The 204,085-nt window shown below is 43.5% G+C and overlaps 1 pseudogene; it reads left to right on the top strand.

Annotated features, from left to right (window-relative positions):
- The first annotated feature begins 21,821 nt into the window (after positions 1-21,821).
- Positions 21,822-125,316, top strand: LOC126165132 (maltase A1-like; annotated as a pseudogene).
- The last annotated feature ends 78,769 nt before the right edge of the window (positions 125,317-204,085 follow it).

The raw sequence follows: 204,085 nt of genomic DNA, 5'->3' as shown, positions 1-204,085 counted from the left end.
AGCGACTATTTGAAGAGACTCTCTTAGTTTGTTACAAATCACAAATCAATGTAAGCGACGGAATAAAGAAAAATGTATAAAAACATTAAAATGACAGATTTAGAAAAAAAAAGTGTTACGTTTTGTTCAAATGGCTCTGAGCACCATGGGACTTAACATCTGTGGTCATCAGTCCTCTAGAACTTAGAACTACTTAAACGTAACTAACCTAAGGACATCACACACATCCATGCCCGAGGCAGGATTCGAACCAGCGACCGTAGCGGTCACGCGGTTCCAGACTGAAGCGCCTTTAACCGCACGGCCACACCGGCCGGCCTTACGTTTTGTTGCACAACTAATAAAAGTAATAAAAATTCAGTAAAGGCGTTGTTTGTGTTAAGAAGAAAAGTAGTAATGGTTGAATTATTACTACACTCCTGGAAATTGAAATAAGAACACCGTGAATTCATTGTCCTAGGAAGGGGAAACTTTATTCACACATTCCTGGGGTCAGATACATCACATGATCACACTGACGGAACCACAGGCACATAGACACAGGCAACAGAGCATGCACAATGTCGGCACTAGTACAGTGTATATCCATGCCATGCCATGCCATGCCATTTCCACCTGGCGCCTCAGTTGGACCAGCGTTCGTGCTGGACGTGCAGACCGCGTGAGACGACGCTTCATCCAGTCCCAAACATGCTCAATGGGGGACAGATCCGGAGATCATGCTGGCCAGGGTAGTTGACTTACACCTTCTAGAGCACGTTGGGTGGCACGGGATACATGCGGACGTGCATTGTCCTGTTGGAACAGCAAGTTCCCTTGCCGGTCTAGGAATGGTAGAACGATGGGTTCGATGACGGTTTGGATGTACCGTGCACTATTCAGTGTCCCCTCGACGATCACCAGTGGTGTACGGCCAGTGTAGGAGATCGCTCCCCACACCATGATGCCGGGTGTTGGCCCTGTGTGCCTCGGTCGTATGCAGTCCTGATTGTGGCGCTCACCTGCACGGCGCCAAACACGCATACGACCATCATTGGCACCAAGGCGACTCTCATCGCTGAAGACGACACGTCTCCATTCGTCCCTCCATTCACGCCTGTCGCGACACCACTGGAGGCGGGCTGCACGATGTTGGGGCGTGGGCGGAAGACGGCCTAACGGTGTGCGGGATCGTAACCCAGCTTCATGGAGACGGTTGCGAATGGTCCTCGCCGATACCCCAGGAGCAACAGTGTCCCTAATTTGCTGGGAAGTGGCGGTGCGGTCCCCTACGGCACTGCGTAGGATCCTACGGTCTTGGCGTGCATCCGTGCGTCGCTGCGGTCCGATCCCAGGTCGACGGGCACGTGCACCTTCCGCCGACCACTGGCGACAACATCGATGTACTGTGGAGACCTCACGCCCCACGTGTTGAGCAATTCGGCGGTACGTCCACCCGGCCTCCCGCATGCCCACTATACGTCCTCGCTCAAAGTCCGTCAACTGCACATACGGTTCACGTCCACGCTGTCGCGGCATGCTACCAGTGTTAAAGACTGCGATGGAGCTCCGTATGCCACGGCAAACTGGCTGACACTGACGGCGGCGGTGCACAAATGCTGCGCAGCTAGCGCCATTCGACGGCCAACACCGCGGTTCCTGGTGTGTCCGCTGTGCCGTGCGTGTGATCATTGCTTGTACAGCCCTCTCGCAGTGCCCGGAGCAAGTATGGTGGGTCTGACACACCGGTGTCAATGTGTTCTTTTTTCCATTTCCAGTAGTGTATATACTGCAACTTGCTAACAATACACCACGCTCCATTTCTAGATGCGAGGTACTAACTTCATTGGCCATTTGCTTAGAAGAATTGACTTGGCTCAGATGACACAGGATGACATTCTGTTGTTGACTGATGCTACTTCTCTCCTAGCTACGAAGTGTCTGTTGGCTGCACTAAAGCTCGGAAGTGACGATACGGTCTAGACGGCACAGTGGTTTTCTCATACGTGTTTGTAATAAATTCAATTTTTTTTATATTTTCAACTATTTTGCGCAATCTGTTTTTTAACAACCCAGTATAGTGATTCCCAAGCTGCCTCACTACATTTACCTCAACTACGAATGTATACGGACCTAAAAGGCCGCTGTTACAATGCTGCAAAAGAATACCTCTCCTTTTCTCGACGAACTGTATTTCTGCTGTAGCTGCCAGTTCAGTAGTGTTCTGCTGCTGTTGGTAGGAACGGCTAAAAAAAAAAAAAAGGTAGATGAAAGTGGAGAGTCGTGGTCTGTGACTATCGGATAACACCATGGGAGCCACAAAGTTAAATATACACATATAATTCACCGATCATACTGGACAGTAGCACGCACAGGCAGTAAATCGAGCTGCCAAGAAAATAAGTATTTAACCTGAGAATTAGTGATCAACCTAGTAACGAACAATTATACGCCAGCTAAATACATATTCCAAGCTTATTTTCGAAAAAGAAATTTTTTACTCTTGTCGATATTAGAACTGGCTACTTTCGGTCGTTCGGACGAGCGCCACCGGACGTGACATGACTTAATCAGGGGAGATGGCTCTGGGAAACCAGAGAGATGATAAATGTAATCGCATCTTGTTTGTAGCACGAATACCTAACGGGAACAATAAGACGTCAGTTTGTTACTTATATCACTAATCCGCTGGTTTATACGTATTTCGAAATTCCTTGTGTGTGTTTGTGAAGAATATATCAGAAAGAAGCTGATAAGCTGGTTGTGGGCTCAGCAAGACTCCTGCTACTGACCTTAGGTTTCCATCGGATAATCATGAACGTATGAATGCTTGGAGTTTTCTCAGAAATAAAATAGGAAAGCGGTAATTGGAGTATGTTTATGACTGACAAAATAAAAATTATGCTACAGAAAACCGAAAGCAGGATGAGACGAATCGTCTGTGTGTCCATCAATACTCATTTTAATTCTCAAATACAATTTAAGTGTTCTTTGACGTCATCACGGCTGAGCGAGCAAGGTTGCTACGAGTGAAGGGAATTTATCTGTAATCTGAACTGCAATTGTAGAGGAAGGAGTAGAAGAAAAGGTTACAGGAGAATGTAGGCTTGGGACAAGGAATGAGAAAGTAGAAAGACTAATTCAGTATTGTAATAAATTTTAGCTAGTAGTAGCGAGAACTCTGTTCAAGAACCACAAGAGAATGAGGTATATTTGGGAAAGGCCGACTGATACGGGTAGATTTCAGTTACATTACATAATGGTCAGACAGAGATTCCGGAATCAGATTCTGGATTGTAAGGCGTACCTAGAAGTAGATATAGACTCAGATAATGACGTAGTAGTGATGAACAGCAGGATGAATTTTAAGAGACCAATCAAAATAAATCGAAATAAGTGAGATGCGGAAGTACTAAGTAAAGAAGAGAGCCGACCGATGTTTCCGAGCGGTTCTAGGCGCTTTAGTCCGGAACCGCGCTGCTGCTACGGTCGCAGGTTGAAATCCTGCCTCGGGTATGGATGTGTGGGATGTGATGTTCTTAGGTTAGTTAGCTTTAAGTAGTTCTAAGCCTAGGGGGCTGATGATCACAGATGTTAAGTCCCATAGTGCTCAGAAACATTTGAACCATTTTTTGAAAGAAGAGATACGCTTAAACTTCTCTGAGGCTACGGACACTGTGGTAAGGAACAGCTCAGTAGGCAGTACAGTTAAAGAGGAAAAAAAGGGCAATCACGGAAGTTGGAAAGAAAAACATGGAAGGTAACTGCGAAGAAACCATGGGTAACAGGAGAAATACTTCAGTTGATCGATGAAGAAAGGAAGTGAAAAATGTACATGGTAATTCAGGAATACAGAAATACAGGTCGCTGATGATTGAAATAATTAGGAAGTGCTGGGAACCTAAGACGAAATGGCTCCATGAAAAATGCGAAGAAATCGAAAAAGAAATTCTTGTGTTTGTATAGGTAAGTCAAGGTACCCTTCGGTGAAATTAAAAGCAAGAGTGGTAACGTTAAGAGTGCAACTGGAATTCCACTGTTAAATACGGAAGAAAGAGCGCATAGGTGGAAAGAGTACATATGTAAGTAGGCTGTTTAGATTTTTATATTGGTAATGCCACGTAGCGCTCTGTATGAAAATCACTGGCTGTGCTGTGTGCAGTCTGTGGCTAGTTTGCATTGTTGTCTGCCATTGTAGTGTTGGGCAGTGGCAGCTGGATGTGAACAGCGCGTAGCGTTGCGCAGTTGGAGGTGAGCCGCCAGCAGTGGTGGGTGTGGGGAGAGAGATGGCGGAGTTTTGTAATTTGTCATGAACTGCTGTATATATTATGACTATTAAGGTAAATACATTGTTTGTTCTCTATTAATATCTTTCATTTGCTAACTATCCCTATCAGAAGGGACTTGCTCTATTATCCGCAAGACTCTTCAATGGTGATTGTGCACCTGCACAGTTGCAACAGATGGCTGCTGACCGCCTCTACAAGGACTACAGTGGGTCTACACCTTTGCTGACTCACCAATACCGTAATCTCTACAAGGACTACAGTGGGTCTACACCTTTGATGACTCACCAATACCATTATTTCTACAAGGACTGCAGTGGGTCTGCACCTCTGGTGGCCCACCAATACGATACTCTCTACCAGGACTACAGTGGGTCTGCTCTGTGATGACCTACCTACCAATATTCTTCAAAACGTCGAATGACTCTGCTGTGGGTTTGCTCTGTTGAGGCCCATTACCTCCCAGCATGTCAAGAGTCAGCACTGTCTTTCAGTTGGAAGGACAACACTACTTCTTCAAGACTGCATGGAAATCCACTACTTCCGTGTGCATTGTCTTTTACTGCTCAGACTTTGAAAAAAAAAAAAAAACACTGAAGTTTTACTGTGATGGACAATCTGGACTGTCTTTATGGACTGTGAGAAAATTTTAGCTTTTGACCAACATTGTATAAATAAGTGTGTGCATTTGATATCTTTGTTATTGTAATTATGAAAAATTTTATCAAATTATTATTGGCCACTGCCCAAAAATATTTTGTAAAGCTTTTTGTGGGGAGCATGGAGGCTATGTAAGTAGGCTGTTTATGTTTTCTTTATGTAAGTAGGCTGTTTAGGTTCTTATATTGGTAACGCCGCCGCCACGTAGCGCTCTCTAATTGAAAATCACTGGCTCTGCTGTGTGCAGTCTGTGGCTAGTTTGCATTGTTGTCTGCCATTGTAGTGTTGGGCAGCGGCAGCTGGATGTGAACAGCATGTAGCATTGCGCAGTTAGAGGTGAGCCGCCAGCAGTGGTGGATGTGTGGAAGGAAATGGCGGAGTTTTGAAATTACATATATTATGACTTTTGATGATATTAAGGTAAATAAATTGTTTGTTCTCCATTAAAATCTTTCATTTGCTAACTATCCCTATCAGTAGTTAGTGCCTTCAGTAGTTTGAATCTTTTATTTAGCTGGCAGTAGTGGCGCATGCTGTATTGCAGTAGTTCCAGTAACGAAGATTTTTGTGAGGTAAGTGATTTGTGAAAGGTATAGGTTAATGTTAGTGAGGGCCATTCTTTTGTAGGGATTTTTGATAGTCAGATTGCGTTGCGCTAAATATATTGTGTGTCAGGTTAAGCACAGTCGTGTATAAATTGTTCTAAGGAGACGTTTCGGAAAGTAAAACATGTTCAATAGTAACTTTTGTGGTATAGCTACAATGAGACAGCCTTTTCCGTAGCACAACAATACGTTGCAGCACAGTAATTTCTTCATCACAACAATAAGCGTAATAACTAAGATATCTCTACGCAAAGCATTTCACTTTTGTGTATCATGAGGTAAGTACATTGATTTCTGCAGAACTTAGCTTTCGGAGGAAAATAACTACGACACTTCCACAGAGATTATCTTACAACAAGATGCACATTTAGCGCTACAGGACATGCATTTCAGTGATTAATTTTGTACTTAAACATTTATTTTTAAAGATTTTTGAATTACAAAGAAAGTTTTCCGTGATACATTTCATTCCATTGCTGTAATCTGTAACACCTGAGGGTATAATTACATTAATCCTCAGGGGGGTGCACACTTACTTTGTGTACCATGTGTGTGGCAAGCACAAGGAGCCCTAGCTAATATGGTATTTGCTTATACAACTTTACACATCGGTACCATATTTCTCTAACACATAAAATACACAGCTATCTGATCATTTAACTGAGAGAGACAAACTTTTTTATTACGTCAGTGACACATGTTTACGCAATTACAGAGTTAGATTACTTCACACTTACGAAATTGTATTTTGTCTGTACTGTGTGAACTGTTCATATTTTTTCGGGACCATTGTGATACTATGAGAGCTTTGAATGATGTATTTGGTATGAGATCATGATTTTTGAAGTACGTTTGAGGTAGATGACACTACTGAAATGAGCAGAGAATTTTCCTTAGTTTTTGAAATTATTGGAGGAATCTACGACGATTTTGAGATTTGACTGAGGTGTAATGATGTTATTATTACGACGACGATGTGTATTATGCTGCTGAGGTATGTTTATAATTAATAGGCTGATGCTATATGAGTTATTTGATTAAGCCATGTAGCTGTTATGATGAAATATTGAAGAAGTGTCGACGAATAAGGTAAGGAATAATGAGTAGTGTTTAGGGACTCTGGTTTGTGAATAAGGTTGTTGGAAACCAAGATTCGTACTTTAAGAGTTATGAAATGTGTGTAAATGCGTGAATGTATCACAATGCCGGCGAAAATTTTTTGGACACTGTTATATTTATAGGGTTTTGTTTCTACACATTTGCAACGCAAATTCTCGACCCGTGAAATTTTGTATATGAGACTGTCACTGTAGCGGAAACTGCTGTCGTAAATATTTCCGTAAGAAAGTTAAGTGACCACCTGCACGTAATGCGTCGTGGGCACGCAGCTGTGTCAGAGGCCGGGAGAACAAGTCATTAGTGAGTGCCTCGTCAGAAGCACAGGTAGAAAAAAAGAAAGGGGAGGCCATTGTCCTCGCTATTGACATTTCCTTGTTGAAAGCATGCTGTGGAGCTCGTAATTTATGATACTTACTAAAATGCCTAATGAAATGATTAGAAACATTTTACATCTATTGTCTTTGTAGTTAAGAGATTGCTCATTTTGTTTAATATCTGGTTTCCAGCTGTGTTGCAGCATTAGTTTTATAAAATAAACTTAGATGCATTTGCTAATGTGAACTCTTTCTGTCAACAGATCTATTAAATAATTATTTTATGATCCACATTCTTTAAAAAAGGAGCACTTGGAAAGGAAAGAACAATAAGAAGGAACTAGTAACAGTAACACATAATTTTCTTTTCAAGTACATGGTAATATTTTTTTACAATAAGTTGTTGTGGTGCACCACTTTAATTACATAGACATTAAGATGTGAATAGACATTCCCTTTTCTGCATTGTTGTTTTTACTGTAATATTTTTTCCTCTTTGAGCTATGTCATGTTTAGGTATAAGTTATAGCATTTGCTGCTGCTGTTTGCCAGGCATAGTGTTATTGAATTTGACTTTGTATTATTCTGTTAAGCCAGTTTTACTAATGATTTATTTTTATTGTTTGCTGCACATTGCCTTATATTAGTTGTAATATTACAATTGCTTTGCTAATTTCTTAATGCTGCTTGCTTCGCAAATCTGCGTTTTTTTTTCATTGCTGTTTATATTAATTGTTTTATGTGATGCTGCATTGCCTCGTCCCTTGGTATGTATATCTGAGCTCAGTAGATTTAAGTTAGCTTAAGAGGGATAGACTATATAAGAAACTGACTATGGAGAATAGGTAAAGAATGCATTGAGAAGTTATATGAAAAAGATTTGGGCCAAAATGAGTATTGTACAATCAGAAATACTTATTTGGAAAGAGATATGAATAGAATTCAGGAAGGAGGTATAGATAGGACTTTTTGGGTATAATGATGAATGAAGGGAGATCTCCAAGAAGCAAAGAAAGTTTTGTTTGCAAAATACTGCAATGAAACAAACCCTGTCCTTTCCTTTTGTGTTATCCCACTATGTGTTTGGGTAGCCGTGTGTAATTATGTTCTTCCTGTCTTTATATGTTTATCTGATAAGACTTATGTTGTAGAATTTTTCTAATACTAAGCTACATTCACTATGATGAGGAATACTGTTATCCTCGAATATAATTGGCATTAATAATATGTTATTTACTTTGTAAAGATGTTAGACATTATTTATTCTGTTTTGTTGTAATGCTCATGTGTGAAGTTGATGTTTCGCAAGTTATTCCGACTTTTATGTATGTACTCATGTCATAATTCCTATAACATTGATGTATATGTTTATTTCTATTCTGTTGTAAAGCCTGTACTACAAATGTTATCTGTATTGTTATGTTCTTTAATGATGTTTTCTGTATCTTTGTAATTGTATTCTCATGTTATAAAATTGTAATTGTCACCAGTTCATGATATTATTAACTTGTAAGCATTCATTTCACTGCACACATTTCTGTTGGTCGTAGTATATGGACAATATGTGAGGAGTAGGGACTGATAGTGTTTGCACATGTGTTAATAATTCAGCAAGGGACTGGATAACAGCATTGCTGGTTCTAAGGACAATTCCAAAAATTTTGTGAGTGCACAAGTGGTGGTTTATGGACTTGCTATATTAACTGCAAGACTCTTCAATGGTGATTGTGCACCCGCACAGTCACAACAGATGGCTGCTGGCCATCTCTACAAGGACTACAGTGGGTCTGCATCTCTGATGACCCACCAATACCATTATTTCTACATGGACTACAGTGGGTCTGCACCTCTGGTGGCCCACCAATACCGTAATCTCTACCAGGACTACAGTGGGTCTGCTCTGTGATGACCTACCTACCAATCTTCTTCAAAACGTCGAATGACTCTGCTGTGGGTTTACTCTGTCGTGGCCCATTACCTGTCTGCATGTCAAGAGTCAGCACAGTCTTTCCGTTGGAAGGACAACACTACTTCTTCACGACTGCATGGAAATCCACTACTTCCGTGTGCATTGTCTTTTACTGCTCAGACTTTGAGAAAACAAGCTGCAGGTTTACTCTTATGATTAATGATCAGGACTGTCTTTATGGACTGAGAAAATTTTAGCTTTTGACCAACATTGTATCAATAAGTGTGTGCATTTGATTTCTTTGTTATTGTATTTATGAAAAATTTTATCAAATCATTATTTGCCACTGGCCAAAACGTTTTGTAAAATTTTTTGTGGGGAGCATGGGGGCTATGTAAGTAGGCTGTTTAGATTTTTATATTGGTAATGCCACGTAGCGCTCTGTATGAAAATCACTGGCTGTGCTGTGTGCAGTCTGTGGCTAGTTTGCATTGTTGTCTGCCATTGTAGTGTTGGGCAGCGGCAGCTGGATGTGAACAGCGCGTTGCGTTGCGCAGTTGGCGGTGAGCCGCCAGCAGTGGTGGATGTGGGGAGAGAGATGGCGGAGTTTTGTAATTTGTCATGAACTGCTATATATATTATGACTATTAAGGTAAATACATTGTTTGTTCTCTATTAATATCTTTCATTTGCTAACTATCCCTATCAGTAGTTAGTGCCGTCCGTAGTTTGAATCTTTTATTTAGCTGGCAGTAGTGGCGCTCGCTGCATTGCAGTAGTTCGAGTAATGAAGATTTTTGTGAGGTAAATGATTTCTGAATGGTATAGTTTAATGTTACTCAGGGCCATTCTTTTGCAGGGATCTTTGATAGTCAGATTGCGTTGCGCTAAAAACATTGTGTGTCAGTTTAAGCACAGTCTTGTATAAATTGTTCTAAGGGGACGTTTCACATTGAAGGGAAGATTTGTCTGATAAAAAAAGAAACACGAGTCGATGTAGAAGAGATAGGAGATCCAGTATCAGAAACAGAATTTAATAGAGCTTTGGAAGACTTAAGATCAAATAAGGCAGAAGGGATTGATAACATTCCATCAGAATTTCTTAAGTCATTTGGAGAAGAGGCAACAAAACGACTATTCATGTTGGTGTGTATAATACATGAGTCTGGGGACATACCATCTGACTTCATCCACACAATTCCGAAGACTGCGAGAGTCAACAAGTACGAGAATTATCGCAAAATCAGCTTAACACCTCATGCATCCAAGTTGCTGACGATAATAATATGCAGAAGAATGGAAAAGAAAATTGAGGATGTGTTAGAGACGATCCGTTTCGTTTTAGGAAAGGTAAAGACACCAGAGAGGCAGTTCTGACACTGCAGTAGATAACGGAAGCAAGACTAAAGAAAAATCAAGACACGTTCATAGGATTTATCGACCTGGAAAAACCATTCGACAGTATAAAATGGTACAAGAAGTGTAAAGTATTGAGAAAAGAGGAAAATAAGGGTAAGCTACAGGGACAGACGAGTAATACAAAATATGCACAAGAGCGAAGCAGGAATAATAAGAGCCGGTCGCTGAGGCCGAGCGGTTCTAGACGCTTCAGTCTGGACCTGCGCGACCGCTACGGTCGCAGGTTAGAATCCTGCCTCGGGCAGGGACGTCCTTAGGTTAGTTAGGTTTAAGTAGTTCTAAGTCTAGAGGACTGATGACCTCAGGTGTTACACTATGGAGTGCTCAGAGCCATTTGAATAATAAGAGTGGACGACCAAGAACGAAGTGAACGGATTAAAAAGGGCGTAAGACAGATATGTATACTTTCGCCCGTGCTATTTAATCGGTACATAGAATAAGCAATGATAGAAATAAAAGAAATGCTCAGGAGTGAAACTAAAATTCAAGGTGAAAGAATATCAATGGTACGATTCGCTGACGACGCTGCTATCCTGAGTGAAAGTGGAGAAGAATTACATGATCTGACGAATGGAATGAACAGTCTGATGAGTGCAGAATATGGACTGAGAGTAGATTGGAGAGAGACGAAAGTAATGAGAAGTAGCGGAAGAGAACAGGATTGATGGTCACGAAGTAGATGAAGTGAAGGAAATCTACTACCTAGGCAGAAAATAACCGATGACGGACGAAGCAAGGAGGACATCAAAAGCAGACTAGCACTGGCAAAAAGGGCATTCCTGGCCAAGAGAAGTCTACTAATGTCAAACATAGGCCTTAATATGAGAAAGAAATGTACGTTTGGAGCACAGCATTGTATGGTAGTGAAACATGGACTGTGGGAAAACAGAAGAGAATCGAAGCATTTGAGATGTGGTGCTAGAGACAAATGTTGAAAATTAGGTGGACTGCCAAGGCAAGGAATGAGGAGATTCTGCACAGAATTGGAGAGGAGAGAAAGATGTGGTTCAAATTGAAATGGCTCTGAGCACTATGGGACTTAACTTCTGAGGTCATCAGTCCCCTAGAACTTAGAACTGCTTAAATCTAACTAACCAAAGGACATCTCACACATCCATGCCCGATGCAGGAGTCGAACCTGTGACTGTAGCGGTCGCGCGGTTCCAGACTGTAGCGCCTAGAACCGCTCGGCCACACAGACCGGCAGGAAGGATGTTAAAAGCACTGACAAGGAGAAGGGACAAGATTATAGCACATCTGTTAAGACGACAGGGAATGACTTCCATGGTACTAAAGGGAGCTGTAGAGGGCAAAAACTGTAGAGGAAGACGGGGGTTGGAATACATCTAGCAAATAATTGAGGGCGTAGTTTGTATGTAATACTGTGAGAGGCCAACATTACCCAGGTTTAATACGCATTAAACTGCGGTGTTGTTACAACAAAAATCTTCCTGCAACGATTTACAAAAACTTCTTTTTAGTCACAAGTTTTCTGACTGGTTCGATGTAGCCCTGCAAGTGTAGAAGAAGGCGGGGAGTATTGCGTTGTCATCAAGAAGCAGTAACAGCAGAAATCGTCATCCAGGAGAGCTCAGTGACTTCGAACGTGGACAAGTCGTTGGATGTTACGCAGACAAACAAATCCGTCAGGGACGTTTCAACCCTTCTAAACATGCTTAATTCAACTGTTGATGACGAGACTGTGAAGTGGAAACGAGAAGGAAAAACCACGCAGAAATCCTGTACAGACGGACGGGAACAGTCGAGCACTGCGGAGAGTGTTTGTAGAGATCACGTGAAATCAGCGGGAAGAATCCATAGTGAATTGTAAATTGCTAACAGCTAGCACAATGACTGTATGCAAGTTAAAAAAATGGGATGATCACACCTCCTCATAAGCTACACATTACTGTAGTCAATGCAAAGAGGGTCGGCTGTATACAGTAGATGACTGGAAACGTGTGATTTGAAGTGCTGAATCACGGTAAGCCCTTTGACAATCCGATGGAAAGGTTTGTGTTTGGAAAACGTTACCATCATGTGTGTTGCCAGCGGTGAAGTAAAACGAGGTGGTGTTACGGTTTGTGGGTATTTTTCGTGGCTAGGCCTTCGTCCCCTCATTGTTCTTACGAAAACTCTCCCATTATGTCTAGCGGTAAATTCCATTTTACACAGCAGTGGTCGGCATGTTTTTGATTGGATACTGCACTTCGCCAATAATGCGGGTGGTTTAATTTCCTTTCCGTCAGGTCTTGCTTATGTGGATTCCGCGATCTTGTCGAAAGCGAATACTGTACTTCAAGGTGGATGATTCATTCGTCCAACAATCTGTTACGCTGTGAAAAAGCCGTTTCCCCGAGATATCTTTTCGTCGAACAGTGCTTGTTCCGTAACGTGTGAAGGAGAACTTTTGTGGAATTTGAAAAGTAAAAGGGAAATACTTAGAGAAGTGAACCGATGACGACGTCTCGTGAGTCGTGCTTGGATTGCTCATTCGGTAAGAGCACTGCTCGCGAAAGACGAAGTTCTGGGTTCGAATCCCGGTGCGGCACACAGAACTGGTAAGAACTTTCGAAACAGCGCATACTCCGCTGTACAGTGAAAGATTTGAAGAATCATCTAGTCTGTTGGTAAGCCATTCCTTCGAAATATTCTTTCTTCCTAGAGCGCTAGTCCAGCAAGGTGCGCAGGTGAACTTCTGCTAATTTTGGAAAGGAGGAAAGAAGTACTGCAACTGTTATACTTCACGAGAAGGGTGACAGTAAAGGTATACCATATGCCTGTCGAAATCAAATGGCTCTGAGCACTATGGGACTTAACTTCTAAGGTCATCAGTCACCTAGAACGTAGAACTACTTAAACCTAACTAACCTAAGGACATCACACACATCCATGCCCGAGGCAGAATTCGAACCTGCGACCGTAGCGGTCACGCGGTTCCAGACTGTAGCGCCTAGAACCGCACGGCCACCTCGGCCGGCCATATGCCTGTCGGCCTCTTCTCCGTAGCGTACAGTACATAGACCACTAAAACTATCAGCAGGTATGTAGAAAAATCTTTCGGTTGTAATCAATTAGAGAAACAAGCTGTAGTGGATACAGGACAGAGAACAATTTACAAATCATAAATGAAAATATTAAACGAAGAAAGAGTATGAACGATTGATTAGGTTTTCAAGCTCGTTTAAATAATTTTTTCCAGACAGTCTTCGTGAAACAACACATGGTTACTGCCTGTTTCAGTATACTGTGGAGTGTGTACAATCAGTGCCTCAGCTCGCCATAGATTTCATTAGGGAAGCTGAAAAAGCAGAATTGACAATGAGTCAGGCAAGGATGTTCATTACCACAAAATCTATTCTCGGCGCTCCTAGAGGAAGAATGAACTTCGGTAAAATGGTAAATATAAGGAACGAAACGTGTTCGTGAAACATATGTGAAGTGCCGTCGTTTCGGCGGACTGTAAACCTGTACTGTAAACCTCTGGAGCAGATAAACTTTCATAACGAACGGACGAACCTAACAGCGTAAATTTACAAGCCCACCTTCTGGTTATTTAGACTAAAAAGCATACAACCAATACATCGAAAAAAATTGTATAGTGAAACAAAAAAGGCGTAGAACTAATTTACGATTTTTTGTATTTATGGTAGTGACAGAGGTATCTAATAGGTGGACAGAAAGAATAAATATCATTTGCAACACCAACCTTCTAGTGAGTGCGAAATGAAGATTTACAGTCAGTGCTTATTATTAATTTTAACCTATTGCAGTGGAACATTGAATTTTAATGAGAAATCCATTCAAAAATTGAAGGTTGCTCTCCATGCAATGTATAGATGAATCCTGAGAATTAGTAGCAGAGAGAGGAACCCAACTACATTGACCAGGGAATACCTCAAAGTGAAAGACAAAATTATGAAGTTAATGAAACGGAGATGGGTCAAAGACATTATTTGCTGGGTGCTGAGGAAAAAAACCGAGACAACGAGTTAACGGAAAGTGGATAAATTAGTTTTGAAAATAGCCAGGTGCTGAATGGATACGTAGTGGTGTAGAGCAGGCCTTCATGCACCATTGGATAAAAAAATGGATGATGATGAGGATGGTGATCTTGTTGACGTTGAAAATGACGATGGTGATGAAACCGATTGCCTTGAATGTTTATCTTCTTTAGAGGAATATGTTGTTAAGTTGTTCGAGACTGCTTTAAACGTAATAAGAAATTGTAAAAAAGATATCTTGGATTTCTCACTATAGCATTAATTGCTACTATCCAGAATAGTGCTACGAAGCATCATTAAGCGACTGCACTTAACTGAAGAGCTGTTCTCGGTGCCAGTGGGCTAACTTTATGGCCAACCAGAGGCTTTATTGCGCAAAGACCTGTTGGAGTTAGGTCAGGATGAAGCACCGGCCTGCCCTCCTCCCCCTCTCTGTCTCCCGCCCGCTCCTCACCCTCCTCTAGATGATGACTGTGAGTGGTGATCGTGACTGGAGTCGCATAGTGGATCGTTAGTAGAATATGGGTGGTTCAGAAAGACCTTTATTCATGTCAGGTACAGAGGCAAATTCGTAGTTGGTGTGCAGGCTGTTGCCGCTGATGACGTAGCTGGCCGCAGTAGTGCGATTTGCCGATGTCGGCAACCATCTGCATGGAGGCGGCAGGTGCAAGCAGCAATGGGCACTGAAGTCAGTGAGGCCACAGAAGACTGACGATGGGCGCACACTGCAGGAGAGCTGTGACAGACCTCCCAGCATCTTGGATGAATCATGAAGGAAGGAAAATGAGGTCTTAACGTCCAGTAAACATCGAGGTCGTTAGAGACGGAGCAAAAGTTCGGACTGTTTTAAGGATGCGGAAGATAATAAGCCCTGCCCTTTCAAAGGAACCATCCTAACATTTTCCCAGAGCAATTTAGGGAAGTAAGGGAAGAACTACATCTGGATGACTGGACGCGGATTTGAACCGACGTCCTCGCTCATGTGAGACCAGTATATTAGCCACTGTGCCACCTCGTTCGGTGGCTGAATCGTGGTGACAGTGCGCAACGCCAGAGACGAGAGTGCTTAAACTGTAGTTCCCAGCATGTCCAATGTTGAAGGCGAATGCCACACTGGGTGGTGATCAGCAACGACGGCCCACAGGGACCAGTGGACAGCAACAGCGTAACTGGCAACCACAGCCCAGGCTCAACGTACCACCTAAGAAGGAGGTGGTCACCAGCAGAGGAAAGTCACTCATCAGGTGACCCAGCTACTCGAAGACGCCGGTGGACGTCTGCAACTAAGGGAGTCAAAGTCCATGAAAGACATCTGGTGGCTTCTTCTAGTACTGCAAGCGGTCTCCATTTCGTAGTCATTGGCTGGTGCAGATTGCACTGCTTGGCATCACATACACACCTAGATAATGTCTGAGAACATCGGTATAGTATTTATGTCAACCACATCAACAAGTGCCGGCCGAAGTTGCCGTGCGGTTAAAGGCGCTGCAGTCTGGAACCGCAAGACCGCTACGGTCGCAGGTTCGAATCCTGCCTCGGGCATGGATGTTTGTGATGTCCTTAGGTTAGTTTAACTAGTTCTAAGTTCTAGGGGACTAATGACCTCAGCAGTTGAGTCCCATAGTGCTCAGAGCCATTTGAACCATTTGAACCATCAACAAGTGTTTTCCCCTTGTCACCACCTTAGTCCAGAAGTCACAACACGTTGGTACGCTCGACCATCAAAGTTAGACAGTGTTTACTTCATTCGCCCTGGTTCTGTCGTCTGGTCACCTTTTCTAGCTGTACTGCCGTTGTTGTAAGGTTTCACAGAGTACAGTTCCCGTATTTCACAGCGTCAGCGCACTGAATGTGTGCTCTTTCTTTCGGATTTGTCTCCTTACTCCACAGTGTGGGGGATGACGGCATCCCCCTCAATACGACGTACATAGCTGTACCGGTGCTAGTCAGAGTTCATTACTCCAGACTAGGTCGCAGAACAACAGACATGAACCAAGAGACTCTTACATCAAATAGGACACCCTAGCACAGGCTACTCTATTACACACGAACTATCTTATTCGATATTCCTCTTGAATAGTGAGGCTTGTTGCACAGGCTCTGAACTGTCAGGCATGGGCACACTGCTTAAATTTTCATATAATCCGTTCGTGACAGTAGAGTAAAACATTATAGTATATCACTTCAGCAATATGTTGCTGGAGTCTTCTTGGAACATAGGTTCTCCGAATTACGGCAATAAATGACCTCTCCGTGGTGGAGAACGACTCTTTTATAATGTCTGCCACTGTAGTTAGTTTAGTCTCCACGAAAAGATTTCGCACTCCTAAACTGCCAGCGACGAAACGCCCCAATCTTCATTCGATCTTATTTGAATTCGATGTGACGACGTACTTAGAGCCACCATTTTTGTGTAGATAATAGATGACTCACGTTATATTTAATTAAAAAAATACAGGAAAATATACTTCATAAGTCATCAACTGTACACAATGAGTCTTTTCTGATGAGAGAAAAATCATTAATGGAGTTACACTAGGTTCAATATGTATATACAGCGTGGTCCATTGATCGAGACCGGGCCAAATATCTCACGAAATAAGCGTCAAACGAAAACACTACAAAGAACGAACTTGTCTAGCTCGAAGGGGGAAACCAGATGGCGTTATGGTTGGCCCGCTAGATGGCGCTGCCATACGTCAACGGATATCAACTGCGTTTTTCTTTAAATAGGAACCCCCATTTTTATTACATATTCGTGTAATACGTAAAGAAATATGAATGTTTTAGTTGGACCACTTTTTTCGCTTTGTGATAGATGGTGCTGTAATAGTCACATACATATGGCTCAGGATTTTAGACGAACAGTTCGTAACAGGTAGGTCTCTTAAATTAAAATACAAAACGTAGGTACGTTTGAACATTTTATTTCGGTTGTTCCAATGTGATACATGTACCTTTGTGAACATATCATTCCTGAGAACGTATGCTGTTACAGCGTGGTTACCTGTAAATACCACACTAATGCAATAAATGCTCAAAATGATGTCCGTCAACCTCAATGCATTTGGCAACACGTGTAACGACATTCCTCTCAACAGAGAGTAGTTCGCCTTCCGTAAAGTTCGCACATGCATTGACAATGCGCTGACGCATGTTGTCAGGCGTTGTCGTTCGATCACGACGGCAAATATCCTTCAACCTTCCCCACAGAAGGAAATCCGGGGACGTCAGATCGGGTGAACGTGCGGGCCATGGTATGGTGCTTCGACGACCAACCCACCTGTCGTGAAATATGCTATTCAATACCGCTTCAACCGCACGCGAGGTATGTGCCGGACAGCCATCATGTAGGAAGTACATCACCATGCTGTCATGCAGTGAAACATCTTGTAGTAACATCGATAGAACATTACGTAGGAAATCAGCACACATTGCACCATTGAGATTGCCATCGATAAAATGGGGGCCAGTTATTCTTCTTCCCATAATGCTGCATCATACATTAACCCGCGAAAGTCGCTGATGTTCCACTTCTCGCAGCCATCGTGGATTTCCCAGTAGTGCATATTATGCCGGTTTACATTGCACCATTGGTGAATGACGCTTCGTTGCTAAATAGAACGCGTGCAAAAAATCTGTCGTCCTCCCGTAATTTCTCTTGTCCCCAGTGGCAGAACTGTACACGACGTTCAAAGTCGTCGCCATGCAATTCCTGGTGCATACAAATATGGTACGAGTGCAATGGATGTTGATGTAGCATTCTCAACACCGACGTTTTTGAGATTCCCGATTGTCGCGCAATTTGTCTGCTACTGATGTGCGGATTAGCCGCGACAGCAGCTAAAACACCTACTTGGGCATCATCATTTGTTGCAGGTCATGGTTGACGTTTCACATGTGGCTGAAAACTTCCTGTTTCCTTAAATAACGTAACTATCCGGCAAACGGTCCGGATTCTTTGATGATGTCGTCCAGGATACCGAGCAGCATACATAGCACACGCCCGTTGGGCATTTTGATCACAATAGCCATACATCAACACGATATCGACCCTTTCCGCAATGGTAAACGGTTCATTTTAACACGGGCAATGTATCACGAAGCAAATACCGTCCGTACTGACGGAATGCTACGTGATACCACGTACTTATACGTTTGTGACTATTACTAACTTCTGTTTATGCTGTTTATACCATCTGTGCATAAACAGAAGTTAGTAACGAACATATACTTCGTTAGGGTGTCGACACATAAGTAAACATACAAAATACGATGAAACACGTAATGGAGTCGCAATAATTACGCTGTGAAGAGAAATGTACGACGAAATAGTTCTATCGAGTGACAGAAGAGCGATAGTCCACCACAAAAAAGAGTGACAAACATGCTGAACAGTGTGTGGCTGGCGAAAACACTAAGAGGTGAATATAGAACAGGGATAAAAGTGGTAGTGCGATCTCCAGATCAGATGTGAGGAAACGAAAAGCAGCAAATCGTAAGTAATTACATTTTTTACAAAACATCGCGAAGTGAACTGATTGATAATCTGTACCTAACAAAACTGTATCATTATAGATCCCACTGATGATGCCTTAAAACAGTAGAAGGCGAAATGCGTATGGATTAAATAAAATAAGGCAGTTTGATTTTCAAAACAAGTATGTAAATAATGAGTTTAAAACAATAATCAACTGGGTTTCTGCAAATTATATTTCTCTTAATTTTAATAAGACGTAGTGTATTCCATTCCACATATCGAAGTGTGCAACACCAATAATAAATTTAAAGAATGAGAAAGAGCTAGTAAGGCAAGCAGAGCTAAAAAGCAGTTGAGTGTATTTATTGAAGAGAATTCAATCACCACAATAAAGGAGAACATTTTAGAGCTTCTTAAACAACTGTTTTCGACAACTGTTGCAATACGTGTCATTACGAACCTTGAAGGGTAAGCTAACGTATTTTATTTTCATACAGTAATGTCATTTGTAGTGTTGGGGGGCAACTCATCTTGAAGAAATAAAATATTCTTTTCTTAAAATAGTGCAGTAAGGATAGCAAGTAATGCTCACTCTCCATGATATTACGGAGAACTTTTTAAACAGTCATTTTAACTAGCGTATGTCATCACACTACGTATTTATTGTCCTGAAATTTATTGCAAATAATGCAAGAGTGGTCAGAAGGTTTAATGGCAATACTAGAAGAAAACCGACCATCATTTCTATTAATTAAAGTTGCCTTTAGCTCAGATAGGGATAAATAATACTGCTACCAAAGTGTGTGATAATTTACCCAATTACACTAATGGCCATTAAAATTGCTACACCACGAAGATAACGTGCTAGAGACGCGAAATTTAACCGACAGGAAGAAGATGCTGTGATATGCAAATGATTAGCTTTTCAGAGAATTCACACAAGGTTGGCGCCGGTGGCGACACCTACAACGTGCTGACATGAGGAAAATTTCCAACCAATTTCTCATATACAAACAGCAGTTGACCGGCGTTTCTTGGTGAAACGTTGTTGTGATGCCTCGTGTAAGGAGGAGAAATGTGTACCACCACGTTTCCGACTTTGATGAAGGTCGGATTGTAGCCTGTCGCGATTGCGGTTTATCGTATCGCGACATTGCTGCTCGCGTTGGTCGAAATCCAATGACTGTTAGCAGAATATGGAATCGGTGGGTTCAGGAGGGTAATACGGAACGCCGTGCTGGATCCCAACGGCCTTGTATCATTAGCAGTCGAGATGACAGGCATCTTAGCCGCATGGCTCTAATGGATCGTGCAGCTACGTCTCGATCCCCGAGTCAACAGATGGGGACGTTTGGAAGACAAGAACTATCTGCACGAACAGCTCGACGACGTTTGCAGCAGCATGGACTATCAGCTCGGAGACCATGGTTGCGGTTACCCTTGACGTTTCACCACAGACAGGAGCGCCTGCGATAGTGTACTCAACGACGAACCTGGGTGCACGAATGGCAAAAAGTTAGTTTGTTGGATGAATCCAGGTACTGTTTACAGCATCATGATGGTCGCATCCGTGTTTGGCGACATCACGGTGAACGCACATTGGAAGCGTGTATTCGTCATCGCTATACTGGCGTATCACCCAGCGTGATGGTATGGGGTGCCAATGGTTACACGTCTCGGTCACTTCTTGTTCGCATTGACGGCACTTTGAACAGTGGACGTTACATTTCAAATGTGTTACGTCCTGTGGATCTACCCATCATTCGATTCCTGCGAAACCCTACATTTCAGCAGGGTAGTGCACGACCGCATGTTGCAGGTCCTGTACGGGCCTTTCTGGATACAGAAAATGTTCGACTGCTGCCCTGGCCAGCACATTCTCCAGATCTCTCACCAACTGAAAACGTCTGGTCAATGGTGGCCGAGCAACTGGCTCGTCACAATACGTCAGTCACTACTCTTGATGAAATGTGGTATCGTGCTGAAGTTGCATGGGCAGCTGTACCTGTACACGCCATCGAAGCCCTGTTTGACTCAATGCCCAGGCATATCAAGGCCGCTATTACGGCCAGAGGTGGTTTTTCTGCACCTATGCACCCAAATTGCATGAAAATCTCAGTTCTAGTATAATATATTTGTCCAATGAATACCCGTTTATCATCTGCATTTCTTCTTGGTGTAGCAATTTTAATGGCCAGTAGTGTATATTGAATGGCTGACACACATCGAAGCTAAATTTGAAAGTAAACTGTGTAAGTGTTCTTTCTGGGAAACTCAATCTATTGCATAGAAAATTTTTATTCAGAAATTTTAACTTATTTTCTGTAAATGTATTATATACTTACTCGTATTTGTCTTATTAATCTGAATGTTGTTTTCGGTTAGATGAATTCATTTGTAATTGGTCTGCATGGAGCCATATTTATGTACCCATGAAGTTAATTTTCTGTAAACTGTGTTGTTGCACGTCATTACATTATATACTGTAAATGATTTCTACAACGAGTAATTAACTTACTCGAACATTTTAACCAGGCAACTGTCATCAGCTGTTAGATATACATAAATAATTATGACAAGCAGCTTCATGTTAGTATACCTCAATTAGACCAGTTTCGAACTTAGACCTCCATTGCTTTCATTGTGTCAACAAGAAAAACACTGAAATTACAAGGTTTCACCAGTACTGTTACGGAATACAAAGGAGGGAAAGTATCAAGATGGCAGTCAAGATTTACATCGCTATAAGAAGGGCGGACCACCAATAGCAATGTAATGATTTCGCAAGGCCCAGAAGAGACATTTCGGAACACGGACACTGCTGCATAATCTTCTGCAAAATAACACTTAATTAATAACGACGTATCACATGTGCGTGGGTGGTCTCTGTCAGCTGTGATGGATTGCTGTTCTTTGTCGGCTCCCGCGGTCCTTGCTGAGATACGGCTAATCCTCTGTCGCGTGAACCGTTCAGTGGAGTATATTAGCGGATCTCCAGCGAGCTTACAGGGCTTAGGCGTAGACAGTGAAGGTCCACGCTGGAGTGATGGCTCTGCTGTCGTCGCTGTTGTGCATGGTGCTCGCTCTGGCCGCGTCGACCGCCCAGGAGGCGGAAGAGCCGCTCCAGTGGTGGCAGACAGGCATCATCTACCAGATCTACCCCAGGTCCTTCAGGGACAGCGACGGGGACGGCGTGGGCGACCTCAAAGGTGAGTCACGAGAACTAACTATCTGGCGGCGAAAGCGTTCTACGGGACAAGAAGTAACACCATACCTTGAGTATGTACACTACTAGCCATTAAAATTGCTACACCAAGAAGAAATGCAGATGATAAACGGGTATTCGTTGGACAAATATATTATACTATAACTGACATGTGATTACATTTTCACGCAATTTGAGTGCATAGATCCTGAGAAATCAGTACCCAGAACAACCACCTCTGGCCGTAATAAAGGCCTTGATACGCCTGGGCATTGAGTCAAACAGAGCTTGGATGGCGAGTACAAGTACAGCTGCCCATGCAGCTTCAGCACGATACCACATTTCATCAGGAGTAGTGACTGGCCTATTGTGACGAGTCAGTTGCTCGGCCACCATTGACCAGACGTTTTCAGTTGCTGAGAGATCTGGAGACTGTACTGGCCAGGGCAACAGTCGAACATTTTCTGTATCCAGAAAGCCCCGTACAGGACCTGCAACATGCAGTCGTGCATTATCCTGCTGAAATGTAGGGTTTCGCAGGAATCGAATGAAGGGTAGAGCCACGGGTCGTAACACATCTGATATGTAACGTCCATTGTTCGAAGTGCCGTCAATGCGCACAAGAGGTGACCGAGGCGTGTTAGCAATGGCACCCCATACCATCACCCCGCGTGATACGCCAGTATGGCGATGACGAATACACGCTTCCAATGTGCGTTCACCGCGATGTCGCCAAACACGGATGCGACCATCATGATGCTGTAAACAGAACCTGGATTCATCCGAAAAAAAAAGACGTTTTGCCACTCGTGCACCCAGGTTGAATACACCATCGCAGGCGCTCCTGTCTGTGATGCAGCGTCAAGGATAACCGCAGCCATGGTCTCCGAGCTGATAGTCCATGCTGCTGCAAACGTCGTCGAACTGTTCGTTCAGATGGTTGTTGTCTTGCAAACGTCCCCATCTGTTGACTCCGGGATCGAGGCGTGGCTGCGCGATCCGTTACAGCCATGCGGATAAGATGGCTGTCATCTCGACTGCTAGTGATACGAGGCCGTTGGGATCCAGCATGGCGTTTCGTATTACCCTCCTGAACACACCGATTCCATATTCTGCTAACAGTCATTGAATCTCGACGAACGCGAGAAGCAATGTCGCGATACGATAAACCGCAATCGCGGCAGGCTACAATCCGACCTTTATCAAAGTCACAAACGTGATGGTACGCATTTCTCCTCCTTACACGAGGCATTACAACAACGTTTCACCAGGCAACCCCGGTCAACTGCTGTTTGTGTATGAGAAATCAGTTGGAAACTTTCCTCGTGTCAGCACGTTGTAGGTGTCGCCACCGGCGTGAGCCTTGTGTGAATGATCTGAAAAGCTAATCATTTGCATATCACAGCATCTTCTTCCTGTCAGTTCAATTTCGCGTCTGTAGCACGTCTTCTTCTTGGTGTAGCAATTTTTAATGGCCAGGAGTGTAGAAGTCTCCTTCCATTTTCTCAGTGTAACATCAAATGCGAACGCACAGTTTACACCGCCTCACAAAAATTGAAGCATTCATTGGGGGAGTAGGAGACGTAATTGAGTTAAATTTAATTGGTTAAATTAGTGAAATTTGCAAAGTACTTGGAACTATGACCCAACACCAGAATGACTTTGTACCCCCTCTGACATAGTTTCATGCGTGATTCGGTTGAAAATGGTGTCATATAGCCATTGTATTTTGTCCTGAGGCAAGCGAGCCTCGGTTGTAATTATTCCTTGAAATCCTATTTACAGGCACTGGGACAGAGTTAACGTCCGAAATGGTCACAGACTTGTTCTGTCGGGGATGTATCAGAGTATCTTGCTGGCCGCATGATTATCTCAACATCACGCAGACATTTGATAGACATACCTTTCATGTGCGGAGCATTGTCCTGTTGAAAAGTGGCACCACGATAATAGCGCATGAGTGGTAACACATGAGAACGCCTGATGTCAGTGAAGTATCGTTGTGCCGTCAGAGTTCCCTCAACCACTACTGACCGAGACCTGAACTCATTCCTGATGGCGCCAGGATTAACACCACTGTGGCTCTCCAAAACATTGTTCGGAATGCACCTGTGTGCAGAACGCCACCATACTAGCCGTCCATGATCAACCGGCGTATTGCAGAACCGCTATGCGTCTATGAACACAACGCGACACCATTCATGAGTAGCGTATGCGTCCCGATCATGGTACCACTCAAGATACAGCCGTTTGTGTCGGGGTGTTAACGGCAGCCTACGCATGTGACTGTAATTCTTTAGGACGTCTGCTATTAGTCTCCGATCAATGGCGCAGGACGACTCAAACTGTCGCAGGTAGTCCGTTACTCATTGTCGGATGACAGGCACTGACGTGAAGTTACATAACTGCCTATTATGTGTATGTGTGCGACGTTACATAAACATCCAACCGGGTCTTCTGGGTGCTTCGCTTCTTTTGTTAGCCTAAGTGTCGTCATGCACATTTTCACTGATGTTTTGGCAGATATTTGCAGTTCCGTTTTTGTAGACGGAATCGGCCCAGACAAATACTCTTCTTATGTTTCATCTGACGTCCAGTGATAGCGGGAAACGCCGCTTTATATTAAATTTCAGCCTCCAGTTGCATAAGCAAACAAACTTTACCTAGGTTTCGGCTATAATAATTTAACCTTCTTCAGAATGTTTGCTACATTGTTATAGCCGAAACCTAATTAAAATTTTTTTGCTTATGCAACTGGAGGCTGAAATTTAATATAATTACATTTTACAGTTGCTCACTCTGCTGCACCATGCTAAAAATATTCAAACTCCGCTTTTTTTTCGCGTTTCAATGAAATCTCTGTTCGGTAGAGCGGTCTCAAATTAGTCTAGCATTATATTACATTTAGCGACGCGTAATGTAAAAGCTGAAGAATAAGCAGTATCCTAGCAACGACTCAGCAGCGACCCAGCGGTAAGACATAACTCGGGGCAGGAACAAGTTGGGCAAGGACTGCTGTTGGAGTACAGGTTATTCTTCGTGTTTTACAGTCCCTGTTAATAAGCACTATAAAGCTAATATTGCACTAGACTAATCTGGGACAGCTTTGGCGAATAGGTGCGTAAAATTGCTCTCTAAAAATAATATTGTTTGTAACTGGAGACAAACCACGCTTCCCATTGACACCGGGAGTCGCATTAAAGATGTGGTAAGCAATCTTTATTTGCAATGACTCCAGACACACATTAAAAAATAAATTGCAAATACATGCCGAAATACAGGAGGAAATGCACCTGCTCATGCTTATGAGAGACACCTGGCATACAGGGTGAAGAGAAATTCATGCACTCGGACTTAGCAGCGCGATTCCTCACATACTAGCAACGCAAAAATCTCTGTCACAAAATTTCGTCCTTCGCCTCTTTCAGACAGTAAATGGAATTTAAAGATTGGAAATCTGTTAACACTGTAATGACATGTACGGTAACTACCTCTGTCAGCAGGCAGAGCAGCGCTTTGTAGTTGGTGCGGTGGACAACGTTTTGGATTAGCATGCACAAGTTTGAAGGTTCGATTCGGGTTTGAGGCATATTTGCTTTTCTTTGCTAAAAGTAGTCTGCGTGGTACGGTACCTGGCGTTTTAATCATCATACAGCGATCATAGTGGGTCTTACACAAAATATTTGCAGCTGCGTACTACGAACTCAGAATTGTAAGTATAATCACTTTTATTGGTCAGCTTTCGTGGAAGCCTTTTGCACGTCGTGGACGCTTATTGTTTCGCACCACTGCATATACTAGATTCCAAACCTGTTTTCTGTGCGCCTTCCCCCAATGGTCCCATCGAAATTATTTGCAACGAACGTTGCTAGCTATACTGCTGACGTAGGGCGATAACGAAATTTAATGGACCCGAGCGTGGCAACAATAATAGTTGGTATTCACTTATGGGAGCATTAGGGGAGGTTACACGCAAAACAAGTTTGAAATCAAGTATACTCCTGGAAATGGAAAAAAGAACACATTGACACCGGTGTGTCAGACCCACCATACTTGCTCCGGACACTGCGAGAGGGCTGTACAAGCAATGATCACACGCACGGCACAGCGGACACACCAGGAACCGCGGTGTTGGCCGTCGAATGGCGCTACCTGCGCAGCATTTGTGCACCGCCGCCGTCACTGTCAGCCAGTTTGCCGTGGCATACGGAACTCCATCGCAGTCTTTAACACTGGTAGCATGCCGCAACAGCGTGGACGTGAACCGTATGTGCACTTGACGGACTTTGAGCGAGGGCGTATAGTGGGCATGCGCGAGGCCGGGTGGACGTACCGCCGAATTGCTCAACACGTGGGGCGTGAGGTCTCCACAGTACATCGATGTTGTCGCCAGTGGTCGGCGGAAGGTGCACGTGCCCGTCGACCTGGGACCGGACCGCAGCGACGCACGGATGCACGCCGAGACCGTAGGATCCTACGCAGTGCCGTAGGGGACCGCACCGCCACTTCCCAGCAAATTAGGGACACTGTTGCTCCTGGGGTATCGGCGAGGACCATTCGCAACCGTCTCCATGAAGCTGGGCTACGGTCCCGCGCTCCGTTAGGCCGTCTTCCGCTCACGCCCCAACATCGTGCAGCCCGCCTCCAGTGGTGTCGCGACAGGCGTGAATGGAGGGACGTATGGAGACGTGTCGTCTTCAGCGATGAGAGTCGCTTCTGCCTTGGTGCCAATGATGGTCGTATGCGTGTTTGGCGCCGTGCAGGTGAGCGCCACAATCAGGACTGCATACGACCGAGGCACACAGGGCCAACACCCGGCATCATGGTGTGGGGAGCGATCTGCTACACTGGCCGTACACCACTGGTGATCGTCGAGGGGACACTGAATAGTGCACGGTACATCCAAACCGTCATCGAACCCATCGTTCTACCATTCCTAGACCGGCAAGGGAACTTGCTGTTCCAACAGGACAATGCACGTCCGCATGTATCCCGTGCCACCCAACGTGCTCTAGAAGGTGTAAGTCAACTACCCTGGCCAGCAAGATCTCCGGATCTGTCCCCCATTGAGCATGTTTGGGACTGGATGAAGCGTCGTCTCACGCGGTCTGCACGTCCAGCACGAACGCTGGTCCAACTGAGGCGCCAGGTGGAAATGGCATGGCAAGCCGTTCCACAGGACTACACCCAGCATCTCTACGATCGTCTCCATGGGAGAATAGCAGCCTGCATTGCTGCGAAAGGTGGATATACACTGTACTAGTGCCGACATTGTGCATGCTCTGTTGCCTGTGTCTATGTGCCCGTGGTTCTGTCAGTGTGATCATGTGATGTATCTGACACCAGGAATGTGTCAATAAAGTTTCCCCTTCCTGGGACAATGAATTCACGGTGTTCTTATTTCAATTTCCAGGAGTGTAGATGCAGTGGCGCAAAACAATACGCGTGCACGATGTGCAAAAGACTGCTTTGAAAGCTGACGACTGAGAACGATTGTACTTCCATTTTTGTATTCAGAGTACTTAAATGAAAATGTTTTGTAGCAGACCCACTGTAATTGCTGTATGACGGTTAAAACGCATGGTACAGTACCACGCAGACTAAATTCAGCAAATAAATACAAATCAGCCTCAACCCAGAATCGAACCCTCGACCTCCTGCATACTAACCCAAAAAGCTATCAACTGCACAATTTACACAGAACTCCTGCTGTATGTTGAGAGAGTTAAATAACGTACATTTGATTACAGTGTTGCCAGATCTCAAATCTGTAACGTCCATTTACTGCCAGAAATACAGCATGTGATCAAAACTATCCGGATACATGGCTGGAAATGACTTACAAGTTCGCGGCGCACTCCATCGGTAATGCTGGAATTCAGTATGGTGTTGGCCCATCCTTAGCCTTGATGTCGGCTCCCACTCTCCCAGGTGCTGGAAGGTTTTTTGGGGAATGGCAGCCCATTCTTCACGGAGTGCTGCAATGAGGAAAGGTATCGATTTCGGTCGGTGAGGCCTGGCACGAAGTCGGCGTCCCAAAACATCCCAAAGATGTTCTGTAGGATTCAGGTCAGGACTCTGTGCAGGCCAGTCCATTACAAGAATGTTATTGTCGTGTAACCACTCCGCCACAGGCCGTGCATTATGAACATGTCCTCAACCAGATTGAAAGATGCAATCGCCATCCCCTAATCGATTTCAATAGTGGGAAGCAAGAATGTGATTAAAACATCAGTGTGGGCTTGTGCTGTCATAGTGCTACGTAAAACATCAAGTGTTGAAAACCCCCTCCATGAAAACCACGACCACACAATAACACCACCACCTCCAAATTTTACTGTTGGCACTACACACGCTGGCAGATGACGTTCACCAAGCATTCGTGTTACCTACACCCTGGCATCGGATCGCCATGCTGTGTAGCGTGATTCGTCACTCCACACAACGCTTTTTCACTGCTCAATCGTTCAATGTTTACGCTCCTTATACCAAGCGAGGCGTCGTTTGGCATTTACCGGAGCGATGTGTGGCTTTTGAGCAGCCGCTCCACCATGAAATCCAAGTTTTCTCACCTCCCGCCTAACTGTCATAGTACTTGAAGCGGATCCTTATGCAGTTTGGAATTCCTATGTAATGGTCTGGATAGATGTCTGCCTATTACACATTACGACCCTCTTCAAGTGTCGGCGTGTACGCTTTTGTGCTGTACGTGTCCCTTCACGTTTCCACTTCACTATCACATCTCGAACTGAGCTTGGATGACGCACACCATTACGTCATTTCACGCTGCTTCAGTTCTATTGCAGGGTTAATCAATCGCAGTGGTCGACTGGTGGCGAGCTGGCATCTCTGCAACCTTCGACTAGATATTTCAGTGAGACAGAAAACTGCAGATTGTGCTGGTCAACAGCCGAACACACGATGTAACGAGGTAGGACGGGACAGCGGGGTAATGCCACCACCACCACCTAAAGAGAGGGCCTCGGCGCACGTGACGTCACGCACAGTTGTCCAGCCTTGGCGAGGCGCTGCGTCGACAGATTCGAGGCGCACGATCTTCAGTCTTTCTCAAACAATTTTACAGAATCTATCAGGAAAAAAATTAATTTCCACGGTTCTTGTGGCTTCATCTGTTAGCTTCATGGGGAACTGCCCCTCGTTTCGTTAACAGTCATAGTTATTGTGAAATTTCATATATAGGTAACAAAGCCGAAAACACAGCAACGAAAAATAATAGTAATTATGAATTTGCATTTGGTGCACGTTACACCATGTTTATGAAATGTAACTAACTTCTTGAAATTTTTTAAACTTGGGAGAGGATCATTATCTGTCTCCAGTCTCGAGAAAATGGATTTTATGTACCACCTTCACTTCCAATCGTTTGAATGAAATTTTCGTAAGTCCCTCATATCTCGTAAACCGTTCGAGATATCAAAAGGAGATTTTGGCATATGATAGACGCAAAGAGGTGAAAATTTTCCCACATGTTAACGTACGGAACTTTATCTATGGCGATGTAGCAGAAGCTACAGATTTTATTTTTTCAAACGAATGCTGCAATTTTTAAGAGTCATCGACGGTACTGAAAAGAGAACTGGCAAGTATGAAAAACATGAAATTTCTTCTCTTATGTTACTGTAAACCGACAGAATGAGACTTTCCTTAAGATATTAACCTCTATGGTTACCAATTGTTTGTTTAATACGACGTTGTTTCAGAATTAAGCCATAATAGGTACTGCAGCATGCGTTTGTGCAAATTATACTGTGTTTTCCAAAAGAAGTAACATTAAACCTATCAACAAAAGAAATGTAGCCGTTACTCATATTTAATGATATTTCATCAAACGAGAATAGGGTAACATTTGAGATAAAAATAATCCGCCAGTTCTGTTGCAATTTTAGTGGAATTGTGTACCCCATCGTATTTTTAATAGTGAACTTCAGGAACTGAAATTAACAAGGGATTTTCTTCGTTTCTTTCATCTGAGAAATATGAAAATAATTCACAGTAAATTGTGTATCATTTTTTCGTTCTCATCCCCATTCAGAATGAAGTAGTGAATGTCTTCACCTTAATTTCTTTAGTTCTGTTAATGAAAAATTATATAATTTTGGAATCTATTTTCACCTTAATGACTTGTCTCAATTGGCTCATAAAGTAATGACTATTATGTTTTGGTAACCTTGTTAACCACAGGTAAAAAGGCATAAAATTTGTTAATTCTGATAGAAAAACTCTGCCTTTTTTTGCTGCGGACTAGAACTGACCGCATAAAAATCTTTTCTAACTCTGAAGCTGTGAACAAAGTGACGACTAGCAGAACATTGCCACATATTCGTCAAAGTCTCGTCCACTGATAAATAAAGAGATATTTGTAGTAAGAAGATTCAGTCCAACATTCCGTACGTGAAGAGGAGTGGAAGGCTGGTAGGCTATTTGCTGTAATTTTTCATATGTGACAGATAACTGAAGTGTAGAAAGAAAAACTTGTGGTAAGTTTTATTGTGTCTGTTTACAGTAACATAATAAAAGAAATTTCATGTTTTTCATACTAACAAATTCTTTTCATTAGCTGTCAACGACTGGTTTGAAAAAAAATAAAACTGTAGCTTCTGGTATATTGTCGTAGATAAAATTCCGTATGTTAGTGATATGGCATAGTACTCTCCTCTTTTCAAGCTGTCATTTGCCAAAATCTGGGTTAGATATCACCGAAGATTTGCTGGATATGAGGGATCTTATGAATATTTATTTTTAATGATCGCAAATGATTCATTTTCTCGAGACTAGGGGCAGATATTGATCCACTTCCAAATTTAAAGAAAAATTGAAGTAGTTACCCACGCTTCATACACAATAACTGTGGTCTACTACACCAAAGCAAGCACGCCACGGCCTTCTCTTTAGGTGGTAGCGGAAATATGTGGTCTTCCGTTATCTTGTAGAAAGATAACGTCACATAGACTTGGAAAATAGCGCGCAGCCAACAGCCTTGACATGTCGTAAATATATACTTACTGTCGAAATTGCTAACTACGCAAACCCAGTGGGATAAATTGCTAAATACGCAAACCCAGTGGTATCCCATAGCATCATACGAGTTGCTAGTCGATGACGAATGAAATCAGGCAACCTTTATCCTCCACACACGTGTACATCCAACATGATCATGATGTTTTATTCAGTACCAGCATTGGTGTCAATAGACGATAAGGTACCATACTTGTGTCCATTACTGTCGATGGGCACTCTACTGTCGGCGAGTCTGTTTGCTGCTGCCTCATGGGAAGCCCGAAGTGTGCTCATAGTCCGTGATGCTCCAGAAATCGTCGTACTGTCCATGTGGATACTTTTCATGCTGCAAACTAACCCATTTTCTGACTCGAGGTACGTGAGATGGACGTACTGTCTTGTACAGCCGAGTGAACAATGTCTCTCCTGTCACACGGTATCATCGATTCCATATTTGCATAACAGTTGTGAGATACCGACCAAAGTGAGTAGCAGTGCCGCACAGTGATATATCACAGTCTCCATAGACCACAAACCTGTCGCTGTCGAATTCCGACACGTGATGCTGGAGGTTTCTCCTTCTTACACAAAGCATAACTCGACCTTCTCCCAAACGACCAACATTCAGATGCAATCTCCGAATGTGAAACTCGCTGCGTAATGTTTCATTGTATACAGAAGTAGATGGCATTAATGGCATTACTACTGCTAAATCCTACGTGTGTTTAAGATGTTTACCGTTACCCATGAAGTTAATTAAGAGGCAGACACGCCTTTAAGAAAATATCTGAAATAATTGTGGACAACGGAATGACTAATAAGGAGAATTTATCGCTCCATCTGCGGATCCTAAGGTGGAGAAGTGCATAGTATCAAATTTGATGTTAATGGGAGGTGTTGATAGGAACAAGTTTTAAATGAACACATTAATTAATTCAACTGAAAACACACGTTAATCGCGTCTGACTATGAAAGCAGTTCAACTGATATTACAAAATGTGTCCTAGAGAATTATACAAAGTAAACCTGCTGGTTTTCAGCGTTACTTGAACGTAAATCTCAACATTCGTTATAGACACAACTGACATTCTACAGTTACTATCTTCTATTCCTACGAATGCTGTGACTGCTCACCTTACGGTTGGATTGACGAATGCGTGCATTTCCTAAAGCACTATCAGGCTTGAGAAATAACTGTAAAGATTTGAGTAAATGCGGACCAAAGGTTGTCCGATGACATCGGCATGGCACGTGCAGAAATACGCTGGTGTGTCCAAGTCTGTGTAGTATAGGGTGAGTGTAGTGCTGTCGCGAACACGAACTCTGCACCCTGATTGGCTGCAATGACGCACACCACATCTGTGCCTCCCCATCTCTGGAAGAACTCTTTGATCCCTCCACATCTCTGTCCCACAACCAATTCTCTGTGTTTTAACTGAATCACGCAGCCTCCTCTTTTGTTCCTACCAAGTAGGACATGCCTGCCAATCGCTGAATAAGTACAGTCAGTCAGCCAATAGCGTAATTCCTGCTAAAATTCCAATAACTTTCCAATCCGCCCTTTTTTCTCAAAAAACTATTGCTTCTGCCTCGGCTTTGGGACATCACAAACAAACAGGAAAAGCTCCAAGCTAACATTGGTAAACTTTCTTCCCTGGCCTCGGAGTAGCCCCAAGGCTGGAAGTGGGTCAGAAATGCACCATACCTCGCAACCTCTGGAGCTCGCCCGGTGAGGTGACTATCGTTGAGGCAACACCTTAGATTGCCTATTTGTGCATATGTCAGACGCGCTTTTTTCACTACAATGGACAGTGCTGTACTTGTCCAGATCAAGAGCTCTGGAATGTTCGCATACATTCAAAATAGTAGAGAAAAAAATGACCTGCACCACGTTAAATGTACGTAATTAAGATTTCAATTTAGTTGGAAATCAGTATGTACAATCGTTGTACTCCAATCCACTTTTATAAACATTACTGTCGTATTCTACCTGCTCATTATCGTCTCATATTAAATGAAGAGGGACATGCCAGATGGCTTGCTGCTTTTCACTATTACCTACTTAGCGGAGTTGCACTAAAATGGTGTGTGTGTGAGTGTGTGTGTTTGCGCGCGCGCGCACGCGTGTGTGTGTGTCTGTGTGTGTGTGTGTGTGTGTGTGTGTGTGTGTGTGTCTCACCGACGAAGGCTGTGGCCGAAAGCTTTATATGAGTGTCTTTTATTTGTGCTCGTCTGCAACTTGACGTGTCTTCTTTATGGTAAATAACAATCTGTCTTTTCCTGCATTGAGCCGGCCGGTGTGGCCGAGCGGTTCTAGGCGCTACAGTCTGGAACCGCGCGACCGCTACGGTCGCAAGCTCGAATCCTGCCTCGGGCATGGATGTGTGTGATGTCCTTAGGTTAGTTAGGTTTAAGTAGATCTAAGTTCTAGGGGACTGATGGCCACAGAAGTTAGGTCCCATAGTGCTCAGAGCCATTTGAGCCATTTTCCTGCATTGTCCATATTCCTCCTGGAGTTTCCATGTAGTACGCTTATCATCAATTTAAAGTTTGTTGCTTACCATCTGCATGGTATTACAATTATAAAGCCTGGCACTGTACGTCACTGTTGGCATTTCAAATACACGTAGCACGCAATACTTCCAAATCGCCCTCGTAATTCACTGGCTGTGTGTCTTTTGCTTCGACAGGTGTAACGGAGAAGTTGGACCACCTAGTAGAGGCTGGTGTAACAGGAGTCTGGCTGTCTCCGTTCTTCAAGTCACCTATGGTTGATAATGGTTACGACATCTCCGACTTCACAGACGTCGATCCAGTTTTCGGCACCATGGAAGATTTCGACGAATTACTGTCTCAAGCCCACGCTAAAGGTAATTCATTCCAGTTTGCTATTTTTAATGGTCGTAATTCATAATTGTACTGAGGGCACTGCGTATGATGTCAGTCATCGGATGCTGTAGCAAATGCGGTGCATTTGCGTCCATACAGTTTGGGTAGAAAAGGTTTCTCGATGCCCCACACTCACAGCAGACCAACGATCGCCCGGAATGGTTCTGCGGAGGCGACGTGACATCCGTTCTTCAAACAACTGTGGTCGTCCTTTGCAGCGGTTTACACGTGTGGAGACGTTGTCACTGTGGTATTATAGATCCCCCGGAGACACTGTAAACGGTGGAAGGCCGAATTAAAGCGTTATCTCCGATCAACTGTGACCCACACGTGCTACATCGATTATCTTCCCACGTTGAAAGTCGGTGAACTGGCAACATGCTGCCACGTTTGGCGCTCCTGTCTTTAAGAGACTGCTCAGATACTGTGTGCCATACTTCCCATCTATCTGAGCCATTCGGGTGTTATACACGGCAAATCTTCAAATGATGCAATACCTCCCACTCATTTTATAACAATATTGTTTCTGTCTGACATCCATTTCTCCCTCTCATGTGAGAATCTATTCATCTCTGCATATACACTCCTGGAAATGGAAAAAAGAACACATTGACACCGGTGTGTCAGACCCACCATACTTGCTCCGGACACTGCGAGAGGGCTGTACAAGCAATGATCACACGCACGGCACAGCGGACACACCAGGAACCGCGGTGTTGGCCGTCGAATGGCGCTACCTGCGCAGCATTTGTGCACCGCCGCCGTCAGTGTCAGCCAGTTTGCCGTGGCATACGGAGCTCCATCGCAGTCTTTAACACTGGTAGCATGCCGCGACAGCGTGGACGTGAACCGTATGTGCAGTTGACGGACTTTGAGCGAGGGCGTATAGTGGGCATGCGGGAGGCCGGGTGGACGTACCGCCGAATTGCTCAACACGTGGGGCGTGAGGTCTCCACAGTACATCGATGTTGTCGCCAGTGGTCGGCGGAAGGTGCACGTGCCCGTCGACCTGGGACCGGACCGCAGCGACGCACGGATGCACGCCAAGACCGTAGGATCCTACGCAGTGCCGTAGGGGACCGCACCGCCACTTCCCAGCAAATTAGGGACACTGTTGCTCCTGGGGTATCGGCGAGGACCATTCGCAACCGTCTCCATGAAGCTGGGCGACGGTCCCGCACACCGTTAGGCCGTCTTCCGCTCACGCCCCAACATCGTGCAGCCCGCCTCCAGTGGTGTCGCGACAGGCGTGAATGGAGGGACGAATGGAGACGTGTCGTCTTCAGCGATGAGAGTCGCTTCTGCCTTGGTGCCAATGATGGTCGTATGCGTGTCTGGCGCCGTGCAGGTGAGCGCCACAATCAGGACTGCATACGACCGAGGCACACAGGGCCAACACCCGGCATCATGGTGTGGGGAGCGATCTGCTACACTGGCCGTACACCACTGGTGATCGTCGAGGGGACACTGAATAGTGCACGGTACATCCAAACCGTCATCGAACCCATCGTTCTACCATTCCTAGACCGGCAAGGGAACTTGCTGTTCCAACAGGACAATGCACGTCCGCATGTATCCCGTGCCACCCAACGTGCTCTAGAAGGTGTAAGTCAACTACCCTGGCTAGCAAGATCTCCGGATCTGTCCCCCATTGAGCATGTTTGGGACTGGATGAAGCGTCGTCTCACGCGTTCTGCACGTCCAGCACGAACGCTGGTCCAACTGAGGCGCCAGGTGGAAATGGCATGGCAAGCCGTTCCACAGGACTACATCCAGCATCTCTACGATCGTCTCCATGGGAGAATAGCAGCCTGCATTGCTGCGAAAGGTGGATATACACTGTACTAGTGCCGACATTGTGCATGCTCTGTTGCCTGTGTCTATGTGCCTGTGGTTCTGTCAGTGTGATCATGTGATGTATCTGACCCCAGGAATGTGTCAATAAAGTTTCCCCTTCCTGGGACAATGAATTCACGGTGTTCTTATTTCAATTTCCAGGAGTGTACTTTGCAAAAAGTGTGCAAAACAACAAATACTAGACGTTTTTGTGCAAAACACTTCCACTCGATTCATTGTCATATAAGGTTTTCGTAAACTCTTTGATATGTATCCAACCACTTTTGACATCTTCTATTGCGAAGTTTATATAGAATTTTCTTTCCATCTGGTCTATTCCACCTTTTAGATGATGAATATAAATTCGTTCACACACTCCTACAGTGCGTTATTTAAAATACCACCATTACTAATTTTTGTTTTTCCATTTTCGTACTCTCATGTTTCATTTCGACGCTGTACTGAAAATATAAGCCTTAAAACAGTGTGACACATCATTAGATACTAGGCCTGATGGAATTTATATCACAAAAAATGATTTCACTGCTTCTGGCGGACCTTTACTTGTTTTATTTTTGTGTTTTACGAAATGTCATATAGTACTGTGCGTTGGGAGACCGCGACTAGTAGATTCAGCTGCCTAATTGGAGAAGTTTTCTTCCTTCGCGGAATGTGAAAGTCGCTTAATTTCTTCCTCGAATGAGTCTACAGTCATATAAAAACTTTTAAAAGACACCATCGTCGCCTTTGTCCATTGAAATTATTTAACTGTGAAATCCGCAACTGAAATTTCTGCCTTTAGCCCTTTTCAACTGGGACAGGGCAATGAAATTTGTCAAAATTAAAAAAAAAATCAGACTATACGAGATGTAATAGGATTGAGTGCAGATATTTCTGTTGGTGACTGAAGACTTCATTACCATAGTATTTACGTAACTTGCAGTCGAATGGTTATAGATATACATTTGCATGTTTTTAAGTTGGTATTACCTCCAGATTCACGTGGCACAAGCAAGCCATTAATGTTTATTTTACCCTGGGCAGCAGGTCAGGTATTGAAATCTGGATGCATGGATGCAAAACGGGTAGTCTATATCGCCAGGCATAGCTCACATTGTCACGCAGTTACGACCACAGAGCATGTTACAAGCATGCAGAAAACATCAGGTCGTAAACTTTGTGTCATGTCTGTGGGAAGACTGTTTGACGCAGTGGAAAAACAAACGACACACTGAAGTGTGTATATGCAACGATACCACATACAAAAAATATCTGCACTTACACCCGTTCCACCTTGTACACTCCTGGAAATGGAAAAAAGAACACATTGACACCGGTGTGTCAGACCCACCATACTTGCTCCGGACACTGCGAGAGGGCTGTACAAGCAATGATCACACGCACGGCACAGCGGACACACCAGGAACCGCGGTGTTGGCCGTCGAATGGCGCTAGCTGCGCAGCATTTGTGCACCGCCGCCGTCAGTGTCAGCCAGTTTGCCGTGGCATACGGAGCTCCATCGCAGTCTTTAACACTGGTAGCATGCCGCGACAGCGTGGACGTGAACCGTATGTGCAGTTGACGGACTTTGAGCGAGGGCGTATAGTGGGCATGCGGGAGGCCGGGTGGACGTACCGCCGAATTGCTCAACACGTGGGACGTGACGTCTCCACAGTACATCGATGTTGTCGCCAGTGGTCGGCGGAAGGTGCACGTGCCCGTCGACCTGGGACCGGACCGCAGCGACGCACGGATGCACGCCAAGACCGTAGGATCCTACGCAGTGCCGTAGGGGACCGCACCGCCACTTCCCAGCAAATTAGGGACACTGTTGCTCCTGGGGTATCGGCGAGGACCATTCGCAACCGTCTCCATGAAGCTGGGCAACGGTCCCGCACCCCGTTAGGCCGTCTTCCGCTCACGCTCCAACATCGTGCAGCCCGCCTCCAGTGGTGTCGCGACAGGCGTGAATGGAGGGACGAATGGAGACGTGTCGTCTTCAGCGATGAGAGTCGCTTCTGCCTTGGTGCCAATGATGGTCGTATGCGTGTTTGGCGCCGTGCAGGTGAGCGTCACAATCAGGACTGCATACGACCGAGGCACACAGGGCCAACACCCGGCATCATGGTGTGGGGAGCGATCTCCTACACTGGCCGTACACCACTGGTGATCGTCGAGGGGACACTGAATAGTGCACGGTACATCCAAACCCTCATCGAACCCATCGTTCTACCATTCCTAGACCGGCAAGGGAACTTGCTGTTCCAACAGGACAATGCACGTCCGCATGTATCCCGTGCCACCCAACGTGCTCTAGAAGGTGTAAGTCAACTACCCTGGCCAGCAAGATCTCCGGATCTGTCCCCCATTGAGCATGTTTGGGACTGGATGAAGCGTCGTCTCACGCGGTCTGCACGTCCAGCACGAACGCTGGTCCAACTGAGGCGCCAGGTGGAAATGGCATGGCAAGCCGTTCCACAGGACTACATCCAGCATCTCTACGATCGTCTCCATGGGAGAATAGCAGCCTGCATTGCTGCGAAAGGTGGATATACACTGTACTAGTGCCGACATTGTGCATGCTCTGTTGCCTGTGTCTATGTGCCTGTGGTTCTGTCAGTGTGATCATGTGATGTATCTGACCCCAGGAATGTGTCAATAAAGTTCCCCTTCCTGGGACAATGAATTCACGCAGTTCTTATTTCAATTTCCAGGAGTGTATGTATTGGGTCGTTATAGTTAATCTTTCTTTAGTTAACACGTTATAGCACGGAAAATAGCTACCGCAAGAGGACCAAACTTGGAAGGATGAATGTCAAGGACATGGGGAAGAGAAACAATGCAGACTCAATTCAACTGACACACTTTTAAAGTGCTGCTGCGGTACATGTTACCATTACATACTGGTACCGTTACTGTTACGAAAGAGGCTCAATATGTTGCCCATCAGTGTCCAGAAGAGTCTAAAAGCGCAGGATTGCATTCTGCACAGCAGAACGAAGCATGTCCGTAGGTATGCTGGCTACCACTCTTGATATGCTGCGCTTCAGATCAGCACATGTGTAAATGTTCACCTAGTAAATCCTGTCCTTCAGGTAGCCACACAACCAGTAATGACAGGGGGTGAAATCAGGTGATTATACCGGACAAGCATTTGGGAAACGATCGGCTGATAATTCGATCGTTTTCAAATGTGTTTCGGAGGAACAGGCGAACACGAGTGACGTGCGGTGGGGCCCCATCTTACATGAAAACTGTTGAGTTTAATGTGCCTCTTTTCTGTAGGCCGGGTATGACATGCTGGTGAAGCATATCGCAGTAACGCTGGCCAGTCACACCGCACGTCTTTGGTCCTTGAGCGCAAACCTGTTCAAGAAAGAATGAAAGTAGCCTTGAAGCCACACCATGTGATGACACGTTCTCCATACAGAGGAACTTCATGCACAGTAACTGCAGGTGGAGATCCCCAAACTCAACAATTCTGTGTGTTCACCTCATTCGTCAGAGAAAAATGGGCTTCGTCTGTCCGTAGGAGTGTCCAGGGCCAGTGCTTGTCAGCTTCAGTCCTTGTGAGAAAGTGGAGAGCGACGTCAACACGTCGTCGTGCGTCGTGTGGTGCAAGCTCCTGTACGATATGTATCTTGTACGGATACCATTTGAGAATGGTTCGAAGCACCTTCCGTACAGTGGACCACGGGATGTTCAGCTGTCGTGACACAGCACGCGCACTGCCTGACGATCGAGAATTACGCGCAGCGTTGTCTGCCATAGAAACAGAGATTTGATCAACCACCTGTGGCGCAACTGGTCGTCGGCCTCTTCCCGGAGCGACGCCCAGGTCTGCAGTTGATTCGAACTTCTTCAACATGCTCCGCACAGCAGGTAGAGAAAGAGGATCCTTCCGTAATCCAAATGTGCAATAATAAAAGTGATTTGCTACTGACTCTATTCCTTGACTTAATGAAGTTGTTTAAAAAATTATACCAGTCTGATAGTATAAAAATGGTCAGTGAATAAAGTGATTAGGACATTCGCTATTAAAAACACGTCAACTAAAACAAGGATATATTCAGAGGCAATTTTTGCCATGACAAAATAAAAAATCCTATAAACGAATGGAAAAAGTTTCCTCTGAATAAACTGTTAGCCCTTAACGACAGGTTTAGTCCACTTAGGGGTGCAGTTACGACCGTGCAGAAAACATCAGGTGGTAAATTATGTGATGTGTTTCCGGGAAGAATGTTAGATGCAGAGGAAGAACAACTAACAGACTGAAGTGGGAACATATTACGGTACCAATGGTCACAATACCTTCACTTGTACCCTAACATCCTATATATTAGCTAAAGAATTAGAGTTACCTATCGAATCATTCAGTGATCATACCGACACCGAAATAGAAGAAAGGCTAAAACGATGCCTTTAAAGTCAGTAAGGCCATTAGACTGTTGTTTATTTACAGTGTTACATTTACACTTACACAATCATTATTTCGGCTTCAAAGGGCCATTATCAAGTGTTTTAAGTCCTACCTGTCGTAGGAAATAATGATGGCACTTTGAAGCCGAAATCATGATTGCGTGAGTGTAAATGTAACACTGTAAACAAACAACAGTCTAATGGCGGTACTGACTTTAAAGAAATATATTACGACTTTGGCCACGCATTATGAAAAAATTTCTAAAACGATGAATTCCGTCTTACAAGGCTGTATCACTAAAGAAGTTCGAGACACAATTGTTCGCTTGCGCCACAGCATGTGCTCCTAAGAGACACTGAGGTGAGTGTTTGGGACACATAAATTCGCGCAACAAAGGTAAGCGACTCACTCGACTTCATGCCCTAGACATACCTTCAGGTCTGTGTTGCTCTTAATCCATCAAACATTTTATGAACTCGTTTAATAACGTTTATGGCAATCGAAAATCTATGAAGGAATCAGAATACATTCTGCAAAAATACCTAGTGAAATTCAGCTCGCCCTGTTTGGTCATGTAATCATGAAGGCAGGAGACAACGTGATCGAAATAATTGCCGAGCTGTTGATGTCTGGAAGATATTCGATACCCATTAGTAATGTCGCTTAGCGAAAAAATTAAGATCTTATGAAATATGGCACGGGGTTCGTGTATGTGTGAAGGGACCAGACTGCTGAGGTTATCGGTCCCTAGACGTACACACTACTTAAACTAACTGAGCCTTACTTAAACTAAGAAATAAACACACAGCCATGCCCGAGGTAGGACTCGAACCTCCGGCGGGAAGGGCCGCGCAATCCGTGACATGGGGCCTCAAACCAGGCGGGCACTCCACGCTATACGGGCTTCGCCTTTAGAGTAAGGACTTCACAGCAAATAGATCTCACCTTGTTGTTCTTAACGACATGACATAGTCGGATGTGTAAGTAGCTTTGAGTCTGCATCAAGGGTCTCTTATAGGACCTTTTAAAGGAAATAGTGGATAAAGTAGAAAGTTGCGAGAGACTGTTCGTGGATGATTCTTTTGTGTATATAAAACATGAAAGGTGAGAAAATTGTAATGAAATGCTGGAAGATCAGCAAGGAATTGAAAGTTGGTATAAGGCACACAGGTCGATGTTTAACAGAAATAAATGTAGCGTACTGCTGATAAATAACCGAAAAGAAAAAATATTATGCTGTAAGTAGGCTGTTTAGGTTTTCATGTTGGTAACGCCATGTAGCGCTTTATATGAAAATCACTGACTTGTGCTGTGTGCAGTCTGTGGCTGGTTTGCATTGTTGGAATTTACTATTGTAGTGTTGGGCAGTTGGCTGTTAACAGCGCGTAGCGTTGCACAGTTGGAGGTGAGCCGCCAGCAGTGGTGGATGTGGGGAGAGAAATGTCTGAGTTTTTAGAGCGGATGATCTGGACGTGTGTCCATCAGAGACAGTAAATTTGTAAGACTGGACGTCATGAACTGCTATATATTATGACTTTAGAACATTATAAAGGTAAATACATTGTTTGTTCTCTATCAAAATCTTTTATTTCCTAACTATGCCTATCAGTAGTTAGTGCCTTCAGTAGTTTGAATCTTTTATTTAACTGGCAGTAGTGGCGCTCGCTGTATTGCAGTAGTCGAGTAACGAAGATTTTTGTGAGGTAAGTGATTTGTGAAAGGTATAGTTTAATGTTAGTCAGGGCCATTCTTTAGTAGGGATTATTGAAAGTCAGATTGCGTTGCGCTAAAAATGTTGTGTGTCAAAATAGGTAACGAGCGAAATGTCTGAGTACGTTCAGTTCTGCTCAGCTGTTTGAAAATCAAATAATGTAAGAGGTTTATCAGCAAAGTAATTCATTAATTTTTCTAAGGGGACGTTTCAATGCATATAATCCATTCGTCACTAATTACAGAAAATAAGTAACAATAACTAAATACCTGGGAACTTAAATTCGGAGCGAACTGAAGTGGACAAATCACTTATAATTGCACTGCGCTACACAATTAAAGGTTGAGTTTTTTGAAACCATTTAATTCCCACCCATTGCCACGCTAAACTTTGAAATTTGGCTCACAGCTGCGTACAACCTTTCTTTGTAAAGCTGCAAAAGCATGGCGCCTTGCGACATCGCCCTCTGGCTCGAGGACGCTTCGAAAAGGAAGGTATCGATACTTGCGAAAAAAAGGCCACATCTCAGAAGTTAATGTTAAGTTCCAAATGGTTCAAATGGCTCTAAGCACCATTGGACTTAACATCTGATGTCATCAGTCCCTTAGACCTACACTACTGGCCATTAAAATTGCTACACCATTAAGAAATGCAGATGATAAACGGGTATTCATTGGACAAATAAATTATACTAGAACTGACGGCCTTGATACGCCTGGGCATTGAGTCAAACAGAGCTTGGGTGGTGTGTAGAGGTACAGCTGCCCATCCAGCTTCAACACGATACCACAGTTCATCAAGAGTAGTGACTGGCGTATTGTGACGAGCAAGCTGCTCGGCCACCATTGACCAGACGCTTTAATTGGTGAGAGATCTGGAGAATGTGCTGGCCAGGGCAGCAGTCGAACATTTTCTGTATCCAGAAAGGCCCGTACAGGACCTGCAACATGCGGTCGTGGATTATCTTGCTGAAATGTAGGGTTTCGCAGGGATCGAATGAAGGGTAGAGCCACGGGTGCCGGCCTCGGTGGTCAAGCGGTTCTAGGCGCTTCAGTCCGGAACTGCGCGACTGCTACGGTCGCAGGTTCGAATCCTGCCTCGGGCATGGATGTGTGTGATGTCCTTAGGTTAGTTAGGTTTAAGTAGTTCTAAGTTCTAGGGGACTGATGACCTTAGAATTAAGTCCCATAGTGCTCAGAGCCATTTGAACCATTTGAGCCACGGGTCGTAACACATCTGTAATGCAACGTCCACTGTTCAAAGTGCCGTCAATGTGAACAAGAGGTGACCGAGACGTGTAACCAATGGCACCCCATGGCATGACGCCGGGTGATACGCCAGTATGGCGATGACGAATACACGCTTCCAACGTGCGTTACCCGCGATGTCGTCCAACACGGATGCGACCATCATGATGCTGTAAACAGAACCTGAATTTTTGCCATTCGTGGAAGCAGGTACGTCGTTGAGTACACCATCGCACGCGCTCCTATCTGTGATACAGCGTCAAGGGTAACCGCAGTCGTGGTCTCCGAACTGATAGTCTATGCTGCTGCGAATGTCGTCGAACTGTTCGTGCAGATGGTTGTTCTTTTGCAAACTTCCCCATCTGTTGACTCAGGTATCGAGACGTGGCTGCACGATCCGTCACAGCCATGCGGATAAGATGCCTCTCATCTCTCGACTGCTAGTGATACGAGGCCCTTGAGATCCAGCACGTCGTTCCGTATTACACTACTAAACACACCGATTCCATATTCTGCTAACAGGCATTGGATCTCAACCAACGCGAGCAGCAATGACGCGATACGAGAAACCGCAATCGCGATAGGCTACAATCCGACCTTTATCAAAGTCTGAAACGTGATGGTACGCATTTCTCCTCCTTACACGAGGCATCACACCAACGTTTCACCAGGCAACGGCGGTCAACTGCTGTTTGTGTGTGAGAAATCGGTTGGAAACTTTCCTCATGTCAGCTCGTTGTAGGTGTCGCCAGCGGCGCCAACCTTGTGTGAATGGTATGAAAAGCTAATCATTTGCATATCACAGCATCTTCTTCCTGCCGGTTAAATTTCGCGTCTGTATCACGTCATCTTCGTGATGTAGCAATTTTAATGGCCAGTAGTGTAGAACTACTTAAACCTAACATAAGGACATCACACACATCCATGCACAAGGCAGGATTCGAACCTGCGACGGTAGCAGTCGCGTGGTCCCGGACTGAAGCGCCTAGAACTGCTCGACCACAGCGGCCGGCGTTCATGTTAGGTGTAAGTAGGGTTCATGATATCACATTGGCACCAAATTTGACCACAATTCTGACCGGGGCCACCGTGGACGTGTCACAAGCTCATAATGTCGTCACACACTCTCTTACCCAAATTTCACGCCTTCTTCTGACGCCTCTGCGATGGAGGTCTGAAAAGCGAAACCCAGCGTTGAAAACACGGCGTTTCCGTGTGAGTGCCCAAGGAAAACATTACAGACACACATCCGCCCAGAATCGGCACGAAAGTGTGTCAGTGAAACCACTCCTTCCTTGGGGTGTTGATTACCACACAGTTTGTGGTTGAAAACGGCTGTCTGCGGTGCGATGATCAACAGGTGTTTGACGCTGCTGACACCGCTGCCATTTCCGTTATATAAGGACATTGTGGGGCTGCATCCATAAGGAACGTGATCGCAGTCGTAAGGCGCTCAGCCCGACCATAGCTTTTGCACTCGTGTACGGGAGGGAATGTCTATTGACCTCTCAAAACCATTTGATGATATCTGAAGGTAACCCAAAGCAGTTAAGAGTGTTAATGCTTTTCCAGAGCTCCTACTTTGCGTCCTCCTATGGCGTGATAATTGGGGAATGCAACATTGGCACATGCGTGAATAAAACGGCATAGCGTCCTTCTAAGACCCCCCCAGTTCGGCAAAACCCTCGGTGGCGCTCGCCCACCTTCATTGAGAATTTTAAAAACACACAGTTACCGATAGAACCTATGATGAGGGTAACAGCGCCTGAAGGCAGGCTACGCTGTTTTGTTTCACCGCTACAACGCTCCTCTTGCGCCTGATAGTAGGCCATCCGGAAACGGAGAATGCCAAAGGAGTCGCCAGTCTGCAAGTTGGGTTGTTTGGGGGAAGAGACCAAACAGCGAGGTCATCGGTCTCATCGGATTAGGGGAGGATGGGGAAGGAAATCGGCCGTGCCCTTTCAAAGGAACCATCCCGGCATTTGCCTGGAGCGATTTAGGGAAATGACGGAAAGCCTAAATTAGGATGGCCGGACGCGGGAATGAACCGTTGTCCTTCCGAATGCGAGTCCAGTGAGCTAACCACTGTCTGCAAGTACCTAGAACATCACCCATACGCACAGCTGAGCAGCTTCAAAATAATAACTATGACCACATGAAACAATGGAGACTAGATTGGAACCAAAAGACAAATGACCAACTACAGACCTGGTTTGAGAGCTATAACTGCAACATCTCTGGAATGGAACGGACACGGAAAACATGGTCGGCCTTAAATCGAATACGTACTGGACAAGGCAGGTGTGCGGATTCACTACACAAATGGGGAAGAGCGATGTCACCAGAATGCGACTGCGGTGCCCCTAGACAGACGATCCAACACATCCATGGTGAATGCTCCTCGCGAGCATATGCAGGGAACTGGTCCGACTTCCTGGAGGCATCCCCATCGGCGCTAGAATGGATCTCAAACCTCGATATAACCTTTTAACTGACCAATATAAACATAAATTATATTCATGATTGTTATAAGATTTTAATGTCTAACACTTGATGTATTAATGTTGCATGTATAGCCATACGCTAAATAAAAATAAAATCATCACAGTTTCTGTCTGTACAGGTACGTTTGTAAAATTATCAATACATTTCGGTGGGTGCTACCAAGGGCTTTATCAAACTGGGGGGAGAATGGGGGGGGGGGCAATCTTAGTAGGTCCCTTTGCCGTTTTATTTTCTTAGGTGTCAATAATGCATTCCCCCATGATCACAACACAGGAGGACACAAAATAGGAGATCTGATAAAGCGTAAGCACTTCTAGTTACTTCGTCTAACGGTTTCCAATGGTTCCAACTTGTACACAAGAGCGAAAATTGTGGTCGCGCTGCGCTGCGAAAGAGTACTATCACGTTCGATAGGGATGCAGACTCACAATATGCTTAGAAAACAGTCGAAACACCCGAGGGTGTCAGTCATGTCAAAGATTTCTCAAGAACGTCGTCCTGTTGCTCATCGTATTACGAACTGTGTTTTAGACAAAAAATGTGTGGGAATAAAAGCCCCAGGGAAAGAGGTGGTTTCATTGACTCTCCTTGTGCTAGCGCGTGCAGGCTTTTTCTACCGATTCTGAGCGACGGTGTGCCCGAAATGTTTTCTTCGGGCACCAATAACAAAACCGCGTGATTTCAAGGCTGGTTGTCACGGTTCTGACCTCCATCGCAGAGGCGTCAAAGGAAGGCGTGAAATGTAGGTAAGAGAGTGTGTGACGACCTTATGACCGTGTTACACGTCCACGGTGGCACTGAGCAGAATTGTGGTGAAATTTGGTGCGAATGTGATATCAGTAATCTACCTTACACGTCACATGAACTGATCTGTGGCTTCTCTTTCGTATATATCGACACCTTGCTATTTGAAGCGTCATCGAGACCGAGGGTGACTGCGCAGGGCACCACGCTTTTGCACAAGTACAGAGGAATTTTGTACACACTTTTAAGCCAATAATTTCTAGCTTTAGCGTCGCAATGAGTGGAAATTACGCGGTTTCGGAAAAGGCATCCTTTAATTCTGTTGCACAGTGAGTTTGTCGGAAACGCAAGTGCCTGACTGACATCCACTGGAAACAACGTAAAGGATATATTTACTCACGAAAGGTATTCCTTAAAATACTTTTGTTCGATACGTTTTTAACTATTGCTCTCCAGCCTGATACCGGTACTAAATACGTTTAAAATAAGAGATAGAGAATTCCCAAAGAAGTACCGAACGTTTCGTTATGAGTTGGCTTAGCAGGCACCAGAACTTCAAGGGGATGCTCACGCATTTCCCATGGCAATCGGTACAAGCTGGCGTTGGGTACCACAGACATGTGAACTAATAAAATTCCGAGATCGCACCTTACAAGAAGTCACGCAACACACAGCTTCTTCCCAAATATATCTCGCGAAATGAAAAGAAGTACATTAGATGTATAGTAGCTAATGTGGAGTCCTTAGCCAACTCGTTTTGTTGCGCGGAGACTCCGGTCTGCTGACCTTTAGAGTTTTCGACCTGTTTGATTTCTATCTGTTCGATTCGCTTCGCAGCCTTATATTTTCTGCGTTTCTTGAACTACTTGCTTTTGGAGAGATGCAACTGCCTTTTTTGTCTTATATACCACAGTTTTTGCCAGTTTAACTTGTTCTTTGGCCACTGATGCGTCCTTTCGTACTACTTGCACAACCAATCGCGCTGTTTTGGCATCGCGCTTCGCCTTGTCCGGGACCTCACGCGCTTCTGCTGTCCTTTTCTTGACATTCCCTAGCTGTTCTTGGATTCCTACGAGCTCTTCCTTGACTCAACCTATACCGTCTGTGATTGTTTATATGATTAATTTGTGTCTTTCTTCCTCTTCCTCCACTCTCTTTTTCTCTGCCTCTTGTCTATTTCTTTCAGCCTCTTGCCTCTTCCTTTCTGCCTACTGCATGAATTGCTTGAGAGCCGCAAACTGAGATCCACTGATAACATCTTCCGGACTTATGTACAGTCTGTGACTTCGTTCGTGATTCTGGTCTGCCAGTCTCACTGATGGTGCGTCTCGTACCAGCAGCGCCTACATTTCGTTCTGCTGCGGTCTCCACTTTCGTCACCTGACTGAGACATGTCGTCATACTCTGCAGGTTCTACGTTCGACATTTCTGCCCGTTCTGCAACTGCATTTACCTGAGAATCCCGTGTAATATCTGCCTGGTCACGGCTAATAATGTGACATGGATCCATGGATAAAAAAAAAAAAAAAAAACACAATTGCTTCCGCTACTGCGGAGTGGCCGCGCGGTTTGAGGCGTTCTGTCACGGACTGCGCGGCCCCTCCCGCCGGAGGTTCGAGTCCTCCCTCGGGCATGGGTGTGTGTGTTGTTCTTAGCATAAGTTAGTTTAAATTAGTTCAACTAGTATGTAAGTCTAGGGACCGATGACCTGAGCAGTTTGGTTCCTTACGAATTCACACACATTTGAACAATTTTTGCTTCCGCTACTCTGTAGCAAACGTTCCATGCTTTTTGAAAGCATGCACTCTAATTCTGACCCAAACGAATTTAAACACTACACATTCCTATGGCACACAGATTCTACTATAAATTACGCTCCCGTGAGCTACTGATTCCTAATTCCTGACAACGAATTCATATAACAGCAAGTTTGTTTGTATGCTCTCGAACGAAACTCTCAGTCCATCCTAACAAATCAGCACAACGCCGTTCGCCATCAGAAACAACAACTACAACATGAAAATACACACACACAATAATTAAGTATTAGTGTCTAGGAGCCAGCAAAGCGAATCTACTCTACATGGGAAACAGAAACTTCACTAGGCAATACTATCTACTATCTGACGGTCGGAGAAGGTGCCATCAATTCAAAATTCTGCGCAAGGGACGTCAAATTGAATGACTACGCCAGGCAACGTGATCTGACACACAAAAGGTCGCTAGATCCTAGCATGGGACGCCACAATGAAAGGTAACTCTGGTAGAACTATTTAAACGATTGAGAACGTTTGCAAGATTTAGTGTATTAACAAGATTTGGTTTTTCAAACCAGACGTAAATTATACTAAACAAGTTATAGATTGCATACCCTAAACAAAAGGTTATTACTACTCCACTGTGTGCATCCTGGGTGCAAAGGCAGTTTAACTAGGTGATCAGCGAGTCAAGTACTCTGGCCCTAAAAATGTGGATAAAGCAAGCTGAATTGATCTGACGCTGAGCAGGCGTTGGTTGATCAAATCTACTGAAGTTTCTCTACATAGGTGCAACTGAGAGTAAGTGGCGATTGAGGTCTGTACGCCCTGACAATGCCGGAGTGGCAGTACGTTGCCTGTGTACTGCGCTGGAGGTGAGACGTGGAGGCGGCACCTGTGAATCGATCGCAGCCACGAAAGAAATGCTAAACTCTCACGGTCTAACAATCAGGCGAACGGATCGCAATTTACTCTCCACCAGAGCTCTGAAATCACGGTAGGATTCAGTGAGTGACACACCCGTTTACTGGTCGTACCAAGGACCAATTTGGCTCACTTATACGACAGAGTTCAGAAGGACACCAAACGTCAAGACTGGTAAACCGAAAACGAATAAGTGTGCCCTCGGCAAACGAGTAGTCCGAGATGTTTGAAGTCACACTGTCGGTACAGTAAGAACTTCACGACAGGCTCTCCAAAGTAAACTACTCGCAAGTGAAGTCAGTCACAGGACAGGTCCCAATTACCAACCACACATGCCAGAGCTTCGACCAGAAGTACTTACCAGACCAAAGTACCGCACCCAAGAGCTTTTCATCTTTCCAGAAAAAAAATAATAATCCATTTTTCCACAAAGTGCACGAACGACACTGCCTTCACCCCGTCTTGAGCCAATCACAACGCTCTAGAGGTGCTAAATCTCCCCTCCCACAGGACGGAACAAACTCATGTCGAACCAGGGCAAGAGTTAAGAAACCCGCGTCTCTGAAAAAAAAAAAAAAAAAAAGAAACTGCCAGTTACTGGCTTTATTAAGTTTTTGGAGAGGGGGAGGGAAGATTTTTTCCGAAGTCGTATCTCCTCCCACGGCAACAAATGAACAGATACACTCTCAAAGACCTTTATCTAAATCGCCTGTGTTACTAGAGGAGCCCGAAATGCACGTGTTTTAGCTCATACAGGCTGGCGTGAGGAGGGAAGGACTATACTGACGTGAGGTCTGGAACATAAAAAGGAATTAGAATTCAGAAAGTGGACGTAATTAGTTTGATACTTAACTTTAATCCATTAATGATGAACATCGCTCTTGAAGGTACATGATTCACAATATCATCAGTTCAGAATACATTCTTGAAGAATATGGCACCTTGCTAGGTCGTAGCAAATGACGTAGCTGAAGGCTATGCTAAACTATCGTCTCGGCAAATGAGAGCGTATTTTGTCAGTGAACCATCGCTAGCAAAGTCGGTTGTACAACTGGGGCGAGTGCTAGGAAGTCTCTCTAGACCTGCTGCGTGGCGGCGCTCGGTCTGCAATCACTGATAGTGGCGACACGCGGGTCCGACGTATACTAACGGACCGCGACCGATTTAAAGGCTACCACCTACCAAGTGTGGTGTCTGGCGGTGACACCACACTAACTATGATGTGCAATAAAGATTCTATCTATAAACGTTTCTCAGACGCCAGAGTTTTCTTCAACAACCGAGGTGGCGAGGGAAGTGGTTCACTGGCCTACTTGCACAATCAGCAAACAGAAGAACATGTAAATATTTATTATGCATGGCTCTGTGCAAAATACCTGGTTTACAACTCCACTGTGTAGATCCTTTATACCACTGCCCCTGCCCAGGCTTCTGCTGGCGCTGCAGCAGGTAGCACGGCATTGTTCTGCTGGAGTCCTGTCTCGATGAGGGACTGCCCTGTATGGCTGTGGACCTGTCCAGCAAGGTTTACTAAGGGATGGGCTCGCCGCCAATTGCTTTCAACTCCCAACAAGCCGTTTCTACGAGATAAGAATCACAAAAACATGCTTTTAACTCCCTACCAGGCTCCATCAACGTCTACTCAGGCCGTTTCTAGAGTCTCGCTCAAAGTGTGTAAGATTGTAATAAAATCTTTAACAATTTTCTGCATGCGAAAAATAGGTGAGAGAGTAACTTGTCCTCCCTCAACACCACCACACCAAACGCAGCCATTTTTGTTGTGATGTTAACGACACCCTAGATATGGGACGGCAATTCCCTAGTCCAGCTGCTGCTAGAGTCCGACCCATGGTGAGGGATGACCCAAAATGTTGCAAGGGGGCCATTGCTCGTTCTCGAGCGGCAGGTTCGTATGTGAAAGGATTACGGTGTGCTTTCTGCATAATTCAGCGATCCTCGCTTGTGGTGGTCATACCTGGTCGACCAGAAACTTGATGCCGAGTATGTCTTCCCTCACGTTCGTATGCAGTCCAGCATCGAGCCACTGAGGCATCCGAATGCCCCACAACTCTAGATAATGCACCATTCGGCAAGCCAGCTAAATGGTGACCCAAAATTTTGCCCCTTTTCCAACTCGTTTACATACACTCTGATGCTATGTTTGTGTACGACAGGCTCGTCCAAACAGTGCCCCTGGGGCACTAGCGCCCGTGGTCGCCCGAGGCCAGCGCCCCAGACGAATTCGTGTGTAGCTGCAGTGGCCGAGCCGTGTCGCGTAGCTGGCTATGCGGTCCAACCGCCGCGCCTCGCCATGCCACTGTACGCGCGCTTCGAACGTAAGACAGACCGCAGCATCAGCAGAGGTCACAAGCAGTGATACAACACAAAGCTGTTGGTCAACAGACGCAAGGCTACAGTGGATCGAGATGGATGGTCAACAGCAGCAGACAAAGAAAAGGAGGAGCGGCACGTCCGCACTATTTAAACCCGAGTGGGAAATTAATTTCCTTTGTACTGCTGTCGAAAATCATGACAAGTGTTTAGTATGTCATCGGAACCTCATGTATTTAAAAAAAGTAATCAATTGAACGGCACTTTAATATCTGTCACACAGCTCAGTTCGAAAATTTGTCGCAAGAAAAACGCCAGTCAAAGCATGAAGAACTGAAAGAAATTTTGAGGTAGCATTACAGTGAAGTAAGTGTTTCCTATCGTATGACTCTTTATTATTTATAAATATGAGTAACAAAACCATATTTTATAAGCTGATATGTTACTTAGCAATGTGCCAGTTATCGAATATCAGGTTGTCAGCAACAAGGAATATTTTTTCTGTTAATTTTTATATTTGGGTTGCATTAAATTTCGTCGCACAAACATAAGAAAAAACTATATTTCGCCACATTCTGAAAAGCTGTTACAAACGCTCTCTCGGACAGCAAAGTGTCATTCAGAGTCATTTTTTGTTTCTGTGTATTTATGTTTTGATGGAAGGGAAAACATATGATGTAGTTTGATCTATGTTTCGGAAATTGGAAACCTGTGGTAAGGACTATGGGACGAAACTGCTGAGGTCATCGGTCTCTAGGCATACACACTAATTAATCTAACTTACCCTAACTTACGCTACGGACAACAGCAACATCCATGCGCGAGGGAGGACTCGAACCTCCGACGAGGTAGATTTCAATTAATTAAAATGCAAGTATTCCAGTAGATAAAAATCTATTTTTCGACCACGTTTCGCTGTCCTTGCCAGCGTCTATGACCGCTTTTCAGAAGAACTGGGGAAAAATGCACCTAAAACCAACCTTTTTTTGTTGGTTTTTATTTGGGTTTCAGTGAATGAAACAATTAATTGCTAAAATGATAAAAGTATTTTAAAAACTGAATTGTACAAAATTAATTCTGGAGATTTTTTTGCGTGATAGGAACAGGAAACAGGTGAGCAAAGTTTGTAAGCAAGTTACAAATGCTAGTTGAGAATTGCGAAAGCAGGGAAATCCTTTGCGACTGGGAATCTAATCAAGGATTTCATGGTCGACTCTGAGTCTTGTACTTGTCCAGCAGACCTCACGGAAAAAATTGAAAAAATAGCTCTTTCGTCTCAAACTGTTGCTCGCCGAGTCGAAGATATGGCTTCAGATATAGAGCAGCAATTAATGGAGACATGGGCAAAATTCGTTTCATTTTCTATTGCTCTTGATGAGACCATTGACGTTGCAGACATAGCTCGTCATTTCATCCGGGATGTCGATGACAATCTGTGTGTCACCGAAGAATATCTCGACCTTATACCATTAAAAGACATAACCACAGGTTTGGATATTTTTCCAGCCGTGGAAAACGTGTTCGAGTCAATGGGCTTAAAATGGGAATGCCTGACCACAGTAACAACGGATGGAGTCCCTGCGTTACGAGGGATACGCACTGGATTCCTGGGTTACACCAGGTCAAAAATTGCAGAAGTCGGCTGTTCCTTATTCTCGGCAGTCCATTGTCTGATACACCAGGAGACACTTTGGCAGAGACAGTCAACATAAAAAATGTTATGGACACAGTTGTTGGAACGGTTAATTATCTTCGCTCGCATGGACTCACACATCGCCAACTTAAAGAATTTCTGGCTGATATCGAAGCGAAACACCCGGACATCCCCTACCACGCCGAAGTAAGATGGCTGAGCAGAGGAAAGGTGCTTCATCGGTTTTTCTCCTTGAGGGGCGAAATCAGTAGCTTTATGCAAATGAAAGGACGTCCAGAACAATTACTTCGTGATCCTAAGTGGGTGGCGAATTTGGCTTCTTTGAGTGACCTAACTGGTTTTTTAAACGCTTTGAACATTTCACTCCAAGGCGAAAATGACTTTGTTGTTGATTTAGTGCAGATGATTCAATATTTAAAAAAAAAAACTTATTTTGTGGGAAAAACAGTTGCGCGAGGAGAATTTTGGACAGCGTTAAAGAAGATGTGGACTTTTTAGATTATGCTGAAATCATTTGAGAATTACAAGAAGAGTTTGAGAACAGATTTTTGGAGATAAGTGAGCTACAACCAGATATATTTGTTCGCCCTTTTTCCCTTCGGGCAGAGGACGTCTCATAAGTGTTTCAACTAGAGCTGACTGACCTGCAGTACGATATCCACCTGAAGAACCGCTTTCTTATGCGTAAAACTTAGACTTTTACAGCTGTTTTCCACGAGTTCTTTTGCACTATCACGCGGCCAAAGTTCTCTCAATGTTTGGACCCACATACATACGTGAGCGCTTTTTTTCCCTTTTTAAAGCTTGCTAAAACTAACAACCTTTCGCTACTCAGCGATAAAAATTTGACTAATTCTTTGAGGTTAACAGTTTCCTGGAATATTGTACCAAACTTAGACAAAATCATTTCCTCGAAAAAGAAAAACGTGTAAAACGTTAACTGTATCCTTTAACAATGTTGACTGTAGGGATTAAATGTCTTTATAACCTTAATTCTATTTTTTAGTAAGTTTTCAGACTTGGTCAATTAAAATTATTGCGTACGAAACAGCAGGCTAAGTATCCGATATCCCAACTCTGAAAAGGGATACAAAAAACTGTAGCACGAAGTAAAACAAAAAATATTTACTTGTAACTACTAACAGTAAGAATAAGACTAAATCCCATAGATAACATTATTTCCAAAATAGATTATTTATGATATTAGTTCATTTAAGAAATTGATATATCTTTCAGAAGACGCCTACCGTACATATCATGAGCGAACATGTGCAGTACTAATAGAATCAACCTGAGGGTCAGAAAACTGCTAAGCTGTTCTTCGATTCTCGTTTTGAATATTGTTTTCTAAAGCTTTGCGTAGCAATTCTTCCACACGAACACTAATTGCTACCTATATAGTAAAAGGTTTGCTTGTTTTACCGCTCATCGACCACTTTTACAGAGCTGTGCTTCCTCTGTTATTTTATTTACGTTGTATCTGACCACGTACAGCAGTGCTGTGCGGTCTCACTTGCTCCGCAGCTATCTCTCCCGCTCGTATGCCAAGACTAGGACACACGATCCCGTACGGTGCGCTAAACTGCGATGCGTTGCTGGGCGCAATTCTTGGATGAGCCAGGTGTACCAAGTTACTTTGACATCCGGCCATGTCTTCTACGTGCTTCATGTTTTTCTTCTGGAAGTGTACGTATATGTATAAACAGATACACGACTGACAAGGTGGAGAGACGGGAAGAGAGAGAGAATACAGATAGAGAGAATTAAAATGCAAGTTATGATGCGTAACTCAATAGTGAAGGATTAATTATTTCTGTGATTCTCTTTGCAGGTCTGAAAATACTAATGGACTTCGTTCCGAATCACTCGAGCGATGAACACGAATGGTTTCAAAAATCGTCGAACATCAGTCACCCGGAATACGACAAGTACGAGGATTATTATGTGTGGCTTGAGGGGAATGTCGGTGAAGATGGAGTGACACCGGAACCCCCCAACAACTGGGTAAGTAGATGTGGTTTAAAACCCGATGTCAAGCATCAGAGCAAATTTGAGGCCTTATGATGTACAGCAGTGGAAATCAGTATAAAGGCATGGATACCTGTAGGAAAATTAACACTGTCTGCTGGAACAGTTGTGCACAGTGTATATGCAATAATATGAGATCCACTGTACCGACAAAATCAGTCAAATGGTATTGCATTTCATGTCAGTAGTACAGTACATAAGATGACGTCAACGATTCCGGTGGTAGAGGATGGAACTCAGAATAAAGGCAGTTGGCTCTTTGTGGCGTTAGTGTATGTGTATGTGTCTGTATTGTAGATAGGAAACACCATTACTGACAGTGCGTGTTGTGTAGATAAATGACGGTTGTGAGAGTGTCACGTGGGAAACAGTTATCATGAGATGAAAAGATGAGATGAGATGAAAAAGTAAAAAATTGAAGCGTACATGGAAATGGGACATTCTAGTAGTCAGAAGCTCCAAGAAGTTGAACTGTTCAAGAATAGTGATTCATAATTTATAAAATTTTACTTTTTAAAATTCAGTCTTGATCACACCACGTATGTTACAAGAACATAGGTGACCGGTTTCGGTCACCTATGATCTCGTAACATACGTGGTGTGATCAAGACTGAATTTTAAAAAGAAAAATTTTAAAAATGTTTGATCACTATTCCAAAAATGTTTATTAAAATAATTCATAATTTAGTTAGACTGGGCGCACGATGTGGACAGAATGTAAAACGTAAGTGGGACTTAACATCTGAGGTCATCAGTCCCCTAGACTTAGAACTACTCAAACCTAATTAACCTAAGGACATCACACACATCCATGCCCGAGGCAGGATTCGAACCTGCGGCCGTGGCAGCAGCGCAGTTCCGGACTGAAGCCCCTAGAACCGCTCGGCCACGGCAGCCGGCTAAAACTTAGGGTAAGTAGAAAATTATTTGAGGCATCGAACTGGTTCCTTTTGCGCAAAGCAAGGGCAAAAATCCGTTATTCTCCGTTATTGTAGCTAATTTACCATTGTCAGTAATTGCCAGACGTGTAGGACTAACTTTGTCAAATGACAACCATCTTGTATCCAAGAAACAACCGCAAAAAGCTGCTCTAACTCCCAGTCATAAATATGCTCAATATTACTTTGCTGAAAAGCATATGCTATATACTTCAGAATGGGATAAAGTGATCTTCAGTCACGAGAATAAGTTTAATTTAGATGGGCTGGATGGATTTCAGAATTATTGGCGTGATCTGAGAACAGAGGAGCAGATAAGAATGAGCAGGAATTTTGGTCGTGGAAGCGTTATGATTCGGACAGCCTTCGGCGCTACAGATAAATCACGCTCTGGTTGGGTGAACACAGCAGCCTACTCTTAACATGTACACGGAGACGCTAGAGAAATAATCGGTTAAAATGTATGAGGACCTATGGAAAGTTTCAACAAGATAATGCACCTGTTTATCTTTATGCTACCAAAAAGTCGTTTGAAGATAAATATATCGATGTCTCGCGCTGGCCTGGAATAGCCCCGATATGAATCCCGTGGATAAAATTTTGGAGAATACTAGCCAGGCGTGTTGCTCGAAATGGAAGGCAAGTTTGAGGCCGTATGGAAGCTGAAAGGAGCGATACGAGAAGAACAGCAGACAACTGCACTGCAAGAACTACGAACCCTAACAAAATAAAGGTCGAAAAGAATTTTTTAGGTAATTTGAAAGATCAGAGGTTGGTCAAACCGCCAACACTGCAATAATACAATATGACAGTGAATGCCTTTATACCAATTTCCACCCAGGAAACGAAAACACGTTATTTTATTACTCGTGTTGTGAAGGAAACTACGTCGTTGATCTCCTATCGACATCAAGGTCAGTCGACATGAATCGAAAACGCAGTTGTGATAGATATGCGAAAAGGAAGTGCTTTGGGTCTGATGAGCGTATCAGTCAATCATGACCCTGTAGTGGTTCTGACAAATGTTGGATAGATTAACTGACGAAGTAACGGCTTAGTGCCTGATCTGACATATTATGTACGCAGATGGTGTTTCCATACCATTCTACAGTTTTGTAAGTCTGAACGTCGTTTAGTGAATAAAATACAAAATTACTGAGTATCGATAAGATATATAATCGAATTCAAGCCTACATTGAAGACAGAACTTTTAAACGTTGTTCGTAACGAAATAAAATCGGCAGATGTAATGCTAATTTCGGAAGTAACCAAGGGGAATCTTATAGGACCGTTACTGTTAACTGTGTATTTCTGTACTCCTATATAAACGTTATTACCAAAAGAGTCGAATAGTTCCTGAACGATTTACTTCAAATTTTTGCACAATACTCTAATTAACATTCGGACGAACACTGGCTACATCTGTGTTCGCCCCGATGTTTATTAGATACTTAAGCAAAAATTTGGAGTAATTCGTTTAAGAACTAGTCGAGATTTGTGGTAACAACGTTAAGCACGACTTGTCTTTATACAGTAGTGTAGATACACACAATCAACAGTAATGGCAAAATGGCAATATAATATACACTGAAGAGCCAAAGAGACTGGTACACCTGCCTAATATCGTGAAGTGCCCCGCGAGCACGCAGAAGTGCCGCAACACGACGTGGCATAGACTCGACTAATGTCTGAAGTAGTGCTGGAGGGATTTGACGACATGAATCCTGCACGGCTGTCCATAAACCCGTAAGAGTACAAGGGCGTAGAGATCTCTTCTGAACAGCACGTTGCAAGGCATCCCAGATAAGCTCAATAATGTTCGTGTCTGGAGAATTGGGCAGCGGAAGTGTTTAAACTCAGAAGGGTGTACCAATTCTGGACGTGTGGCGTGTCTCATGTCCTGCTGGAATTGCCCGTCGGAATGCACAATGAACATAAATGGATGCAGGTGATCAGACAGGATGCTTACGTACGTGTCACCTGCCAGAGCCGTATGCAGACGTATCAGGAGTCCTATATCACTCCAGCTGCACACGCCCCACGCCATTACAGTTCCTCCAACAACTTGAACAGTCCCCTGCTGACATGCAGGGCGCATGGATTAATGAGGTTGTCTCCATATCCGCGTCCATCTGCTGGATACAATTTGAAACGAGACTCGTCCGACTAGGCAACATGTTTCCCGTCATCAACAGTCGAATGTCGGTGATGACGGGCCCAGGCGTGGCGTAAAGCTTTGTATCGTGCATACATCAAAGGTACATGAGTGGGCCTTCGGCTCCAAAAGTCCGTATTGATGATGTTTCGTTGAAGGTTTCGCACTCTGACACTTGCTGGTGACCCAGCACTGAAATCTGCAGCAATTTGCGGAAGGGTTGCACTTCTGTCCCGTTGAACGGTTCACTTCAGTCGTCGTTGTTCCCGATCTCGCAGGATCTTTTTCCGGGCGGAGCACTGTCGTTGATGTTTTACCAGATTCGTGATATTCACGGTACTCTCGTGAAATGGTCGTACGGGAAAATCCCCAGGTCATCACAACCTTGGAGATGCTGTGTCCCATCCCTCGTGCGTCGACTATACCACCATGTTCAACCTCATTTAAATCTTGATACCGTGCATGGAAAGTTTATTCGCAATTACCTCGAAAAAGGTCTTGATAGATTTAACGAAAATACTCCGACAAACGTTCGAACGGACGTGCGCTACGTTGTTATCAGCTGCCCTCGCGTGTCAGCCTGTTCGGATAAGCACAGCTCATAATGAGCAACCCACTCTCCCTGTCCCAAGCTGCCCCAACGGACGGTGCATCCACACAAGCAGCGTCGCTGTCGAGCAATGCGTGCTAGAGGTGCATGGGCAGGAGGGAGCATCTCTGCATCGTGCTATTGAAGAACCCACTCATTGTACAACGTGTACATTATGCAACAAATGGTGTGAAAGTATGGATTAAACAACTCAAAATTCAATATGACTAAAAAAAGAAACAGGTGTACAGCTTCATTACACGCATTGAAATAAATCAACCGGGACTCGAAACCGGATGCTCTGGTTCTCTAGAACGTTTGCCTTAAGCGCTTCAGGCATCCGGACAAGCTTCTGCGTCGACTCAAATTTTCACTCTGTCCCGCGCAAGTACGAGGTGCATTCAAGATCTAAGGTCTCCGATTTTTTTTCTCCGGACTGGAAAGAGATAGAAACGTGCGCATTGTTTTAAAATGAGGCTGCGTTCATTGTCACTACGTCCTAGAGATGGCAGCACCGTACGGCAGACGGAATTTTACCGTCAGCGGCGAGAATGAGAACTGTTTTAAATACTTAAAATGGCGACGTTTTCCTTACTTGAACAGCGTGCAATCATTCGTTTTCTGAATTTGCGTGGTGTGAAACCAATTGAAATTCATCGACAGTTGAAGGAGACATGTGGTGATGGAGTTATGGATGTGACGAAAGTGCGTTCGTGGGTGCGACAGTTTAATGAAGGCAGAACATCATGTGACAACAAACCGAAACAACCTCGGGCTCGCACAAGCCGGTCTGACGACATGATCGAGATAGTGGAGAGAATTGTTTTGGGGGATCGCCGAATGACTGTTGAACAGATCGCCTCCAGAGTGGCATTTCTGTGGGTTCTGTGCACACAATCCTGCATGACGACCTGAAAATACGAAACGTGTCATCCAGGTGGGTGCCACGAATGCTGACGGTCGACCACACGGCTGCCCGTGTGGCATGTTGCCAAGCAATGTTGATGCGCAACGACAGCATGAATGGGACTTTCTTTTCGTCGGTTGTGACAATGGATGAGACGTGGATGCCATTTTTCAATCCAGAACCAAAGCGCCAGTCAGCTCAATGGAAGCACACAGATTCACCGCCACCAAAAAAAAATTCGGGTAACCGCCAGTGCTGAAAAAATGATGGTGTCCATGTTCTGGGACAGCGAGGGCGTAATCCTTACCCATAGCGTTCCAAAGGGCACTACAGCAACAGGTGTATCCTACGAAAATGTTTTGAAGAACAAATTCCTTCCTGCACTGCAACAAAAACGTCCGAGAAGGGCTGCGCGTGTGCTGTTCCACCAAGACAACGCACCCGCACATCGAGCTAACGTTACGCAACAGTTTCTTCGTGATAACAACTTTGAAGTGGTTCCTCATGCTCCCTACTCACCTGACCTGGCTCCTAGTGACTTTTGGCTTTTTCCAACAATGAAAGAAACTCTCCGTGGCCGCACATTCACCAGCCGTGCTGCTATTGCCTCAGCGATTTTTCAGTGGTCAAAACAGACTCCTAAAGAAGCCTTCGCCGCTGCCATGGAATCATGGTGTCAGCGTTGTGAAAAATGTGTACGTCTGCAGGGCGATTACGTCGAGAAGTAACGCCAGTTTCATCGGTGTCGGGTGAGTAGTTAATTAGAAAAAAAATCGGAGGCCTTAGAACTTGAATGCACCTCGTAGTGTCGTCTTTGTGGGATTGCTGAAAAAAAAAAACGAAACGAAGTTATCTTTTTCTCCATATGGGACCTTACGGCCGTAAGTTTGTTAAATGACATTTTGAAGTTTTTTCACAAGCATTCAGTTTATTATATCTTGCACTGTTGGCGAAATTCGGCCTTACAGGCCATTTTCAAGCGCACATCGACACTTACTGCGCTTGGAAATTGCCTGTAAGACCGAAATTGGACAGTAGTGCAAGATATAATAAACTGAATACCCGTGAAAAACAGATGAGACGGAACACTTCAAAATGCCGTTTAAGAAATTCAATTACTTCCTAAAGAGATGCCGGAGACAACGGTTCCCTCACACCATAATACTCACAAAATATCCCAGAACAACGTTGGAATTTTTGTCGACAGGTGTCGCGATCACCATACACCAGGTGAAATTAAATTCCCTTTACAGACTTTGATGACTTGTAATGGGGACCAAGGCGGTAAAGTTTAGCATAGAAACTCACACCCAGAAACGTACCGTTTTACGTACCATACACAAAATACAACACACGTTGCTCCCCGATTCCTGCTGCATGTCATGTGCGTGCACTTATAACTGGTGCTCGATGTGAGAACCAGCAACGTTAATGCAGATACGGTGCGTCTATATCACTCTCTGGTACACACCGATCCCCGGCCCTTCAACATCCATTGCAGCCCTAATTCGCGCGGGTAGGTCTTCCTTGGATGCCACTGTGGTTTCGTCACTCAGGTACTTCATGTGATTCCATAGTGGTCTAGTGGATTCTAGTCGGGAGAACGTGCAGGCCACGCAATTGGGCCACCACGATCTGACCGCTGTTGCTCGAATTGTACTTTCAGATGACGTCGGATCGAACGTGGAAAATGTGGTGGTGTACCACCGTGCTGGAACCGCATGTTTTGACGCACATCTGCCAAGAGCCCATGGAGTACACCTCAAGGGATCGCAAGTACTTAGCATCCTTGAAATGTGGTGGAAGCAGGTATTGCCCGATCAGATCACACGCCCACCTGAGAATTGTGCCTATATATTCAGATTGTATCGTATCTTAAACCCACGGAGACACGTAGCATGCAGGTTTTCATGAGCTCACATATGACTGTTGCAAGAATTGAGAACACCATACCTGCTGAACTTGGATTCATCCATGAAAAGCATCCGCGTGAGAAGTCGGGCTCGTCCGCACAACGGTGCAAGAACCACCAGCAGAAGTAGGCTCGAGACGCAGAATCAAGAGGCTGCCTTGCCTGTACTTTCTGTGGATGTTGCGGGTGTAGCTGCTGCTCATGCTGAACGCACCAGACAGTTTGGTGATCCACATTCAATCTGCCTTCTGTGTTTCTGGTACTCGTCATCATGTCTTCCACAGCATGGAGTAGACCGTCTTCAAAGTTGGGAATGCAGAGCCGAGCACCACAGTCAGGCCTGCTGCGGGTGAACGTACTCATCTCCGAGGCCCACTGGTATACCGCAGCAAACAGGAAATGCGAAGCTGTCTGGTGGTGTGGAAAACGCTCCACATACACTCCTGGAAATGGAAAAAAGAACACATTGACACCGGTGTGTCAGACCCACCATACTTGCTCCGGACACTGCGAGAGGGCTGTACAAGCACTGATCACGCGCACGGCACAGCGGACACACCAGGAACCGCGGTGTTAGCCGTCGAATGGCGCTGGCTGCGCAGCATTTGTGCACCGCCGCCGTCAGTGTCAGCCAGTTTGCCGTGGCATACGGAGCTCCATCGCAGTCTTTAACACTGGTAGCATACCGCGACAGCGTGGACGTGAACCGTATGTGCAGTTGACGCCGGCCGCGGTGGTCTAGCGGTTCTGGCGCTGCAGTCCGGAACCGCGGGACTGCTACGGTCGCAGGTTCGAATCCTGCCTCGGGCATGGGTGTGTGTGATGTCCTTAGGTTAGTTAGGTTTAAGTAGTTCTAAGTTCTAGGGCACTTATGACCTAAGATGTTGAGTTCCATAGTGTTCAGAGCCTTTTTTTTTTTTTTTTTTTTTTTTTTTGCAGTTGACGGACTTTGAGCGAGGGCGTATGTGGGCATGCGGGAGGCCGGGTGGACGTACCGCCGAATTGCTCAACACGTGGGGCGTGAGGTCTCCACAGTACATCGATGTTGTCGCCAGTGGTCGGCGGAAGGTGCACGTGCCCGTCGACCTGGGACCAGACCGCAGCGACGCACGGATGCACGCCAAGACCGTAGGATCCTACGCAGTGCCGTAGGGGACCGCACCGCCACTTCCCAGCAAATTAGGGACACTGTTGCTCCTGGGGTATCGGCGAGGACCATTCGCAACCGTCTCCATGAAGCTGGGCTACGGTCCCGCACACCGTTAGGCCGTCTTCCGCTCACGCCCCAACATCGTGCAGCCCGCCTCCAGTGGTGTCGCGACAGGCGTGAATGGAGGGACGAATGGAGACGTGTGGTCTTCAGCGATGAGAGTCGCTTCTGCCTTGGTGCCAATGATGGTCGTATGCGTGTTTGGCGCCGTGCAGGTGAGCGCCACAATCAGGACTGCATACGACCGAGGCACACAGGGCCAACACCCGGCATCATGGTGTGGGGAGCGATCTCCTACACTGGCCGTACACCACTGGTGATCGTCGAGGGGACACTGAATAGTGCACGGTACATCCAAACCGTCATCGAACCCATCGTTCTACCATTCCTAGACCGGCAAGGGAACTTGCTGTTCCAACAGGACAATGCACGTCCGCATGTATCCCGTGCCACCCAACGTGCTCTAGAAGGTGTAAGTCAACTACCCTGGCCAGCAAGATCTCCGGATCTGTCCCCCATTGAGCATGTTTGGGACTGGATGAAGCGTCGTCTCACGCGGTCTGCACGTCCAGCACGAACGCTGGTCCAACTGAGGCGCCAGGTGGAAATGGCATGGCAAGCCGTTCCACAGGACTACATCCAGCATCTCTACGATCGTCTCCATGGGAGAATAGCAGCCTGCATTGCTGCGAAAGGTGGATATACACTGTACTAGTGCCGACATTGTGCATGCTCTGTTGCCTGTATCTATGTGCCTGTGGTTCTGTCAGTGTGATCATGTGATGTATCTGACCCCAGGAATGTGTCAATAAAGTTTCCCCTTCCTGGGACAATGAATTCACGGTGTTCTTATTTCAATTTCCAGGAGTGTACAACTGACGAGCAACTCTCTTATTGCGTTGAGCTTTGCCGTACAGTAACAACATGTCGGCGTATTCGGAAAAAGTGCAATTGACTATGGTCTGCAGGAGTCACTGAAAATGGAACGTACATACAATTTGGATTCTGTACTGTAGTGAACGATTACTAACGTACAGTATTACTCTATGAACAAAGACCGTAAGCATAATATCAGGCAAACTGTCAAGGGTGTGGGGGGGGGGATACAATAGTGCAGTACGAAGAAAGACCACAAACACAACAGCAGGTACAAACATCCCTGAGCAGATCACAAGCACATCTGAACGACATGTAAACAAATCTTGCTAAAACATTCAACAAACTAGATCGCATAAATATTTCTTTATTTAAGACAACTGGTTTCGACAGACTTTGCTATCTTCTTGTGAAGCTTGGATCTCACGCCAAGTAGTCACGTTTATAAAAATCTGCGCATTATTAAAGGTTTATCGTAACTAAAATATTTATGACAAACCTTTTGTAATGTGATGATTTTGATTCACTAAAGTGTTTATTACATATCATTCTCATTGTTCTGATTTTTTTAAACATGATAAACTTGGCTTGAGGTCCAACGTAAAATGAACACGTTTCGCGACAAAAGATTTTTAAGACCTGAAAATGACAGCGAAGTCTGTCGAAACCAGTTGCCTTAAATAAAGAAATATTTATGTGATCTAGGCTGTTGAATGCTTTTAGCAAGTAGAACAGAGTGCTCCTTCAGTGTTCTGAAAACGAGAAAGTTCGAGTAAAGAAACTTGTAGTGAGCATAGGAAATCAGGTGATCGGTGAATAACGTACGTAACTCCCTAGTCAGTAGCGCCCAAAATTCAGGAGATCAGAACGAGTGTTGTTTTTTGCGTGAAGCGGGAAAGCGGTACATTTCTGAACATGAGTTCCTGTGCTAAACCTAATCGTCTTGCTCCCCATTACAAGTCCTCAAAGTCCGTAAAAGGAGTTTTGTTACACCCTGTATAAATGATTGATGTCGCATGTATGGAGAACATTAATGAGCTGCGTCTCAATGAAAATCTCTCGGGTTTACAGCCAGGTGGCAACGTTAAACAACCGCGACGTTTCGAAGAGTGTCATACTCATCTTCCACAGACGTTCTACGCCAGAAGATGGGAAGTATGACACTCTTCGAAAAGTAACAGTGCCTTAACGCTGCCACCCGGCTGCAAATCCGAGAGCTTTCCATCAACAGTATACGTCGGGTGAGTCTAAATTCACACATCAGTCAGTATGTTTCAGTTGTCTTAGATATTGTGCTGAATGCCAAGATACATACGGAAAAATATTTTTTATATACTAAGATGGTATCTGTTCTCTCGGACATGTCCGAAAGAACAGATACCATGTTAGTATATATATAGTTAAGGCTCCCCGGCCACTTGACCATCTTCTTCTCTGCGACTGCACAAACAGTGCCCGAACTCTTACGGGAATCGGCAACGCGCCGCGAGTAATGAATATAATGGGCGGGGGCACTACGAATGTAGTGCGGGACAATACGTTGAGAATGTGGGTTTCGCGGGAGGCGTGCCAGAGATAAATGCCTGCAGTCGCACTATCCTCTGTGTCCTCGCTGGCTCAGATGACCGCCGCACGGCGGCGGCTACGTACCGCCGGCTCCTACACCAGACACGTGCTCTGCTGCAGGACAACAAACTGCGTCGCTTGGATATGCTTCTCAGAACACGTTATGTCAACACCTATCTTGTCTCAAAACTGAACTATTTTGCTCATATCCTTCCCTTGACGGCTACGATGGCCGACAGATTTCAAGCAGCATATGGACATTTCGTAAGCACCGGTCTGGTTTTTAAAGTCCGATACGCCACCCTGACGCTGCCGCAGCGGGCGGGCGGTATCGGTTTAATTCATGTATATAACCGTACGCGATCGCTTTATCTCAACACTATGCGTCGCAAGTGGACCTCTGCCCACGCCACTCTGACGGGCACCCTGATAGCGGAAGTGGCACCACACTCTCTGCATCCCCCGGTTTCTGTAGGACACATTTCACCGGCACTCACCCACATCAGAGAGTTCTTGATTGACTTCAGCTACTTACGGTCAGAACTTCCGACGACACGGAAGCCCAGCGCAAAAGACTATTATCGCCTCTATCAACAGCAGCAACCTGTAAATACGGTCACCCACAGACATCCTAAAGTTGCCTGGAACACGGTGTGGCGAGCGGTACACACGCCTTTTCTACCTACGACGGTGCGTTCATTGTGGTACGTGGTTGTGAATGGGTAGTTCGCTACTCGTCAGAGGCTACATTCCATACATCTGGCGGACGAGCCCTTGTGTCCGACATGCTCAGTCGCTGACTCGGACGCACACCGTCTGACGTGTGCCGCGACCAGCGAGTGCTGGCTACTGACGCAGCGCATGCTGGCGTTACTCTTGCGGCGATTGCCGGAGTCTATCTCCCCTGATGAAGTATTGCGCCCCGACAGCGTATACTTTCCATCAACCAGAACGAACGCCGTTAACTGGCTAAAAGGCATGGCCGTTTACTACATATTTTGCGATGCTCCCAAAGGCACACTCGACTTTTGGTCCCTATTGATGACGACACATGCAGCTTTCAGCCGCCACCCGAAGTACAGAACTCGTTTCGCAAATTATTTAGGTTCATTATTTGTGGATCCTCCTGCTCACTGGGGCGTTCCGGGTATGAGACGCTGAAAATGAAGAAGAATCCTGGAGCATTTTGATTCTCTACGGACGGAATAGGGGGGAACCCCTCCCACCAGACTAGAAGACGACTCGGACGCACGGCTACGGCAGTTGTAGGATCTTTCTTTGTAATGAAACACAAATAAATTTATAAAAAAAATAATGTTATAAAAATTAAAGAAATAAATAAATAAAACAACATCGACAAACCCACTACATCCTCTTCCTGAGCCGGCCGCGGTGGTCTAGCGGTTCTAGGCGCTCAGTCCGGAACCGCGCGACTGCTACGGTCCCAGGTTCGAATCCTGCCTCGGGCATGGATGTGTGTGATGTCCTTAGGTGAGTTAGGTTTAAGTAGTTCTAAGTTCTAGGGGACTGATGACCATCGATGTTAAGTCCCATAGTGCTCAGAGCCATTTGAACCTCTTCCTGATCCTTCGATCCTCGAACTCGAACACGCTGCTTGGGCGTGGCGGCGGGATTGCCAGGCTTCGGGTGTCGACCCCTGCCCTACCTGTCGTCCTGCTCCTGCGGCGGTTCATTAGATTAAAAAAAAAAGTAGCGTATTTGCTTAAAAAAATGGATAGAGCGTCTGCCATGTAAACAGGAGATCCCGGGTTCGGTTCCCGGTCGGGGCACAGATTTTCATCTGTCCCCCTTGACATATGTCAACGCCTGTAAGCAGCTAAGGGCGTTCATTTCATTGTAAAATATTTTTTGTTTATCACCGTAATTGATATCTTGTCAGTTGCTTTATTTTTGATTGACTTGTATCATAATGAAACTGCAGTTGTTTGTGCTGAATACCTGAGTGTTCTACTCCCATTTATAAAGAAACAGTGAGGTTTGCTGAAAGACCATCTAGGGGAGTGGTTCCCAACCTTGCGGTAATTACCCCATGAGGGGCAAACTGAAATTTGCCGAGGGTAAAAACTTAAACAATTCTACAGTTTACTTAGTGTTAAAGTTGGTATAAGGTGGTGGCCAACAGACGGCAGGGGGTGGGGTGGGTGCCGAATTAGTAGCTAATGTCTAATTGCACTCAAGGGTAACGGTCTAAGAAAGTATGGGAACCGCTGACCTGGGGGTAAGGATTATTTTATGACGCTTTGCAACGACTAGTCTGTTATTAACAAAATCGATGTCGACAAAGCACAAATAGAAAAGCAAGATTCAGTGCTATTCCATATCCACTTTCCAGGCGAACCTGTTCAACGGAGAGTCGGCCTGGGAGTGGAACAATGACCGGCAACAGTACTACCTCCACCAGTTCCACAAGGCGCAGCCGGATCTAAACTACAACAACACCGAAGTCGTCGAAGGGATGAAGGTATGTTCTGGAATGACACGCTGATAACTCTTTTCTAGCAGGCACTGCGTAGCAATAAGAGAGGAGAGCTTCTGACTCCACTCAGATTTCACGTAAAAACAACCAAAAAAAGCTATTTAATCAAATGAATCGAGTATCGAACGGTCTGATACGTGATAAAAAGAGTAAACTCTGAGAAATTTTACTTAGAGCGTGGAAAATATTTAGGTGTCATTACCCTATAGACCTTCTAGGCCGCCTCGTTTGACCCATACAACAGGTATTCAAAACAATTTCAGGACATGAGTGAAGTAGACTCAGTACAGAGATGAGAGTCATCACCAGATGCACTGATGAATATCGGAGGAAGACATAACTGTCATTTGATTACATGTGGCTTGTTAAAGAGAAACGACCGCACCGGAACTCTAGCAGAAATATTCACTCGAAGCCATTCAAGGCTAGTGGAAACTTGGAATTTTCAATGACATGCAAGTCACTGTGAGGTTGCTCAGACGATAGAGCACTTCCTGTTAAGGTTATATATTTGGGTTCAAGTTTACCGGCAAACAGTTTTAACTTGTCACATACGTGGTGTCTCAAACACTTAAGAGTCAAAACTGTGGAGATGGCAGAGGATTTTATACTGATTAAGTTGAGATGAGGAATTAATAAGAGTAAGATAACATTTAGTTTTTTATCGATACAAATAACTGAATAAATGATAGAAATAGCTATTCAAAGGAACGACCATTTATTAGATTACATGCTGTACAGCTGTACATAAGATTTTGGCGCGCTCTCTTAGCCATAAGTGCTGTGTGTTGAAAAATGGGACACGCGCCACCGGTCCTAAACCACTTCCTCTCCAATTTCCGCTGGAGTTCCAACTTCGTAGAAAAGAATTCATTGGAGTGAGAGCCAACGATCGTACTGGAAATGGCATGCGATCTCAACTTCTTATACACTGACGAGTATACTTATTATTCATTTGCCCACGCACATTTATACAGCAGTGGTATTTTGCGCGTCATTTTGAAACCACATCTTCTGGCGGCACCAAAGAGCACAGCCTCCACTAGCTGCGGCAGTGTGCCTGCGATGAAATTCAGACAATGTGCACCAGTCACTAGGTTCGGCAGCCAATAAGGCGTTATTACCGGACCTTGTGCAGTTCCAGCCATCAAGGTGGTAGAGAACCGTTGCCAGTGATGTGAGACGAGAGTGGCGTACGGATTATCATCGATTCAGACATGACAGTCTCTGCAACCATGTCCTGCTGTTTCTGCACTGCAGCAATGCTCTGGATAGTCCATAGCAGAACTGAACTCTAAGTTCATAATCGTTTGACCTCAATGGTTGCACACATTATGACGCGGTTGCAGTTGCTGCTCCACCAGTAGAATCCATAGTGCATTTTCCGAAGTGTGTATTTCACGAACAAGTTGTATTTTTGTTGATCAACCTTCTCCCATATATCACGACTCGATGATCTCAAATTCTGTACAACAACTCATCACTTGTCAAGAATCTTGGCCTTTGCGACTCCATCTGCCCAATTTATTGTAAGTTTCACTTTCTGGCGAAACTCTTTGCCTTAAGTATGACATCTGTTGCGAAAATTTTGTCTGTACATTCTTCCGGTTTTGCTGTTACTATATATTTCTGCACCACACATTCCTGTAGCGAATAATCCTTTACCTACGACAGACACCTGTTGTAGACAGTAGTTAATTCCACAGTAGATGCTGCAGAGAGGATTGTGTAGTATTTTTGAACATTGTGCCATCAAACTCGGTACTGCTGGGTGACGTTTGTGATTAAACAGAACGATTGATCCAATTGAAAGCATTGTATCAGACATAGAATGGAATATGCAAAAGATATAAAAAGTTGTATGCAAGGTGTTCCAGGAGGAGGCCGTACACGTTAAAAGAATGTATATATGTATATCTGGCAACGGCCTTGACGCAGCGATAACATCGGTTCCCGTTAGATCACCAAAGCTATGCGCTGTTGAGCTTGACTAGCGCTGACAACAGCTGGGAGAGCCTTGTGCTGACCACATACCCTACATACCCGCATAAAAAAAAAAAAGGTTCAGATGGCTCTGAGCACTATGGGACTTAACTTCTGCGGTCATCAGTCCCCTAGAACTTAGAACTACTTAAACCTAACTAACCTAAGGACATCACACACATCCATGCCCGAGGCAGGATTCGAACCTGCGACCGTAGCGGTCGCGCGGTTCCAGACTGTAGGTCTAGAAGCGCTCGGCCACTCCGGCCGGCCATACCCGCATCCGAGATGCCAATAGACTGAGACTTCTTTAACGAATGGAACCTTACCAGAATAAAACAGCTTCGAACTTCTGATTACATTACAGATGATGTGATTTCTTAAATATTTGACGTGAAGCATGTGACCGAGGAAAAGTTTAGAGGAGGTCTGAAATTATGTTTTACGTTTATGTCATCACCAACTACAAGATGAGGACAGTTTGGGTAATTTGCTCTCCATTTTAAGAAAACCTAGTTTTCCACGCATCTAAGCGGCTTTGACTTGACATTTCCTTAATTGAGTGTCGTACAATGATAGAATTTTGCAGGTGTGAGTGGATACCGTCCACAAAATGTGTTGCGAATAGATTTAGTAATAAAGACGTAGACTTCATTCCTCACGCTACCCCAGCCCTGATTCTGCTTCTTATAATGTTGCAGTTTAAATTGACATGCTTTTCTTAACCAAGCATTTTATGTAAATACTTTGGTATGTGTTGGCCCAGTGTTATGTGTTCAGTTGTTTCTCTTACTTCGTTAAATATTTTTCTTTTTGCAATTGGACTAGCCCCGCTGTGTTCTCTCTTTCCGTATCTTATGGCGGTGCATAAGACATTGAAACCGATCATATTGTAACCTTCGCGTATAAATAAAAAAATTTAAAATAATGATGTGTAACCTCCCCGAACAGAAAATTAAAAAAAAATGAAACTTGGATAATTAAATTCTGACGTATGAAAACAGATAAATCTTAACTTAAATTTTGACGTAAGCAGCGCTACGCTATGGCCCTGTGAAATCAATCGGAATCTGTCCGTGAGAAAAACTGACAAAATTCTTACCTCGTGATGGTGTCGCCGAATAACGTTGTATATATATCTGCTCGTAAATGACACAGCTTAGTGCAATGATGGCATATCTACTAATACTCGATAACATTTGCCTGAGATCTGAATTGCCAGAAAAACTGACTTAGTGACACAGCTGCACAGCTCGTCGTCTGATTACTAAAGAGCACATGACTATGATCTAACAAAAATTCTGGAATATTTTAATTTAGATAAATGACTGGATCGGGACTCGCAGTGACTTAAGGGGAAATTATACCTTTATAGCTGACTGGTAAAAATAATTATGTTGTGAAAATTTTTTACGTTATTTATAAAGATCTACAATCCATTACACGGGAAAATTGAATATATAACAAATCTGGGTCAACTGGTGCTGACGAATCACAAAGGAAAAGATTGAAACAAATTCATATTAACATCTCAGACAAGTGACTTAACTACGCGCATGCCAATAAAAATAATGAAATTTACCTTACAATAGATAGCTGACTTAATTACACTGTTTATTTTTCATTAAATTAACAATTATTCATTTGTTCATCATCATCTTATTCCATGGTATCATTTAGCTCTGCGGCTGATCACAATTATTATTCAGTTCCATACAACAAAATTTTACAATTTGTTCTGCACTGTGACTTTAACAACTACTAACTATAAACTGCGCTGTACCAGCGACAAACTACAATACATTGTAGCAGCGAGCGACTGCAACTGCAGTAGAGACTGCTCTCACCTGCGACTCTATTGCCGCTCTCTTTTAACAGAGGCAAAGATATTTCGTGTCTCAGGCAGCGCTTATGAATTGTCGTTCTAGCAAGTGAGCAATACATCGACATTACATTTGCTCCAGCAGGATGGTGAACCCCTTACAATATATTAATAAAAATACCCTGTGACTGAGACAGAAAGTTTTTATTTAATGTTTGCTGTTCCTAAACATATGAGTTGATTGTGTTCGGCAGGATTTCATGCGGTTCTGGCTGGAGAAAGGCGTGGATGGGTTTCGCATGGATGCAGTGCCGCACCTGTTCGAGGACGGTCTGTTCCGAGACGAGGAAGAAGTGGACGGAGGCCTGACCTCTAAGTACACCAAACACCAGGACGGCACGTACGACATGGTGCGGCAGTGGAGAGAGGTGGTCCAGGCGTTCGGCACCGACAAGTGAGTGGCTCGTTCCAAGCGATTCCGTGAGACTTAGCGGAGTTACTTCTCTTTGTGAGGTTATAACAATACCTCTACTAATAGTTAATTAGTTCAAAAATTAACACGTCGCGCACTCAAACTATGATCTTTTTATTGCGCAACTAAAAGGTCTTTAATGTGGCAGGTATTGCTACATCAATTGATTGCAGTCACTGAAGAAAATTAACAATAATATCACTTATCTTGTATTTGCAATCCAACAACGATCTCGCACTGGCTTCGGCTCGTAATTAAAAATGTTGTCTAGGTAGCGTGACTATCGCTGTTGGTGTGAAAGGCACTCGGATGTTAATTAGGCCGACTTGAAGAACTTACGAAGACAATCTTTCAGGATTAATTTGATGACTTACGTTTTTCATTGCAATGTGCTTCATACTTTTTCAAACAATGGTCACTTGAAAATAATTCTTGACACTCACTTTTTACAAAAATTCACATTTATTAAACTTTTTATACTTTCGCGTGTTCAAAACATCACTTATCATACAATTTCTCAGCCGTTACTGCTCTTAATAAAACTCACAACATTCTTCATTGTCCACAACTCAGACTCATCTTTTCATTTCCAACACAAAGACAAAACTCTCCATATTCAACACAAAAGCTTGAGTACTCTGTACGCTTCCACGCTAAAAGCCACAAAACAGCATCAAAGACAGCAATAAGTACAAAGATATTCACACTAGATATTACATCGATTTATACATCTCAAAATATCGATGTACATACATATAAAAATGAAACCAAATTTGAATAGAGGTGAAAAATATGAGACATTACGTAGAAAATATTCATTAATCTACGGTATCGAAAAATAGGGCTGGCGGGTGGTAATGGTTTCGCAAATAAAGAACCATTACAAGGTGAAAGGCTGATTTATTAATTTACATACTCTTATCTGAAAGCTGCCCTGTTTTATATCTGAAGAAGGTCGCGCAATACACTAAATATTCTCTACATAATGGACCTTTTACTGTCTTAGGTCTAATAACGAAATACTAACGACAGCATTTTATACAATATAACTTAACAGTATGTGAGTACAATCACGAATTATTAACTGAAGATAGGAAAAACTAGTAGCAGCTGATCTCGAGATGGATCGGTTTGGGTCCTGGAGAAATGTAGGAACATGCGAGGCAGTCCTGACCTACACTTACAGCATTTGTATAATTAGAGAAAGCTTTAGACAGTGTTAACTCTCTTTGACATTCTGACTGCAGCATGGATTTTACAAGTAGGTAAAGATTATTTACCACTCGTACAGAAACAAGACCGCTGTTCAGGACGTACTGAAATTTAAGGACATGAAAGGGAATCAGTAAGTGAGAAGGGAATAAGAGAGCGTTGTAGATTGTACTTGGTGTTTTTTAGTGTATAGATTGATAAGGTGTGAAAAAACCATGAGCAAATTTCGAAAGGGAAATAAATAATTAGACATTGTAATTTTGTCAGACACTGCAAAATGACTAATAAGAGCAGTTGAACGGTATGGATAGTATCTTGAAAAGGGGTTTTTAGATGTATATCAACAAAAGTGAAACAGAATTAGTGGATTATAGTCGAATTCAATCAGGCGATGTCAAGGGAATTATGGACAGTGGAGTCACATTAGTTTGGCGACTGCTGATGTTTGACGCCAACGCACAATAACCACTGACACCTGTCAGGTGGCAGCACTAGCAGTGGAGGGTATGAAGAGCGTGTCGGGAGGAGGCGTAACGCTGTGCAGTTGTTGTCGTAATACGAAAACTTAACGATTTATCTGACGTCCAAAAGAGCATCGTCGTTGGCTATCGAGCCAAGCATGGAAGCATTTCTGAAACTGGTAAGTTTATAAACTCTTCGCGTAGCGCCGTGGTTAACGTATACAGTGCAAGGCGAAACGGCGCTTTTCAAAACCGGCTGCGTGGCAGCTGTGGTGTACCACGAGCTATGGATAACAGGGGTGAACGTCGGCTGCGGAGATGTGTTCGGGCGAACAGACGTGCAACTGTTGAGTAACCGAGGGCTCAGATGCATCAATGAGCTACCAACAACGTCTGACTGATTGATTGATTTTAACAGGAGAGCTAAAACAGATTAGGTCTGACCCGCAATTGCCCGCACCGAAAATATGTTTATTGTGCGGTATCGCTCCCTGTATATCTAGTGAAGCCAACCAGTGCCCTTAATTAGTGCAACGAGTCCCTCTAGCAGGTTTTTGTTGGACACAATTTCTTCAGGTCTAGTTGTCTCGAAGGTTCTGTATCTTTTACTCTTCAGTGCCATGCATTCAAAGATTAGATGTGATGCAGTTTCTTCACCCTCATCACAGATCCTACATTTAGGGTCCTCTTCCATTATACCCATTGTGTGTAGGAGTTTTTGAAGTTCCCATGGCCGGTCATCAGTCCAGGCATCAGTTTGATCTCTTTCCTGTTCAATGCCAGGATTACAGAGCTTCTTTTAAAACATGGCTTGGGCATCATTACCTTACCACGTTTTTGTTTATGGATCTTGGTCCAATATCCTACGTGCTGTTTCCTAAGCCAGTTCCGTAGTTCTAATTTGATCATAACCTTGGTGATTGTCAAGACAGGTTCCGGTTCAATAAATGGAGTTGTTGCAACCATCCCAGCCAATCTATCGGCTTGTTCATTGCCACCGATCTTTGAGTGGCCAGGGACCCACACCAACAACGTCTCCTCAACGACCGCAGCAGGCGCCTGGGTCATGCACTCATGGTGACTGCTTTTCGTCGACGACGGAGGCTGGAATCTGGAGGCCAGTAGTGCAACTGGACATTCTTTTCAAACAAATCACGTTTTATGCTCCGTCGGACGGATGGCCATTTGCGTGTAAGTGAGACATCTGAAAGCAAACAGTCTGCAACAATCGTTGGAAGGGTTCAGGCCGGAGGAGGGAGCTTTACCGTCTGGGGAATGTTTTCGTGGCTTTTCCAGAATGATCTTCTCATTATGTAAGGCACAATGGATGAATACAAGTACGCATTTATCCTTGAGCTCTTTTCTACCCCTGCATACAGTTTGTTTTTCCTCGGTACAACAGCATCTACAAGCAACGTGTCACACAGCTCGAAGTGTACGTGCGTGGTTCAGAGAGTACCAGGGTGAGTTTATCGCACTCCGCTGGTCACCAGATTCCCCGGATTTAAACCCAATGCGGAGTCTGCTAACCACCTCGATCGACCTGTTCGAGGCGTGCATCGTCAACCGAGAAACCTAGCCCAGTTGGCCAGGGCACTGGAGTCTACAAGGCTCCACAACACAGTCGGTAACCTTCAGCACCTCACTCTCTTCCTGTACGTCTCGCAGCAGTCTGCCCTGGAAACGGTGATTGTGCATGGTTTTGACAGTTGGTCATATTAAGGGCGAGCCAATGTATTAGAAAATGAAACATTAAAAGTTGTAGGTGAATTTTCACAAATTGCGACGTGGTCGCGAATTGAACAGTGACCCAAAAGCAGAACAAATTTCGTTTACTTCACGTTTATAGTCACAAATTTTTATGTCATCAGACTAACGGTTTCGGTTTATAGTTCCATCTCCAGATCTGTTTTATAAAAACATGCCCTAATATATTGGCTCCATAGTGGCATCGTCAAATGCTAAACACAAAATCAGCGCCAGCATACTCAAACCTATATAACCTGCTGACAAAATGACTCTTGTGTCTATTATTATTTATATAGGTTTGACGAGACTGGCGTTGATTTTGTTTTCAGCATTTGACCATACCATTATGACTCCAGTATATTAACATATGTTTTTATAAAACAGCTCTGAAGATGGTCATTATAGACCGAAACCAGTAGTCTGATAACATAAAAATTTGGGACTATAGACGTGAAGTAAGTGAAATTTATTTTGGACGAATTTCGTCACTTGGGCAGCAAAAGAAGTGATGATGGCCAAAGTAGAGGGGATGTAAAATATAGACTGGCATCAGCAATGAAACCGTTACTGAACCGGAGAAATCTGTTGACATCGAATAAAAATTTAAATATTAGGAAGTCTTTTATCTGGATTGTAGCTTTGTACGCAAATGTAAGGTGGTATATAAAGAGTTGACAGACGAAGAGAGTAGAAGCCTTTATCTGGTGCTACAGCGGAGTGCTGAAGATTAGGTGGGTGGACTGGACGCCAAATGAGGTACTGAAACAGTTCGGAGAGAAATGTAATTTGTGGTTCGACTGGAAGAAGCGACTGCTTGATAGGACATATCCTGAGGCATCAATGAACCATCAGTTTGGTAATGGAGGGAAGTGTGGGGAGCAAAAATTGTAGAGGGAGACCAGGGTCTGACTAGAGTAAGCAGTGTGAAATAGATGCAGGTTGCAGTACTTAAGCAGAGATGGAAAGGCTGCCACAGGACAGGCTAACGTGGAGAGCTGCGTCAGACCTGACTGAAGACCACAAAAGCAAATAGTAAAGAACGAAAATGTAGATAATTAGAATGAGTTAAAATGAACCGTAAATAACTAAACAAAAACAAAAATGAATGTGTTAAGCTAATTTTAAAATTTTCATGTATATGTGGTTTCTTTGAAATTCTTTGATTTGCGCGACACATTACGGTTCTAATTTTTCATATATGGACGGCGGCATCCATCTTGTATAAAACCTGCATACAGATTAAGTTGCGTGACCTCGGGTTTGGATTACACGTGTTACAGAAGGAAGTGGCGCAATAATAGGCACAATAAAGAATCCCGTCCGCTCTCCCACATTCAGATTTCTTGAATCTCTACAAATCGTGCAAGGCGTCGCCTTTCTATGAAAGGCCACAGCTTATTTCCTTCCCCATCCGTGCCCAGTCCGATCTTGTACTACGTCTCTAGAGACCTCTTCCTCTCTTCTACACTTACAGCCACATGTACAATTTCCACAGATATTATTCCTGAATAACAATGACTCTCCGATTTGAAACTTCCTGGCAGATTAAAACTGTGTGCCCGACCGAGACTCGAACTCGGGACCTTTGCCTTTCGCGGGAAAGTGCTCTACCATCTGAGCTACCGAAGCACGACTCACGCCCGGTCCTCACAGCTTTACTTCTGCCAGTATCTCGTCTCCTACCTTCCAAACTTTACAGAAGCTCTCCGTGCTGCAAGGTTCGCAGGAGAGCTTCTGTAAAGTTTGGAAGGTAGGAGACGAAATACTGACAGAAGTAAAGCTGTGAGGACAGGGCGTGAGTCGTGCTTCGGTAGCTCAGATGGTAGAGCACTTGCCCGCGAAAGGCAAGGGTCCCGAGTTCGAGTCTCGGTCGGGCACACAGGTTTAATCTGCCAGGAAGTTTAATAACAGCGCACACTCCGCTGCAGAGTGAAAATCTCATTCTGGACTCTCCGATTTGTGTGTGATTCGGTAAGTCTCTAGGCAGCACAACACCGTTCAGGTTTTATAAATAATCATATTTATTTCACATTTAATTTCATGATTATAATGAAATTAGCCACAGTTGTTGCGACAATTGCGTTATTTTAGCTACCTTTTGACATATTGTTTCGATCTGTATTGTTGACTTGAAATGGCTATGTTCGGCTACTTGTAAACTATTTGCAGGCATTCATGGACGTCATGTTCCCAAAAAACTATAGATTTTTATGGATGATAATGCACCATGTTACCGGGCCATATTTGTTCGTGATTGGTTTGAAGAACATTCTGGACAGGTGGAGCGAATGACTGGGCCACCCATATAGCCCGAAATCAATCTCATCGAACATTTATGGGACATAATCGTGGGGTCAGTTCGTGTACAAAACCCTGCACCGACTTCTTCTGTAGTGGTCAATCCAAGGATTGGTTTGCAACAGCTACAATGGCAGCTTGTCTCCATTCTGTGCGTCTTTCAGCTTTTCTCTTCATTTCTTTATAGGTGTTACATCCCACATCTTTCACGATTTGATCCATGTACCTCAGTCGTGGTCTTCCTCTCGATCTTTTTCCCTCGACATATCCCTCTATGATTGTGTTCAGGAGTCCTTTATGTCTTAATAGATGGCCTGTAAATTGCACTCTTCTTTTAACAATGAAACTCCAGAAGCTTCTCTTCTCACCTGCTCTTTCCAGAACCACTTCGTTTGTGACCTTGTCGATCCATTTCATTTTGAGCATGCGTCTATAGCAACATATTTCAAAAGAATTTAGCTTCTGATCTTCCTCTGTCCCAAGAGTCCACGTTTCACACCCATAGCATGCCACACTCCACACATATGATTTCAAAAATCTTTTCCTTACTTCAAGGCTGATGGTCTTAGATGTTAATATGTTTTTCTTCTTGTTAAAAGCAGCCTTTGCTTGAGCTATTCTACTTCTCACTTCTGCCTTGCTCCTTCCATCCCTGGTAATATTACTGCCCAGATAAGTAAATTTATCAACTTGTTCAAGCAGTTCATTGCCTACATGAACTTGGACTTTCACTTGATCTTCTTTGTCGCATGCCATTACTTTTGTTTTTGCTTTATTAATTCTCATATTATATTCTTCACCCATAACTTTATCCATTCTATTCAGTAGGACTACAAGATCTTCTTCACTTTCAGCCAGGACAGCTATATCATCGGCATATCTTATCATATCTATTCGTTGGCTATGAATTACTACACCTGTCTGTGAATTTTCCCTTACTTTTTTCAGCGCCTCTTCAATGTATACGTTAAAGATAACAGGGGATAGTGCGCAACCTTGTCGGACACCTTTCCGTATCTGCACCTCTGCACCGACTACACTTTCGAAATTATGGACGGATATAGAGGCAGCATGGATCAGTATTTCAGCAATGGACTTCCAATGACTTGTTGAGACCATGCAAAGTCACGTTTCTACGCTACTTCGAGAAAAGTAGATCCGACATCATATTAGGACGTATCCCACGGCTTTTGCCACCTCAGCGTATTATGCTATGGGAGACATTCACCTTGGTTTTGATGGGACCTTTGGTAGTAGACAAAGGCACTAAACGCCTGTAGCCTATACAAATACTGTTGCGGACCCTCTGTATCCTTCATGCTCCTTATCTTCCTTAAAGCGTTTAATAATGGCTGTGTCAATAGTTGCAGTATTTATTAGGCGACTAGTTTCGAACCTTACAGGTTCATTTTCAAGCCTGACCTGCTGAGGCTGCACCGACAGTACCTGAACTAAATAATAAACAGTGAGTGTCAACACATGGTCTGTAAATGTTTGTAGTATGAATGCCACAATCCACACAAGCCTGTTACCTAGTCCATTAACAAACGCCTTAAGGAGTTTAAATAAAGTTGAAATTGACGACTTCTTGTCTTTCTCGGCGGCAGTTTCATATTCCACCAGGATAACTGTCCGTCTCACAGACCAGAATCGTGCTGTAGTTCTTTGAGGAGCATATCAGTGAACTTACGATGATGTCTTGGTCATCCATTTGGTCGGATGTGAACCCGACGGAATACATTTGGGACGCTATCGGGCACAAGCTTCGCGCCCACAAAGAACTGCCGCGTAATTTACGGAAATTGCGTGACCGGTGCGTAGACATTCGGCGCCACATACCTCCACATACCTACAAAGCACCTGACGAAATCATGCCGCGCTGAATCGCCTCGATATTGTTTTCCACTGGTCGCCCAACGCGGTGTTGTGCAGGTGGTTACAATGTTTCGGCTCATCGGGTGTTTGCCGAGCTACAGAGATGTGTTACTGCAGTTTTGTTTACGCTTTTCGGTATTGTTATCACAATGTTATTATTGATGCAAAGCGATTAACAATCTTCTTGAAGGAATGCAGGGCAGATACTTTATCTTCGGAACATCCACACCGGAGTTTGCTAGAGGAGTAACTGCATTGAAGTGTAGAATACAGCAGATGATTTTCTTTGCAGGTTAATGATGACAGAGGCATACGGAACGTACGAAGAAGTGGTGCGCTACTACGGCAATGACAGCAGTCCTGGGGCACATTTCTCTTTTAACTTCGTCTTTATCACGGACGTCAACAACCAGTCCGATGCAGCGACCTTCAAGAGCGCCGTGGATGACTGGCTCGAAGTAACCGTCAACCAGGGCCTCTGGTCCAACTGGGTGGTAAGTGAATGCCTGTGACGAAGTTAGCATACTCTTGGATTCCGTTTAACGCAAAGTGTGGATTGCCTACATATTAGTCTATATATGGAGAATGGAGAGTATTGTTTGTGTTGTGTGGGGGATGTCCTGATTTGACGACATTGGACCCGTTGTACTTTTGCCATTGTCTGTTCTGGCTAACGGTACAGGATCCAGATATACAATCATTGTTCCCAATTGTTTTTCGTCTACAGAACCCTACCGATTACATGTACCTTCGGAGAGACTGTGTACCATCTTATCGCCCGAAGAATGCATAATAATGGTTTGAGAAATACTGCACGAACATGAAGCAGGTTGTGTTCCGCCTTGTCATTTGATGCTAATGGTACGTATCATGTATCCAAGACCATTTCCCGACATGTGCGCACCTTGAGACTATTTCTGACCAATCACCCCCAGGCATGAGCGGCTTGAGCAGTCGTGTATTACGATGTTTCCAGAACACTATCAATGTCGCGATGAACTTATACCATGACGATATTCCCACCAGGACGAAAGGAATTAGCTACTAAGTAGATGTCTCAAATGACACAGACTAGTAATCGAAATATTTTTTATGACAGTGGCTAATCCTTGTGCTTTTAGCGCGTTGAATTCTAATATGATAACGAGAAAACTGTATCACCAACCACGAGTAATACAAATAGCACTTAACATTTAAAAAAAAATGATTTTAGCAATCTTAATGATATACAGGATACATGATATTAATATTCAGTTAATAAAAGTGAAAAGCCGCAGTTTCGATGGCAGTGGTTACACTGGTCAGTGCGAGGACCATTCTTACAAGGAGACCGTGCCTGCTCGTCATCACTGATTTCGTACAAAGTTGTGGTACATGCACGGAAATGGGAGCTCCACGTGCCAAGATTATAGAAAAAAATAATCGGACTAGGCATGGGGACTTTATGTTAGCATCAATTACACGCCGTGGAAAGGGTGCAGAACGGTAGTCCGAGGATCATGGGTATGAGTCCCTACACCAAAACACTTTTTATCTTCAGTTTTTACGTTACTTACTTAGTTAAACCTAAACGTTGGTAAGTAAATTGTATTCATTAATATTTTCATAAAAGGGATGAAAAGGAAAGGCAAAAAATCTGATTCCAAATAATTTTCCAGAAAAAGATTTTATTTACAGCGTCTACGTGGGCCCTGCAAGTAACATTCCAAGAAGAGATGTTAATTAAAGCGTACAGGACTTCGCATCCCGCTAGTTTCGTTTTAACCTTTGGCAGCTAATGTAACCCTCCGATGTCTTTTTTTATCGTCAGGTAAAGAATTTCATCAAAAAGCTGCTCATAAAATAGAGAGAGAAGATGAAATCATATCCCGGGAAGTCTGCATCAAAATACAGTCCATTACACATCAACAACTATCGTCGCCAGTATCTGGCGAAATAATGCAGTACGCATGGTTTTCTGCCTGTCTGTGCGATGAGACTGAACTTTTTATGAATGTGAACATGGTTTGTTTCTCTATAGAAATTTTAAAACGACATTGTGATCGAAAAAATGCGGAATTAATACGTGTGCAAGATGACGTGAAAAATATTACACCAGCACGTTTAAATCATCAACTGTAAAGAAATAAGTATTTAATTTTACATACGGATTTCTCGTGTACGCCTTACTATCCCCTCCTGGAAATTTATTTGCAATCCATAAATTTTCCTTTCCACATTCTTTTCGGAAATATTGCATGGGGGCTTAATTAAATTTTTATGAAAATAATTTTACTGTCTGTCCGGTTACGCAGCCTCGTAAACGGTTGGCCCTGACTAGTTTTAGTACGCAATCTGATTGCATAGAACAACAACAAAGAATGAAATGAAAATTTTCGTTAACACAATTAATTAATTAAGTCCCCAGCAACTATAAAACCTACGAAACCAAAACACAAGTGTAACTGTTCTGTGTGTGAAGTATGACTCAACGTACACATCTGGCACGGTTCTTCTTCAATAAGATAAGAAATTTTAAGTACAATTTATATTGAAGTAATTAAAAAAAATAGAAACACTATAATTACGCAAGAAAACCAGAATTACACTCTAACACAAGAACACGAGCCAGATGCTTTGTTGACTGAACCTGTAATGACGCATTATTCAAGACATTGAAACAATGAAAAAAAAGCGAGTTTGTTACCTTCATATACAGAGAGTTTCAAAAATGACCGGTATATTTGAAACGGCAATAAAAACTAAACGAGCAGCGATAGAAATACACCGTTTGTTGCAATATGCTTGGGACAACAGTACATTTTCAGGCGGACAAACTTTCGAAATTACAGTAGTTACAATTTTCAACAACAGATGGCGCTGCAAGTGATGTGAAAGATATAGAAGACAAAGCAGTCTGTGGGTGCGCCATTCTGTACGTCGTCTTTCTGCTGTAAGCGTGTGCTGTTCACAATGTGCAAGTGTGCTGTGGACAACATGGTTTATTCCTTAGAACAGAGGATTTTTCTGGTGTTGGAATTCCACCGTCTAGAACACAGTGTTGTTGCAACAAGACGAAGTTTTCAACGGAGGTTTAATGTAACCAAAGGACCGAAAAGCGATACAATAAAGGATCTCAACGGACTGGGAACGTGACGGATGAACGTGCTGGAAAGGTAGGGCGACCGCGTACGGCAACCACAGAGGGCAACGCGCAGCTAGTGCAGCAGGTGATCCAACAGCGGCCTCGGGTTTCCGTTCGCCGTGTTGCAGCTGCGGTCCAAATGACGCCAACGTCCACGTATCGTCTCATGCGCCAGAGTTTACACCTCTATCCATACAAAATTCAAACGCGGCAACCCCTCAGCGCCACTACCATTGCTGCACGAGAGACATTCACTAACGATATATTGCACAGGATTGATGACGGCGATATGCATGTGGGCAGCATTTGGTTTACTGACGAAGCTTATTTTTACCTGGACGGCTTCGTCAATAAACAGAACTGGTGCATATGGGGAACCGAAAAGCCCCATGTTGCAGTCCCATCGTCCCTGCATCCTCAAAAAGTACTGGTCTGGGCCGCCATTTCTTCCAAAGGAATCATTGGCCCATTTTTCAGATCCGAAACGATTACTGCATCACGCTATCTGGACATTCTTCGTGAATTTGTGGCAGTACAAACTGCCTTAGATGACACTGCGAACACCTCATGGTTTATGCAAGATGGTGCCCGGCCACATCGCACGGCCGACGTCTTTAATTTCCTGAATGAATATTTCGATGATCGTGTGATTGCTTTGGGCTATCCAAAACATACAGGAGGCGGCGTGGATTGGCCTCCCTATTCGCCAGACATGAACCCCTGTGGCTTCTTTCTGTGGGGACACTTGAAAGATCAGGTGTACCGCCAGAATCCAGAAATAACTGAACAGCTGAAGCAGTACATCTCATCTGCATGTGAAGCCATTCCGCCAGACACGTTGTCAAAGGTTTCGGGTAATTTCATTCAGAGACTACGCCATATTATTGCTACGCATGGTGGATATGTGGAAAATATCATACTATAGAGTTTCCCAGACCGCAGCGCCATCTGTTATTGACAATTGTAACTACTGTAATTTTGAAAGTTTGTCTGCCTGAAAATGTACTGTTGTCCCAAGCATATTGCAACAAACAGTGTATTTCTATTGCTGCTCGTTTAGTTTATATTGCCGTTTCAAATATAACGGTCATTTTTGAAACACCCTGTATATTGATGAAAAGCACTCTAATCATTACAATATCTCCATTAGAACAACATCTGCTGTCTAGCCCATCAAACAACTGCATAAAACATGGAACAAGCACTTCCTACTACAACATCTCGACAAGCACTCTCCACCACGACCTCTCGACAAGCACTGCACTCCGCTACTTCTCAATAATCACTGCCAGTGGAGGCGGCAGAACAAAACTCTCTGGCGCGATCTCTGGCGCTGTGGCTATGGCTCATTGTAGCCACCTTTCATATGCCCCTCCTCCACAGGCTAGAATTTGATGGTATTTTTGCCAGCATTGGTGGTGAAAATACCACCAAATTCGTCCAAAAAAATACAAACAAAAATAAAAGATAATATTAATACGTAAATATCACATAACTAGATAAAATTTTGGCTTTGCACTGACCTTACAATAACCTAAAATATAAAATACAGTAAGGAATACAAATTCTTTCATACATGTGACTTTACATAATAGTTTACACAAGTATTATGTGGTTAAACAGTTCAATCAATAGCGTCAGCAATGACGAATATGTGCAGGTAAGAGTCTCATAACATTTCACAAACAGTAATACACAAAAAATCAGTTTATACAAATATTCACATAAATGATTTCCATAGTTCAAGAAACAAGTAATTGACAGTTCCCGCAGTAGCACCCAGCAATGGTCAACAGGTGCAAATACCAACAAGTGACATCATTTCAGTAGAAACAGTTCCAACAGTGGCACCCAGCAATGTTGAGAGGTGCAGAGAGCAACAAGTAACATCATCAGTAGTAGCAGTTCCATCAGTGGCACCCAGCAATGTTGAACTGGTGCAGACACCAACAAGTGACATCTTTTCAATAGAATCAGTCCATCAGTGGCACCCAGTAATGTTGAACAGGTGCAGACACCAACAAGTGACATTATTTCAGTAGAAACAGTTCCATCAGTGGCACCCAGCAATGTTGAGCAGGTGCAGACAGCAACAAGTGACATCATCTCAGTAGAATCAGTTCCATCAGTTGCACCCAGCAATGTTGAACAGGTGCTACAGCAACAAGTGACACCATTTCAGTAGAAGCAGTTCTATCAGTGGCACCCAGCAATGTTGAACAGGTGCAGACACCAACAAGTGACAACATTTCAGTAGAAGCAGTCCATCAGTGGCACCCAGCAATGTTGAGCAGGTGCAGACACCAACAAGTGACATCATATCAGTAGAATCAGTTCCATAAGTTGCACCCAGCAATGTTGAACAGGTGCTACAGCAACAAGTGACACCATTTCAGTAGAAGCAGTTCCATCAGTGGCACCCAGCAATGTTGAACAGGTGCAGACACCAACAAGTGACATTATTTCAATAGATGCAGTCCATCAGTGGCACCCAGCAATGTTGAGCAGGTGCAGACACCAACAAGTGACAACATTTCAGTAGAAGCAGACCATCAGTGGCACCCAGTAATGTTGAACAGGTGCAGACAGCAGTCCATAATATTCACTATCACCAATCACACTGTTCATCAGAGTTTATCAACAGAAATTAAACATGTCCTAGTGGCACCAATCATGTAGAAAAAGTGCAAGTAACAGTCCATAATATTCACTATCACTAATCACACTGTTCATCAGCAGAAATTAAACATTTCTAAGTGTCCCACATCAATGTTGAACAGGTGCAGGTGTGAACAACAGTTTGAATGCACACACAATTGCTTTTACAAAATTAGTCTCAATGCTCTTACACTAAACATACAAATTATAATAAACACACAAATGATATCAGATAATTGTCATCTTAACTATTACAATACACGAATAACAGTAAACCTATAATGTTTATGGGTGTCAGTGCAAGCCACAACAAACAAGTAAAATAATATTTAGGAGATAGGTTGGTATCAATTATCTGGGATTATAAAAGGAAAACACACAAAACACACTCACTCATCTTTCATCCACATTAAGTGCTACTGTGTAGTTGAATAGTGTTAACTGTGTAAATGGAATTCTGTCCAAAATTTTATGTTCATCATGTGTATCAAGTAGTAGTGGCAGCAATGTATAACAGTCAATAATAGTTAGTCAACGTCATAGTCATCATGTCAAGACAATGTTTGCCAAGCAAGATCAAAATGTACAGTTGCTGAACAACTGCCAGTGTGCCAAGATATGCAAATGCTTTCTCTCTCCAAAAAAAGTATATACTGCTTAGTGATTTAACAAAGTGTGTGTGTAGACAATCTTCCTTCTACTTAAGTGATCTAGTCTGCCAACTTCATCCTCCTTGTTCCATATAAACCAACAAAAAAAAAAAATGTGCCTTACTTACTTTACCTCTTATCCACCAAAACTCCAATAATCATCAGCATCACATAGTGTCAATACTTCAATAATACCTCTTACTTCGATACATATAAACCTTATCATCAATATCATCAATAATACCTCTTCAGTACGTCGATATATATAAACCTTATCATCAATATTATTTATCTTACCTCTTGTCCACGAAAACTCCAATAATCATCAACTTCACATAATCTCAATACCTCAATAATACCTCTTCAATACGTCGATACATATAAACCTCAGCACCAATATCATTTCACTTCCATAAGAACTCTTTCCTCTAGTCAGTCTCCTCGAACAAGTACAGACAAAATCCTAGTGCAAACTTCAATTCAGCATCCCATACAATCCGAAGATACAGTGTCCACACACAACCTCTGTGTAATCCATATGACCCAAATCTTCTACTCATTATGAATCATAAAATACATTTTGATTACCTTGTCCATCATTAAATAAAAGAAATGCATACATGACCTCTAACAGCCTTTAGTTTGAATAACTTTCAGTAAGTAGGTGCGAGTACGTAGTATGAACGATCACATAAGACTTTGAATGAATAAATCGTAATATTTCACAGTGTGTACACCACTTCAAGAATCATGGCAAAACAGAAGCAAACATGTGGAGTATTTCTTGTGTCAAGTGTCACTTACTATTTCAATTGCTCACGAAGAATGCAGTGTAATAACTGTCAATGGTCTAAACTCAGTGTTGGTGTGTCATGTCGTTAACTTCCTTTCTATTAGCATTAATTTATACAGCTTCCATAGAACCTCCAGCTCATGTGACTTCAGTGAAGTTTCTTGTACCAACGTCGTTCGTAGAATTATAGCGGTTCATTTTCTTATCTTAAAAATATAAAGCACTGAGCGTAAGCAAAACATGCAATAGCGAGTAAATATATCAGTAGAGAACACAATGTCAACAAATGGATGTAGCACAATCCCTACAACGAGGCTCTGCCAAGCGAACAATCGATAATTAGTACCATAGTGTAACCTAAAGTCCATGTTCGTACACCGTATATCAGCATTTCTATATACCAAATTAAAGAGTAGTTATGACAAAAAAACAGAAATGTGTTAATATGCAATCCATACGAAAAGCAGCAAAAAGGTATCTTACATAATAAACAGGTCATTAGCATCATATCAGCATAAGCAAATAAATGTTCATATGTAATCTTAATAAGTAAACATGAAGGCGCAAGCAGATAAATCACAAAGTGTAACCTACATACATAACCATATCAGCACAACTAATCAGGTGACAATTATAATTTAAATAAATAGGCACAGCAGGCACATAATAAAAAAATATGACATCAGTGAAAAAGCAGTGCAGCCAAGCGATGCATAATATACACAAGTAACAACCCTGTTCATTAATCAATCATTGTCAATATCAGTTAATGTACGCAAGCACGTCGCTTCACAAGTAAATTCATAGAACATGAAATTTAGCACAAAGTATGAATCACGTAATCGGGAGCAGCAAATTACGTCTAAAGTACGTACCTAAGTGGAAATATGTTACCTGAAAAATAAACTCAATTAATAGTTACCTTTTTGATTTATTACTTTTTTTTCGAAATTACATTCTTCCTGAAATTTTCTCGATAGCAAGTCCTCTTAACGTCGGACACATACAGAATTTACCTGAAGGTCTTAAATATTTTATACAACCGTATCCTGAAATATACTGAACGTTAGTAACATAATTTATCAAGTCACTATAGCTTTATACTGATTTTAATCGGAGAAATTAGACTGTGTATTTGTTTACGGCTGTCAGTGCATTCGCACTGAGCGCTCGATCAGCTGTAGGCGCTTGACGTAGGAAGTAATTGTTTACGGTCAACGACTGCCTTGTGCGGCGCGCAGACTTGACTGTTGCTTTGAGTATGTGCCGCCGCCAAAACACAGCGCGGTATCCTTGTATTCTCTGCATGTTTACGTATAACTGTTGGGTTCTCAAAAGTATGTCATTCCACAAAAATTTTAACGTTCGATATGTGATGTATTCCCTTAGAGCGCCGAGATTTAAGAGTTTCTACTTCGACAGTGTTATCATGAATGATTTTGCGAACTCTATATGGACCGTTATAAAGCAGAAAAAATTTGCGACACAAGCCTTTTCCTTTGTGAGACAAACGGTGAGACTTAATTAACACCTTTTGACCAACTGACAAGGTTTTTAAACGACCAGGACGATTAGCTGATTTCTCTCTTCTAGCAGCCACAGATGCAATATTTCATAGAGCCAGGTTGACAACTTCAGAATGCCGCAGTTTACATGTAGGCGGAAAAGGAACGATTTCAGAAATGCGATTTGTCGGTGCTTTGTTTTTTAATATCAGTATAGGCGGTAAAGAAGTTGAATCATTAGGGAGTTCATTTAGAATGTTTTGAAAAATATGAAGATACTGATCCCATGTTCTGTGATTCTGATGACAATAAAGTCGACACAATTTATTGATTTCCTTCATCCATCTCTATGAAGCATTAGATTGAGGGTGAAAAAGTGAAATGAAAATTGGTTTAATCTTACGACGCCGTAGAGTACAAAGCCAAATTTTAGAACGAAACTGTGATCCATTATCTGATATAACCTTATCAATATGACCCACTTCTTTAAGAAAATGTTTGATGAAAGCATTAGATACTGAACGAGCTGTTGCTTTGCGTAAAGGTGTAAAACACACATATTTTGATGTCAGTTCCACTGCTACGAAAATGTACGCAGAACCATTAGTAGAATGAACCACTGGACCGAACAAATCGACTGCAGCCATGTCCTTTAATTTCGCTGGAATGATAGGAAACAACGGTGCTCTGTGAGAAATAGTTGGCGACTTAGCCTTTTGACATAATTTGCATTTGGCAAGAACAGATCGAATACGTTTTTCCATATTACTGAAGTAGCAATTTTCTCGTAATTTATGAAAGCATTTTCTGGGACCAAAGTGTGCATAACTGAAATGTGTGTACCAAATCAATTTATTGACCCACTCATCAGGAATGCAAACTAACCAAACAGAGTTGTCGACCGATTTTCGTTTAAAAAGAATATCATTGCGAACTAAATAATGCTGTCTAATCGCTACGCTTTCCTTTCTCCTCCACTTCTCCTTAATGTCCTTCCAGATTGGATCCTTATTTTGCTCCTTAGCGATGTCCTGGAGCGAAGACGAAATAAAATTTTCGAACGCAACACCTTGAATATACATCAAACAATAATTGTTTTCTTTGCAGTCCTCTTTGGCACTTTGTTTCAAACCCATAGGTGCACGTGATAAAGCATCAGCAATATTATTTGAAGATCCCTGTATGTAAACAATACTAAAATCAAATTCCTGTAGGTACAGCGCCCATCGTGACAATCTTCCATGAGTTAATTTTGTTGACATAAGAAATTCCAGAGCTCGATGATCGGTGTAAACCTTAGTATGTCTGCCAAACAAAAATGTCCGAAATTCTGTAAAAGCCCAAACAACAGCCAAAGCTTCAAGTTCCGTAATCGAATAATTCTTTTCTGATTTAGAGAGAACACGACTTCCAAATGCAATAGTTTTCTGTACTACAACGCCGTTTTCTTCTATCTCTTGAAATAAGTGTGCACCTAGGTCTTTGTATGATGAGTCCGTCGCCAGACAAAAATCTTTAGATAAATCCGGGTGTGAAAGAAGTGGAGCAGCAACTAAAGCATCACGAAGTTGTTCAAATTCTGACTGAGCTTCCTCATCCCAACACCAATTAGAATTCTTACCAGACAGTTCACATAAACGAGGTGTGGCCAAATCGTCCAATCTAACAAAGCGTCTAAGAAAATTACAGACACCAAGGAAACTACGAACATCACGTTTTGTGGTAGGAACACCATAATTACGAATTGCGTCTAGCTTCTCTGGATCAGGGAGAATACCTTGTGTAGAAATAATGTGACCGAGAAATTTCACCTGAGAACGACCAAATTCAGATTTTTCCAAGTTCACAGTAATGCCAACTCTTACAAAGATACGTAATAATGAATCCAAAATTTTGTTGTGCTCACTCCAAGAACGGTTAGCAATAGGAATATCGTCAACATATGAAGAAATATTGTCACGAATATGAACAGGTAAAATTTCGTTTAAACTACGAATGAATGCTGCTGAAGATACGGTAAGTCCAAACGGTAATTTCCGAAACTGGTAACAGTTACCAAAGGCTAAAAAGGCAGTGTATTTTCTACAATCAGGGTGGAGTTCTATTTGCCAAAAACTTGCGCGCATATCAATCGTGGATAAAACTTTAATTCCATGGAAATGTTGAAGAAGTTCATCTAAATTTTGTGGACGGTCAGTTTAAGGAATGATGATATTATTTATCTGCCTGGAATCCAGAACCAAACGAATTGACCCATCCTTTTTAAGAACAACGTGTATTGGGCTGGTATAAGGACTGACTGCTGGCTCAATAATGCCCTGATCTAACATGTATTGAAGTTCATTCTTAACCTTGTCTCTGTAAGCCAAAGGAATAGCGTACGTTTTCCCGCGAAATGGTGTGTGTTCTGTTACTTTAAATAAATATTGTAAGCCTTGTATAGTTCCTGTGTGATGACTAAATACTGTAGCATGTGAAGTCAAAATTTGGTGCAGCTCTTCTCTTGCAACGTCATCTGGCACTTCAGCTTTCTGAACCTTTTCATTAATTAACTCTTCGCTATTAATTATATCATCCATCGCGTCCCTGTATCTATTGTCATTGTCATGAATGAACACATTGTCGTCATAATGCTCAACGAAAACATCATAAGTGAGAAACCTTAAACATTTTGTGTCTGATTCAGATCTTGCTAAACACTCGAAAAATTTCAAACATTTCGGCATTCCGGCAACAGTCAAATTCACACTTCCTTCTTTAAAGTTCAAAATTGCTTTATGTGCGTTAAGAAACTCTATACCTAATATAATTTGCGTGTTGAGTAATGGAACAATAATAAAATTAGCAGAAAATTCGTATCCTTGACAAATGAAATTTAGGTTGGTCTGTTGTTTAACTTCCACACTTTTTCCAGAAATCGCTCCTCGAATTGTAGTTTTAGAAATAGGTAACACAGGACAGGCAATAGTTCTTTCACATATACGAAAAACTGATTCACTAATGACGTTCAATGGGCTCCCAGAATCTAAAATTGCAGTGAACTTATTCTTACCCACACATACTTCAATAACAGGATGTAAAAATGCGTCTACATTATTTTTCTTTTCGTCTAGCAAAATGTCTCTTATGTCTTCCAGGCGAACGTAGTGTAAAGTCGTAGTGTCATTACTTTCTGAACCGTCTATATTGCTGCCAGAAGCCGAAGCTACAAGTCATTGTCGATTATTTGCGTCACGTCTTTGATTATTCGCGTCATTTCGCGGATCCATTTCTACGATTTGCACTTGTCTCTCTGAAGTTCTGTCACGTGGAGGATGCCAATTAGGTCCCTCCTGTCTGTTAGATACAAATTTTTGGTTGTGTCTGTTATTAAAACTTCTGTTTTCCTGTCTGTCTGCATAACTACTTCTTGTGTAATTTCGACTGTCACTTCTGAAATTATTGTTGTATCTACTACCCTGGTTATTTCTGTGGTAAGAATTTCTATATACTGTATGAATAATTTCTGTCTTGATGATACCGATTACTGTTTCCGTATGATTGATCATTCTGGTACGAATTACCGATATTATAATTGCCTGTGTAATTTCTGTTAGAACGTCTGTTATTGTCATAAGACTGGTATCTATTGTCCTGTCTGTTACGTCTGTCATTCTCAAAATTACCCATATAACGCCCGTTCCTATCACTATCCCTTTTCTCTGATAATCTATTGTAATTACTGTTACTGAAAAAGTTACAAGAAGTCCCGTCGTCGTTGTCATACTCAAGTTCTTGTAACAAAGTCTTAACAGTCTCAATGTCGTCTTTACATCTTCCGGCTAAAGCAATTTGTCTTATGGATTGTGGCAGCTTAGTTAAACAAATGCGAATTAATTCAGTCGGGCTGTAAGGGTTGGAAAGGAACTGATTCTTGCGAATCATGTCTTCAAAGTATTCTGCCGGCGTGCGGAACTCAGACTGTTTAAAATTACGCTGCATAATAAGACTGTGTTTGACTCTGTCTTGCGTGTTTTCGGACCAATATGCCGATAGAAATGCATGATAAAAATCATTTAGATTATTACAATCTCTAATGAGTGCACGCATCCGCGTCGCCGGTTCGTTTTCTAAATATCCACACATAAATTCCAGTTTGTGACTTAGTGGCCAATTTGGTGGGAGTGCGTACATAAATTGATCTAACCATGAACATGGATGTATGTCATTCTTAGAATTGCGGAAGATCTTAAATTTCCGAACAGTCAAAAAGTGTTTACAGTCAAAGTTTTCGCCTCGTGGCGACAAAGACCTACCGCGTCTGTCCCAGTCCCAATGTCGATTATTGTCAAGTTCGCGCGCCTGGCGCTCTCTTGTTGCTTCTCGTAAATGAAACAAATTACTTTCTTCAAACCCCTCTGCTATCTGTGATTCTAAATTTCTTCTACTGTCTTTCCCTACAATTTCGCCTTCGATTTGTTTGACTTGCTTTCGTAATGTCTCAACTTCCCTTTTAACGCGTTCATTAAATTTTCCCTGTTTTTCAACATGCTTATTTATGTTCTGGTACTCTTCGGTTTCTGAAAATGGCAATGGAGCTGTATCATCTGAATCTCTGTCCCCATTTCAGCTAAGACTTGTCAATTTATCTGAAATCTCCTCAACTCTTTCCGATAAATGACCTATTTGTTCTTTCTGTTTATTTACGTCTTCCGTAAGTGTCACGACTCGGTATTCAGTATTAACACATTTATTAGTTAACTGTTCCTATTGTTGTGTTAGGTTATTTATTCTGTCATTTGGTACGGATTCCTCTATTCTTTCAAGTATTTCTTCCTTATCGTGTGCACGTTGTAAATTTAATTCTGAAAATTTTTGTACTATCACGCGATCTCTTTCTTCCTGTTCTCTATCCTGTTCCTTTTGTCTAATCTCTACTGCAATTAATCTATTATTGTGAGCATTCAAAATCGGTTGTACTTCTTCTCTAATTTCTTTCTTTAATTCATCTTTCATATTTTTGAAATATGTCCCTATTCGTGAGTCTAACCGTGTTTCCATTGTTCCCATATCAGTTTTAATTGTTCCTATCTCAGTTTTAATTGTTCCTATATCTGTTTTTAATTCAGATCGAAAATTTGATATTGCACTCATCAACTGCTCCATATTAACTTGTTCGAAATTCTTTTCGCCCCTAACATTTCCCGTAAAACTAACTTCCTTCGTCATAGCAGTAAAGCTATCTGTGTTCGATACTATCCCAGAATCTTCTGTCGTTAATCTCGTATTCTGAAAATTTTTTGATTGTGAAAAAATTTGAACTGGTTCCGGACTATTTTCCCGACTTATTAAATTGTTTTCAACTTCATTATTCATCATACTGTTGTCCTGTGTTGGCGAGTTCGCCATGTCAACAATTTAGTGATTCTGACTATCCATTATTTTTGCCTTTTTCATCGATCGCGTAATCATTTACAAAATATACAAAACTCGTCACTATATGAAAATTACACACAATGACACTTTATCATCAACAATATAATTCACACGAAATGCTTCCCTCAAACACGATTAACGAACAAATGAAATCTTCCTAACTGCACCAAATTGTCAAACCCGTGTACAAGACAACAAAAATTAAATTCTGCAAAAATACCGTCAGAAGAATGACAAGACAACTGCAAATGTTCAACTACAAAATCTACACATGCAATATAGACTACAATTACTAAACTACAAATTACTACAACAATACTACTGTCTACTATTTTTACAATCAGAAAAATTCCAAGGGACGATCCGAAGCAGCGGTCGCCACGTGCATGGGGGCTTTATTAAATTTTTATGAAAATAATTTTACTGTCTGTCCGGTTACGCAGCCTCGTAAACGGTTGGCCCTGACTAGTTTTAGTACGCAATCTGACTGCATAGAACAACAACAAAGAATGAAATGAAAATTTTCGTTAACACAATTAATTAATTAAATCCCCAGCAACTATAAAACCTACGAAACCAAAACACAAGTGTAACTGTTCTGTGTGTGAAGTATGACTCAACGTACACATCTGGCACGGTTCTTCTTCAATAAGATAAGAAATTTTAAGTACAATTTATATTGAAGTAATTAAAAAAAATAGAAACACTATAATTACGCAAGAAAACCAGACTTACACTCTAACACAAGAACACGAGCCAGATGCTTTGTTGACTGAACCTGTAATGACGCATTATTCAAGACACTGAAATAATGAAAAAAAAGCGAGTTTGTTACCTTCGTATATATGGATGAAAAGCGCTCTAATCATTACAAAATCTCCATTAGAACAACATCTGTTGTCTAGCCCATCAAACAACTGCATAAAACATGGAACAAGCACTTCCTACTACAACATCTCGACAAGCACTCTCCACCACGACCTCTCGACAAGCACTGCACTCCGCTACTTCTCAATAATCACTGCCAGTGGAGGCGGCCGAACAAAACTCTCTGGCGCGATCTCTGGCGCTGTGGCTATGGCTCAGTGTGGCCACCTTTCAATATCCAGACTGCAACACGAAGAAGAACTGGAGATGTCCCAACCAAACTGATTTGGAAGGTAACCTGTAGTACAAAGATCACGTCATTGAAAATACTGCCCCATGTGAAGTGAGGAAGAGCCGGCCGCTGGTGGCCGAGCGGTTCTAGGCGCTTCAGTCTGGAACCGCGCGATCGCTACGGTCGCAGGTTCGAATCCTGCCTTGGGCATGGATGTGTGTGATGTCGTTAGGTTAGTTAGGTTTAAGTAGTTCTAAATTCTAGGGGACTGATGACCTCAGATGTTAAGTCCCATAGTGCTGAGAGCCATTTGAGCCATTTTTGAAGTGAGGAATATGATGAAATTAACATTGAGTGTTGCGCCATTGTTGGCTATAACCTCTGCTAAACACCTCGGCACTGAATCAAAGAGGCTCTAGATGTGTTGTTGGTGTATAGTAGTCCACGCTGCTTCCACGTATTGCCAAAGTTAATCTGGTGCCGTAGCCAGTCGTTCCGCAATCGTCGACCAGGCGTTATCGGTACCAGTAGGTGAGAGATCGGAAGAACTTGGAGGCCAAGGCAGCAGTTCAATCCGATGGACGATGAAGAAGTCTTGAACGCTGCGTCCAACGTGTGGTCGCGGATTATCCTGTTGAAATTTGGCCGTCGGCAAGTTCCAAAGGTACGGAGGGACAAAACCCTCCAACACTTCAGATGTGTAACGCTATCTGTTTAAGGGGCTCCGGAAAGGCTCAAAATCATGAAAAGTTCAATTTTTACTTTTTTGCGTTTTCTGAATCTGCAGAATATTACCTTTTAATAGATATACAATTTATTCAATTTCGAAGACTACAAGTATTTTTAAATTTTTTTTGAAATGTGTTGTACATGGGCGTGACCCACTGTGGCGCTGTTGAACTGCTGTCAAATGGTGTTATTATTAACGTCCGTGTTCATCAGGTACATTTTAGTGATGTGAGATAAAGTATGTGTTGTGGCTAACCTGTGATGGTTCAATATATATCGCTGGTGTGATTGTCGATTGTTTCATGTTTATTTACTCTGTCGTTATCTCGAAAATATTCGTAATTAATTCTGTTTCTTGAGTCTCTGTTTTGTTGAAGTATAATAATGAGTAAAAGTAAAGTTGCTGTTGCGACTTTCAATGATGGCAACATTGTAAGGTGTATGGTAGTTAGAAATATGGGAATGAAGATAGGTTCTAATATGGTACGAGCGATGCTTGCTTTAGACAAGGAACGCCTTCGGGTTGCAGACAGGGCTGTAAAGAGTCTAGAAATACAAGCAAGAGTAAACAGGAGGAGAAACAAGAGGAAGCTGGAGGAGGAGTTTGCAGAGGATGAAGATAATCCATCCTATGGACCTGGAATGCACTAAAAAGTTAATCCAATCTTTGTCGCTCGATTCCCAAAACTTTTATTTTCTCATACTAATTACGTGTTTTCTAAGGATCTTCCAAACATATTTGTTTCAAACTTTCAGTAAATGTTACACAGTACCTTCTGCATAATTTAACACAGCCTTTTTCCAAAAAACTGAATATTTTTGAATACATAAATAAAAAATTGCAAAACAATGTTGTGAATTTTCATTACAATTGAAAAAAAATCATCTTTAATAACTGAAGTAAAATTTTGTAAAATCCCTGTGTTAAGTTGTAGCCCATATTCCAATAAATAATCTGTAAAAAGATCAACTTCCTACCTCAAATACTTTGTGAGGAAAGATGTAATTTATAAGCGTTATTTTAACATTGCAAGTATAGGGCGTTCCGGAGCCCCTTAATGTACCGGCAGTGCGAACTAGGACTGTGCGGGAGTAGAATCCAATACCACCCAAAACCATAATACCGGATGCAGGACCAGTGTGGTGATGTATAAGGCAACAGTTAAACGGTCTCTGACCACTGTGTCTCTCCAGACTGCAATCCGACGATCGTGGTCGTGCACGCATTCGTCAGTAAAAGTAATGTCGCTCCATTTGGTTTTCCATTCCCGTCATTCATTGCACCATCGCCGGCGCAATCGGCTGTTGTGTTGACTCTCTGCTACAAACGACGCCGAACGGTTCGCGCGGTCACTGCTTGTTGAGCAGCAGACCGAATTTGTTGTGATATGGTTCGTGATGTGGCAGAGCGATCCGTGTGCACAATACGACTGCAGTCACGTATAGTGATGCAACGAGGAGGATGCAATTAATGCCGTCGGTCTGTCGTTCCCTATTGCACCGAACGATTACAGATCCGCAACACAGTTGCTTGGTTCCGTCCTACACGATCACCAATTTCTGTCCCTATAGACGCTCGCTGTCTTTTATGAGGCATACTGAAGCTGTTTACGTAAAACAACAGAAAGGAATAACAATTCCAGTACGTCCACACGGCCGTCTGCTCTCCCTTTAAACAGTGCTTGTAGGTGGCGCTGCTGGCGCCCGTGATCTGCGCCTGAGATGAAATGCTAATTATATGCATCCCTCGTCGCCGCAAACGCATGCTGCAAATTTCACGTGAACTGGAGCTTCCTTCAGGCTGTTGCGTTCTGGGTGGCAAGCATTGTATTAATGAATACAGTATATTCAGCATTATTTCAATGTATTTTCAGTGTAAGTGACATAAAAATTGAAAATAACAATGAGTTTCAGCGTAGAGGATCGAACCCATGACCCTCGGATTTCCGTTCTGCACTGTTTCCGCTGCGCGCATGACTGCATGGACACTATTCAAACAGGACTGGCTCATGCCTTGTCCGATTCGCACCAAAAATGCTATTTTTCTTATAAAAGCTTGGCTATTTGGTTCTCCCAATTCTGTTCAAAGTCTTGCATTTGGATGATCCTGGCTACACCAGACAGGTCGGCCCTGGCACCCAGAAGTGCCTGCAGTGATGATCAAAACGGAGGCACCGCTTGGCCTCCTCACCCAGCAGCGACGGTGATGTTTCTGCGATACACATGATGATATGTACTGATGGTGGAAGATCCTCAATCTTCCCACCAGCGATTTGACAGGCGACAAATGTGAAGTGCACAAAGGCAGGTCATGATTATTTGCATCTTTTTATCTCGGGAAACGCAAGCAGTATGTTCATGAGAAGTGCCGAAACACCTAGTAGATGGATGTCACTACACCGTAAGAGCTTCGGTATAAATGCCATCAAGCCTAATATCAGCTGAAGTCAGAGCTGGACAGGTGCGGTATGTATGAGGACGGGAAGGAGGCAATGCTGTAAGGCTCTGTTCGTTATGACCGAATGTAGCCCACTTCTTTACTCGTGGCCAGAGCTCCTCGTTCCACCGTGTTTGCTAAATTGTTTGTTACAGGCTCTTAACTGCACTCTCAAGTCACTGATAGGTATTATTGCATTAGAGGTATAGCTTGCTGCTCCATGTAACAAGAGCTAAATAGTACGTCTCCCTCTCTCAGTGGACGTTCTGCTGAATGTGTAACTTACACCTAGTGATTGGTGCCAATGTAGGAACGTGGCTCATGCCTGTGGGGATTTACAGTGTTGACTGTTTCTTTCTGGTGCACAGCTATGTCACCTTTTCGCTGATATTGTGCTAGTGCGAGCTTAACAAAAGAGAAAGAAAAAAAAAGAAACTACTTTCTTCCCTTATTCTGATCCGTGATACTCTTAAACGGCAAACCATCATAGGAGCATATTACTGAAATGGTTGGACGATATCTGGATAAGGTTGTCGGAGAATGTAAATAACCCTCCTGGGCAGCTGTATGTTGTAGGTGTTTCCGCTGTACAACCGTGTCCTGGCTCATTCTGCACAGGACACAGTTACGCATGCTGCTTATTTACAAAGTAAACTGAACTCCATCTGAATAGGCCTCGGAAGGTCCAGCGGTACCAACCGACCACTGCCTCATCGTCAGCTGATAGGCATGTCCGAAAGAACAGACACCATATCCATATAAGTATATACACTACTGGCCATTAAAATTGCTACACCAAGAAGAAATGCAAATGATAAATGGGTAATCATTGTACAAATGTATTATATTAGAACTGATATGTGATTACATTTTCATGCAGTTTGGATGCATAGATTCAGAGAAATCAGTACCCACAACAACCACCTCTGGCCGTAATAACGGTCTTGATACGCCTGGGAATTGCGCCAAACAGAGCTTGGATGGCGTGTAAAGGTACAGCTGCCCATGCAGCTTCAACATGATACCACAGTACATCAAGAGTAGTAATTGGCGTATTGTGACGAGCCAGTTGCTCGGCCACCATTGACCAGACGTTTTCAATTGGTGAGAGATCTGGAGAATGTGATGGCAGGGCAGCAGTCGATCATTTTCTGTATCCAGAAAGGCCCGTACAGGACTTGCAACATGCGGTCGTGCATTGTCCTGCTGAAATGTAGGGTTTCGCAGGGATCGAATGAAGGGTAGAGCCAAGGGTAGTAACACATCTGAAATGTAACGTCCACTGTTCAAAGTGCTGTCAATGCGAATAAGAAGTGACCGAGACGTGTAACCAATGGCACCCCATACCATCACGCCGGGTGATATGCCAGTATGGCGATGACGAATACACGCTTACAATGTGCGTTCACCGCGATGTCGCCAAACACGGATGCGACCATCACGATGCTGTAAACAGAACCTGGATTCATCCGAAAAAATGACTTTTTGCCATTCCTACACCCAGGTTCGTCGCTGAGTACACCATCGCAGGCGCTCCTCTCTGTGATGTAGCGTCAAGGGTAACCGCAGCCATGGGCTCCGAGCTGATAGTCCATGCTGCTGCAAACGTCATCGAACTGTTCGTGCAGATGGTTGTTGTCTTGCAAACGTCCCCATCTGTTGACTCAGGGATCGACACGTGGCTGCACGATCCGTTACAGCCATGCGGATAAGATGCCTGTCATTTCGACTGCTAGTGATACGAAGCCGTTGGGATCCAGCACGGCGTTCCGTATTACCCTCCTGAACCCTCCGATTCCATATTCTGCTAACAGTCATTGGATCTCGACCAACGCGAGCAGCAATGTCGCGATACGACAAACCGCAATCGCGATAGGCTACAATCCGACCTTTATCAAAGTCGGAAATGTGATGGTACGCATTTCTCCTCCTTACACGAGACAACAACTTTTCACCAGGCAACGCCGGTCAACTGCTGTTTGTATATGAGAAATCGGGTGGAACCTTTCCTCATGTCAGCACGTTGAAGGTGTTGCCACAGGCGTCAACCATGTGTAAATGTTCTGAAAAGCTAATCATTTGCATATAACAGCATCTTCTTCCTGTCGATTAAATTTCTCGTCTGTAGCACGTCTTCTTCATGGTGTAGCAATTTTAATGGCCAGTAGTGTAGTTCTGGCGATACCGGCCATGACCTTCTTCTTCTGTGTGGATGCACACATATTCCCCGAACTCTTACGGGACTTCGAAGAATGTCTTCCACGAGTAATGAGTGTGTTGAGGTGAGACACTACGAATGTAGCGTGTGGACATACAAGGTGAGAATGTGAGTCTCGCGGGAGGCGTGCGCGAAATAGTCCCTGCAGTCGCACTGTCATCTGTGCCCTCGGTGGCTCAGATGGATACAGCGTCTGCCATAGTAGCCGGAGATCCCGGGTTCGAGTCCCGATCGGGATACACATTTTCACCTGTCCCCCCTGATCTTTATCAACGCCCGTGCGCAGATGACGGTATTAATATATTATAATTTCGTGCTTAACTTTGGTGATCTGACGGAAACTGGCGAGGTGTTTGGCCTGCTGCTGATTTACGTTATCAAATTTTTCTCGCTCTCGAATTCTCTTTGACATGACAAACAAAATGACTGCTTCCTCTTTCTACTGATAAAGACAACGTTAAGTGACTGGAATTTGCAGAATGACGACGAGGTCATTTATGAAGTGAACATTTTGTGAATAGCAAAATGAAGACTTCCGCACCCATGTGTTCGTTAACTCATTTATCTTGGGAAAAAGGTGTCACAATGACGGGCGAACAAGCAAGAGTGTATAACCCCATCACCAAATTTCATTACTGCAGCTTGTGGTTTAGAGGTGATAACCGAAGTTTATGGCTCCCCCTCGTATGTTTCGTACTTAGTATTACAAAATATTTGGATTAATTGCTCTAGAAGTTCTAGGTTTTTTTTTTCTTTATTGAATTTCGATTCCCCCTGAAGGGGGCGGGCTGGCAGCAGCTTAGTATGCCACTCTTCAGCCTACAGACTTTGTTAAAAAGATGAAGAGAATAAATAATAAAAGCAGGCGATAAAATCGGAGACTTAAAGAGTAACATGGAGAAAAAAGTCGTGGAACTTAAAACATAGAATAGAGGGATGATGATGCTAATAAAATACATACGAAGCAGACAGGTAAAACAATAGACAGACAATTAAAAAAAACACGGCGACAGTCTGGTTTCTGTTCGCAAAAGACATAAAATTCACACCTAGCGACAGCATGGTTTCTGTTCGCAACACGAGAAAGACGAACAACACTCAACAGTCACTGGAAAACTGCACTAAAAAGTTGGCAATTGTGACATACCACAGCCGAGAGCAGGTGGGGGGAAACTGGACAGATGATGAGAAAATAAAAAAGGGGGAAGGAGAGGAAAAGCGAAGGGGGGGGGGGAGCGGGAAAGGAGCCGATGGAGGATGAGGACCCATAAGAGGGGTGGGGGATGCTGGGCAGACGCGACAGGGAGAGGGGAAGGCCGAGGAGGGGAATACAAATGACTCGGGGGGGGGGGAGAAGGGAGGTAGGGAGAGGGTTGGTGGGGAGAAAACAGGATGGAAGGGGGGGAGAAGTTCTAGTATTAATCACGTTCTTAAAAATAGTTGAATTTTTTTAGTCGAACATTAACTGAAACAGCCAGAGAGGCCGAAAGGACCCTTTTACAGTCCTCCCACCTACGAAAAATACACTACTGGCCAATAAAATTGCTAAACCACGGAGATGGCGTGCTACAGAAGCGAAATTTAACCGACAGGAAGAAGATGCTGTGATACGCAAATGATTAGCTTTTCAGAGCATTAACACAAGGTTGGCGGCGGTGGCGACACCTACAACGTGCTGACTTGAGGAAAGTTTCCAACCGATATCTCATACATAAACAGCAGTTGACAGACGTTGCCTGGTGAAACGTTGTTGGGATGCCTCGTCTAAGGAGGAGAAATGCGTATCATCACGTTTCCGACTTTGATAGTCGCATCGTAGCCTATCGCGATTGCGATTTATCGTATCGCGACATTGCTGCTCGCGTTGGTCGAGATCCAGTCACTGTTAGCAGAATATGGAATCGGTGGGTTCAGGAGGGTAATATGGAACGCCGTGCTGGATCCCAACGGCCTCGTATTACTAGCAGTCGAGATGACAAGCATATTATCCGCACGGCTGTAACGGAACGTGCAGCCACGTGTCGATCCCTGAGTCAACAGATGGGGACGTTTGCAAGACAACAACCATCTGCACGAACAGCTCGACGACGTTTGCAGCAGCATGGACTATCAGCTCGGAGACCATGGCTGCGGTTACCCTTGACGCTGCATCACAGACAGGAGCGCCTGCGATGGTGTACTGGGGTGCACGAATGGCAAAACGTCATTTTTTAGGGTCAATTCACGTTCTGTTACAGCATCATGACAGTCGCATCCGTGTCTGGCGACATCTAGTGAACGCACATTGGAAGCGTGTATTCGTCATCGCCATACTGGCGTATCACCCGGCGTGATGGTTTGGGTGCCATTGGTTACACGTCTCGGTCTCCTCTTGTTCACATTGACGGCACTTTGAACAGTGGACGTTACATTTCAGATGCTTTACGACCCGTGGCTCTACCCTTCATTCGATTCCTGCGAAACCGTACATTTCAGCAGGTTAATGCACGACTGCATGTTGCAGGTCCTGTACGGGCCTTTCTGGATACAGAAAATGGTCGACTGCTGCCCTGGCCAGCACATTCTCCAGATCTCTCACCAATTGAAAACGTCTGGTCAACGGTGGCCCAGCAACTGGCTCGTCACAATACGCCAGTCACTACTCTATATGAACAGTGGTATCGTGTTGAAGCTGCATGGACAGCTGTACCTGTCACGCCATCCAAGCTGTGTTTGACTCAGTGCACAGGCGTATCAAGGCCGTTATTATGGCCAGAGGTGGTTGTTCTGGGTACTGATTTCTCAGGATCTATGCACGCAAATTGCGTGTAAATGTAATTACATGTCAGTTCTAGTATAATATATTTGTCCAATGCATATCCGTTTATCATCTGCATTTCTTCTTGGTGTAGCAATTTTAATGGCCAGTAGTGTACATGGCAGTACCAGAAGTTGAACACAAGTTCTCTGCATGGTAGTCAGATGCTCGCCGCGCGGAGTGGTCGTGCGGTTAGAGGCGCCATGTCACGGATTGCGTGGCCCCTCCCGCAGAGGTTCGAGTCCTCCCTCTGGCATAGGTGTGTGTGTTGTTCTTCTCTTAAGTTAGTTTAAGTAGTGTTTAAGTCTAGGGGCCGATGGCCTGGGCAGTTTGGTCCCTTAGGATTCACACATTTGAACATTTTCGAATTTCAGATGCTCTTATCATGAAACTAAGGAAACAGACTTTCCCCGTAACGTAATGCACCGTCAACCTTTGAACAAAGTCGCAAGAGAAAAAGCACCGGTGTTTACAATGGTTTCAGATTGGAAATCATGACTAGCCACGAGTGGCCAGCCGGTACAGCCCAGAGCTGGTGGACGGGATGAACATGCTGGTGACGCTGCTGCCGGGAACCGCCGTCACCTACAACGGAGAGGAGATCGGCATGGAGGACAACTACAACATGACGTGCGAGGTGGCGCACGACCCGCAGGGCTGCCACGATGGCGTCACTTTGGGCAGGTCCAGGGATCCCTGCAGGACGCCCTTTCAGTGGGACAACACGACGAGCGCTGGTCCGTAATGCCTGTGAGCCCTTCCCGCACCATGCATACTTGTTTATAAAACCGATAGCGATGCCACAGTACTCAATCAAACTACTTAACAGTTATTTATCAGGCCAGCGGCAGATCGGTGCCACATCGATCCACCACTGTCGTGATCTCATTAGTAATTTTCAATGTTCACTTTTACTTATTGTACAACAAGGCCCTGTAGGCACTCAGAGAAAAAGTGTGAGTTTTTCAAATCAGTCATGCAGCATTGAGCGATTATCAAATCGCGGTATGTGAAATACGTTCTCTAAAATGCCACTCTCTGTTTCGCAGCTCCCAACACTAATCTGGGACACTTATGAACTTCATTCTGATAACATTTTGAAATATTACAGCTGGCGAAGGGGGAAACCAGCTCACAAATCGCTGCTGTATTGCATTCCAAAGGTGGACCAATGCGGTATTAAACAGGCTCATCACTTTGCGTGTGTGCAGGCTTCTCGAGTAACGACACGACGTGGCTGCCGGTGCATGAGAACTACGAGACTCTGAACCTGGAGGCGCAGAAAGAGGCCAACCGAAGCCACTTCAAGGTCTACCAGAAGCTGGCCGCCGCCCGCAAACAGAGGGTGGCGCAGAGGGGCGCCACCGAAACGTTCGCCTTGGGCAGTGTCTTTGCTTTCACCAGGTATACTTCACGCACTTTTCTATCATCTCGTTATCTCTGTAGGCTTGTACCAAGGGGGCCAGGAGAGGATGTTGTTTGGTGGCTGGAATCCTATTTCTATAGCACAAACTGCACACATATATTAACTAGGTTCTTTATTCGTAAAAATAGAAAATTACTTAACTTAAGGCAGTCGTTGTGGTACAAGCTCTTTGTAATAGTTCACATTAGCCTCACTGTTGGTGAAGTACGAAGTCCGCTATGTACACTATTCTGGTCGCTACATGCTGCCTGATTCTGTGCTAGAGGCTGTGACTGCAACTCCGGCTCATTGACTCGTGGATGGCAGACTCGAACTCACTCGGTGCAACAGACTGCGAGAGACTGGCTCTCTGGTCTGCGGAGGCGATTTAAATTCTAGCGGCCGAGAGGGCGTTGGTGGCGCATTTCCTGCAGTTCTGTCATTGGCCTGTATCCATCTTCTCGTAACCTCTATGTTGCATGGTATGCTGGCGCCAGCTTACGCCAGCACATTTAATGCCTCACTCTCTGACTCAATTTCACTTTAAAAATTCCCTCTCTCTCTCTCTCTTTGTAAGTGTCAGCAGATTATGGTCTTCGGATTCGATTCGCAGCCGAGTCGGGGATTTTCTCCAATCAGAACTAGAGCGTCGTCATATCGTTATCAACGACACGTGAATCGCCAAAATTGCACCAACTAAAATGACTTGCACCAGTCGTTTGTCTTTTGCCCAGAAGGCGGATCCCAGACACAAATGCCATACGCTTATTTCATTTCTCTTTCTTAACACTTATCCGGTTAACCACAAGCTGGATGCCCTTCTTATCGCCACTTTCATCAGTTAACGTAATGGCAAGTAGGGATGGGAAAAACTGATTTATTAAAACCGGTACTGGTATTTCAGTCCTGAATAACCAGTATTTCTCAGTATTTGTCTGGCCTCGGTTATAAGAGGTGTTTTTTTTTTAATTTTTCCTAATAACCTCCACACACAGCAGGCCAGCTTCCATCCGTTTCAAACCAAGTACATTGCCAGACTTCCCACCACACTCTGCTATTACTAGTCATTTACTTACTCTGACAAACCAAAGTTAACCTCTCTGGTCAATATCTCTGGTCTCAAACACAGTATTACAAAGAATTAGGAGTATATCGATACTACAGACGGTGAGTACATTTATTAAATTCACAATTTCATTCACATTTATGGCCAAAACTTCATGAAAATAATCATGACTAATAGGACAACCCTTTCCAAACTCCTTTTTTTTTAAAAAAAAAGAAGTGTGACATTCGACATATTTTCATTGCTTTGTAATATTTCTTTTTACGACAGAAGATGTGAAAAGCGACGAGTGCTATTTTAATAACAATTCCGACATGAACGAGCAACAAACACAAGGCGCAAGAATTAGTACAGTGTTGCGGAGACAATAAAGGACCTTTTACTACATGGTATGGCCTATTAGATGGTACGCGTGTGCATGCAGCGTACAAGACTTGCCGCATCTTGTCTGTATTGTAGTTCTTCACTGTCGTCATCGTACATCTCTTGCATTACAGAGTGGCACCAATCCTAATCTGGAAGTATTTTACGAAGTAAGTGTTTTTGTGGAGAAGAATGCTCCATCCGCTTTAAAATATGAAAAAGGGGAGGAGATAAGAAATTTCACTCGAAACGTCTTGAGAAAGGTAGGTTTGCAGCAGCTGAAAAGTCTTTTGAAGACCTGGCAAAGCAAAGAACGTAGGAAACAAGAAACCAGAAGAAAATCCGTGGAGGGAGAGAGCACTCTGAGTACAAATCTGAGGCGTTATGCAGAGATAACGTAAGGAAAAACACGTTAGGTTGAACTTTAAATTGCTTCCAGTGGAAATTATGTTTTCAATGTTTATGTACATTTTCCCAGAATATGTGAAGGCTATAATTATGAAAACTTATACGCGTATTTCTATAAATCCAGTAAACCTTGTGTCAAGAGCAAATTTTGGAATAATAAGTGCAAGCTGGGATATGAGGTACACTGCCTGGAATTTTGTGTCTATTTTAAATTATTCTTACGGACCTGTAATTAAAAAAATATTAAAATTCTCGTACTCGATAATTTAAAAAAAAAAGAACCTCATGAGAGAAGCTTGCTTTATGCAAAGAGGTTACACAGAAAAAGTTTTGTAGAAATATCTTGATTAGTTTATGGAAAATGATACATACATTGCTTATTGAAAATAAAATTTTTAAATTCCAAGGAACTCAACAGTAAATGTATTAATATCATGTAAAGAATGGTACAAAAATTCTTTGCCGCATCTTCAAATCTTCAAAACTGTGGAGTTGGTGCATCTTTTACATCTTTCAAATAGTGTGTGTTTTTCACGAACGTCCCGCTTAAGCTACAGCATTGTCCTGATTTACAAACTTCCATAGTCAGTCTGCAGACCTGTGTTGACAGTCGCAATGCTTAGTCGGACACTGATAATGGTCTGGAATGCATGTTCACTCTGCAGCGGAGTGTGCGCTCATTTGAAACTTCCTCGCGGATGCAACTGTGTCCCGACCGATTCCTTTCGCGGGCAGCCAACACTCACGACACAGTCAGTAAAGTTGTGAGGGTGGGTAGTTTGTCGTCCTTGGATAGTTCAGTAGACAGGCCACTTTATTGCAAAATGAGAAGGTCCTAGGCCCGATTCACTGTCCAGCACGCAGCTTGAATCTTCCAGGACGTTTCACTGGTTATGGTGAATGCTCACTTCAATCTCATGTTGTGTAAATTATGGCATTGTGAAAATTGTGGGAAACTGTTGCTATTACAGTTTTTAAATCAACTGCATCCATTTGTACTTCTCAAATTTTTAATGAGAACGCATTCCAGGAGGTTCATTTATCTGATTACAATGTCTTCTCCAAAGCGACGTACTGATGTAAATATATTATTATTTTTATTATAGTATTAACACTTTTCATATATTTTATTGTTATTATTATTACACTCTTAGAAATCTAAGGAGATCATCACGGTAAGTTACGTTTGTGTGAGGGGGAAGAGTGGAGCAGAGCCACTATCAGTACAGTATTACCAGAACCAAACCCTGGATCTGCGCCTTCGTAAGGAAGGAACTCATGTTCGTCATCGGTTTGTGAATCGTCTGAACTGTTTTTCGTTATCACTGAGTGAGATGGCGCAGTGTTCTAAGACTGGAATCGTACTCAGTAAGACAGTGGTTTAAATTCTTGTCCGCTCATCCATTTGTAGATTTACCGTGATTTCGCTAAATGGCTCAAGGGGATGCCAGGAGGGTTACCTCTTTTAAGTGCAGGGCCGATACCCTTTCTCTATCCGAGCTTGTGCAGTGGTCTATCCTATGCAGGTCGTTCTGCATTTCGCTAGTGTCTTCTGGCACTGCAGCTTTCCTATATTCTAATTGCTGAGTGTCGATGAAGTAAAAGCCAAGGAAGAAGATCCTTCCGTTGTAGTCATGAAATACCAGTGTATCACAGGTGTGCTAGCTATGGGAGAAGGGGGCTTGAAGTAGCGTGAGGGGTTATTAGAAGTGTCCGCAGACAGCAATCGGGCCAACTGCGCCAGGCACATTCCAGCTGAGCGAGGGATCGCGTAAAACCTCACGGAGGTAATTAGCGAATTAGGAGTGGTAGGTAGCGTAGAAGTGGTTCAATTACCGTATATGCAGTCTGTAGGAGGATCCAAAGACCGAGCCGCGATTTTACCTGGTCTTCATAAAGGTAGGCCACCATCCATCCTCTGACCCATACTATCGCATGAGTCTTGGCTACAGGAAACACACGTCCTCCCGGCGAGTTAAAGCGTACGGGTCGATCACGGATCGAGGGGCACGGAGGGAACAGGTTACCATTTGCCGCCCCAGCGTCCAGACCTCACAAAAAACGACGCAGGTCAGGCGATGGGCAGTGTCCATGAAACCAGTTGCAGGTAAACGCTGGTTAGTGGCAAATTTTCCAGAGGCGACCTGATACCACGTCGCTCGGGCTGATGTCGGGAGGTAAGACTGATGAAGGTTGCGCCATAATGCAGTCCATCCCGTTAATGGATACTCAATTTTAACGTTGTTGCAATATACCTGCACGCCGCAATATAACTGAATGTGGAAATCTTTTGGGCAGCCGGCCGGGATGGCCAAGCGGTTCTAGGCGCTACAGTCTGGAACCGCGCGACCGCTACGGTCGCAGGTTCGAATCCTGCTTCGGGCATGGATGTGTGTGATGTCCTTAGGTTAGTTAGGTTTAAGTAGTTCTAAGTTCTAGGGGACTGATGACCTTAGAAGTTAAGTCCCATAGTGCTCAGAGTCATTTGAACCATCTTTAGGCTGGGGGACGCGCGCCACTGCGTACATAGCTAAGGTCCACGAAGAAGACAGACAGATACGAAGAAGACAGACAGATACACGATTAGAGGTGCAACGTGTCCTACCGAAAGATACGAACTAGCTTACCTCCGAGCCGAGCGTCGACATCGCACAGGCGCCCGCTAGCGACATCGGCTAAGCAGGTTGGTGTCGTCGCAACATTTGGCTGTAGCTGCTCATGGACCTGACTGATCGGTTCGCTGTTGGTGTCGACAGGACCCTGGCTGGCGAGGACAGCCTGCTGGTGGCGGTGAACCTGGGCACGGAGAACCAGTCGGTCGACCTCAAGGCCATGCTGCCGCTCGCCCATCACTTCACCGTCCTCACCAGTTCCGTCAGCAGCCCTCTGACCGAAGGGTGAGTACTCGCTCCTCACAGTACATACACTGCACATTCCACCGAATAAAACCAAGCACGCAACTGCCTTTCATTTGTAAATGTGATCGTGGAACTGCTTTACCCTACTTCCATGCTCTACGAGGTGCATTCAAGTTCTAAGGCCTCCGATGTTTTTTCTCCGGACTGGAAAGAGATAGAAACATGCGCATTGTTTTAAAATGAGGCCGCGTTCATTGTCAATACGTCCCAGAGTTGGCAGTACCGTACGGGAGATGGAATTTTACCGCCAGCGGCGAGAATTAAAACTGTTTTAAATACTTAAAAAGGGCGACGTTTTCCTTACTTGAACAGCGTGCAATCATTCGTTTTCTGAATTTGCGTGGCGTGAAACCAATTGAAATTCATCGACAGTTGAAGGAGACATGTGGTGATGGAGTTATGGATGTGTCGAAAGTGCGTTCGTGGGTGCGACAGTTTAATGAAGACAGAACATCGTGTGACAACAAACCGAAACAACCTCGGGCTCGCACAAGCCGGTCTGACGACATGATCGAGAAAATGGAGAGAATTGTTTTGGGGGATCGCCGAATGACTGTTGAACAGATCGCCTCCAGAGTTGGCATTTCTGTGGGTTCTGTGCACACAATCCTGCATGACGACCTGAAAATGCGAAAAGTGTCATCCAGGTGGGTGCCACGAATGCTGACGGACGACCACATGGCTGCCCGTGTGGCATGTCGCTAAGCAATGTTGACGCTCAACGACAGCATGAATGGGACTTTCTTTTCGTCGGTTGTGACAATGAATGAGGCGTGGATGCCAGTTTTCAATCCAGAAACAAATCGCCAGTCAGCTCAATGCAAGCACACAGATTCACCGCCACCAAAAAAATTTCGGGTAACCGCCAGTGCTGAAAAAATGATGGTGTCCATGTTCTGGGACAGCGAGGGCGTAATCCTTACCCATTGCGTTCCAAAGGGCACTACGGTAACAGGTGCATCCTACGAAAATGTTTTGAAGAACAAATTCCTTCCTGCACTGCAACAAAAACGTCCGGGAAGGGCTGCGCGTGTGCTGTTTCACCAAGACAACGCACCCGCACATCTAGCTAACGTTACGCAACAGTTTTTTCGTGATAACAACTTTGAAGTGATTCCTCATGCTCCCTACTCACCTGGCTCCTAGTGACTTTTGGCTTTTTCCAACAATTAAAGACACACTCCGTGGCCGCACATTCACCAGCCGTGCTGCTATTACCTCAGCGATTTTCCAGTGGTCAAGACAGACTCCTAAAGAAGCCTTCCCGTTGCTATGGAATCACGGCGTCAGCGTTGTGAAAAATGTGTACGTCTGCAGGGCGATTACGTCGAGAAGTAACGCCAGTTTCATCGATTTCGGGTGAGTAGTTAATTAGAAAAAAACTCGGCCTTTGAACTTGAATGCACCTCGTAATACTGCCTTTTTATGTGTCAATGACATTTAAGTTTTTACTTTTCCCCCTAAAGAATTAGCCATGATTTTTAAGTCTTTTTCGGGAGTGGACCTTAATGTTCGCGTTTTATTCCAGCTTTTCTCATAGTCTTTTGCATGAGCAGTACCACAAAAATATTGTTGTTCACCATAGCCAGTTTATAGTTCTGTGAGTAGATCGTTTGTTGCCCCTTCCTGCGAAAAATTTCTTGTGTCTTTATGCTTTTCTGTTCGCAGACTTGTGCTGCATGTATCGTCTTTTCCTGTCGCGGCCACAAATAGATGTTCATTGTCATCAGGACAGTCAGCGACACCGAAAATCACGGACCCAACACTAATCTATGCAGTTTTCGTGACGTGTCACACCCTGATACGTATCTAAATGTGCTGCTGTTGACTTACCCTTCCATATAGAAAATCATATACAGGGTGACTGAAAACTCCACCGACAAACTTTCAGAGATGGTAGTATGGACCAAGACAAAAAGAAAAGTCCAGTAAACATGGGCCCTTGAATGCGTACTTTGTGTGTCTTTGATACTGTAAAACACACCTCTTCTACTGAATCTTTATTTTCGGTATTTTGGGAGGAGGTGGTACGGACCAATGCAGGAGAAAAATGTCCGGTAAACACGGGTTCTAAAATGAATACCTTAAGAGCTGTGAGCACTTGTCCAGTATAATAAGTGTGTTTCACGAGAAGGAAAGTAAAGCAAGTGTTCACAGTTCTTAAGATACGCGTTTTAGAGTCCACATTTGTTAGACATTTTATTCTCGTTCGCGTCCATATATTACCTCTGAAAGTTCTGTAGTTGTAGAGTTCTGTATCACCCTGCATGTGTTTAGTTGAAATGATTCCTGCGGTTCCAAAACTATGTTTCATTTTACCACATTCCTAACGCCACTACATAATACAGGGGTAGGCCTACTAGTGATACCAAACTACATACATTAAACTACATACATTATGTGATCAAAAGTATCCGAACAACCACAAAAACATACCTTTTTCATATTAAGTGCATTGTGCTGCCACCTACTGCTAGGTACTTCATATCAGTGACCTCACTAGTCATTAGACATCGTGAGAGAGCACAATGGGGCGTTCCGCGGAACTCACGGACTTCTAACATCGTCAGGTGATTGAGTGTCACTTTTGTCACACGTCTGTACACGAGATTTTCACACTCATAAACATCTCTAGGTCCACTGTTTCCGATGTGATCGTGAAGCGGCAACGTGAAGGGAGACGTACAGCACAAAAGCGTACAGGCCGACCTCGTCTGTTGACTGACAGAGACCGCCGACAGTTGAAGAGGGTCGTAATGTGTAATAGGCAGACCATTACACAGGAATTCCAAACTACATCAGGATCCACAGCAAGTACAATGACATTTGGGCGGGAGGTGAGAAAACTTGGATTTCATGGTCGAGCGGTTGCTCATACGCCACACATCATGCCGGTAAATGCCAAACGACGCCTCGCTTGGTGTGAGGAGGGTAAACATCGGCCGATTGAACAGTGGAAAAACGTGGTGTGGAGTGACGAATCACGGTACACAATGTGGCGATCCGATGGCAGTGTGTGGGTAAGGCGAATGCCCGGTGAACGTCATGTGCCATCGTGTGTAGTGTCATCAGTAAAATCTGGAGGCGACGGTGTTAGGGTGTGGTCTTGTTTATGCATGGAAGGGGCTGCACACCTTGTTGTATTGCGTGGTATTATCACAGCACAGGCCTACATTGATGTTTTAAGCACCTTCTTGCGTCCCTCTTTTGAAGAGGAATTCGACGATGGCGACTGCATCTTTCAACACGATCGAGCAGCTGTTCATAACGTACGGTCTGTGGCGGATCGGTTACACGAAAATAACATCCCTGTAATGGACTGCCCTGCGCTGAATCGTGACCTGAATCTTATAGATAACCTTTGGGATGTTTTGGAATGCCGACTTCGTGACAGGCCTCACCGATCGATATCGATTCCTCTCCTTAGTGCAGCACTCCGTGAAGAATGGGCTGCCATTCCCCAAGAAACTTTCCATCACCTCTTTGAACGTATGCCTGCGAGAGTGGAAGCTGTCATCAGGGCTAAGGGTGAGCCAACTCCATATTGTATTCCAGCATTACTGATGGAGGGCGCCACGAACTTGTAAGCCATTTCCAGCCAGGTGTCCGGATACTTTTGATCATATAGTGTATGTAGCAATTACAGTTGGAATTGTGTCAGGCGTTCCAGAGCTGTGCTAAAAAGTAAAATCACATAGAAGTGTACAGCTTGTTTCACTACTTCTATTACAGGCTTTTACAAGTTGTAGTGGGTACTCAGTAGATGAAGATTTGGTAAGGAGCCCATGGCCTGGAATGTACCGTTTGGATGCAAAATAAGTTTGAAGACCGGATCACTTTCAAGTCTTCAGCTTCGCAGTACGTACACAGCAAAGGCTCTGAGCTCCGACCTCTGCGATCTACAGGAGCCCATGGCATTGACAATGCTTCGAGTGCTCGTCATTGGGTTCTCTTCTACGTGACGTAGGACGTTCTCATAAACGTCTAGAGTCCATGGAACACCAGTCAACCCTCCTAGTTGCGAACGAACCGGTTTCTTGCAGCCGTTAATGTAGTCGGATGAAAGGCTTATGTGATGTACTTAAAACAGGTACTAAAGACGGAGCTTTCTTTTCAGATTTTGTGTACACGATGAAGCGAGAGATCTGGACGTGGTCCGACCTTCAAACTTATTTTATATTCAAACTGCACGTTTTTTTATCACATCTTTATCGGATACGTCACCTCTACAACCCTTACAACAGAGTGTAATAGGAATTGTGAAACGCGCTATGTATACAGATCGTATCCCAAATGATAGCGAAAAAATGACAGGCGAATAGAGGAAGAAACGTTCTAGTAAACATGGCCCACAAACCACTCATCTGAGAGATAATTGCGAACGGGTTGTTGAGGACCTATAGTAGGGAATATTTTACTATTTAGTACTAATGTGTTTCAATAAATGGCGGAGACTTCTCCACGGCTTACCAGAACAAGAAGTACAATACTGGTTCAGCAAGCTACATGTTACAATACACTACAAACTCGCACCTGTTAAAGGCGATGTGCCACGTTTATCCTCGCATTTGGATGCAATAGTGCATTCGTGTCTGCAGCGAGTTAAGAATCCCTTCAATCACTTGCGAATCCTCACGTAAATCATGAAAGGCAGCTTCATTTCTTCAACCTGAGAAACGCAAGAGCTGTTCACTTCACTTTTGAGTACCCGAGGAAGAATAGTCCTGGTGGCTAGTACGGACCCTGCGTGACTTGTCCACGTTGGAACGTATTGATGCAATAGATATCGTCTTACATTAGCAGCAAAACGCGCCAGAGTCGTATCATGCATGTAACCAGTTCTCCAAATGTGGATCATGAGTGAAATTTGAGCTAAATTAGATGGGGACTTTACCGTAAAGTTTAAATTCAAGTAATTTTGTACTGACTAGGAGAATATTTCGTACTGAGATGATTGGCAACTGCTGACCACGTTTCGGTATTATCTCGCAAGTAGATGGCTCCAGCCTCATGTCAATTGGAACGTTTTTGTTGCTATACTGCTGGCTACTAAAACTGATGCGCCATCGAGGCCGACACCAGGTATAGCATAAGGCGAAATTTCTGCGTTTTGCTTCTAAATTTTATATTGTGTACAACAGTTTGTAAACTGATCAATAATTATTGGTGTTAAGTGTGTAAAAAAATCTTGGTTGAGGAGAATCCCACCGTATTGTAATATCTGCCTGTTAAGCCATCATACAAGCTACCCGTTTCCCACCTTTTTACATCTGTGCCTTTTCCGTTAAGGTGTTGTCATATCATGTTTATAATGTTCTTCCCATTGTTTTTTGTTGATTGTGTTAATGTTTAATTCGTCCTTTTTTGTCTATTTAAATGTTTGATTGCTTTATAGGTAATAGTCCATTAATGTAATTTTGTAAGTTACTTATACAATGTGATCAATCCTTAACGCAACTGCCTGGCACGGTTTTTTTTCCCCCTCCAGCAGTCAGCTGGCAGCAGGGCTGGCGGAGAGTATATTTCCCCTCTGGAGCGAGGCCTTCATTTGTGAAGAAATCTTGTGCAGGCACGACTTGTATGTTAGGAGCAGCAGTGCAGTGTACTGATTGGAAGTGTTTGACATGAAATGACAAAATTGAAGTATTCTAGACGCCAAAGAATATTGATGCATGATTCATAATGCAGACAGAATCAGCGCGTGCTGTACGGAGATTATTTCAAGAGGAATTTTTTGATGTTCAAGTTCCTAATTGGAGTACGATTCATTGATTCATAAATAAATTTCGTAAACAAGTACGTAAAGGACTCACAGAAGAAAGTCTGCATAACACTGGGCATGCTCTGGAAAGGTCTCCTAGGAAACCAGATCGACGCCTTTTTCAGCAAATGAGTATTGGCTGTAGCTCCGTCTGAACGGTTGCAAAGTTACTTAAGTTACAGCCAACTGCAGTGTAGCAACTTAAACTTTATAACCCTGCTAAAGGATTGCGGTTTTGTGAATGGATTTTGAATAGGGTGCATGACGGAGAAATTGACCTTTACCTGCGTTCAGACAAATTATGCTTCCACCCAAGTGGATACATTAATTCACAAATTAATCGTTACTGACGTTCTGAAAAGTCTAACGTAATACACGAGGCCACCCTGCATGATCAAAAAATAGGAGTCGGTGTGCTATTAGCAGTGAAATAATAACAGGTCGTGTTTTTTTTCGGAAAACATTTTATGGCCTTTTTTAGCCAAGTAACTGAGGGAGAACGTGCTTTCGTGATCTCAGCAGGACTCTGTGATGGCAAATATAACCAACTTCTCATTACAGGAAATTCATGACATGTTTCAAGATAGAGTTATCAGTAACAACTTATGGCATCCTCGTTGCCCCATTTAAACCCCTGCTATTTTCCTCTCTGGAAGAGCATTAAAAGAGGAAGTCTACAAATGAAATCCATACAATTTAAATGACTTAAAGCTGTCGATCGTGAAGAAATTGATGACATTTCTCAGAGGGGAGTACGGTGTATAATGAGCAGTTTCCTATGTAGGTGTCAGAAATGCTTGAACAACTAAAGGACGAAGTTTCCGCATGCCCTTACTTGGTATGCGTGAGTAATTTACTGTTATTTTCAAGTGTTTATGTCATGTACGTTAGAAATAACTAACGCGACAAACCTTACTACACTACTGGTCCTTAAAATTGCTACACCACGAAGATGACGTGCTACAGACGCGAAATTTAACCGACAGGAAGAAGATGCTGTGATATGAAAATGATTAGCTTTTCAGAGCATTCACACAAGGTTGGCGCCGGTGGCTACAACGTGCTGACTTGAGGAAAGTTTCCAACCGATTTCTCATACACAAACAGCAATTGACAGACGTTGCCTGGTGAAACGTTGTTGTGATGCCTCGTGTAAGGAGGAGAAATGCGTATCATCACGTTTCCGACTTTGATAAAGGTCGGATTGTAGCCTATCCTGATTGCGGTTTACCGTATCGCGACAGTGCTGCTCGCGTTGGGCGAGATCCAATGACTGTTAGCAGAATATGGAATCGGTGGGTTCAGGAGGGTAATACGGAACGCCGTGCTGGATCCCAACAGCCTCGTATTACTAACAGTAGAGATGACAGGCATCTTATCCGCATGGCTGTAATGGATCGTGCAGCCACGTCTCGATCCCTGAGTCAACAGATGGGGACGTTCGCAACACAACAACCATCTGCACTAACAGTTCGACGACGTTTGCAGCCGCATGGACTATCAGCTCGGAGACCATGGCTGCGGTTATCTTTGACGCTGCATCACAGACAGGAGCGCCTGCGATGGTGTATTCAACGAAGAACCTGGGTGCACGAATGGCAAAACGTCTTTTTTTTCGGATGAATCCAGGTTCTGTTTACAGCATCATGATGGTCGCATCCGTGTTTGGCGACATCGCGGTGAACGCACATTGGAAGCGTGTATTCGTCATCGCCATACTGGCGTATCACCCGGCGTGATGGTATGGGGTGCCATTGCTAACACGCCACGGTCACCTCTTGTTCGCACTGACGGCACTTCGAACAGTGGACGTTACATTTCAGATGTGTTACGACCCGTGGCTCTACCCTTCATTCGATCCCTGCGAAACCCTACATTTCAGCAGGATAATGCACGACTGCATGTTGCAGGTCCTGTACGGGCCTTTCTGGATACAGAAAATGTTCGACTGCTACCATGGCCAGCACATTCTCCAGATCTCTTCCCAATTGAAAACGTCTGGTCAATGGTGGCCGAGCAACTGATTCGTCACAATACGCCAGTCACTACTCTTGATGAACTGTGGTATCGTGTTGAAGCTGCATGGGCAGCTGTACCTATACACGCCATCCAAGCTCTGTTTGACTCAATGCCCAGGCGTATCAAGGCCGTTATTACGGCCAGAGGTGGTTGTTCTGGATACTGATTTCTCAGGATCTATGCACCCAAATTGCGTGAAAATGTAATCACATGTTAGTTCTGGTATAATACACTCCTGGAAATGGAAAAAAGAACACATTGACACCAGTGTGTCAGACCCACCATACTTGCTCCGGACACTGCGAGAGGGCTGTACAAGCAATGATCACACGCACGGCACAGCGGACACACCAGGAACCGCGGTGTTGGCCGTCGAATGGCGCTAGCTGCGCAGCATTTGTGCACCGCCGCCGTCAGTGTCAGCCAGTTTGCCGTGGCATACGGAGCTCCATCGCAGTCTTTAACACTGGTAGCATGCCGCGACAGCGTGGACGTGAACCGTATGTGCAGTTGACGGACTTTGAGCGAGGGCGTATAGTGGGCATGCGGGAGGCCGGGTGGACGTACCGCCGAATTGCTCAACACGTGGGGCGTGAGGTCTCCACAGTACATCGATGTTGTCGCCAGTGGTCGGCGGAAGGTGCACGTGCCCGTCGACCTGGGACCGGACCGCAGCGACGCACGGATGCACGCCAAGACCGTAGGATCCTATGCAGTGCCGTAGGGGACCGCACCGCCACTTCCCAGCAAATTAGGGACACTGTTGCTCCTGGGGTATCGGCGAGGACCATTCGCAACCGTCTCCATGAAGCTGGGCTACGGTCCCGCACACCGTTAGGCCGTCTTCCGCTCACGCCCCAACATCGTGCAGCCCGCCTCCAGTGGTGTCGCGACAGGCGTGAATGGAGGGACGAATGGAGACGTGTCGTCTTCAGCGATGAGAGTCGCTTCTGCCTTGGTGCTAATGATGGTCGTATGCGTGTTTGGCGCCGTGCAGGTGAGCGCCACAATCAGGACTGCATACGACCGAGGCACACAGGGCCAACACCCGGCATCATGGTGTGGGGAGCGATCTCCTACACTGGCCGTACACCACTGGTGATCGTCGAGGGGACACTGAATAGTGCACGGTACATCCAAACCGTCATCGAACCATCGTTCTACCATTCCTAGACCGGCAAGGGAACTTGCTGTTCCAACAGGACAATGCACGTCCGCATGTATCCCGTGCCACCCAACGTGCTCTAGAAGGTGTAAGTCAACTACCCTGGCCAGCAAGATCTCCGGATCCGTCCCCCATTGAGCATGTTTGGGACTGGATGAAGCGTCGTCTCACGCGGTCTGCACGTCCAGCACGAACGCTGGTCCAACTGAGGCGCCAGGTGGAAATGGCATGGCAAGCCGTTCCACAGGACTACATCCAGCATCTCTACGATCGTATCCATGGGAGAATAGCAGCCTGCATTGCTGCGAAAGGTGGATATACACTGTACTAGTGCCGACATTGTGCATGCTCTGTTGCCTGTGTCTATGTGCCTGTGGTTCTGTCAGTGTGATCATGTGATGTATCTGACCCCAGGAATGTGTCAATAAAGTTTCCCCTTCCTGGGACAATGAATTCACGGTGTTCTTATTTCAATTTCCAGGAGTGTATATTAGTCCAATGAATACCCGTTTATCATCTGCATTTCTTCTTGCTGTAGCAATTTTAATGGCCACGAGGACCGCTGCCGACCGCGCTGCGGGAACAACAGCCGGCCTCGCCGGCTGGCCGCATGCCGCAAAAATGGTTCAAATGGCTCTGAGCACTATGGGACTCAACATCTGTGGTCATAAGTCCCCTAGAACTTAGAACTACTTAAACCTAACTAAACTAAGGACATCACACACATCCATGCCCGAGGCAGGATTCGAACCTGCGACCGTAGCGGTCACGCGGTTCCAGACCGAAGCGCCTTTAACCGCACGGCCACACCGGCCGGCGCATGCCGCAAAAGCGGTTGCTTTAACGATTGTAACGACTTATCACCCTGTACATCTGTCCCAGCTTGCTGTGTGTGCTTTTTAAGTTCTCATTTCAGAATTGCTCATTTTCATTTGTATGCTGTTCTTAATCCTAGCGTTCTTCTTTGTGCGTATTTTAGATATGCTTCCTTTTTTTCCTCTTATAAATTTTTCTAGTTTTTCGTACGATGTAGTTAACTTTATTATAATTCAGTTTACACATAAATGTCACAATTAAATAATGGAATGAAGGAGCAAAAAACATCAAAAGAATAAAAATAAATAAGGCGATTATGTAAAGATATTAATGTGTGCTGACTACTGGAATAAAATTGCCATTTAAGAACAAGAGTTGCAAATACAGGCTTTTAAAGTGAACCAAATTGGCTAAAACTATAATTACATAATTTCCATAGAAAAGACAAAAGTAATAGCATTCCGAGGAAGACAACAGGTGTGCTGAAAATAGTAAGAAAAAAGAAAATCATCGAGCAAGGATATCTGTTTAAGTAAGTGAAATTCGAAATTTCCTTTGATCATCATTATGATACAAAGAAGTTTATCCGGGCGGGAAGGCGCGCCGGACCCCGGCACGAATCCACCCAGCGGATTAGTGTCGAGGTCCAGTGTGCCGGCCAGTCTGTGGATGGTTTTTAAGGCGGTTTTCCATCTGCCTCGGCGAATGCGGGCTGTTTCCCTTTATTCCGCCTCACTTACATTATGTCGGCCATTGCTGTGAAAACACTTTCTCCACGTACGCATACACCATAGTTACTCTACCACGCAAACATTTGGGTTACACTCGTCTGGTGCGACACTTTCCCGGAGCGTCCACTGGGGGCCGAACCGAATAATAACCCTGGGTTCGGTGTGGGGCAGCGGTGGGGTGAGTGGACTGCTGTAGCCTGTTGTGGCGTTGTGTACCACTGCAGGCTACGGCGGGGACGTAGCCTCTCCGTCGTTTCTAGGTCCCCTGTTCCGTACAATACAGTATAATACAATACAAAGAAGACAAGAGCGAAATTTTAGAAAGTCTGTGGAAAATTAAAATAAAATTAAACAACAGACATCTAAAGAAATGCAATTAAAATTATGTAAAACACTGCCTGTCCGAGTGCTTTTACAGACCGGATGCTTAGATAACAAAAAAAGAAGACGTAAATCGAATAGTGATTTCAGAAATGAAATTCTTCAGATCAGTTAAAGGATGAAGACTAGGCTATAAAAAAGAAACCCAGATGTTACAAATAAGCTTAAAATATTTGCAATAACAAAAAAATGGACTCATATAAGCAGAACTGGAAGAAATATGTAGTCAGAATAGATAAAGGAAGATACGCCAAAAAACTTTTGTGTTATAAACCCAAAGGGGTAAGAGACATAGGTCGGCCCAGAAAGCGGTTGAAATACGACTCTGAAGCCCTTACAGATTCCTAGAATTCATGAATGTGGATGTTATTGCTGATAATGTATGTAAAAAATTTCGGTCTACACCTGCTGAATGGAGAACACGTTTCAAGACAGCTACTAAAATTTATGCAATAGACAAACAAGTAATTTCGCTTATTTTCTATAAATACATGATCGTAAACAAGGCGTGTGACGTCACGGAGGACGCCAGCTCCTAATCCTTTTGCTTCTGTCAGCGTGATTACATGCCCTGCTCCACCGTTCCGGAGGTGTTGTGGACGTACATACGTGTGCCGCTTGGGTTTTCCTGCAGACGAAGCCCACGAGAACTACAGGCCATGGCACATACGTCACAGCACGTGACCCTGCAGGTTTTACGAGTGCCAGCAGCCGTCTGCGGCGGCTAGCGAGTAAATATATCAGACGAGTTTAATAACTCTAGATTGCGCGCTTAAATGCACAGGTCAGAGGTAAGACGTCTATTGGGTACCTTTTCAATTACATATTGACATCCTGTGGGTCCTGCTCGAAGGAGAGCGTTGGAGAAATGTGGCGAACAAGCCTGTTAGTGTGACGTCATAAGTTCGTTGCAGGGCCCGTATATCTCGTTGGGTCCGCCAACACTGCTATTGACGTCTATATGTGCCCTGAGTTGCCGACCTCTTACCGCTGTGGATGAATAGCTTCCGTATCCCAGCGAATAAAGAAGTTTTGAATGTTTATCATACAACATATGTGCCTCTTCGAGTGCTATCATGCGCAAAAAATCTTGTTTCGATAGCTTGAAACATTTATGATGCAAGGCGGTTGTTATGAGCACATTCTTCCCGACGCGCAAGAGCAGAAATATGCGTGTTGCACGCGACCGTCTATCGGATATAAAAATCAATAACTCAAGAACGAAATGAGTTATCGTTCTGCTCACAATTTTAAATAAAATCAATATATTATCTACATTTCAGGCACTGCAGTAAACGAGCTAAAATCGACGATACGTCAAGTTCACGCAATTTGTCTTTGTATCAGCAAAATCTTTAAAATTTCATGCAGTGTATTGCTTAATTTTATGCAGTGCAATAGCTATGACAAATAGCTGAAGGAAAGTCAGTCCTTTATCGAGCTAAGATATCAGACCGTAAATGTGCAAAAATCAAATTTTTTCCAGTTAATAGTTTTCTTAAAATCGGATGGCAAATAAATCCTAGCAGCCGGCAAGTCTTCATGGACACACAACATGTGACTGTCTCTCAGATATAAAAATTAGTTACTCGAGAACGAAATAAGATACTATGCCGCACCCAATTTTAAACAAAATTTCGATATGTTACACATGTTTCATTTAGTGTGATGCGCAAGCTAAAATCAACCATACACGAAGTTTACACAATACGTTTTTACCTCTGGAAACTCTTTAAAATTTCGAGCAAAGTGTTGGTTAATTTGATGCAGTGCAGTAAATGCGATGAATAACAAAAAGAAATTCAGTCCTGTATCGAAGAAAAATATAAGATTGTAAGATGCGCAAAAATCAAATTTTTTCAGCAATTTTTTTTGCAGTTGTTTCAAAGAAAATGCTTTTATGCATGCTGCACATCGAAATTTTTATTTTTATTCGTGCACCCAGACGCGTTTCGCCTTTTTTACAAGGCATCTTTAGTGGGTGTCCTGAAACATTACATGATTTGTTCATTTTTACACATATGTTATGGTTTCAAATCTAGGTTATAGATTTGAAAACAGTTCCTTAACGTTTTTTTTATGAAATGGAAAGGCAGTTACAGGTATCTTCTAATTCATTGCTTCTAAGCAAACTGCTTTTCCTCATCTGGCAACCAGGTGGACATCTTATAGTTCACTATCAGTTCAACACTGTAACTACCATCTTTTTAATACAGAGTTTCATTTGTTTTTCTAAGTGCTAGCAATATTCTCAGTTTTCTGCATTCAACTGTTTTGTGAATGAATGTGTGTGTGTGTGTGTGTTTTAGAGAGGGAGAGAGACTTTCTTATACAGAATAAAAATCATTTATTTTATTTTTATTACTATTTTTTATTCATTTATTTATTCTTAATAATAATAATAATAATAATAATTATTATTATATTTTCCTGTATATACTTATGAGACGAATCAGATGTGTAATCAGTTGTTGTGATTTCTGTCTATTGTATGATCAATCAGTGTAAACAGTGAGTTGTCAGTCATATTTACTTGGTCATTTAGTAGTTGTTTCTTTTCAGCCTTTGTTTTGTATATATGTTACGTTTCCTGTAATGTTAGGAGACGTCTTTCATTATTTATTCTAATTATTTTCATATCATTTTCTCTAGTAGGTTCATGGTTATTTTCTTTCAAATGTTCTGCAAAAGTTGAGTGGCTCGTTCCATATTTCCATGCTCTGATATGTTCTTTGCACTGGTTGTCAAATGTTCTGCTGGTTTATCCTATATACCTTCCATCACATGTGTTGCACTGTAGGTGATATATTCCTGGTTTTTGGTAGATATCTGTGTTTTTTGTTATTTTTGGAATGTGCCTATGAATTGAATTGTCTGTTTTGAATGCTATGTTTGTCCCTTGTCTTTTGAAAATGTTTATTATTTTATGTGTGAGTTTGTGCTTGTATTTCATTGTGTACCATCTTTAATCTTCTTTCTTGTTTTCCTGTATTCTTTGTGTCGTTATTGTTCTGTCACTATTTGTGCCTGTTAGTGTAGTGTTTTGTTGTACTGTTGTTTGTGGTTATTTGTGTACTGTGTTTACTAAATGTATTTGTTTTTTTAAATTTTTTTTGTTTAATTTGGTGACTAGATCCCTGTTGTACCCATTGTTTGTTGCTATTTGTGTGACGATGTCTAGTTCTTCCTGGTAATTTTCTGTGCTGAGTGGTACTGTGTTGAGTCTGTGAAGTATGTATCTGAGTGCTGATTGTTTATGTGAGTGTGGGTGATTAGAAGTCTGATGTAGGATTGTGTCAGTAGTTGTAGGTTTACGGTAGATTTCAAAGATATGCTGATTGTTTTCCATTTTAATGGTTATATCTAAAATGTTTATTTGGTTGTTCTGGTCTTTTTCCATTGTGAATTTTATCTTTCTGTGTATTGTGTTTATATCTGTATGCAACTGGTCAATTTTTGCCTGAGGTTCATCTATTAAACAAAGGATGTCATCCATATATCTGACCCAATAAAATATGTTGTAATTCTTTTTGATAAAATTTTTGAAAATTAAGTTTTCTACATGGTTTATGAAAATGTTTGGTAGGGCACCTGATACTGGGGATCCCATTGGTAACCCATCTTCCTGTAAATAGAAAGTAGTTCTGATCAGTTATTAGTTCCAGTAACTTGTGTATTTCTTTGATGTGTTCATCTGGTATCTGACTGTTGTCCTTCAGGTTTGTTCTATGATATTTATTGTTTCTGATATTGGAATGTTAGAGTACACGTTTTCTATGTCAAAAGAGAGTAGAGTAGCTGTGTCTGGGATTTTTATATCTTTTTAAGTTGTATGAACTGTGAGGTGTTCCTTATAGTTCTGTCATCTTCTATTTTATAAGTTTTTGTTAGTATATTAAACATGTGTTGTGCAAGTTTGTAAGTGGGAGCTTACAATACAGGGATATTTGGTTTATAGAGTTTTGGTTGGCATGGGAGGGTGGGTACTGTAGGATTGTTCTGTATTAATTTAACATTTTCTCTGTCATCCAGTGTGTAGTCTATATTTTTTAACATATTCTTTAACTTGACCTGAAATCTGTTTGTTAGGTCTTATTTCAATTTTTTAATATTATTTTGTGAAATGAACGCTTCTGTTTTGTCATTTTATTGCTGTTTGGGTGTAAGAACTACTGTATTTTCTTTGTCTGCTTTAGTAATAATGATGTTTTCATTTTGGAGTTTCTTTCTGAGTTTTGTTCAACAATGTTCAAATGTGTGTGAAATCTTATGGGACTTAACTGCTAAAGTCATCAGTCCCTAAGCTTACATGCTCCTTAACTTAAATTATCCTAAGGACAAACACACACACCCATGCCCGAGGGAGGACTCGAACCTCTGCCGGGACCAGCCGCCACAGTCCATGACTGCAGCGCCTGACACCACTCGGCTAACCTCGCGCGGCTTTTTGAGTGTTTCGGATTCTGTTTTTATTGTTGTTGTGAGTCTGCTGTTTTGTATTTGCTATAATTTTATGTATTTCTTTTTTATCAGCCCAGTGTTTACATTGTTTTCACTTTTCTCCTGTCGCTTCTGATTGTATTATGAGGTTTTCTATGTATTCTTCGTCTACTTTTGTATTCACGTTATATTTCAGTCCTTTTTCTAAGAGCTCTTTTCCTTCATTGTTTAATTGTATGTCTGTGAGATTCATCAAACGTGGATAAAATTGGTGTGTGTGTTTTGGTTGTTTATTGTTCATGTCTCTTTGTTGTGTTTGTTGTCTCATGAGCTGTGTTATCTTTTTCTTATATATTTCTTCAATTTCGTCCAAGACACTGTCTGTGTAACTTTCAACCTTTTTGGCCAGATCAGAAAAAACAACAGGATTAGTTGGGCTGCGGTGCTGTAACGGCTAGCATACCGGCCTAGTAAGCTAGGAGTCTCGGTCGTGCTACAAATTTTAATTCAATTCTCCAACTTCGACCATTATCGGGTGATAATTAATTGGCAGCAAAAGAGACGCTGTCTCTCAGCGAGCAAAGGTAGCAGCGTTTAGCAATCAGTACAGCCACTAAAAAGCCGCGCTCAACGCGGAATGCAGAGATCATGTCTGCAGCAACGAAAGGCCTAATGATCCCGCACTGTGGCATCGTGTCTGCAGGTCTACGGTGGGCTCGCTGACGCTAGGCCCTCACGAGTCGGTGGTGCTGCAGGCGTCAGGGGAGCGGGGTGCGGCCGGCGCCCTCAGGGCGACCGCCCTGCTGTGTGCGGCGCTGGTCGCAGCCGTCCTCGCCGCCGGCCACTGCTAACGACAGCTGGCCGCGTCTCCAGCCGCCTCAGCACCGTCCCCTCTGCGACTCTGCCCCCCTCCCACCAGCTCCAATAACGATTTGAACGCTCATTCACTACAGTATAGCCTAACATCATTAAATTATAGCCTTGCACCGTTCTCTTTTCCTTTTCCTGCTTTTCAGGTAGTGTTAGTACTACGTCACCTCTGTTCTCCTTTAGCCCAAGACATTAACCCTTCGTGCGTCACATTTAGAAAAAAATTGGGGACAATTTTTTTTGTGCTGAATATTTACTGTATATGTAGCACATATGCCATACGACGAAAGGTATGTGCTGAGATTCGATCAGGATAGAGCCAGTGAAAAATGTCGATAGTTCCCAATCGCAAGGTTGGACGAGTAGTACATCTTCAAGTAGTAAGATCTTTGACAGCTAACAGAGCTAGGTGCACGCGGTAAAAGTTTGAGTAGTGGTGAGGAGATGCGCAGAGACAGCAGACGTGTTTCGAGTCGGAGCCAAATGCCTGCAGGAGGCAGCCGGGACGTGACAGCATCAAATTAAGAATTGGCGCTGCGCACATAATAAGCTATATATTGAGCGAAACTCGGCACATACCTGGGGAAACTAGAAACAATAATTAATGAAATAGGTTTTCTTTGGTTAAATAATGTCTAAAAGCTAGATAGAAATCCCATTGTGGATGCAATAAGCGTTTTGTGAAACTTTCTCGTAAATCCATGCTATCGAAGCCTTTTTTTTATCTAAAAAATATTTATTGTTCAAACTTTTAAAGCACATGTGAAAAACTAAAAAAAACCACCACTCAAACTTTTACCGCGTGCACCTAGCTCTGTTAGCTGTCAAAGATCTTAATACTCGAAGATGTACTACTTGTCCAACCTTGCGGTTGGGAACTATCGACATTTTTCACTGGCTCTATCCTGATCGAATGTCAGCACATACCTTTCAATCCATTGCAAAAGTTCTTTTGAAGCTCTTGGTTAATAAATAAAATAATGATTCCAAATGGCATCATTAGAAATTACGTAATAATTACTCAAAAAAATGCATACATAACTGTATTGTAAACTTGCCCTTGAGGAACTATGTAAAGTGGGTTCCATAACCACAGAATAAAACTAAACACAACAGTTACTGTTCACTCACAAATGCAGTAGCACAACTCACGACACTTCTCTGTTCTGCTCTTCAAACAAACGGCGAGTCATGAAACCAAACGCCACTGTGATCTGTTGGCCAAACTTGGAACTACGTGAAGCGATGCCAAACGGTATTATTGAAGCATTGGAAAGCTCAAAAAATCCAGGAATGCTTAATGATGCCATTTGGAATCGCAGACGCAGAAAGGGTTAATGACATCTGCAGATCGTTAACCACATGAAAATTTTCCGTTTTCAGAGTTAATTGTTTCTAAATTCTTGTAGATGAGGTGTTTCCAACGGCATCAGTTGGACTGATGCAACACAAAACAATATTTCCTCCCGACTTTTACCTACAATTCAATGAGACTGCGGGCTTGCCACTAGATGACGACACACTTCCACGATATTTTGGCAGCCATACGTTCAGTCACCTTCAGGCGAGTTTTACACACTGGAGATTACTGGTACATGCCACCGGCTTTCCACAGTGACAGAAAATTTCTTAAACCTTTTCGTGATAGGTACCAATTTCCATCCGTTATGACCTGTAGAATCAGAAAAAAGTACTCAAAAAGTTCTCTTGCTGACATTTTTTACATCATGTTACTTGAATGATCGTGCTACTCAAAAAAACAAATATATATATATAAAATCCAACTGACACGTCATACATTTGTTTATACACCTTATATACAGGTTATAAACGAAAACCGTTCTGATAACTCTGAGAGTTGAATACATGTACCGGTTCTTGTGTTGCGAAGAGTGTAGGGCTGGTATGTTTCAGTGGTGGTAGTGTGGACAAAAACGAGAAAAAGTCGAATAAACGTGGGCTCTAAATTGCATACCTCAGGAGCTATGACCATTCGTTCATCTTCGCCAGTGTGAAACACATCTCCTCTACTGAGCAAGTGTTCATAGCTGTTAAGGTAGGCACTTTATACCCCACGTTTATTGGACATTTTTTCTCCTTTTTGTCCACACTACCACCACTGAAAGTTACCAACCCTACACTCTTCGCAACGCAAGAACCGGTACATGTATTCAACTGTCAGGGGATATCACAACGGTTTCCGTTTATAACTTTCGACTCGTTAGTTTCCGGTACAGGGATCTTTACTTCAAATTAATACATTTACCTTCTTCCATCATCCTAGAAAATCTGTAACATCATCACGGAATTACCTCGTGTATACGTACATTTACGGATGCCCGCGCCTATAACTTTGAAGCTCTTTAGTCTCGTTGAATGACGTTTCCGGACATGGGTTCCTATTAAAAATACGATGTATTCACTCCCTACAAATCCTAGAAGTCTGTAACGGGAATTTCCGACCACCCTGTATATGTTAAATGTAATATTTCCACTCTAAAATAATGCAGGAATTGCCTTACACGACATGTACGCAGAGGTATTGTATTTGTATCAGTGATGCATGACTTTGACTTCCCGCTGAAGTTTGGAATGATCGGTTGCCCTCTGGCGGTCATAATATTAAACAAAACAGGTGCCAAACGGAAGCTGCAAAATTATCCGGAGTTATGCTCGAAAGTGACGTAATGGAGTGACGACAAATTTAAAACCGAATTCACAAGATTCTGCGGGCCAGGGTGGAAAGGGTTATCCCAAAATTGCCGCGGAGCGCAAGAGCATAGGTTACCTCCGTCGAGTTTAGCGGCCTACACGATGGAGCGAGCCGCGCCTAGTTCAGATGTAAATCCAGTGGCACGTACAAGCAATCTCCAGTGTCCAGAAGTCGCCTGAAGATGGCTGAGTGGATGTCAGCCTGAACATTAAGGTAAGATGCTACCGTCTTCCGGCTGCAAGCCTAAAACCTCAGCGAACACACATTAAGCCAAGAACAGTTTAATTACGTTTCTGTAATAATCTGTCAGTAATAAATGCTATTTCCTGTAACCACGACGCTTAAAAAAATTTACTTGATTGGATGTGATAAATAAGTATTAGCATGTAAAGAGAGAGGGAAAGAGAGAGAGAGAGAGAGAGAAATTAAGAGAAGAAGGACTTGACCACCAAGAAGCTGATAATTTATTTTACTCTATTCTATAATTAACTTCGATAGCATTATCGTATTCTGATTGAAAGTAATTAAATCGTACCGGCTAACAATAGTGAGCCATAGCACCATGTGGCAGAAATCATTAATCATTATTAGTATTTGTATATGTACCTACATAATTGGCAGTGTCTATAAAATTTGCGATCTCTACAGCAATAGGTTCATCTTTATAATACCAAAATACATTTGCAAACTGCCGTGCACAGTGCAGTATTGCCTCGCACAATAACCTCTCAAACAAATAAACGGTCACTCAGATTCCCCGCTCATGTGTTGCAACGCTAGTTACATACAACGCCGTTTCTGAAACAATTCGAAAGAGGATCCTATTTTTTTTCAACTTTGATATTCAAATATCCTCGGGTTTTTCTAAGGGAGAACATATCTCTTCATACAGGATCAACACCCATACCCAGCAGAACGCTAATAAACAACAAAATTCTATTAAGCATGAGAGAAAGCGTTGTATATTGCCATGCTGTTTAATGTGTCGTTTTTTGTTCTCAGTCTTTTGACGTAATGAGCTTGCAATTCATACGCCTTCGCCACCTCTGAACCGAAAGAAAAAAGAAATAGCAGCACGTTTCTGTTAAAGTCATCGCTTCTAACTGTTCGTTGCATTTTCGAACGAAAAGGAACTTATCACATTAAAACGACCCTGTAGGGGTCCTCACCAAGGGGTTTAGTAGCATTCTGGCTTGTCCTGTTGGCAACTGATTATAACATTTGCATCTCAAGGATACCAAACCTAAGCAACCTCACAAAGTTTGTGCAGAAAGCGCCATCTCGTCGATGATGTTGTTATGTTTAAGGCAATAAGGAATGGTACTGAAATTCAGATGTTCTGTGTTTCCACAAACCATTCCATATGGTAAGTGTTTTCATGTCCCCGAAGCCATATGATATATCCTGCTCCCAGATGGTACTGTCACAATACTGTCTTCCTTGGCGACATATTTGTCTCATTTTAGACTTTTCGTCTAACAAAATGAATGAGACAAATATGTCACTTTTCGTCTTGAGCGCCCATAAGTCCCAACACACCACACACTTTTCGTCTCAAATACCGTAACATTCGTGAACGAGTGTGAGAAATGAAATATTTTGTATATGAAAATACTGTACTTTTAAGTAAATCAGTAAATCATCGTTTGAAATGAAATTTTGTTACGTTTTTTATGGCCATAAATGTACTTTTGTGTTATCTTTAGAACTTCTTTTCATTTAATAAAGCCTAAAGTCTTCTTTCCTGCGTGATTTAGAACCTCCACCATGACAAAAATGAAAAGCTTAAACTATAATTTCAGCATAAATGTATTAAAACATTTAGTTTACTCATCTTCAGTAATCGTGACAAACTGAAAAGAGCCTTGATGTGGTCACTCTTGAGAAGAAGAGTGGCTGATTGGGAGGCGAAGGGAGAAAAATATTTTAGATTAGGCTCAACGTTTCCTAGCCAGCTTTCTTTACTGCCAACATGCTCAGCCGTTCTAACTGTTGGCTCTGTTAGTAGTGGAATACGCTGTCAGTACACGTACGGCTGAAGCCCATCGGAATACTAACTTTATGATCAAACAAATAAGGTTGGTATAAATAAGCAGCAACAAGTTCACCAAACACTTGGCTTGAAGACCATCTGAATCTTACCCTTATCACCAAGAAATTTAATTTACGTGCAGGAAGTGAATACAGATTAGTCAAAACAGATTTATGCAATCTCTTTGAACCTTGTTGGTGTGCTATTAATTGCCAAGAAGATGTATTGTCTGATCATGTGGACGTGGTGCCTACCAGAATTCGAATCTTATTACCAAACAAGAAAATTACACTACTTATAAAGTGAGTGCAACAGTTACTATGAAGGGAATGAAGCCAGATAACGGCACAACCAAATCCTACCCGCCGCCGATTCCCAATCCACAGTGCTATTGTTACAACCGGACCTGAGTGCAGCTAGTTGGCATAAGCGTTCATATTCTATCGTGCACAGCATGTAAGTGATCAACAGCGAAAACAGAACGATCAGGCTTCTCTCTTTGAACAGTAGCAGATACATCAGCCAGTCAAAGCCCTCCTTTCCCCTCGCCGTATTCATCATTATTATCAATTAATCATAATTCGAACACACCATTTTCTCTCAGATATGTCAGTCAGAACAACAGTCCCTAGCAAATGCTGTTTTGCATAATATGTTTATTTCTAGTGTCATATTACCAATAAACGTAGAACGTTTGCTTCATAGTCGCCAAATATCTTGGGGTGGTGGCATAATGAGCTTGCATTAGGAGATAAAATTCTGCTGTTGCATTGCGCTTGCGCGTGCAGATTCCTTAACTTGCAGAAACTAGTTACGCTTTCTGTTGCTCAAACACAATTGACTGGCACCTATATCTTCACCTCTGTGACCCGTCGCACAACGGGTACACCCGATACTCTACATTCGGCATGTGAAACAACATCAACAAGAACCAATTAAAACACCGGAACCACGACAAAGAATAAGCAAAGTTAAGTCAGAATCGTTTGTAGTTACACCACACCTAAAATGCCTTTTGATGAAATTTATGGAAGCAGTATCTATGTCTTACTCTACCTTTGTTTATAGTGAAATAGTTCCGCCACGATTTGTTCCTGGACAGGGAAACCAACGCCAATGGAGCAAGGTATAAGACACACAATGTCTGATCAGTGTTGTGCAACACCATAGTCAAAAGTATCCTCCAGTTCACGAGTACCTAGGAAGAAGTTTTATGTGTCCTCCACTCTTGAGCACCCACGACGAAGTACTTTCGCGAAGGGTATCGCGGCCTGACCAGCTCGCACAAAGAATGTTTGCGCCAGTCAATCAGGAGCTAGTACCTCTTAACATGCTACTTTAGCTATTAACGTAATCTTACATGAACTACTGCTTTGAAAAAGTAATTAATCTTTCTGGATGACCTGGGGCAAGAGTGAATCTATTTGCCAATGTGTCTGCCAATGTGTTTGAGAAGCAGTTTTTTTAATTGAGTATGACATACGCGATTTAAATGCAGGGCTGTCATTCGTTGGATCAGTTTTTGACAGACTCCGCGTTTTAGGCACGCAAGACCACCCAAGCGGTTGAATTCTCTCACCTTCAAGCGATCAGCTACTGAGCGTGGCGTGGCGCCAACCTAGCAGCAACTTGCCTCACGACGCATTCCATCTGGTCATTCACAGAAAGCTGCTGTAATCCCTAAAATCCTCGGCAAACAACATCCCTGGCCAATACTTTTCCACATAAGACACAAAGGAATTAAAGACATTGGCTGCGAGTGGGTATTGATTTAAATCAGTGGGGAGGATTTAAATATTTGTGCTAACCGGGATTCGAACCCGGGCGTCCTGCTTACGAGGTAGATGCTGTGAACACCTTCTCTCAGTTTGTTCGTTATTGTTCGTTGCATTAGTTCATGGCGGACGTCCCATGACACCTGTACAAGTTCACCGTTGATCCGTTCACTCTGTGGTTTTTCTTTATATTTTTATTACAGTTCATTACAGAGGGTACCTTACCCTCTGAGCGAACACGCTGAGCTACCGTGTCTGCATCACTAAGCCATCCCGTCACAGTGATTATCGTGACTGCATGGACCACCCTAGCACGCCATCCATCAGTCCCAAATACTCAACCAATCCACATGCTAGTGCCCCTTGCCCATTACTCTCATATTCCCGGTATTTCGCCCATCCCCATAAGGGTTCAGGCCTAGTATGCAGCCGGCCGGAGTGGCCGTGCGGTTCTAGGCGCAACAGTCTGGAGCCGAGCGACCGCTTCGGTCGCAGGTTCGAATCCTGCCTCGGGCATGGATGTGTGTGATGTCCTTAGGTTTAATTAGTTCTAAGTTCTAGGCGACTGATGACCTCAGAAGTTAAGTCGCATAGTGCTCAGAGCCATTTGAACCAAGCCTAGTATGCATCCGCACTGAAGAGATCACTGGTCTCACCTTAATTAAACATATATGTTATATCTGCTCTTTCGGACATGTCTCCTTAAATATATGTTGTATTCCTTTAGTTAGAGTTCTTGACATGACTTGGAGTCTAGCTTCTCATACTGCTCTTACTTTTGGTAGAAAGATGCGACTCACATTCTGCATTAGCGTGCTTAGAAGTACTATTTTTGTGTGCTTGAAGGTTGACTGTCTCATAAGAGGAAGAGAAGTTGGTGACAGGCTCATGTAGGAGGCAGTGTGCGACTGGACGAATAAGTACGACCAGGTTGCATATGTAGACCTCTATTCCAGCAGGTAAGGATGCACATTACAGCTCGTTGCAACAGGAAACTGCAGTTTGGGTATGACGACTGTGGTAAGACTCTGGGATGCATCACAGAAAGTTTGTTGTGACAATGTTTCACGTAGCAGTACATAACATTATCATCGTTGTGTGTGTGTGTGTGTGTGTGTGTGTGTGTGTGTGTGTGTGTGTGTGTGAGTGTGTGTGTGTGTGTGTGTGTGTGTGTGTGAGTGTGTGTGTGTGCGTGTGTGTGTGTGTGTGTGGTGTAGTGTAGTATATGCAAGCAGTGAATTTCCAATGGAATGTAGTAAAAATAAAAGTTAAGAAAGACCGTGCTATCACCTTCGACGACTGTTCATCCACAGCCAGATGGGAAAGAGAACGTAAATGACAACTGTAACTCACTGTGTCAGCCTGTGACTAATTTACCATACATCTGCTCACAAAAAAGGAGAGAAAAGCACCTAACGACTAACATTAAACGCCAGTGTCAATTGTTGATCACTGCAGAAAGTAACCCAACTCTCCAATAAAAATGAGACAGGACATGTTTGCTTCATGCATAAGATGAATACTGGAACACGCTTCGAAAGCTACGTGAACAGATTTTTAGAGAACCTCCTGTATACAGCATTCCATTCATTAAGCACAAGACAGTAAACATTTATCAAATTAATCTACATTTCTGTTAAACAGGGAATGAATACATGCTATATGTAGAAATGTTTGCGTTATACTATCTTGAATCAGACTCGACATGAAATGTAAGCTTTCTATGGGGTATGCAATCCAATATCACCTACGACATCACCAGCATAATGCTAGATGAGCGAGTCCAATGCTATTTATACATGTGTTACACAACTGATCACACTATCTGAGTATAAGCTGAATGATCAGAATGTTTGGTCACTGTATTGCAACGGAATACCGTTACAATGAGATAAATTAGAAATGCCGATAAACTGTCTATATTTACTTTTTAGAGGATCACCTATACAAGACCGAAATATTTCAGTTCTTTACTCTAATTCTCGGCACATACCACATTAAAATGACAGAGCGTAAATTTCCAGCGAAATGACCAAGTCTCGTAAAATCGACTGAGTAATTACCCTAACACAATAAGCAGAAAATCACCTAAAGTATGGCGGCCGTTGTTTTCTCTTGTAAAAAATTAAAAGACTATCACCAATAATGAACCACGGACCTTGCCGTTGGTGGGGAGTCTTGCGTGCCTCAGCGATACAGATAGCCGTACCGTAGGTGAAACCACAACGGAGGGGTATCTGTTGAGAGGCCAGACAAACGTGTGGTTCCTGAAGAGGGGCAGCAGACTTTTCAGTAGTTGCAAGGGCAACAGTCTGGATGATTGACTGATCTGGCCTTGTAACAATAACCAAAACGGCCTGGCTGTGCTGGTACTGCGAACGGCTGAAAGCAAGGGGAAACTACGGCCGTAATTTTTCCCGAGGGCATGCAGCTTTACTGTATGATTAAATGATGATAGCTTCCTCTTGGGTAAAATATTCCGGAGGTAAAATAGTCCCCCATTCGGATCTCCGGGCGGGGACTACACAAGAGGATGTCGTTATCAGGAGAAAGAAAACTGGTGTTCTACGGATCGGAGCGTGGAATGTCAGATCCCTTAATCGGGCAGGTAGGTCAGAAAATTTTAAAAGGGAAATGGATAGGTTAAAGTTAGATATAGTGGGAATTAGTGAAGTTCGGTGGCAGGAGGAACACGACTTCTAGTCAGGTGACTACAGGGTTATAAACACATAATCAAATAGGGGTAATGCAGGAATAGGTTGAATAATGAATAGGAAAGTAGGAATGCGGGTAAGCTACTACAAACAGCATAGTGAACGCATTATTGTGGCCAAGATAGATACGAAGCCCACACCTACTACAGTAGTACAAGTTTATATGTCAACTAGCTCTGCAGATAACAAAGAAATTGATGAAATGTATGAAGAGATAAAAGAAATTATTCAGATAGCGAAGGGAGACGAAAATTTAATAGTCATGGGTGACTGGAATTTGAGAGTAGGAAAAGGGAGAGAAGGAAACATAGTAGGTGAATATGGAATGGGAGTAAGGAGTGAAAGAGGAAGCCGCCTGGTAGAATTTTGCACAGAGCATAACTTAATCATAGGTAACACATGGTTCAAGAATCGTGAAAGAAGGTTATATACATGAAAGAAGCCTGGAGATACTGGAAGGTATCAGATAGATTATATAATGGTAAGAGAGAGATTCAGGAACCAGGTTTTAAATTGTAAGACATTTCCAGGGACAGATGTGGACTCTGACCATAATCTATTGGTTATGAACTGCAGATTAAAACTGAATAAATTGCAAAAGGTGGGAATTTGAGGGGATGGGTCCTGGATAAACTGAAAGAACCAGAGGTTGTAGAGAGCTTCAGGGAGAGCATTAGGGAATGATTGACAAGAATGGGGGAAAGAAATACAGTAGAAGAAGAATGGGTAGCTTTGAGAGATGAAATAGTGAAGGTAGCAGAAGATCAAGTAGGTAAAAAGACGAGGGCTAGTAGAAATCCTTGGGTAACAGAAGAGATACTGAATTTAATTGATGAAATAAGAAAATACAAAAATGCAGTGAATGAAGCAGGCAAAAAGGAATACAAACGTCTCAAAAATGAGATCGACAGGAAGTGCAAAATGGCTAAGCAGGGATGGCTAGAGGACAAATGTAAGGATGTAGAGGCTTATCTCACGAGGGGTAAGATAGATACTGCCCACAGGAAAATTAAAGAGACCTTTGGAGATAAGAGAACCACTTGTATGAACATCAAGAGCTCAGATGGAAACCCAGTTCTAAGCAAAGAACGGAAAGCAGAAAGAAAAAAGTGGAAGGGGTATATAGAGGGTCTATACAAGGGCGATGTACTTGAGGACAATATTATGGAAATGGATGAGGATGTAGATGAAGATGAAATGGGAGATACGATACTGCGTGAAGAGTTTGACAGAGCATTGAAAGACCTGAGTCGAAACAAGGCCCACGGAGTAGACAACATTAGATTAGAACTACTGACCGCCTTGGGAGAGCCAGCCCTGACAAAACTCTACCATCTGGTGAGCAAGATGTATGAAACAGGCGAAATAACCTCAGACTTCAAGAAGAATATAATAATTCCAATCCCAAAGAAAGCAGGTGTTGACAGATGTGAAAATTACCGAACTATCAGTTTAATAAGTCACAGCTGCAAAATACTAACGCGAATTCCTTAAAGACGAATGGAAAAGCTAGTAGAAGCCAACCTCGGGGGAGATCAGTTTGGATTCCGTAGAAATGTTGGAACACGTGAGGCAATACTGACCCTACGACTTATCTTAGAAGCTAGATTAAGGAAGGGCAAACCTACGTTTCTAGCATTTGTAGACTTAGAGAAAGCTCTCGACAATAATGACTAGAATACTCCCTTTCAAATTCTGAAGGTGGCAGGGGTAAAATACAGGGAGCGAAAGGCTATTTACAATTTGTACAGAAACCAGAAGGCAGTTATAAGAGTCGAGGGGCATGAAAGGGTAGCAGTGGTTGGAAAGGGAGTGAGACAGGGTTGTAGTCTCTTCCCGACGTTATTCAATCTGTATATTGAGCAAGCAGTGAAGGAAATAAAGACTTTGAGGTTCGCCGATGACATTTTAATCCTGTCAGAGACAGCAAAGGACTTGGAAGAGCAGTTGAACGGAATGGATAGGGTCTTGAAAGGAGGATATAAGATGAACAGCAACAAAAGCGAAACGAGGATAATGGAATGTAGTCGAATTAAGTCGGGTGATGCTGAGGGAATTAGATTAGGAACTGAGACACTTAAAGTAGTAAAGGAGTTTTGCTATTTTGGGATCAAAATAACTGATGATTGTCGAAGTAGAGAGGATATAAAATGTAGACTGGCAATGGCATGGAAAGCGTTTCTGAAGAAGAGAAATTTGTTAACATCGAGTATAGATTTAAGTGTCAGGAAGTCATTTCTGAAAGTATTTGTATGGAGTGTAGGCATGTATGGAAGTGAAACATGGACGGTGAATAGTTTGGACAAGAAGAGATTAGAAGCTTTCGAAATGTGGTGCTACAGAAGAATGCTGAAGATTAGATGGGTAGATCACATAACTAATGAGGAAGTATTTAATAGGATTGGGGAGAAGAGAAGTTTGTGGCACAACTTGACCAGAAGAAGGGATCGGTTGGTAGGACGTGTTCTGAGGCATCAAGGGATCACCAATTTAGTATTGGAGGGCAGCGTGGAGGGTAAAAATCGTAAAGGGTGACCAAGAGATGAATACACTAAGCAGATCCAGAAGGATGTGGGTTGCAGTAGGTACTGGGAGATGAAGAAGCTTGCACAGGATAGAGTAGCATGGAGAGCTGCATCAAACCAGTCTCAGGACTGAAGACTACAACAACAACAACATCACCAATAATTTTTGTTGTCTATAGTTCTATTAGTTGAAACTTTACTGTGTATTTCTGTGCTTGTGTGATCACGAGTAAAACGTAATGCTTCAATATTACTGGCATTTGAAACAAAAACTTTCTTATTGGCACATATAACCAGACAATTCCCTCGCGTGGCACTTTGGACGTTCTTAAAAAATTATTCATTTGTAATATGTCTCATTATTTTATGCAGTGATAAGCTGAGCTGCATAATTCTGTAGTATCAGAATACCTTCTCCATGTTTTGGATAGAAATAAGTTACGTTCAACAAGGGATACTTTTTCTATAGACAAATGTAGGATCAGGCGCTTAGAACGATTGAAATTGCCACTCTTCATTTATATTTTTTATATTACTCCGATCACCTTAACAACAACGATGAGGAGAGCCACACAACCATGTAAGAAGCAGTCATTTATAACTCGAAACAGCCACGAAACTACTTGTTTGTGGGAATTTCTCCTTTTATTACCATAAGTAGGTCGTTAACTGAAAAGTGTAGAAGAGAAAGTAAACCAAATGTGGTGTGAAGTTCGTAGCAATAAAAAGCAGCTGATGGAACATCGTTATCTCAAAAAGAAAAAGGTCGTAAAACTGTATGACCTAATGATTGTTATGAAAGGTACACAGTATGTCTTATTACAACATATTTGGGAGTTCTAAACGAATTTTAGAAGTATTAACGGAGCTTTACACTAAGGTGACATAAGTCATGGGATAGAGATAAGCAAATACACGGATGGCCGTAGTACCGCATGCACAAGGTATAAAAGGGCATTGCTTCTGTGGAGCTACATCTACGCTCAGGTGATCATGACCGTACGACGGGAATTAACAACCGTTGAACTCGAAATGGTAGGCGCATTGGGCATTCATTTTCGTAAAGCTTCAAGGAATTCAGTACACCGAGATCCGCAGTGTCAAGAGTGCCTCGACAATACAACACCTCTGGCATTACCTCTTACCACAGACATCGCAGTAGCCAACGGCCTTCACCTAACTACCAAGAGCACTGGCGTTTGCGTACAATTTTCAGTACTAACAGACAAGCAACACTGCATGTAATAAGTGCAGTGACCAATCTGGAACGTACGACGAACGTATCCGTTAGGATAATGCGGTGGAATCTAGCGTTAACGGGCTAAGACAGCAGACGAGCGAAGCAAGTGCCTTTGCTAACAATACGTTACCTCTTTCAGTGCCTCTACTAAGCTGATGACCACATCTGTTGGATCCTAGACTAACGGATAAACATGGTGTAGTCAGATGGTCGAGATTTTAGTTGCTAAGAGCTTATGGTAAAGTTTGTGAGTGGCGCAGACCCCACGAAGCCGTCGATCTACACTCATGCTCATAAATTAAGGATAATGCTGATAAATGGTGAAACAACGCTCTGGTGGGCGGTTTGCGGGTATAAATCACCGCGGGGTATGACCATGCGGTGCATCTGACCTGCGGTTGTCGTACGATGGCGCTGACAGCAGTCCGCATACGCAGAGGTGTGTTGCTGTACGGAGCAGCGGGTAAGTGTGCAGACGTTTTCAGACGTGCTAATGGTGACTGTGTGTTGAAAATGGCTCAAAGAACACATATTGATGACGTTATGAGGGGTAGAATACTAAGGCGACTTAAGGCTGCTCAAACACAGCAGGTCGTAGCACTGGCCGTCCGTGTGCCACAAAGTGTGATGTCAAGATTATGGCAACTATTCCAGCAGACAGGAAACGTATCCAGGCGCTACAGTACAGGACGTCCACAGAGTACAACACCACAAGAAAACCAATATCTCACGATCAGTACCCGCAGACGGCCACGGAGTATCGCAGGTAGACTTCCTCGGGACCTTACCGCAGTCACTGGAACAGTTGTCTCCAGACACACGGTCTACAGACGACTGAACAGCCATGGTTTATGCGCCCGGAGACCTGCAAGGTGCATTCCACTGACCCCTGGTCACAAGAGAGCCCGTAAAGCCTGGTGTCAAGAACACAGTACATGGTCATTGGAACAGTGGTCCCAAGTTATGTTCACGGACGAGTCCTGGTATAGTCTGAACGGTGATTCTCGTCGGGTTTTCATCTGGCATGAACCAGGACTAGATACCAACCCTTTAATGTCCTTGAAAGGGAGGTCGTGGTTTGATGGTGTGGGGTGGGATTGTGATTGGTTCACGTACACCCCTGCATGTCTTTGACAGAGTAACAGTAACAGGTCAGGTGTATCGGGACGTCATTTTGCACCAGTATGTCCGCCTTTTCAGGGGTGCAGTGGGTCCCACCTTCCTCCTGACGGATGATAACGCACGGCACCACCGAGCTGCCATCGTGGCGGAGCACCTTGAAACAGAAGATACCAGGCGAATGGAGTGGTCTGCCTGTTCTGCAGATCTAAATCCCATGGATCCCGTCTGGGATGCTCTCGGTCGACGTATCGCTACACGTCTTCAGACCCCTCGGATACTTCAGGAGCTACGACAGGCACTGGTGCAAGAATGGGAGGCTTTACCGCAGCAGCTGCTCGACCATCTGATCCAGAGTATGCCAACCCGTTGTGCGGTCTGTGTACATGTGCGTAGTGAACATATCCCATATTGATGTCAGGGTACATGCGCAGGAAACAGTGGCGTTTTGTAGCACATGTGTTTCGGGACGGTTTGCTCGACTTATCACCAATACCGCGGACTTACAGATCTGTGTCACGTGTGTTCCCTATGTGCCTCTGCTATTAGCGCCAGTTTTGTGTAGTGCCACATTGTGTGGCACCACATTCTGCAATTATCCTTAATTTATGAGCTTGTGTGTAGGTTGACAACGACGCATTGTGCAAGCTAGTGGTGGCTCCATGCCGGACTAGGCTGTGTTTACATGGAATTGAGTGGCTGCTCTGGATGTTCAGCTACTTGCAGACCGTTCGCAACCAACCACGGGCGTCGTGTTGACAAAAGTCGATGGAATTTATGTGGATGACAATGTCACGAGGCCACAGTTGTAATTCCAGAGAATGATTTGGTCAGCCAGATCATCCGACATGAATCTCATCCAACATCTGCGGGACATAATGGTGAGATCTGTTGGTGCACAAAATCCTGCACTGGCAACACTTTCCCAATCATGGATGGTTACAGAGGCAGCGTGGCTCGGTATTTCTGCAAAGGACTTACACCAACTTGTTGAGTCTATGTCACGTCGAGCTGAGGACTACGCCGGGAAAAAGGAGATCCGACATGATATTAGGAGATATCCCGTGGCTTTTGTCTCCTCAGTGTAACTAGATGGATCAAATGGCTCTGAGCACTATGGGACTTAACATCTGTGGTCATCAACCCACTAGAACTTAGAACTACTTAAACCTAACTAGCCTTGTAACCTCCCCACAAAAATGTAAGTCAATTTAATAAGAAATGAAATCTCAGTGACAATGAAAACACAAATAGACCGAAATGTCTATCTTAGGCCCAGATTAAACTCAAATTCTTACCTCAGTAATACTGCATCTCCTCTTATTTTTCGCCATAGCTTGGAGGAAATGCATCGCAAATATATATATATATTTTTCTGAATTTAAGAGAAACTTTTCTTTAAGGAAATGCAAGGGAAATATTATTTCAAAAAAGGATTCTTTGTTAAAAATGGTTGGTTTAAAAAACAAAATTATTATTGGGGCGATTCTTGAACAAATTAATTACACTTAAGATCCATTACATTATCAGATGAGCGCAATGCTGCTTCATTACCTTATTTAACAATATACCTCGTCCTGAATCTAGACCAGAATGCCATGTCGACGCCCGCCGGCTCCTCACACACAAGCTAACTCGCAACTGTAACTACCGACTCCCTACATGCAACTGCGCTGTACTCTCGCGCGCTATTACTCTCTCGCAACTGAACTGACTACATGCTTTCTGGTCAGAGATTCTGCGGCTCGCCATCGCTGCCTATGAAACGTACGCGTTTCAGCCTAAAGACATCACACACATCCATGCCCGAGGCAGGATTCGAACCTGCGACCGTAGCGGTCACGCGGTTCCAGACTGAAGCGCCTAGAACCGCACGGCCACATCGGCCGGCTAGTGTAACTAGAGAGAAGCTACTTGGAAAGAAGCAACTGCTTCGACAAACCGCCATCGGACAGTTGCAAGTGTTTCTAAAGCCATGGCTCCACTAATAAGAATATATCAACAGAAAACGCGTAGAAGATACACTGAGCTATTTACCTTCATAAAGAAAACTGTATGAGAGTAATAACCACGTCAAGGATAAAAGTAATTTCGTCTGAATTATTAGAATTTGATAGGTAAGACACGTCCTACAGAGTCATCTGCTACTGTTGCACTCGTATTCGTGACTACCGTCAGCTCTTAGACAATGTGAATTGTAAAGAACTTTCAGCCTGAGGTGTGCAACAGTTTCAGGGTCGGAAGGCGTCCACTTTAACAGAATACTAGAGATAATAATAGCTGCTCGATAAGGCGTGTATATATATTCACCGCGGAAGCGCGAGGTTTGTAAATTAAGTAGGGGCCCGCCTTGTTATCTGGGAGCGCCATGTAAATTTATTCTAATGACGGAGCCGTGTTGCTGGGAGCAACAGTTCGCCGGCAGCGCTGGCCAACACAAATCGGCCTCAGCAGCGTAAAAAACCAGCTGTCAGCGAGCAGAAGGGGGCGTGCCCTGCAGAGGGACACGCCACTGTATTTCAGAGCAACGACGTCTGCGGCAACGTCCGCTTGCTGCACACTGGAGTCGCGCACGCCACCATGTAAAGCTACGCCTGCATTATTCCGGACTCAAATAAAGTTCTTTCCACTTTAGCATAGCTATATTTGGCACATCGTATACCACGGAAGAGCATGTGGAATCTATGGAATCTGGTAGCCCAACTGTAAGGAACGTTTTTCATTGAAGTGTGAAGGTCATTCCGTAACTAATATCTTTCATTTATGTGTGTTGACTTTGTGTCTGAACCGGATTATCGTAGTGTAGAACTAATTTTTGAATCTTGCTAATTTTATGTTGGATTCGTTGTCCTGTGCCAGATAGCAGCTACACCCCAAAAGGGCGTCTGACATCGAAGTGAGTGTGATACAGGCCTGGCCAAGATTTGCGCTCCCAGAGTTTTCCGCCAGTCAGCGCCCCGGCTTCCCCCACCACCACACTATACTGAGTAGGTATGTGAGTGAGACAGCTATATGCCAAAGACTGTACATGCGGGAAACTTAGCAAGGGATGTTTGCAACCCAGTGCAACTACTTCTAAGAGGCGATAACTGCAGCACACTTTTATAAACAACAACACTTTTCTATTTTAGAATATGTAATATGGTTCAAATGGCTCTGAGCACTATAGGACTTAACAACTGTGGTCATCAGTCCCCTAGAACGTAGAACTACTTAAACCTAACTAACCTAAGGGCATCACACACATCCATGCCCGAGGCAGGATTCGAACCTGCGACCGTAGCGATCACGCTGTTCCAGGCTGAAGCGCCTAGAACTGCACGGCCAGAATATGTAATATATGTGACCCTACGGTCATGATACAGTCAAACACATGGACTGACACAGATTAAAATCTGTTAAACTCAAGTGTTGCTGGGACTTTCTCACTTTCATTACAGACGAAAAAGAACATTTACAGTTTTGGACCAAAAACTGAAATAACTTTAGTTGTTTGCCTGCTCAATCGAGGATATTGCTCTTGGGTAGCATTTTATAAAAGTCTTTAAGTCTCTGCATTGGACAAACAGGTCGCTGAGCTGGCCATGTCTATCCACTCAAACTGAAGCAATGAGGTACCTCAGCAGACAAAAAATAGAATGGTCTGACAGGCAAATCAAAATTCGTCTTCACTTGTGCAATGTCTTGGAATCTCTTTGAGAACTCATGATGAAATGTTTAAATTACTAAAATGTAGTCAGTCATGTCTGGTCCACAAATGACTGTCTTGAGTCCGTTGTATCTTTTACCAAATGGTTCTCCCCATACGCACGGAATTAAAATAAGTGGTGATGTCAGCCATAAATGATTTCGTCACCACACTACTTACCATTAACTCACTCTTTTCCCAAATGCCCATCTTCAGTTCGTCGTCGTCAGTTCTGCCGTTTGTCAGAAGACACGTGCATCGTACAGTGTTTCTGGCTGGTGTCGTAATAACGTTCCAGTGGCAATATAGTGAAGAGGATAGTTGCTACTCACCATAAAGCGGAGATGCTGAGTCACAGAAAGGCAGAACAAAAAGACTGTCGGAAAGTTAGATTTCGACCAACAAGGCCCTGTGCCAAAAACAGACAACATACACACACGCACACATCACGCAAACGCAACTAAGATACGACCACAGGCCAGCTACCAGATACTTTAGCTATGTGTGTGTGAGTTGCGTTTGCGTGATGTTTGCGTGTGTGTATGTTATCTATTTCTGACAAAGGCCTTCTTGGCCGAAAGCCCACTTTCCGACAGTATTTTTGTTGTGCCTTTACGCGATTCAGCATCTCCGCTTCATGGTTAGTAGCAGCTATCCTTTTCGTTATATTGTTACATTCCATCTTGAATATTCCATTGTTTGGTGTTCTAGTGAGTGTTTTTCCAGCTCATAATAGTGCGATGGCCTGTTAAACACTTTACACAGCATTTAAACAAACACATGTTGTCATGTTGGATAATACTATAACAATGATCGTTTGGGGCTATTTCATTTCCTCCGACTTCTATAGAAATGTGTGTTAGGGGCGCCACAGGATCTCAAAAGGAAGGACTGACAAAGACCTCGGATTCCAGCTGCCAGAATCGCTTTTTGGTCAGAAGTACATTCGGAGAAGACCATGCTTCTATGGCCTTAATTAGCGTGAAAAGTTTGAAAGATGTTGCAATTTGCGAATAACGTAAAAACTCGATTAAAGGGAAAAAAATATGTTTTGACCATATAGTTTACGTGAGAGGATTGAGCGCTAAGCTATTAATTTGTAAAAAGATAGCGTGAGCAACATGGAAAGAGGAAACAGATTGCTATATGTTTCTGCAAAAGATTGATAAATGAGAAGTGTGTTGTTATTTTATTGTTCTGCTGTTTTATTGTTTGGTATTTGAAGGTCGACGGTACCTGGAAGTAGACGATCATGTGTGGAGTCAGGTAGCTGCCTCAAGGTAGGATGAGAGTGACGTGAGATCGATACGTCGCTTCGTTTCTGGCGTTGAGGCCTTCCTATGAATGATGAAGCAGGCGCTTCCTTACCGCAAACGCTCCAGCATAACCTTTGTGGGCTCCGTGAAGGTCTCTGTCTAGGTATAGGGCACCAGCGCAATGCGGTGCTTACGCGTCTCAGTCCTCCGTGTTATGAAACCGATGTCAAAGAGCGATATGCATGAAGGACACGTGGAATTCAATCTCCTTTTTAGCTTCATGATTAGATAATGGAGTCTAAACTACAATGATTGTGTTGCAAATTATTCATACAGTATTCTAGAAAACATCATTAACAGTAACAATGTCTTTTAACAATGGACTGCATAACCAGCGCCTCAGAATCTTTTTAAGAATCGAACTCTCATAGGTAAAACAGCTTTAGACGTGCAAAATATTTAATATGAAATATGTAAAAAAATTTATGACTGAAGGCACAAAACCCCAATTACGTTGGGTTATAAGATTCGGATATTGAGAGCTATTTACAGTTTTCCGGAAAGCTAGTTTTTTTCTTAATTATACGTCATACAACGATGCTATTTTGAAGATATCTTCGGTGATATATGTAGATATAGTCTGCAAAGTCGGTTGCGAGTACAGTTATTAGCAAAGAATTACTAAATTAGAACACCAATCTGGATGCTCAAGCTTTACTGCATGAACGACGAACATTTAGTAAGGGATAAACTCTGTTCCTTTTATTATTATGAGAGGCTGTAAGTGGAAAAATTTAGAAAAAGTTTGAAATTATGTTTAAAGTTTCCTCGAAGTCATTAAGTGCTTTCATTCTCAACTACTGGACGAGTACATCCTGAGTAATTTACGCATCGTTTTAAGAAAAGCTAATTCTTCATGCGTCTCAATTTTCATGGCGTGTCCTGTGAACTATGTAGCGCACAGTGACATATTTTTGCAGGTATGTTCAGTGGTATCTGTGGATACTGTCCGAAAAATGTGTTGTGAATTGCGTAGGAAGAAGACAGGTAATAAATTCAAACCTCATGCCTGATGGTGAAGATTTACTGCATGAATAGCGAAAATGTTGAAAGCGATAAACTTTTTCATTTTTGTTATTTTGTGAGAGGGAGTCAGCAAGAAAAAGTTTCAGAATGTATTTAAATTATATGTAAAATTGCTGGAAGTCGCTAGTGCACTCATTCTCAAATACTTCCTGAATATTGTCTGGAAAATCTGGACTCTGTAAGTTATGATGGCTCACGACATACATATAGTTTCTAACTTTAAAACTTGGCTTACAGTGTTGAATCTTTAACGTAAAATTATACATTTTAATGAGTAGGTTAGTTAAGCATTTTAAATTTTTAAATTTCGTCAGTGTTTTGTGAAATACTGAAATACTGAAAAAGACGCCTTTAAATGGGCTACCTGCAACGAGAATTGGGGGCCATTTTATGTGTTAGTGATATAGGTCATTAGTAATGACGATGTCATTGAGTATTAATGTTGAAATATATTGTTGACACAAATGGCAAATTTCCTCTGTTCCGTAATCTCTGACGGTAGAATATGGATGACAGGGCTAGTCATTTGCACATCATTTAAATCTCTGGTACGTATGTATACAACAAGTAATTTCCGTAAAAGAAAGGTCTGTGTAGTAACGGACTAAGGTTGAACATTCCGTTGACGACGAGGTCATTAGACATGGAGCAAAAGATCTAAATGAAGAACAATGTGAAGTACGCCGTTTCCTTTACAACGGGGATGCCACGACATTTTACTTACATGAAGTAATTTAGAGAAACCTTGGAAGAATAAATTGTGTATGACTGGAGCCTTGCTCGGTTTACAAGCCACCCTCAAGCAGAACCGGTATACCTTTTTAATGTGTGCCATATTGTTAAGAATAATTTAGAGTCGAGTTGGATATTCTTTGCAACGATAGAAAATAGTCTGTAAAACTATATAACGTCCCCTTAGAACAATTTATACACGACTGTGCTTAAACTGACACACAATATTTTTAGCGCACCGCAATCTGACTTTCAAAAATCCCTACAAAAGAATGGCCCTGACTAACATTAAACTATACCTTTCACAAATAACTTACCTCACAAAAATCTTCATTACTCGAACTACTGCAATACAGCGAGCGCCACTACTGCTAGCTAAATAAAAGCTTCAAACTACGGAAGGCACTAACTACTGATAGGGATAGTTAGCAAATGAAAGATTTTAATAGAGAACAAACAATGTATTTACCTTAATAATCATAATATATATAGCAGTTCAATTTCAAAACTTCCGCCATCTCTCTCCCCACATCCACCACTGCTGGCGGCTCACCTCCAACTGCGCAACGCTACGCGCTGTTCACATCCAGCTGCCGCTGCCCAACACTACAATGGCAGACAACAATGCAAACTAGCCACAGACTGCACACTGCACAGCCAGTGATTTTCATATAGAGCGCTACGTAACCTTCCCAATAAGAAAACATAAACAGCCTACTTACATAGGAGAACACATAAACAGCCTACTTACATAGAAGAACACATAAACAGCCTACTTACATAGCCCCCATGCTCCCCACAAAAAATTTTACAAATTTTTTTGGCCAGTGGCCAATAATGATTTGATAAAATTTTTTATAATTACACTAACAAAGATATCCAATGCACACACTTATTGATACAATGTTGCTCAAAAGCTAAAATTTTCTCACAGTCCATAAAGACAGTCCTGATCATTCATCATAATAGTAATTACAGTTTTTTTTCACAAAGTCTCATTAGTAAAAAAAATTGCACACAGAAGTAGTGGATTTCCACGCAGTCTTGAAGAAGTAGTGGTGTCCTTCCAACGGAAAGACAGTGCTGACTCTTGACATGCTGACAGGTAATGGGCCACAATGGAGCAAACCCACAGCAGAGTCATTCGAAGTTCTGACGAATATTGGTAGGTAGGTCATCACAGAGCAGACCCACTGTAGTCCTGGTAGAGAGTATGGTATTGGTGAGTCATCAAAGATGTAGACCCACTGCAGTCCTTGTAGAAATTGTGGACAGGCCCACTGTAGTCCTGGTAGAGGTGACGGTATTGGCGGGCCACCAGAGGTGCAGACCCACTGCAGTCCTTGTAGAAAGTGTGAACAGGCCCACTGTATGTAGTCCTGGTAGAGATGACCAGCAGCCATCTGTTGTGACTGTGCAGGTGCACAATCACCAGTGAAGAGTCTTGCAGATAATATAGCAAGTTCATAACCACCACTTGTGCACTCACAAAGTTTTTGGAATTGTCCTTAGAACCAGCAATGCTGTTATCCAGTCCCTTGCTGTATTATTAACACACGTGCAAACACTAACAGTCCCTACTTCTCACATATTGTCCATATACTATGACCAACAGAAATGTGTGCAGTGAAATGGAACTTACAAGTTACTTAATTTGATGAACTGCTGTCAATTACAATTTTATAACATAAGAATACAATGACAAAGGTACAAAATACATAATCAAAAACATAACAATACAGATAACATTTGTAGTAATATGGGCTTTACAAAAGAATCGAAATAACATAAACATCAGTGTTACAGGAATTATGACATAAGTAAATACATAAAAGATCAGAAGAACGTTTGAAACATCACCTTCACATGTGAGCAACCAAACAGTATAAATAATGTCTAAACATCTTTACAAAGTAAATAACAGAGTATTAGAAAATGTCTACAACATAGCTCTCATCAGCTAAACACATAAAGACAGGAAAAACACAAATACACAAGGGTACACAACATATAGAGGGATGACACAAAAGGAAAGGACAGGGTTTGTTTTACTGCAGTATTTTGCATGGAGATCTCCCTTCGTTCATCATTATTCCCAAAAGTACTATCTAAGCCTGCTTTCTGTATTCTGTTCACATCCTCTTTCAAAATAGTTTTTCTCCACTGTACACAACTTTTTTTTTTTTTTTGGCCAAACCATTTTCTTATAGCTTCTTAATGCATTTCGTCCAATTCATCATAGTTAGTTTCTTATATAGTCTATCCCCTCTTAAGCTAACTTAAATCTACTGAGCTCAGATGCTAAACTAAGGGATGAGGCAATGCAGCATCACATAAAACAATTAATACAAACATCAATGACAAAAAATAGAAATGGCAAAGCAAGCAGCATAAATTACAACTAATATAAGGCACTGTGCAGGAAACAAGAAAAACTAGCTTAGAAGAGTAACACAAAGTCAAATTCAGTGACACTATGCCTGGCAAACAGCAGCAGCAAATATAAAAAGTATAAAAAATATAAAACTTATATCTATACATGACAAAGCTCAAGCAGAAAAAATATTACACTAAAATGGCCATGTCTAATACCTATGTCACATCTTAACACTAGAGTGATGCATCATGAGAACTTACACTAGCAGATAAGTTAGCAAATCGTAAAGAAATTATTTATGCAATTCCTGTGAAGGGAAATGTCTATTTATGTGCCCTCGTTTTCTTGGAAGTAAATCATAAATTTCTTATTGACTGGATCTGTAGGCATAAAATAACTATATTAGTACATATACACTCCTGGAAATGGAAAAAAGAACACATTGACACCGGTGTGTCAGACCCACCATACTTGCTCCGGACACTGCGAGAGGGCTGTACAAGCAATGATCACACGCACGGCACAGCGGACACACCAGGAACCGCGGTGTTGGCCGTCGAATGGCGCTAGCTGCGCAGCATTTCTGCACCGCCGCCGTCAGTGTCAGCCAGTTTGCCGTGGCATACGGAGCTCCATCGCAGTCTTTAACACTGGTAGCATGCCGCGACAGCGTGGACGTGAACCGTATGTGCAGCTGACGGACTTTGAGCGAGGGCGTATAGTGGGCATGCGGGAGGCCGGGTGGACGTACCGCCGAATTGCTCAACACGTGGGGCTTGAGGTATCCACAGTACATCGATGTTGTCGCCAGTGGTCGGCGGAAGGTGCACGTGCCCGTCGACCTGGGACCGGACCGCAGCGACGCACGGATGCACGCCAAGACCGTAGGATCCTACGCAGTGCCGTAGGGGACCGCACCGCCACTTCCCAGCAAATTAGGGACACTGTTGCTCCTGGGGTATCGGCGAGGACCATTCGCAACCGTCTCTGTGAAGCTGGGCTACGGTCCCACACACCGTTAGGCCGTCTTCCGCTCACGCCCCAACATCGTGCAGCTCGCCTCCAGTGGTGTCGCGACAGGCGTGAATGGAGGGACGAATGGAGACGTGTCGTCTTCAGCGATGAGAGTCGCTTCTGCCTTGGTGACAATGATGGTCGTATGCGTGTTTGGCGCCGTGCAGGTGAGCGCCACAATCAGGACTGCATACGACCGAGGCACACAGGGCCAACACCCGGCATCATGGTGTGGGGAGCGATCTCCTACACTGGCCGTACACCACTGGTGATCGTCGAGGGGACACTGAATAGTGCACGGTACATCCAAACCGTCATCGAACCCATCGTTCTACCATTCCTAGACCGGCAAGGGAACTTGCTGTTCCAACAGGACAATGCACGTCCGCATGTATCCCGTGCCACCCAACGTGCTCTAGAAGGTGTAAGTCAACTACCCTGGCCAACAAGATCTCCGGATCTGTCCCCCATTGAGCATGTTTGGGACTGGATGAAGCGTCGTCTCACGCGGTCTGCACGTCCAGCACGAACGCTGGTCCAACTGAGGAACCAGGTGGAAATGGCATGGCAAGCCGTTCCACAGGACTACATCCAGCATCTCTACGATCGTCTCCATGGGAGAATAGCAGCCTGCATTGCTGCGAAAGGTGGATATACACTGTACTAGTGCTGACATTGTGCATGCTCTGTTGCCTGTGTCTATGTGCCTGTGGTTCTGTCAGTGTGATCATGTGGTGTATCTGACACCAGGAATGTGTCAATAAAGTTTCTCCTTCCTGGGACAATGAATTCACGATGTTCTTATTTCAATTTCCAGGAGTGTATTAAATTTTATTTTAACCAATGCTGCAGTGCAGCTAGAAACTTGATATTAAACAAAATGTGTAAATAAATACATAAAGCAAGCCATATGACATTTTTCTCAACTAGCAAGACAATAGCCGTGAAATGTTTCTCATCGTTTCATTAGGCATTTCAGTAAATATCATAAATTACGAGCTCCACAGTATCCTTTCAACAAGGAAATGTCAGTAGTGCGGACAATGGCCTCCCCTTTCTTTTTTTCTACCTGTGCTTCTGACGAGGCACTGACACTAATGGCTTGTTCTCCAGGCGTCTGACACACCTGGGTGCCCACAACGCATTATGTGCAGGTGGTCACTTAACTTTCTTACGGAAATATTTACGACAGCAGTTTCCACTACAGTGACAGTCTCATATACAAAATTTCAAGGGTCAAGAATTTGCGTTGCAAATGTGTAGAAACAAAATCCTATGAATATAACATTGTCCAAAAAATTTTCGCCCTAATTGTGATACATTCACACATTTCATAACTCTTAAAGTACGACTCTCAGCTTATTGATCATAAACATACCTCAACAGCGTAATACACATCGTCATTGTAATAATAACATCGTAACACCTCAGTCAGATCTCAAAATCGTCGTAGCTTCCTCCAATAATTTCAAAACCTAAAAAAATTCTCTGCTCATGTCAAAAGTGTCATCTGCCTCAACGTACTTTAAAATCATGCTCCCTTACCAAATACATCATTCAAAGCTTTCATAGTATCACAATGGTTCCGAAAAAATATGAACAGTTCACACAGTACAGACAAAATACAATTTCGTAAGTGTGAAGTTATCCAACGGTGTAATTATGTAAACATGTGTCACTGACGTAGTAAAAAAAATGTTTATCTCTCAGTTAAATGATCAGATAGCTGTGTAATTTGTGTTAGAGAAATATGGTACCGATGTGTAAAGTTGTATAAGCAAATACCATATTAGCTAGGGCTCCTTGTGCTTGCCAAACACATGGTACACAAAGCAGGCGTGTACCCCCCTGAGGATTAATGTAATTATACCCTCAGGTGTTACAGATTACAGCAATGGGATGAAATGTATCACGAAAAACTTTCTTTGTAATTCAAAAATCTTTAAAAATAAATGTTTTAAGTACAAAATTAATCACTCAAATACGTGTCCTGTAGCGCTAAATGTGCGTCTTGCTGTAAGATAATCTCTGTGGAAGTGTCGTAGTTATTGTCCTCCGAAAGCTAAGTTCTGCAGAAGCCAATGTACTTACCTCATGATACACTAAAGTGAAATGCTTGGCGTAGAGATATCTTAGTTAGTACGCTTATTGCTGTGGTGAAGAACGTACTGTGCTGTAACGTATTGTTGTGCTACGAAAGAGGCTGTCTCATTGTAGCTATACCACAAAAGTTACTACTGAAACATGTTTTACTTCCCAGAATAATACAGAAAAACTGTGCAGATATGAAACATAAACACCGCAAAAGCAACAATGTAAATTGTGTCACACATTAGTAGTGTCGTAATATAACCGTGTAGCTGTCAAAGAAACCAAATACTAAGTCATCCTTAATCTCACAGAAAGTACTTTAAATCCCAAATGTATTTTCAAGTAAACCAAAATGTTGCATTAAAATATCATTAGCAGTACTGGATATGTTCTAAGTATGTGAGCCTTATAGTCGTTACGTAATCGTGCAACTAACAAGCAAGAATGTACACACACAATAACACTGTGTCGTCTGTTCGCAATAACAATGCAGTCGTAATTTCTGTTTAAATAAGTTATCTTCGTTCTTGAGTGGATATTGAACTTCAAAACATTGTTGCATGGTAACAGTTTCTAAAGCATACTAGTAACGTGAAGTGAAACGTTTTATGGCAAAGACAAAGTTAAAAGGCAGATTATCTTTCAATAAACGGTTTTACATGTGAGATTTGGTGTAACCCTTTGCTCTTCTCAGTACGCAGAGTTTCAACTTGAATGCAATTATCATGCAGTATTAGTCCGTAAAGAATACAGGAATTTTGCTCAAGGTTAGCTTCAATGTTATTTTTCCCTGAGCCAGCGGGCGCACGCGGCAGCCTGCAGTGCAAGTCATTGTCTGTTCCTTTGTCGGCGCGCGTCGTTACTGGGATTAGGAGACCTAGCTTCTACAAATTCACCGTGACGAGAGTGCGCTGCTCTGTTTAATTCCCGCCAGCTCTGATGAAATTCAGGTCTGTTGTTATGATTATATCGTCTGTCGTCATGTCGGTAATTCCTGTAGTTTCTTTCTTGTCGGTTAAGTGGTGGAGAATTTCTCCCTGAATTATCACTACACGGTGGACCGTTGCGTCTGAAATTATTCTGTCTCCCGTGATAATAAGTATACTGGTTGCCAAATTGTCTGTTTCTATGAGTGTCTCTGTCATATTCATTACTACGGAAATGCGATCTCTCTCTGTAACTGTTACTCTGCCATCGGTTGTCATACAGGTGGTGTCTGTTTTGGTCACGATTTACGTTATGAGAGTAGCCTTGTCGTGTCCAGTTATTGTTTCTGTCGTCACGGAATTGTGACGTATGTGACCTGTAGTGATTGTTTTCCTGTTTTCGCATCCGGCGACTGTCTGTGTCAATTTCTAATTCTTGTAAGAGTCCCTGAAAAGCTTCAATGTCGTCTTTGCAACGTCCTGCCAAAATAATATGCCGTAAATGTTCAGGTAATTTGATTAAGCAAATGCGGATGAGTTCTGAGGGGCTGTATGGGTTTGACAGGTACTGATTCTTGTGCAACATCTCTTCAAAATATTTGACAAGACTGGAAAATTCAGATTGTTCAAAGTGTTTCATCATCATGATGCTATGTTTTACTCGGTCTTGTGTAGCTTGTGACCAATATGCTGAGAGGAACGCATGGTAAAATTCTCCTTCACTGTGACAATCGTGAATGACCGATCGCATTCTTACAGCTGGTTCATTCTCCAAGTAGCCACACATAAATTCCAACCTGTGCTCCAATGACCAGTTGGGAGGAAAACAATGAGAGAATTGATGGAACCACGCTTGTGGATGAATGTCGTTGGCAGAATTCTTAAACGTTTTGAATTTACGTGTAGTAATGAACAGCTTATAGTCAAAGTCATCGTGTCGGCGAGTAGCATATCGGTCATTGTTACGTCGTGTCGGCGGTTCCATCTCAAAATTCGGTCCACCTTGCCAATTCCTTTCATAATTACCGAAATGCCCTGTGTTATTATTTTGTGGCTTTTCCGTATTTCTAAGTTCCTCTTCCCGTGTTGGAGCGCGAGTGTCCTCTGAAATATGTAATTCTTGTATCACCTGCGTCAACTGATCTTGTACTTCCCGGATTTCTCTTTTGTACTGTGTATTGATTTGATTTTGATTTTGTTTGAATTTTCTTATTTGTTCATACTCTTCTGTGTCAGTAAAGGCTACAGGTCTTGTGTCATTCAGATCATCATCTACCTTTGTAGATAAGTTAGTGACCTGATCCGAAAGTTCGGCTACTTTCTCCGATAGTGAACACATTTCCCCAGTGTGTTTTTCTGAACCAAGTTTCAGAGTGTCCATTTGTGTTGAAATCGAATCTACTGTGTCCTTTAAGTTTTCCTGAGTTTTTGCAAGTTGCGTAACCGAATCGGTAGATGCAACTGAGTCAATTTTAGCCCACAAGGTCTCATGATTTTCATGAACAATGGTTTGCAGTTCTTTTATGGCTGCTTCGTGATTCTGTAATGCATTTTCATGCCGCGAAAAAACAGGTTGAAAATGCTCACAAATTTGTGTTTTTACGTCATTATAGATTTTTTGACATTTCGATTCGATGTTATGTAACTCAGTAGTTAAATCTTCACGTGTTTGTTCAAGTGTGGTGTCTAACTTCTTAAGATTTTGTTCCAATGTGTCTAACTTTTTAAGATTTTGTTCCACTGTGTCTAACTTTTTAAGCTTTTGCTGTGTTTGTCTCTGATTTTGTTCCATTGTGTCTAACTTTTGAAGATTTTGTCCCATTTGTCTCTGATTTTGTTCCATTTCTTGCATTAACTGCAATAATAATGTATTAGTGTCTGGAATCTGTTTCTCTATGCTTTTTGGCAGTGCATTTTCACCGGCAACATTCACATTTTTACAAGCAGAAAATGTGTCTTGACTCATTTGAGAAAACGGTGAGGACGCAAAACCTGAATCTACAGTATTTGCAAAATTGTGTCCTATCATTTCGGATTCCTGAGGCGAGCTGTTGCCGACCGATCGATCGATAATGCTTCCCTGTTCACTACCTGTTTGACTGTCTACACCATTATTTGCCGCCCGCTCCATCTCCCTATGCACAATTACCAAATTACTACTTCGAATGTCTGTTAATTCACTACCCAGTGGTGCTGATAAGCTACGCTCGTCGTCACTATTATTTCTCAGTTTACTTTGGAGCCTAGTGTTACGTTTTTCACACGCCATTATTGTGACAATATTTCACACGATAACACAGAAAAACACAATTTGAAGAGCAAAAATAAGAGAACACATTAACATAGCACTGAAAATAATATCTAGTTAATTGCAGCTGCGAAATACTTGGTGCAAATCTACATGCATGCCACAACTGTTTTACTGTGCAACAATGAAAAACCACAACTACCAAGGAAATTCTCTCTATAATTACGCGCTAGCAAATAACAAAAGCTACACTAAATACACAAACTACAAGAAAAATCAGAAGATTCCAGTGAGGTATCCTAGGCTAAGGGTCGACATATATAACGTCCCCTTAGAACAATTTATACACGACTGTGCTTAAACTGACACACAATATTTTTAGCGCAACGCAATCTGACATTCAAAAATCCCTACAAAAGAATGGCCCTGACTAACGGCGTAGTTGAAGCTGAGAACAGTTCCGTAAATTAATTTTCTGACATATATTAAAACTTTCCACACATGATATAAAAATCTAGTTTCAAGAACCCATTTTATTAAGCTTTAATTACGTCAGTCGACATCAGAAAGCAGGAAGTACGGCAATTACGCAATATACTCGTAATCATTATCATATGTGCAACTTCACAAGCAAGAAAATTGTTATATTCTGCATGAAAGCTGAATCAGCGTATTTTAAAGTTTATATTCCTTATCTCCATTCTGAGGAGCATTGATCAATGTTTCATACAGTTACTTCTGTTCATATCACACAGTATTTTACCACATTTTATGTATCTATGTACCCTCTTGATTATGCATGAAACTTCATCACACTCAGTTATCTTAAAAGGTGGATGTCTTAGAATATTGCTCCCTTTTGGGTGCGTTTCTGAGGACAGACTTGCGAAAACTACACACTTCTCCGCACACTGGCCCAGAGGAATGTGGCCATTCAAAGAGGATCACCCCTGGCCTCTGGCCAGTACTAACAACACTTCTGACTGCAACAGGCGAATAGTAATGCCTGCGCTCTCTCGATCCCAGGTTAGCCCACGCATCAATGAACTCTTGGTGTTTGTGTACGAACAGGCGACATTCCTGTACCTTACGTTTCTGCTGTCAGCCTACCCATAAATGATGATGATGAACTCTTTCACAACGCAATGTTCCACATGTGACGAACACATAAAATAAATAAAACCCTTTAGATTCCTAATTGTGCTCTGTAGATCTATTGCGTTGTTCTGTAGCGATCACATGTGTGCGACCAGACTGTTGTTTACCGCATTTCCAACTAGAAATAATGTTAATAAAGGGTTTTTCTATACTTTTTTTAAAAAAAAGACGTCAGGTTTGATTCAAAAGTTAAAATAACCAAGTACCTTCGTAAGAGCTACGTTCTACATTGCTACAGCGCTCAGGACATATAGTGGCCACATCACAGGAGATGCTCAGATCGCAAGATATGAGATTCTATACTTGCCTTCTAACGTTTTATTATCGACTACCGGAAGTACCAATTAATAATTGGATCCTATCCAGTGGTCACACAAGCGCTACTATATTCTGTTCCAGGTCGTTGATGTGACCAACTAGAGTTAGCTCCACTATCCTTTCTGTTTCTGCCCACTAATTTAAAGCATACTGGGTAGGCTAATTCACTAGACCTCGACTCGGGTTCTGCTTTGTGGGAAAGGTGTTGTCGAAACACTGGTGTGATCAAAAGTGCAGTGTGCTGATGCCCCATTGTGCACAGCCAGGTGGTGCGAGAGATTGCTGGGGGTATGTGTTTCAAATGGCTCTGAGTACTATGGGACTTAACATCTGAGATCATCAGTCCCCTTGAACTTAGAACTACTTAAACCTAACTAACCTAAGGACATCACACACATCTATGCCCGCTGGGGGTATGTCCTAGCGGTTCTAGTATCATACAATGTAGGCTTTCACGGCCGGTGTTGTCTTCAGTTGAAATTTCCGGGCTGAGAGGCCGTGGTCGATGTATAAAATTTCCACCTAACGTTTCGTCTCCACTTGCGGGAGACATCTTCTGAGGTCGTCCGACCGGTCTCTCAGCCCGGAAGTTCCAACTGAAGAGTTCTAGTACGTTCTGTGTTCCTACAGGTGTTCAAGCCCTCAGCTTTATTCAGTGGTCGGGATAGCGGACCGACGCGCGACACAAATCGTGGCGGGCATTCAAACCGGGGCAACACGGGCAATTTTCATGAGTTTTCGCAACAAATATGGAAATAAAATCCCATAAGAATTACATGGGCGGAAATGAGTTCTTGAGCAACACGGATTAAGTAAATATACTGGACGTGCTAAACAATGAGTGGCCCTGAAAAGGGCCGTTTATTGAGAACACTACTTTCAATGATTATATAACGTGCAATCACCAACAATGCGACAATCTTCCAAAGAAGAAGGACCACTTGCCTTCACCCATAAATGGACAGTACAGTCAGAATTTATCTTACGACGTGTACGACAAGACAAGGACAAACTCCCGTGAGGAAAAAGGTACGAGCCCTCACTAGCAATAATAATCTCAGAAACAGGTATAGTACGGTAAGCTAAGATTTCTCTACTTTCAAAAGATTCCAAACCTGCTCTAACTGCATTATTACAGGCAACAAAAGCTACAGTCAGCCATCCGTTACCCAAACTAGAGGAAGAAGATACCTTCATTAGAGAAAAATTTAACCTAGCCCCACAAAACAAAGTCGGACCATGAATAAAAACAAATTGAGCTGTTTTAGAAACACCTCTCGTTTCGTTCTTTTTACCCTTGCCAGAAGATGTCGAAGCACCTAGAGTGCCGTCCACATTGACAAGTGATTTGTAAACCAGCATTCGCCGGCGAAGTTGTGGATGCAAATAAACAACACCACACAATGAGTCCAAATAGTTGTTGATGATTAGCGACAATCGTACCCAGGCGTTTCGCACCTGTCCAGATAAGAGATTTAAATAAGTTTCTGATGCCGTCTCATGCAAGACTCACTGGTGAACCAATCATTTGTGTAAAGTTACATGACACTGCATTATTTTGCAACACCCGTCTTCACCACCAACGCATACATATATATACGAAGACTTTGTGACCACTGTCCAACGTAAGACTGAATGCCACCATGTGATGCTTCGGGCACATGACGTGATAAGGGAAGTGTATAAGCGGAACAGTGACGAATGGGGAAACATTCTAGCTATAGTAAGACGGAAAATGGCAAAAATCCACCGTCATAAGCGACTGTGACAAAAGCAGATTGTTATGGCCTGGAGCCTGGTAATGAGCACCTCGGAAGTGATGAAATTTGTTGGCTGTTGCTTATGTCTTGAGGCTTAGCAAAAGATATAAAAAACAGCATTATACTGAGATCGTATAATAATCATATTTCGATGTTGGCGGCGTGCAGAGTACACTAAGCTTGCTCGATGGGTATTCCTAATGAACTCTACTACATCTGACAATCAGTATAGATTTTTGACGTACTTAAAGACGATATACTCCCTGTAGAGATCTTTATCATAAGTGAATATCAAATTCACATAGAGAGCTATACAGGGTGAGTCACCTAACGTTACCGCTGGATATATTTCGTAAACCACATCAAATACTGACGAACCGATTCCACAGACCTAACGTGAGGAGAGGGGCTAGTGTAATTGTTTAATACAAACAATACAAAAATGCACGGAAGTATGTTTTTTAACACAAACCTACGTTTTTTTAAATGGAACCACGTTAGTTTTGTTAGCACATCTGAACATATAAACAAATACGTAATCAGTGCAGTTTGTTGCATTGTAAAATGTTAATTACATCCGGAGATATTGTAACCTAAACTTGACGCTTGAAACATTGTCCTCACTTCATTGCAGGGGCCTAAACAGCTGCAACATACATCGCGTTTCTACAGAATGATCTGCCAACGTTGCTCGAAAATGTCCCACTGGAAACGCGTCGACGTATGTGGTATCAGCATGATGGTGCACCTGCATATTCCGCAATTAACACTAGGCTGACCCTTGACAGGATGTTCGACGGGCAAAAATGGTGCAAATGGCTCTGAGCACTATGGGACTTAACATCTATGGTCATCAGTCCCCTAGAACTTAGAACTACTTAAACCTAACTAACCTAAGGACAGCACACAACACCCAGCCATCACGAGGCAGAGAAAATCCCTGACCCCGCCGGGAATCGAACCCGGGAACCCGGGCGTGGGAAGCGAGAACGCTACCGCACGACCACGAGATGCGGGCGTTCGACGGGCGTTTCATAGGACGTGGAGGACGCATAAATTGGCCAGCCCGTTCTCCTGATCTTACACCTCTGGACTTCTTTCTGTGGCGTACGTTAAAGGAGAATGTGTACCGTGATGTGCCTCCAACCCCAGAGGATATGAAACAACGTATTGTGGCAGCCTGCGGTGACGTTACACCAGATGTACTGCGGCGTGTACGACATTCATTACGCCAAAGATTGCAATTGTGTGCAGCAAATGATGGCCACCACATTGAACATATATTGGCCTGACATGTCGGGACACACTCTATTCCACTCCGTAATTGAAAACGGAAACCATGTGTGTACGTGTACCTCACCCCTCATGGTACTGTACAGGTGCGTCAGTGAAAAAGACCAATAAAAAGGTGTTAGCCTGTGGACGTCATGTGCTGTTCCAGTCTCTTCTGTACCTAAGGTCCATCACCGTTCCCTTTGGATCCCTATGTAATTCGGTGCTCTCCGATACACACGATAGAACAGCGGAGGAGTGGTACTCAAGCGTCCACTTTAGGTTACAATATCTCCGGATGTAATTAACATTTTACAATGCAACAAACGGCACTGATTACGTATTTGTTTATATGTTCAGATGTGCTAACAAAACTAACGGGGTTCCATTTAAAAAAACGTAGGTTTGTGTTAAAAAACATACTTCCGTGCATTTTTTTATGGTTTGTAGTAACCAATTACACTAGCCTCTCTCCTCAAGTTCGGTCTGTGGAGTCGATTCGTCAATATTTGATGTTGTTTACGAAATATATCCAGCGGTAATGTTAGGTGACTCACTCTGTATATGAAAGTTTTCTTTTAGCACGGAAAGCAGTTTTTCTTTTCAGTTGTTTCAAAACTTTGATCTATTTGTTACATGGTGGGGGCAATTTGTTACAATTTCGCTATAACATGTACTAACTGATCAATATCATCCAACACTGTTATGTAATGCTGAATTAATCATTAGACGTCTCAAGATGTGGAGTATAAAATGAGGTGGGGAGTATTGTGTTTTGAGCAGAGAAGCAGTAACATGGAAATGGGTTGGTCAGGACTGCACAGTGACGTTAGTGCTAGGCCACACTTCGGATAGTGTAAACAGCAACACCACTGGACAGTACATAACTGGAAACGCGTGATGAGGAATGGTGAAACATGCCATACCCTGTCGCAATGGTGGTGATCATGAATGAGGTAACGGTAGTCAGCATGTCAGCTGACCCTTATTACCAACAGGCATCAGCTTACTTTCTCCTGTAACATGACATTTCTTGATTCTTCTGGCTGTTGCAGAATTGATGAGATGTGTTACCTACGTGAACTTCAGAAACACGTGTTCTTCGCACCATGTCATAAGAGACTGCAAGTAAACTCAGTCGCTCCTGTGCTACAACCTTTCAGGTCTTTCGATGTCGCGATAGATGTATGTGCTATGATTCTTCAGCTTCTCCCAGTGTCTGTCATGACAAAACAGTTCATGAGTGAATCGCCAGAGTTAGTGCCCCATGGGCACAATAAGGTAGCAAGAAGAAATACAGCCCGTGTCGAAAAGGCTTATCCAATTTCACAAGACTAAATTTTATACTTGAATGAAGACAAATAATTGAGGTAAATTTTATCTTATGAATAGTATTACAAAGTTCCCGAAGGAAACTTCACAATCTTTTATCTTTTTCATGCATTCACGTGCAATAGTGGGGCTCCTTTTGCAATTACGCAAAGGATGGAAGTTTTAACTGATCTTTCAGATACACTGAAAAGCCAAAGAAACTCGAATAGGCGCGCGTATACTGAGATATATAAACAGACGTAATACGGCACTGCCGTAGGCAATGCCTCTATAAGACAAGCGCCTGACGCAGTTGTTACTGCTGTTACAATGGTAAGTTGTCATGGTTTAAACGAGTTTGAACGTGATGTTATAGTCGGCGCACGAGCGATTGGACACAGAATCTCTAAGGTAGCGATGAAGTGGGGATTTTCCCGTACGACCATTTCACGAGTGTACCGTAAACACAAGGAATCCGATAAAACATCAAACTTCCGACATCGTGCTGCTGGAAAAAGATCCTGCAAGAACAGGACCAACGACGACTCAAGAGAATCGTTCAACGTTACTGAAGTGCAACCCCATCCCCAAACTGCTGTAGATTTCGATGCTGGGCCATCAACAAGTGTCAGCGTGCGAACCATTCAACGCAACCTCATCGATATGGGCTTTCGGAACCGAAGGCCCACGTGTATGCCCTTGACGACTGCACAATGAACGCTTTACGCCTCACCTGGGCCCATTAACACCGACATTTGACTGTTGATGACTGGAAACATGTTGCCTGGTGGGACGAATCTCGTTTCAAAGTGTATCGAGTGGATGGACGTGTACGGGTATGGAGACAGCCTCATGAATCCATGGACCCTGCATGTCAGCAGGGAACTGTTCAAGCTGGTGGAGGCTCTGTATTGGTGCGGGGCGTATGCAGTTGATGCGGGACCCCCTGCTACGTCTAGATACGAATCTGACAGGTCACACGTAAGTAAGCATCCTGTCTGATCACCTGTATCAATTCATGTCCACTGTGCATTCCGACGGACTTGGGCAATTCCAGCAGGACAATGCGACACCCCATACGTCCAGAATTGCTACAGTGTGGCTCCAGGAACACTCTTCTGAGTTTAATAACTTCCGCTGGCCACCAAAGTCGCCAGACATGATCATTATTGAGCATATTTGGGATGCCTTGCAAAGTGCAGTTCAGAAGAGATGCCCACCCCTGCGTACTCTTACAGATTTATGGACATCCCTGCAGGATTCATGTTGTCAATTCCCTCCAGCATTACTTCAGACATTAGTCTAGTCCACTCCACGTCGTGTTGTGGCACTTCTGCGTACTCGCGGGGGCCCTACACTGTATTAGGCAGGTGTAACAGTTTCTTTGGCTCTTCAGTGTATGTTCAATGTGTCTGCACCGTACAGGTGATACTCATTCTTGCTCCTTACTTTTTCGAATATGTCTGTCGTCACATCATTCACTACTATGCCTTTGTGGTTTCCCAGGCCATGTGAAGTCATTCCGACGATCATTTCTTTTTTAATTTCTTCACATCTTTGCTGCAGCTATTTCGTGTTGACTGCCCTGCACTTCCTACGGAATTTACCTTGCTGTACTCCTGTCTTTCCCTGAACATTTGTGTACTTCCTTCTTTCGTGGAGCAGTTGAAGTATTTCTTCTGTTACCCATGGTTTCTTCACGGTTATCTTCTTTGTACCTATGTTTGTCCGTCCAACATTGGTGATTGCCCTTTTCAGAGATGTCCACTCCTCTTCGACTCAACTGCCTACTCTGGTATTCCTCATCGAAGTATCCACTTCTTTGGCGAATTTCAAACACGTCTCCACGTCTCATCATTCCCCAGTACTTCAGCAACCCACTTCCTCCCACATTGATTTTTCTGGGTGATTCTCTTAAACTTCAATCTACTGTTCATCATTATTAAATTGTGATCTGAGTCAATATCTGCACCTGGGTACGCCTTACAGTCCAATATCTGATTTCGGAACCTCTGTCTGACCATGATGTAACCCATTTGGAATATTCCATTGCCTTCGTGTGTTTTCCAAACATATCTCCTCCTGTCGCGATTCTTGAACAAGAGTAGTCTCTGTTACCATCTGAAACTGTGTCAGGAGTAGATAAAACTATTTTTAGAACCGGAAGATGACCGAGAGTTTATTTTTTCTAGTGCATCGAAAGGGCTAGTTCCTCGTTTCCCATATTATGGATACAGTAGGAGGTAATGTGATTAAAATGTCACTCTACGTATTATTCTTCCTGTATCACATACAAGTATATCGTCTGCAGACCATAGTAACGATTTTTTATTATGATGTGGATTTATTACACACCCCTGTATCAACAAGATTAAATGTAGTGAGAAATTTGAGAGTGTCTCCTCTTATATTATAGAACATTTTAAAAATCGAGTCTATCCTTTGGCCCGAAGATGCCTTTGTTCAGATTAAAAGTTGTGTGCTGACTAGTACAGTATTTTTTTTAAAATACCAACTTCATAAATACACGAAGAAACAATGTGACTCTAAATTATATCAATGTCTCCCCTGCCATCTAAGACCTCCACAGACCATCCATGGAGTTTGATTCAAGATACCTGGGCGATCAAGGGAAGAGAAAGTAAATTTTCGAAATGAAGCATTAGGATTAATCAGCTGGTACGACAAGACTTCTGCAGACTGTGTTGTTTGACTGCTAAAGTAGGCACAGATATCGCACACAAACCAGTCCAAACCCGTAGTCTCCGACTTTTATCAAATCGGAATTATGAGGTCCAGCGAATGAGGTACATTTCGCGCATAGCTGGTATCACAGCCTAGCGCAAAACAGGTGGCAGCGCTGCCTGGCGAGGCTTTGTATGTATATGTACGCGTATATCCTACGTCAGAGGGTTCCAGCGACGAGGGATCGTTATTTAGTCGCCTTGGACAAGAGCCTGTAGCGTGTCTTAGACCGCACGTGTTATCTGCGTCACTTCGCACGCAAGCCGCATACGAAATGCATCACCCTCGAGCAGGAAACATCAAACAACCGCACCGTCCTTCCGAAACGTGCTGTAGAAATGACTTTCACGGCCACTGCACTCATTTTAAACTCTTACATTGCACTGTTAAAGCACTCAGTGTCCATCAGACAAATACTGCCTCCACAATGAGTAACTATAATTTCTCTGCCATAACGTGTACTACTAAACGCCCAAGGCTGTGCACGATTGCCATTGCGTGTTACCTGCGCAATAGCTTTCACGGGCGACAAAATTTGATCTTCAGTGCTTCGTATAGGTACTGATCGAATTTAAAAATTTCAAAAGCCACCATAATCTATTCGTTCAACGAAACAGGAGTTGTTCGTCTCATCTCCCAGAGGAACAAATGTTTTAACGCTTGTGGTGGTTGTGGCCCCTTTGAGGCGAGACTTCGGCTTTAATTTGACTGCCCCTCATAGAACAACATCGACTGTTAAGATCTCCTTAAAGCTTGTTGATACGAAAAACAAGAACAAATACAAGTATTAAAGTCAGAAACTGCGTGTGTGTTTGCGACAGAATAGCTCACGGCGTGCAAATTAACCCGACTTTATCATCCCAGTATTTGAGGATGAGAGCACTCAGCGACTTGCAACAAAGTTCAAACATAATTTCAGACGTTTTCTAAACTTTTTTGCTAGTCTAACTATCAGTTTAATAAGTCACAGCTGCAAAATACTTACGCGAATTCTTTATAGACGAATGGAAAAACTGATAGAAGCCGACCTCGGGGAAGATCAGTTTGGATTCCGTAGAAATATTGGAACACGTGAGGCAATACTGACCCTACGAGTTATCTTAGAAGAAAGATTAAGGAAAGACAAACCTACGTTTCTAGCATTTGTGGACTTAGAGAAAGCTTTTGACAATGTTGACTGGAACACTCTCTTTAGAGAAAGCTTTTGACAATCTTGACTGGAACACTCTCTTTAGAGAAAGCTTTTGACAATGTTGACTGGAACACTCTCTTTCAGATTCTAAAGGTGGCAGGGGTAAAATATAGGGAGCGAAAGGCTATTTACAATTTGTACAGAAACCAGATGGCAGTTATAAGAGTCGAGGGACATGAAAGAGAAGCAGTGGTTGGGAAGGAAGTGAGACAGGATTGTAGCCTCTCCCCGATGTTATTTAATCTGTATATTGAGCAAGCAGTAAAGGAAACAAAAGAAAAATTCGGAGTAGGTATTAAAATTCATGGAGAAGAAATAAAACCTTTGAGGTTCGCCGATGAAATTGTAATCATGTCAGAGACAGCAAAGGACCTGAAAGAGCAGTTGAACGTAACTGACAGTGTCTTGAAAGGAGGATATAAAATGAACATCAACAAAAGCAAAACGGGGATATTGGAATGTAGTCAAATTAAGTCGGGTGATGCTGAGGGAATTAGATTAGGAAATGAGACACTTAAAGTAGTAAAGGAGTTTTGCTATTTGGGGAGTAAAATAACCGATGATGGTCGAAGTAGAGAGGATATAAAATGTAGACTGGCAATGGCAAGGAAAGCATTTCTCAAGAAGAGAAATTTGTTAACATCGAGTATGGATTTAAGCGTCAGGAAGTCATTTCTGAAAGTATTTGTATGGAGTGTAGCCATGTATGGAAGTGAAACATGGACGGTGAATAGTTTGAACAAGAAGAGAATAGAAGCTTTCGAAATGTGGTGCTACAGAAGAATGCTGAAGATTAGATGGGTAGATTACATTACTAATGAAGAGGTATTGAATAGAACTGGGGAGAAGAGGAGTTTGTGGCACAACTTGAAGAGAAGAAGTGACCGGCTGGTAGGACGTGTTCTGAGGCATCAAGGGATCACAAATTTAGCATTGGAGGGCAGCATGGAGGGTAAAAATCGTAGAGGGAGACCAAGAGATGAATACACTAAGCAGATTCAGAAGGATGTAGGTTGCAGTAAGTACTGGGAGATGAAGAAGCTTGCACAGGATAGAGTAGCAAGGAGAGCTGCATCAGACCAGTCTCAGGACTGAAGACAACAACAACAACAACAACAACAACAACAACATGGGTGAATAAGACGAAAATAATGAAACCAACATAATTAGGATTTTGTGCCTTCGACTATAAACATTTTACACGATTAATATTAAATATTTGGCACATTACCTCATTTGTAATGAAATAACTCGTTCCAAGGTAGCGTCCGCGGCTAACCGACCGCTTTCCACGAAGTGGGCCGGGGCTGTTCCTCAGCTAAGTAACGTAGCTTGACATGGTACAACCGTACTTTAGTTTTTTTATGTTTGACCGTGCCTTATTCTGGAATGTATTAGTTTATTTTATGCTTCTGAAGAAGGTTAGATTACTCTAGCTGAAACCTGGGTAAATACCAGTAACATTTTGCAACTGAGGAGGATTTTTGACATATTAATATATCACACTTGCTAACAGGGCTGCAATATGTTAAAAATTATTACCTACATTTGTACGATACCTTTGGTCGCACACACCAAAGAACATCACAAGTTCATACACTAGTTATGTCAATTCTGGCCAGAAACGAGATGACTGTGCATCTCAGGTTGTGTTTAAAATAACCACCGTCAGAGGCAATACACGCTTCCAGCCTGGTATGGAAGACTGTTGCACACGTTCTAGCATTTCAATGGCCATATCCGAGCAGGCTGCACTTATATGACGTTGAATATCGTCGGATGCTGTTGGTTTGTCCTGGTAGACAGCGTCCTTCAGTTATTCACACAGAGAAACGTCTACAGGCTTCAGGTCCGGGGAACGAGTCGGCCAAGGTATAGTTACTCTGCGTCCAATCCAGCGATTTGGAAACAATTCGTAAAGCCATGCTGTAGTAGTTCACGCACTATGGGATGGACAGCCATCATGTTGGTACCAAGGGCTCCTCCTCGTCTGCACTTCTAGCATCCGTGGAAGATGGTCTGTTAGGAGGCTGCGCTTTGTGTTCCGTCTGTGAAACACGGGCCTATGAGCTGGTGATTCACTGTCCCACAGGAGACATTTAGCCTCCGTGGACGCTGACGTTCCAGCTGACGAAGCCAACGGTCACTGTCAACAGACCAATAGTACATGTTCCAGCAGTTTGTTAATGTCGCTTCTTCACTGAACAACGTACATGACGCATCTGAAGTATCCTGTCTTAACGTCCATGTACAGAAGTTGACACGATTCTAATGATCGTTTCAATGCAGCTGTTGATAGAGGGAGGTGTGATAGGGATGGAAGCTATGACGATGCCGCGCGGGATTAGCCGAGCGGTCTAGGGCGCTGCAGTCATATACTGTGCGGCTGACCCCGGTGGAGGTTCGAGTCCTGCCTCGGGCATGGGTGTGTGTGTTTGTCGTTAGGATAGGTTAATTAGTGTGTAAGCTTAGGGACTGCTGACCTTAGCAGTTAAGTCCCATAAGATTTCACACACATTTGAACATTTTTGCTATGACGATGCAGAATGCGTAGGATACTCGCCTGACTCTTGCCACTTATTCCTACGTTTGCGCGAGGGCTAACTTTCAGATTAACTGCAGGATCACCAATAACATTAATGTCCCCCTCTTCAGTCGTCACTTGTTTCCTTCTGTTACGTTGTCCAGTTGTTACACTACCACTTTCATGGAACTGGTTGTGGAGGTGTATAAATAATAGACGAGGAGGTTGATATCTTAGTCGTGTACATCTTACAAAAACAAACTGCGTTCTTCCTACACTCTCCATACACCATAAGCATGTCGACTTTTTATGCTTTGGTAAATCCCATTGTCCACTCACGACCTGGTGCTTGGACTGTGGACCCTAACTGACTAGCAAGTCGCAATACACAAACGTAAAACACAAACTAACAGTAAGCAAATATGACAACATCGTACTTAGCAGCTACAAACGTGGAGTGGGCCAAACAAATGTTCGGTGAGGAAAGTTTTAAAAATACGATATCTCGTAAACGACTAGCACTAGAATCCTGCAACAAACACCGCTGATATTCTAATTTACCCAAAATTTAGTTGGTTAATGTACACTATGTGATCAAAAGTATCCGGTGACCTCCCAAAACATACATTTTTCAAATTAGGTGCATTGTACTGCCACCTACTGCCAGGTAGTTCACATCAGCGATCTCAGGAGTCATTAGACATCGTGAGAGAGCAGAATGGGGCGCTCCGCAGAACTCATGGACTTCGAACGTGGTCAGGTAATTGGCTGTCACTTGTGTCATACGCCTGCACTCGTGATTTCCACACTTCTATGCATCCCTAGGTCCATTGTTTCCGATATTTTACTGAAGTGGAAACGTGAAGGGATACGTAAAGCACAAAAGCGTACAGGTCGACCTCGTCTCCTGACTGACAGAGTCCGCCGACAGTTGAAGAGGGTCGTAATGTGAAATAGGCAGACATCTGTCCAGACCATCAGACCGGAATTCCAAACTGCATCTGTGTCCACTGCAAGTATTATGATAGGCGGTGAGAAAACTTGGATTTCATGGTCGAACGGCTGCTCAAAAGCCACACATCACGCCGGTAAATGCCAAACGACCCCTCACTTGGTGTAAGGAGCGTAAACATTGGACGATTGAACAGTGGAAAAACGTTGTGGGGAGTGACGAATCACGGTACATAATGTGGCGATCCGATGGCAGGGTGTGAGTATGGCGAATGCCCGGTGAACGTCATCTGCCAGCGTGTGTAGTGCCATCAGTAAAATTCGAAGACCGTGGTGTTATGGTGTGGTCGTGTTTTTCATGGAGGGAACTTGCACCCCTTGTTGTTTTGCAGGCACTATCACAGCACAGACCTGCATTGACGTTTTAAGTACATTCTTGCTTCCCGCTGTTGAAGAGCAATTCGGGGATGGCGATTGCATCTTTCAGCACGATCGAGCACCTGTCCATAATGCACGGCCTTTGACGGAGTGGTTACACATCTACATCTACATGGATACTCTGCAAATCACATTTAAGTGCCTGGCAGAGGGTTTGTCGAACCCCCTTCACAATTCTCTAATAATATTTCAATCTGGTATAGCGCGCGGAAAGAACGAACACGTATATCTTTCCGTACGAGCTCTGAATTCCCTTATTTTATCGTGGTGATTGTTTCTCCCTATGTAGATCGGTCTCAACAAAATATTTTCGCATTCGGAGAAGAAAGTTGGTGATTCGAATTTCTTGGGAAGATTCCGTCGCAACGAAGAACGCCTTTCTTTCAGTGATGTCCGGCCCAAATCCTGTATCATTTCAGTGACAATCTCTCCCATATTTCGCGACAATACTAAACGTTCTGCCCTTTTTCGATGTACTCCGTCAGTCCTATTTGATAAGGATCCCACGCCGTGCAGCACACCGTTTATGGCAAAGAAGGCCACGTCCGTAATGAATTCTTGCAACGCCGCAAACACAACTACGGCACGACGATACGAACAGCGACCGAACCACAACCGCCCTTCCAAACACCTATGTGGCGACACTGCACGTCCAGCCCTCACAAAACGCAGTTCATGAGCGTCTTTCTGGACCGATACACCCGGAGGCGTCACAGCACCTTGCTACTGGCAGTGCCGCCCACGAACATGACAGCCGGACACACCCACGCTAGAAGATCACAAGGATACCAGCGAGAGTATTATGGAGACAGAAGACCGCTTCATAGCACCCGTTGCTTTTGTACCGGAACGACGCGAATCTCTTCTTCCTCAGACACCGAAATACACTGCCGGAAGCAAAAGTCGCCCAAACGACGAAAAGAACGCCGCAAGACATCAGAATCGACCACTGAGCTCCCTCCGCAGGACAAAGAGATGGAACACAAATCTGACGGAGACGCGTCATCCACAAGACGGTGAGACGTCCAACAGAGATCGTGAGCAAGCCCCGCGCCCGGAAGCCATGGAACATAGCACACCTGTCGTCACCGAAGCAACTTGGCTCAAATGGCTCTGAGCACTATGCAACTTAACTTCTGAGGTCATCAGTCGCCTAGGATGGAGAACTAATTAAACCTAACTAACCTAAAGACATCACACACATCTATACCCGAGGTAGGATTCGGACCTGCGACCGTAGCGGTCGCTCGGTTCCAGACTGCAGCGCCTAGAACCGCTCGGCCGGCCGGCACCGAAGCAACTGAGCCGACTCGACCAGCGCTGCCCCCTTTCACCAATGTTGAAACTGATTAACGTTTTTCATGGCCGGATGACGCGGATTTACCATCGCCACCCGATGCGGAAATGAGATCTGTTCCTCCGTTGGACCAACACTAAAACGGGGGGGGGGGGGGGGGGGGGGTTCTACGACGACTCCTGCAACTACTTTGGACTTCCAGAATCCACCACGACAACTACGAACCTATCGACAGCACGGATTCCCCATCAGGCATAAGGAATAACTACCATCAACACCAGTAATATCGGCTCCCCAGCTGTTTGCTCTAATATCACCATAATTCTGCACGTATGTTACGACAGTCGTCCCAGGCGCCAGCGTGATGCCGCCTTTTCCCTGTGAGAGCTCTTGCGGAGCAGACCCTCAGCGTCCGCCTAGCACCACCGCCGACACCAGAGTTCCAATCTTGTTGCCGCCAAACTGTGCCGTTCCTCGCACATGTATCCTACACGCGTTTTTTGCCAATCAGGACTCTGAATTTTCGCGCGGTTCTTGTTGCCGACAAACATTGACGTTCCTCTCACATGTATTCCTACGCTTTTCGGCCAATCATGACTCCAAATTTCGCGCGGATCTCGCACTTTTTATGGGTGCGCCGTATTTGCATGCCGTTAGCCGCAACGGCGGGAAAAAGTCTCTCTATCTCGCACGTACGCCCTCCCTCTCTTCTTCCACCTGTGATGTCTCAGGCTCCCCCAATACCCTCTGTGGTATTGGGAGACAAAGCGGTCTTCGTGTGAAGCACCAGCAAGCTGCCGGCCACCTCGCTTGTTCAACACTACAAACAATTCTTTCCTGTGTCCGTCCAAACCAACTTCCCAATGATAATATGCACGGTTCTAAACTCTTACGTACCAGTATTAACCTTGATATGTTAATACTAGCATCGTCCTGTCAAATGCCTATGTCTATCCACGTGGTATTTGTCATACATTATTTTCTGAATAAATATCAAAAGATTCTAACTACTGAAGGCACTAACTACTGATAGGCATAGTTAGAAAATGAAAGATTTTGATAGAGAACAAACACTGTATTTACCTTAATAGTGTTCAAAAGTCATAATATATATATATTGGTTCATGATATCCAGTATTACAAATTTACTCTCTCTAATGTACAACACGTCCAGATCATCCGCTCTCAAAACTCCGCCATCTCTTTCCCCACATCCACCACTGCTGGCGGCTCACCTCCAACTGCGCAACGCTACGCGCTGTTCACATCCAACTGCCCAACACTACAATGGGGAATATTCCAACAATGCCAACCAACCACAGACTGCACACAGACTGTACACTACGCAACGCTACGCGCTGTTCACATCCAACTGCCCAACACTACAATGGCGAATATTCCAATAATGCCAACCAGCCACAGACTGCACACAGCACAGCCAGTGATTTTCATACAGAGCGCCAGGTGACGTTACCAACATAAAAACCTGAACAGCCTACTTACATCAAGTACGGTGCGGATTGAACGCTCAGTACGGCAGGGTTGCGATGTCGACGGTGCCTTATGCCATTGCGATAGAACCACTCATTTGCGGATTACGGCGACGCTTGACAGGTATTCCAATCCGGGTTCACGTGTTCCGCTGCCGGGCATTCGCGGACGACTTCGCCCTCGTCGTAATTTCAGCGACCGACGTACAAGCTGCGATGCAGCGGATTATTCGCTACAGTACTGGGGCAGGGAGCGTTATGGACGTCGCAAAATCATGCGCCATGAAGGTCGGCCGCGGCCTTCCCGCAGACAGCGTAGCCCCCTTTCACCTGGTGGACACCCGTCGCTGTCTCGGATTGGTGTACACGCGAGACATTCGCAACACCTCAGCGATCAATTTTCCGGCGCTACTGCAACGCGCCCGGGCCAAGATACAAAATCACATGTGCCAGAGAGTCACCTTCTTCAATACCCATGTGGCAGCCTGGATATCCCACATCGCGCAGATTCTGCCCATCACTGCGACAATGGCAGCCAGACTACAGGCGGCTTTCCGTTATTTTACATGTTCTGGACACATATTCAGAGTCCAGTATGATGCTCTCACCTTACCGAAGAGGGATGGTGGCTTCGATCTGGTTAATGTGAGAGCCAGGACTAGGGCACTTTACACCAATACTATGCTCCGGTTATGGAAAAGCGAAAATGCTAGTTTTACTGGAATGTTGACCACCGAGCTCGCACATGTTTCGAGACGCCCACTGACGTCTTAGGCACACATACCACCTCCGATGTCGCACATCGACCGTTTCTTTTTGAAATACAGGTACGAGGTGCATTCAAGTTCTAAGGCCTCCGATTTTTTTTCTCCGGACTGGAAAGAGATAGAAACATGCGCATTGTTTTAAAATGAGGCCGCGTTCATTGTCAATATGTCCCAGAGATGGCAGCACCGTACGGCAGATGGAATTTTACCGCCAGCGGCGAGAATGAGAACTGTTTTAAATACTTAAAATGGCGACGTTTTCCTTACTTGAACAGCGTGCAATCATTCGTTTTCTGAATTTGCGTGGTGTGAAACCAATTGAAATTCACCGACAGTTGAAGGAGACATGTGGTGATGGAGTTATGGATGTGTCGAAAGTGCGTTCGTGGGTGCGACAGTTTAATGAAGGCAGAACATTGTGCAACAATAAACCGAAACAACCTTGGGCTCGCACAAGCCGATCTGACGACATGATCGAGAAAGGGGAGTGAATTGTTTCGGGGGATCGCCGAATGACTGTTGAACAGATCGCCTCCAGAGTTGGCATTTCTGTGGGTTCTGTGCACACAATGCTGCATGACGACCTGAAAATGCGAAAAGTGTCATCCAGGTGGGTGCCACGAGTGCTGACGGACGACCACACGGCTGCCCGTGTGGCATGTTGCCAAGCAATGTTGACGCGCAACGACAGCATGAATGGGACTTTCTTTTCGTCGGTTGCGACAATGGATGAGACGTGGATGCCATTTTTCAATCCAGAAACAAAGCGCCAGTCAGTTCAATGGAAGCACACAGATTCACCGCCACCAAAAATATTTCGGGTAACCGCCAGTGCTGAAAAAATGATGGTGTCCATGTTCAGGGACAACGAGGGCGTAATCCTTACCCATTGCGTTCCAAAGGGCACTACGGTAACAGGTGCATCCTACGAAACTGTTTTGAAGAACAAATTCCTTCCTGCACTGCAACAAAAACGTCCGGGAATACTGCGCGTGTGCTGTTTCACCAAGACAACACACCCGCACATCGAGCTAACGTTACGCAACAGTTTCTTCGTGATAACAACTTTGAAGTGATTCCTCATGCTCCCTACTCACCTGACCTGGCTCCTAGTGACTTTTGGCTTTTTCCAACAATGAAAGACACTCTCCGTGGCCGCACATTCACCAGCCGTGCTGCTATTGCCTCGGCGATTTTCCAGTGGTCAAAACAGATTCCTAAGGAAGCCTTCGCCGCTGCCATGGAATCATGGCGTCAGCGTTGTGAAAAATGTGTACGTCTGCAGGGCGATTACGTCGAGAAGTAACGCCAGCTTCATCGATTTCGGGTGAGTAGTTAATTAGAAAAAAAATCGGAGGCCTTAGAACTTGAATGCACCTCGTACATATGGAGCGAGCTCCCCAGGACCAGTAAGCCGACCACCCGCGCGATCTATCGCCTTCCCCGAAAGTACCTGCCCCAACACCCTGTCCAAGCGCGACACCTTCAGGTTTCATGGCCTACAGTTTTAAAACGATACACCAAACATTCCACATCACTGATACCACCGCGACGTGGTACGTCCTCGTGAACGGCAAATATACTACAAGACAGAAACTGCATCTCATCGCGCTGGTGGACTCAAAATGTCGAAGATACAGATTTACACCGTTTTGAATGTGGGCCAGCAGCAGCTGTCTGGGCCCTCGTACAGGAGACTGTGGCTTTCTACCTCCGAGTACCCCCACATCACGTTTCTCCTAACTTGATAATAAACTCTGACCCGACCTGCTTTCCATCGTCTAATTGGCACGCCATCACATGGACTGGTGGCATGGCTATCAACTACCTCTTCCAGGACGATATCGTCGATCCGGCGGACCTTTGGACACACCTCCAAGTACACCACCACACCCTTCACCGACATCGACACTATCGGGCCACTTTCACTAACTATTTACAGAGTACTTTCGCCAACCCGCCTCGAAGCTGGAATCTCAACGAAACGTGCCAGCAAAGACTGGACGATTCCACTTTTTCTTCTAGTGGTCAATGATAGAATGCACGTTGTTCTGATGGCTGATGGCCCGCCAAAGTGGAGCATGGCGCAGAAAGTATTCCCAATTTCTTTCACTTCGTTTTTCTCCTCATCTATTTTTTTTTCCTTACACATGTTTATCCTGTTCCCACATAGCTCTGTATCTGCTGCAGCCTCTTTGTTTTCTTTCTCATGTGCTCCCCCACTCCTGAAAAAAAAATGTTGGGTTGCTGATGGTGTTGAGACAGTATACTTATTTACGCTTACAAAAAAAAAAAGATGTTGAGAAAATATTACTTATTTATGTTTTACGTTTTCAAGGAATATTGTTTTATTTTATGAAGAACGTCATTTTTTATTTTCAAAAAATAGAGGTTTAAAGAAATCTGCCTTCAAAAATAAAAAAGTCGGTAGAGCTCCTGACCGCGAAAAGAAAAAAGAAAAAAAGTTGGAAGAGCACTTTCCTGCGAAAAGTCTCGAGTCGGCCTCCTAGTTTTAATGTGTTAGGAAGATTCACTCTTCAATCTGATGTTCTGCGGTTAGGAAATAGTCTCCCAGATTTTCTACAAACTGGAGTAGCTTTTCCAATACAAAACCCATACACAAAAAGCATATCGGCGCATTCAACATTTGTAAATACGTGCAGGACGCTTAAACGATACAGTAGGACAGGCCACAGATCATAATTACATTTCCAAAATTCAACTACGAAAAGTCACGCACAACTTTCTTAAAACAATTCTGGCAATCCATAGGCGTACATATAAACACATACCAGCGCGTGCTGAAAGTAATGCCTGCGAATTTTTATGTGAAACTCGCAAACATTTTAAATAAAACAGACGTTATTAACATTCTACATTTTTATTCTTCATGTCTATATATTTCATCATCAGGGTTTGCCGTCCGCGGGTCGTGGTCTCGCGGGAGCGTTCTCGCTTTCCGCGCACGGGTCCCGGGTTCGATTCCCGCCGGGGTCAGGAATTTTCTCTGCCTCGAGACGACTGGGTGTTGTATGTCCTTCATCATCATCTCATATTCATTCACTCGCAAGTCGCCGTAGCGGCGTTAAAGAACTTCTGCAGCGGAGGCCGAACCGCCCCGCCAGGGGTCTCTCGGCCGCCAATGCCATGCGCTCATTATCATTATCATGGTCTGCCTGACGAGGAACACATTTCTCCCAACGAGAGAACGGTTTCTTGGTACCGTCACAGTAGAATGTCTGTCGGAGGGACCACAACCTCCTCTCTGCCTGCACCGCTTCATGACCACGTAAATAAAGTCCTCGAAGATCTCCTTTCAGTTTTGGAAACGGATGAAAATCGAACGGGGCAAAGACAGGATGTATGCAGGATGATCGACGTGAACCGAAGGCGTCGCATTGTTTACAGGAGTCGCAGCGCTAGTGTGTGGTCTGGCACTGTCATGGTGATGGGGAGGGTCGTCCATGCGTGGACTAATTTCACGATTTCTACACTCGATTACAGCACACCTACAAAGTTAAATTATACGCTGCAGTTCCGAGCCGCCTTACAGCCGAGGGCTGCAAATATGTATGGCTCTGAGCAGCATGGGACTTAACATCTGAGGTCATCAGTCCACTAGAACTTAGAACTACTTAAACCTAACTAACCTAAGGACATCACACACATCCATGCCCGAGGCAGGATTCGAACCTGCGACCGCAGCCGTCGCGCGGTTCCAGACTGAAGCGCCTAGAAACGCTCGGCCACAACAACCGACCGCAAAGATGTAGACGTGAAGAATAGAGATGTAGGATGTTGCTCGAACAGTCCACGGGTATACTGCCGGTGCATAGTGTCCAACGGGCACAATATTTCGGCGATCAGACATGTCGCCATCTTCAGGTGCGCTGACGAACTGAGCTCCTGAGGGCGGCCACGTCTTCGCGACCGCCGGCGCGTGGGCGCGGACGGCGAAGAGAGCGGCCCGCACCCAGGAGCTCAGTTTGTCAGCGCACCTGAAGATGGCGAAATGTCTGATCGCCGAAATATTGTGCCCGTTGGACACTGTGAACCGGCAGTATACTCGTGGACCGTTCGAGCAACAAATACGCCGGGAGAAACTGAAGAATCACATCTAGAATGTTAATAAAGTTTGTTTTATTTAAAAAGTCTTGAGTTTCTACATAAAGAATTCTGAGGAACTACTTTTCAGCACGCCATCATATCCTTGTCACAGCTGCACTAAACGTATCCGATGATTGTGCATATAATGTTAGATGCCCACAGTGCACATTAAGAATGTCAGTTAGAAAGACAGACCGGTTATTTACACATGAGACGGGACTGTAATGTGGTAAGATAGTCAGAATATTATTCTTGTTTTTTTCCTTACTGTTATTGATATCTCTCTTTCAAAAATTTCTCATCTCGTTCTATAACCACATAAACACTCTGTAAGTCACTTTATAGGGTTTTCGTCAAGTCGAATCTTGTAGCTCACAAATACCGAAAAACGAGATTTTTAAGTATTTAACACCAAGACTGCTAATAATTTATTGGCTGATTGGTACGAGCTTTTTTCCATTTTCACAAACCATGTACTTAGTGTTTGGGCTATGTTTGTTGTGGGCAGTTTTGTTTCTGTGAAGACACTTAAATGTAGCTCACAAACGAACAGTCCAGTTCGACATGTCAAAAGCCACCTTCACAAGCTGAGACATTGTCGCGAATAAAACAGTGACCCGTGTATGCAATAAGTTTCCTTTAATTTACGTCTATGGTCACAAGCGTTTTGTTAACAGATTACCTGTTTCGGTCGATAATGACCATCATCAGATCTGTATCCTAATGTCTTGCGGCCATAGTCGCATCGTCAAATGTTAAATGCAGACTCAGCACCATATATATAAATAACATCATATGCGCGAGTTATGTTGTCAGTAGCACTACTGTTCAAAACGAGTTTCCGTTAATAGATTCTCTGACATAGTTGTTCACAGTTACTGTTCGCTCGAATTTTCAGCTCATTTAATATCCGTAATTATCAGGTACCTTTCAAATTATCGCTTTAGTTGTAAATTACTTTATTTTCACACGACCGGTTTCGGACTGTTATAAGCCCATCCTCAGGTGTCGTAGCTGTGCTGTGGTCCCCGAGCGCCGCGTGTACCAGGCGCAGTGTGTTGCCTATGAGCGCAGAATAGGATGGGCTTATAACAGTCAGAAACCGGTCGTGTGAAAATAATGTAACTGACAACTGAAGCGGTATTTTCAAATGGTTCAAATGGCTCTGAGCACTATGGGACTTAACATCTGAGGTCATCAGTCCCCTAGATCTTAGAACTACTTAAACCTAACTAACCTAAGGACATCACACACATCCATGCCCGAGGCAGGATTCGAACCTGGAACCGTAGCAGTCGCGCGGTTCGCGGTGCCTAGAACCACTCGGCCACCGCGGCCGGGCGGTATTTTCAACCTCTGCTATAATGTTCATTTGTGGATGTTCTTCCAACAGGATTGTTTGCTTTATAATAGTTAGTTTCTTGGACATTCGTTCGAATGATGTCGACATTTCACTATAAGTCGTGGAAACATTAGAGGAAACAGGAAATAACTCGGTCGATTCTGTGAAGTGTGGTCCGATGATTAGTGTCCTAATTAAAGTTCATTGCAAAAATAAAACACCTTCCGAGCCCAAAGAAAACATGCACAGTACCAGCCTTCAGTGAGAAAGGGAAGTCTATAAATTGTTTGCTAAGAGAAGGAGGGAGAAAGCCTTTATACGAGAAGTGTGAAAAGCCAGTTTCATTTTGTAAACATTAATTGTATAAATGGAAATAAAGCTTTTGATGAAGTATGAAATATGCACCAAAATGAAATTCGCAAAAGTGTGAAAGAAAACCTCTTCGAAAGATTTACAACTGCTCGTGACAGTCGGTGCACTATTACCAGAGGAGACCTAAGAGACTGGGCGCTCTGAACTGCAAAGGAGATATTTTAATGATTTCGAGGCATTTTGCCTGGTTAAACGAATTCGGCAAAAAATACAGAAAAGGAACTCGCAATTCATTCACGAAGCTTCTTGTTGTCCCGTAAAACATTGCGTATAAAGCGAATCAGTGAGGTTTCGTGCAGATCACACTTCATCATTTCGAGCGAAAAAAGACAGAGTCGGTTGTTCGGTTGTGTAGTCGATGAATATTTTGACACACTTATACAGGGTGTTTCAAAAATGACCGGTATATTTGAAACGGCAATAAAAACTAAACAAGCAGCGATAGAAATACACCGTTTGTTGCAATATGCTTGGGACAACAGTACATTTTCAGGCGGACAAACTTTCGAAATTACAGTAGTTACAATTTTCAACAACAGATGGCGCAGCAAGTGATGTGAAAGATATAGAAGACAACGCAGTCTGTGGGTGCGCCATTCTGTACGTCGTCTTTCTGCTCTAAGCGTGTGCTGTTCACAACGTGCAAGTGTGCTATGGACAACACGGTTTATTCCTTAGAACAGAGGATTTTTCTGGTGTTGGAATTCCACCGCCTAGAACAAGGTGTTGTTGCAACATGACGAAGTTTTCAACGGAGGTTTAATGTAACCAAAGGACCGAAAAGCGATAAAATAAAGGATCTGTTTGAAAAATTTCAACGGAATGGGAACGTGACGGATGAACGTGCTGGAAAGGTAGGGCGACCGCGTACGGCAACCACAGAGGGCAACGCGCAGCTAGTGCAGCAGGTGATCCAACAGCGGCCTCGGGTTTCCGTTCGCCGTGTTGCAGCTGCGGTCCAAATGACGCCAACGTCCACGTATCGTCTCATGCGCCAGAGTTTACACCTCTATCCATACAAAATTCAAACGCGGCAACCCCTCAGCGCCGCTACCATTGCTGCACGAGAGACATTCGCTAACGATATAGTGCACAGGATTGATGACGGCGATATGCATGTGGGCAGCATTTGGTTTACTGACGAATCTTATTTTTACCTGGACGGCTTCGTCAATAAACAGAAGTGGCGCATATGGGGAACCGAAAAGCCCCATGTTGCAGTCCCATCGTCCCTGCATCCTCAAAGAGTACTGGTCTGGGCCGCCATTTCTTCCAAAGGAATCATTGGCCCATTTTTCAGATCCGAAACGAGTACTGCATCTCGCTATCTGGATATTCTTCGTGAATTTGTGGCGGTACAAACTGCCTTAGACGACACTGCGAACACCTCGTGGTTGATGCAAGATGGTGCCCGGCCACATCGCACGGCCGACGTCTTTAATTTCCTGAATGAATATTTCGATGATCGTGTGATTGCTTTGGGCTATCCGAAACATACAGGAAGCGGCGTGGATTGTCCTCCCTATTCGCCAGACATGAACCCCTGTGACTTCTTTCTGTGGGTACACGTGAAAGACCAGGTGTACCGCCAGAATCCAGAAACAATTGAACAGCTGAAGCAGTACATCTCATCTGCATGTGAAGCCATTCCGCCAGACACGTTGTCAAAGGTTTCGGGTAATTTCATTCAGAGACTACGCCATATTATTGCTACGCATGGCGGATATGTGGAAAATATCGTACTATAGAGTTTCCCAGACTGCAGCGCCATCTGTTGTTGACAATTGTAACTACTGTAATTTCGAAAGTTTGTCTGCCTGAAAATGTACTGTTGTCCCAAGCATATTGCAACAAACGGTGTATTTCTATCGCTGCTCGTTTAGTTTGTATTGCCGTTTCAAATATACCGGTCATTTTTGAAACACCCTGTATATAACAATGCCAGTGAGACGTATCACAGGATTATGGTTTCTGCAGCTTTATATCTGTCTTCGGGAACGTCAATTCAAATTAGGTCCAAAAACAATAAAAAAGGAGTATGTACTTGCAAAAAACATGTAATCGACAAAGAAAAATCTGAAAACATTCGAGAGAATAATTTTCAATAATACATCTCCTTACCGTTTGCACAAAATAATTCGTTACTTTTGTTAGACTCTTGCTCTAGACATAAAGACACCTCTGTCATTATGAGGATGACAAGAAAACAATATAATTCGGATTCCACCCAGAACAAATCGTGTGATTCAGCCTCTCGATAAAAAAAATTGCTATAGTCCGACATATTTTTCAGAAACAGGCAACAGAATTTCCGTTAGCTCTTTGGCATTTCAGGTTTATCAGCGGAACAGTATTGATAAACTTACGCTTTGTTAGTTTGCATGAGCACACTTTACGAACTTGATCAAGTATGCCTGATACGCAGCACGAAATGCAGAATGATAGGCAAGGCCATTTGTTAGTCCGTTCCAGTTCTGTCTAAATAAAACTTGTAATTATCATGAAGTGCCTGAATGCATTAATTTTTATTCTATCAGGTGCGCCTGGTGTAATCGTTATCCGATTGACACTTCTCATTTTTTGACGACTATCTGCAATAAAGAAGGAACTGTTTCATTGTTAGCAAAATACACATTATTCAAAAATATCATAAAAACTATGCTACAAGAACTCTTATAAAATATTTGTTGTTGTTGTTGTTGTCTTCAGTCCTGAGACTGGTTTGATGCAGCTCTCCATGCTACTCTATCCTGTGCAAGCTTCTTCATCTCCCAGTACTTACTGCAACCTACATCCTTCTGAATCTGCTTAGTGTATTCATCTCTTGGCCTCCCTCTACGATTTCTACCCTCCACGCTGCCCTCCAATGATAAATTTGTGATCCCTTGATGCCTCAGAACATGTCCTACCAACCGGTCCCTTCTTCTTGTCAAGTTGTGCCACAAACTCCTCTTCTCCCCAATTCTGTTCACTACCTCCTCATTAGTTATGTGATCTACCCATCCAATCTTCAGCATTCTTCTGTAGCACCACATTTCGAAAGCTTCTATTCTCTTCTTGTCCAAACTATTTATCGTCCATGTTTCACTTCCAAACATGGCTACACTCCATACAAATACTTCCAGAAACGACTTCCTGACACTTAAATCTATACCCGATGTCAAGACATTTCTCTTCTTCAGAAACGCTTTCCTTGCCATTGCCAGTCTACATTTTATATCCTCTCTACTTCGACCATCATCAGTTATTTTGCTCCCCAAATAGCAAAACTCCTTTACTACTTTAAGTGTCTCATTTCCTAATCTAACTCCCCTAGCATCACCCGACTTAATTCGACAACATTCCATTATCCTCGTTTTGCTTTTGTTGATGTTCATCTTATATCCTCCTTTCAAGACACTGTCAGTTACGTTCAATTGCTCTTTCAGGTCCTTTGCTGTCTCTGACAGAATTACAATGTCATTGGCGAACCTCAACGTTTTTATTTCTTCTCCATGGACTTTAATACCTACTCCGAATATTTCTTTCGTTTCCTTTACTGCTTGCTCAATATACAGATTGAATAACATCGGGGACAGGCTACAACCCTGTCTCACTCCCTTCCCAACCGCTGCTTCCCTTTCATGCCCCTCGACTCTTATAACTGCCATCTGGTTTCCGTACAAATTGTAAATAGCCTTTCGCTCCCTGTATTTTACCCCTGCCACCTTTAGAATTTGAAAGACAGTATTCCAATCAACATTGTCAAAAGCCTTCTCTAAGTCCACTAATTCTAGAAATATAGGTTTGCCTTTCCTTAATCTATTTTCTAAGAGAAGTCGTAAGGTCAGTATTGCCTCACGTGTTCCAACATTTCTACGGAATCCAAACTGATCTTCGCCGAGGTCGGTTTCTACCAGTTTTTCCATCCGTCTGTAAAGAATTCGCGTTAGTATTTGCAGCTGTGACTAATGAAACTGATAGTTCGGTAATTTTCACATCTGCCAACACCTACAAATTAAATCCACATTTGATGAAAGTCGTCTGTAATATAAAATCAAATGGTTCAAATGGCTCTAAACACTATGGGACTTAACGTCTGAGGTCATCAGTCCCCTAGAACTATTTAAACCTAACTAACCTAAGGACATCACACACATCCATGCCCGAGGCAGGATTCGAACCTGCGACCGTAGCGGTCGCGCGGTTCCAAATTGTAGCGCCTAGAACCGCTCGGCCACCCCGCCCGGCAATATAAAATCACACAGCCTTGATTTTCTTTCCTCTGCTAGTCACTTGTGCAATAATTACATCTGCAACAATTTAGCTGTTAATATGAACTGCAAGGTATTCAATAATTAATTACCTGAGACGTTTTTAGTATGGTTTAAGTGCTTAAAATTCGCGTGTGTTCACTTTGGACTTCGCGGTATACTGCGCTACGTGTTCTTGTTACGGCTGTGTGTGCTTATTGGAAGAGTCATGCTCTAGACAAGAACGGCTGTACAAACAGCTGCTATAAGCAGTTCTTCATGCGACAAAAGTGAATGACTTCAACATTTTTTAAAATACTTTCAGTGCTCCCCAGCAACAAAAACTGACAGTTCATTCCATTCGTTGTATTCTTCCTGGAGAAAAATTTCAAGTTAGGTTCCGACATGCCTAATTAGACCACTTCCTTGTCAAATGCTCATTATCCAGCGTGCTCTGATCCGCGTGACAACGATATTTTGTGTACAATGGATAATATGTTGTCACGCCATCTCTGCTCTCCGTCGTTGAGGTCCAGGGATCGAAATCAATGTAAACGCTGTGCGAATCATCCGTCTTCCGCTAAAAATATTTCTGCACGCCGTTTTCCATGAGTCTCCTCAGGAACACGTGTAATTGCTTATCTTCTGTAACTGAGGTGATGGGTTTTGCTAGAAGTTATCACAGCGTGACAACACAGATCAGGCTCTGGAGAGTCACATACTAATTACCACGACGCATAGTTCCTCCTAGGGACCTGTTTATAGAGATTAGTACGTATATAAAAATTGATCATGTACCGTCTGCTGGAAAGCCTTCTAAAAACCATTGTAAAATGTTACTGTAACCACAAGTGGACTGTGTCAGTAACGAAAAAGCTATGCGTATTGATGTATGTAAATGTTCTATCAATGATGAAATTTTATTTTGGAACGAGAAAACTCTCTTCCGTTACCTGTTTTGAACATAAAAAATATTAAAAATAAATATATTTCTGTGTAACTAATTATAATAATAACAAAGACTATGAGTGTATCATGCCATGGAATTTCTATATAAAATTGTGGGAGAAAGACTCGGATGAATAAGATGATCACTCTGCTGTCAGCTCTCGAATCTATTAGACGCTTTTGTACGAGGTTGCTTCCGAACGCACGATTTTGTCAATTGTACGTAGGTTTTTTCACAATATATGTATAAAAATTATTTGTCCTTTTAATCGCATTTGGCAACGGCCTTGCCGCAGTGGATGCCCCGGTTCCCGCCAGATCACCGAAGTTAAGCGCTGCGAGCGTGGCTGGCACTTGGATGGGTGACCATCTGGGCCGCCATGTGCTGTTGCCATTTTTCGGGGTGCACTCAGCCTCGTGATGTCAACTGAGGAGCTACTCTACCGAATAGTAGCGGCTCCGGTCAAAGTAAACCATCGTGACTACCGGGAGAGCGGTGTGCTGACTACACGCCCCTCCTATCCGCATCCCCAGCTGAGGATGACACGGCAGTCGGATGGTCCCGATGGGCCACTTGTGCCCTGATGACGGAGTGCTTTTAATCGAATTTCATATCTCTCCCTCCATGTGAGTATAGTTAAGTGTAAATAATTAATTATCGCTAGGTTTCAAGTTATATCATTGGCCATCTGCCATTCTTTTGACATAATGCCGCATTAGCAGTCATTACGTGAAGTATAATTAATCACATGAGTTTCGGGTTTCACCGACAAAACGACAAGAAAAAGTGCTTAAAATATTTTGCTATTAGGAAAAGAAATATTTTTTGAAGGAAAGTTTTAATTAAATATACACGACGAACCCAAAATTAATAAATAATATTATGAAACTCAGGCTTGTTTATGAGTAAATCGCTGACTGGTAAAAAGCATTATACAGATAGTAATTAACGGTATAAATGATGAGTATTTAACAAAGAATTTACGTACATTGAAAATAGTACTGCAGCTATTTAGGTGATCATATCGCGTCTTTCTCTGCAACAATATTTATTTATCGGGCATTAACTTCTACAGTTTTAAACAAAGCACGCGTGTTTCTGAGCTAGGTGTGTGTCTTGTCAACATACGTAAATTGTTATTCAGAATTATTTGTCTTCGTAGGAACACTGATGATGGTTAGCGTATATTTCAGCCGCTACTACGATTGTGTGAAATATACACGAAGTCAGGGCTTATAAATATTTTCATCCACGATTCCAAACGTGACAAACCGACGCCTTCCATAAAGAAAAGCATATATATATATATCGTGCCACTAGACTGCCAAATACGTGCAAATTAAAAGAAAACCATTACAGACAAGTATGACATTGCAGTCTCAGAGGTGGTTATTATCCATACACTAGCTGTGGCTTCGCATGAAAAAATGTTACGAATTTATCACACAGGTCCAGTAACGCAGATATCGACGTCTAAACGGCATTGTAACATGACATATACGTACATCGAGTCCAGCATGTAATCTCGGTACACATTTTGTCGTCGCATAGGTCAAAGTGTAATAACAGTCAATGCTCTCTATTTAGTCAGATGCTGCACTTCACAGGGCCCTGGTGCATTTGTAGAGGTCAACACAGACAGCCCGCCACCGATGGCAATGTTTGTGCTCCGGACATTGGGCGCCGCTTCAAACATCATTAATGGTGCAAGGGGCTCCGTAGCTGAACACGGAAATGGGGCCTCGTTGTTTTCTCTGATGAGTCCTGCTTCGGCCATAGAGGAGATAACGGTCGTGTCACGAATTAGCGTAGCGAGCATTTCAGAACTGTTGACTCACATCACAGAATCCCTGCACGCCTCGTATCGTATTCTGTCCAGCCAAAACCCTCTCCGCTCCGTCAATGGGTTTGCGAATGCCGAAAGAGGGTACAAAATATGAAAACGAATCTCAGGTATTGTTCTTCTATTGAGTCAAAATCAAATGCGTTTCCGAGAAGTACGTCATCATATAATTAGTTCCCATCGTCCCGCAGGTCATACGCTCTCACTCTGAGATGTCACGTAGTATGTAAACTACTCCATAACCCTTTCTTATTGTGAGCCGACATTTTTGGTTGCCGACCCTAGCGGTGGAGGTATACGATGACGAAAAGCAAAATGTGTCTCATTAAAGTATTTTAAACTTTACTAAACACATGTTGGAGTAACAACACAAGGTGAAGTGATACTCAGGAGCGCATCGGTTCAAATCCCGATTTAATTTTCTATTGTTTCTTTAATCCCTTGAAGTAACTGTTTCGATTGCATCTTTGTGAAACATACAGTCGATTTCCTTTGCCATCCTTCCCAATCTGAGTTTTTACTCCTTCTCTATCCTTTATCTTTTTCTCTCTGGAACAATCGTCATAAAGTGTAACTATTAATCTAGAGTAACAGAGATTACTGGGATGCACTAAAGGTGAGAGTCAGTTCAATTTCAGTATTTCCGAAATAATCGACAGGTCTTAGAATTCATCTAATGTCACCAGCCGTAGTAGCTGACTGTCTAAGAGCTTTTTCTCAGTTGAAAAGAATAAAAATTACCTGAGGTCGACTAATTAATTTATCTTCGGTTATCATTGAGCACGATATTCATTTTGGAATTAATATCACTGCCAAGAACTTTCGAAATATTAACGTTAATTTTAAAATTGAATTACTAGTTATACATTTTATTGTTGCATGAATACTAGTTCAAATGGTTCAAATGGCTCTGAGCACTATGCGACTCAACTTCTGAGGTCATCAGTCGCCTAGAACTTAGAACTAATTTAACCTAACTAACCTAAGGACATCACACACATCCATGCCCGAGGATTCGAACCTGCGACAGTAGCGGTCACGCGGTTCCAGACTGAAGCGCCTTTAACCGCACGGCCACACCGGCCGGCTGCATGAATACTAGTAGATGAGGATTCTGCTAAATGAGTTTTTGTGTAAACCCTTAAAAATAAATATTCTAATAGTAATTTGAATACTATTGGTGGGTCATTACTCAACCTATCTTCAACAACAAGTGACTGACACGGGGGGAGGGGGAGGGAGTCGAAGTAGTGCATGCACCTTGACAATGAGTAGGCCAGGACCACGTATGTAGACGAATGTTTTCGTAAATTATAGATCGTTACTAGGATGTCCTACAGTGAATTGTTTTTAATTTTTTCATAGTTTAATTTTCAGGCGTCCAAGCCATCCACTCCTGGATGGCAACTGATTGTTTCATCATAGCGGCCAGGGTGTGAGAATGTATGAAAACCAGCTTGACAGCATAAATCTTCCGACATAAATGTTTTGTTCATTGTTGTGAGTAAAACAAAAGAAATCATCTTTGGCAGTAAACCCTTCAAATTTCTTGTCCAAATTTCTGCCAGTAAAACAGAATCACAAAGACGACTGCACTTTTTACTCTCAGATTGTGTTTCAGCTCCAAGAAGTTCTTTAAGTTTCAGTTGTACTGTTATACCCTGTATTTTATTTCCATATTATTGAATCAGTGTTAAAGATTATTTTATAGACCTCAGTTTCCATCATTATCATAAATAATGATGGGCGTATCGTGAAGTCCCCAAATCCACGGTGATCCAGGTATTGGTCTCTGCAACCATTCAAAAGTTAAACTGTTCTGTAGCCGGTTCTCGCTCATCTTTCTCTCCCTCTTTTACTTGTCCGCAGCTCGTGGTCGTGCGGTAGCGTTCTCGTTTCCCACGCCCGGGTTCCCGGGTTCGATTCCCGGCGGGGTCAGGGATTTTCTCTGCCTCGTGATGACTGGGTGTTGTGTGCTGTCCTTAGGTTAGTTAGGTTTAAGTAGTACTAAGTTCTAGGGGACTGATGACCATAGATGTTAAGTCCCATAGTGCTCACAGCCTTCCTTCTCCCTCTTTTACTTAACTCTTGTGAAGGTACTGTTCTACCGATAAAAGAATCAATGAGCTTTGGAGGCCATTGGTGAGTGTCTACAAAGTACCAGGTGCCCACGCAAGCCATTCTCTGTAATTTTATGTTTCCCGCATACGTTAGCGCTAGAAGGGTTGCCTTGTCCACTGCTGTCCAGAGGGGAAGTGCATGTACAAGCAAACCTCCACCGAGCTGCGCCGCCATATGCGTGCGTTTTGTGTCCTCCTTCCGCTCTGATAAGGCCGCGTGGCCGTCTGTTGGTGGTTCGAGGCAGTTTGTAACCTCCCAACAGTTAAATTCCGTAACCTCGCAATAAAAAGGTGACTAACCTCTCAATAAAAATGTGACTCATAGATAATCTTTCAAAAGAAATCTCATACTGTAACCTTTCAATAATTAACTGGCTGTGAATCTGAGCTGGTAAATTTGGACGTCAGCAGTGCTGCGTCATGGACCTAAAAAATCATTCTGAATAACCTGAAAATTCTTACCTCAATGATATCGCCGTTTAACGCGTATATATCTGCTCCTATTAGAAATTTTTCTGGCACAGTCCAGTGCAATGCTGGCGACTAGATTTTTATGTATGAAAAACAACTGATTATCTTTACGATAATCGGCATGACTATGGATGGGAGAAATTAGTAAAAACTTTACATTCAAATGAATGACTGTCAAAAGTTATCTTTATAAAAAGAGTATTATTCAAAGACTTTTTGAAAACATTTATATGGAACTTTGATACAACAAAAATCAGTTGTAGCAATTAACATATGCGCGCGACAATAAAGAACAATAATTTTTGCTTTTACCTTATAATACATCGCTCAGGCACCGCCATCGTTCACCACGACCGGCCATGGTAATTCCATAACTCTACTGCCCTTCTCGAGCTACAAAACACCACTACTGGACTGCATTGTCCGATGTCCAGCACACAAATGCTCTCTGAGAGCTATACATCTTGACAACTGTTCTCTACGAGCGACCTGACCCAACCGCCCGACTGCGAACTACTGCTACTGTTACTGCTGCTTACACTGCTCCCTGGTCTGAGATTCTATTGTAGCTTACATATCGCAGGCAGTGCGTGAGCAATGCTTCGAAGTTACATCTGCTCGAGTGCGCTGGCAATAAATTCCTTAGTCATGGACCTCTTACAAGGTCGTACAGTCAAACATGTATTGTTGTTGTTGTTGGTCTTCAGTCCAGAGACTGGTTTGATGCAATTCTCCATGCTACTCTATCCTGTGCAAGCTTCTTCGTCTCCCAGTACCTACTGCAACCTACATCCTTCTGAATCTGTTTAGTGTGCTCATCTCTTGGTCTCCCTCTACAATTATTACCCTCCACGCTCCCCTTCAATACTAAATTGGTGATCCCTCGATGCCTCACAATATGTCCTACCAACCGATCCCTTCTTCTAGTCAAGTTGTGCCACAAATTTCTCTTCTCCCCAATTCTGTTCAATACCTCCTCATTAGTTATGTGATCTACCCATCTAATCTTCAGCATTCTTCTGTAGCACCACATTTCGAAACAGGTAACAACTGCAATGTTCTCCGGCGGAGACCACACCGATATAAATACTGATCTATGAGCAGACGCACCGCATTGCCGCAATGGCAAGAAGGCTGTATTCACAACGTTTTCCATCGCGACGGCCACCTTCTGTGCATGTTTTTTAGATGTTCAAACATGCGTTTAAAAATCGAGGAAGCTTTCCAGGTACAACGTATTGTGGAAGGATCAATTCTCGACGCACCCGATGTTGCTGGGTACACTATTGAGTATTTAAGAGAAAATCCCATGCTTGGTAATCACAGCTTAAGTGAAATGGTTCAAAACGCTCGGAGCACTATGGGACTTAACATCTATGGTCATCAGTCCCCTAGAACTTAGAACTACTTAAACCTAACTAACCTAAGTACATCACACAACACCCAGTCATCACGAGGCAGAGAAAATCCCTGACCCCGCCGGGAATCGAATCCGGGAACCCGGGCGTGGGAAGCGAGGACGCTACCGCACGACCACGAGCTGCGGACGCTTAAGTGAAAATAACGTATATGTATGATGTGGTATAAACGGAAGTGTTACTGTTCTATTAATTTGGGTTACAGTGTTATTTGTACCTATAATAATAATAATACCATTATGGTCATTATTATTAATATTGTGAACGTCATTAGATCTCGTCCCGTAATACCTATTTCTTATCGTAATTAGGACAAAAAACAGCTGCAGCGAACCTGGGGATATCAAGGTCTTCGGCACAAAGGATTCTGGAAGAACGAAAATGGCATCCATTTGAGCTGCACCTGCACCAGCAACCGTATGGAAACTATTCCCAGAATCGAGTTTCGTTCTGCAGACGTCTCGTAAACAATGTAGCTGTAAATTCGGATTTTATCAGGCAGATATTATTGGGAGTTGAATGCTATTTCGCCAATGATGCCTTTGTTAATAGACACAGTCTACATTATTGGGCTCCTGCAAATCTGCAGTGGTTACGACCACTTCACATGCAAGCGCACTGGGGTCTTAACGAATGGGTCGTCGCTCTAGGATACCACATCACTGGACCAGTTTATTTGGTTCCCAGACTAACTGGTCGGCTGTATTTGCAATTCCTACGGAATGAGCTGAATCTCGGGCATCTCCTAGAAGACATACCACCTCAGTTAGCTGTGAGCACTGGTTTCAGTACGATGGTGCACCACCCCATTACTGTAGAAGGGTTAGGAAATAACTCAACAATGTGCACCCGAAAAGGTGGATAGGTCGTGGTGGTGGCATTCGATGGTCAGCGAAATCGCCTGATTTAACACCCTTGAATATTTATTACGGGATTATATCAAATCCAGGGTTTACGAAACGGAACCAGAAAATCCAGATGTGTCAGAAGAACGAATATGCCATGCTTGCTCTTTAGTATCTGCAGATATTAAGGGATGTCCATGGTAATACCGAGAGGCGCTTACGTCAGTGCATCCAAAAAGGCGGTCATGAATTTCAACATTTTTATTATGAATTATGGAGTTATAAAGATCTGCCAGTCTATTATAATATAGGGTTAAAAGAACAAAATTTATTATATTCATTGTTCTTTAATGCATTCAAAGACGTGACAGCATTTATGTAGTACTGCCAATTGTGAAGGAAGAATTGGTGTATTATGTTTAACAATAAATTAGCTGTTACACGCCGATATGCCTTCAAAAAGGGGATTAATGTGGTTTGGCCCTTGTGCGTATTGTTTTGATCAGGGACAATCATTCTTCTACAGAGACACCTTTCTCGAGCCCAGGAATCGAACCCAGCTAGTAAGTTTTCTAGTGACACCCTGTAGGACCAATTATAGCTGGAAAGTGTTTGTTTTCAAGCGCTAGTCTTTACCTTTAGCAAGGTCTTTTACTTGTCGGTGTGGAATCCCCTTTATTGTTTTGCTTAGGCAAACCTTTCGGCGTTTGTGGTATTCGGGACTAACTAACGTCAAACAAGGACGGCATGCATGGACCACCTGGTATGTTTGCTTCTTATCAGGCACACCGGTTTTTGGACTCCTGCACAATTGATGCTCTGTTATTCTCCAGTGTCCGTATCTGTTATTGGGATTAAGATTTTCCTTATTCAATGATCTGTTACAACAGTGAGATAGTATAAATGAATGTGTTTAACTTCAAGGTACACAGTCCCTCATGAATAAATGTGGAATATATAAGATGATTTGGCAACAGCGTGGCTCTTATTGCATTGGTAAAACCTGGACACATATATGCACCACACTGAAGAAATGACATAGATGCTGCAAATTACAAGAACAGACGCCACAAGAGAACAGCATAGTTTAGAAATTAAAGAAAAAGATTACACAAATGTTGTAATATTGTACTCAGGTCAGGGCAAATATTTTAAAGGCTTGATAAATTGGAAACTAAAATCGTCAAAGGAATCATCGGCACTGCTACCAAAAGACCAAACGGATTCTATTATCTGGTTACTGTAAGAGTAGTTAAAAGAAGAATCAAAATTATCTCACCCTCTTCTCCACCAAACTCGTATCGTTCAGTGATATTCCTTGTACTGTAAGATTCACTCACTAAATCTGTGAAAATTACTGTAACAGCTTGTACTCCGTTTTGTGAAGTAATTAGTAACTTACTGGCAGTGTGGTGCAGTGAGAAACTATATATACTACCTGAAATTTATTTCAGACAGTAAGCCATCAATGTGTAATTTCATCAGTAAATTTCGCACCGATTGCATATTTAAATAAGAGGAAATCTTTTCTGGTGGTGTTTACCTGGAGTGCAGGTTTGTACAAAATTCAAACGTGCGTGATAAACTGATCAAGCAAGGAGAGAATAAAAGCATCTGAAACCTAGTGCTATTGACAAACGCTGAATATCAGATGGGTAAATCGTGTAACTAGTGAAAAGGCGCTTAATCGAAATGAGGTAAAAACAAATTTACAGCACAACTTGAGTAAAATAATGGGTCAGTTGACACGACACATCCTGAGGCATCAAGAAATGGTTAGAAATGTGAGTGTGTGTGTCGGTGGGACGGGGCGGGGGGGGGGGGGGGGGCGTGTGGGAGGGGGCTACAGCAAGCCTTGATTACAGTAAGCAGAGTCAAGTGGATTCAGGTTGCAGTAGCTATGCAGCGATGGAGAATCGCCGTATAATTTCTTTCGTTGTTTATACACCCCTGGAAATTGAAATAAGAACACCGTGAATTCATTGTCCCAGGAAGGGGAAACTTTATTGACACATTCCTGGGGTCAGATACATCACATGATCACACTCACAGATCCACAGGCACATAGACACAGGCAACAGAGCATGCACAATGTCGGCACTAGTACGGTGTATATCCACCTTTCGCAGCAATGCAGGCTGCTATTCTCCCATGGAGACGATCGTAGAGATGCTGGATGTAGTCCTGTGGAACGGCTTGCCATGCCATTTCCACCTGGCGCCTCAGTTGGACCAGCGTTCGTGCTGGACGTGCAGACCGCGTGAGACGACGCTTCATCCAGTCCCAAACATGCTCAATGGGGGACAGATCCGGAGATCTTGCTGGCCGGGGTAGTTGCCTTACACCTTCTAGAGCACGTTGGGTGGCACGGGATACATGCGGACGTGCATTGTCCTGTTGGAACAGCAAGTTCCCTTGCCGGTCTAGGAATGGTAGAACGATGGGTTCGATGACGGTTTGGATGTACCGTGCACTATTCAGTGTCCCCTCGACGATCACCAGTGGTGTACGGCCAGTGTAGGAGATCGCTCCCCACACCATGATGCCGGGTGTTGGCCCTGTGTGCCTCGGTCGTATGCAGTCCTGATTGTGGCGCTCACCTGCACGGCGCCAAACACGCATACGACCATCATTGGCACCAAGGCAGAAGCGACTCTCATCGCTGAAGACGACACGTCTCCATTCGTCCCTCCATTCACGCCTGTCGCGACACCACTGGAGGCGGGCTGCACGATGTTGGGGCGTGAGCGGAAGACGGCCTAACGGTGTGCGGGACCGTAGCCCAGCTTCATGGAGACGGTTGCGAATGGTCCTCGCCGATACCCCAGGAGCAACAGTGTCCCTAATTTGCTGGGAAGTGGCGGTGCGGTCCCCTACGGCACTGCGTAGGATCCTACGGTCTTGGCGTGCATCCGTGCGTCGCTGCGGTCCGGTCCCAGGTCGACGGGCACGTGCACCTTCCGCCGACCACTGGCGACAACATCGATGTACTGTGGAGACCTCACGCCCCACGTGTTGAGCAATTCGGCGGTACGTCCACCCGGCCTCCCGCATGCCCACTATACGCCCTCGCTCAAAGTCCGTCAACTGCACATACGGTTCACGTCCACGCTGTCGCGGCATGCTACCAGTGTTAAAGACTGCGATGGAGCTCCGTATGCCACGGCAAACTGGCTGACACTGACGGCGGCGGTGCACAAATGCTGCGCAGCTAGCGCCATTCGACGGCCAACACCGCGGTTCCTGGTGTGTCCGCTGTGCCGTGCGTGTGATCATTGCTTGTACAGCCCTCTCGCAGTGTCCGGAGCAAGTATGGTGGGTCTGACACACCGGTGTCAATGTGTTCTTTTTTCCATTTCCAGGAGTGTATTTCACGGTTTCCAAAGGACAAAAATAATATCTCTCTAACAATAACTCTATAAATTGGCCTGAAACAAGAAATCGAAACCGAGCGAAGTGGCGCAGTGGTTCGCACACTGGAGCAGCATTCGGGAGGGCAACGGTTCAAACTCGCATCCGGGCATCCTTATTTAGGTTTTTCGTGATTTCCCTAAATCGCTTCAGGCAAATTCCGGGATGGTTCCTTTGAAAGGGTACAGCCGACTTCCTTCCCCATCCTTCCCTAATCCGATGGGGCCGATGACCTCGCTGTTTGGTCCCCTCCCCCAAATCAATTAACTAACCAACCGAAATCTAAGTCGTTTAGAGTGAAGAGTTGAATAACGAAATATTCACAAACATGTATGTTACCGGAATGAATTTTTCATTCTATAGTAGAGTGTGCGCTGATATGAAACATCCTAGCAGGTTAAAACTCTATGCCGGACCGAGATTTGAACACGCGACCTTTGCATTTGGCAAGCAAAGGGTCTACCGGGTGCACAATGGAGGCGCGACTTCACAGTTCCAGTCGCAACACTCTCTCATCTCCTGCCTTCCAATCTCCACAGAAGTTCTCCTGCGGAACTTACAGGACGAGCCTCTCTGTTGTTGTAATTGCAGCAGAACACCGAAAATCAGCAATCAGACATAAAAACATGTACTGCGTTTTTTATTTCGTTATAGCTTTCGCTTGTTACTGCTTTCTGGTGTGCTTGGTTCCATACTTAAATGTAATGCTTACTATCGTTTTTAAATCTTTCATTCTTTCTCTTGGAGGGTAAGTGTGGGCTGATGAGAGAAGTTACGCTTTTTTTCAATTACAGTTTTGGCTGTTCTGTATAGGCTTCATTTATTAGGGGGTGAGTAGTCTTTTTTCTGATTTTATTTTTATTTTGTTTTTAGTTTTGAAGGCGTAAATTATAGTCCCAGGATTACAAATGTTTCACATGTGCAGTGCGTATGTTAACTGTGGGCTTTATAACACATACCTTCCCAGGGTACATAATCAGTACAGGAATAAAATAATTAAGCGTTCCCGGATAAATACAGTCGTTTTCGTTCCCGAAGTTGATCAAAAGCACATGCGCATTGTCGCAACTTTCTCACATCTTCTTGGTGATCTGTTGGGGCGTGTACATGTTGACAATGTATCGAATGTCTCCGAAACGAAATTAACACACTCAGTTTGCTTGAATTGTACTTTAAGAAATGTGTCAGCATCCGCAAGGTTAATTTGGTGCCACAGTACCTTACCGCGTTTGGTCCTATCAGAATGTAAGTTTACAGATCAAAATAGTATCGATATTGACGACACTACATACGCGCTATCGAACTGATGTGTGCTCTAGGTCGACTGCGATGTTGCTGAAGGGATTCTCCAAAAGCGAAAAACGTAAGCCGGAAGGCTCATGTGACAATTAGAGACCTCCTTTACGAAAATATCCGTCTATCTTAAAGGGAGTTCCCGTAGTCTTTCTCCAGTTTGGAAAAAGACTCCCCTACGCTGTTATGAAAGAAACTCCAGGGGAAGCAGAACGTGGCGTATGTCAGAATTCTCTGTACATGTAAATCACTGCTTTATATCACATACAATTATGGCAGTACTTACAGCTCATACTCAATGTATCCAATGGTTTGCAAAGTATATAAATGTAGATGTAGAGGTTACAAAGACTGTTTATGTCTCCTTGGGTTTTCGACGACAATAATAACTTCTTGTTGAATGACGGTTTTAGTATCCGAAAGCCGTCACCTTTCGTATCATTACATCTTCAAAACATTTTATACAGTCCTCATTGTGTGAAGAGCTTAGACATCTGTGAAAACAAGACTAAAACAGAACTGAAAATATCTATAAATCAATGACAGACAAGGCAACAAACATCGTAATTGCTTCCAGATAACGATCGAGACGTTGAGATGTCCGTAATACCACCGAGTTGCAGCGGAGCTAATTCGGTAGGTAGTCTTAGGCAACGCGCGTCACCAGTTGATCGACACTCGAGCTAGCGAGATATCCGTCATAATTTATGGCGCTACGGTACCTTCAGCTCATGACAAATAATCCGGTGTTACCTGTACACCGTGATGGTACGTATTAGTTCCATATTTTGTCTGATATATAATCTTTATTATCTGCTGAGATATTCGACCACCCGTGTGACATACTGTCGATAGCTCTTCAAAGAGAAGTGGGGGAATACGTAGTGGAGAAACTCATGCAGTACCGGAAAATGTTTCTAATAAGACCGATATCGGATGACCCCTATTAACAATGGTCACTGTTTCTATTCAGTACAGAGCCCGCTTCGCGCCATTTTGCCAGGTTTTGCTTGGCAGACTTTGGTGGAGGTTTTACCAAAACCATTTCCAGCCTTAAACTCTTGTGCAAACAGTTCCGAACACGTTTTCCACGAATTGTGCTTCGTATAACACTCGGCAACGAATACGCGCTGTTTTACCGTGCTCACCAGTTGGGCTGACACATCTGTTCGTCGCACTCACTCAAACGTAACGACACAGCCAAGTACCAGCTGCAGTGCATGCGGCAGAGGAGCATGCGTGGGCGTCTGGCTGCTACTGCTGCATCGAACTCACGGTTTCCAGCATTTTCAGTTATGAACATTTCTTTTGTTCATTAACAAGTGTCAGCTCAGCGTCAGTCACATAAGCATTTTCTGCGTAACTTTGTTGTATCAGGATGATAACCTCTGCTGTTAACTGCAGCGCAAAAAATAAAGACCGAGACGACAACGTGCACCTTTATCACCATTGCAAAGTATATCTAGAACAATGGGCTTGAAACTTCACAATTCCTGCAGACATTGGGCTGATATTTAGCATGCTTCCCACCTTTGTTCGGAAAATGGTGAACTGCAGGTATTACCAAGGCCTGTATCAGTATATACAACATGTATGTAGAATATAGATGAAGCGTTCAGTGAGTAACTCGACACAGTTTTTTCCTGAAAGGAGGTTGGTTCTACTCGTGACTCCAATACACCATATTATTCCCTACTATTTTGGGCTTAATATCCCATTTGTAAACATATAAAAATGACATTCATTCAATGCGACGGCCTTAAGGCACCAAACTGGGAGGGTCTGTATGCCTGAATGGTACCACTCCACTGGTCGTCGTCGGAGCCAAAGTCTTGCTCGGTGAAACAGATGAATGTCAGAAGGTGCGAGATCCGGGATGTAGGGTGGAAGAGGAACAACAGTCCAGTGGAGTTTTATGAGCTCCTCTCGGGTAGACAGACTTTTGTGAGGCCTTTTGCTGTCATGGAGAAGAAGGAATTCGTTCGCATTCTTGTGACGACAAACACTCTAAAGTTGTTTCTTCAATTTCCTGAGGATACGACAATACAATGCGGAATTGATCGTAGCACCATAAGGGACGACATCAAACAGAATAATACTTTCAGAGTCCCAGAAGACCGCTGCCATGGCTCTACCGTCTGAGGATGCAGCTTTGAACTTTTTCTTACGAGGGGCATTCAATAAGTAATGCAACAAATTTGTTCTCCGTCAGTTTCGGTTGAAAAACTGCGAAATTTTCTTTGGAACGTCGTGGAATACTCCTGATCCAGCCTCTGCAGTTTCATGAAGTTCAGAGAGCTGGCGGCGCTACACGTATCTTTCAAAAAGGCGTCTATAAGGGAGTTGCATTCCAAGTAGAGAGCTGGGTTCCTCGCCGCCTAGCAGACGACCATACATAGCAACGATGGACCATCTGTGCGGAACTGCCGGCACACTACGAGGCTAATTCTGACAATTCTTTTGTCGAACATCGTCACAGGTGATGAAACATGGGCTCATCACTTCTAACCGGAAACAAAACGGTAATCTATGCAGTGGCGGCACCTCACCTCTCTTTATGCGAGGGTTGCTCAGAAAGTAATGCACCGCAATTTTTTCCTTCAGCAATTCTTTATTGAACATAATGAGAATTACACATACGAAAGAACTGTGTTTTATCTACACACTCTATTTTTCCACGTAATCTCCATCCCGTTCTAGAGCCTTCCTCCAGCGGGAAACAAGGACGTGTACGGCCTGTCGGTACCAATCCCTGTCCTGGTGGCGGAGCCAGTGCTTCACCGTGTGAATCACCTCCTGATCGTCCTCAAAATGTCTTCCACGAATGGCATACTTTAATGGCCCAAACAAGTGGAAGTCCGAGGGAGCTAGGTCAGGGCTGTCAGACCGCGCCCGCATCTCGTGGTCGTGCGGTAGCGTTCTCGCTTCCCACGCCCGGGTTCCCGGGTTCGATTCCCGGCGGGGTCAGGGCTGTCAGACCGCGCCCGCATCTCGTGGTCGTGCGGTAGCGTTCTCGCTTCCCACGCCCGGGTTCCCGGGTTCGATTCCCGGCGGAGTCAGGGATTTTCTGTGCCTCGTGATGGCTGGGTGTTGTGTGCTGTCCTTAGGTTAGTTAGGTTTAAGTAGTTCTACGTTCTAGGGGACTTATGACCACAGCAGTTGAGTCCCATAGTGCTCAGAGCCATTTGAACCAATCTCCCCGACCGCAGCAAATCGTGGAGCTCCGCCGAACCGACATCACGCTCCGTACCCAGCGACTAACTGTACTTCTGTTGACAGCAGATGCTCCATAGACTTTGCTGAAGCGTTTGTGAATATTCCCACAGTTCCTTTTTCTGCAGTGAGAAATTCAATGACGGCACGTTGTTTGGAATGTACGTCATATACAGACGCCATTTTATAACTGTCCTGCAGCTACGCTATCTGTCGGAAGTGACAGAAACTTGGTGCGCTCACTCAGGAGACTTCAGATAATACATTCGTAACGTTTCGCATTCGTAGCATTTTCTGCTGAGAAAAAAAAATTGCGGTGCATTACTTTCTGGGCAACTTTCGTATTACTGAATTATTCAAACTAATACTCGTACAAATTTAACATTTACATGGACATTATAAACTCCTTGAGCTAAAGAAAAGATATTGTAACAATTTCTAATACGTTTGGCTGAAACAACCATCAGAAATTGAACTTGCAATATTTATAACTTAGCTGAATGATGTCTATTTAAATCAATACAACTAGTGTTTAGTCACTTGGTCCTACAGAAAAAAAACAATTATTTCACCGTTTTCGACAGTGTCCTAAATTTAATCGTTCTGAGGGTGATTATAAGATTTGTTAATATTACAAACCATGACAACATCTACATCTAAATCTACGTGATTACTCCGCTATTCACAATAAAGTGCCTGGCAGAGGGTTCAATGAACCACCTTCAAGCTGTCTCTCTACCGTTCCACTCTCGAATGGCACGCGGGAAAAACAAGCACTTAAATTTCCCATTGTCCATCGCGAGAATGAATGCTGTTGCGGACACATGACGTGTTAAGGAGGGTGTATAAGGGGAACAGAGACGAATACGGTATCATTGTAGAGAGGATACTGGCCTCATAGTGATTAATTCACTGACATAAATTACTTTGACAAAGGACAAATAGTTACGGCCCAGCCTCTGAGAACAAGCGTCTTGAAAACGGCGAAGCTGATGGGCTGTTAGTGCGCTATTGTAGCGAATATCCCTGGGAAGTGTTTGAAGAACGTGAAACCACTACTAGGGGGGTGTGGTGGATAAGCATGCCTCATCACAGAACGTGGAGATCGGAGGCTCGCCGCACTGTAGACGAGGATAGGCAATTACCTGTGGCAGACCTGAGGACGGAGTACAATGCTGGGGCAGGCACGAGTGTTTCACAGCACACCATCCATGAAGAACTCTGCAGCAGACGACCCCAATGTGTCCTCATGTTGACCCAACGACGTCGTCAGTTAAGATTCCAGTATTCCAGTCGGCACTGGATCCTCGAGATTGTACCAGGCGTCAGTGGAAACCAGCCACCTGGTCGGATGGGTCCATGATTCATGCTTGCCAGGTCCACGGTCGTTCCCAGACACGACGCCATCCAGATGAACGGCTGCTCAAAATATGCACTGCGCCGAGGACGCAGTGTTATGCTATGTGGAACATTCACCTGGACGTCCACAGAACCTGTGGTAATAATAGAAGGCATCATGACAGCTGTGGACTACGTGAACATTGCTGCGGACGGGTTGATCCCACCCTCAATGGCGACGACATCTTGAAGCTGAATAACTACCCATCTCACAAGACTACACTCATGCTCATAAATTAAGGATAATGCTGATACATGTTGAAACAACGCTCTGGTGGCCGGTTTGATTGTTTAAATCACCTCAGGATATGACCATGTGGTGCCTTTGACCTGCGGAGGTCGCACGGTGGCGCTGGCAGCAGGACACATACGCAGAGGGGTGTTGGTGCATGTCAGAATACGGTGCAGCGAGTAAGTGTGCAGACGTTTCCATGCTATTGGTGACTGTGTGTGGAAAATGGCTCAAAAACACATATTGATGACGTTATGAGGGGTGCAATTCTAGGGCGACTGAAGGATGGTCAACCACAGCAAGGCGTAGCACGGGCCCTCCGTGTGCCACAGAATGTGACCTCAAGACTACGGCAACGATTCCAGCAGACAGGAAACGTGTCCAGGCGCTACAGTACGGGACATGGTTTGTTCGCCCGGAGACCTGCGAGGTGCATTCCGCCGACCCCTGGTCACAGGAGAGCCCGTAAAGCCTAGTGTCAAGAACACAGTAAATTGTCACTGGAGCAGTGGTCCCAGGTTATGTTCACGGGCGAGTCCAGGTATAGTCTGAATAGAGATTCTAGCCTGGTTTTCATCTGGCGCGAACGAGGAACCAGATACCAACCCCTTAATGTCCTTGAAAGGGACTCTTCTGGAGGTCGTAGTTTGATGGTGTGGGGTGGGATTATGATTGGTGCACGTATACCCCTGCATGTCTTTGACAGAAGAACTTTAACAGGTCAGGTGTATCGGGACGTCATTTTATACCAGTATGTCCTCCTTTTCAGGGGTGCAGTGGGTCCCACCTTCCTCCTGATGGATGATAACGCACGACCCCACCGAGCTGCCATCGTGGAGGAGCACCTTGAAACAGAAGATATCAGGGACTTACAGATCTGGACTTACAGATCTGTGTCGTATGTGTAACCTAGGTGCTTATGCCATTAGCGCCAGTTTTGTGTAGTGCCACGTTGTGTGGCGCCACATTCTGCAACTATCCTTAATTTGAGCATGAGTGTAGAATCGTACTATCGTGGTTTGAGGAGTGCAGTGGTGCACTCGCGTTGATGTTTTGGTCACCAAATACGCCTGATATCAACCCAGTGGGACACATCTAGGACGCTATTGGGCGACAGTCTGCGGCCACAAGCCACCGACCCGTCATTTATGTGGGTAGGTATCTGGTGCCACACACATCCGAAAAATTATCAAGGACTTGTCGAGCGAATGCCACGAAGAATCGCTACCGCATTCCATTACAAATATGGACCAAAACGTTTCTAAACAGGTGGTCATAATTGAGCTGTGTGACTGCTCAAGTTACGTGCTAGAGAAACCAAAATTGCAATTTAACCACAGCTACTCAAAGGAGATAGGAAGCTCGGGATCTTTGCTGACGGACAAACTTGTGGTTGGTCATAATTTTAATTTCAACTACAGAAAAAATGTCATTACTACAGAATTACGGCATCAGAATAACAGTATAAAAATTTGATTCGGCTCTCTGCCCCCTTAAGAAAATATAAAACTGACTTTAACCGTCTGCCACTATTTTTCCTTTTTTTTCAAAAAAAAAAAAATACAGATGGAATTACCAAAGATCAAGTCTTTAAATTTCGGACGCTTGTCCTTCACCAAACTTATGATTGGATCATGAATTAATATAATAAACAATATTTTAAAGATAATAATTAGATCTGATAGAAAAAATGATCACAAACAGTCACCACCATAAGCACATTATTAAGTTAATTCCTTACGTAACCAAAATTTACACAACTCAGTGACTCACCTTGAGTTACTTATAAAAAGATCTCGTCCGTCCCAGCGGACGGAACGGGTATTTAACTAAAGGATGGGAGCACGTCGAACGCACACATGATCTCAACCTGCCCGCCAAGGCGACAAACTCCATCTGCCCCACATACCAGACCATTTCTGCAACAGCAAATAATTCACGCGTCAGACAAATTCAACTCGTACTCCATTAAATTTCGGGCATGCAGCCGCGCAAATAAAATTTCTTCTACTGATATTTCGGCCGCGTATCGTCCGGCCATCTTCAGAGCGAGTCACTCGCTCTGAAGATGGCCGGACGATACGCGGCCGAAATATCAGTAGAAGAAATTTTATTTGCGCGGCTGCATGCCCGAAATTTAATGGAGTATTCATTACGCCGCGAGAAGTTGAAAATGCACAAATTCAACTCGTGATTCACCTTTTTCAAGACCATGCAAGGCTTACTAACTACGTGACTATCCGTAGCATAACTGAAAAACAAACTGAGACATTTACCGAATAGAAGAACAATTAAAATTACTCTGACTTAACAAAGCTCTGCCATTCATATTAAAACAAAGTCTAGTGTGCATGGATATTAATAAAAGAAACAGGGACACGTGGCGCAAAAAATGAGTCTGCGCAAAGCGGAAAAATCACAGTAGGAGATCATACATTAGGACGAAAAAAATATAGATACGATTATCTGATATAATGGTTTTGTTGAACTCCAATTACGAATATTCTAGATCGTAAAGAGAACCCCCAATAACTGCAACACACAAAAACAACTTCAACTGAAAAGAAGGAGGTTTGAAATGAGACAAACAGTGGATTTCACTTCACAGCCACCCATTGTTTATAAAACACTGAAAACATCTAAACATTGGTAACTGGATATTCGGAGGAATTTTTGGTAGCACCGAGCTTTCTATTGAATAAAACCATACTTATCATACTGTAGCTTGTACTGAATGCCAAATACTCTAAAGTCACATAAACGTTAATTGATTTTGGCCAATGTTCTATCACAAAGAAATCACGCAACAGAAATTTAACTGCTGGGCTTCAGATAGATCGACCTCCAAATGAAGCTCACTACATGCTTCCTAGTATCTTTCTCTTATAGGGTAAACGAGGTTAATGACCACAGAAAATGGAACGGAGTACTCCTATTCACATTCAAGAAAAGTTTAACGATCTAAGTAGATCCCAAGTTCTCATTTAATCACAAAATGGAGCATATATCTCAGTTTTATTAAACATTTAGCATGTATAATGTCCTGACACCGAGGTTCCATAAAGACAAACTGTGTCTCATTATACAGGATGTTCAGAAATTCCCGTTACAAGCTTCTAGAACTTTTAGAGGGGACCGAGTAGACAATATTTTGAATTGGAACCCATGTTCAGGAACGCACTGTTGCCTTGTTACAGCCGTTTGAAAACATGTTTGTTAGGTAGGTATGCAACAGGGCGTAGTTACGGGGGGGAGGAGGGGGGGTGGTTGTTAACGTCGGATCGGCTGTTGTAATTTGACGTCTATCGTTCCTCTGTGAGCTGGTTCGAGCTTCATCCACGGGTCTGAGAGTGTTAGAACAATATGCTTCAGTACACGATTGCAGAATATACCGACATGATTTTCTGTAAGGAAAACCTCACGGCAATGGAAGAGATGGTCGTCGCTTTTATCACGCTTGTTCTCCACAACGTACAACTCTATCGCATATCCTTTTCGCCACAATTCAGAAATGGAACCGAGAAAGGGGTAACTTCACCGCCAGCAGGCGTGACTATGGTGCACCAACGAGACGCGGTACACCTCCATTGGAAGAGACCTTTCTGTAAACAACATTGTTTGTGAAAACTGGGAAGTTCCTTTTTATTTCTTTGGTTATTAATGAGTGGAATTGTAGAACAAGTGATGTTCTGGGTCACGCCTAACAAATTACTTGTAAAAGTGGTCCCATTACCAACATGTTTTCAAATGGTTATAGGACGGAAGCGGTACGTTTCTGGACATAGGTTTCAGTTCAGAATATTATCTACTCCGTCCCCCCCCCCCGCCCCCCTCACACGCTAACACACACAAGTCCTAGAAGTTTGTCAGAAGAATTTTCGAAGACCCTGTCTTAATCATTATTATTAACCAAGGAAAGGAGCATGGACACTCAGGTGCTATCACACAAAGATTCAATCATTCAATGAATAATCAAAGACAAAATGCACAGTTTTCTAGCAGAGATTGAGTCTTAGAAATTGGCTTGCAACTCACAACGAAAAGAGGCACGAAACATAATCGAGATCACGATGCATGGGATGAATCATGACGGGGTGAACATCAAAGTTGGCCCCATCTAAACATAGTTAAACGATGGCAAAGATATCACTCTCAAGAACCCCCTAATTCATCCGACAAATGAGTTTAAAAATCAGAGAAATTTCCCACCACGAAAATCTGAACTACACTCCTGGAAATTGAAATAAGAACACCGTGAATTCATTGTCCCAGGAAGGGGAAACTTTATTGACACATTCCTGGGGTCAGATACATCACATGATCACACTGACAGAACCACAGGCACATAGACACAGGCAACAGAGCATGCACAATGTCGGGACTAGTACAGTGTATATCCATCTTTCGCAGCAATGCAGGCTGCTATTCTCCCATGGAGACGATCGTAGAGATGCTGGATGTAGTCCTGTGGAACGGCTTGCCATTCCATTTCCACCTGGCGCCTCAGTTGGACCAGCGTTCGTGCTGGACGTGCAGACCGCGTGAGACGACGCTTCATCCAGTCCCAAACATGCTCAATGGGGGACAGATCCGGAGATCTTGCTGGCCAGGGTAGTTGACTTACACCTTCTAGAGCACGTTGGGTGGCACGGGATACATGCGGACGTGCATTGTCCTGTTGGAACAGCAAGTTCCCTTGCCGGTCTAGGATTGGTAGAACGATGGGTTCGATGACGGTTTGGATG

Source organism: Schistocerca cancellata, chromosome 1 (assembly GCF_023864275.1).
Source record: "Schistocerca cancellata isolate TAMUIC-IGC-003103 chromosome 1, iqSchCanc2.1, whole genome shotgun sequence".
NCBI lineage: Eukaryota > Metazoa > Arthropoda > Insecta > Orthoptera > Acrididae > Schistocerca > Schistocerca cancellata.
Note: the sequence above shows the minus strand (reverse complement) of the source record. Positions and strands in the feature narration are given on the sequence as shown.